General features: G+C 44.4%; 1 protein-coding gene across 1 annotated transcript; it reads left to right on the top strand.

Moving 5' to 3' along the window:
• Nucleotides 1-129,994: 129,994 nt before the first annotated feature.
• On the top strand, nucleotides 129,995-268,033 carry NEURL1 (neuralized E3 ubiquitin protein ligase 1). The gene is made up of 6 exons (XM_088448683.1): nucleotides 129,995-130,107; nucleotides 187,634-187,875; nucleotides 194,932-195,253; nucleotides 257,122-257,802; nucleotides 265,399-265,545; nucleotides 266,917-268,033. Exons 1-6 carry the CDS (start codon nucleotides 130,074-130,076, stop codon nucleotides 267,156-267,158), a joined length of 1,668 nt encoding a protein of 555 aa, XP_088304809.1. The 5' UTR covers nucleotides 129,995-130,073; the 3' UTR covers nucleotides 267,159-268,033.
• The last annotated feature ends 20,325 nt before the right edge of the window (nucleotides 268,034-288,358 follow it).

Here is a 288,358-nt window from a genome sequence, read left to right as displayed (position 1 = left end):
TTTCCTGCATAAAAGTTTGCAACTTTATTCAATTTAAACTTTGTAAAATATACCCCAAAGATATCTTCTGTTTTCATCCGTTTTCCTGTGAGACTAATGTGGTTAATTAAAAAATATTTCACAGTACAACCTTGGAGGGTAATTCTTTAAAATGCAATTAATGTTATCAGGGGGCCGGTGATCACCTAAGTGACATCAGCTACTAAGAGGTTTGGATTATCTGCAGCATTATTCAGCGAACTTTCAACAAAAAATAATTAGTCTGGAATGTGTTCAGGTTTATCTTATCTGTGTATTATTTCCGTTACTTTGTATGTCAGCAACAATTTATTTCAAGTTGTCCTTCAACTTGGCAAAAGGAGAGTATTTTAGAAAAATGATGTACAGTACAGTACAGTGACTCACCTGGGTTTTTTGGTGACCATTTTGCCATTGGCGTGACACTAATCTAGTAGAATTTTTCATCATATTTTAGGATAACTTTTTGTATGTATAGTTTCCCCTTGAAGCTGTTCTATTGTTCTTATCGGCTGCACTGAGTTTAATGTAACGTCTGGCACGTCTACCTAGAGGACTGTATCAGTTTGCCTTCTTGCAATACTGCAGCTTGTATATGACTCTAGGTCATGATTATACATAATCGATGTTGTTTATGAAAACTGGAGCACAGGAAAAAGATAGTGTTGCCGATAGAAGCCAATCAGACACATGCTTGCCTACACTTCCAGAAGGTCTTGAATTTTGGTGAGCTCTCCTGGGTTCCCAAGAGAGTAGAACATTCTCTTGAATTCACCCGATTCCCCATTGAAGTGGATTCTCTGAATGTTCAACGATGGGATTCACGAATTGCAACATAGTACAATGAGGGGTGGGGCCGTGGTGATGTTGGTAATAGTGCCACGCGTTCCCACACCCCCAACCTGGGCCTCCCACTCAAGGTTATCTTACAGGGCCAATATGCCCAATGGGCCCTTATTTGGCCATGCCCATTTACAGTATCGGGGATCAGAACCTCTCAAGGCAATCCTGTGTACAGTATGAAGGTTACTGTAACTGAGCTTGGAAATGAGGTTGGGCAATTGAAACTAGGGGTGAGCGGGTTCGGATTTCTGAAATCCGAACCCCCCCGAACCCACCCGATCCGAGGCAGATCCGAGTCAGGCTCGACTTTTCCCGCCTGACTCGGATCTGAAATCGAGGCAAAACGTCATCATCCCGCCTTCCGAGTCTCGCGGGTTTTGGATCCTATATAAGGTACCTGCGTCGGCGCCATTTTCTCACTCGGCTGTGGACAGTGAAGAGGGAGGGTGGGAGTTAGGGCTGGCTGGGCTGTGTAGTGTAGTGTAGTGTAGTACAGAGTAGTGTTGTGCTGTGCTGTGCTGCGCTGTGCTGCTGTTGTCCACTACTTCAAAGTCCATAGGGGCTGGCTGTGTTGTGCTGTGCTGCTGTTGTTAATAGGGGCTGTGTCCACTACTTCAAAGTCCATAGGGGCTGGCTGGACTGTGTTGTGCAGTCAGTTCTCCATAGGGGCTGTGTCCACTCCAAAGTCCTGTGCAGTGTCCCAGTCCTAAAGGGGTGCTGTAGTGTTGTCCAGGGGGTGCTCTGTCCATCAGGGGTGCTCCCCCCAAGTGCTAAAAAAATAATATTTTTTGTGTGTTTGTGAATTGTGTGCGCAGTAGCCGCACGTGCATCAACAAAGTAGTGCCAAGCGTGCGCCTGTGTCATAAGTAAAGGGCCGGCTGGCTTGACTGTTAAAGGGTGCTGTAACCCCCAAAGTACACTCCAGTCCAAACCAAAAAAAAAATAATTTTCTGTGTTTGTGAATTGTGTGCGCAGTAGCCGCACGTGCATCAACAAAGTAGTGCCAAGCGTGCGCCTGTGTCATAAGTAAAGGGCCGGCTGGCTTGACCGTTAAAGGGTGCTGTAACCCCCAAAGTACACTCCAGTCCAAACCAAAAAAAAAATTATTTTCTGTGTTTGTGAATTGTGTGCGCAGTAGCCGCACGTGCATCAACAAAGTAGTGCCAAGCGTGCGCCTGTGTCATAAGTAAAGGGCCGGCTGGCTTGACCGTTAAAGGGTGCTGTAACCCCCAAAGTACACTCCAAACCAAAAAAATATATATTTTCTGTGTTTGTGACTTGTGTGCACTGTGGCTGCACGTGCATCAACAAAGGAGCAGCGCCAAGCGTGCGCCTGTGTCCCATAAGTAAAGAGCCGGCTGGCTCATTTCTTAAAGGGTGGTGTAACCCACAAAGTGCACTACTCTCCAGCAAAAATAAAAAAATATTTTCTGTGTTTGTGTGTGCTTTAGCCACCCGTATATATCAATATAACATAAATGGAGGACCAAACTTTCTCCGATAAAAATAAAATAGGGAAAGATCAAGAACCACTTCCTCCTAGTGCTATTGCTGCTGCTGGGAGTTGTTCATCATCCCAGAGAGGAAGTAGGAACATCACTACTTTTACTAAACAATTGACCCTCCAACAGTCCCTAGCGATGAGGATGAAGTACGACAGCAGTCATCCTGAAGCAAAACGTATAACTGAGGCCTTGACTGCTATGTTGGTGTTAGACGTGCGTCCGGTATCCGCCATTAGTGCAGTGGGATTTAGACAATTGATGGAGGTAGTGTGTCCCCAGTTCCAAATCCCGTCTAGATTCCACCTGCATCCTCAAAGCAGCAGCGACAGGCGTGCGTCTGTCTGTTAAAGGGTGGTGACACCCTCAAAGTGTGCTACACAAACAATAAAAATATTGTTCTTTTTTTTTCGGTCTTTGTGAAATGTGTGGGCTGTAGCCGCACCTGCATCCTTAAAGCAGCAGCGACAAGCGTGCGTCTGTCTGTTAAAGGGTGGTGACACCCTCAAAGTGTGCTACACAAACAATAAAAATTATCTTTTTTTGTTTTTCTGTCTTTGTGAATTGTGTGGGCTGTAGCCGCACTTGCATCCTCAAAGCAGCAGCGACAAGCGTGCGTCTGTCTGTTAAAGGATTACATCGGTGACAGCATCCAAGTAGGCATGTCAGACAGTCCGTACCTGTACTGGCAGGAAAAAGAAGCAATTTGGAGGTCCCTGTACAAACTGGCTCTATTTTACCTGAGTTGCCCCCCCTCCAGTGTGTACTCCGAAAGAGTGTTTAGTGCAGCCGGGAACCTTGTCAGCGAAAGGCGTAGGAGGTTGCTTCCACAAAATGTGGAGAAGATGATGTTCATAAAATGAATTATCAACTCTTCCAGGGAGACCAGCCTCCAAAACGTACAGAGGGACCTGTGGTTGTGGATTCCAGCGGGGACGAATTAATACTCTGTGAGGATGAGGATGTACACACTGAAGAGGGTGAGGAATCGGTGGATGAGGAGGATGAGGATGACATCTTGCCTCCGTAGAGCCAGTTTGTGCAGGGACAGATTAATTGCCAGCTTGTTTTGTGGGGGCCCAAACGAACCAATCATTTCAGCCACAGTTGTGTGGCAGACCCTGGCGCTGAAATGATTGGTTTGTTAAAGTGTGCATGTCCTGTTTATACAACATAAGGGTGGGTGGGAGGGCCCAAGGACAATTCCATCTTGCACCTCTTTTTTTTCTTTGCATTATGTACAGTTTGGGGCCTAGTTTTTCAAACTGCCATCCTGTCTGCCACTGCAGTTTCACGCCTAGATGGGTCACGTGTTTGTGCCGCCCACTCGTGTCGCTTAGCATAGTCATCCAGCTACCTCGGTGCAACCTTTTGGACATAAAAACACTATTGTGAGGTGTGAGGTGTTCAGAATAGACTGGAAATGAGTGGAAATTAAGGTTATTGAGGTTAATAATAGCATAGGAGCAGAAAAACCTACAAATTCTGTGATTGTAGCTGTTTTTATGCTTTTTTTCAAAAAAATACAGATCCAAAACACAAAACCCAGAACCAAAACATGGAAGGGTGGTTTTGGCAAAACCAATCCAGATCCAAAACACGAAGAAAGATCCAGATCCAAAACCAAAACACAAAACACGAAAAGTGGCCGGTGCACACCCCTAATTGAAACCCATATGGCTGTTTAACACTCAGGTAGAGAACCTGGATCACTTCAAACATTACTGGGGCCTGGTAGGACTGTAGGATGATTTCCCTAGTATTGGCTTCCGACCATATTTACCAGCAACATATGTGCTAATGTTCCTATTTATTTTGATTATATGAACACTTTAGGGCTGTACATGGCAACACCGTGTCTATGTGCTGATATTACCCAATTTTGTATATTTTAGAAACAGAAATTGTATTGATGTACCAAAAGAACAGGACAATAAAATCAAGCAAACCAAGTACGAAATCAGCAGTGTATAAACCCATCAGTGCAGGCCACATCAGTTGTGTCATTGCACCAGTAGAGACATTGCATTGTTCAGTTTCTCATTTGACCTTTTATCAAAAAGAATGGCGGGGGAAGTAGGGGTTGGTGGAGAGGACAGGATACAGGCACATAGGAGTAGGGGATGGAGGGCTAATGTCCAGGCTAGTAATTCTTTTTTTCAGAGCGAAGGTTCTGGGCCACGAGTGGTGGCTTTCCAGTGCTAGAAAAGAAAAAAGTATTTTGCGGGTGCAAGCCACATGGCTCAAGGGTTTAACTTGTATGTATTTAAAGGGGCAGTCTCAGATTATAGTAAGCAGCCCAGAGCTCACGTCTTGCAGACTGTCTATACCGGGTTTTTAATGGTGCATGTCATGATGAATTCCATTTCGTATAAATTCCAAAGTCTACCAAGACTGCCTGAAAGAAAAGGTCGCCGGGAGAAATGGCGTCTGAGTGAATGTGTCTTATTACTTTGCTTTAATAGCGGTAAGCCGATAGCTAAAGCACTGACCGGGGGAAGTGCTGCAGTGAGAAGGGGGTTCTTGCTAATCCTGGCACATGTACCCCGATACCCCGACGCTGCTACCTTTACTGAACAGCACAACACTGAGATTTCATTTTACATTGATATTAGTGAAGTGAAACTAAAGGGGTCAGAGGATGCATTTTTTAGGAGAGCTCCTTGCTGTGCAGAGGTACATACGGCCATTTCCATTCCACAAAGGCCAGCGGAGATCTAGCATCATCCTTTACTTTTAATGGGAGGCATGCTGCACCGTCTAGTTGATATAGGAGAAAAAAACAAGCAGCCTTTAAAGACATAATTGTTTGGTTCAAAATGACAAGAGGTTGAACTATACACTTTGGACAATGTATTTGCGATGTCTCCACCTCCTTGCCAACCATGGCTTACTACTAGTTTGCAGAACCAATCGCTATGTAAGTGTGCAGCTTCATACACTCTGAATGCATGGGTGGTGCACATGGGCCCCTGGGTTGAGGTGGTCCGCACCGCACACCCTGCCCCTATTCACGATACTTACCTCAGTCGAAGGCGCAGATATCATTGGAGATCTGCAAATGCAGAATACTAAAATCCACTGGGAAATTGAGCCTGCGCCATTTTCACGGAGATCGGCGCCTGTATAGTAGACTCTGGCACAGTGGCATGTGCTGATGAGAGGGGCCTACCCTCTCTCTTGAATGGCTGGATGGGCCATATAAGTGCACCAAGGTGTTTTGTGTGACCCACTGTGTTTAGAAGAAGTCACTGACTAGCAAGAAATCATTACGCCACATTCCCATGAATACTGGTCCAGCCCACAGACAGCTGCTTCTGTTATATAGGGTACATGTCCACTGTTAATGGACTAGCTCTGCCTAAAGACTTTTATTCTGTATATTCACTGACCTGTTTTTTTTACCCCCTACTACCAGCAAGTAACAGCCGATATAACCGTTCATGTTTTCCAGCTTTAATCATTTATCCATCATCATTTGGAAATAATAAACTGCATGTGTTTATATTGGCACAACGGTGTAACTGCTCCCTAGGCACTTATCTGCAGAGTGATAAAGGAATTCCAGAAAGTGATACACAGGGAGCAGAACAATAAATAATTAATATCCTCATCTGTCCCTTTCGCGATTAGTTACAGACCCTGTTGGATAAACTATAGAACTATCAGTCGTCTGCATGTCATGGAATGAGACGTCTCTCCAGCAGGAAAAAATAAACAGTAATATTATTACATGTATGTATGGAGCCGGGCTGATGATGCTCCATTCACAGCTTACTAGTCAGACACAGGCTGTCACTTCTCGCTCGTTTATCGCCCACAGTGATGTCATGGCTCATCCAGCTGTACAGTGTGACATTTGTAAAAGTATATAAACAAACATTAAACATTAAAACATATTTGGGATTTTTGCATTTTGCATCTGTTTGCGATAGTATTGGGGCTGTCTACATCCAGATTGCTGTGTATTTAGCATTTAGAACCATACTCTACCAGCTGGAATATCCATCACTAAGCAGGCAGCAAATATTCCTTAACTGACACTTACCAATAGCAAATCTGTCAGTCACTGTATTGGATGTCGACCTCTGCCAGAACTCCCACCTCTAAGCAATCCACAATGCCACACCTGCCTAGCTTTCATCTTCATATCTATCCTAACCAGTTCATTCTGTCAAAGTCATTGCTTTCAACATTCCCTATCGCCACCTCCCATTCCCAAGTGCAAGACTCCTGTGCTGCACCTATTCTACGGAATGTTCTCTCACATGCTAGACGTATAAAGTTGCAAAATCCATGGTCACATGAGGCCTGCACTGCCATATTTTGCAGGCTGGGGAAGCAGGAATTCCATTGTATATGCAGCGTGTGTGTGTGTGTGTAGATAGATAGATATCGAAAAGCCTATGCGCTAAAAAAAGATCTGAAACAGTACTGAGTCCAGCGTAATATGCATAACTCACACAAAACCACTGCTCCTCTCTTGTGCTCTTCCCCAAGGCCATTTTCTGAATATAAAAGAGAAAACAGGGGGCGCACAATAGTGAAGTATGTATGACAAAATCTTTACTCAGTTCCGCATATATAATGTATATAAAAGTAATACAAAAGCTGGCATATCTGATTCGCAAGCCTGGTTACCACGCACCATGGTCCTGACTGTGGTATCTCCACAAGACCGCTAGAAGTGATAGCGATCCAAGTCTCATTTTCAGGTATGTGACATCGCTGTGTCAAATGCGCTTCATCTTAGGAAGACTTTGTCAGTGGGTGTGTCCTACACAGACACCAGCGATGTTTATATCGCCTCATCAGTTATCATCTCCTTTATGTTTTATTCTGGAAACATTGCAGATGTTTTTACTAGGATTTGTAAGGAAGGAAGTTGAGGTGTTACAGGCACACAGAAGATGCATATCTGTCAATGATTTAAATGTACTTCTCTAACAGCAGCCTCATGGAGCAAACAGGAATTTGCTGCCTTATATATAAGGGATGCAGTCATAATACCGGCCACGGGGATTTCGGCGCTCAGACTGCCGGCGCCGGAATCCCGACACCTGTCAGAATTCCGGCGCTGGCATCCCGACCACTGGCATCCCAAAAGTAAGTAATGGGGTTAGGATTAGCCACTAGGGGGAGGGTTAGGGTTAGGCACTAGAGGGAGGGTTAGGGCTAGGCACTAGGGGGAGGGTTAGGGCTAGGCACTAGGGGGAGGGTTAGGGTTGGGCACTAGGGGGAGTGTTAGGCACTAAGGGGAGAGGGTTAGGCACTAGGGGGAGGGTTAGGCACTTAGGGGAAGGGTTATGCACTAGGGGGAGGGTTAGGGTTGGGCACTAGGGGGAGGGTTAGGCACTAAGGGGAGAGGGTTAGGGTTGGGCACTAGGGGGAGGGTTAGGCACTTAGGGGAAGGGTTAGGGTTGGGCACTAGGGGGAGGGTTAGGGTTGGGCACTAGGGGGAGGGTTAGGAACTAGAGGGAGGGTTAGGCACTAAGGGGAGAGGGTTAGGGTTAGGCACTAGGGGGAGGGTTAGGCACTTAGGGGAAGGGTTAGGCACTAGGGGGAGGGTTATGGTTGGGCATTAGGGGGAGGGTTAGGGTTGGGCACTAGGGGGAGTGTTAGGCACTAAGGGGAGAGGGTTAGGGTTGGGCACTAGGGGGAGGGTTAGGCACTTAGGGGAAGGGTTAGGGTTGGGCACTAGGGGGAGTGTTAGGGTTGGGCACTAGGGGGAGGGTTAGGCACTAGAAGGAGGGTTAGGCACTAAAGGGAGAGGGTTAGGTTTAGGGTGCAGGGAGGGAGAAGTTAGTTATAGGCACTAGGGGGGGATGTTAGGTTTAGGCATCGGGAAGTTTGTGGGTTCACCCTGTTTGTAAATATGCAGTTACCCTGTGGTGGAAAGCAAAACTGTAGAAACGGGTTCATTACTGCTTCATAATAAATAGACGCCCAAGTCTGGGGAATATATATAATTGGTGCAGGGTATGCGATGCACAAGGGCCCCTGGGTCCAAGGGGGGCCCACACCGCACACCCTGCACCCATATATTTTATACTTCCCTATCTGAAGTACCGCATCGGCTGTAGCAGCACTACTCAAAACCCCTGGATAATGGCCGTGGCGGCCATTTTCCTGGCCTTCTGCCCATGCGCAGAAGGAAAATCGCCGGGAAAATGGCACGGTAGCCATTTTCCCGGCGATTTTCCTTCTGCGCATGGGCAGAAGGCCAGGAAAATGGTGACCTGCGCATGTGCAGTAGACTCTGGGCTGCTAGCTGCTGGGGAGAGAGGAAGGGGCCCCGGAGGGGGAATGAACACCGGCCCCCTCCTCTCTTAATACGCCTCTGCCCCAAATATGTGAAACTCAAGTCCCAAAGAGCAGCTACGCTCTAATGAAGATTTTTTAGTGCACCACGACAACCTATAATATCACTGGAGATGCCTATGTGCCTATGGGGCCTATTCATCATCACTTATTTTTCACAAAAGCAAATTAAAATTTTCACATACTTTTGTGAAAAGTAAGTGTCGGGGCCATTCATCAAGTTCCGAAAAAGCATTTTTTTCTGGAACTTGATGGTGTTACTGAACGCTTGAAGACAGGCAGCGAAAACTTTCACACTTATGAAAAACTGCTTCGTGGAAACATCAGTTTTTCGGAGGTGATAGTTTAGAACAGGAGGCATGATGAATGAGGCATGATGGATGAGGCATGATGGATGAGGCATGATGAATGAGGCATGATGAATGAGGCATGATGGGTGAGGCATGATGAATGAGGCATGATGGATGAGGCATGATGAATGCCTCCTAAACTGTGTTTGAACTCGCAGTGAGTTCAAACCATAATTATCACGTGATAATTATGTTTTGATGAATAGGCGCCTATATGTACAGACAAAGGCAATTATCTCTTTGAAGGGGAGATTGATCAAACCTATTAAAGAGGACAAGTGGAGGTGTTGCCCATAGGTAGCAACCAATGAGATTCTTACCAGATAAATGATAGGTAAAATCATACTTCTAAAGCTGGCCATACACGCTACAATTATCGGGGCGATCCGCCCAATATCCATGGATCGTCCCGATAATTGTAGCGTTTGTGTGGACGACCGAGGGTTAAATATTGCTCGGTCGGGCATACCGGATTGTCCAGCATGCCCGTTCGATGTGATATTTAGGTGGTAAACTGTCGGCCACATCGGGCAGTGTATGCCCAGCCGCGGCCAACAGACAAGACATTTCCTGCGTTGCTTCCCATGGAAGGAACAGGGAAATGTCTCCTCCCTCGGGAGTGGAGCGCAGATGTCGGGCTAATACACTGTGAGAAATCTCAGTGTATGCAGCAGACATCTGCGGCTGGCAGGCTGCCAGATAAAATGTCTGTCGGTCTGACAGGCATTTTATCTGCACGTGTATGCCCAGCTTAAGGCTGGGTACACACCTAAAGATTTTCTGTCCAACCATCCAACTAGTTGATTGGTTGGAATGAAAATCTGGTAACGTTTGGGAGTAAATGAAGATCAGCAATTTACCCCTCAATACGAGAAAACAGATGAAAATGGTCGGTCAGACAAGTTTGTTAAATGTTTGATCTGAATAATTTGTTCAAACAACAATTTTTGTCCATTTTCTGGCGTTTGGGAGCAAATTGCTGATTGTCATTTGCTTTCATACCTTACCGGATTTTCATTCCAACCAATCAACTAGTTGGATGGTTGCAGGGCCGTAACTAGGGTGGTGCGACCAGTGCCATGGCACAGGGCACCGCAGGGCAGGGGGCGCTGTTTGGGTCTGTCACTTTTCCTTTTTATTATCATTCTCACTTGTAGCTTCCTCTTCTCTCATCCCCAGCATCTCCTGGCTGCCCTAGGAGTACCCCTATCTCTTCCCTGGCCCTTCCCCATGAGGTCATGGTCATATTTCAGGGGCACTATCTTATGTCCCTATTTAAAAAATGGGGGGGGGGCAATGCTCTCTCTGGCACAGGGTAACAAAAAGTCTAGTTACGGCTCTGGATGGTTGGACAGAAAGTCTTCACGTGTGTACCCAGCTTAACTCTCCCAGATTGTCAGGGAGACTCCCTGAAATAGCAATCTCGCTGACTCCCTGAAGAGTCTATCAATCTCCCTGATTGCATCTTACCCCCATTATAAAGCTGTTATATATAAAAAAAAAACAGAGAAACATACATTCAAATCGGATCATTAGTATAATTTCCCTGCATTGGTTATAAAGCACAATGATCCCTATGGCTACATGTTTTTTCTGAAGAGTATCAGTGTGTTTTCATCAACAAGTAGATCTTACTAACTGCTTTGGGGCTTATTTACATTTGGATGTAAGTCAGTGTTATGACACGCCTCTCAGATGTAGCAGGACACGCCCACTTTACTGCCGCGCTCATAGGTGCTGCTTTCACAGTGTCCCTGAAATGCTTTTTCAAAAGTAGGCAAGTATGGGTAAAATCGGATTGTTTGCTAAAGCAACACCTCCACTTGGCCTCCCAATAGCTGTATAACAAACCTATATCACTTTACATGGTATAAATATCAACAGTACCTGAATAGCAGAGATGGTTTTATTCTGAGGTGTTCTTGGAAGTTTATCCCCATAAATAACTGATAGCTAATACTTACAAACTGTGTATGAGCACGCTTAGGGGTCTATTTATCAGGCAGTGAAAAGTGTGGAGAAGTGAACCAGTGTAGGTAGGTAGGTAGTTGCTATGGGCAACTTTCCCACTGGTCCGATTCTGAACGCTTTTCACTGCTTGATAAATAGTCCTATTACTCAGTTGTGTTTGTAATACTCAGTATTGTTTTTATACTATTTGTACTTTTTCTTTCTTTTGTTATTTTATTTTATACAGTGCCAACATTATTTTAGAGTGCTAAGCATTCCGATGATTTTTCTTTATAGACATCAGTCTCTTTCGTAGTGGAGTTTACAATGTCCACTACTAGTTGGTGTCCACTAGGTGGCATCACCCACATACACACCAATTTAGCCAGAGTCCATTTAATTACCAATATGTCTTTGGACTGTAGAAAGTAACTAGTGAGACACAATGGAGTCTCTGTACTAAACCATGGAAAGAGATAAAGTGGATGGAGCTAAAGTACCAACCAATCAGTTCCTGTCATTTTTCAAATGCAGCCTGCAACGTAACAGGAGCTGATTGGTTGGTACTTTATCTCCGTCCCCTTTATCTCTCTCCAAGGATTAGTACATAGACCCCTAAGCCTTGGAGAGAAATAAAACCTTGCTGACCATACGTCCAATTTTGGATTACTGCGGGTATGCGCGCTCCTGGTACGCAATGAAAAACAAATGCACGTAGGGTTTTCTGCTTAGAAAACCCCGTGTTACCGGTCCAGTGGTCTCCGGTGGTCTCTGCAGCTCCATCACATCATCTCCCCTCTATCTTTACACTGAGGAGGGGAGGGGCTTCTGGGAGGACAGGGGGCTGCTGGGAGGAGTGGTGGCTGCTCGGAGATGTAGTTCTCCCTGCTTTTGCCTCTGGCGGGGGGCTCACACACATGGGGGGGTCACACAGACACTCACTCATACTTACACACACTCACTCCTACTTACACACACTCACACCTACTTACCACATACGCTGCTGCAGAAAACCGGGCCCCGACAGTGTGGATGAAAAAAACAGCGCTTCGGAAGGTGAGTAATTACTGACTAATTAAGCTAAATGGTAGCTTCCAATTGTTTAATTAGTTATTAGGGGGGGGTGCCGCCGGGTTCCCAGGGCAATTCTTGACCATTTATCCATAGTATGGATTTTAGGAAAAATTGTTCGTGCTCAGGGGCTGCGAGGGGCTGGGTGGGGTCACAATGACAACGCGATTGCGGTGTTACGCTCTATGCCCCGCCCCCAATGATGCGGTATGTTCCAGGACACACTCCCTTTTGCTGCGACACGCCCCCGTGTGGTTGCCCGACAGCTCCCTCCCTGAAGGAGGGAGCCAAATGTCGGTAACCCTGATTTACATATACAGACGGGCCCAGCTAGTTTGCTGCTCATAGTGCGACATTCAGGATTCTGAGTCGCACCTTGGAACGTTGCGTGATGGCTGTACTGTGGCGCATCATGTCGTTTTACAACATAAGAGAATCCACGGCATGTAATACACCGCTTAACCGCTGGGTGGCGAGTGCTCCACTGATGAAATCTGCAACTACTGAATACCATGCTGTAGAAGTGGATGGATATCACTGACTAGCGGGCCAATCACGTTCACGCAGTGTATTTGCATGTTGTAAGTTCGCACAACCAATCTTTTTAATAATATTGGAAAAGCTCGTACACATACAGTACTGTATGGTAGTGTTATTATTATCATTATTATGCTTCCCTCACTGCGCCCTCTCAAATGGTAGCGGGTGGGTGGAGCGCACAAGGATTCAATAGATGGATGTGAAATCCTTCTTGGCCTAGTGGTAGAGCGGTGGTTTTACATAGTCATGGTCCATAAGGTCCGGCCGCCTAGCAATTAGCCGGGAGCAGGGCATAAAACGTGATGGTGCTGCTTATGGGAATAGATACACAAATATGCGTCATGGGGCATGGACGTTGTAGCAGCACGTAAAACCGAGATACTGGCCTAGCATGGCACATACTGTAGCAGTATAGGCCGAAGCACGAGACAACCTCCATGCCCCTAGACACATATTTGTGTATCTATTCTCATAAAGCAATACCTTCACATTTTATGCCCTTCGCTCCATAAGGTCCGGCCGCCTAGCTGCCTGATTCAATGGTCGGTGGCCGTCTTGTCCCTCTCGAGATTGTGTAAAATGTGGTCTAAATGAAAGAAGTAAAAATATTGGCCCTCATTCAGAGCCGCTCGTTAGCGGCAGTACGCTCGTTCCGAGCGATGTTTGCACATCAGCGCATGCGTACGGTTTTTAGTACGCATGCGCGAACCAGTCAGTGCGGCCAAAAATCGTTTGTACGCTATATAGCGAGTGCCTGCTATTTTGAGTGACAGAATGAGGCGTATGTGGGTGGTAACAGGGGAAGGTGCTTGAAAATGGGGAGTGGAGATCCGAACGCAGGCGTGCTTAAAGGTCAAAACGGGCGTATTATGGGTGTGCATAATTAATACAGCAGCGTCATTGACCACGTCACTGGGTTATTTTATAGCCAGAACTGCTCGCAAATTTGTGGTAGCAAACACCAACCACAAGAATAGCGAGCAGTTCATACGCTGGTCGATGTACTCGATTAATCTAATAAATAGCGGACATGACGTATGGTGCGAGCGGCCAGGGGGCGTTTTTAACAAATAAACGAGCGTATGTTTTGCTCGCTCGTTCAGACTTAGAGGTGTGAACAGACTGCAATTTGCGAACGGATCATTTGAATAGCCACCCCTTGTTTTTGAACGAACGACCGCAAATAGCGAACGGCTCTGAATGAGGGCCATTGTCGTTTGCAGTACAACTACGGGTACCAGCAAGCCTCCCCCGCATGCTAGTAATTTTAGAACCAAAAGTACCAGCATGCGGGGCATTAAGGGCCCGGTGGTACGTACCTGTACATGTAGTTCACCTGCAAAGGAAATGTTACAATAAACACAGGACACACACACACCATGATAGTAAAATTTGATTAAAGCATACATGCACACTCACGTTCACACTCACAATCGCTCATGAACAGGAAATCATGTGGTCTTCTTTAAAACTGAGGTTGCGTTTGAGTCCCTGAACCCCAACACATGTGGGTGCGTCTGACCAGTCTAAGCCCCTGACGTTGATTGTGTATCTTAAACCCGACACTCGAGCCCCCGCACCCCATAACTGTATGGGTGTGTCATTGCAGGGTGCGGGGGAGTTGTGGAGCAATGTAGTGCCTTCAGTACACCTTCACATCCATCTATTGAATCCTTGTGCACTCTACCCACCCGCTGCCGTTAGGGAGGGCGCAGTGAGGGAAGCATAATAATAATGATAATAATAATAATAATAATGATGATAATAATAATAAAAATGTGTCTTCCTTTCTAAATATTATACTAGTACATGTAAACACAGTACCCGAGCAGTTACCCGAATATTAATTCATCCCATCTCATTGAAAGCTGTGTGTGTGTGTGAGACCCATGTCTGAGCCCCTGAGACAAAAATATTAAAACATATATTTAAAAGTACAGGACACACACATACTGTACTGTAATGATTTTAAACTTTAATATAGATTCTTCTACAGCCCTGATATCCATGAGTAAAACGCTGTACTATAGTGTACCGAATCACAGCTTCTGTCAGCCAATCATCAGGCGGTGATACCGAAAATGCATTGGATATCGGACGCATGCGCAGGGTAGTTTAAGAGAAATGACCTGGTGGACAAAAAGTTGGATTACACGCTATGACTTATTCCAGCGCCACGGTACGTTCTGTTGCGATTAATACTGAAAGGCATGGCTCAAGGCGTACTGTGTGGCGCGAGATGCAGGGCTCGCTACATGGCATATGGAGCAACAAACTAGCTGGGCACATCTTGCCACTTGTATGGAACCCCTTGTAAAACACAATACATGAGCAACCCCTGAAATGTATCAGTGTGTTTTCATTAGGGGTGTGCACCGGCCACTTTTCGTGTTTTGTGTTTTGGTTTTGGATCTGGATCTTTCTTCGTGTTTTGGATCTGGATTGGTTTTGCCAAAACCACCCTTCCGTGTTTTGGGTTCTGGGTTTTGTGTTTTGGATCTGTATTTTTTTTTTAAAAAGCATAAAAACAGCTAAAATCACAGAATTTGTTGGTTTCTCTGCTCCTATGCTATTATTAACCTCAATAACCTTAATTTCCACTCATTTCCAGTCTATTCTGAACACCTCACACCTCACAATAGTGTTTTCATGTCCAAAAGGTTGCACCGAGGTAGCTGGATGACTATGCTAAGCGACACGAGTGGGCGGCACAAACACGTGACCCATCTAGGAGTGACACTGCAGTGGCAGACAGGATGGCAGTTAGAAAAACTAGGCCCCAAACTGTACATAATGCAAAGAAAAAAAAGAAGTGCAAGATGGAATTGTCCTTGGGCCCTCCCACCCACCCTTATGTTGTATAAACAGGACATGCACACTTTAACAAATCAATCATTTCAGCGCCAGGGTCTGCCACACAACTGTGGCTGAAATGATTGGTTCGTTTGGGCCCCCACAAAACAAGCTGGAAATTAATGTGTCCCTGCACAAACTGGCTCTACGGAGGCAAGATGTCATCCTCATCCTCCTCATCCACCGATTCCTCACCCTCTTCAGTGTGTACATCCTCATCCTCACAAAGTATTAACTCGTCCCCACTTGAATCCACCACCACAGGTCCCTCTGTACCTTCTGGAGGCTGGTCTCCCTGGAAGAGCTGATAATTCATTTTGATGAACATCATCTTCTCCACATTCTGTGGAAGCAACCTCCTACGCCTTTCGCTGACAAGGTTCCCGGCTGCACTAAACACTCTTTCGGAGTACACACTGGAGGGGGGGCAACTCAGGTAAAATAGAGCCAGCTTGTACAGGGGCCTCCAAATTGCCTCTTTTTCCTGCCAGTACAGGTATGGACTGTCTGACATGCCTACTTGGATGCTGTCACCGATGTAATCCTCCACCATTCTGTCAATGGTGACAGTATCATATGCAGTGACAGTAGACATGTCAGAAATTGTTGCCAGGTCCTTCAGTCCAGACCAGATGTCCAAACTTGGTCCTGCCTGCCCTGCATCACCGCCAGCGGGTTGCTTAGGATACCTAAGTTTTTTCCTGGCAGCCCCAGTTGCGGGAGAAAATGAAGAAGGAGCCGTTGACGTGTCACGTTCCGCTTCAGCTGACAGTGTGTTCACCAGCAGGTCTTTGCACCTCTGCAGGCTTGTGTCGGCCGGAAAGAGAGACACCACATAGGCTTTAAACCTAGGATCAAGCACGGTGGCCAAAATGTAGTGGTCTGATTTCAACAGATTGACCACCCTGGAATCCTGGCAAAGCGAATGAAGGGCTTCATCCACAAGTCCCACATGCCGAGCGGAATCGCTCCGTCTTAGCTCCTCCTTCACTTTCTCCAGCTGCTTCTGCAAAAGCCTGATGAGGGGAATGACCTGACTCAAGCTGGCTGTGTCTGAACTGACTTCACGTGTGGCAAGTTCGAAGGGCTGGAGAACCTTGCACAACACGGAAATCATTCTCCACTGCGCTTGAGTCAGGTGCATACCCCCTCCTTTGCCTATGTCATAGGTGGATGTATAGGCTTGTATGGCCTTTTGCTGCTCCTCCATCCTCTGAAGCATATAGAGGGTTGAGTTCCACCGCGTCACAACCTCTTGCTTCAGGTGATGGCGGGGCAGGTTCAAGAGTGTTTGCTGGCGCTCCAGTCTTCGGCACGCAGTCGCTGAATGGCGAAAGTGGCCAGAAATTTTTCGGGCCACCCAAAGCGTCTCCTGCACGCCCCTGTCGCTTTTCAGAAAATTCTGCACCACCAAGTTTATTGTGTGAGCAAAACATGGGACGTGCTGGAATTTGCCCAGATGTAATGCCCGCACAATATTGGTGGCGTTGTCAGATATCACAAATCCCCAGGAGAGTCTAAGTGGGGTAAGCCACTGGGCGATGATTTCCCTCAGTTTCTCTAAGAGGTTGTCGGCGGTGTGCCTCTTACTGAAACCGGTGATACACAGCGTAGCCTGCCTTGTAACGAGCTGGCGTTTCTGAGATGCTGCTACTGGTGACGCTGCTGCTGTTGCTGCGTAAGGTGATACATCTACCCAGTGGGCTGTCACAGTCATATAGTCCTTAGTCTGCCCTGTTCCACTTGTCCACATGTCCGTGGTTAAGTGGACATTGTGTACAACGGCATTTTTCAGGACACTGAGGACACTTTTTCTGACGTTTCTGTACAGTCTCGGTATCGCCTGCCTAGTGAAGTGGAATCTAGACGGGATTTGGAACCGGGGACACACTACCTCCATCAATTGTCTAAATCCCACTGCACTAATGGCGGATACCGGACGCACGTCTAACACCAACATAGCAGTCAAGGCCTCAGTTATACGTTTTGCTTCAGGATGACTGCTGTCGTACTTCATCCTCCTCGCTAAGGACTGTTGGAGGGTCAATTGTTTAGTAAAAGTAGTGGTGTTCCTACTTCCTCTCTGGGATGATGAACGACTCCCAGCAGCAGCAACAGCAGCAGCGGCAGCAGTAGGCGTAGCAATGCAGGATCCTCCAGAGGAATCCCGGATAGGAGAGTCAGTCATGCCAGTGACATGGCCTGCAGGACTACTTCCGATCCTGACTAAGGAGGAAATTGACGAGGAGGGAGTTGATGGTGTGGTTTGCAGGCGCTTGGATACAACAGGACAACGGGATTTAGGTGTCCCTGGACTGCTTACGGTCTTAGCCAAAGTTTCTGAACTTGACAGTAACTTTTTATGAACGCGCTGCAGGTGCCGTATAAGGGAGGATGTTCCTAGGTGGTTGACGTCCCTACCCCTACTTATTTCACCTTTACATATGGTACATATGGCAAGACAGTTGTTGTCCGGATTTGGATAGAAATATTGCCAGACCAAAGAGGTGGAATGTTTGGTCTTCTGCCCAGGCATGACCGTGATGGGCTTTTTCATCCCACGGACAACAACTGTCTCCCCCGGAGCCTGATTTAAACAAACCACATCACCATCAGAATCCTCCTCGCCAACTTCCTCCTCAGCGCCAGCTACACCAGTATCCTCATCCTGTTGTACTTCAACAGTGACATCTTCAATTTGCATATCAGCAAGTGGACTGTGGGTGCTCCTTTCAGCACTTGCAGGGGGCGTGCAAATGGTGGAAAGAGCCACCTCTTCCCGTCCAGTGCTGGGAAGGTCAGGCATCGCAACCACCACCACACTTGGACTCTCCTTGGGGATTTGTGATATCTTCTTAGAAAGCACAGTTCTTCGCTGTGCTTTTGCCAGCTTAACTCTTTTGATTTTTTTAGTGGGAGGAGGGCTTCCATCGTCATGTGAAGCTGAACCACTAGTCATGAACATACTAGGGATCGACCTTAGCCGTTCCTTGCCACTCCGTGTCGTAAATGGCATATTGGCAAGTTTACGTTTCTCTTCAGCTGATTTAAATGTCTTTTTCAAGGTCATTTTCCTGAACTTTGCCATTTGGGATTGTATGTGCCCTCTACTATGACATTGGGCATCGGCCTTGGCAGACGACGTTGATGGCATGTTATCGTCTATGTCATGACTAGTGGCAGCAGCTTCAGCACTAGGAGGAAGTGGTTCTTGATCTTTCTCTATTTTATTTTTATCGGAGAAAGTTTGGTCCTCCATTTATGTTATATCGATTTGATATATACGTGCGGCTAAACACAGAAAATAATTTTTTTTTTGGTTTGGACTGGAGTGTACTTTGTGGGTTACAGCACCCTTTAACGGTCAAGCCAGCCGGCCCTTTACTTATGACACAGGCGCACTCTTGGCACTACTTTGTTGATGCACGTGCGGCTACTGCGCACACAATTCACAAACACAGAAAATAATTTTTTTTTGGTTTGGACTGGAGTGTACTTTCGGGGGTTACAGCACCCTTAACGGTCAAGCCAGCCGGCCCTTTACTTATGACACAGGCGCACGCTTGGCACTACTTTGTTGATGCACGTGCGGCTACTGCGCACACAATTCACAAACACAGAAAATAATTTTTTTTTGGTTTGGACTGGAGTGTACTTTCGGGGGTTACAGCACCCTTAACGGTCAAGCCAGCCGGCCCTTTACTTATGACACAGGCGCACGCTTGGCACTACTTTGTTGATGCACGTGCGGCTACTGCGCACACAATTCACAAACACAGAAAATAATTTTTTTTTGGTTTGGACTGGAGTGTACTTTCGGGGGTTACAGCACCCTTTAACGGTCAAGCCAGCCGGCCCTTTACTTATGACACGGGCGCACGCTTGGCACTACTTTGTTGATGCACGTGCGGCTACTGCGCACACAATTCACAAACACAGAAAATAATTTTTTTTTGGTTTGGACTGGAGTGTACTTTCGGGGGTTACAGCACCCTTTAACGGTCAAGCCAGCCGGCCCTTTACTTATGACACAGGCGCACGCTTGGCACTACTTTGTTGATGCACGTGCGGCTACTGCGCACACAATTCACAAACACAGAAAATAAATTTTTTTTGGTTTGGACTGGAGTGTACTTTCGGGGGTTACAGCACCCTTTAACGGTCAAGCCAGCCGGCCCTTTACTTATGACACAGGCGCACGCTTGGCACTACTTTGTTGATGCACGTGCGGCTACTGCGCACACAATTCACAAACACAGAAAATAATTTTTTTTTTGGTTTGGACTGGAGTGTACTTAGGGGGTTACAGCACCCTTTAACGGTCAAGCCAGCCGGCCCTTTACTTATGACACAGGCGCACGCTTGGCACTACTTTGTTGATGCACGTGCGGCTACTGCGCACACAATTCACAAACACAGAAAATAATTTTTTTGGGGTTTGGACTGGAGTGTACTTTCGGGGGTTACAGCACCCTTTAACGGTCAAGCCAGCCGGCCCTTTACTTATGACACAGGCGCACGCTTGGCACTACTTTGTTGATGCACGTGCGGCTACTGCGCACACAATTCACAAACACAGAAAATAATTTTTTTTGGGTTTGGACTGGAGTGTACTTTCGGGGGTTACAGCACCCTTTAACGGTCAAGCCAGCCGGCCCTTTACTTATGACACAGGCGCACGCTTGGCACTACTTTGTTGATGCACGTGCGGCTACTGCGCACACAATTCACAAACACAGAAAATAATTTTTTTTTGGTTTGGACTGGAGTGTACTTTCGGGGGTTACAGCACCCTTTAACGGTCAAGCCAGCCGGCCCTTTACTTATGACACAGGCGCACGCTTGGCACTACTTTGTTGATGCACGTGCGGCTACTGCGCACACAATTCACAAACACAGAAAATAATTTTTTTTTTGGTTTGGACTGGAGTGTAGTTTGGGGGTTACAGCACCCTTTAATGGTCAAGCCAGCCGGCCCTTTACTTATGACACAGGCGCACGCTTGGCACTACTTTGTTGATGCACGTGCGGCTACTGCGCACACAATTCACAAACACAGAAAATAATTTTTTTTTTGGTTTGGACTGGAGTGTACTTTCGGGGGTTACAGCACCCTTAACGGTCAAGCCAGCCGGCCCTTTACTTATGACACAGGCGCACGCTTGGCACTACTTTGTTGATGCACGTGCGGCTACTGCGCACACAATTCACAAACACAGAAAATAATTTTTTTTTGGTTTGGACTGGAGTGTACTTTCGGGGGTTACAGCACCCTTTAACGGTCCAGCCAGCCGGCCCTTTATTTATGACACAGGCGCACGCTTGGCACTACTTTGTTGATGCACGTGCGGCTACTGCGCACACAATTCACAAACACAGAAAATAATTTTTTTTTTGGTTTGGACTGGAGTGTACTTTCGGGGGTTACAGCACCCTTAACGGTCAAGCCAGCCGGCCCTTTACTTATGACACAGGTGCACGCTTGGCACTACTTTGTTGATGCACGTGCGGCTACTGCGCACACAATTCACAAACACAGAAAATAATTTTTTTTTTGGTTTGGACTGGAGTGTACTTTCGGGGGTTACAGCACCCTTAACGGTCAAGCCAGCCGGCCCTTTACTTATGACACAGGCGCACGCTTGGCACTACTTTGTTGATGCACGTGCGGCTACTGCGCACACAATTCACAAACACAGAAAATAATTTTTTTTTTGGTTTGGACTGGAGTGTACTTTCGGGGGTTACAGCACCCTTAACAGTCAAGCCAGCCGGCCCTTTACTTATGACACAGGCGCACGCTTGGCACTACTTTGTTGATGCACGTGCGGCTACTGCGCACACAATTCACAAACACAGAAAATAATTTTTTTTTGGTTTGGACTGGAGTGTACTTTCGGGGGTTACAGCACCCTTTAACGGTCAAGCCAGCCGGCCCTTTACTTATGACACAGGCGCACGCTTGGCACTACTTTGTTGATGCACGTGCGGCTACTGCGCACACAATTCACAAACACAGAAAATATATTATTTTTTTAGCACTTGGGGGGAGCACCCCTGATGGACAGAGCACCCCCTGGACAACACTACAGCACTCCTTTAGGACTGGGACACTGCACAGGACTTTGGAGTGGACACAGCCCCTATGGAGAACTGACTGCACAACACAGTCCAGCCAGCCCCTATGGACTTTGAAGTAGTGGACACAGCCCCTATTAACAACAGCAGCACAACACAGCCAGCCCCTATGGACTTTGAAGTAGTGGACAACAGCAGCACTACACTACACTACACTACACAGCCCTAACTCCCACCCTCCCTCTTCACTGTCCACAGCCGAGTGAGAAAATGGCGCCGACGCGGGTACCTTATATAGGATCCAAAACCCGCGAGACTCGGAAGGCGGGATGATGACGTTTTGCCTCGATTTCAGATCCGAGTCAGGCGGGAAAAGTCGAGCCTGACTCGGATCGGACTCGGATCGGGGGGGCTCGGGGGGGTTCGGATTTCAGAAATCCGAACCCGCTCACCCCTAGTTTTCATCAACATGCAGATCTTACTAATGGGTCTATTTACTACAATCCGCATTAATATGCAGATGGTAGTGTGATATTACCGACTGAATTCACATTGCGAATTCAGCCAATAACATGGATATACTAAAAATCCCTTGCAGGGCCAGAGCTTGTGATAAAGCTGCGAATCCCCTTTTTGCGAACCGTAACAAGTGCCCGTGCAAGCGCCGACCGGCTTCCGCTAAGCCCACCCTCCACGGCCCCCTTTAATTACACTTACCTCCGGTGATTGGGCTCCGGTGATGTCCTCCGTGGCTCCGGTCAACTGGTCTCCCATCCTGCACTGTGACCCGGTCAGCTGATGACCGCATCCCAGTGCAGGATGGAAGACCAGCTGACCGGAGGGAGGACATCACCGGAGCCCCGATCTCCAGTCCCTGGAGATGGTGATAATAAATAGAGCCCAAAGGTCTCTATTTATTAATATAATTTTTACTAAAATAAAGTGAAAAAGGGTGTTTTCACACCCTTATCACATTATTTTTGTATCACCTAAATTTACTAAAGGGCAACTGGAATAGAATTCGTAAAATTCTACTCCAAGCCCTAAGTATCACATATTTTTAGTAAACAGATCACATTTCCCATAATTGTAATGGGAAATGCAATCTGCTTGAGATTTACTAAAAATAAAATGTGAAAAAAATAGCGGTGGAAGCCTTGTGATAATAACGCCACCTGGAGGTGGCGTTATCCAGGGTCTCCCCCGGTTACTGGACTCTTGCTCTGCTCTAACAGGCAGAGCAGAGCCTGGAGCCGGCCCAAGTGATCAGCTGTGTGATCTAAACATACCACAAGCTGATCACTGCTATTAAAAAAAAAAACTTACCTGAGTCCAGGGACCAGAGATCGGTGCTCCGGTGATGTCCTCCAGGGCTCCGGTCAGCTGGTCTCCCATCCTGCACTGTGACTCATTATTAAAAGGGGATGGTACAGTAGCTTGATGTACAGTACAATATAGAATCAGGATATTATATAGTGCGCATTATTACTTATTAACATGGATTCGGTTTCGTTTGAGCACCACCTAGAGGACGTCCCCTAAAATTGGTTTGGACTGTTTTTCTCCTCTTAAACCCTAATCTAGTTCATATTTTATAATCTACCGCTGGGTTTAATTTCAGGTAGATTAGTTTTCATTGAAAGCTCTAAATTTTCCCATGCAGCCATTGTATTTGGTGCTTGGTTCCTTTATTAAAGGATAATTCTCCCCAAAGATGAAAGTATAGCACTCCACGCGATCCAGCAAGTCCTTTAATGTCTGTAAGAATCCAGTAAAACGTCTTTTCTCAGTCCAACTGAAGCAAACGTTTTTTCAGACAAACAGTGCACCTGCTCCCCAAACTTCTCTTAGCTATTAGGAACAGAATGGAATTGTTCATGAAGGATATGCTATACGGGATGCAGACGGTCTAATTACCGCAGTCGAGATCCCGTTTCCGGTATACCGACCGCTGGCATCCCGAAGATAAGTAACAGGGATTAGGGGAGGGCTAGGTACTAGAGGGGAGGGTTAGGGTTATGCACTAATGGGGGAGGGTTAGGGTGTGGGGAGGGGGAGTTTAGGTTTAGGCACTTGGGGGGAGGTTAGGTTTAGGGAGGGTAAGGTTTAGGGTACGGGGAGAGGAAGGTTAGGGTTAGGCACTGGGGGGTGGTTATGGATTGGCACTGGGGATGGAGGGTTAGGGTTAAGGGTTAGTGGTAGGAGACTTACCTTTTTTTAGTGTCGTATTCTGACAGCCGGCAACTTGACAGCCGAGATCCCATACCCAACCCTTTGATGAGACTCTCTCCGAGTACTTTTCACCTCTGGCAGTTGGATTCTGTATACCTCTGCATGCTCTTTCTACACTCTCCTGTCATATAGAGGTTGGTCTTATTCTATGTGATTTAAATGGTAACTTTCAGTGAGAGAGCCTCGCTGATTAAGTGTTCCCATTCTCACCCTAGAAGAGCTGTATTGATGTTTGCAACTATAATATGGTCATTAACGGACATGTTTGCCTACTTAAAGGCTGTTATCCTTTAACATTGTCTTGTCTGGACAGTGCCACAATACCCAGTTTTTCTGGTGATGTTGTCACTTCCGGGTTTATGACCAGGGTAATGCGCACGTGTGGCCATCAGACGACACATGCACTAGTGTCCACTATCGGGGAGGGATCCTTCAAATTCCTCTCCGGGTCACTTTGCAATAAAAAGCCCATAGGCTAATATTATAGACAAAGCCATCAATAGAGGCTGCGAAGCACAAGCTCCAGAAAGTTACGCTTTCTGGAGCTTGATGCATACAGTCACATGGTAGCCCCATAGAACTCTGTGGGGCTTGCTGTTGCCGCAGGTCAGCTGCGGATATCCCCAATATCTACTGCGGACCTTTTTAATATAAATTCGGTTTGATTGTATCATTTACATTGATAAATCCCGCCACTGACTTTTGCAGTGCTTCTATATACGGGAGGGGGGGGGGGGGTGCTCAGAGAATCGCAGGCGTGTTCGTCCGCCGTTACACGGCCGTGCATAGGTCAGATCCTCTGCTTTCTGAACTCTGCCAGGACCGAGCTCTTCTTGTGACCTCAACTCTGCTTTTCTCTTTGCTTATATCAGCTATTCCAAATTATTGCTTGTTGTATTCAACACATCCTATTTGTATTGCTTCTCAGTTACAATGAGATACACGAATTAGAGTAGCTTCCAGGCTTTGTCTCTTGGCAGCGAGTATCGAGACGCACAAAGTGACTATTTGTGATGGGAGTGGTATGAGCGTGTATATAAAACTCTGGGCGCTTCTGAGTTGTGTGTACAGGTAAGGAACGCCTGTTCCTGACGGATCTCTTGCACCTAACATGGGGCTGGTGCAATTTTAATGATGATGATTGCATCTGCCGATGCTAGAACAGTGGGTGGGAAGGGCTTGCACAGATCTGTGACTAAGGGCCTGATTCAGACCCGCTCGCTGCTCGCAGATCTGATGGGCGTTTTTTTTATTATTTATTTTTTTCTTCAGGCCGCCCGCACAGATGTGGGTGACCACCCACAGCATGTGCGTCGGGCATGGCGATGGTCACGATTATCACGACCATTGGGCTTGCGAGGAGACCCTGTGGTAGGGTCTCATCTCTCACAAGCACGTGTGGACTCCTTGCTCTAATAGAGCAGGAAGTCCACTACTGACATCACTAGTGATGTCAGTAGGGCTGACCACAAACGCCAGGCATTCCTAAGGGAACACTTGCGTTTGTGCAGCCACCCCCCCTCCCCGCCTACAAAACGGGGCGAGCTGTCAATCAACATCGACAGCCGCCCCGTCTTGTAGCGAGACTCATAGCGACGAAGGTGCCATTGCTGGACGGGTCTCGCGCATGCGCACGCCGGAGGCGGCGCATGCGCAGTGGGGGACCCCGCAGTGGGGGACCATCGACCCGCTTGCGAGCGATGTGCGCTTGTGAGCGGGTCTGAATCAGGCCCTAAGTTTGGTCGATCGTTGCATTAGCACATGAATGTGAGTACAATGCCGCGGCCGTATGGAAAAGCACCTGCAGCAGAGTGCTACTCAGAATCAGGCCTATAGTATTCAATAACTAACTTTCTGTATTGGGTAGGGTTATCTCCTAACCCAGAGGTTCCCAAACTCCGCCATTACAGTCCAGGTTTTAAGGATATCCATGCTTGAGCCCAGATGGTTAAATCAAATTGAGGTACTAATTACGTCACCTGTCCCCAGGCATGGATATCCTTAAAAATTGTACTGTAATTGGTTTGGGAACCAATGCTATCACTATTCTTCTCACCATGTATCCTGACCGATCAGTGAACTCCAGACCACGCAAAACATAACATAAAAATAAATACATACACTGGAGGTTACTGATGAAAATAAATTTACTAAAGGACAATTGGAGTCGCATTCGTAAAATTCTACTCCAAACCCTAATTATCACATATTTTTAGTAAGCAGATCGCCTCTCCCATAATTGTAATGGGAAATGTGATCTGGCCACAGTTACTAAAAATAAAATGTGAAAATATACCGGGTAAAGTTCCCCCCCACCTCCGATTTTGCCGATCTGGTTGCCCCCCTCCCGGAAGGGGCAGCCAGAATGACGGCATCTCTGGGGTAACATTGTTAGGGACTGACATCTCCTTGAGTACAGTTATTTTAAGTTTTTGCTATACATAGGAGGAGGATCTGATGAATAAACCTGATGAATGTTGGATGTGAGTTGTCACTGTATTGTTAATACAGTTGATAGGGAGGATATAATTGAACCACAAAATTACCGCAGCTGTAGGCAGTGCTGCGCATGCGCTGGTTTTACAAATGTAACAGCGCATGTGCAGCACAGATTCCAGCTGCGGTAATTTAGTGTAGATAGAGATAACTATCTATATCCTGAAAAGCTGTCATCGCAAAAATGACAGCTTTTCGGAATAGATAGTTATGGGGAGGAGGAATGATGAAATCCTGTAGTAATTAGATAGAACTCCATGCGAGTTCTAAACCTAATTACCTCCAGAGAAAGTTTAGGTATGATGAATAGGCCCCCAGTCACCCAGCAATGTTGGCCTTGGGTCAGAAGGTTGTGAAAGTGAAGAAAGAGGTAATATGTAAAGTTATGTGTGGACTGTATAGAGGGGATGTAATTGTGTAGGATAGCTTAGGGAGGTTATATGGGTGGTTCTGGAATTTGATCAACTGCCTGAAGAGGAGAGTTTTCAGGGAATTTTTGATGGTTTGGAGACTAGAGGAAAGTCTTATTGTGCTTGGGAGGGCATTTTACAGATTGTGTGCAGCCCGAAAAAAGTCCTGCAGCCATGAATGGGAGCAGGTAATGCGTGTGAAACATTTACCATTATACCTCACAGCTTATTACACATGTACAGTATACATGTAAACTACCCAGGGCAGTTTACATATACATATACAAAGGATTGTTGTTCTATACCCGCATCACCCAATATCACCTAGTGTGAGACTGGGAGCCGTTAACAGTGATGTGCATTTGTTTAGCATCACCAGAGTAGGCATTTTGCATTTTTAGGACAATTATCGTAACATTCCCACTCAGATCTTGGCAGAGGGTCAGGCAAAATTGTCAGTTGCATTGGCGTAGCTAGGATTAATATATCAGCTTCTGAGCCTCATCAGAAGACCTGCGTCTTCAAAATAAAGTCTTCACATAACTATGATCATCATCAGAAAGGAAACTGCATGTATCCATGGCTTGTGAGATTACGTTAAAGAAATGCACTCAAACATTAAAAAATATATATTTTGGGTGGAGTTCAATGAGTTATAATAATATACAACATTATACTTACCTTATATGCCCCTCCTCTGTCAGCTTCCCATTCACCTGTGACTCTGTGTGGTAGGCATGAGCCATTCGCTCCAGTCACGTTTGATTATGACTCTGGTATGCAGTCGGGAAGCCGGCGGACCTAATCCCGACAGCTGGCTTCCCGACTGCTTAATCCCGGCGAGGGTTAAATGACAGGCGTCTAAATCTAGACGCCTGCCATTTTACCGACGCCGGGAGACTGGCGCACGGCATCCCAATCGAAATGATGCCGGGCGCTGAGCGTGGACAGCTGCGTGGGGGGGGGAGGTTTAGGTTTAGGGCTCCCGGGGGGATTTAGGGTTAGGCACCCCACGGGAGATTAGGGTTAGGATAGGGGGAGGGAGGGTTAGGGTTAGGCACTCCGGGGGGAATTTAGGGTTAGGCACCCCCCCGGGGGGACTTAGGTTTAGGCGGCGGGGGAGGGGGGATTAGGATTAGGCACTGGGGGGGAAGGTTAGCGTTAGGCACTGGGGGGGAAGGTTAGGGTTAGGCACCCCTAAGGGAGGGTTAGGGTTAGGGGGTAGAATTAGGTTAGTGAATATTTGCCTGGGGACGATCGGGATTTTCATCCTTGTCAGGCTGCCGCTTTCGGGATTTGAACCGCCGGCCAGGGGTCCGGCGGTAAATCATACCGATTCCATGACTCTCGTGTCCTGGTTTTCCCACTACAGTAGATATTTATGATACAAATGCCTACTGTAATACTATTCTGAGAAAAGTAGATGAGAAAGATGAAAAATGTCTATGCTGCCTTAGGGTCGGTGCACACTATACAATTTATCGTGCAACCATTGTATAGCATGTACACCCAATCCATCGTTACGCACGTCGTGTGTTCCTAGCTTGTCTGTGGTAAATAATATGGGAGTACACATAGAGTGCAGTGTTTCTATAGGCCGAATAGGCTTGCCCTGCATGGCAAAATAAGTTTTCAAGGTTATATTTACTAAAATGCGGGTTTTTAGAAGTAGAGATGTTGCCCATAGCAACCAATCAGATTCTACTTATTTATCTAGCACCTTCTAGAAGATAATAGCTAAAATCTGATTGGTTGCTATGGGCAACAACTCCACTTCTAAAAACCTGCACTTTAGTAAATTTACCTCTCAGAGTGAACAGAAATAATAATGCCAGTATTTGCTTCCAGAGAAGGTGACAACCCTATTGCTACGCGGAACCTATAGAACACAGAGGCAAACTGTCATATTTTCCATACGTATAGCTCCAGCAATGGGCCCTCCTTCCCTAAAGCTCACATTTACATTGCAGTTGTGTATTTGAATCCGAGTCCTTTCTCTCGCTGATGACCATTTATCGACCCTGACATGATGATGAGGATTTTGTACTTGGCATATGTTCTGAATTTGATATTACTTGCATTGGGAATTGGCTGCAAAAAAACCTTGTATATACTTTCTCCGTATGTGGACATGTTATGTAATTTATTTATTTTCTCCATGAAGCCTGATACATTTCTTCTGCATTCTTCATCACCTCACGTTCGGCTCCGTCAGTAATGTTGACTTGATTTGTCTGATCGGGAGCCCAAGAAAGTGATTTGCTACATACAGTTGTTTTTTTTTTTTCTACAATTTTGAGAATGATACATTCCCTTATTTACTGTGAAAGGGGTGGGGGAAGGGGTTAAAGGACCATTAAACCTAAAATACTAGGGGGTATCTTTCCTAAAGTGAGAGTTTTTAGAAGTGGAGATGTTGCCCATAGCGACCAATCAGATTCTACTTATTTGTCTAGCACCTTCTAGAATATAATAGCTAGAATCTCATTGGTTGCTATAGGCAACATCTCCACTTCTAAAAACTCTCACTTTAGTAAATATATCCCTAGCTGTTTAAACTACATAACAACTGCTAGTAGCTGTCACACTCATGCATGGTACAATGTTTTACTCATATAACAACTTGTTACCGTGGCCCCCGGAAGATGGCGTAGGGCAGTGATGGGGAACCTCAGGCCTGGGGCCATATAAGGCCCCCGGAATCATTTGGTCTGGCCCTTGGAGCCTTTTTCTGATAGCCTCACCTGGCTAGCAGGGTGGCTAGAATGGCACCTTGCAGCCAGATTCTATGCAGCAGTGCCACCTGGAGCATCCTGAGGACACTTCAGACGGTCACACAGCTGCCTTATAGCTCCCTGGAGCATCCTCAGGATGCTCCAAGCATTGCTGTAATCACTGGCAATTTTGAACCCGCCCCGTGTGACTTCACACGGAGGGGGCGTGGCCTGCACCGGCCCGCGAATAATGTTATATATATCAAAATGGTCCTTGGCAGAGAAAAGGTTCCCCACCCCTGGCGTACGAGAAAGCCAGGATGGGAAGGGCAGCATTATGCAACATGGTAGCAGTGACAGAATTAACCGCAAAGTGCCTAATTGAGCACCCAGATCACCCACGTCTCTGGTAAAGTAGGTAGATCCGGGAAGCTGGTCTACTCTTGAGAGTGAGTTGCCTAGAGTATTCCGGGAGTGTAGGCATGTAGGATGTTACTATGAAATATAGTATATAAGAAATAAATGAAGAGTCACAAAACTCCATAAAAAGCATGTGACCACTGGACAGGTATTTTTATAATGGGCCTCAGAGGTACATTTCTTTGTAATTGCATATTATTAGTCTTGACAAAGAAATGGCATATTTTAGTATATTTTGTCACCATTTACGACTGGTACACTGACGTTTTTTGTTTTCTGTTTTGGTGTTAATGATAGCTGTATAGTGTGACAATTATTCATAGTGACAGGATCACGTTTTCCTGGGAGAACTGTTGATATGCGTAAATCCAGCGGCAGGTCTGGGATGATGATTGTACTTGTCAGGGTCACCTCTGGGTGCATTGTGGGTAATGTAGTATAGTTATAAAGCAGAGAAGTCAAGCCGTAGGTATTATTTAACCACAGTGTATGAATTGTTACTGGGAATATAATTTTAACATCTTGTATGGATAAGGTAATGCCTTAAAACAGCAGTAAAAGCTTTTGTTGAGTTGTCATTCTCTGACTCCACCAAACATAAAAACATAATTTGAAGAATATGGAAGTATACTGTATCCACAGCATTCATATATTATATTTGAGATTACCTTTTTGCTGAAGGGGAGGCTGACCATTTGTTCCTGTGCAAAGAAGTAGCCTGCACACTACAATAGGTAATGCCATCTGTTAGCTTATCTCTTCGGAGCTTGGTAAAATGGCCATTTTCGTAGTCCCTATAGAAAGCTCAGGGGACTGCTCAGAGGCCTGCTCAGGGGACTGCTCAGAGGACTGCTCAGAGGCCTGCTCAGTGGCCTAGTCAGAGGACTGACTGCTCAGGGGACTGCTCAGAGGACTGCTCAAGGGACTGCTCAGAGGACTGCTCAGAGAACTGTTTAGAGAACTGTTCAGAGGCCTGTTCAGGGGACTGCTCAGTGGTCTGGTCAGAGGACTGCTCAGGGGACTGCTCAGAGGACTGCTCAGAGGACTGCTCAGAGAATTGTTCAGAGGCCTGTTCAAGGGACTGCTCAGGGGACTGCTCAGAGGACTGCTCAGAGGCCTGCTCAGTGGCCTAGTCAGAGGACTGACTGCTCAGGGGACTGCTCAGAGGACTGCTCAGGGGACTGCTCAGAGGACTGCTCAGAGAACTGTTTAGAGAACTGTTCAGAGGCCTGTTCAGGGGACTGCTCAGTGGTCTGGTCAGAGGACTGCTCAGGGGACTGCTCAGGGGACTGCTCAGAGGACTGCTCAGAGGACTGCTCAGAGAATTGTTCAGAGGCCTGTTCAAGGGACTGCTCAGGGGACTGCTCAGAGGCCTGGTTAGAGGACTGCTCAGAAGACTGCTTTTTCGTGTGAAAAGAAAGGGAACAGAGACATTTCTGTTGGGGCCCTTATGTTAAAGGGCCCCAACACATAAGGCAGCAATCCATTTTTGGATGATTGATCGCACATAATGCATGAATCAATGAGTAGGCTCCAATAAATGAAAAGTAATTGCTCCCCAGGGTATGATTATTATTATTATTAATAATTACAACATTCAACAAATGGAAGCTTATACTATAAGTTCTGCCCTGGTAAGGGAAATGTACTTTAGTTTTTGGGAAAAGGTGCCAATATATGACATAGCCAGGGGCATAGCAAGCGTCTGCGCATGTACTAGAAGCCGTGACTTGGGCTTCCAATTCCATTTTTATAATGATAATAATAATGTAAAAATAGAAAACGATGTTTGCCTCTATTCTGAAAAGAAAAATTCCTTATTTGAATAAATGAATAGAGAAACTGGAGAAAAGGATTATCTCCCTTTGATAAATGTTGCCCCATATGAGACCCTAAAATTTGAATCCAAACTTAGGGCCTGATTCAGAGGTGTATGCAGCGAAGATGTTTACACAGTTGAGCGATTATTGGTGATCTGCGCATCCATCTGAGTCGCACTGCATATGCATCAAGTTTCATTACCGTTTCTGGGGCGTTTCTCAGACTGCGACTGCTATCCCGTATACAGTAAAAATGTCTACGCCATAATTCGTACAAATCTGAGGCATCAGTGGCATTAGCGCCCATCTATGAATCAGGTCCCTAGTTTTAGCCACCTGGCTGGCCCTCATCTTTCCCTGAATCCTCTCCCAGGAAGCACCGATAGTGGTGCTGGTGGGGGGTACGCCAGGAGTACACTGGGCCCTGGGTGTACAGGGTGCTAAGTGAGTTGCACACAGAGGTGCTGGTGGCAGTTACTCCACATGTGGTACAACTCAACTAGATTTCAGGTTTATTTAACCAGATAGACCAACAAGGTTAGGTGGCATAGAGACACAAAGATGAACAGGTACCATATATGCTGGTGCAGCCTGGAACGTAAGGGTATTTATGGGTGGCAGAATGGTGTACGTCCCAGTGGTTAGTGACGCTATACCAGCGGTGGTGGTATAGGGTGCTTGTGGTACTCTGTAAGGCTGTATGTGGTTTTTAAGGCTGGGAGTCTGAGGGCACGTCCAATCTCCTGGAACGCTGAGGAAGAAACCTCTCATCGCAATACAATACAGCATAGTTGCCCACCTTATTACTTTCCACTTCAGGAGAAGCTCGGCGAGGAGAAGCAGGTGGGCGGTGATGGAGACAGAGGAGGACTATTTGCGTCATTAGGCCCCATGTCGTAGCGGAAAAATGCTGTGAATCGCGCATATTTAAAAAGTGGCATTATGCTACACCTACTCCTCATGGATCTTCGGGTTGCCAAAATTATTCTCCCCATTCTCCTCACTAGGAAGTGGATGGGATGTGGGAGGAGTGCCTACTTTTCCGGGGGTGCAGGGGGCTATCTGAAAAATCATAAGCCTCCAGCAGTTTCCAGGAGAGTAGGCAAGTACAGGAAGCATCACATAACATTAGATGTCATACCTGTTTTGAGAGATAAAGGAAGGGTTAAGAAACATTAGATTAACAAAACATTAGGATTTCAAATATGTTCCAGTCCACATTCCTGCAACAAAAGACTTAGGACACGAGAGATCAAACTTTTTATCAATATTATGACAGTAACACTTTTTGCACTGGACATATACAACACACTCTTTACCAGCTCCATGATAAAGTAATGTTTGGTTGTAATGTTAACGGTTTTCTTAAAATTAGCAATGCAAGTCACACTACCCGATTAAACAGAGCAATTGAACGATAACTGCGTCGCTATCGTTCAATCGCTCATTAATCGGGCACAAATCGGGCGTTCAAATATCGGAAAGACCAGTGATGCTCGCTCATGCTGGTCGTTTACAACATCAATCATCGCCCGAACATGCTGGTCAATCTGCTGGTAACGACAGATTGACCATGTTCGGGGATGATGGAGGGTGCCTACACTGAACGACTGATCATTCAGTGTAGGCACTACAGGGGAATGGGGAACGACGGTACGATTACGATGTCATAATCGAACTGTCTTCCCTGGGTTGGGTAGTGGATGTGCGGCATGAGTCTCAACTGTAGTTAAGGCAACTGCAAGTGTTTTTCTTCTTCTGCTTCTCTAATTGTAGTTGGACACACAACTTTTGATGCTTTCATAGTGCTTGGACACTTGATGCTAACTTTAGGACTTATAGCAGATTTCCTCTCTTGCCAGTCATAACTTGGTTTTGGACCATGAAGTCTCTGAGGTACACAGCGAACAAGTCTAGCAAACTCCTCACAATACTTTCTTGTAGGTTTCCCCTTGTTGCTCCTCATTGAACTCCTGTTACTTGATTGGTTAGCTGTACTTAATATCTCAATCTCTGTCACACTCTCAGCTGCAGGCATGCTAGCAACACAAGTCTCTGAGGCTGTACAATACTCTGGTTGTCTTTAGCTGAAGTAGTCTCATGAAACTCAACGTCCCTTGCTAGTTTAAGAATTTTTTGTCACTGATGTGTCACAACCATCAGCCTCTGCTTTGTTTACAGTATCCTAGCATGATGGATTTAGGATCAAGTTTGTGTCTTTTCTCTTTGGGTATATGAGCGTAAGCTCTACTTCCAAAAACACATAAATTACTTATGTTTGTCTTTTACCAGTCCATGCCTCCAATGGTGTCTTGTCTTTGTAGGTGATCAATTTTTGAGGTAAACAGCTGTTTGTACCGATTCAGCCAAAAATCTTTTGTCAAGATTTAAATCATTCAGCATATCTCAAATTCTTTCAGCTAATGTCCTATCTGTTTTTTCACTCATGCCATGTTGCTGTGGTGTATAGGCTATAGTTAGCTGATGCTGTAAACCATTAAGATAGTGGATTAGATCTTTGTTCTTGTATTCTCCACCATTATCAGATCTTAGTATCTTTAGTTTCAGACCCGTTGGTTTTTCTACTGTTTCAACTTATCTGTTATTTCACTTTTGTTCCCTAGAAAATAAATATGTGTCATCCTTGTAGCATCATCAGTGAGTCATGAAATAACATTTCCCACTTATGGATTCTACCTCCATTGGTCCACACACATCAGTATGCAGTAATTCCAAGGGAACACAATGCACTGACCCTTTGTAAATTGGACTCTATCCTCTCCTCTCAAGTACACTAATAGATATTAGATTAGTTCCTAAATCTGGCACAAATTGTACATTGAAGTCTGTTACAATTGCTTTGCCTTTAACTTTAAAGCATATAGTAATTGTCCAAACTTTTATGTGATTTAGGACTTTGTCTCCTACTCTTCTGACATTCACAGACTCACACAACTTTAATGACTTGAACCAACTTTTATAATAGCTAAAATGCATTGTGGCTCCTTAGTCCATGTACCAGCAGTCCTTATCTGCTGCATTTAAGGCTGACTCATTCCTGCTGTCATGTTTAGGTATTGAGATGGCACTTAATAAACTTAATCTGCAATTAAACATCTATACGTACTAAGGCTTTCTGTGCTATTAGACAGTAGGGACAAATTTTCAACCTTTGTTTCTATAGGTATGCACTCTTGAAACTACAATAATTTAGCACATACAGTTCAGTCTCTGTGATTAGCTTAATAATAGACTCTAATGCTACTATAAGGAAGTCATACTCTTGCGTATGGGTTTTACAGCATCACCATTGCAATCTCCTCGTCATCTACCATGACATCCACTGAAGTCAAATGCTGAGAGGGATAACATTATGTCTATATTTTCATTCTTGCATGTACTAAGCTTAGTTGCACATAATATGCACCTCAGGTTAATTCTTCTTATTAGCACTTTATCTTCATAAGCTATCTGCAGAGTCACCTACATATAATGTGCGGCCTCTTTACAGTGGATAATGAAATATCCATGTGATCTCATAGCTCTATCTACTTCTTCGGAGCTAGAATTATCACTGGATTTGCTAGTAACTATCACCTGTCAGCTTCTCAAAACTCATGCAGATCCCTGCACTGTACATTCTTTATACAGACCACCCATACACTTGCAACAGAGGCCATGGGAAGGGTGGTAGGACACGCCCCCGGCCAGCAGGACCCACGGCCAGAGAAAGACGATGGTAGTTCAGTGTGCAGTAGCACATGCAGGGGGGTTTCTGAGTACCCAGAAACCCCCCCTGACAGACTGGAGTACAGGCACTATGTTCTGAAGCCCCATCCCTTGCGGAAAATTACAGCAATTTGTGATTCAATATGGAGGAGGCTGTGCCAAAATGATGTGATTCCATTAGAATCTAGTCATTTGGCCCCACCCCCTACCGATTGACCCACAAATCATGGCATTCTGCAGTGAGGGGGCCTAATTACATGGTGCCAGCCTGCTGGTCCTGTACTGATCAGATCTGCTGCAAGGTAAGTTTGTTCGTAATGTATATGTGACGTGTGTGTATATATGTGTGCGCATGTAAGGTATGTGTGACATATGTGTGTGTATGTCTATATGTGTGTATATCTATATGCGTGTGTATGTATATATATATATATATATATATATATATACAGTATGTGTATACACACATACATATTGTGACAAGAATCACATAGACTGCGTAAAATCCAACAGAAGCTTTATTTCCTTACCAGGCAGGTATACAGGACAGTGCAGTGTTCACAGGCAAGATGTTACAGGCTGGTACACAGAATCTTCCAAACAGCAAAACAGTTCTTTTAGTGGACTCACAAGTCCAGGATCCCTAACACTAGTCACCACCGGGCCTAAAACCTGGGCGACTATTTCACTGTCAGGATCAGTTTCCCAGTGTCTCTGCAGCTCTTTTAGCAGCCTCACACAGGTGTCTGTAATCAGCTGCCTTTCCAGACTCAAACTTACACACACAAATCCTGGCCTGGATCTGACAACCTGCAGTTTTACCACTATGTCAGATCTATCCTGTCCTTCCCACACTCCTTCCCACTTAGCTTCAACCACCCTGGTGAAGCTAACACTTTTTCAGGCGAGCTCTCTGCCTCGCCCACCTCTATTTGTATCATCCAACCGTGAACACAATCCTATAACAGTTTCCAGAGCTCGCCTTGCACCCCCTCTTCCTCCCATAGCTTCATCATACGTTTGCTCCGAGGTTCGGGCCACGCAAACTTTCTGGAAAGGACATCAGCATTGAGGTGCTGTTTCCCTGGTCGATGCTGCACCTCAAATTTGAATGGCTGTAAAGACAAAAACCAGCAGGTCACCCGGGCATTCACCTCTTTGTTTGTGTGCATCCACTGTAAGGGAGCATGATCTGTAACTATCCGGAATTTTGCCCCAATAGAAAATATTTTAGCGATTCTACCGCCAATTTAATCGCCAAGCACTCCTGTTCCACAGTTGATTTGCAAATTGCATTTGCGATCCTTGCTGAATCAGGCCTACACTCTCTTCTTTACTAAAAGCTCAGCAGCTAGACAGAGGCCTCAGGAGTCATGGAAAAGTATGAAAGAAAGAGAATTGCTGTTTCCTGCAGAAGCTGCTGAATTCCAGTTGCCTGTCCCTCTACAAGAGCAAACAATCAATTCTTCATTTTTAGTAGTTAATACTGAAAATATGAAGGTCTGTTTAGTCTTTGCCTTACTAACATAAAACAGTCCAAACAAGGCAGCTCAAGAAACTCTGCAATAAACTTCCTTATTTGGAATAACGTTCATTGTTTTCAATTCATCTGAGTGTCAATTTAGTTCTTCTGTGCAACTTGTTACAGCTGCATTGATAAATGTATACATATATATATAGATATATATACATATCTATATATATCATTGCCGAGTGATTATTAATTTTATTCAATGATGACGAGTGATTATTTTATTCAATGATACTGAATTGACGATTAAAGTATTATGTGGATGGGTACACTCTCGCCTGGTTGTCAGTGAGATCAGTCAGTCTGCCTGCTTAGAGCCTTGCAGGCAATGTGGTGGCCATCCCTTCTCTCTTCAGTCCTTTCCTGCACTGGGGTCCTCCAGAGCCTATCAGTCACAAGCTCCACACCCCCAGATTACACGTAGGGATGGCCATTGGAGGCGTGTCCATCGATGGTTGCCAATGATGGGTCCATCGGTGGTTACCATTGATGGCACACAAACCATCTATGGTGAACCATCGATGGTTTTCACCGTTCGATGGCCACCACCGTGGTGGGAAACGATGGGTCACGGGCCAATCAAAAACAGGGACAGGGCTTAGCAGGTGCTGGGGGCGAGCTAAGCTCTGTCCCATCCCAAAAAAAATATCGGTTCCCACTCGTTCATGAATGGTAAAAGTATTCTACATCGGCCATAAACCATCGATGATTTAAAATCATCAATGTTTGATGGCCATCCCTAATTACACGAGGAGCTGCTGCTGGGGGAACCCCAGTAAGTTATCTCTGTAATGGCTTCCTGATGAGGAGAAATGGTGTGTGTCCGTCCGTGTCCCCTATGTACTCGGAGGATGTCAAGGAACATTTCTGTGAAAACCTTATCAAAATCGGTTCATTAATTCTCAAGTGCATTGCAAACATACATACAAATGAACGATTTTATATATATATTAACATTTATATATATACATTTTCTTTAATGAGCATCATGTACTGCATGTTATTAAGTAAGCACACCCCATATATATCAAAGTATTCCTACTTTATGAGATGAATAGGGCTGTATTGCTTTAGACATTGTGAATGAATGCTCTCTTAATTACTACACTCACATGCTAATTACCTCTCTCCAACAAACCCTGATCCCTTCATTTTACTGTAAACAATAAGAGGGTAGCGGGGGAGGCTCTAGAGGTGGGGCTGCAGCGCAGTCCAAAATTCAAATAGGGGAGCCACACCAACTGCGCTCCCACCTCTGGAGCCGCCACTGGAGGGTAGTATAGACCAAGCAGAAAAGATCAATATACAATTATTGTTTGCTGCCCCATAAACATTGCTGCCTTATGCAGGTGCCTAGATAGTGTCAGATCAGCACTGTTCTAGCCAAAGTTCTTCAGTGCAGAATTTTTTTTTTTTTAAGTAAAACACAATTGAGAAATTAGAGATCCTGCCACAGACGGGAGAGAGGTTGGTAGCAGTTTGATTATTGCTTCATTCAGGAAAGCATTAATATATAGAGGAAGTGCAGAGAGCAGAACAGATTTTAAACTTGACTTGTTGAGCAATGAGCTAAATTTCATACTTTCTCTCATGCAAATGGGACAAGATTGAAAAATAAAAAGAAGTCTATAGTCCACATAGCACTACATAATACAAATATAATAAAATCACTTGGTGGCATGTCAGGGTTCATTTTGCCTCTTTTTAGCTATTTCTGTACATCAATAATTATTTTACATCCATATTCATGCCGACTGAGACACATTTTGGCTTTAAAACACCTTGCGCTAAGTTGAAGGGGCATGTAAGCAGAGGCGTAACTGGGGTCTTCGGCGCCCAGGGCAAGATGAAGAATGGCGCCCTCACATGCACACACACACACATAATTATGATCAAAGGCTACTCTTGATTGGCTGATTTAATCTGAATGCCTCCCATTTATGCTAATACTATAGTAACGTTGATGCTGCAATCTGTTTGCATTATTACAATGGGATTAACAGGGGTGCCGAGAGGTGGGGGGAGTGGGTACTAATTGCCCGGGCTTGCTCGAGGGGCCTGACTTAGACCCGGGTCTGACAATGTCCCCCCTCCCTCTTACCTGTTAGCAGCCCAGCACATGCTGCTGTGTGCTGGGCTGCAGTCCCCTCTGCCTGTGCAGGGGAGCAATCACACTGATCACTCTCCCCTCCCTGCAGACTGAGGGGCTCTCACCACCCCCCTCCCCAGCGCTCTGCAAAATGTTTTCCTTAAGGGGACGTGGCCATGTCTTCCACAATTAGGACACACACCCCTGCCCCTGGGCCTGGGCCAGGTCTCTACGTCCCTGGGGATTGGCAACCACGCCTCAGAAATAAATTATATTTCCAAATTAAAGAGGAAGGCAATGGATGCGTGCATTGATTTGAATGTTATAAAAAAAAATTTAAATATTGAATTTTGCTTTTACATAGTGAATGCGGCTTTAGTCGTTTATATAACACTGTCCAATACATTTAAATATTTACTCAGTTTACTGTAATCACTATGCAGCCATATCTCTTGGCATAAATACAACACATTTGCTACTGTTCCCTCCAGCAGTAGACCAGGTGCATATGCTACTCATGCATTGCTGAATGCATCATGGGCCTGATTCAGTCAGAGTAAAGCAAAACAGAGCAAGTAACTGTGCACATGGACAAAACATTGTGCAATGCAAGGCGAGCAAATACAGTACATGACTTTTACATGCAGGGTAAATACTGGCTGCTGTTGCATGCAGCCCACCAATGCTGGACCAGGTTTATTGTTACACTGCAATTTAGATGTCAGTTTGGACAAATTCCTCCCAAATCTAAATCTCTGCACATTTTACCTCTGCCCCACCTGCAGTGCAGCCTGGTATTAGCAAGATGCACAGTTACTTGCTCTTTTCTAGCTTTTCTCCCACCTCAGAGCCAGGCCCTTTGCGTATAGGGGCCCTCTGCATCCTAAGCACTGATTCACTACCGATTGCAATAGTGATTATGCACGCAGTTCAACTGCGATAGTATGCTAATCTATTGCAGTCACTGTGCCGTCGCAGCATAACATAAGGACGCCCACTTTGCCTTACGCACATCTGTAATGTTTAGCATATACTTGCCTACTCTCCAGGGAGTCGCGGGAGGTTCACGATTTTTAGGGTAACCCCCTGCAGCCTTGAAAGAGTAGGCAAATCTCCCGCATCCAGCCCACTTCCTAATGAAGTGGGCAGGATGGGGAGATTTTCCAAGACGTATGCGGGTCCGTATGGAGGGGGTGTGACTAAATGGTGTGAATGCATAATTTAGCCATGCTCCTCCTCGCGGACCCGCGAATTGCGGGGTTTCCTGTAAAGGGAATGTCGGCTATTGTCTGGCCCCGCCCTCCCAAAGATGAAAGAAGCAGGTCCTCTCCGGCTGCTCCCGGAATACTGCCCTGGAAAGTCGTTAAGTATGGTTTAGCAAGACTGCAAAACCATCAGTACAATAGAGTACCATCACAGCCTCACACACACTTTCACAAGTGACCTTACTCAGAAATTGCTAACTGCAGCGCACGCTATGAGTCCTCAAGCTGCGTACAGCATCGCAGTGGATAATTTATGCACCCACGCCCAGGACCGGTTCTCCCATTACGCATGGTACGCAGCTGAGTAGGGCGCCACATAGTGGAGAGCGCCTCAGCTGCGTACCATGCAGGCCGCGGGCAGACTGTGTCTCTGTGACACAGCTGCACCGCGTGTGTAGTGCTGACCGGATGGAGTTTGGTCAGCGCTACACAGCACAAACACACAGCCGCCGGTGCCGGCAGCTGTGTATTTGCTTTAGCAGCTGCTGAGAGTCAGACAGACTCTCATCGGCTGCTGCTCCCACTGCGGGAACTGAGCATCTTCCGGCTCCCACAGTGGGTAATGGGAGAGATGTCATGACGTCTCTCCCATTATGCAAAGCGGCCTGGCCAGGGAGGATGGATGGAGGAGCTGATAGCGGCGGTGGGACCAGGAGCAGGAGCGGGTTTTCAGGTAAGTGTTTTTATTTATTTTTATTACGTGTATCTCCACTGCGGGGGGGGGGGGAGGCTACTACTGGTAACACTACAAGGGGGGAGTACTACTCGGGGCACTACAAGGGGGGATTACTACTGGGGGCACTACAAGGGGGGCTACTACTGGGGGCACTACAAGGGGGATTACTACTGGGGGCACTACAAGGGGGGGCTACTACTGGGGGCACTGCATAGGGGGGGAACCTCCACTGGGGGGACTACTACAAGGGGGGACTACTACTAGGGGCACTACAAGAGGGGGGACTACTACTGGGGGCACTACATAATGGGCAATACAGGGGGTACTGCATAGGGGGGAACTACAACTGGGGCCACTGTTTAAAGGGCACTGCATAAAGGGTACCACTATTGGGGGGCACTGCATGGGGGGACTACTACTGGGGGCACTATATAAGGGGCTTACTACTAGGGACACAAGGGGCACTGCACAGGGGGCACCACTACTGGGGGCACTATATATGGGGTACCACTACTGGGGGCACTGCATAGGGGGACTACTACTGGGGGCACTATATAAGGGGCTTACTACTGGGGCAAAAGGGGCACTGCACAGTGGGGACCACTACCGGGGGCACTGTAAAAGGGGCACTGCATAGGGGGGCACCAAAAAATATACTCGCTTACCAAAAAATTTGGGCTAGGGCCGGCCCTGTGCACGCCCCTGCAACAGCGTTCAAATGCACTGGCATGCCTGCTTTTCGCCTACCACCCCCCACCCCTGTCATACGGGACTGTGTTGCAGTCCCGATCGCAGTGGCCTGTTCGCGCATGTGCACTGTGCTGCATACGTATGCGCAGTACGCAACAATCGGCCGATTGTGTGCGTTTTAGCAGTTACGATCCAAGCTGGATGTGCTTATAAAGGCGGGTACACACTAAACGATATCCTGAGCGATTTGGCAGATTCCGACGCATCAGAGCGACAAATCGTGTAGTGTGTACCCGCTAACATGATGCGCGCTCCTGTGGGTCGTCCGACACATCCTCAGATCTTTTGTACATGCAGAAAGATCTGAGGTTGTAGCTAGTGATGCCATACTGCCAAATGCAGCATGGGCTCCGCTCCCCCCCCCCTGCCGGCGCTCCATCGCTGCCGGCATCGGCAAGTGTGTATGCAATTGTGTCCATCTCGAACGATGTTGTGCTGGGTACACATCTTCTAATGTGTACCAAGCTTGATGCATTTACACTTGTGATTCCCGATGCAGCCAAATCGTCACAATCTGCTAAATGAAATCTACATATTGTATACACACAAACGCCATAATGACATTTTACCATCCCTGATTTTCACTGTTTTACTTGGATGACATTTCTCTTGCAAGGGACAGAAAGGGCTCAACTTTCCGCATATGATCTCTTTCTTTGAGGTTTACCCTTTAGCTACATAAAATACAAACCTGATGGCCAACAGCTGGCAAATGCATAAAAGATGAGGCTAGACGGAAATGTGCTAATTTAAGGTACAGTGTGGGCTGAAGAGAATGTTTTATTGTTCACCTATAACAAGGTAATGCAAGTGCTTGTTGATCGTCTACAGCTCATATGGATGGTGTGCTTAAGACAACACTTCCTCCTTGCAATCTACTTACACAGGGGCTGATGTAGGAGTTGGAGGTTCTCATATAATAATAAGCAAGAAAGTGTGTGTGTCTGCCTGTTTGTCCTTTATGCACGGCCAGAGTTTTGTACAGAACTCCACCAAATTTCGCTTGGTGGTACTTAGCCTCCAACATGACCCGTTCCACCAGGTACAAAATTCTCTGCTCCTGGACCTCCTTCTTAATTTATTACTGCAGTCACCTGTGTTGACCTAGCTAATTGATGAGAAGGGTGCTTCAACACAGGTGACTGCAATCATTAATTAAGAAGGAAGTCCAGGAGCAGAGCATTTTGTACCTGGTGGAACAGGTCATGTTGGAGGGTTTGGTGGTATCGTTTGACCAGGATTAGGTTTTTGCCTAGGTTTGAACTTCGTCAGGGCCATGCACTGTCACACAATCCCATAAAACCAGCACACTCTTAAATTACACAGGTTTTGAGGCTGAGGGACTGGCTTCATACACACAGTCACTCGATACATTCCACTCGACACATTCAGACAGCATAATCAATCCACAATCTTTGATCCTGACAAATCTTAGCATATGGAGATTACAAACAGCAGGGGCGATTGATCGCAGGTACACAGTGTCATTGCCGGCAGGCGGGCCCTTTTCTGTCTGGGAATGGGACTCCAGTCCCGGCATTCCCCCTCTGATGGCAGATCAAAATATATAGGAAAAAAGGAATGTCTGTTACAGGCGCACAAAAAATTGTTAAAACGTAACTTTTAATTCATCTTACAATAGACATATATTACGAAAAAATCAACAGCGAAATATTTAAAAGGAAACAGAATGTTTCAAGACTATGGACAAACATGTATAGTGTAGACTGGACAATAGAAAAGGTGTCAGTACAAAACTTTGGTGTCCCGCTGTGTGATGAATATGAAATAAACAAATAATTCGTATTGAATAGTGAGAGAGTCTACACATTAAATTCTATGTAATGCTCAATAGTAGCAACAATGTTATCATGTGTCCAACTCTCAATTAATGTAACCAAGTGAAAGCCTAAATGTAGCTATCTATATAGGCTATAGCCACAATACAGAGCAAAATAAGTTATTGCTGTATTTAGGGTATGATCCTGTCTAAACCCAAACTACTGGATAATATGGACAGTAATGACATAGAAATAGATATATCTATGGAAGTATCCCTGTTTGTATCGTACAACACTGTCTATCTATGGAACCGCTGAAAATCCTGAGTGTCTGATGTACACTTCTATGTTGTTACATCAATGTTCATCAGCATGTATAATAAAGGTTGACAATAATCATACTAGATAAGATATGATCTAACTGTATAGGTCAGGGGTGTAAAGATATTATTCAGTGTAAGTACATTGCTGATCTAATATTCATCATTCATTCTCGTGGAGACACCCCGTTGTTACATATAAAGTATTCCAAATAAATCACCATCACACACTGGACCTATCATGTGGATCAATGGCTATTGCGATGTTTAGCAGCTCCATGTATGGAATATAGAGTAATACCACTCTGATCAATCCTAATTGCACACTATCTCGATCGTATAGATCAGTGCAATAGGGATATTCAGCGGCTACATGTATTAGATCCTTAACAACACTGTACTCAATCCCAGTCCCGTGCTGTCCTTGTTATACAGGACAGTGCTGTTAGGATATTGGACGGCTGCGTATATTAGGTACTCAATGGTATGCCATTTTCATATCTTTAATGTTCTCAACATTTATTCAGCAAACAGCAAGCCGTGTACTAGATGTACACCATGAGGTAAATGGCGTCCATATACTAGTCAGTACAGATATGCTGCTAGCGTTATATCATAGAAACACTCCTTTATGTATATCCTAATACTGTGCATCCATTACATAGGGTATATAATTGTGAGATTCATATAATGATTGAATACTGCAGTAAATATACTTAGGATTATTCACATGGAGGTAAACCTTAACAGGATGCTATCCCTAGCTACATATTCAGCATCGTGTGTACGCTACACGGCTATACATATCAGCTGTTTATAACACTTTGCCGTGTTCATACATGGCTTTACACAGTGGTTTAACAAATAGGCATCACATATAAGGTTATTCTTTCTTAATATTAATAAACATTAGGTCACACAGCGGGACCTGCCGCCAACGCGCATTTCGCTGAAAAGAGCTTTATCAAGGCTAACCAGATTGCCCTGTCTGATGTTCTGATATATGTTAGCATATCCAATCCAATTTCATCCTTTCAGTCACATGTCAATCTCCATCAAGTTCATTACACTCCTGTTTGTTAGTTCAAATTACCATTCATAAGAATACTATAGGTGCAAAAGATTTTAAATGCACCAATCAAAAATATTCTTCGCAAGGAATATAATGTATGAATGCTATCTGATGACTGAATTATTAATTAAAATAATAGATAATGGTTGATAAATAATAATCTTAAATAATCATACTCCCCTATGTACATGTGCCAAATAAGAATTTATATACTCTTGGATCATATATCAAGAAATAGATTTTATTTATCATATTGCTTATATAGAGTACATAACTAAATGAACAAATCCAATAAATAAATATGTGCTAAATAAACATAACTAAATCCATAATAAAAAAATTTAAATAATACTGTTCTTATTATATGCCTAAAATATGTATAAAAACAAAAAAAAATATATTAAATGAAACCAATATTACAAAATAAAATATAATGTGATTCTATACTTAAAAAATAAAAATAAAAAATATAAAATAAAAAGTAAAAATAATGTATGTATAAAGTGCCACCCCAATATACAGGGGTATTCAATATGGGAGCGAAAACATCGTTTTTGCGTTAATATCGGAGGCATGACATCATTATCGCAGGTTTTAATTTTTCACCGTATTCAATTTCAAAGACTTATCGCAGTTTTGAAAATCTTTGATAAAAAACGGGGATAACTTTTCACCATTGAATAGGTGTCGAAAAAAAGTGCAGAATTGGGGTTTAGGGGTGCAGGCTTAAAAAAATAACCTGCACCCCTGGGAATGACATTTAAACAAGAACTGTGTAAAAAAAAGTTTAAAAAAAAAATAGGGACACCCCAAAAAATTATTTAAAAAATTGGGGTGAAAAAAAAAATGGGAAAAAATTGTATAACAATAGGGAAATAGGTTCAGGGCTATTCTGCAAGTATGCGGCAGGTGTTTTGAAGAATAGAATAATAGCGGCAGGTGCACAAATGCAGAATTTAAAAAAAATTACTTTAGGGACTTAAAAATATGCTACTACCCAGTTTCATGTACCCCAAATTTGATGGGACCACTTAAAAAAACAAAAAAAATAACCTAAGTGCTCTTCTGCAACACTTCTTCAATGTCGGGGAAAAAACACCTGCTGCGGCTATTTAAATCCCCATCTTTCAATTAAAGGCTAAAACGGGGGTACCCATAGTGATCTCCCATGTTTTTACAACTTTAGGGGGGTCTTACAATTTTTTTAAGGAAAAATTCGTAACTTTACGCAAATCCAACTTCGGAGTTTCCCGTTTTCGTTAATTTCATATTGAATACGGGGATAAGTGGGAGCGCGCCCGATACTTTAACGCAGGTAAAAACTCTGATATGAAACGTTAACTTAGACAATGAAGTTAACGTTTCATATTGAATACCCCTCATAGTGTACTACAAGCAACATATATTAATAAATATGTGCCTAAAAAAACTAAAAATACAAAAATAACGTGTTTTTGTCCTATAATCAAATATGACTCTAAAATATACAAATCATAAATGTGCTACCTAAAATATGTGCATAAGATACAGATAATTATAATCTGTAAAGACACCCAATAGTGTACATAATGATTCATATCATATATCAAACATATTTTATATGTGTGTCTCCAATCTGTTTTGCTATCTCCAACATTAACATAAATAAAGAGATGAAAAAGGTAATAATATATATAAAAGTGCTCATATAAATAACACACATCTAAAATAAATAATATTAATCTATAAGTTATGAAAATAAGTTCATGTTATGACTAATATCTGTTAGCTATATATAATCAATCTGTTCTACCATCTCCAACATTAGTATCACTATTGTGAAGTGAAGAAGAATTATGGTATGTATATTAAAGAAATATACATGATGTCGTTCATACGACATCATTGTATCATACATGTATTCATGGAGGCATCCTAGTCATTATTCTGACCTCTAATGAAGATCAAATATGACATCTCTTAATGAAACTAGAATTTACAAGTTCTTTACAAAAAAGCTAAATAACTGTTCCCCTCATTCATTCCTCTTGGGGAAATGGAATCCATGCTAAAAATCATTTTGGCCTCCCATTTGAGGAGCTCACGATCAATATCTCCTCCTCTGATCCCTAAATTAATTTGCTTCATGCCATATATGGTCATTCCTTTCGGATTGCCTCCATGGTATATAAGGAAATGTTTGGCTACTGGAGAAAGAGTTTTAAACTTATCTCCTAATGGTTCCTACGTGTTCTAATAACCGAACTTTAAGTGGTCTCGTAGTTTTCCCTACATAGCCATTGCCACAGAGACATTCTAGATGCCTGTGGCATGTGCAATCTATATATTCTGCTATGGTCCACTCTTTATTGTATCTATCAAGAAAAAACTCCCTCATTATCATGTATTGGCATGCCTTGCAGTGCTTATATTGATATGATCCTTTTTTCTTATACATAGATTTTTTCATTTTGTTTGAAAAATGGCTATGAACCAAACGATCTCTTATATTTCACAATCTTCTCCAGCTAGATTGTATCCTCTTTGGTAAGCATTTGGTTAGATACTTATCTGTAAATAGAATCTGCCAATGTGTCTGAAGAATTGTATTCATTTCCCTCCATTGGTTGTTGTATGTGCCAACATATCTAATAGGTTCATCCATCTGATGTTTGACCTTGGGTATAAGGAGGGATTCTCAAGGGTAATCTTTAATTTCTTTACTGGCTCTTTTTATCATCCTACCACTGTAACCTCGTTGTTTCAGTCTATCGCTTATTTGTTTGTTCCTGTATTCATAGGTGATTTCTTCAGAACAATTACGTTTAGCACGTAATAATTCACCTTTGGGGATTGCTCTGATGGTTGCTGGTAAATGAGCACTATGACTATGCAATAAACTGTTTGTAGCTGTGGTTTTGCGATAGATGCCAGTGGAAATTGCAGTGTCTTCTCCTACACTGATAGTAAGATCAAAGAAGTTGATTTTAACGTGATTCATGTCCATAGTAAGCCTGAGATTTAAATAATTAGTATTCAAGATTTGTATAAATTCCTGACACAAATCTTGCTCTCCATCCCAGAGTATGAATACATTATCTATGTATCATATATACAATAGAATGTGTCTAGTATAATGATCATGGGACTCTTTGAACACAATTTCCTTCTCCCACCACCCCAGGTAGAGGTTGGCATACGTCGGAGCACATGCTGTGCCCATGGCCATCCCTCTAACCTGGAGGTAGAACTGCTCGTTACAAATAAAATATTTCTTTTTTAATACAAAATCCAGTAGTGTTATTAAAAGTCATTGAACTCACTGTGAATTCCCATATCTAGGAAATACTTGGCTGCTTTTATGCCCTTATCATATCCAATGCTCATATACATGCTCTCAATGTCACAGCATATCTGTACTGACTAGTATATGGATGCCAATTTACCTCGCGGTGTACATCTAGTAAACGGCTTGCTGTTTGCTGAATAAATGTTGAGAACATTAAAGATTTGAAATCGGCATACCATTGAGTACCTAATATATGCAGCCGTCCAATATCCTAACAGCACTGTCCTGTATAACAAGGACAGCACGGAACTGGGATTGAATACAGTGTTGTTAAGGATCTAATACATGTAGCCGCTGAATATCCCTATTGCACTGATCTATATGATCGAGACAGTGTGCAATTAGGATTGATCAGAGTGGTATTACCCTATATTCCATACATGGAGCTGCTAAACATCGCAATAGCCATTGATCCACATGATAGGAACAGTGGATCTCATTCAGAGTCGGTCGCAAGCACCAATGCGCTCGTAACCGACTCGATAGTTAGTCCTGCTCATGCACAGCGGCCGCACTGTGCGTGCGCAAGCCCCGGAGCGACAGAGAAACTCTGTCATTCCGGAGCTCGTTACCAAAGGGGTGGCTGTCGATGTTGATCGACAGATGCCCCCATTTGGTAGGTGGGCCGGGGGGGTGATTTCCAAAACGTAGGCATTCCTTTACGAACGCCTACCATTTTGTGGGAGGCCGCAATGACATCATCAGTAATGTCAGTGGGGAGCTTCCTGCTCCATCAGAGCAGAAAGCTCCCTGGGGCTTACGAGTGCCCAGACCCAACTTTAGGGTCTGGTCGTAAGCCCCAATGGTCGCGATGGTGATCACCATTGCGACCATCAACCTGGTCGGTCGTTAAGCTGTGGGTGGTAACCCACAGCTTAACTAACGATCAGGAGGCCGCACTTCAAAAATGAAGCGGCCGCCCTCATTCAGAGAGAGCGATCGCTTCTTACGACTGCCTCTGAATGAGGTCCAGTGCGTGATGGTGATTTGTTTGGAATACTTTATATATAACAACGGGGTGTCTCCACGAGAATGAATGATGAATATTAGATCAGCGGTGTATTTACACTGAATAATATCTTTACACCCCTGACCTATACAGTTAGATCATATCTTATCTAGTATGATTATTGTCAACCTTTATTACACTTGCTGATGAACATAGGTGTAACAACATAGAAGTGTACATCAGACACTCAGGATTTTCAGCGGTTCCGTAGATAGACAGTGTTGTACGATACAAACAGGGATACTTCCATAGATATATCTATTTCTATGTCATTACTGTCCATATTATCCAGTGGTTTGGGTTTAGACAGCATCATACCCTAAATACAGCAATAAATTATTTTGCTCTATATTGTGGCTATAGCCTATATAGATAGCTACATTTAGGCTTTCACTTGGTTGCATTTATTGAGAGTTGGACACATGATAACATTGTTGCTACTATTGAGCATTACATAGAATTTAATGTGTAGTCTCTCTCACTATTCAATATGAATTATTCGTTTATTTCATATTCATCACACAGCGGGACACCAAAGTTTTGTACTGACACCTTTTCTATTGTCCAGTCTACACTACACATGTCCATAATTTTGAAACATTCTGTTTCCTTTTAAATATTTTGCTTATGATTTTTTCGTAATATATATTTATTGTAAGATGAATTAAAAATTACGTTTTAACTATTTTTTGTGCGCCTCTAACAGACATTCCTTTTTTCCTATATAGGTTTTGATGTGCTTTCCATTGTCATCAGGCTGCACCCCCTACAATAATAAAATATTATCATTTATACTTATTGATCATTTGAAGTATATGGGGTTTCTCAAATATTTATACATCACCAATATAAACTAGTGCAGTAATCTTCTCTTTGCTCCCTCTAGTGGCAGCCCTGCTAGACATGGTCTTCAATGTTGGTCTGCAGAGTGATTTCAGGGGGTGATTCAGCTGTGAGCACAGAGACAAGGATCACAGGGATAATCGAGAATCTGCACATGCGTCTGACCTGTACTGCGCATGTGTAGTACGGTTCTGCGATCCCGCACGCAGTTCAACAGCAGACTGTCATCTGATCCCCCTTGTAAGTGGGCAGTCTGGGGAGCCGACAACGTGATTCGTACTGGATTGCATCATGGCGGCCACAATGACACAATTCAGAGCGAATCACGTAATCGGCTCCCTAGGACCGCCCTCTTACAAGGGGGAGCAGACGCCGGCATGGGGTGATTTTCGAGAGTAGGCAAGTACTCATTTGTCTGTTCGGAATTTTAAGGTGATCTCACTGGACTCCCTAGAGAGTAGACCAATCTCACTGACCACAGTGTATCCTATCATTATGGCCCCATCCCAGATGCCCAAACTTAGTAAATGACCATAAAGAGTGTCAGGGTGTGGGGCCATGATTATGTGATTTACCGCACCATGCTCCACACACCTCCCACTTGCACATGCCCTCTGACATCTCCCGGAGGGCATTAGTAAACTATTGGTATACATGCATTAAAAGCTAGGTGCATATCAAAATTGCAAAGTATCTGCTTACCTGCTGTAGTTCAACTCTCAGCTGTCTGAGAGATTAAAAGAGATAACAGAGGGCTGAATAAGCCTGAGGGCACATAAGCGCCCAGGTATGGGGATAAGACATTTCAATACACAGGTATTTTTGGTGCGCCCGGGTTTGTGGGTAAGACATGTCAATGTACTGGGTATTTTTGGTTCAGATTATGGAGTTCCTGTTTCGGTGGACAATTTGGCCTATTAGTAGTGAGTGGGTGAGTTTACGGTTAGTCTCGCTGTTGGTGGTCTCTTCCTCATTGCATTTTGGTGGTTTCACCCACATTCTATTACTTGATCTCCCTGGTCAGAGTTGTCCTTTTTTGTGTATTGATTGTCACAGCTTGTTGGTTAATCACTGCTCTTCAGCAGTCACAGGTGGCACAAGATGTGATTGTGGAGTATTTCTCCTTTAGATAAGTGAATTATTTCTGCCCAAGAGGGGCAACCTGGGCACCTTCCTTGTGTTAGGGCCCAGTAACTTTATGCCAGTTAAGGGGAGGTGGGTTCTCCACATTCAGGTTGCATTGGAGATGTACGGGTGCCCCCACTTGGTAATGTAATGCGTATGGACGGAGCTGACCATCTGCAATGTGCAATGCTTTCTTAACCACCCACTTTATTATTAATTTAGTTTATACAGCTGTTATCTTTTACAACCAATGATGTGTCCATGTTCTTTTATTTGGACTAAGTAGGTTGGGGGGGCGTTATATGCTTGTGTTCAGGGCCATAACTAGGGTAGTGCGACCTGTGCCACAGGGCACCACAGGGCAGGGGGCGCTGTTTGGGCCTGTCAATTTTCCTTATCATTCTCACTTGTAGCTTCCTCTTCTTTTATCCCCAGCATCTCCTGGCCTCCCCTATCTTTTCCCTGACCCTTCCCCATGAGGTCATGGCCCTTTTTCAGGTGCACCATCTTATGTCCCTATTTAAAATATGGAGGGGGGTGTCAATGCTCTCTAGCCTAGTTACGGCTCTGCTTGTGTTATTATGCTTAGTTAAAGCTATCAACCGCTAGGCAACTAACTATAAAACGTGGCTACTAGCATTACATTTAAGTAAAAAATGTGCACTAAACCATACCAAATAATTAAACACTTGTTTCATTATCTATCTTGCAGTATTTTTCAGCACCCACCACTTGAGTTACATGAATGTTGAGATACGTTGGCTATGAGTAAACTTTGTGGGTCTTTTATTTTTCTGAGATATGACATCTTTATAATTATGGGGTCTATTTACTAAGCAGTGTTAGGAGACAGAGTGAAAAGTGGTAAGAAAGTGATAAGGTGCCAGCCAATCAGCTCCCAACTGTAATTTTTCAAACACAGCCTGTGAGATGACAGTTGGGAGCTGATTGGCCCCTTCCGTCTCCGTGATGATATAATGATTCCGTTGGGTGAAATCTCCTTAAAACACCTGTTTTGAGGAACCCCTGCAAAATCTAAGTAAATATCTGTTGCAGTTTCTATAGGGGTCTATGGGCTGCTGTACCACAGATTCTTTAAAAGAGGGATCCTCCAGATTCCACTCCATCTAGCCCTGATGGCACATGCACAGGCCGTTGGCCAGGTCTGCGCAGTACCCGTGGTGGACCCGAACCAGAAAGCAAGAGCATATTGCTAAAGTTGCATGAAAATATTCATGACGTTGCGAATTTAGGCGAAATTAATTTATCGTTAATTTATTTTAAAGTGGTTTGTGATAAATAGGGTCCTCAGCCTGCAAGAGATTAGTTTGAGACATGATTTTATTGATAATTTATAGGTTTCAGCAATAAATGATGCAATCCATTATACAGTATCTTCCAAATGACATTACATCAGGCTCTAAAGAGTTAATCTCCCATACAGAACTGTAACCCTGTGCAGAAGAGGATTAGGCATTTGTGTTCTGTATTTTCTATTTAAGCCACACATGTTAGGGCCAGCGAGACCATCTGTCACACATAGGACGTGGTTGTGGACATGGGATTTCAATTGAGACTCTGTATGTGTACGGTATCCATGTTTACATAAGCCACACAAACCTGAGATACATGGGCCAGGCATGAGACAACCTGCACCGGTTGTTGGGGAGAAACGATCACAATCAACTTAAATGAAATGTCAACAGGAGCTTTACTGCTCCACAACAGGCACGTGAAATATTGCAATGTGATGTGTATTAGCGGGATTGTTAATTGATTTGGCTTTAGATACACATTGCTTGCTGGAGAACAATTTAATGAATCCTTTATTTACATCCCCCATAAGTTACAAGTGAGATCTGTTACATAGCTTTTTCTACTTCAATCCGTACCATGCAGTGGCAAAGTACTGTACTGTAATGTAACTTGGCATTGTTAGACTTACGATTTACCGCCGGCCACATGGCTGGCGGTTCAAATCCCTACATCGGCAGCCCGACAAGGATGAAAATCCCGATCGTCGTTGGTAAGTATTCACTAACCTAATTCCCCCCCCCTAACCCTCCCTTAGGGGTGCCTAGCCCTAAACTCCCCCCCCCCAAGTGCCTAACCCTAATACCCCCTCTTATTGGCTAAACTTAACCCCCCCTGCCGCCCGGGAACCCTAAAACTAACCCTCTCCCCCCCTGTCCGCGCCCGGCTTACCTTCGATCGGTAAGCCAGGTGTCGGGCTCCTGGCGTAGGGAAAATGACAGGCGTCGGGATTTCGGCGCCTGTCATTTAACCCTTGCCGGGATTAGACAGTCGGGAAGCCGATGCTCGGGATTCTGTCCATCGCCTTCCCGACTGCTTCCCCTGGAGACTACAATTTAATGCCTAGTGTCAGTTCTTGGTGACCTTGGATGTCTGTTGCTGTTGCTGAGTATGGCACAATTGTGCCCCAAATAGCATATGTAAAATGCATTTACTAAACTATAGTAGCAGCAATTGTATGCAAAGGTATGTAGAGGTTGCCACCAGTAGCATACCCGCTTGTTTTATGTCCAACATACAGTACACCCATGTTTTGAACATTTCTTTTTAATCTTGGAAAATGTGGAACCACTAAGAGGGTTCAGATACAGCTCTCCATCTTGTGTATGAATTTAAAAAAAATTGCTGAAACACTCACACAAAAACATAATATATGCAGAAGCACCTGTCCACGTCAATGGTGCTTTTTCAATCAGCCAACAGTTCATTAGTGGTGGTGACCAATCTCATCATCATCATCATCAGCATGTATTTGCAAATACCCTTTAGCACCCACAAATGATACAGCTTGGTACAGCTTGGATAGGCTTATATGCATCTCTGTGCCAGTCTGCATCTGTCATTATGTGAATACTGTACTCTCCCTTTGTTACACTGTCACATTATTACAGTACGAGCACCTCCCAATAAACATCTCATGTCCCGTCTCTACAGGCGCAAGCAGGCACTGCAATCAGATTTATGTAGGTGTGCGTGGGATTTTACCTTGGATAATTTATTTTACATAATTTATGATGTATGTGTATGAATTCAGTCCATGGAAAATTATCCACCCATTCTTCCTGATTGGCTGAGGTGTATATTCTTCAGAAAGGTTTCAAAGCTTTGTTTAATGCTTTCCCTCAGACCATTGGACGAAAGGAAGTTGGCAGAAGAGAAATTGATCTGGATGTTCAACTGCTTACATAAGGACCTCCAAATGTAGAAACAAACTGAACTCATCAGTCAGAAACAATCTCTGGGACACACATGAGTATGGAATTTTTTTTTTAAGTTTGCAGCAAGCAGAGGAGTAGATGGTAAGCCTGAAAGAGGAATTAAATGTGCTGCTCTAGGAAAGCGATTCACCAACACCAAGATGGTATTACATCCTATACTTTCCTGAAGCTCAGTCATGAAATCCATCACTATGTAAGACCAAAGCCTTACAGAACTGGGCAAATGGAGTAGGGGATCGCAGAGATATTTGATGTGGTCCCTTGTACTGTGCATTAATAGAGCATGCTGCCACATAGTCTTCAACATCCAGACTGAGAGATGTCCACCAGAAATAAGTTTTGAGAGTCTTCTTGATGCCAGCATGTCCAGAGAATCGGGAAGCATGCGCCCATTGAAGAAGCTTCTTATTCCTGAAGCAATCTATGAAAGAAGCAGTAGAGGATGCCAGGAAACATTTAGGATCTAATTTAGGGTGACTTCTGAGAGTCCTCAAAATCATCTGATTCAAAAGAGCAAAATGAACTATTTTCCCATTTTGTGCTGATGTTGAAAAGTAATCTGCAGGTCAAGCTGCAAGGAGAATAAGGAATACCTGGCTTGGCGAGGGCTGAGGCATTGAGCAAAATAGAGGTATAATAGATTTTTATGATCAGTGTTGACCATGACTGCAAAGTGAGAACCCTCGAGGAGATGCCACAACTCTTCTATAGCAAGTTTCATAGAAAGAAATTCTTTATCTCCGATAGTGGAGGTCCTCTCAGCTGCAAGATACATGGAAGATTAGAAACTAAAGGGAAGCACCTGATGAGAAACAATGGGATTGAAAGGAGAAGGCATCAGCTTCAAGAAAGAAGGACCTAGCAGCGTCAGGTAGACTGAGAAAAGGGTTGTGATAAAAGCATGTTTCAGAATAGAACCCTTCAGAATCGTCAGTGGACGAGTCCTTAGTGTTAACATTCTTCCGTGTGAAGGCAGTAATACAGTAGGAGCTAGAATAGTTTAAAGCCCCTTGAAACTATTTTGCAAGTCCAGGGAACCATTGAATAGCTGTAAGAACTTAGGTATGAGGCCATTAAATCAATTTATATTTAATGCGGTCTGAGAGACCTTGCCAGAAGGCAGCAACCAAGGCTGGGGAACACTGCACATGAGCTCCCCAGGCATTGCTATGCCTCTGACTATCATTCTGTCCCCTGCTGGTTACTGGAATCTCTTCATGCTGTAGGGCTCACAGGCTGGATTTTCTATGTAAAAACCTGCAGATGGAGGTTGTCAATGCAGCAGAGTGGACCAGCCTTAATAACTACTTCCATCTGCTCCAGTACATCATCAGACTCCAGGCTCTGAGCCCTAAAGCATCATGGGACATTAAGCAGCGTCAGGGTCCAGCAGTGTCTCCCAAACCGCAGGAGTCCCAGACATGGAACCCCCGTGGCTCTGCTTCATGAAAGCAGGGGGGGATAATTTATACAGAAATGCATTTTACTGTAGATGGAGTTATCCATTATTGTCCAACATTTGTTCTACATTTTCAGAACATGTTCATCTAAGAACTGCGGGATATTGTGCATGGAGGGGGAGGAAATACTTCAGGATACTTTATATTTTAACAAAGTTGCAAAGTCAGAGTGAGAGTGGAAAGTGCGTATTTATCTTCATATATTTGAAGTTTAGTTGTTTAGATCAGCGTATGAGAAAAAATATAGATGTTGAACATTTAGAGCAGAACAATACAAGCCGTTAGCCCTAAGCCTAATTCTGACAACTACAATATCTTAACTGGATTGCTTGAGGAAAATTTCTGAAAAATTACTGTTTAATATTAATAAACCCCATCTTCCCATTTACTTTTACTAGTTAAGCCAGTGCCAGCTGGTGGCGTAGAAGTTAGCATAGCTGCCTCACAGCACTGAGGTCATGAGTTCAATTCCTGACCACAACTCTATTTGAATGGGGTTAGTATGTTCTCCCTGTGTTCGCGTGGGTATCCTCCCACACTGCAAAGGCATACTGGTAATTGGCATGGGGGGTAGGTTGGGTGGCCCCCTCTCACTAACTGCTCTGTTCAGAGCAAGTGGTTAAAAGATGCCACACGCATGCATGTGACGTTTAGTCACGAGAGAAATATACTGGTGGCATGCCCAAAAGCTTCTGGAGCACGGGGCAAGCCCCCTGCATGATGAAAACGGGAGAGACATGACTCGTGGCCATGTCCCTTTTTCCCCGGACCATGGCCACACTCACATTGTCTCTGCTCTGCAGGTACTGCATCTGGTGGGGGTGACGTGCTGAGAGTACAGCTATGCATCCCGGCCAGCAGGGGCGCTATGGCTCAACAAAGTGTGGACACAGGGCCTGATTCATCACGGATCGCAATTGCAACCGAGAACGCAGATCGGTCGATGGTGCATACTGATCGGTGGATGGCACGTGCATGAGCATTGCGATAGCTCTGTGATCACATACGCAGATACAAAGCCATCGCAGAGTTACATCAGGTCACGTTTGGGGGTGGTGACAGGGGAATGGTCGTAGAAACACAGGCGTGTCTGTCAATTTGAACGCCGCTACTTGGGCGTGCATCAATTACCCACTGCGACGGCATACGCAGCTTGAGTACTCACTGCGTGTGACGAGGTTAGCAATTTCTGAGTGAGGTCAGACCTGCTGTAATTGTGCGTGAAGGGCCGATGTTATTCGACCTTCCCGATGTATACGCAGGATTGCAAGGTATTACTGATCTGCGAAAGCGGCAGTTAGCCTCTCTATACTAGCTTTGCCATTGCAGTCATTAGCATATTATCGCAGCAGACCTGAGTGCATAATCGCAGCTGCGATCGCAATAGCGTACCGTAATGAATCAGGCCCACAGTCAGCACCACGGCAGGTGAATGACATTATCTTACATGTCCTGTTCCGATCAATCGGAACTAGTGTGAGCCATCTGATACCCTCAACCAGGTTCCAATAAGTGTGAGAAAGATACGGAGCGAGCCTGCCAGGCACTTCTGTGTGGATTTATTTCCCTGGGTGGAGTTGTTGCTGTTGGTGGCATAAGTGCATTTAGTGAATAGGCCTGGCAGTGTTCTTTTCCAAGACTGATGTTTGTTTTGAGCTATTTTGCCATTCACTGCTGCTAGCCCTTGCTGTATTTTAAAAACACAGTTTATCAAGGGGCTTTAAAATATACTAGCTCCCACTGTATTACTGCTTTCACAAGGAAGAATGCTAACACTCAGTAAAGACTCTTGTGCACCTCTCTCTCTCTCTCTCTCTATCTCATGCTCTATATAGTTCATGATTTGACCCACTATAAGCATGTTTTAGATACTTGAGTGATAACAGGCTTGTGTGTTGAAATGTTGCAACAGACTGAGGGCCTGATTCAGCAAGGCTCGCAATTGCAAAGCTGCACGCAGGCATATACTGTAGTGTGTAGTGCACGCAGGGAGCTTTGCAATGCGATCCTTGCAATCATGCAAATGCAGTAGGAGGTGTATGACACCCCCTGTTGCATTTGCGATCCCAGCGTCGTACTGCTGAGATCTCCATCGTGACATTTGCGACCATCAGTGGTCAATGGTCGCGACGGTGGATGGCACCGGCAATCCGCCAGCTCAGTAAGCCTTATGGAAAATGGGGAAAGCCAGCCGACCCCGCACCACCCCTTAAATGCCACTGCCTGTCAATCAGGTAGAGGCATTCAAGGGCTAGCGTGCATGTTAGCAGAACCCATTCTGCACACTCCTAGAATGGGTCCTGCGCATGCGCAGATTCCCAATAATCGTGAACTTGCGTTCACTGTTGAATTAGCCCCTGAGACTTAGGGGTATATTTACTAAAGTTTGATTTTAATTGATTTTGATCAATTTAAAATTGATCAACATCGATGTGTTTCTGGGGCTAAATCACTTATTTACTAAAACAAAAAATAAATTATTATAAATTGTCTGTTATTATTAGGGACGTGCAGTCAGGGAAGACAGAGGGGGGCAGAGCCTCTTCTGTCATACACCTGAGAATTGATATAAAAATGATTAAGATAATACAAAAAAGATATTTATAACTTATACATATCTTCTTTGATTATTGTAATAATTATTATAGTGTACACTCACCAGCTTTGTGGAGCTCCGTGGGACTGCAGGGAGACGAGAGATGAGGCAGCAATGGCTCAGCCTCGCTTCTGTATAGTCAGACACTGCTTGCAGAGCTGTGGGGGGCCACACCACGGGCAGTAAGCTGAACAGAAAGGAGAGCTTCTAGAGGCATGCCTCTGAGTATGGTGGGGCATGCCTTGAGCAGTGATGGACATCTTGGATGTGTCATGTGACCAGGAAGTGCACTGCAATGTTTAGAGATTGGTGCTTAGCAGCAAGAGAAGACACAGTGATGAAGGTGGGAGAATCAATGGACACTGAAGTTTAGTGTAGTGAGGGGAGAGGTACAGTGAGTAGGGAACAGGTTCCCAGCACTCAGACCCATCTCCATTTGTGCCTCCCCAGCCATTGTCCTCACCGCATGTCATTCGTTATTATAAGTGTGATTAAGCCCAAGAAACATAACATCAATGTTGATCGATTTTTATCGATTGTAAATCAATCAAAATCAATTAAAATCGACTTTTACTATATATACTCCCTAATGTGCTTGAGTGATTACACTGGAGGGACAGCTGGTGGCGCTGTTGCGAACTGTTGGTGCGTTATCACTCTGCATACAGGGCTCTGACCAGAGTGCTCGCTCTGAATCAGGGCCCTCCTACCTAAAAATGGAGCGGCCTCCTGGCCGCTCGCATAGCTGTGGGTAAACACCCACAGCTATAGTGAGCAGCCAAAAAGATGGTCGCGATGGTCAAGACCATCGTGACCATCGGGCTTGCGACGAGACCCTGCGGTAGGGTCTCGCTGTCGCAAGCCCAGGAGTGCTTTTGGCTCTATCAGAGCCAAAAGCACTCCCACTGACATCACTAGGGATGTCAGTGGGACCGGACCCAGACGGTAGGCGTTCCCATGGGAACGCCTCCGTCTGGGCAGCAACGCCCCCGACACGCCCACCAAAGGGGGCGTGCTGTTAGTCACCATCGACAGCACGCCCCCTTTGGTGCGAGACCCATAGCGACAGCTTGGCTGTCGCTATGTGGGTCTCGCGCATGCACACGACGGAGCTCCCTCCGTCGTGCGCATGCGCATTAGGGCACCATCGACCCGCTTGCGAGCGCTCAGCGCTCGCGAGCGGGTCTGAATTAGGCCCACAGTCCGCAGCATGAAATAAAAAGGTGGTAGTCTTATTGCAGTCTAAGCTTTGTTACCTGAATCAGATGCAGCCAGGACAGCTTTCCTACAGATGTGAGCGGAGCTTCAGCTAGTCATTGATTTATTAACAGATGTGCAATGGAAGGTGAAGGTAACACTAAATGTACATTTTTAAGTTCAGTGGTTATTATGGGCGCCTGGTTTCATGAAGAGTATGGAAACCATAGCAGCATGCAGGACACATTAGTTATGTACAGTATAAACATATAGGAATATTATTTTGTTCCGGGGATATATTAATGCCCACACTTAGGGTTACTTGCCCTTTAAATATCTGTGACCTTGCTGCACATTGCCGGTTTAAGTGCATTGCTCACATTGTTCAAAATAATTTAGATCAAGAACCCATAATGGACACATAGCTAAAAGAAGGCATAGGAGCACCTGTAATTAATGTGGTGATATTGGACTTTAGGCTGTGACTGAAGTATATTGTGAGCCCAGACATCTTGCAGGTGGGCCTTGCTGACCCCACGCCTTTGGGACTTTACATTCCTTTAGACATCTGGTAGGACTTCACCAAACAACAGGTGTAGTGGAAAACCACAGGAAATCTGAGGAGTTTAAAAGATTTAGCATTTCAGAAGATGATCGGACATTCCTTAGTAGGGGATAGAGGCATTCTGGGTGTAAGCATTACCTGTGCTGCTACAACTTTTTAGAAATATAGTAAAAATTGGTTTATATAGCGCTCACCTTTTTATGTATAATGTAGTGGGTTTAGAACTAAATATTGATTTACTAAATAGAATAATGTAACCAGTTCACTATCACCTAGTGAGGTTTGTGTGTTTATTTGTTAATAGTAGGTTTCATAAAATGTTGACAATGATATTCCAGTATAATGTATATGGTTTTTATTTTAGCTCATATAAATATGTTAAAAAAATAACCAGACATGGATAATGTGAGGACAGGTATTGATGGGATAAAGGAGGGGGGGAGGGAATGTGGGAACACACAAAAATAGGGGGGGGGGAGTAAAAAAAATATAAAATAAATGGATAAAAATAAAATATGAATAACAGTCCAATACTGAAGAAAAGATGATAAAGGATATTAAAAAAAATCCTAGAGATCCACTTGTTATACAGTTGCCTAATTGGTAAACAGACAATGTATGAATTGGAATGGGTTTGTTACAATGTTTCAAAGATGTCAGCCAGGAAAATTCCTATCCAGATAGGCACCATCGATAATGAGGGTGGTCTATGGTAACAGAAGCGATGTCTGTAAATATTAAAGTCCTTATGAGAACGGGACCCACCCGCTGCTCTTACAACTAGGCTGTCAGCCCTGCAGTGGCTGTTGATCATCCTTTATGGTCATATCAATATAAAATCTTAATATAAAATGCTAAGGAAAATACAGTATTTATCACAATCCACATCTCGGATGCGGATTACATGTGATAAATTCACCGAAAATCGTATAGCAATTTTTTAATACATTGCAAGGATGTATCAAATTTTGTATACAGGGACAGAATTTGCAAGAAAACGATGTCCCTGCAAATCTCTCTGCCGCGCTTCTTGGTATTGTTTGCAAAAAATACCCTAAGTGTGTAAACGCGCATGTGCCACTTGCCGTCCCCCCCCCTCCACCATGTGTTCTCCTCACCCTCTCCTAAACTAGCACTTACCTGCACTGTGATCCGATCCGGTCCGTTCCCCTGTAACTCCAGTCAGCTAAACTTCAGGCTCCTGCTCTGTAACCCTGGTCAGCTGACTGAGATGCCGTTTTACAGCATACATCAGATGCCGGAGCCATGGAGGAGGTCACCGATCACCAGTCCCCTGGGTGCAGGTAAATGGGGTTTTTTCCTTACATTTTTTTTGTACTGTAATCAGCTTGTGGTCTCTTTTAGACAAATAAGGCTGATCACAGGCTCCTGACAGACAGACAGACAGACAGACAGACAGAGCAGAATGAAAGTTGGTGAAACGGGGGAAAGTGCTGTTATATATTATTATGGCGTTATTATCACAAGGCTTCCCCCGTTATTTTTTTACATTCGCAGTCATGTTCCTTGCTGAATCAGGCCCTGCATACCATTTGTCCTCAGGCAAATATATGACCAAGGGCCTAGAGCAGGGGTGGCCAAACTCGGTCCTAGAGATCTACCAACAATTCACGTTTTACAGGTCACCCAGCAAGTGCACAGGTGTAGTCATTACTCACTGACACATTTTGAAAGATCCACAGGTGGAGCTAATTATTTAACTTGTGATTCTGTGAGGAGACCTGGAAAATGTGAACTGTTGGTAGATCTCCAGGACCGAGTTTGGCCACCCCTGTCCTAGAGCAAAGGTTCCCAAACGCCGCCATTACTGTCCAGATTTTAAGGATATCCATGCTTGAGTCCAGATAGTTAAATCAAATTGCCTACTCTCCCGGCAGTCACGGGAGGCTCCCGATTTTTTAGGTAACATCCCACACCCCGAAAGAATATGAAAATCTCCAGCATCATGCCCACTTCCTAGTGAAGTGGGCAGGATGGGGAGATTTTCAGAGAAATTTGCGGGTCCGTAGGGAGGGGGGAGGGGCTAAATTACATGCTTTGAGTTATTTAGCCCCGCCCCTCTGTGTTGTTTCATTGTAAATAGGCGTGGCCTAATGCCGCATACCCGCCTCCTGAAGATGAGAGCAGCAAGTCCTCTCCAGCTGCTCCCGGAAAGGTGTCCTGCAAAGTAAGTCATTATGCCTAAAACATGTACTGTAATGGCGGCGTTTGGGAACCTCTGGCCTAGAGAAAGAAGAAACAAGTGCTCTATATCCACAGCTGGACACCCAGGGCTCTTCAGCCCTGTAGCTGTTACTACTGCTGTTACCCCAGGGGCTTTTTAAAGCTGGATGGGCCTGTGTGCAGATACCCATATTCCCCCTCCTCCCTGAAAAATAAACTGGCCCCTGCACATGCGCTGTATGTCAAAATACTCTGGCACTAGGTCAGTCATCTGCGCTCACACACTATAGTCAGACACAGTATTGTCTGAGATTTAAACAGAATAACGCCATGGGATAGGCTGGTGGTGAGTAACTGAAATAGGTGCGCTCCTACTATCTCCCACTATCCATTATAGCTATGCCACTGATTGTCCCTATTGCTAAGCTGCTGGTGGGGCACAAATTGTCTAAAATTCAACAGTTAACCGGTATGAAAAACTAGTCTACGATAAAAATCATTCCACATTACATACCGGTCATATTATTAATTTCATATTAATGTGTCCAAAATTTCCCAAGAGCTATTTAACGAAGGACTTTAGCCTGAAACACACTCCAAATCTCTGTCATTAGCAGACTGAAATTGGCTTGTAGACCCTAAACCAGTGCCAGATTAAGGTCCACAAGGGCCTGGAGCTGAAATTTATGAAGGGCCTATTGTGTGCCGCCGAAAGAGGTGTGTTCAGCACTGCTGTTGGGGGATGTAGTCAAAATACAGATGGCCAGAATTCCGTCTGCTGAAATCCCGGCACTAAGGGGGGATGGTTAGGTTTAGGCACCAAGGGGGGAAGGTTAAGGTTAGGCACTAACTGTTAGGGTGCAAGAAGGGAGGGTTAGGAACAGAAGGGGGGGGGGTTTGTATACTTACCTGACCCCCGTCGGAATTCTGAGCATCGGGATACCGCTGTCGGCATTTTGACAGCAGGTATCCCGAACTGCTGGGTAATCATACCCAACCCCTGCGGGTGTGACTAGTGATGTGGGGGTGTAACCAGTATTGTGGGGTGTGTGGTGTGACTAGCCCCTACCTTTAAAAACCTCAATCTCTCTTCCCTTTTCACTTATATCAATAGTGTAATGCGAGAGTCTGCACAAGAAAAACTTCTTGTTAATATGGCACATGGTGATGACGTAAATCTGAAAATATCTCTATTAAAGAGCACATGGGTCACTTAGTGATGTCATGAATGTGACATCTCTATCTCTCTCTATATATATAAATTTACCTTATCTTATTAATAGTTATAGGGGGGAATTCAGGGCCTGATTCAGAGACGCTCGTAAGCGGCCGTTCGTTCGCTCCGAGCGATGTTCGCACAACTGCGCATGCGTATGGGTTGTAATACGCATGCACGAACCAGTCATTGCGGTCGGAAATTGTGTGCTCGCAAAATAGCGAATGCCTGCTAATTTGAGAGACAGGATGAGGCGTTTGTGGGTGGTAACAGGGGAAGGTGCTTGAAAACGGGGAGTGGAGATCCGAACGCAGGCGTGCCAAACGGTCAAAACGGGCGTTTTAAGGGTGTGCATAATTAACAAAGCAGCGTCATCGACCACGTCACTTGGTTGTTTCTTAGCCTGAACTGTTCGCATGATTGCGGTAGGAAAATCCAACCACAAGCACTGCGAGCAGTTCAGACGCCTTTCGGTGTACTCAATTAATCAAATAAATAGCGGAGATGACGTAGGATGCGAGCGGCCAGGGGGCGTCTTTACAAAATAGGGAGCGCATATTTCGTTCACTCGCTCAGACATAGAGGCGTCAACAGACCGCAAAGAGCGAGCGCTCAATTTAAATAGCCGGCCCCTTTTTCTGAACGACCGTTCGCAAATAGCGTCCGGCTCTGAATCAGGCCCTCAGTTCAGTGCAATGTAGAATAGTAGCAGGAGGGAGCTCCCGCAGCTATTCAATACACTGCCCTGTTTGGGTGGCCAGAGGTCGCGGGTCGCGCCAAAAGTGACGTCACCCGGCTCACCTCCGGTGGTTGCTATGCAAACCTAAGACGCTTCTAAGAAGCGTCTTAGGTTTTGCATAGCAACCACCGGAGGTGAGCCGGATGACGTCACTTTTGGCGCAACCCGCGCCCTCCTGTCACGTGAACGCAGCTGAGATGCGACTGCACACGATCACACAGCGGGTGGGGTATATAGGTAAGTGCTTTTAATGTTATGTGTTTGTTATGTATTCCTGATGACAGGGCTGTAATAGCCTCGAAACGTTGAATTAAACTACTTTCTCTGCTATTCCTGGAGTGACGCTCTGTGCATTGCCACTACAGTGGCCTTTCACCTTGGACATATATATATATATATACACACACATACACACAGGGGTGCCAAGAGGGGGGGAGCAGGTACAGATTACCCGGGCCCAGGCTTCCTGAGGGGCCCGGCGGGGGCCCGGGTCCGGCGCCGCTCCCCCCCTCACAGCAGCCCAGCACACAGCGTGTGCTGAGCTGCAGTTGGAGACTGCTAGTGGCTGCTGAGCAGCAGCCACAGCAGTCTCCTACACTGGTCGCGCCCCCCCTGGCTTTGCGCTGGGCTGAGGGGGCGCTGCAAAACTTTTATTTTTCTCGGCAAGGGGGCGTGGCCATGCCTCCCGCGTTTAGGCCATGCCCCCTATTACCGGGGCCCGCCACGGCTCTTGGCGGGCCTGCACACACAGTATATATTTATTGGTAGTCAAACCTGGAATCACACACATTTTTATATATATATATATATATTTATAAATGGATATGTGTATAATTTTAGATAATGTAGACATAGACAGTTAGATGCTATAGATAGATTGATACAATAGATAGATAGATAGATAGATAGATAGATAGTGTAACTCATGTTATTTTTTTACTATTCAACTATACAGTATAATAAAATCAAAATAATATTCAATATATAAAAAACAAAAAAACATAAAATAGATATCCTAAAACTGTATTTTATTGTGATGTTAAACAGACCCCCATCCCCCTCCCCAGTACCTGCATTCATCCTTATTTCCATTCTTGCCTACTAGTTCCTCTCTCCTAGCATGTTCATCTGCGGGGTGTGCGCTGGCAGTGCAGTGCTGCGACGTCAGTCTGGCATTGGAGCTCCATGGAGTAATCTGTGATGAGCAGGCAGACTGTGGACACTGCCCGCCAAGCCATGCTCCAGCCCTGATTCCCCCCTTCCTGGTGTGATCCGCAAAAGGGGGAGGGGCGGAGCATCGGACAGCCACTGAAGACTGCCACTCGCAGCCTGCTGGGGGAGATGGTGGGAGTGGCCTGACGCCCTCTTCCTGGTGTGATCTGCCGCGGGGGGAGGGGTGGGGCTTTGGACATCCACTTGAGACTGCCACTAGCAGCCTGTTGGGGGGGATGGTGGGAGTGGCCTGACGCCTGGTGTGATCTGCTGCGGGGGGGTTGGGAGGGACATCGGGAAACCACTCGCAGACTGCTGTAGCACTAGCAGGAAAAAAAAAATTCTGGCTACAACAGTCACCAGCACAAGATGCTATTGGCCTATTTTGACAGGGGGCCTGGAGCTGTAGCTCCATCCGCCCCATTGCTAATCCGGCCCTGCCCTAAACCATATGCAAAATATTATAAGAGCTGTAAAGCAGTCATACAAACACAAAGCACAGATTGTAGAAAAATATATAGGATTACAATGAAGCAAACCAATGCCAAAATAGACCATTTGTGTCATTTATAGTAAATAACGTAGAAAGATTCCTTAATTTCCATGGCTGTCAAATTAAGATTGGATTTTTTTTTTCTGCAAGGATTTCAAACTATTCATTAAATGTTTATATATTAGCATACTGACCTTTCACTGAACCTCTGTGCACAATGCTGTAGATTGGGACATGCACTAAGTGCCTCGCCAGCTGTTGTCAAGATACAACTCCCAGCGTGCTCTCCCAGTGACTTACATTGTGTACTGGGAACAGCTCTAGAGACGCAACTTATAAAATTATGTCCTATTCATAAGTTATACCATGTTGCTTTACAAAAGTTATTACTTGCTTGAACAAGACACTTAGTAACACTAGGATTGTGCATGGAACTAAATTAAAATATTTACCCATTTACTCAAGTGTATTTATGCGACTACCGGGGATGCAGAGAGGGGAGGGAGAGCGGGTACTAAATACCCAGGCCTGGAATTTTCTAAGGGACCCAGGCCTGTTGTGCAGGGAAAAGGATGCCCCCTCCTCTGCACACATAATAATTTTAATTTATATAGCTTATGGGGGGATTGCGCAGCCGCACCCCTATAATTTGTCCATGCCTCCCCATCAAGTGGGCACAGAGGAGCCAAAAGGGGGGCTGGAGCGTGTACTAAGCCCTGGCTTGTTGGAGGGGCCCACCATCCCACCCAACCCCCTCTCACTTGTCAACAGCAGCAGCCTCTTCTCTTCCCAGCACAGGACAAGCTGCTGTGTGCTGGGCTGTGGTAGGTACAGTGAGGCTGCTGCCACTGGGCTCCACAGCAGTCTCCTCTGCCTGCACCTGACATGCGGGAGAAGGGGGCAAAGTAAACGCAGGGGGCAAAGTGATCGCGCTTCCCTGGATCTGTCCCTGACTGAACCTGTCATTGCTCCCTACGGCCCCAGTGACCACACTGCACCTTATTTGTAAGCTTGGCTTTATGTCCATCAAAAAGTGGTTTGGCTGTTTAACACTACAGGTCACAACAACCCATGACCACTTCAAGTATCAGAAGCCATATATTACATTTTCTAATGAACAGTACCCAATGTTTATAGAAATATAAATGTATAGGCATTTACATATACATTAGGGATCAAATTACAATATACAATTGATTTTAATCAACTGTGTATTGTAAACTGATCACTAATGTTTAGAAATTGAAAAACCCTCATTGTAACAGGTATTCTTTCAGGCGACCCCCAAAGCATCTGAGTAGCACATTGCAGAGTATTTGGGGGGTCTATCTATTGTAGCGATAGAAAATATATTTCAGGGCTGTTTTTAAAAAAATGAGATAAATCCCCAGCGATACTGGCAGGCAGCAGTATGGATTTTTGCATTTGTCCACTTACACCCACTCAGATATACTTAGTTAGGGGCTATCTTTTGTAGTGTCATCAAAGCTTCTAGTCTGTGGTTGGAGGTGGGAGGGGTCTAGAGAACATGTTAATTTTTATTATATGTTCATCTATTGTTATTTTGTAACACACATTTTAATTATTATTTAGTGCCGTACATTTAATACCATACAATTTTTTTTTAATACGATACATTGGCTCAACTGCAGATCATACCTTATACACGCTACTAGGAAATGATTGTGGTGTCCTAATTAGCCTCACATATAATTTAGAGTTATTTTATAAAGATATGGGCCCCCATTTACTAACGAGTTTTATCACCAAAACGAGTGATAAATTTCACTGTGTATGATAAATGATGCTTCAGCCAATCAGCTCCCAACTGTCATTTTTCTAACAGTTGACAGTTGGGAGCTGATTGGCTGGAGCACCATTTATCATACACAGTGAAATGTATCACCCATTTTGATGATAAAACTCATTAGTAAATGAGGCCCCATTATGATATGAATCAATAATGGAGATTGTTGATTAAACTAACAGCCACCCTGAGTGCGCTCATTCTTTTTGTTACCTATAAACAAGTTTGATGAATCTCAGAGAGCTATTAACAAGACTGAGGGGCCTATTCATCATCGAAAGCCGTATGGCCTCTGATGATGAAGTATTGAACATGCTGTGAGGGATACTTAAGTATTTAACTCGTGGCGGGGGATAGATTACACAGTAGCAATTTATCATTGCTCTGGTGCGGGGACAACTGCTCTGAAAAGCAGCTGTCCCCTCGGTTAGTATCTCAGCTACAGTAGTAGGTGGGTTGCTTACCTCCTCCCCGTTGTCCCGGCTATGCACCCGAGGTCACTCATGCGCACAGCCGCCAGGGAGGTAGCGAGGAGGCGGCGGTGGAGAGATCCGCTCGGATCCCTCTTCACATTCCCGGAACTCCTTCCCATAGGAAGGAGCGGGGATCCGAGAGCAAGCACCGTCTGAAGAAGGCGCTTGTTCATGGAAGCAAACTCCGAAAACTTTCAGTTTTCTGAGTTTGTTGAAATTTAGGGGTCCTTTTCGGGCCCATGATAATGAATGGCCCGATAACTAAAATATGCGGAAACTAGCATTTCTGCATGGTTACCAGGCCATTTATCGGTTGATGATTTTAGAAGTGAAGATATTGCCAATAGCAACCAATCAGATTCTAGCTATTATCTTCTAGAAGGTGCTAGATAAATGTTAAGGAGAATCTGATTGGGTGCTATGGTCAACATCTTCACTTAGAAAAACCAGCACTTTATTAAATATACCCCTTTGAGACATTTTTACTAACCACCTAACTGACAATTTTGTTTTGTCAAACCGCACAGAAATTCACGTTTCAAAAAAAAATTAATTACGTTTAAAAAGGGCTTTCAAAAATGAAATTTCACTTCCCACCCCCATCCAAAAAATCCCCAGCAATTTCAACCAGCACCCCCTTAGCGGTAATAGGTCCCTGTGGAAGAGCCCCCGACCCTCACCCCCAGGGACAATGGGTCCCCAGTTTAGCCCCCTCTTACCCATATTTTACTGTATATGTAATTGTGTATAATATATATATATATATATATATCCCTTAGACAAAAAAAATGTAATGGTTATCATAATCCCACCTCCTCCCCTGTGCCAAAAGATGCCCCCCTCCCGTTACCCCCTCCCCCGTGGTCTAGCACCGCACCCTCATCTCCATGTTGCATAGTGCAGTGGAATGTGGTGCACGGGAGACCGCAGCTGATCTCTGCACACGCAGAGATTAGAATACTGGTGGTCGGAGAGGAACTATGTGCCCCTCCTTGCACTTTTACTTTAGGTGCATGTGCCCCAGAATGCCGTCACATGGCATTTTGGGGCATGATTCCGGCAGTGATGTCGGCGATCACAGACCTGCGAGATGAAGCACATCTGGCTCCGGTTGCATCACATGTGACTACGCCAGTTAAGTGATTAAAGAATAATTGTGGAATTACCCCTGAACACACACAATCTTTACGGGTACCCATAAATATTGAGGATCTCCTGAATGTAACAAGGAGAGAACGCAGCAGATACAGTAGCTCCGTTATCTGCCTTGGTCCCTCCATTTCCAGCTGCAAAAGCAGACCCTATTTGTTTCTATGGGGGCTGCTAAACTGTCAGCTTTACCAAGCTTCGCTTTCAGAGCCTGATTCAGAGCCGGACGCTCGCTCTGAATCAGAGCCGTCCTTCTTGATTTTTAGAGCGGCCTCCTGGCCGCTCGTATAGCTGTGGGTGACCACCCTCAGCTATAGCAAGCGGCCAGGAAGATGGTCGCGATGGTCAAGACCATCGCGACCATCGGGCTTGCGACGAGACCCTTGTGGTAGGGTTCTTGTTGCCGCAAGCCCTGGAGTGCTTTTGGCTCAAACAGAGCCGAAAGCACTCCCACTGACATCACTTATGATGTCAGTGGGGCCGGCCCCAGACGGTAGGCGTTCCCATGGGAACGCCTCCATCTGGGCAGCCACGCCCCCGGCACGCCCACCAAAGGGGGCGTGCTGTCACTCAACATCGACAGCACGCCCCCTTTGGTATGAGACCCGGAGCGACGGTTTGCCCTTCGCTATCCGGGTCTCGCGCATGCGCACGACGGAGCCGGCTCCGTTGTGCGAATATGTACTGGGCCAATATTTACCCGCTTGCGATTGCTCAGCGCTCGCGAGCGGGTCTGAATCAGGCCCTCAGTCCTTAGGCCCCAACTGACGCATCAGCTGGTGCCCAAATGTAATATGTGCGCCATGGCTGAACCAAAAGCAGAGTCAGTAGCGCACATGGGGAGGGGGTTCTTGGGTACTCAGAAACCTCCCCGGACAGAGGGCAGAGCAAGCACCACCAAGTTATTAAGCCCTGCCCCCTCACAGCAAAATGCCGCAATTCGCGGGTCAATGGGGAGGAGGCAGAGCCAATATGATGCAATATAATTATAATTGCATAATTTGGCCCCACCCCCTCCCAATTGACCCAGTGGCAATAGAGGCATTTTGCAGCAAGGGGGGTGGGGCTTATTGACATAGTGCCAGGTCCCGTCTCCATCTCCAACCTGCAGCTGCTGCATGGTAAGTGTTCGTGTGTGTGTATGTGTGTAATGTATGAAATATATGTGTACGTGTATACAGAGCCGTAACTAGACTTTTTGGTGCCCTGTGCCAGAAAGAGCATTAGCGCCCCCCTCATTTTTCAAAGGGACATAATGCACCCAAAAAAGGGGAATGTACTCATGGGGAAGGGCCAGGGAAGAGATAGGAGAGGCCAGAAGATGCTGGGGATGAAATAAGAGGAAGCTACAAGTGAGAATGATAATAAACAGACATTTGACAGGTCCAAACAGCGCCCCCTGACCTGTGGTGCCCTGTGCGATGGCTCCGGCCGCACTACCCTAGCTACGGCCCTGCGTGTATATATATATATGCAAGTGTCTGTACTGCACATATATACTGTACATATATGTATATATATATATACTTATATGTCAGTGTATATATATATATATATATATACTAGAAACTCCCCCTTAAAAATCCTGTGTTTGCCGGTGAGAGTGATAGCTCTTCGCTGCGACAGGCTCTTAATAATACTAAATTTGCATGAAAGTTTTAATTTTCAGTTTGCAAATGTAGGACCTGATTCAGAGATGTACATAACCCGATGGTTTGCGTAGATCAGGTCAATATATCGACAGTCTGGTTGCCGCCACCAGAATCCTCGACACTTGTCATAATCTCGGCGCTGGCATCCCGACGGTTAGGGGTAGGCACTAAAGGGAGGGTTAGGATTATGCACTAAGGGGGGAGGGTCAGGTTTAGGGTGCGGGGAGGGGGGGAAGGGGATTGTTAGTTTAGGCTCTAGAGAGGGAGAGTTAGGGTAGGGAGTGGGGGAGGGTTAGGATACTGACCAACAAGTGTCGGTATCCTAGCCCTGTCAGGATGCTGGAGTCGGGATCCTAAGCGCTAACGTCTCGTACTCAACCCAATTAGCGTACATCTCCGATGATTTAGGGTCTGCACATGCGCAGGACCCATTGTGTTGTCAGTCTAACACTTCATTTATGCCATAAATAGGGCTAACGCTTTATTTATTGGAAGGGGTACAAGGTTTGAGTTTGGAGTCAGACACTATTGTGTAAAACCAGTGAGTTTTGTGCCGGGTACCCTATTCAAAAGGACCCAAATTCAAAGTTTACAGCTCTACTGGTAATTCAAAAGAGTGGGCAAAATGCGTAAGTACAGTATCTCATATGCTGAATATCTGTATACGGTAATAGAATTATTTGCTTTCATTCATAGGGCTCTTTTTACTACAATCCGCATTTGTAATGCAGATTGTAGTGTGATATTACCGACTGAGGGCCTGATTCAGAGCCGGACGCTCTGACCAGAGCGCTCACTTTGAATCAGGGCCCTCCTCCCTCAACTTGGAGCGGCCTCATGGACGCTCGCATAGCTGTGGGTTACCACCCACAGCTATAGCGAGCGTCCATGATGATGGTCGCGATGGTCTTGACCATCGCGACCATCGGACTTGCGACGGAGACCCTGCGGAAGGGTCTCCCTGCCACAAGCCCTGGAGTGATTTTGGCTTGCGACGAGACCCTGCGGTAGGATCTCGGTGACCGCAAGCCCTGGAGTGAATTTTGGCTCTATCAGAGCCAAAATCACTCCCACTGACATCACTAGTGATGTCAGTGGGCCCGGACTCAGACGGTAGCCACGCCCCCGGCACGCCCACCAAAGGGGGCGTGCTGTCACTCACCATCGACAGCATGCTCCCTTCGGTGCGAGACCCATAACGACGGCTTGGCCATCGTTATTCAGGTCTGGCGCATGCGCACGACGGAGCTCCCTCCATCGTGCGCATGCGCAATTCGGCACCATCGACCCGCTTGCGAGCGTCCTGCGCTCGCGAGCGGGTCTGAATCAGCCCCTGAATCCGCATTACGAATTCAGGCAATATCACAGGGATTTACTACAAATCCCTTGCAGGGACAGAGCTTGCCCTTAGGGCTCTATTTATTAACATTATTTTTACTAAAATAAAGTTAAAAAGGGTGTTTTCACACCCTTTTCACAGTATTTTAGTTTCACCTACAGTTACTATAGGGCAATTGGAGTAGAATTCGTAAAATTCTACTCCAACCCCTAAGTATCACTTATTTTTAGTAAAGCAGATCGCATTTCCCATAAATGTAATGTGAAATGTGATCCGACCAGAGTTAATAAAAATAAATTGTAAAAAAATACCGGGGAAAGCCCTGTGATAATAACGGCACCTGGAGGTGGCATTATCCAGGGTCTCCCCCAGTTACCGGACTCCTGCCCTGCTCTAACGGGGAGAGCAGAGCCGGGAGCTAGCCCCAGTGATGAGCTGTGTGGTCTAAACAGACCACATGGTGATACAGTGTAAAAAAAAGAAAATAAAAATGTACTTACCTGACTCCAGGGACCGGTGGTCAGGGCTCTGGGTGATGTCCTCCCTTCGGTCAGCTGGTCTCCCATGCTGCGCTGTGGCTCGGTCATCAGGTGATCGGGTCCCAGTGCAGTATGGATATCACCTGACCGGAGGATATGGAAGACATCACCGGAGCCCGGATCATGCAGGTAAGTGTAATTAAGGGAGAGGGGGGGTAGCAGGGGGGAGGGGGAGAGGCTTAATGACAGGGGTGGGGCTTAGCGCCGGGGGGGGCGGTAGCAGCGACGGTCGGTCTGCAAATGCGCGGGGCACTGGTCACTGTATTTTTTTAAAAAAATACCGTGACTAGTGTGCGGAGGGGGTTCGCAGGGACAGAGCTTTCTCGCAAGCTCTGCCCCTGCAATGATTTGTAGTAAATCCCTGTGATATTGCCTGAATTCGCAATGCGAATTCAGTCGGTAATATCACACTACAATCTGCATTACTAAAGCGGATTGTAGTAAATAGAGCCCTTAGGGGCCTATTCATCATCACTTAATTGTCACAAAAGCAGGTGAAAAAGCACATTTTCACCTGCAATTGTGACAATTAAGTATTTGGGCCATCCATTAAGAAGGTGAAGCAGGAGATATCACAGATATCTCCTACTTACCTTCTGTTTGCGGAATGGCCCGCTGTCCCCATACACTAGTATGGGGACAGAATTCATCAAGCTCAGAAAATATTATATTTTCGGAGCTTGACTGCGGGGGCATTCACCATCTTCAGATGGTAAATACCCCCGCTTGAAGTTCGCAACCTGTTCTTCCCTATGGGAAGAAGGGCCAGGCTGCGAGAAGGGATCCTTTCAGATCCCTCCGCCCCTGTCCGGCTCCTTCCGCCGGACGTCGGGGCTCTTGCACGCATGCGTGACCTGTAGGTCGCGCATGTGCACCACCGTCACTGCTCCGACAGGAGCAGTGAAAAGATTTACTGCTCCGAAAAGGAGCAGTGAAGCCGCTCGCAGGGGCAGCTGATGTGAAATCAGCTGCCCCTGCGAGCGGCTTCACTGCTCCTTTTCGGAGCAGTAAATCTTGAAATCAGCTGCCCCTGCGAGCGGCTTCACTGCTCCTTTTCGGAGCAGTAAATCTTTTCACTGCTCCTGTCGGAGCAGTGACGGTGGTGCGCATGCGCGACCTACAGGTCACGCATGCGTGCAAGAGCCCCGACGTCCGGCGGAAGGAGCCAGACAGGGGCGGAGGGATCTGAAAGGATTTCACATCAGCTGCCACCGCGCCTGAGCAATGCTGAATTGCTCCGGTGGCCGCTGCGAGTTGGAATGTTAATTATCGGGGTCCGTTCGGACATTGATAATTAACATCATGAATAGGCCCCTTAGTCTCATATGTATCTCACTTTTTTTTTCACACTCCTCTAAATGTAAATAATAATGGCCCCATTTACGTAGAATTAAATCATTTGTGGTATTTTTTTTCCATGTGACCTGCTGCTATGACTATATTACAATCAATCAAAAGACGTATATGTACATGATTACACAACAAAGCCTCCAAGCCATAGAGGGCCCTATGTGGTGGTCTTTATTCTTTTGCATGAATGAGTTTGCTAATGGTTTTATTCACTGTTAAAATTGAATAGTTGGAGATTACATGTCTCCAGAGAATTCTTTCCTTGGAGATAATCTCTACAGGAAATCAGCCGTCACTAACACAAAGGAACTCTATATGCTGTAGCTATAAACTATACTCTGATAGAAATAATTCCTTTAGTGCCGGAGGAGCAAAACAAAATTAATAGGCCCATTCTACAGTTGGTCAGGTCTTACTCAACCCTTCTGTATTGTTAATGTCAAAAACTCTATTACGTCATTTCTACATCTCCAATATGTGCTGGATGCCTCAATGATGCCACCGATTTCATTAGCTGTAAATCGCTTTAGACCAGAAAATCAAAACTTATAGTGCTATTAGAGATGTATTAGACCATGGGTTCTTAACCAGCGATACCTGTAACCCCTGTTGGTAGGTAACATTCAAGTTGGGGATTCTAGGGACATCATTTGTACTTGAACTGTATAGTGCGTGTTCAATACGTGTTCCGTTCCAGCACTAGCACCAGTGTAGCGTCTTAAGAATTTTTACATTTTGGATGCTGGTGAAATAGGATTGTGTTGTTGTATTGTGGTGTTAGTGTGGTCATACTGATGTTGTTACGGAATGGGTATGTAATGCCAGCTGTCGGGATACCGCGCACCCTAACCCTTACCCTCCACGTTAGTAACTAAACCTAAGTCTCCCCCCTTAGAGCCTAAGCCTACCCCCCCCCCCAGAGTGCTGCCTAACCCTAAACCCCCCCAGGGGTGCCTAACCTTAGCTTCCCCCCCAAAACCTAACCCCACTACGCTGCCTCAACCTAACACTCCCCCACCCCACCCCCACCCCTGAGGCTAACAACTGAGGGTGCCCCGGACTTACCTCGTTCGGGCTGGCGTCCTCCTGGATTCCAGTGTCGGGATTAAGATAGGCATCGGTAGTTAAACGCCTATCTTAAGTCCTGTGTCGGACTTTCAGCATCGGGATTCATAGCGGCGGCATGTCGTCCCCCGGTCTGATAACTATATCTCTTTGTCACGGGTTCCTTTTTTACTTTGGTGTTGCATTGTGATAAATATATTGAATTGATGTAAAGGAGGTTGTGTGAATGGAGGAATTGCAGTATGAAGATGGGGTTGTTAGTAAAAAGATCCTCATTACAGTTTCATTATTGATGATAAACAACAGCATAAGAGCCACTAGCAATGTGTCTGTGTGTACTGCTTATTATGGTTCAAGTATATCTTTCTAAGTTTTTTACATGAGAACAAAATTATGAAGTTATTATTGTAATTTTAATATTCTCAGCAAGGGGAACGGGTTACATGGATGTTTTTACTTTTTTATATACGGGGATTAATTTAAGATATTTTTTGTTAAATTGGTCACTGAGGTTAGGTTAGATACTTTTTTATTTTTCAAATGTCGGATTTTAGGATGGTAGGTGTAACCTCACATGTGACTTGTGTCCTTTGAACTTAATTTTCTGCTACAAAATTAACACACATAATAATACTAATTGACCAGGGATATGAGAAACAAATATGAAAACTGAAGCAGATAAAAAGGTAAAGAACCACGGCTGTAGACCGAGGAAAAGACTACCCTGGTATTACTGGTAATGGAGAGTCTTATACAGAGGTGAAATGTAGTCACTAAAAAAATAGTCACTAAATCTAAAATTGAAAAGATGAGTGCAGATCTGTAGCAGTATTATTGAAGTCAGGTTTTTGTCATGCATGTTTTGAAACATTTGTTTTGGTTGTTGAATATTCATTTAAATAACATTTAAAAAAAACTCTCAGTACACAAATGGTAAAAAATTTTAAAAAAAAATCTTGCCAGAGCACACTTACAAAATTACATGATGTAAGTACGTATCTGATTCACACACCCCCTTTTCCGAAGGCCAGAGTACACTTTCTCTAGATGCGGTGCCCTGCCTGGCACAGGACCTGGGGTGAACACGAGGGAAAGGAATGAGGTCACAATGATGAGTTTCATCACATCAAGCCCCTAGACGGACCCTTCACTGTGGAAGGAGGTGGATCCAACAGACTGGGCTACTCTTACAGAGGTCTGAGAGAACTTCCTGGAAATTGGGAGTCTCCCAGTCACTCCGTTAGAGTAGGCTTAAGTCCAATTTATCATCAGCCACTATATTTTTTAAATCAAGGTTTGAAAATTCCTCATTATGTGCTGGGAAATTTCCATATTGCAGAGATGTCTCTTCTCTTCAGTTGACTTTCTGGGACAGAATCAGACTAAGCAAATTGAGCGCCGTATAAAGCACAAGGGCATTCATTGTGTGCACAATGGGTTGCCTCTGTTCCACAATCCATGAGAATATTAATTTTTATTGTATCCTCATCAGTTTGTTTTGAATTACAAGTCCCCCATTTCCCAGGGTTATGCATGGTCATACAAACACGGCAGCTGAAAGCAGAAGATACATACTGTTACTTTTTTTAGCTTTGTAAACAAACATATGTATTAGTATCTCTTTCATCTGCCATTCACTACCCATGGCACACAGCGGAAGTGAACACACATTGAGCCTGATTCTACGGTGTCAGTCCTATTAAGTGCGAATTGCCTCCAGCTGCTGTTGAATGACACATTCTAGCATAACCTTCAACAGTTTTAGCATGGCCATATAGCAAAACTGTGGCAGGACATGCTGGGTGTAGTTCTCCAACATCTGAGGGGGTCTGTGTCGGCGAGGGGACCTGGAGTAGTCTCTCTGGGAGGTGGCCGTAGACTCGTGTAACCCCCCTCCTTTCATCACTCTAGGAGGTGCTGGCCTACCACCACCAAGCTCTCCCTGCACAGTGTACAGGTGCCGTCTACATGCACACGGCATCTATTCACCCGGCAGTGAGTGTTCATGCACAAGTCCTGTGGGACAGGAGGAGGCACAGCAGGAGGCAGATCAGGGTGCCTCCAAAATGGCAGGGATCATTTTGGTATTTTAAAATTGGGCAGGGCACAGCCCCCTGCTGGTATGGCCTAGAGGGAATCATGAAGTATTTATATAGTTTTTCTTACCCTACATAGCTTTTTCTAGACTTAGATAATAGTAAAAGCTAAGTAGCAAAACTATTTTTCTGACAAGAGTGCCCTGTATGACAGAGTTTCCATTCTTCCTATCTGCATGTCTCATCTCCAGCTCAATTTGTACTTACGCAATCACTGCTTGCATCAATCGGCAATCACAAAGGAATCTCTGCTATTAAACTAAGGAGTACGCATTGTATCTTACACCTACACTTCTTCTACCCACAAAGTATATGATTGCACAGAAACACAATATGAGACTGTACGTCTGTTTTTCTATAGAACTTAAATAATAGTAGTGGCTTATAAACAAATGAGTGGAGCCCTGGACCCTCAAAATATATTATTTGTTCCGTGTTGGGTTCTGCTACGGATATAAGGCCTGATTCAGAGATGCACGCGATGTCGATGTCGGACGCACTGGGGCAATTTTTTCACACTGCGCATGCGCCAAAGCTAGACTGAGCACACTCGGCGATGGACAGCGGTAGCAGAGAGGATTTTATCAGCAAAGTGAGAAGGCTTTTGGGTGGAGGTAATGAAGATGGGCAGAAAGACACAGGTGTGTCGGGACCGTTTTCTGGGCATACTCTAGTGAGCCTCTGCGAATTCGTTCGCAGCTGCAGAGGCTCCTGCGTCATAGGAGAGACGCTATGTCTGAGACAGCATAGGCTAGCTCAGAAGTGCGACCAATGTTTTTTCCAATGTTCCCACTATTTGTACGTGAGCGGGAGAAGTCAGACACCGGAGGTGGGCATCTCTGTGCACGAGGCCCCAGTTGAGACATTAGCATATTTTCGCAAGTCCACTCAGTACAGAATCACAGTCGCGGCTGGATTTGCATACATCGTTGAATCAGGCCCATAAACATTAGGAATTCTAATACAATCCAGATATATACACGGAATGCACTTGGCAAAAATGACATGCATTGTTCGCGGAATTAGATTCAAAAAGAACACATGCACGTTTCACAGAGAATATATCTGCATTTTAAAATGATTACCAACATTACTCAAATGTCATTCGTTCAACTTTGCAAGCAAAGAGCGCACAGAAATTTACACAACAGAGAGAATAGAGCTGTATAAAACGTATAAACATCAGTCTAACGTCATTGCTCGGTTTAGTTGATTTGGACTTCCTGTGTGCACGAGTCCACTGAGCCGCTCCCAAAGCCTCACACAGCAGTCAGGGCTCACTGGACAGTATATGTTGCCTTTTTCACTGAATTATTGGATAAGGCTACTCAGGATATACTGTATAGAGGTAAAAAGTGATAAATCAGTTACCTATTGTTTTACAGCCCACTATAAAGTGACAAGCCCTCAAGACAGAGGTTGAAAAGCAGAAATGATAACAAGACTGCGTGACTGCACAGCAGCGTCTTAACAAGTTGAGGGGGGAAAAGTGCAAGTTTTTGTGTGCCCCCCGAATATTTTACATCTGTGCAATGCAAGAGTAGAGTGCTTGTGCATGCTCCATATTTCTGGTAATTACTTATAATATAAATATGCTGCTGAGGCCATATCTTTTCTTAAAGAGAGCCTGATCGGTCCAAGTTGTGGGGTACAGGGTGTGTAGCGTGTGCCCCTCTTGTCCCCAGGGCAGTGCACACTCTGCACCTATTATTGTGTCTCTCCTGTACCTGCCAGTATGGTTCAGTTCCCCTAGTGCCTTAGGGGCCCATTTATTAAGGATCGCATTTTGCAATGCGATCAGGGCATGCAGTACCGCCCATGATCGCATTACAAAATGCGATCATACCGGCTGAATGTATGACCCTGCACATGCAGGGAGACGGGCTCCGAAAAGAGCCCGTCCCTGCGATGTGGCCAGAGTGCATTCCGGGCTGCTGCGCATGCGCAGTCCCGCAGACTGCACATGAGCAGCTCCCATTGCCGGCGGAGGGATCTGGGAGATCCCTCCGCCGGCTGAAATGCGGGTAAGTGCCCATAGGACACAGCGGCTAACGCTATCTTCAGATGGCATTAGCTGCCGGGGCCAATATCGGGAATGCATTCCCGATATTGATACATTTGACAGCATCGCATCCCCCATAAAACCTATGGGGGAGTCGGCTTCCGGCGGCAATGGAGGGATCGCAGCAGGTATCAGAGATCGGAGATACTTGCTGTGGTCCCTCCTTCATACATCCGGGGGATACTAAGTATTTGAGGTAAACCCTTGAAAACAGGTGTTTTCGGGGAATTTACCTCAAATGCACTTTGATAAATGGGCCTATTACTCCAGTCGTCCTGCTGTCTGGCTTCTTGGATGTTGTCTCTCTCTTCATTTTTATAGAAATGTTAAAAAAAATTAAAAAATTCCCCAATATTGACATTGGTCATCAGAGCCAGAATATGCCCCTATGGAGACCTGGGTAAAGCACTGGTTTTGCTCCCCTTCTCTGACCCGTCCATACTGCTTCGTTTCCTTACCCTATACACCATAATCACTATACACACATCATAGTGACATGATACTCCTGATACACACTGATCACTATACTCAGGTCGCCCCTTTATCACCAACCTAATGCATATTGGCAGAACCTATGGTGTTGATAGGTGTCAGCTGTGTGTGATGGAGGTCAGTACATACCATGAATAGCTTAACCACGGATTGGTTCATTAACACTGGATGCGAGTCAACACAGGGTTAATGCAGCTGGTATACAATGCAGGAAAATACAGTATAACAAATCCAGCCAGGAGTGGGTTAATGCAGGTGGTGCGTGGTATCTGAAGCACTCACCTGCACATATACTCAGCGGTGGCAGTGGAGTGTATATAGGGGCTTATTCAACAGTGGACGGAATTGCCGCATACAAGCAGCTTTGCAATTCCGTCCTGCTAAAATTCAAATACTGCAGGAGATATCTGAAGTGAAAAGATGCCTCCTGCCAGCATCTGTGACCCGGAGCCGTGACCAAGTTCGCCGCCTGGGATCACTATCGTTGTGTGGCACTGGCTGGTTGAGTAAGTCTCAGCTCACGTAGGCTGGCCGGCTTGCAAGGCCAAGAAGTCTGTGTCTATGAATCCAGAACCTGGCCTCTTCCCTCCAAGAAACAGGGCAGCAGATGCGCAGATTCCAGATAATCAGGAATCTGCATAAATATATTTAAGACTGTGTCCTCTGCTGAATCAGGCCCATCTATAGTACTCAGCGGTGGTGAGGTTGGCATACATATAAATGGCAGTGTGTCTATGGCACAGTCTTCCTCATGAGACTTTCAGGGGCACATTCTAATCCTATGGAGGACAGGGAGCAAGAAGTGCAGTAAAGCCGCGCATGTGCAGTAGCACATTAGGTCGGAGGTCATGCGTGACTTCAGCGCACCACCGTTGCTATGGGGACACTGCTGATCTCTATTGCCATGTCACACTGACATTACACACACCCTGGTACACACTGATCTCTATGCACAGATCACACTGATATCACACACCTGATCCCTATACACAGGTTACACCGATCTCACACGTACTGTATATAATCTACACTCCAGCCACACAGATTTGGGTTAAGACAAGGAGGCCTTCTTTCACCTAATTTAAGAGCATTATGTCCTCATCAGGGGTGGCTTAAGAGAGGAGAGGTCCCATGCGCAGTCTCTGTGCGGACCCGTCCCTCTCACTGGTGCAATTGCAGAGTAGATTTTGGCGCATGTGCAGATATTCAGAAAGATGGCGGCGGCACCATTTTCCTGGTGCAGATGCCGGAGAGGTAAGTATGATGTGTGGGTGTAGGGTCTGCAGTGTGGGCCCCCCTGGACCCGTGAGCTTTCATATTAGGTGATAAATATTCAATATGCTGTCAAGTGAATTCCATCATATAAGGAATATATATTTAGATTCAGTGTGTTTTCTGACTGTACTCAGTGGTACAGAGTACTGGCACCTTTATTGGTGTCATTTTTAATTCTTAATACTAGTGTCAGAAACCGGAGAATATCCATAAGATAATTTCATAAATTAATAAAGTAAGCATGTGAAGATTGTTTTAGAGTATGGAAGCTACTATAAACCTTGCAAACTTTAGCTGAGTACAGGTACTTTTTTTTTTAGCACCATTAGCTTTATTCTTCTGAATTTTTTTTTTTTAAATGTACTCAAAACAGTGAGCATCCTAGTGACTGTCATACAATACAGAGAGCATCCCATTGGTAGCCATATAGTTCAGAGAGCATCCTATTGACAATACAGTGAATATCTTAGTGTCTGCCATGCAATACACAGTGCATTCTGGTACTAAGATAACCAAGGTTTGCACGGAACAGGGGCATATAAACCTCTAGACAGGGATGGATGGGATTAATAAAGTGAAAGGAGTGGTAATTTAGGATTGGCAGTTGTTAAAGTCACAGGGATAGGTTGTTTGTTGTTAAGGGGGAGTGGTTACTGGGCTTATGGGTAATGTCTGAAGAATATTCTGCCTCTTTGATTCTGATCTCCTACCCTCCCTTCCCTATTGTGTCTTGTGTCGGCTTTATTTCATGGCGGGAAAGACCGGCAGTCTGTAAAGCGTCCATATTGCGGCAGTATGAGTGGTGCACAGCCCTTCATGCACGGGTTAGGTTGATTTCACCCTACTGGGGTCAACGGCACCTCTCATCCAGGTGGGCCAAAATGGTGCATCAGTATGGGTCAGTGCATCAGTATGGGTGTTGGATACGCGCATCAGCACAGGCCTGATCAGCTGACCGGAGTCACGTGACTGCCACTGTGCAACACGCCTCAGACGCTGCACAGTATACACTAGCTTGTTGCAGCCTGGAACAAGGCAGTTGATCAGACGGCTGAAGGCGGGGCAGCGCTCACTATTTTTGCTGATGCAGACTACATTATACTGTACAGGTACCTTTCTATCCCCTCTGGTGGCAGTGTGACTGATCTGGGGCGCATTTGAGGTTCTGCAATGCTTATGTAACAGAGCCCACCTAACACCCTACAGGTCCTTAACACACACCACTACCCTGTTGTTTCCATGGACACTAAACTCTCCACTCTCTCATCACTCGGCCTGCACTTATTCTGAGTGAAAGCAGAAGTGGGAAGTTATTCTATGTGCCTACTTTCCTTCTTTCAGCTACTTATATATATATATATATTTTTTTTTTTTTTTTTTTTTTTATGTTATACACAGATGTGATTTCAATATAAAAGGTTGAGACTTGTGTATTATATGTGTCTCACAGAACAAGCAATTGATGATTTTCAACACTGTTGTCTATTTGTGTCAAGCCCTGCACCATTCTTACACTGACTGTAGATTGCATGGTAGGCTTTAACAGGGAGCCTGTCTAACACCTAAACTGTGTTTTGTGACAATTAGACACAGAGGGGTAAGAGATACCTGCTTTTTGTTTATTATTTACACTGATGACATGCATAAATGTGATCTCAATGTTAATGGTTGAGACTTGTATAATATGTGTACTTTACAAACCTAGCAAATGATGATCTTTAAAGCTGTTATCCATTTGTGCCAAGCCTAGAATCATTTTACACTGATTGTAGACTGCATGCTAGGCCTCAATTAGTAGCTTGATAAATATCTGACTGTGGTTTATGATATTTAGACACAGAGGCACTATTATCCATCATTTAGAAATAAGTGGATTTATTATGTGATTACATTTCTACCTAAGCTTATTGTTAAACAACAGGGATATGTATGGTCACCATTGGTAAGGGATACCTGCTTTGTGTTTATTGTTTTTCCACACTTACCTTGTCTGCGGCTGCCAGCCTTCACCATCTCTTCAAAGAGATAGGCTATATTTTCGCCCTAATCTTTTTTCCCTGCGATAAGAATATTGATTGGATACTTCAGGCAGGATTTATTATATTATATGTTATATGTTTATGTTCGTCTTTTTGTCTTGTCTTGGTATTCAGTATTTCCAGTGCTGTTAGCACCAATATTTTAACGAGTGAATTAAAATTGTTATTTTATCAATTATTCATCATATCATTTCAAACTACTATTCAAGAGTGCCCCAGTAAAAGAGTCCACTTAACCTGCCTGTGTAGGGACATTTTTTCCACCCAGAAAGGTGGACAAGCTTCCCAGGGGCTGGGGCCACGGCCGCCCACTTCATCAGTGAAGTGGGTGGCGCAGGCGACCAATGATTCAACACTATTCTCGCTGAATCGCATCATCGTGTCCCCCCCCAGCTCCACAATGCCGGTAATCTCTGCATTGTATAGCGGGGCTACGATGATGCAATTGCGTTGTCACGCCTCCAGACCCGCCCTCCTCAGCCGAGCACCGCCTCCCTCCGCCCGCAGACCTGTACACATCCACCAGCCAACATTCCCCACAGTGCACACCTGGCTGCCTCCTCTTGGAGGAAGCAGCCAAAAGGTTGGTGAGTATAAAAGAACCCCATGTGTTACAACTTACAATACTGTATTTCTGTAACATAAAACATTGCCAATTCCTTCTCTGCATTAGGATTTGTCTCAGCTATAATTTTTAGATTACAATAACTTTTTGTGATTCATTTATTCACAAATATTTCAATATTTTGCATTTCTAACCTTTGCTCAAATTATAGGTATCTACTCGAAAAGAGCAATGAATCATGTGCGACTAGTAATGTCTTGCTACTTGTAAAACACTGACGTTATGCAGTACACATGTGCCACTTGCTCGGTCTGCATAGACATTTGTGGGATAAAATCCATATTGTTCCAATCTCCACTGTATATCCAGCATGTTTACACTTACATTATAGTATTACTCTGTAATTTTTCACACATGGCTAGGAGGAAAGCAGTCCAATTACTTCATGAATAGGTGTTTGTCTTCTTTATAGCAGCATAGTTTGCAAAGAGCACTCAGATAACGCAGCACATTAACATAAATTATAAGGAGATGGATGAGATAATGATCTGCCAGAGGGACAGCGTAACCTGAAAATACTGTATAAAAACCACATTAAATTGTCTCACAGTCCGCAAGCCTCTGTAACCTTATCCTGTTTTTCATTAGGAATGGACTCTTTTTTTTTTTTTAACTCACATTTTATAAAGTACTGTATTGGAGATTTCAGCTGAATGTTTTTATTCCTTGTATTACAGAACACCGGTATTTTTGATCTTGTACTTTGAGGTGATGCTTTTACAATTGCCGATAAGCACATTGGTAAGACAGGTCTCATACGTTGTCCTTGTGCATAGCTGCACTTCTCAGACTGGAATGGTAGTGTGCAATTGTTTGCGAGGGACACCTTGGCGCGCTTGATTAAAAAATGTGCACAATGCAGCCGCATCTTTACAGGCTCATGCGCAACATTTTCTATGGAACATGCTTGGAACCGTGTCTAGGACATGTGAATGGATCATATTAGAAAGTCATATTAAAATAATATTAAATCTTATCTTAATGCAGTAAAGATGTGCCAGTTGGCATTATCTTCTTGATGATGATGATGACTGGCACTAACTGTTAAAAAAAAAATACAGTGATGAAACATAAAGCTACAATCGCACCAGCCTACCATGCCATACTGTGCAGAGTACGTTATTACAGGGAGACCTGCAGTGTGGGGTTCTCCTGTCATAGTGGGGACTCGTCCCAGTCTGCCCAGCGTGGGACTGAATACCCTCATAAAATGGGCTCTCCTGAGAAATCAGCCCCATACTGCATAGCTCAGGGGCACAGTGCAATCTATAGTTCCAGTCCCCAATGTCCTCATTGCTCTCTTTATTGCATTCCTACCTCCTCTATCCCTACGGATCTTCTTGTCTTCCATCCTGAAGTACTCCAAGGGTTACAAAGAAAAGAAATGGAGCTTACTGTTGAGGAATAGGTACCTCCCTTCTGATCCTTAAATCACAGCTCAGAGATCCCTGTGCAGGGCCTCCCCTATTCCGCTATCTTATCCTTAGATTGGGTATAAAAAACCTAATTCAGGGAAGACCATAATAAGGGACATATGTATCAAAGCTTGATGTGAGATAAAATTGTGAAATATATATCACCAACCAATGGGCATCCTGTGTGTGCGATCCTGTATACAAGAAAAATGTCTCTGTTGTTTCCGTGGCCATTCTGCGCGGCCACTCAGGAGACCGATAACCAAAGGATCTGCGACTGAAGCTGCATCTTGGTACGCAGATGCTTGGATTTGCAGAGCCACAGCTAGACATCTCACTATATTGCTCGGCGTCTGCGACATATGCATATTTTCACACATCCATTGCATACACGGAGGCAGCGGTGGCATTAGCATACAACTCTGCATCAGGTCTATAGTGGGGCACAATCGCCGGTGATCCTGAGGATGCTCCAGGGAGCTGTAAGGGCAGCGGTGTGACCATCTGAAGCGTCCTAAGGATGCTCCAGGCGGCACTGCTGCTTAGAATCTGGCTGCAAGGTGCCATTCTAGGCCCCTTGCTAGCCAGATGAGGCTAGCAGAAAAAAGCTCAGAGGGACAGACCAAATGATTCCGGGAGCCTTATACGGTATATGTAAGTTCTCTCAGACTAGGCCCTCATTCATTATGATCTTGTTCCTAGCACTATCCTTGCTTCCAGGGCTCCTTGGATCTTGTCTCCGTGCCCCGTTCAGCAACTCTAACTCTGCGTGTTCACCCTTCAATGGGTAACCTCTCATTGCTTCTCCTCCCAGTAAATATCGCCATTACAGCCCACTAGTGGAGCCAAGCAGGATCATGTTACCACCATGCACATTAAATTGGAACTTCTGAAGAATGTAATTAAGGCTATGGATCAAGGATACATTTCCTAGACTTATTGTGGCCAAACCAGATGTAAGAGCTTCTAAACACTTTGACCAGATCATCCTGGGTGATGATAAAACCATTTGGGATGCATTCTGACCTTTAACAACCAACTTTTTGCAGGGTGGTGTGGTGGTTGGCAGGCAGAGCTGCATGAAGGCTTTGGGGGGCATTTAGGACAGGGGGCCCCTAAAGACCAACATTTGGGACATGGGAATCGGGTCATAGTGTGTAAGCTTTTGGCGTCCACATAAATAGGTAGTGTGGCTACATGTCATGCCCCCATTTCACTTCAGAATGGAGGCATGCACATCGCTTCCCCAGCTGCTGAACTGCCCACAGCCTCGACCGCACAGCCCCTACCTTTCATCAAGCCCACAGGTGAGACAGTACCCAAAAAACAGAACGGTCATACCAAAATCGTGATGGTTGGGGTTATAAGCATACATATTTAGTCATACACATATACTCATACTTACAGTCACACACACATACACATACATGTATACAGTCACACACTTATACACATAGATACTGTTACATACATATGTACAGTCACACACATACATACAGCCACACATATAGTCACACCCTAATACACATGTATACATACTGTTACACATATAGACATATACACATACATACATATACATACATACTTACAGTCACACATACATAGTCACACTTATACACATATTCATATAGATAGTGTCCCCCCTCTCTTTTACCTTACATCATCACTTGGCACACAGCTGCTCCTGCCTCCTCCCTTCCTCTCTCCCATGCTGCTGCTGGCACTAGGGATGGCCATCGAAGATTAGATACTGTCAGCATAATACACATAGGGCCAGTGCTCAAAGTGGTAATTTTGAAGTGGGGGTATGGAAATTTTAGTTGAAGCCCCCCAAAAGCTTTAGGGGCTTTGACAATGACATTCAGCCTCTGCTTCCATCACAACCCCTGCACCTCACACTACCTGCTTCCCTCTCCCACCCCCTGCACCTCACAATTCCTGCTTCCCTCTCCCACCCCCTGCACCTCACAATACCTGCTACTCTCTACTTCTCTCACCCACTCCCTGTACCTCACACTACCTACTTCCCTCTCCCACCCCCTGCACCTCACACTACCTACTTCCCTCTCCCACCCTCTGTACCTCACACTACCTACTTCCCTCTTCCACCCCCTGCACCTCACACTACCTGCTTCCCTCTCCCACCTCCTGTACCTCACACTACTGTACCTGGAGGCTGCTTCCCTTTCCCACCCCTTTCACCTCACACTACCTGCTTCCCTCTCCCACCCTCTGTACCTCACACTACCTGCTTCCCTCTCCCACCCCCTGCACCTCACACTACCTGCTTCCCTCTCCCACCCCCTGTACCTCACACTACCTACTTCCCTCTCCCACCCCCTGTATGTACCTCACACTACCTACTTCCCTCTTCCACCCCCTGCACCTCACACTACCTGCTTCCCTCTCCCATCCCCTGCACCTTACATTACCTGCTTCTCTCACCCACCCCCTGTACCTCACACTACCTGCTTCCCCCCCACCCCCTGTACCTCACACTACCTACTTCCCTCTCCCATCCCCTGCACCTTACATTACCTGCTTCTCTCACCCACCCCCTGTACCTCACACTACCTGCTTCCCCCCCACCCCCTGTACCTCACACTACCTGCTTCCCTCTCCCACCCCCTGCACCTCACACTACCTGCTTCTATCACCCACCCCCTGCACCTCACAATACCTGCTTCTCTCTACTGCTCTCACCCACCCCCTGCACCTCACACTACCTACTTCCCTCTCCCACCCCCTGCACCTTACACTACCTGCTTCCCTCTCCCACCCCCTGCACCTCACACTACCTGCTTCTATCACCCACCCCCTGTACCTCACAATACCTGCTTCTCTCTACTTCTCTCACCCACCCCCTGCACCTCACACTACCTACTTCTCTCACCCACTCCCTGCACCTCACACTACCTGCTTCCCTCTCCCACCCTCTGTACCTCACACTACCTACTTCTCTCTCCCACCCCCTGTACCTCACACTACTTACTTCCTTCTCCCACCCCCTGTACCTCACACTACCTGCTTCCCTCTCCCACCCCCTGCACCTCACACTACCTGCTTCCCTCTCCCACCCCCTGCACCTTACACTACCTGCTTCCCTCTCCCACACCCTGTACCTTACATTACCTGCTTCTCTCACCCACCCCCTGTACCTCACACTACCTGCTTCCCCCCCCACCCCCTGTACCTCACACTACCTGCTTCCCTCTCCCATCCCCTGCACCTTACATTACCTGCTACTCTCACCCACCCCCTGCACCTCACACTACCTGCTTCCTTCTCCCACTCCCTGCACCTCACACTACCTACAGGCTGCTTCCCTCTCCCACCCCCTGCACCTCACACTCCCTGCACCTCACACTACCTGCTTCCCTCTCCCACTCCCTGCTTCCCTCTCCCACCCCCTGCACCTCACACTACCTGCAGGCTGCTTCCCTCTCCCACCCCCTGCACCTTACATTACCTGCTACTCTCACCCACCCCCTGCACCTCACACTACCTGCAGGCTGCTTCCCTCTCCCACCCACTGCACCTCACACTCCCTGCACCTCACACTACCTGCTTCCCTCTCCCACTCCCTGCACCTCACACTACCTGCTTCTCTCTCCCACCTCCTGCACCTTACACTACCTGCTTCTCTCTCCCACCCCCTGCACCTCACACTACCTGCAGGCTGCTTCCCTCTCCCACTCCCTGCACCTCACACTATCTGCAGGCTGCTTCCCTCTCCCACTCCCTGCACCTCACACTACCTGCAGGATGCTTCCCTCTCCCACTCCCTGCACCTCGCACTACCTACAGGCTGCTTCCCTCTCCCACTCCCTGCACCTCACACTACCTGCAGGCTGCTTCCCTCTCCCACTCCCTGCACCTCACACTACCTGCAGGATGCTTCCCTCTCCCACTCCCTGCACCTCGCACTACCTACAGGCTGCTTCCCTCTCCCACTCCCTGCACCTCACACTACCTACAGGCTGCTTCCCTCTCCCACTCCCTGCACCTCACACTACCTACAGGCTGCTTCCCTCTCCCACTCCCTGCACCTCACACTACCTGCAGGATGCTTCCCTCTCCCACTCCCTGCACCTCGCACTACCTACAGGCTGCTTCCCTCTCCCACTCCCTGCACCTCACACTACCTGCAGGATGCTTCCCTCTCCCACTCCCTGCACCTCACACTACCTACAGGCTGCTTCCCTCTCCCACTCCCTGCACCTCACACTACCTGCAGGCTGCTTCCCTCTCCCACTCCCTGCACCTCACACTACATGCAGGCTGATTCCCTCTCCCACTCCCTGCACCTCACACTACCTGCACCTCACACTGGGGGAGATGTATGAAGGGTCAAAGCGGTATCAGCACACGTTATGCGCGCTGATACCGCTTCTCCCCAATGTATGATCGGGGGGTTTGGTGGTAAAGGAGCGCCCCTGTCATTATCGGCGCTGCAGATTGCAGTGCCGATAGCCTGGGCAAAGTATGAACGGTCAGTTCGCCTGACCGCTCCGCCCGCTGCAGCTGTCGTTATTGACAGCTACAGCCTGGTGGTGCCCTATCCCCACAGCAGCGACAGCGCTGTCCCTGCTGCGCTGTCCCTGCTGCGGTAGCTGCCGGCTCCGAGGATGCACGCGGGATCTTGCGATACTTGCGAGATCACGCGCATGCTCAGTGGAGCCGGCCGGGACTGAGACACAGCGCATCATACAAAGAATAACAGCACTATCTCTTGATAAGCACTATAAAAAGATGGAATGGATTATGGATCATAATATTTAATATTCCATATAAAATAAGAACACATAAAATCAATATATAATAATATCATGAATACACCAATATGTAGCCAAAATTCTCAATAAATAAACATCAATAGGTGTAACATAAAAATTCTTTGTATACAGGTGACACCGTAAATCGAACAATGTTGAATGTCTGCAGAACTTCGGAAATGCAATGTCCCATATGTCGGGCACCTACCATCATGTCCCGTTCTAACTCCGATAATTCACGTCACCTTGCCATGAGCAGCCTAGCCGGTATTCAAACTGAGTCACAAGATGCCAGATTACAACTAATGCAGGTCTGGGCATTTCCAAGACATCACAGCACCTACCATTACCTTTGCATACTGCTATCCCATGACCTTTGGCACTTCAGTATATGTTTGTTACTCTGTATGGGAAGAGGAAAGATGTCCAAATGTTTAATAGTGCTGAATTACCAAACAATAAAATGTTATATTTGCGTCTTATTCGATTAGTATTTCACATGGTCCAAGCAAATTGGGTATTATATTCTCTAAATGGCCATTTACTGTAATGTGTATGCATTGTGTGCTTAGTTTTTTTTTTTTTAGTTTTTTTGAAGTGGCTCTAAAATACAGGTGGCACTGAATAAGGGGCACTACTGGGGGCACTGCATATTGAACACTACTGGGGGCACTGCGTAAAGGGCTTTAATACAGGGGGCATTGCATAAGGTGCTCTTAAAAAGGATGCATTGCATAAGGGGCTCTTATACAGGGGGCATTGCATAATGGGCACAACTACAGTGGCATTGCATAAGTGGCTCTTAAACAGGGGGCATTGCATAATGGGCACTACTACAGGGGGCTCTGCATTGCATTGGTTTTTATTAATAATAACCCTTTCAAAATTGCATATAAGACTTTTTTTTTTCTTGCGGCCCACACACTCTTAGTGCTTGAATATTCGGCCCGGGTGGTATTTTGAGTTTGACGTGCCTGTTCTAGATGCTACTGCAATCACTTTTTTATACATTTTTTTTATAATTCTTTCTTTTGAATGGTCAGTCAAAACAGAAATAAAGACAGAAAAAAAGGCAACAAGAGCCCAATACAGACCAAATAACAATAATAAGAAAAATAAAAACAGCAAAAGTCAGGTGACTAATGGAAGGGAGAGGGGAGTACACGGGGAATGGGCCAAGAAGAGGAGAAGAGGGTGGGGCCCGAAACCATATCATAAGGGGAAATACACAAGAAAACATCACAACAGCATATGGAAAACAAGAGGTGAAGAGAATACTTTTTACAGAATGTTCTTAAAAGAAGGGAGGATATCATCACCTCCATTGTCATCTAACTTAAAAAATCTATGGAATATAGTATTGCATTTTTAGTTATGCCCTCGTTTATTAGTGGTCCTATCATCCAGTCTCACCTATGTGTCCAATGGGATGTATGTCACTTGAACAACAGATTTTTGACTGTGGTTCTACTGTTCCAGCATATTGTGTATGACCCTCAAAGAGTTTTCATGTACATTGTTATAGTTTAGCTCTCGGTAAATCCTTTGACATTTTACTGTCCTGCAAGTCTTCTCTTGTATCATTTGTTTGAGATCTGCCCTTTGCCCAGAATGTCCCCACTCCTATCTGATCTGGCAGCTGGGAAATACCAGGAGCTTCTGACACATTCCAATCTGCATTAACAATTACCTCACCTCTCATTGTCATCCCAGGGATTTCCAGAACTGATACCCTATCCTATTGCTCAGCTGGCGCTGGTGGTTTCAGGAATTCGTTCTACTGTAGAGTAGAAACAAAACTGACCAGGGCCACATAGAGATCTCTATAGAGTTTTACGGTGCCCATCCAAAAATGTCTAAAACGACCAGCGATGCGCGCTCCCGCTGCCCGTTTAGATATCTATCATCAGGCAAACATGCTGGACAACCTGAAGATAACGTCAGGTTCAGCATGTTTGCAGATGATTGATTGTGTCTACACTGACCGACTGCTCGTTCAGTGTAGGCACATCACAGACTGACAAACCACTGCACGATTACAATGTCATAATCGTGCAGTCGTTTTCATGTCTGCTAGTGGATGGGCACCTAAGTTTGCTATAACCTGCACACTCCATTGCCTTTATGTTACCTGTTTAACTACCTATTGCATACATTATGCACAACTGCTGCAGCTGCACATACAGTAAGTATCAATATTTGACACTTACCTGGGAGACAGCCCAGAGAGCAGTGTACACAGGAGCTAGTACTATGAGGGCATTTCAGTGCCTCCTACTAGCTGACCTATATACGCTTTTTAGATGGCACCAGTTTCATGTTTTAAGTTGCTAGGTACTGTGATTAATGCACCCTACACCAATAATTGTGCAGCCAAATGCTTATGTTGTTTCACACAAGATCCTAGTTGGTAATGGTGAGATTACAATAAAGGGTTAACTGGAGAAAATAATAAAATTAACATCAAACAGAATATTGAATCTTTAAAATTATTCTACTTCGTCTTTCTATATTCCCATGATCTTTGTGCAGAGCGACATTTTTTTTGTAAAATGGATGTAATCGGGGACATCGTATGCCAGCCTTGTTACGGTGCCAACAAGGCTGGCATCAAGGATTGCTCTAAATTATAGATGATACTTCAGGTAGTTCCTGAGCTACTGTACAAAACTTGTGGGTCTGTCCACATTTTTGCCACCCACATTATTTAACATCTGCCCTTGCAACTATTTGAAGTCATGCCTTTTCTCCATTAAGAGCTTATTGCAGTGTGAAGGAGAGGTTTGTCCTGGGCATGCATACTACACAGTACAGCTGCCGGGGCTCCATAGGCTACAGTGGCTAACATCATCTGAAGATGGCTTTAGCTGTCAGGGCAAAGCCGTTAAATGCTCTGCTTGTTGGAGCTTATGGCCTGATTCAGAGATGTACTCTAATCCCGGGGTGACTGTGCCTTTGTATGCAGCGTCTGAGCAAAAATATGCAAATGTCACAGCCGCTGGGATTTGTACTGAGTCGCCCACAGGAGCAGCATTGGTTGCAATCTAATTTGTCACACAGAATGGCCGCGTGTACTAAGGCACCAGTGCCATTTTTATTGTATACGGGATTGCAGACGCAGGCAGTAACACCCCGTCCCAAAAACGGTCGCGATACGTCTGCATTTTTTACGCCACTCTCCCATTACCCCTTACAAACGGCCCCTGGCTGTCAATCACACTGCAGGTAAAAGATGCTGTGAGCGACTATAGTAAACCACCTTGACACACGCGCCATGTAACTTAGGCTACGGAAATGTACCTTATCACATGCACAGTGCAACCTAGATGCAGTCCCCATTGTACAGAAAAAATGTGGTATCATGCATTACTTGGCTGTCTGTAAATGGCAGGGATACTTAAATCGTGCAGAAACTACTTTTCACTTATTTGTTTTTTGGTAAAGGCATTAGTAAAGAGTAGTGGTGTCACTAGGGGGCGAGGGCCGCACCGGGTGACACCATCTGAGGGGTCACACCAAAATAGTCGAGCAGTTCTGCTATTTTGGTATCACCCCCTCAGATGGTGTCACAAAGCAGCGCTGCAGCAGCTGTGATAAATGAGGCGCGGATGCGCGCATTATCTATCACCCCCCTACTGTGTCCCGAGAGACTGGGGTCTGCCGAGCAGCTCCCGGAGCACTGGCCAAGCCCCCAGCATGACGAGAATAGGGTGGGACACATGGTCACGCCACCAAACGACACACGCCAGGGTGGTGGCCTTTTGCACAGCACCGGGTGTCACCAGTCTTAGTGACGCCACTGGTAAGAGGCTCATTTGTGCACTAGCACAGCTCAGTGTGCTCCTACATTTAAATTTTGATAGGCAGTTTAAGTAAATATTTAAGATTTCTGCTTTACAGAACCCCGCCAATCACACATGCTAGTGCTGCAAAAGACTGCTGCGAGGTCACAACTTAATGCAGCTGTCATCTAGAATGACCGGAGAGCATGTTATGTAAATCCCGACATTGCTAAGAACAGCTATTGTAGCAATAGATTTATAAATAAATTGAACAGCAACCAATTTGCCATGTTAAGTGATCCTGGCCCATTATGCATTCACAAAGGGAGAGCACGCCAGCGTTTTCAGGGCTTAAGTTGCGCAACTTTTATGTTGTTTTCATTTTAATAATCGGAACCACTTGACCTGGGAAGACTGTTTTATAGATTGCTGTTTGGAACAATTAGCACGCTTCTGCTTTCCAGCCATCCACAATGACATTTTAATAATTGGTAATGCTTTCAGTTTAATATCCTTTATTGTAGCTGAGGGATAATGTCATTCCCATGGAAAATAAAGTGTCTAGCTGCCCTCATTACTGTTTGATGACACTGTTTCATTGCACAGGGAATGGGTCTTCATAGAAAAGAATATTTCCAATGTTATGTGTAATTTATCTTTTCTTTAATTCTGCACCGTAAAGGTTTCTCCACACAATTAATAACAAACATTAGCTATTTCCTTACACTATATGTAGATATTAGTTGTCTGAATATCATATTGATTCTTATAACCGTGGGTGTGCGTGTATACAGTATATATACAGTATATATACAGTATATATATGTGTGTATGTATATACAGTATATATAATATATGTGTATATAATATATATGCATATACATTTACGTGTTTATATGTGTGTTTAACTGAATGCCGTCCACTTACATACATACTCCATCTGGCGGCACTCGTTACTTGTACAAGTAATCAATATGCTTCTGTATAACCAACGTTTCAATGTTGCATTTCAACATTTGCACCCTGAGGAAAATGTTGGAATAAAACATTGAAACACTGGCTATACGTACGCGCATATTATTGTTATCCTTTATTTATATGGCGCCACAAGGGTTCCGCAGCGCCTTACAATGTACATAAACAAATGAGCACACAAGAAACCGTTATTAACAGTACAAACAATGCAGGACAGATACATGATTAATACATTGCTGCATAACAATTAAATAAGCAGCATGGTGTCAGCAACCAAGGGTTGGGTGCTGTTGTAAATTAAAGTATGATTAAGTGAAGGAGAAGCACATGAGGGAAGAGGACCCTGCTCGTGAGAGCTTACATTCTAAAGCATATATATTTATTTTTATATATATATAATATCTATTCAAAGAAATTATGTAGATTTGGCGCCAGTAAATACACAATAAATAATAAGTGGTCTCAAAATAAGTAAATAAATTAGTTAAATGCGGATAAGCCCAAAACTAGTGTTTTTAATAGGCGTCAGCTCCGTGTCAATGGTATGTAGTATTGGTGATATACTACCTCACGACAAGGAAAAAGGGGGGATTGACTCTGGGTGACAATTCCGCTTAATGTATATAAAGTGCTATTGTGTAAGGTGCATATATTGAAAATAAAAACTTAATGGATTAATATCAAAGTGATAAGTGCAAAAAATTTGCTATATAAAGTGCAATTGTGTAAGGTGCATACCATACAGTAAATAATTTATTTAGTAAGAACTCTGTTAAAATATTACTAACAAAGGCAGTGCTAATTGTAATAAATAATTTAAAAGTGTACAGTTTATTACAAGGATAAAAAGCATTAGACAAATAATATAAGGATTATAAAAAATTTTTAGAGGAGAGTAAATAGTAGCTTATATGAGTCAAGGTGTAAGGGAATAAGCATTTCCCAGCACAAGAGGTAATATTTTCCAACGCGTTTCATCTGCTGACTTCTTCTTATATATAGGAACTGTGAGTGTAAGAGAGCACTCACCAGTCTTCTTGATAATATGCAGAATAATTTATTTATATCATAGCAGCATGATAAATAAAGTGCCTAGTGCCAACATTTCAGTCCCCAGCGAGACCCCAGTGAGAATCCTTTAAAGAAAGTGCAAACCATCTATCTCACCTACCTGGGATATAAATACCAGCCTGCAACCAGAGACATCGGCCACGTGGGACGCCACCGGAAGTAACGGCACCGCCCATACTAGTGCTGCAAAAGATAGCTGTTGTATACAAACATTTTAGAGAGTTTAGGTCAAATTGCCCACACTTATTGTATATCATTATCAGTATCCCCGGGACTTGCAGGCAAATCCACTGCCACTGGGTGTATACTTAGTAGTTATTCTATTTAGCTCAAATTCTTTCTTATATTTTAAAAAAGATTTTAAGTATAAACAAAGTGTCATTTACAAGAGTTATCCCGTCCCAGATATAAGGGTCTTATGAGGCCAACCAGACCATAGACATTTATCACTCTACTGTAGCTAAGAACAGCACAGCAGAAACATAACTTTGTATCTGTATTGGTCATGTCTGTTGGAAAGATCCCAAATAGACATGTAGCATATCCTGATTTTTATCCAAAAAATACATAACCGGGGAAACTCCCATGTAAGGTGCCAAAATGTTCAAGGCTCCAGAGCCGGCCCTGATCAATTTGATGCCCTAGGCAAGATTCTGGCTGGTGGACCCCTCTCGCAAATGTGGGACTCGAATGGGCAAGGCCTCATGACAGTGGATGACTGGGGAGGCAGAGGGTGTCAGTGTCTCCAGCCTTCAAATGTTTCCACCTTGTGTCTCCAGCCATCAAATCTCTCCCCCTTGTGTGTCTTCAGCCGTCAAATCTCTTTCACTTGTGCGTCTCCAGAATTCAAATCTCATTCCCTTGTGTCTCCAGCAATCAGATCCCCCTCCTTGTGTCTCCAACCATCAAATCTCTCCCCCGTGTGTCTCCAGCCATCAAATCTTTCCTCTTGTGTGTCTCCAGCCATCAAATCTCTCCTCTTGTGTGTCTCCAGCCATTAAATCTCTTCCCTTTGTGTCTCCAACCATCAACTCTCTCTTGTGTGTCTCCAGCCATCAAATCTCTCCCCCTTGTGTCTCCAGCCATCAAATCTCTCCCTCTTGTGTCTCCAACCATCAAATCTCTCCCCCTTGTGTCTCCAGCCATCAAATCTCTCCTCTTGTGTGTCTCCAGCCATCAACTCTTCCCCCTTGTGTCTCCAACCAGCAAATCTCCTTGTGTCTCCAACCATCAAATCTTTCCTCTTGTGTGTCTCCAGCCATCAAATATCTCCCCCTTGTGTCTCCAGCCATCAAATATCTCCCCCTTGTGTCTCCAGCCATCAAATCTCTCCCCCTTGTGTCTTCAGCCATCAAATCTCTCCCCCTTGTGTCTCCAGCCATCAAATCTCTCCCCTTTGTGTCTCCAGCCATCAAATCTATCCTCTCGTGTGTCTCCAGCCATCAACTCTCTCCCCCTTGTGTCTCCAACCATCAAATCTCTCCCCCTTGTGTCTCCAGCCATCAAATCTTTCCTCTTGTGTGTCTCCAGCCATAAAATATCTCCCCTTTGTGTCTCCAGCCATCAAGTCTCTCCCCCTTGTGTCTCCAGCCACCAAATCTCTCCCCATTGTGTCTCCAACCATCATATCTCTCCCCCTTGTCTCCAGCCATCAAATATCTCCCCCTTGTGTGTCTTCAGCCGTCAAATCTCTTTCCCTTGTGCGTCTCCAAAATTCAAATCTCATTCCCTTGTGTCTCCAGCAATCAGATCCCCCTCCTTGTGTCTCCAACCATCAAATCTCTCCCCCTTGTGTCTCCAGCCATCAATTCTCTCCCCCTTGTGTCTCCAGTCATCAAATCTCTCCCCCTTGTGTATCTAACCATCAAATCCCCCCCTTGTGTCTCCAGCCATCAAATCTCTCCCCTTGTGTCTAGAGCCTTCAAATCTCTCCTCCATGTGTCTCCAACCATCCAATCTCTCCCCCCTGTGTCTCCAGCCATCAAATCTCTCCCCCTTGTGTCTCCAGCCATCAAATCTTTCCACCTTGTGTGTCTTCAGCCGTCAAATCTCTTCCTCTTGTGCGTCTCCAGCATTCAAATCTCATTCCCTTGTGTCTCCAGCAATCAGATCCCCCTCCTTGTGTCTCCAGCCATCAAATCTCTCCTTTTATGTCTCCAGCCATCAAATCTCTCCCCCTTGTGTCTCCAGCCATCAAATCTCTCCCCCTTGTGTCTCCAGCCATCAAATTTCTCCCCCTTGTGTCTCCAGTCATCAAATCTCTCCCCCTTGTGTATCTAACCATCAAATCCCCCCTTGTGTATCTAACCATCAAATCCCCCCCTTGTGTCTCTAGCCATCAAATCTCTCCTCTTGTGTGTCTCCAGCCATCAAACCTCTCCCCCTTGTGTCTCCAGCCATCAAATCTCTCCCCCATGTGTCTCCAACCATCAAATCTCTCCCTCTTGTGTCTCCAGCCATCAAATCTCTCCTCTTGTGTGTCCAGCCATCAACTCTCCCCCCTTGTGTCTCCAACCAGCAAATCTCTCCCCCTCTGTGTTTCCAGCCATCAAATCTTTCCTCTTGTGTGTCTCCAGCCATCAAATATCTCCCCCTTGTGTCTCCACCCATCAAATATCTCCCCCTTGTGTCTCCAGCCATCAAATCTTTCCTCTTGTGTGTCTCCAGCCATAAAATTTCTCCCCTTTGTGTCTCCAGCCATCAAATCTCTCCCCCTTGTGTCTCCAGCCACCAAATCTCTCCCCCTTGTGTCTCCAACCATCAAATCTCTCCCCCTTGTCTCCAGCCATCAAATATCTCCCTCTTGTGTCTCCAGCCATCCAATCTCTCCCCCTTGTGTATCTAACCATCAAATCCCCCCTTGTGTTTCCACCCATCAAATCTTTCCTCTTGTGTGTCTCCAGCCATCAAAACTCTCCCCTTTGTGTCTCCAGCCATCAAATCTTTCCTCTTGTGTGTCTCCATCCATCAAATCTCTCCCCCTTGTGTCTCCAGCCATCAAATCTCTCCCCCTTGTGTCTCCAGCCATCAAATCTATCCTCTTGTGTGTCTCCAGCCATCAACTCTCTCCCCCTTGTGTCTCCAACCATCAAATCTCTCCCCCATGTGTCTCCTGCCATCAAATCTTTCCTCTTGTGTGTCTCCAGCCATCAAATCTCTCCTCTTGTGTGTCTCCAGCCATTAAATCTCTCCCCTTTGTGTCTCCAACCATCAACTCTCTCTTGTGTGTCTCCAGCCATCAAATCTCTCACCTTTGTGTCTCCAGCCATCAATTCTCTCCCCCTTGTGTCTCCAACCATCAAGTCTCTCCCCCTTGTGTCTCCAGCCATCAAATCTCTCCTCTTGTGTGTCTCCAGCCATCAACTCTCCCCCTTGTGTCTCCAACCAGCAAATCTCTCCTCCTTGTGTCTCCAGCCATCAAATCTTTCCTCTTGTGTGTCTCCAGCCATCAAATATCTTCCCCTTGTGTCTCCAACCATCAAATATCTCCCCCTTGTCTCTCCAGCCATCAAATCTCTCCCCCTTGTGTCTCCAGCCATCAAATCTCTCCCCCATGTGTCTCCAGCCATCAAATCTCTCCCCTTTGTGTCTCCAGCCATCAAATCTATCCTCTCGTGTGTCTCCAGCCATCAACTCTCTCCCCCTTGTGTCTCCAACCATCAAATATCTCCCCCTTGTGTCTCCAGCCATCAAATCTTTCCTCTTGTGTGTCTCCAGCCATAAAATATCTCTCCTTTGTGTCTCCAGTCATCAAATATCTCCCCCTTGTGTCTCCAGCCATCAAATCTCTCCCCCGTGTGTCTCCAAGCATCCAATCTCTCCCCCGTGTGTCTCCAGCCATCAAATCTCTCCCCCTTGTGTATCTAACCATCAAATCCCCCCTTGTGTTTCCACCCATCAAATCTTTCCTCTTGTGTGTCTCCAGCCATCAAAACTCTCCCCTTTGTGTCTCCAACCATCAAATCTCTCTTGTGTGTCTCCAGCCATCAAATCTCTCCCCCTTGTGTCTCCAACCATCAAATATCTCCCCCTTGTGTCTCCAGCCATCAAATCTCTCCTCTTGTGTGTCTCCAGCCATTAAATCTCTCCCCTTTGTGTCTCCAACCATCAAATCTCTCTTGTGTGTCTCCAGCCATCAAATCTCTCCCCCTTGTGTCTTCAACCATCAAATATCTCCCCCTTGTGTCTCCAGCCATCAAATCTCTCCTCTTGTGTGTCTCCAGCCATCAACTCTCCCCTCCTTGTGTCTCCAACCATCAAATCTCTCCCCCTTGTGTCTCCAGCCATCAAATCTTTCCTGTTGTGTGTCTCCAGCCATCAAATATCTCCCCCTTATGTTTCTAACCATCAAATATCTCCCCCTTGTGTCTCCAGACATCAAATCTCTCCCCCTTGTGTCTCCAGCCATCAAATCTCGCCCCCTTGTGTCTCCAGCCATCAAATCTATCCTCTTGTGTTTCTCCAGCCATCAACTCTCTCCCCCTTGTGTCTCCAACCATCAAATTTCTCCCCCTTGTGTCTCCAGCCATCAAATTTTTCTCCCCCTTGTGTCTCCAGCCATCAAATATCTCCCCTTTGTGTCTCCAACCATCAAATATCTCCCCCTTGTGTCTCCAGCCATCAAATCTTTCCTGTTGTGTGTCTCCAGCCATCAAATATCTCCCCCTTATGTCTCTAACCATCAAATATCTCCCCCTTGTGTCTCCAGACATCAAATCTCGCCCCCTTGTGTCTCCAGCCATCAAATCTATCCTCTTGTGTTTCTCCAGCCATCAACTCTCTCCCCCTTGTGTCTCCAACCAGCAAATCTCTCCTCCTTGTGTCTCCAGCCATCAAATCTTTCCTCTTGTGTGTCTCCAGCCATCAAATATCTTCCCCTTGTGTCTCCAACCATCAAATATCTCCCCCTTGTCTCTCCAGCCATCAAATCTCTCCCCCTTGTGTCTCCAGCCATCAAATCTCTCCCCCTTGTGTCTCCAGCCATCAAATCTCTCCCCTTTGTGTCTCCAGCCATCAAATCTATCCTCTCGTGTGTCTCCAGCCATCAACTCTCTCCCCCTTGTGTCTCCAACCATCAAATATCTCCCCCTTGTGTCTCCAGCCATCAAATCTTTCCTCTTGTGTGTCTCCAGCCATAAAATATCTCTCCTTTGTGTCTCCAGTCATCAAATCTCTCCCCCTTGTGTCTCCAGCCACCAAATCTCTCCCCCTTGTGTCTCCAACCATCAAATCTCTCCCCCTTGTCTCCAGCCATCAAATATCTCCCTCTTGTGTCTCCAGCCATCCAATCTCTCCCCCTTGTGTATCTAACCATCAAATCCCCCCTTGTGTTTCCACCCATCAAATCTTTCCTCTTGTGTGTCTCCAGCCATCAAAACTCTCCCCTTTGTGTCTCCAACCATCAAATCTCTCTTGTGTGTCTCCAGCCATCAAATCTCTCCCCCTTGTGTCTCCAACCATCAAATATCTCCCCCTTGTGTCTCCAGCCATCAAATCTCTCCTCTTGTGTGTCTCCAGCCATTAAATCTCTCCCCTTTGTGTCTCCAACCATCAAATCTCTCTTGTGTGTCTCCAGCCATCAAATCTCTCCCCCTTGTGTCTCCAACCATCAAATATCTCCCCCTTGTGTCTCCAGCCATCAAATCTATCCTCTTGTGTTTCTCCAGCCATCAACTCTCTCCCCCTTGTGTCTCCAACCATCAAATTTCTCCCCCTTGTGTCTCCAGCCATCAAATATCTCCCCTTTGTGTCTCCAACCATCAAATATCTCCCACTTGTGGCTCCAGCCATCAAATCTCTCCCCCGTGTGTCTCCAAGCATCCAATCTCTCCCCCGTGTGTCTCCAGCCATCAAATCTCTCCCCCTTGTGTATCTAACCATCAAATCCCCCCTTGTGTTTCCACCCATCAAATCTTTCCTCTTGTGTGTCTCCAGCCATCAAAACTCTCCCCTTTGTGTCTCCAACCATCAAATCTCTCTTGTGTGTCTCCAGCCATCAAATCTCTCCCCCTTGTGTCTCCAACCATCAAATATCTCCCCCTTGTGTCTCCAGCCATCAAATCTCTCCTCTTGTGTGTCTCCAGCCATTAAATCTCTCCCCTTTGTGTCTCCAACCATCAAATCTCTCTTGTGTGTCTCCAGCCATCAAATCTCTCCCCCTTGTGTCTTCAACCATCAAATATCTCCCCCTTGTGTCTCCAGCCATCAAATCTCTCCTCTTGTGTGTCTCCAGCCATCAACTCTCCCCTCCTTGTGTCTCCAACCATCAAATCTCTCCCCCTTGTGTCTCCAGCCATCAATTCTTTCCTGTTGTGTGTCTCCAGCCATCAAATATCTCCCCCTTATGTCTCTAACCATCAAATATCTCCCCCTTGTGTCTCCAGACATCAAATCTCTCCCCCTTGTGTCTCCAGCCATCAAATCTCGCCCCCTTGTGTCTCCAGCCATCAAATCTATCCTCTTGTGTTTCTCCAGCCATCAACTCTCTCCCCCTTGTGTCTCCAACCATCAAATTTCTCCCCCTTGTGTCTCCAGCCATCAAATTTTTCTCCCCCTTGTGTCTCCAGCCATCAAATATCTCCCCTTTGTGTCTCCAACCATCAAATATCTCCCCCTTGTGTCTCCAGCCATCAAATCTTTCCTGTTGTGTGTCTCCAGCCATCAAATATCTCCCCCTTATGTCTCTAACCATCAAATATCTCCCCCTTGTGTCTCCAGACATCAAATCTCTCCCCCTTGTGTCTCCAGCCATCAAATCTCGCCCCCTTGTGTCTCCAGCCATCAAATCTATCCTCTTGTGTTTCTCCAGCCATCAACTCTCTCCCCCTTGTGTCTCCAACCATCAAATTTCTCCCCCTTGTGTCTCCAGCCATCAAATTTTTCTCCCCCTTGTGTCTCCAGCCATCAAATATCTCCCCTTTGTGTCTCCAACCATCAAATATCTCCCCCTTGTGTCTCCAGCCATCAAATCTCTCCCCCGTGTGTCTCCAAGCATCCAATCTCTCCCCCGTGTGTCTCCAGCCATCAAATCTCTCCCCCTTGTGTCTCCAGCCATCAAATCTCTTCCCCTTGTGTCTTCAGCCATCAAATCTCCCTCCCTTGTGTCTCCAACCATCACATATCTTCCCCTTATGTGTCTCTAACCATCCAGTCTGCAGCCTATCTCTGTAACAAGCACTCATAATTTACTTACCTTTTCTGTCTTTTCTCTGCCTCTCTCCATTGTGAAGTGTTCTCTGCTGTACATGATGCCGTCGTGGCCTTAGGTCATGCCAGCGTCACACTGATGGAAGCTGCAGGAGCTGTATGACTGGCGCTGGGCTAAACCGGCTTTCTGCTGCTGCTCTGCTGCTTGTCATATAATTTGACAGGCAACAATGCAGCAGTGCCAGAATGTCTGTACATCAGAGTATAGGCACTGTCAGCCGGGATTTCTGAAATCTGCAGCTGGTGCAGCACAGCTTAAATGTCCATTCCTGCCCAGTTTCTCCTAGGATTTTACAGATGCACCTAGGCACATTTGCCTATACTGCCTATGCCTAGGACCAGCTCTGCAAGGAACCATCACATCTTTAGGACATTGAGGGTGGTAACTGTCTGGGAAGAGAGGAGGGAACTGCGCATGGGGAGTGCACACGGGCCCCCTCCTCTCTTAAGACGCCTCTGAATCTCCCTCTGTGCCAACTCCCACTGAAAGTCATGACATGTCAGTATACAGAGGCATCTTTAGAGGAGGAGGCCCGTGTGTATCCCCTGTCACAGGCCCCTCCTCTCACTCCGGTGTCCGGCAGCCAACTGGCGCGGCTGGGCGGACACCGCAGAATCAATAGACTCTGGGCACTAGAGTGTGCCCAGGGTCTATTGCTCATGTGCAAATCGCGGAGGAAATGGCGAGGCCGCCATTTTCCCGGCAGTCTTCTCACAGCGCATGCACAAAATACTGGAAAAATGGCAGCGGCGGCCATTTTCCAGTGTTTGAACAGCGCTGGGAGACCTGACGCGGGACTTCGGAGAGGTAAGTATGACAAAGTATGAGTGTAGGGTGTGCGGTGCGGGCCCCCCTGGATCCGGCCGACCGTGTGCACCACACACCCTGCACCCATTATAGATACACCCCTGCCAGTATTTTAAGCTTGTCAGCTGTGAGCCATAATAAAGGTACTTCATGTTAGGCAAGGCCAGGTCTCTCAACTAATGACAGATAGTGCTCAGTTTTAATTTAATCCCCCCCCCTCCCAATCCCATATCAGCAAGGAAATATATTGATTAACTATCTTAAATAGCTACTGCCCTCTTACATGAAGGGGGCTGCTGCTGCTGCTGGCCTGGGTCCCGGTGCCTGCACAAAGAATCTGGCAGGCGTCGGGACATGTGCATGAGCGGTGGTGGCGCAGCACATGCGCACACCTTACACCAGCTTCTTGGGGCTGCGTTGTTTGCAGCCCCGAGAAGTCTTGTAAGGCTGCCCGAAAGGCAGAGCAGCGATTCCACTGGAAGCCGCTCTCTGCTGATCGCAGCCTGGACTGCCAGTCCCAGGGGGAGGAGACATTTCCCCCTGGCTGCCTGTCTTCACCGTGACTGACAGGTGGCACTTCCAATAGGAAGCCACCTCCAGTCACAGTGAAGCCAGTGTGGATGATTATCTGGGGGGGCTACAGCCTCGTAGCCCCTAGGTAAGATCCGCCACTGGGCCAGGGTGAACAACAGATTCAGTTGAAATATACAGAGAATCTTGTACTGAATAGCCATTATCATTAGATCTTTAATCTTTTAGATTTTTTTTCCATGTGTGGATCCTACTGTAGTTTTCAGGAGATCAATTTGAGGTTGGAAGTTCAGGGCTACATAAAAGTCTTACTTGAGATCCAAATGCTTTTCTGAAGTAGGGGCAAGATTTGGATAACCATGTTAAATCGAAAAAATATTTGGTTTGTCCCAGTCAGGGGTGTAATAATAACGCCCAAGGCGGCCCATGTGCAGGGGTCCCCTCCTTTAAACAGCACCCGCCTGACGCGCATTTTACCTTGTGCAAGCAATAGGGTCCTTGTACCACACACCCTGCACACATTATAAATATGCATAATATGGTCCCAGTTAATAGACAAGAGTACCTGCCAAGCCTGTTCAAAATGGAAGTCCCTGGCGGCAGAGAGCACAAAGTCTGCCTATAGAGCAATTTTGTCTTCCCAATGTGATATGCAAATATATATGCAAACAGTCTCTCATAGCACAAACCAGGGGCTTGATAGTGATGCAGACTAGGCCTTCCAACTGAATAGAATCCATAATATACCCAGTGACACAACCTCTAGCTTTTGGATTGGAATATAGGAATTTGACACATCTACTGTATGAAATACAAGACCCAGTCTAAACCTCTCCATTACCTCCCTTATGTGAGGACAATCAAATGCTCTAGTGGCATCCAAAGACATGACAACTGGAGCAAGGGCTGCCCCCAGACAGAAGCTGTAATAGGGGAATAAGGACCTCATTCAGAGCCGGACGCTATTTGCGCTCGCTCGTTCAGAAAAAAGGGGTGGCTATTCAAATGAACCGTTCGCTCTTTGCGGTCTGTTCACGCCTCTAGGTCTGAACGAGCGAACAAAACATGTGTTCGTTTTTTGGAAAACTACGCCCCCTGGCCGCTCGCATCCTACGTCATGTCCGCTATTTATTAGATTAATCGAGTACATCGACCAGCGTATGAACTGCTCGCTATTCTTGTGGTTGGTTTTTCCTACCGCAATCTTGCGAGCAGTTCTGACTATAAAATAACCCAGTGACGTGGTCAATGACGCTCCTGTATTAATTATGCACACCCTTCAAACGCCCGTTTTGACCTTTAAGCACGCCTGCGTTCGGATCTCCACTCCCCGTTTTCAAGCACCTTCCCCTGTTACCACCTACATACGCCTCCTCCTGTCACTCAAAATAGCAGGCATTCGCTATTTAGCGAACAAACGATTTTCGGCCGCACTGACTGGTTCGCGCATGCGTATTACGATCCGTACGCATGCGCAGTTGTGCAAACATCGCTCGGAACGAACGAGCGCCCGCTTACGAGCGGCTCTGAATCAGGCCCAAAGCACCTAAGATTTGGACTGGTAACAAACAAGGTATAAAACCTGTTTGGTCAGGATGTACAATATCTACAGCTGGTTACCTATGATTAAAATTGAAAGTGGAATCAGATGAATTTTAAATAAGTTATAGCACTGAATGACGCCATATTTCCTGGGAATGCCCACTCCATGTTAAATATATAAATTGCCCTACTGCAGTGATCTTATAGAAGACCTTTTCCATTATTTTATTCTGGATTATGTCACCACAGCAAACATTCCAAGTAGTTTGGAATTGTCCCTCGGTATTTACAACATAATACTGCCAGTATGCAGGCGGGAAGCCGATGAACCTAATCCCGACAGCCGGCTTCCCGACTGTCATATCCCGGCAAGGGTCTAAAGACAGGCGTCGATATGTCGACGCCTGTCATTAGACATACTGAAGGGACGATCGAAGGGACGCCGGGCGCCGAGCGCAGATAGTCGTGGGGGGGAGGGTTAGGTTTAGGGTTCCCGGGGGGGGGGCATAGGGTCAGGCACCCCCCCCGGGAGGTTAGGTTTAGACTAGGGGAAGGGGTGGTTAGCATTAGGCACCCCTCAGGGGGAACTTAGGGTTGGACACCCCTAAGGGAGGGTTAGGGTTAGGGGGTAGAATTATGTTAGAGAATACTTACCTTGGACGATCAGGATTTCCTGCTCTGCCGGGATGCCGCTGTCGGGATTCCAACCACCGGGCATGGGTCCAGCGGTAAATCATACCGATTCTATACCACCAACTTTGTCCTCCATAATCAAGGATAAAGCCCAGGATTTCTGAGGGGATCATGGAGTAAAATGGCGAAGTAGAATGTATCATGACATCTTCCCTATATACAAAGCATACATATACACTGCAAAAGTACAGAAATATCACACATCATTGTATATAGTCAGCGTGGAACCATGGCGCCCGGAGACATTGCATGTCATAGCGCCCCCCCGCCCCTCCCTGTACTGAACTGAGCTAGTGGGGTATGGCCAGCCTGCGGGGGAATACTGAAGTAAAGAGAAAAACAGCAAACAGTGACAGTATCACGCTGGGCGTTGAGGTCCCATTGGGGGAATAGAGGACCTCATTCAGAGGCAGTCGCACAGAGCGATTGGACGTAGCGAGCGATGTTTTTTTCAACTGCGCATGCGCACACATGGCAGTGCACGTGCGCAAGCCTGTCTTTCCGACCGCAATCCTCTTGCTCGCTAGTCACTACGAGGTCGTAGCTGTTATTGACATTTCGTGCCGTTTGTGGGTGGTTACAGGGGAAGGTGCTTGTGAACAGGGGTGTGGTGGCGCGAACACAGGCGTGGGTGACCTTAAAAAGGGCATTTTAAGGGCGTGCATATATTACTGAGCGAGTCATCACACACGTCATCTCGTTGCAATAACGATGCTTACGATGTGCGTTGCGATTTAGCACTCGCTTTGCATATTCTCGATCACTTTGGGTGCGACCGATCGCTCCCGAGCGACCGCCTCTGAATGAGGTCCAGAATGCTTTGGTGATGCAATTAAGGGGTAGCTCCTTTGACACTGCTTTATTTATGTATAGCACCTAGGATCTGACTTTATCTCCTTTGTTTGAACCATTATCAGTCAATAGAGGAGATTGTATTATATATTCTGATCATTTAACTTAAATTGACAGAATACATGTGCTAGAGCGAGATTACACAGGGTGCACAGCTTATTACTGCAATTACTGCCACAAGCAGCTATCACTGGAGTGGGGACACCTATGGGAAACTCCCTTCTCAGCTATGCTCCTACTTCGCAAATATACATTACACCTATATTGTGAGTACTACTAACCATGTCATGTTCTGTCTACCACCATTATTATAATTTCAGGTCCCCTAATAATATTTTTTTTAAATCCATAACTTATTTATTTATTATTTATTTTATTACCAGTTATTTATATAGCGCACACATATTCTGCAGCGCTTTACAGAGAGAATATTTGGCTATTCACATCAGTCCCTGCCCCAGTGGAGCTTACAATCTATGTTCCCTATCACATGCGCACACACATACACACTAGGGTTAATTTGTGTTGGGAGCCAATTAACCTACCAGTGTATTTAGGATATAGAGCAAACTAACCGAGATAAAACTAACAGGCGGGCGTCAAATTATGTAGCGCCCCATGAATTTCCAGAACTCTGCATGGCGCCCTCTGTCCATTTTGGTACCCGGAGCTCATGCTCCACTGGAACCACCCTCGCTACTCCCCTGTATACAGTAGTAGACTGTACAAGGATAGTCTGCAGGCTACATTGGACGATAATAATAGCATGTCTCTTTGAGGATCTAGGCATGACAAATCACAAAGCTTATAATCAGTATTTCTTCTATCAGATACTTTCCTTGAACTGTTCAGTGGCGTAACTAAGGGGGGTCGAGCAGAGCATGTGCCCTGGGCGCCGTATGACCGGCGGCACCCCCTCGTGCCATGGTACCGGCCCGCCCTAGTTAGGCAGTGTAGTGCCGACCGCAGTGTGTGCGGTCAGCGCTACACATTTACACAGGACCGGCACTAGACTTCCCTGCGCCCAGCGCCGGTCCTGTGCTTAGCAGCCGAGCCCCTTCCCTCCCCCTGAGCGCTTACCCAACAGCGGAGGAGGGTGGGAGGCGGGCTCAGGCTGTGCAGTTTAACACACACATCGCTGCCGGCGCGGCGGCAATGTGTGTGTTAACCAGCAGCCAATGAGAGTCAGACATACTCTCATTGACTGCTGCAGCGCCCACTGCAAGAGCCGGGCTGGAGCTCACTCATGAGCTCCACCTTGCGGCTCTTGCAGTGGGTAATGGGAGAGACGTCATGATGTCTCTCCCATAATGCAGAGCGCGCCAGCCCGGGAGGACTGACGTGCAGAGGCGGGAGCAGTGGCCGGAGCCAGAGCATGGATTAAGGTAAGTGTATTTTTTTTACTTGTGTGTCTGCACTACAGGGGGGGAGGGGCACCATTACTGGGGGGGGGGACCTCTATTGGCTGTGGGGCACTACTGGGGACTGCAATTTGGAGGGCCACTACTGGGGGCACTGCATCGAGGGGGAACCTCTACTGGGGACTACTACTGGGGGCACTATATAAGGGGCTTACTACTAGGGGCACAAGGGAGACTATTACTGGGGACACAATATATGGGGCTTACTACTAGGGGACCACTACTGGGGGCACTAAATAGGGAGGACCACTACAGGGGGCACTGTATAAGGACACTGGATAGGGGGGACCACAACTGGGGGCCTGCATAAGGGGGACCGCTATTGGGGGCACTGCATGGGGGGACTACTGCTTCGGGCTCTATATAAGGGGCACTGCATAGGGGGTACCACTACTGGGGGCACTGCATAGGGGGGACTACTACTGGGGGCACTGCATAGGGGGTACCACTACTGGGGGCACTGCATAGGGGGGACTACTACTGGGGGCAATATATAAAGGGCACTGCATAAGGGGGTACCACTACTGGGAGCACTGCATTGGGGGGACTGCTACTGGGGGCACTATATAAGGGGGACCACTACTGGGGGCACTTTATAGGGGGGACCACCACATGGGGCACTGCATAAGGGAGACCACTACTGGGGGCACTGAATAAGGTGAACAAATGAGGGGCTACATAAGGGGGACCACTACTGGGGGTACTGTATAAGGAGCACTACTGGGGTTAAGGTGCATATGGAAAGGAATGTTTAGAGTGACGGTAAAGGGGTATGTGTCATGCTGACACGCCCCATTTTTAAGTGACCATGCCCATTTTTCGAAGGTGCGTGCACATAGGGGGCGTGGGGGGCTCCATTTTTACATTTGCCCTGGGCTCCAAATACCCTAGTTACACCTCTGGTTCTCCTGGATGTTGATAATAAACTTTAAAGCTGGCACCACGTGGTGGTTTTGTGAACCAGTTTAGCAATACATAAGACAGCTGGGCTAGAACTATCAAGTGAATGTGTTCCCAATGATAACCAATCTGTTGGTGATAAAAAAAAATCTGACTGAATTGTTATACATCAGACTTTAGAACATGACTGGCTCTGTGCAATCTGTATTTGTGTTCGGCCAAGCTGATTGGGCCCCATGTGATCCAGTCACTCAGCCTGGCCACCAAAGATCAGTTCCGACAATCCATCCATGTAAATGGTCGACTAGGACTGAGGGGGTGATTCAGAAGTGGACGGAATTGCAAAGCTACACGCAGGCAGCTCTGCAATTCCATTCTTGCATACAGTATATACAAATGCAGCAGGAGGTGTATGATATCCCCTGCTGCATTTGCGATCCCAGCACTGCGACTGAGGTCGCAGGTTGGGATCACCATTGCGACCGATGGTCACGATGGTGGATGGCGCTTGGTCACCAGACAGCTGAGTAAGCCCCAGTTTACTCAGGCTTTCCAGCTTGCGAGACCAGGAAACCTCGTCCGTCAACGCAGTCCCTGGCCTTGCCACTTCCAGGAAATGGGGCGCACCCCCCGTTCCCGGGAATGCCGCCCCCGCACCACCCCTTAAATGCCTCTGCCTGTCAATAAGGCAGAGGCATCTAAGGGGCTGCATGCAATTACACAGGATCCATTCTGCACACTTGCAGAATGGATCCTGCGCACGCGCAGTTTCCCGTTAATCGTGAATCTGCGTTTAGCATTGCACGCAAAATCAGCCCCTAAGATCCTGTTGTCTAGCTATCAGGCTAAGTAACCAGTGGTAACCTCTACCCTTGTAACTTCTGGTTTCCAAACTTTCCATGTTCTCTTTTTACATAACTATAACATTTTATTTGCTTTGTGTCATATACTATCTCTATCAACATGCGTATATATACCGTAGGTGGCAAATGCTTACATGTATACATGAATGATTCAGATTACAGTGTTTACCTTCATAAACTTTAATTTGTATTGAAATGAAAGTATAGTAAATAGGCTTCACTTGGGTTCGGAAATAAATGTGGTTTCCGCCAGTATCCAGAGGCGACGTCACTTCCCCATCTAGGGAAAGTAGCTGTTCCCATCATCATCTCACATTGCTGCCAGCCCTATTTTTAGTGCAAATGACCAAAGAGAGGTGAGAAGGATCTCTACGTACGCTCACCTCATAGCCCACAATTCCAGTTTGGTAACCACGGCACGCCCAGTTAAACACACTCAGTCGCAAGTGGAGATATGTCTAAGAACTGTATGACTCGTACGAGTAATTGCTATAAAGTGAACACCGTATGCAGGTTCTGAAGCAAGCGCGGTTTGTTAAAAATCACATCCTTCCAGTACATATGCTTCAATACACAAAGGGCCTGATTCAGACCCACTCATGAGCGGCTGTCCGCTCGCAAGTGGGTCGATGGTCTGCACTGCGCATGCGCACAACGGAGGGAGCTCCGTCGTGCGCATGCGCGACGAGCGAAGGACTTTCCTTCGCTCGTAGTGTCTGATCAAAGGGGGCGTGCTGTCGATGTTGATTGACAGCACGCCCCCTTTGGTGGGCGTGCCGGGGGCGTGCCTCCCTGACGGAGGTGTTCCCAAGGGAACGCCTACCGTCAGAAGCCGGCCCCACTGACATCACAGGCTTCTGCTCGCAGTGGCGATGGTCGCGATGGTCAAGACCATCGCGACCATCATCCTGCACGCTCGTATATGCTGTGGGTGGTGACCCACAGCTATACGAGCGTCCAGGAGGACGCTCCATATTTATGGAGGTGGGCCCTGATTCAGAGCGAGCGCTCTGGTCAGAGCGTCCGGCTCTGAATCAGGCCCAAAGGCCCATTCACAAAATTATTATTAACCTTTATCTACTTCATAACCTATACGTTTGGATCAACAATTCTCCCAATTAAATGGTCATTTGACATAACATTTCAGGAGCTGTACCTACAATACAGAAGGGTTCTTGTGCTGTACATTGGGTTTCAGATCACATTTAAATTAATGTTGTATAATGCCTGATATTTATTGAAATGTGTTATTTGTCTCTGGATGAGTCACCAGCTTCTACAGGGCTTTAATTTTCCCACAGGTAGTGTTAACATTGGGGGCCTATTTCAGAGGTGTACACTAACTGCAGGTAATGGCGATATGTACCAAGACGGTTAAGCATTGCTAATTCAGAATTGACGATGCTTTCAATCTGCACATGTTGCACTGACACAGACAGCCATGTTCAGACAGAGATTCTTTGCCTCCATAGGGCTTGTGTAATCTCCAATGGTACGACCAATATGTTGAGCAATGGTGCATCTTAATATGCACAGCGATGGATTAGCACCACAGCCGGGGGGCGTCTCTATATGGAAGACAATCCACCACGGCATTAGAATAAAGACGCAGGCCTACAGTGTCTTGAATGACAGACTATGAAATGCAATTTGCAAGAAATCAGACCGTAATACAATCTATTTGCAGAAGATTAGCGTAACAGCAACACAAATTGTTTGTCACTATGTAACCGCACCCAACAATGACAAGATGGTAGCTGTTCAATTTTATTGGAGGAACACCTTGCAAAAGCTCCCTAGCTAGGTACCTGGATAGCCTTATCATGTGTGGTTCCGAAGCTACCTGGTGGCTAATTGAATCTTCTTATAATAAAATATTAAGAAATAGCAGTGATATCAAAGCAGCAATGGCAATGTGAACCGGGCTGGCTGTGTGACTGTGTGCAGTACCATTTTTATTGATTCATTCTTAGCCAGGGCCACCAACAGCTCTGATGGGCCCCAATACTGGGATGGGGCATGACCAACTCTGGGAGGAGTGGCCAGACCCCTCCATACAAAAAAGAAAAAATACAATATATTCACAGCCGCTTCGGAGCACCTGTGTTTGGTGGGGAGGGGAGACGGTGTCCAGGGGGAGGGGAGACGAGTGTGACCGATGTAGCCTCTCTCCATAGCCCAGCTCAGAGCATGAGAGCAGCGTGGGTGCAAGGCTGGGGAGAGAGGCTGTTACAGCAGCAGTCAGTCCTCTCTCTCCCTGCCCGAAGTACCGCATTGGGGGTGGGAGTTTGCAGGATGCGGGCTCCTCTAACAGTGGGTAAAGCGTACCTGCTACCCCCTCTTTTGGTGCTCCTACTCTTAGCATATAGCCGCTCTCACGTGGGGCATTTACTTAATGTGAACAGTAGTCACAATTATACCTACAGGTACACACCCTAAACTGGCCAACGTCCTGAAAGGACATGACATGGAAAAGCACAGATTCAGAGGGATTACACTCTTGGTATGAACCCATGTGCTGAGTCAGTAAAGGGTGAGGGAGCAGCCAGGGGCGTTTTAAGAGTGGAAGGGGCCTATGTACAGCATCCATGCGGACCCTCTACAGTGCAGTAGACCCTCTAGTGCGCATGCGCAAATCATAGTGGTAAATGGCAAACACAAGAAGAAGAGTTACAGGTGCACAACTCCAACATTACTAATATATAATACAATATTTTGCAATAAATAGATAGAGGTTTTGGCATAATCATGGCCATGGTTATTGGCCTACCCACCACGCCCATGTATTGTATTGTGTGTGCAGTCTAGGGCCCCTTTCTACATAGTCTACTTACTGTGCTCCTATGCACACCTGAAGGTATGAGACACCTTCAATCTAGGTTAGCACCCCTTCCCAGCTGTTCCCTGTTGGTTTTAAGCAGGGATCTGGCATTTTGACTGCACTTTAGTAAGAGGCACAATCTAGGTGAGTCCTAAACATTTTTATATTGTAGTGCAGCTATGGGTTGATTTTTGGGGCATGGGTCCCCTGGATTGCTTTGGTTGGGCTACTTCAGGGCATCGCATTATAAACACATTTTCCTTTCTAGCACCTCTATTGTTTGTTTAATATATATTATTTTTTTACATCTCTATTTTTCACCTCACTACATGCAGCAGTAGCTGCTCTTATCTATCTATCTATCTATCTATCTATCTATCTATCAATCACCTTTTTACACTTTACCTTTCCTCATTGGAGTGATGCTCTGGGGTGGCTTAGCTGGGCTTGTTTGGGGGTGTCCTGCACTCTGGATTTCAACCCCAGTATGTTAGGGACCTACCCTCAGAGGTTACCTGTGCGCGGTGGGTAGGCCCATAACCATGGCCATGATTATGCCCAAACCCCTATCTATTTATTGCAAAACTCTATTGCAAAATGTATTGTATTTTATATAATTAGTAATGTTGGAGTTGTGCACCTGTAACTCTTCTTCTTGTGTTTGCAACATTGGCCTCCACAGGTAGCACCTCCCATATATATATATATTCTGGGTGTGCAGTCTAGGGCCCCTTTCTACATAGTGGAAAATGGCGGCTGCTCTGCATGATTTCAGTCTGCAGAACTAGAAGACACGGGACTCCGGAGAGGTAAGTATAATAATTTTCTGGGTGCAGGGTGTGTGGTGTGGGCCTCCTGGACCCAGCATCTCAAGGTACACTGCACACCTTGAATCCATTATAGATAAGCTAATGGTAGTAGTAGCATATTATGCTGAATATCACAATAATAAGTCTAACATGAAAACAGTGTTAATGAGTTGCACCCTCTCACTTGGGAAAAAAACAATGATAATAGAAGTACAGTACTAGTCCCAACAAGGATACTAGACACCAATATGAGCAAACGTAGGTAGGACTAGCCTTGGCAGTGTTCATCAGTTCACAGCCAGACTGGTAGCTCAGGGCAGCCTCTGTACCAATGCTCAGTTCCATGTATGGTGTGGTGCAGTATGTAGCAGATTACCAACAGTTTTTGTGGACACTGATCAGTTCTGGAGACCTGGGGAGCAGTTAAAACACAGATCAAATGCTGTAATGCGTCCCCAATGGCTTTTTTCACTAGGCCACAAGGTGGATGTGGTAACAAATCCAGGCCCTCTGGATTGAACCCGGATTTCCTCTGCACTGGACCTGGACTCTGGCAACTGGCTCTACATATCTGGCAGATTACTCTCTCTCACACTTGCAGACAATTCTCTGGAAATGGCAGATGTCACTCTGAGTTACATCTGTGATTCTTTCTTCTAGTAACCTAATAGATTTCTGCCAACCGAGCAGCTTTCTCTGATAGACTGGGAGCTGTTCTAAGTTCCTGGAAGCCCTCCCTATATCACATTCAGTTTCTCTGTAATGGTGTTGCCTGCTTTGACTGCACCTCTATCTGCAGCTCCCTCCTCCACAGTACACTCTCCTCCTCCACAGTACACTCTTCCAACAGCTGTAGAAGTCTCCCTGGAAGTCTCATTGGACTGAGCTCCAGTCTTTAAGGCTGCATTCAGGGTAATGGCTGCGCCGCTTTCTCTTCTCTTGCACTTCTCCCTCTCTGGTTCGGTGGCACAAACATCTGTGCAAATGGTAGACTCTGATGTCACTTCTGGTCTCTCAGTTACTCATGTATGCTGGCATGTTGAAGTATGGGACTGCTCAGAGTCAGCGATTCCTCCACCCCTACTGTACCTCTACATTCTCATCCACCAAGAACGGGCGAGTTATGGGTCCAGGCCAGGGCACAAGCCTGCATAGCTAATAAACTACACTTCTGTGTTCCTTTTTGTTTGCTGTAACCTTTGCTGCTTAGTTTAAAGCTGCTCCCAAATGCACCAATATTTTCTTTATTTATAAATGAATATCTGCAGCATCTCTGTACAGCCATATAAATAATGCAACTGAGCCACACAGGTTACAAACATTTTTTTTTTTTAACAGATCAGTAGTCAAAAAATTAGTGGTGGTTTCAAATGTATTAAATTTTTGCTCTGACAGATCAGAAACACATATTCAGAGCATTTGCCATGTACGACACACACTAGTAGGATTATTCGATTTTTAATCACATGATTGCAATACAGATCTGCAATCAGCTTCAGTCCAATCCATTTGATTGAAAACATTCCACCAAACCTAATCCTCCTTTTCTGATTCTGCCATCCATATTACATTGTGTTGTCAATTACACTTTAGATTCTTTACTTGAAAGGAGTTTCTAATGTACAGTACTCGTAAGTTAAGCTCATGTAAATGGGAGTGAAAATCAAATCATTTGACCCAGTGAGACTGTATGTATTTGCATTTTCATTTGTGTTTCCTTGTCTTGCACTGAAATGCATTTTGACAACACTTGTTCCCTTTCAGCGCATCAACACAGTTAAAAGTGTACATATATCTTATACATACTGTAGGAGCATAATGAGACGCAGTTAAGAAACTAATTACATTTAGAGTTTTTTGCCCACAGATGCATGTTTAAACATTAAGTGGTCTATGCAGGGACGGTTTAAAAAGAGGAGGGGGCCCGTGTGCAGCCTCCGTGCTGGCCTCTTTCTCTCTGGCGGCACAGTAGACTCTGTGTCTTTGGGCCGTATCCCACTGTGTATATAAGCACCATGACTCCTTGGGCCGTAGCCCTCTGTGTATACAAGCACTGTAACTCTTTGGGCCTTAGCCCTCTGTGTATACAAGCACCATGACTCCTTGGGCCTTAACCCTCTGTGTATACAAGCACTGTGACTCCTTGGGCCTTAGCCCTCAATGTATACAAGCACCGTAACTCCTTGGGCCTTAGCCCTCTGTGTATATAAGCACCCTAACTCATTAGGCCTTAGCCCGACAGGGTTAACATACCGACACCTGTTGGTCGGTATGCTAACCCCCCTATTTGGTGTCTAACCCTAACCTCCCCCTCTAGTGCCTGAACCTAACCTGCCCCTCCCCGTGTCCTAAACCTAACCCTCCCCCCATAGTACCAAACCCCAACTCTCCCGTTAGTGCCTAACCCTGCACCCTAAACCTAGCCCTTCCCTAACCTCCGTTACTTACCTTAGGGATGCTGGCGGCCAGAATCTCAATGCCGGGATCCCGATAGGATTAACATACCTACACTTGTTGGTCGGTATGCTAACCCCCCCCCCCCCCTCTTTCTACCCTAACTCTCCATTTTTGGTGCCTAACCCTAACCTCCCCCCAGTGCCTAACCCTAACCTCCCCCTCCCCGCACACCCTAAACTTAACCCTCCCCCCATAGTACCTGACCCTTCTGCTAGTGCCTAACTCTAACCCCGCACCCTGAACCTAACCCTCCCCAAACACCCAATACTTACCTTCGGGATGCCAGCGGTCGGGATTCTGAAGCCGGGATCCCAATGCTGTTCGGATTCCGGCGCTGGTATTTCGACCATCGGCATCTCTGTGCAAATCCCATCGGCTGCGGCATTACCATAAAGACACAGTCGCACTGCACAAAGGTGTCCACTTCTGGATCAGGCCCAAAGCCTTTTATCCTCTGCTGTCACCACAATGATATTTTGTTATTCAATATCTATCTCCTGCTCCTCAATTATGTATTAACTTTATTAGACAATCAGATCATCAGACCACTCACAGCAGGAGACGCTGGCCTTAACAGACGCAGTGACCAAAGTTAGTGATTACACCACATAGGCTGTGTCATGTTATAGGGCAATGGAGGCAAGCCGGGAGAGCCACAGACTGATGGTCAGATTTGTTTTTTTGCCAGCAATAGGGATCACTTGGGCGAGGCTCCTGTCACACTGTTGCAGGAAGAGCTTGGTGTGAAAGTCACCTCTGTGACAAACAAAATGAATTCATGCAAAATGTTAAACAACAAAGGTCAAACATATCACTTATACTGATGTGAATGCAGTGGCCCCAGAGCCTTGAAGCAAGGTCCTGGCAGAGAGTGCAGGCACCGTGGGTTTAGCAGCTACTGGAAACATTCTGCTTCTGTAATCAAGGCCCAGATTTATCAACGAGTGATATTCTTGTTGTCACTTGTTGCTAATCTTATATGGTGCTTCTAACGGTCATGTGTTTGGTTTAAGCGCCATTTAAGATTAGTAATGAGTGATAACAAGAATATCTCACTCGTTGCTAAAGCTGGGTACTAACTGGGCGATAGATTGTCCATTAAATCAAACGGGCGATATATCACAAGCGCGTCAGCGGGTGTGTACCCCTCTGCAGCACAGCAGTTGGCCAATACATCTGCAGATATGTATATATTGGTGCATCTGCACGTGTGTACGGACAGTCACCCAACCGCCCGTACACTTACTGCAGGGACTGCCAGTGACTGACAGCTCAATTGTGCGGGGCAAATTCAAATGTTCGCCCACTTGTGATATCAGGGAGCACACATAGAGCGGCCGATCAGTAAGTCTGTATAGCTTACCTGATCGGTTGCTGTATCGGCGGATTCACCCGCCACCGGATCCGTCAGCACAGTGTGTACCCAGCTTAAGTGTGTGCTGTGCGGTGATGTCATTGCCCAGTGCTTCCAACTAAAGCTGGCCATACACTGTGACTAAACAATAATCGTTGAGATGAGCATATGAAATTATTGTTCTGAACGATTGTAGTTCAGTGTATGGACTCGACCGGTTATCGTTTATAGCCTGAGAAGGGCTGGAAAATGGCCAGGATCGCTTGATTTGGTTATCAAACCTGTCCAATCCTCCTGACTATAGGCAGCAAATGGAGATCACCTCCATACACCTTGCAGTGTATAAAGGTGCTCCGATTATTGCAACATTGCTACTTCCATGTTGGCTACACTACTGTGCAGTCTAATGACAACATTGTAAAGCCCCTTGCTGAGCTGGCCATGCGACCTACTGCTCCCCTCATTTCTACGCCACCGCAAGGAAGTCTTATCAGACGTGCTTCCATCATACTACTCGCTGCGTTTAGATTAACGTTGAAAATTATTCCTGCAACTGGTGTTGTCATGGCAGCTAACTCAAACTCCACAGTCATAGCATGATCAAAATTGGAATGAGTGGGAGATATTTATAAGTGGCTATAAAAATTCCTAAGTCGTGAAAACAAAATTTTAAAGGAAACACAGAAAAATTCTGGTCTTTGAAAATTGAGCTTTGACAACATTATCAGCAATATGCTTTCCATCTGCAAAATATTTCTTAGTATAAATTTAGGGCCAACAGAAATTTAATTTAATTGAAAGATTCTGCAATTCCGACGATTTTTTAAGCATTTACACAAATTTTTTAAACAAAATATTTGTTTACTGTAGAGGCCATTTTTTTTGGTGGGGGGGGTTATTCTAGAATAATTTAAAAATGCCCTGCATTAGAACTATGTAATCATTATTTCATTATTTTGTGATCGGCAGTATGTTCTGGATGATGGGCATAGGCTAACGCAGGGGGGGTTTCCGTCTGCCTGGAAACCCCCCTCCCCAGCACACACCATGACCACAGTAGAAATAGTAATATAATAGAAGGTTACTGGTGCTGCATGTTCTTCTCAGTATCACAAATGAAATGATTAGCACCACCTGTGGATCTTTTAAAATGTGTCAGCCAGTGACAAATACACCTCTGTACCAACTAGGAGATGAGGAAAACATGCACTGTTAGGGGTGCACTGCTATAGAACATCAATAGGGTTAATTATTAATACTGTATAATAATACACTATCCAGTACATAAGGAGACCAATATGTACATATATGTCCAGGGCAGTGCTAGGTTTTTCTGCTGCGCCCTCAGACTCCCGGACTTGCTCCAATGCTCAGGAATGGTGCCCACATCTGAAAAAAAAACATTTTTCTTAGACAGGATGGCCCTACTGCTGCATCTAATGGCTTACTGTGATTGCTGGTCCTGTATATGCTGGAATTATGCAACACAATATATTAAAGCTGGATAAGTGCTAATTATGCCCTCTTCATGGACTGACCACACTCGCTCTAAAATCAAGCATTTGGAAACCCCCCTCTAGATATCCTGCATTTGCCACTGATGGACTATGCATGGCAGGACAAAAAATCTTGGTTTTAACACCAACCAGAGAGTAGCATTAACCACCACTTGCGTATCATGGGCGGACAAGATAAACCAGGAATGCCGTTTGGTGAAACTAAATACTCAGGAATGTAGTGGGTCATTCAAAATACAGAGCTGGGACATTTGAGATTTTTTAAGTGGTGTGGCCCTGGGCTAACCTTGTAGCTTATCCCTTGGAACCGTGCAGGTGGCTGAAGAGAGGTAAAGGTACACTCGAAGGAAAAATAGGACTTAAGCAAAACTGGTGATTTCAGGGTTTTTTTTTTAGATTTTTACTTGTAATCTTTGTAAATAATTTAATAAATAACATCACAGATCATAAATTGGTTCCGACAATATTTGCAATGTCTACATATTAGAAGTAATGCAAGATAGTGGAATTAGTACATTAAATTAAATGGGCAATGCTAATTATTATACTGACTGCAATCAGGGATCTTTGTATAGCCAGACCAGTGGTTACCAAACTGTTCACCGTGGCACCCTAGGGGTGCCTCGGGACACTTTCAGGGGTGCCTCATGTTGATGGTCCAGCACCAAATCAAGTTATTTATGGTCAATGTAATGTAAATATGTGGACAAATAGCAGCGCAAACCTGTCCACCTAAGGATGGCAGGTCAGCACAATTTACTTCACTTTACTACTTTACTACATTTCTTTCTGAATTTCTGAATAACAAGTTTTTGGCTTAGGGGTGCCGTGAAAACAATGCTGGTACTCTAGGGCGCCGTGATTCAAAAAAGTTTGGGAAGCACTGAGCCAGACAATATCTGTACACTTGTACCTCTGCAATTCTAATAAACTCTGTGAATGATAATAAAATGTCTTTGTAAGTCACCGAATATAAATAAAAAATTTAGAGAATATAAATAAAAGAATTAAAAAAAAAGATCATGGGGTCCCCCAAACTTTTCCATTACCATCACTGGTGACACTAGACTGACCACAGGGCTGTTATCCCTAGGGAAGTAAGGCCAGGATAGAGAAAACAAAATGCGGACTCCTGTCAGGTGGAACAGTCTTTCAAAGTGGACTATTTATCATGAAATATTTGTGGCATATTCCCCCAAAACACCAGTTTTCGTGGGATATCCACAAATATTATGTATCCCCCAGATGTACTATGGAGGTCCCTGTATTTTCATCAGCAGCCTCAACCCCAGTAGGTTCCTATGGGGGTTGTAAAGCTGTCAGATTTGAGTTTGGTCCCCGCAGACAAGATTTTGTTGTGCTGCTGTAGCCTATGGGCTACACTTTGCAAAATTTACAGGAAGAGTCCCTGTCCCTGCGTGTGCTATTTAATACATTCAGCCTGTGTTATTGCATACTGCAATATGATCATCATCGGTGCTAATATCGCGCCCAGATCGCATTGAAATATGCAGTTATTGATTAATTGGCCCCAAAATCATGACTGTCCAACCAGAATCAGACAGTTGACTGCTCTCTTCTACCTGTTCTTGCAGCTTTGGATACCAGCTGCTGCTGCTGGTGGTGTTTTCAGCGTAGGTGCTGCTGAGCCGGATGCTGGATTATTGGGGTACTATGTAAAAAAGACAAAGGTACTATTTACCCCCAGACCCAACTTTAGATCAGTAGCATCCAAATATAAAATATATATCTCGTTCCCCCAATGAGCCTCAACATTAATTTAAAAGTATTTGTTCTGGTTACTATCTCTGACCCGTTATTATTACTTCGAACATAGTTGTCATTGCTCTCTTTTTTGAGTCTATATTTTTCAATTGTTGTATGTGCTTTTTTCTCTGTTGGAATGTATTTTCATGTTTTTCCAGATTTTTTTTTGTATACTAACATTTAACTATGTATTTTATTTCTACTTTGTTGTATTCTCAAATATGCTCAATAAATGAGTATAAAAAAATTTAAAGTATTTGTGTGCAATAAAACTAACAGAAACCACATTTAATAAATAACCCCTACCCCCCCCTGAGCTCAACATAATTAGCACCATTCACAACATAATAACAATTCCTCATTTCTTCCAAGAAGCCCGTAAATTAAATAATAGTACACATATTCAATAAAAAGTTGTATTTACCCATAATTATCCCCAATATAAAACTAATAGCACTCTAAGTCAATAAATATGTTTATTTACCTCCAAAGGGCTCAACATTAATGTAATAGCCCTCAGATTTAATAAAGAACTACGCCATAATACTAATAACCCCACCAGTTCACACATAACATATATAATTCACCATAGTATAGTATAAATTACTATCCCCTCACTCACACCCACCCACACACCCACAATGATAATCCCCACACAAGCCCTCCCTCCCTCCTACATATCTGAATCCTGGCTCACTCAGAGCCAGTCTCGGCCTTGGACATTCCCCCCAGGACTCTCTGTTCCTAGGATAACACAAACATATATTGGAAGAAATCAGGAAAAGCTTAAAGCGTCAGAAATTTAAATAGGAAGTATTGTGTGATTTCATCTGAGTTTTAAATATGAAACCCATGCATAGGTTACAGAGTACAGACTATTTTATTACTTTGAGAAGATTAAGTCATGCCAGCCCCCCCGCACTGCCCAACTGGACCTAGATCCAGAGGGGTAAAGTGAAATACAGGTAAGTGTGATTTTAATTGCAAATTGTATGAATTATGCTGCTTATTTTTGTTGCTACTGACACCCACCATTCTGCATTCCCCAGGCTTCCATACTGACAATGGATGCAACAATGAGGGTTTATTTTTGGCAAATTTGGAAGCGGGATTCCATACTTCTTATAATTGAGTGGGAATTAAATTAGTACTGGACTTTTTCTTTTGTACCATGCCCATCACAAATAATAGATTGGTGGGTAAACTGGCATTTGTAAACAAAACATATAGGTGAAAAACTGTAATGTGTGGAAAGTTCATACTTTCACGTTGTGTTTTCGGTATTACCTCATTATGTTGACCATTGTCCTCTCTCGTTTTGCACAATGTTATTACAACATTGTAAAAAGCTTACAATAAACACATAACATCTGTCAGGGAGTGTGAGGAATAGCAGCAGTTACCTCATACACATGCGTGATTATACAGGCTCTTCCAATGAACTTCCTCTTTTATTAACAGATAAAAAGTACCAGTTACCGAGAGTTCCCTTTTTAAGTCTTTACAACATGAGATAAGCAAAGGGACAATATATATTTATATATATATACAAATATATATATATATATACACATGTAAACATATATATATGTGTGTGTGTGTGTGTGTGTGTGTGTGTATATGATCCTGTATTTTTCACCAAGGACGACACTACACCAGGACTCCAGTTGTCTGTCGGACAATCCCGATAAGGACCTGGGTGAACCACTCTATCTTTCTTATTTATATGCTTTGTGGCAATTTTTTTTTATTGTACGTGTTTATAATCCATTTATTTCCAATATAAAATGATTTTAATACTACACTATGAGTCTTTTTGGTGTGTCTGGTGTCGGGCTATCGTCCTGTGGTGTATTGGAATCCTGAGCGAGGACTACATCATAAGCTTCATTGGTTCAGATAAGCTTCGCATAATTACATAATTATGTGTGTGTGTGTGTATATATATATATATATATATATATATATATATATATATATATATACAGGTTGAGTCTCCCATATCCAAATATTCCGAAATACGGAATATTCCGAAATACGGAAAATTTTTAGCATGACTGAGATAGTGAAATATTTGATTTTTGATGGTTCAATGTACACAAACTTTGTTTAAGGCACAAATTATTAAAAATAAAGTATAAAATTACATATAGGCTGTGTGTATAATGTGTATATGAAACATAAATTAATTTCATGTATGTACACAAACTTTGTTTGATGCACAAAATTATTGAAAATATTGTATAAAATTCCCTTCAGGCTGTGTGTATAAGGTATATATGAATCATAAATGCATTATGTGTTTAGATTTGGGCCCTATTCCTAAGACATTTTAATATGGTATGCAATTATTCCAAAATACGGAATATTCTGATATCCAAAATACCCTTGGTCCCAAGCATTTTGGATATGGGAGACTCAACCTGTGTATATATATATATATATATATATATATAAACATTTATGTATACAGTTAAGCTCAGTTCACACTATACGATATGTTGATCGTACAGCAGGCGAACTACATATCGCATAGTGCATCTGCAGGCGAATACAAATGATATGTCTATGAACTACGTTGTTCACAGACATCAGGTCGTCCCAGCAGCATGGCCAATGCAAATATATCGGTACATCTGCCTGTATATACAGGCGACCTGCTGACCACCTGTACACTGACTGCAGGAACCGGTGACATTGACATCACTTCCAGAAAAAGAGAAAGAAAAAGTAGAGCTATTATTGCAGTGCACTATATTGTCAGTACATACTAATCTATCTTTTATTAAAACATATTAATCTTTATTCAATCAATTAAAATGTTACCATATAGGGGTTATTACCACTGGCGAAATATACTAAAATGAACTTATCGTTCAACAGAATAGAAAATGTGCATGAAAGATTGAAATTAAGTGTATTTTAAAAGAAATTCATATATGTCGCTGGCTGTGTATAATCAAATTTTATATTAGAATTGATGCTGTTTTCCCAATATCACTGTAAGGATGTAGTTATATATGGATTAGTATAGATTTACACAGTCTATGTCCTTTATTTTTCAGTCAGTGATATAATCGTGGACAAATAAATGTCGGCAGCAGCTATATTGTATCAAATTTTGTGCAAGTAAATGACAGGTGCAACTGTTGAGAAGTAGCAATCTCAATTAGCTACTAAAGTAACATTTCACATGAATGCTGGCAGTAGTCTTATTCACACAACAGTGTTGCTCTTGTGTCTGGGTTAACTGACTTATATCACAGTAATCTGCTCCGTTCTATTAATCACACAGTCACCTATCTATATAGGAGTATTGCGTGCAGAATACTCCTTAGTGCTGCTGCAGGTATAAACATCAAAACATCAACATATAACAGTAAAGTACAGCCAGACGGTATATGAAAAGAAACGCCAACGCGCGTTTCGCCTGGCTGCTTTTTCAAGGCGATTATATCACTGACTGAAAAATAAAGGACATAGACTGTGTAAATCTATACTAATCCATATATAACTACATCCTTACAGTGATATTGGGAAAACAGCATCAATTCTAATATAAAATTTGATTATACACAGCCAGCGACATATATGAATTTCTTTTAAAATACACTTAATTTCAATCTTTCATGCACATTTTCTATTCTGTTGAACGATAAGTTCATTTTAGTATATTTCGCCAGTGGTAATAACCCCTATATGGTAACATTTTAATTGATTGAATAAAGATTAATATGTTTTAATAAAAGATAGATTAGTATGTACTGACAATATAGTGCACTGCAATAATAGCTCTACTTTTTCTTTCTCTTTTTCTGGAACTAATGCATATAGAGCTTGCGGTAGCACATCAATAATAAGGATTAACAATTACTAAATTGTTTTAGTTGATTATTACGTCTTCCTATTATTGTGTCAGCGGCATATTGCAATCATAAACACTACATAACTAGTGCAGGATCAGAAACCCTTTTTTGTGTGACATTGACATCACAACTGGGTGAATTTAAATGCCCGCTGTTGTGATGTCTGTCCAGATTTATCGAGCAAGCAATTGGTAAGTGTGTATAGCTTACCAAAACAGCCGCTCGCTTGGCAGCATGGCCGGTCAGCCATTGGGTCAGCCTAGTGTGTACCCAGCATTACTGTCTATAGAAAACATTTGGCCGATAACTCGATCTTGCCCCCTATACAGCAATGGATACAGCAACATCTGCAATCTGTTATGTGAAAGTAATTTAGAAGAATAACATTTATCTTGCAGCCATTAATTTTATAATGAAATAAATGCTGGTTGGTGAAGAACAAGTAGTTAAACAATAATAATTAAAAGGAAATTAAATGAACATAAAGTAACTGTATACTTCCCAAAGAACAGGGCTTTCCTATGCATGTGTCTATTTAGCCTATGTGGTAAATACTGAAAAAAACTATTTAAGATGTTTAACTGGGCGGTAGAAACTTATTTATTACCATTAATTGTAGAGAGTGCAGGTGACATCTGCTGGGTTTATATACACTACAGCGAATTACCAAGTGCTATCACTGTTGTACTGAGGAAACCTTATCACCTGTGAGATGGACAGAACAGGATCTCAGGTGAATATCCTGTTATGTTCTAGTTATATGAATGGTGGGAAAAACTAACACAGAACAAATAAACGAGCTGAGCTTAGGTCATTCTTTCTCCACCTGTCTGTAAAGTAGGATCCTTGTGTTCTATTACAGTTACTTTAAGCACAAGAGATCAGTCCAGAGTCCCAAATGTGTAAGGTATAGCGGAATACCTCATAGATTGCCTGGATTTACATTATGATGTCCAGCTTCCATTCCTTCCTCTCTAGGTGATAGCTCCATTAAATCAACCTGGGGTGGGCTGTCATAACACCGTGCCTACCACATTGCATCAGCACGCCACAGAAGGTGGAGAGATGTTATGCAGTGAGCAGCACAGATGGTGTAATGGTCAGTTGGTATTACTGCCTCATAGCACTGAGGCTATGGGGCATATTCAGATGGGGGCGAGGTTTAGCGAGGTAAAAAACCTCGTGCCCCTCGAGCTCAATTTTGGATCAGCGCGGGTATGCGTGCTCCCGATACCTGCGGTGTCTAATGAAAAAAGTGGTCGCCAGGTTTTTAGAGCTGAAAACCCTACGGTGCGTAAAAAAAAAATAGAATGAAAAGAAAAAATACTCACCAGTCTGGGGGTCTCCGCGGCTCCCGGTGGCCTCCCCTTCATTTTGTCACTGGGGAGGAGGCTGCTGGGAGGCTTCGGTCTACTGGGAGGCACAAGGGCTGCTTGGAGATGTAGTTCTTCCAGCGCCGGCTACGGGAGGAGGTACAAACACACGGGGGGGGGGGTCACTCACTCACAGAGACACACACTCACTCATACACACTTACAAAATACTCGTAGACACTCACATACTCACCATGCTGCTGAAGAACCGGCTCCGGCGCTGGATGCAGAAGACGTCACTTCGGAAGCCGAGTAATTAAGGACTAATTAAGCTAATTGGAAACTTCCAATTGTTTAATTAGTCCTTTGGTGGAGGGGATTGGGGTCCCAGAGCAAGTCCCGCTGATTTTTCCTAAAATTTGTGATTTTAGGAAAAATCAGACTTGCTCTGGAGGTGCGAGAAAAAGAACATGGTGATTTCTATTGAAATCACAGCGTCCCATTTTCAGTCACCTAATTGAATAGCAAAACCCTGGGTGGTGGGAAAAACCCAGCGCCACATTTTTTTTAAAAAAAGCCTGCCTGCAATTTGATTCCCTCCTATGGGTTCATTTCCCACCACGGCCCCAACTGTGTGGAGTTTGTATATTCTCCCCGTGCTTGTGTGAGCATCCCGATTGTGATAATTAGTCTGTCTTGATTGACTATATATGTATATATCTTTAGAAGCAAGGGCGTTTTTATCAAAGGAGGGGGCCTGTTTGCAGTCTCCGTGCAGAGCTCCCCCTAGTGCCTGCGCTTAGAAGACTGGCACTGTGCCAGAGTCGACTGCATATGTCTGCTTACCTCCCAACTTTGTGAATTATGAGGTCGGGACCCCTGTGCGTAGTAGGCAAAAGGGGTGTGGCCTCACTGTGAAGGGGCAAGGCCTCATGGCACCTCCCCCTTATCATCACTCCGGGGGGAGAGCCCAGGCACCTCGGAGATGCTGGGCTGCCCCCGGCTCTCCCAGCACGGTGAAGAGAAGCCGCGCGCATCGCATCTATTGATTTCTCCCACCGCGGGATACTGAGGCCCATGAGTGGGACAGCGGGACAGTGCCTGAATAGCGGGACTGTCTCTGCAGAAGCGGGACCAGTTGGTGTCAGGACCGGCACATGCGCATGATCGGCGGTGGTGCCGCGCATAACACTGGCTTCTGGGGACTGCATTGACTACAGCCCAGAGAAGCCATGTAGGGCTGCCCGAAAGGCAAAGCAGCGGCTTCCACTACCTCCAAGCACAGTGTAGCCAGTACAGTCACGGACTATACTGGCTCACTGAAGTGGCTGATTTTACTGTGGGGGGGCTGCAGCTCCACAGCCCCTAGGTAAAATCCGCCACTGGTTGGGAGGTATTTGTCTGGGAAAATAGCACTGGCATTTTCCTGGTGGTTTCAAGAGTGCTGACTGGAAGGTAAGTATGATCAATGCAGGGTGAGTGGTGTGGCCCCTTTTACCTCAGTATCCCATTACACACCCTGCATCCATTAAACATATGCCAGTGCTTACATGTTATCGCTGCATATCCTTGTTGTATGACAAAAGGTAACAGTACTTACCTATAGTTAAGACAATAGGCCTGATTTAATAAGGATCACTATAGCGATCGCAACAGCGATTACGCACGCAGGAGTTCATTCAGACCCGCTCGCTAGATGCTTTTGCTCGCTCCCAGCGTATGCAAATCTAACGCACGGCCAGCAAGGCAGGCGATCGCACGGCAAGGCATTAGCATGCCCACTATGTCTTGGCGAGCGATCACTTTGTGTATGAAGATGCCCACCAGCCATTCATAAGACGTCCACTTGCGCACATCCTCTCCTGGAAGTGCATGAAAACATTGGTACATCGAGCACCATCGGATGTGCTCGCAGCGCTTGAGGTTGACTATACCCTGCCGCAAGCACTGCGATCACTTCAGTGTGAAATACAACCATGTGATGTGTACTATGATGCTGCCTGTTAATTAAGCATGCCTCTGAAACGGCGTTGAAATGCTCAGGCACGCCTGTGTTCGTACCTCCACTCCCCCGTTTCCCTACTCTCCAACATGACCCGTTCCATTAGGTACAAAATGCTCTGCTCCTGGACTTCCCACCTAATTAATGATTGCAGACAACTGTGTTAAGCTACTTATTTCATGAGAATGGTGTTTCAGCACAGGTGGCTTCAATCATAAATTAAGAAGGCAGTCCTGAAGCAGAGCATTTTGTACCTAATGGAATGGGTCATGTTGGAGGGTCTGCCTAGTGGCCTGCCCCTGTTACCACCCATAAACGGCCTCTCCTGTCACTAATTCAACTGGGCTGTGTATACTGGGCAAGCAAAAGCTTCCCGATCTTTCGCAGTGGTTCGCACACGTGCATTGCGATACATACGCATGTGCAGATTGCAAATATCGGCCAGCTACGAGCGATCGCTTCCTAACGAGCGGGTCTGAATCAGCTCCGCAGTCTCACTGTAAAGATATGCTAATGATTGAAATCGTAATGCTGTCGCAGCCTAACATAAGGACGCCCCCTTTACCTTACACACATCCGTAATACTTAGCAAGACTGCAAAACCATCGGTAACATCGAGTACAAATGTTCTGGCACGTCTGTGTTTCGCCGACCACCCCCACGTCACCACCCCCAAACGGTAACTTCCTGTCAATCACTCTGCGATGGGTCTGCGTAGTCACAGCGGTCGCAGTCCCGATTGCAGTGAAGTCTTCGTGCACTGCGACACATACGCATGTGCAGAATGCATCAATCAGCCGATTGCGTGTGTAATCGCAGTTGCGATCAGTAGTGAATCAGGCCCAATATTTATATGTAATACAAGTCTTTAAGTATTATTCTTAATTATCCTTATTTCATTACTAGTTATAAGAAAAAAAATCTAAATATAATAAATATAATGTATCTATCTATCTATCTATCTATCTATCTATCTATCTATCTATCTATCTATCTATCTATCTATCTATCTGCATAGACAATACATCATGGAAGCAGCACTGGTTGGAGTGTGCACTGGTAGATGCCTGGCTGGCAATGCATTAGCTGTAATAAGCTTGTGCTATCTGCTATTTCAGGACGGCCACAGAGCCCTCCCCTTTATGTAGCTACACATGACATTGCTGCTTTGTGAGGGAGGGTCTGGCAGTGGGTGTTAGTAGTGAAGCCGTCCATCCTTCTGCTGCATGAGTATTATTAGTGTGTACTGTATGTAGCTGCAACATGAGCCTGGCTGCCGGGAGTGTGCACGGTGCGGGGAGCCAGTGACGGCTGATCTACTATGGGAGGACAGGTCACCAGGAACACGCTCTATGGTAAGGACCACCGGCAGCTGCATTTGGCTATGGAGCACTCATGTCATTATTATTGCTGGGAATGCTGGATGCCTGGCAGAGGTGAGGCAGAATGGGCATTGCTGCACCTGGATGCCACCTTTACTGCTCATTGATATGAATGAAATGCATGATGCATGTGTTGTCCTTTGTGACTAGGAATCAGTACAGAATAGGCACTGTAGGCAGGCATTGCATTGGACTGACATGTGCTGAAGAAAGTGTTTCTGTGTGGTGTTTAGTAGTAAGTGGGTAATGGAATATACCTCTCTTGCTTTAGTTTCTTGATTGATGCCTTTTAAATAATTGATCGCTTCCAGATGTCATTACAGCTAAACGTGTCCGCGGATATTGGTGCGTTATTCACCCCCACTGCTGTGTCCTATAATATTAGATTTCCATTCTAGACTATTGCTTCAGGTCGCATGTACTCTTTTCTATAGTTACCTGTAGCCATGAGGATAATATAATAGGTTCAATGTACATAAAGGCAGGGGTTTGTGACATGTCACTTTCCTCTTGTGTATTTAGCAGGTGCTTTGTCCGAGAATAATACATAGGTGACATTACAAAAGCCTGTGAATGATATCTGCACAGCGAGTTCTGATATCATCAGGGCTTAGTATGATAATGTGTTACTAGATATAGCCCACCCCTTGCTGTATATTGTTACAGATATTAGGACGCACAACGGAGGTCCTCGACAGGAAATCCCCATTTATAATGTGTTTTACAGGTTACAGCAGGACGTATATCATATATATATATCTATATATCTATACAGTGTGTGTGTATATATATATATATATATATATATATATATAGGGTAATATGTTACATATTCTGCAGCCATTGACTTAAATGGGATATTTTTTATCAAGCTCGGTCGTTATAAGATAAAGTTAAATATGAATCATTTTTGGCACTTGCTGTACGAAATCCCGTTCCCCATGGCTGTATGATTAGTGTTGCAATGGGTTACGTACATGGATGGAGTTCTGAGGACCCCGTCGCATGACGCGCCAGATGACCGCATTGCCATGCTTCTCTTTATTGCTCCCAGCTATAGCACACAGATTTATGGGAAATATAGCCCAGCATTACTAGCCTCCATATTTGAATAATAAAAGAAGCTTATGGATGCGAGCAATGAAAAACCTAGCATACTATAGGTAGGTGCACATTTGAAGAATTAAAAAAAAAGAAGTGTGTCGGGAATCATCAGTGGAAGCAATTATAGTTTGTTTGTTTTTCATAACTGGACAACAGCACCTGTAATTAATGTAATTTAATCTTTTTCACAGTTAATTGGTGAAAATAATGACAGTAATTGAAAAACATAACAAAGCAAAAAACAAAACAAAACACTTAATGCAGTGTATGGCAGGTAAGGGTTTCTTTCCCCGGTGTCTGAATTAGTAACTTGGGCAATTCAAGGTGGTCTCGCCAAGGGGCATATTTATCATAATTTGCTGTCTGCCTCCGATAATAAGGATTCCTTATCGCTTGCACTTATTCGCCAGGATGTATTATTTCTGAGTCGCCAGGATAGGGGCCTCTGGTAAACCTGGCAGCACAGCAGCCCTTGTAGAAACCTATGGCGCTGCGGCTTCTGCCGGAAATGAAGATACCGCGGCAGATATTGGATATATCTGCTGAAGTCCCTTCTTGTTACATCTTGGGGATACTAAATATTAGTGGGTATCCCCTGAAAACATAAATAGGCCATCAAGTATGGCTAGTGAATTTATACTTAGTCCATTGTTGAGTGTAGCTGCATTTGTCTGTATGTACTTACTGTTATCAGGGGTGTGCCTAACCATTCTGTTGCCTAAGGCCGCAACCTAAGTGGTGCTTTCACATTCCTTATGCAGACTAACACAAACATTTGTATCCGTGTACTGTAAACTCTGGAAGGTTGATATGGTCACTAATATAATCGTTATGAGATCTCCCATGGTGCAGAATACAATCATTTAAACATTTAGAGGGAGAAAAAAAAGTGAGTTTGTTTAAAGTTAGGTTCATCCCCAAAGCCTGGTGCCTGAGCCAGCTGCCTACGTCTACACAGATACTATAAAATATATGACATTTCTTATATAATGTCTCCAGGCACATGAAGAGTTAACACTGAATATGCAGGATGTGATACTTCCTCATTGTAAATTAGAGCCATGTTCCTCTTTTTGCCTCTTGTTGCCCCCTGACTGCTTTCGAGGATAAACCCGTATGAGTGCCACTCTCTGGAACACCTGGCTCCGCCAAAGGGTTAAAGCTACACACTCACAGTACTGGGGTTTCCAAGAAGTAATGGGTACAATTAGACTTGCTTTTTGTGTATCCTAAGCAATCCAAGGTAACCAAAGTCACTCTGTTTTCAATACACTCTCCTAATTCTTACTGATGGGTATTCAGCAATCAGATCCGAGAGAGGTTTCCTTAGGCCGAGCCATAACATGTGCTTCTCATGTGGGAAGAAGAGAGGGAGACAGGACCCTGTGTACGTGCAGAGATTAATGATTAAAATGTGCAAATCTCCTCAGGGGGCTTTGTGCTAGCTGGAATATAGAGACAGTATTAATTTGGATTGGTAGCAGGACAGCAACCCGATGCTTAATTTCCGCAGATTGCTTTAACTCTGTCACTGATGCTTAATATCTGCATTGTAAGGGTTAATCGGCATACTAGGAAGCATCATTCGTAGTACATTATGTACTGTTATATAATTGTGTTGGCATTCGTAATAAAACAGCATCCAATATTGCATTGCATATATCCATAAAGAGTCTTTTGTATAATAGATTACATCTCCTAGCTACCAGAAACTGTATTGAAATTGTCCAGATATTCAGATAGATGTCTGTTTCATTGAATACATTACCTCTATAGAATTATATTTGTTTATTTACTGCTATTTGGCAAACTGTAATTCTGTTTATACTGACTTTACAAGGTTGTCTTGACAACACAGGAGGGAACAAAATGAGGAACAGTTAAGATGAAGCCTGCCCTTGCGGAATGTTACGGGAGATCTCCTGGACTCCTGAGAGACATGACCAGCCTCCCGCATCCACCCACTTCCCTACAGAAGTAGGCTGTTCTAGGGCTTAATTAACTGATTTGTGGTGAAAGACGTCATTGTGACCCCACTGCATGATGCTATGAGTCGCGGCATTGTACAGTAGGAGGTCAGGGGGCAATGACACAGCTCATGACATCACATCCCCCTCTAGCATCTGTGGCTGTGATGGACGTTTATGGGCCGAATCGGAGCAGGTCCGGCAGGGCATTTTATATTCTTCATCCGAGTGAAGGATAATGCACCAACAACTGAGCTGTGAGATACATCTCATTTTGAACCAGATAACAGTTTAGAGAAATGGGACTAGAGATGGAGTGATTTGGACAAGGCAGCAAGATCCACTGCTTGTCACATGATAGCTTGCGTTAGGTGATATCACTGGTCTGACTAAACTCTAAGGGGCATATTCAATTGGGGAGAGAATAGCAAAAATCCCACACCCAAGGGGTTTTCCTGTAGGTGCAGGATTTTTGCTATTCAATTAGGAGCGGGGTTTTTGTTTTTTTGAGCGCCGGGAGGTTTTTTATTGCGCACCTCCAGAGCACGACCAATTTTTCCTAAAATCTACAATTTAAGGAAAAATGGTCGGTGGCACCCCTCCTAATGACTAATTAAGCTATTGGAAGCTTCCAATTAGCTTAGTCAGTAATACCTTCCAAAGTGCTGTCTTGTGCATCCAGCGTCGCGACCCGGTCTCCTGCAGCAGCGGTGAGTATGTCAGTGTGAGTGAGTGTTTATGAGTGAGTGTATGATTGTGTGTGTGTGACCCCCGGTGTATGTGTGTGTCCAGTGTAAGTATGCCCCCCGTAATGGGTGCTGGGAGAACTACATCTCCCAGCAAGCCTTCTGCCTCCCTGGAGCCTCTCAGCAGCCCGCTGGGACTCCCAGCATTTTTTTTTTTATGTGGCGCGGGTTTTTTCAGGTCTGCAACCCAGCGACCTCTTTTTTAAAACTGGATGCCACAGGTCTCGGGAGCATGCATACCCAAGGTAATCCAAAACTGGGCGCGAGGGGCACAAGGTTTTTTCCTTGCTAAATCTCGCGCCCAATTTAATATGGCTCTAAATGAGGATGTAAGTAGGAGGAACTCACTTTACACAGTCCATCACATGCCTGCCGTTGGGACTTGTCGGATTGTGTTGTTTAAATAAAGTTGCTTGTTTTGCCACAGTTGCATCTGCGACTTCTGCAAATCACTATACAAAGCCATTCCCTGGTGTACAATCATGGGTCTGAATGAGAAAGGCCTGAGATGCTCACTTTGCGCATCTGTAGACGCTGAAATACCTCTAACTTGCACCAGCCCTATGGCAGGTGCAGATTATCCCCCTGAATATGGTCTCCTATGTTTATGATTCTGCAGCCACTCTCAGTGACATTTCCGCCACTCTCCCATAGGGTGCAACAACTGTGTGTGTCTGTTTAGCCCCTGTTACTTACCAGCCACCAGCCAGGAATGCCCTGTACCCTTCTGCTTCCATGTGTCTAACTTTGTACTGCGACTCTGTAAGAATAAATTCAGATACAGTGCGACTCAGATGCCTGCGCAAGTGAAAAACACTGCTCCGTCATCGTTGCTGCATCCGAATCAGAATTGGGGCCTATGTATTTACATACACTATGCACCATGTGCCGTTTCCAAACATTGTCTTCAGGTCTCCCAATATTGATCGAAGTCTCTTGTGATTGGGCACAGCCAACATTTCTTAAAATACCCATGTGCATGACCATTACCAAAGCTGTTCTCACAACTTAACCTGGCAACACACACTGAGTGATATTCGTTCATATCGGCTGATCAAACGACTTATGGACATGAACGATAATAGTTCACAGTCTGAAAATGGCTGATGAACATTCTGGATTGATTGTTTGATTTGGTTATCAAAGCTGCCCGAACTTCCTGACCGTCGTTCAGCTGAGTCCATGCTTTGAAAGGAGATCACCTACTGTACATACATCTTATACTGTATGGAGGTACTCCTATTATCAGGCCATTGTTCCTTCCCACCTATGTCCGCTGGGTTGTCTGCACTAATCATGCAGTGTATGGCCAGCTTTGGGCATTGTAATGTAATGGTTCATGCTGTACCATAGCTGTGCTGATATGTAGTTTCTCTTATTCATGGAGTACTGAGACAGGTGTTGAAGGAGAATTGTTTGCGGTACTGTAGTATAGAGTGTTGTATTGCTGAGGCCTGAAGGAATACAACAAGGGCTTATGCCGTACGTCACTCAGTGAAGTTATCACAGTTCTAATGAAGTAATAAGATCTACTGACAGCAAAGGCACCAATTTGGCACCGACATGCGGTTGAGGATCATCTCCTCACAAGCTGCATTTAATCTCATTCGCTGACAGTTTTTATTTAGCAAAATGTAAACTTCTCATGCATTGCACTAATTGTCTTATTACAATAACGACATCTTATTCATTATGTGTACTTATGGGAGAGCAACGAAGAGAATGTTAAATTGACAGGTTTCACTGTGCTGGTAGGAGGTGTTGTACTATTTATTATGCACTTAGAACCCACAATAGAAGAACATAAGACAGTGCTCTCTGTAACCTGTGTGGTACCACATCACATCAATTAACAGAAGTTACCGTAATTACTACAGGTTGAGTCTCCCATATCGAAAATGCTTGGGACCAGGGGCATTTTGGATAACGGAATATTCCGTATTTTGGAATATTTGCATATCATAATGAAATACCTTGGAATGGGGCCCCAATATACACAAAGAATGTATTTATGTGTTGTATACACCTTATACACACAGTCTGCAGGTAATTTTTTACAATATTTTCAATAATTTTGTGGCTCAAACAAAGTTTGTGTACAGAAATGAAATTCATTTATGTTTCATATACACCTTATACACACAGCCTGAAGGTAACTTTATACAATATGTTTAATAATTTGTGCCTTAGACAAAGTTTGTGTACTTTGAACCATTAAAAATCAAAGGTTTCATTATCTCAGTCATGCCAAAATTATTCCGTATTTCGGAATATTCCGTATTTCGGAATATTTGGATATGGGAGACTCAACCTGTATTATTTTTTTGGACAACATTATGTAAGTTCAGTGGAAATAAATATTAATATTCTGATGGTGGCCTAACCCTGAATGGCACAGGATCACTCTCCACTTTCACCACAATCCTGGGTGGGCGACTTATGCTGGGTACACACTGACAGATATATTGGCTGATCAATTGATCGTCTAATATATCTGCTGCACGGCGGCCAGTGTGTACCAGCGATATGTCTGTTAACTGCGTTCTTCACAGACATATCACATTGGCTGCGCTGCACAGCCGATGGACAGATATGTCTGCAGACCGCCCCTGCACACACACACACACACACACAGTGGCAGTCACGGGGAGGGGGGCGGGACACGCCGGGTTCCCGCTGCCGGGACCCGTTGCAGCATGCAGATGATGGTTGTTCAGTGTGTATGAATAACCATCATCTGCAGATATATCGCTTATGCTGGCCATACACGCTACAATTATCGGGGCGATCCGCCTGATATCGGCGGATCGGCCCGATAATTGTAGCGTGTGTGCGGGCGACCGAGGGTTAAATATTGCTCGGTCGGGCATGCAGGATTGTCCAGCATGCCCGTCCGATGCGATATTTACCCGGTAACTGTCGGCCGCATCGGGCAGTGTATGCCCAGCGCGGCCGACAGACAGACATTTCCTGTGTTCCTTCCTACGGAAGGAACAGGGAAATGTCTCCTCCCCCGGGGGCGGAGCGCGGATGTCGAAAAAAGCATTTCAGGGACACTGTGAAAGCAGCACCTATGAGCTCAGCGTTAAAGTGGACGTGTACTGCTACACCTGAGTGGTGTGTCATATATAATTGACTTACATCCAAATGTAAACAAGCCCAAAAGCAGTTAGTAAGATCTATTGGTTGATGAAAACACACATAGGCCGGGATGTACTAACGGCGAAAATGCGGTAAAACCCCGAAAATGCAGTTTTCAGGAGTTTTACTGCATTCCGCAAATGTACTAAGCACTGGAATACATCTTCTCGAAGGTGGCATTACCCAGTAGAAGCCTATGGGCTTCTTATCGGGACGCTCCAGGCTGGGAGGGTAATGGGGGTAAGGTGCAATCAGGGAGATTGCCAGACTCTTCAGGGAGACATGGAGATTGCTACTATTTCAGAGAGTCTCCTAGACAGTGAGGGAGAGTTGGCAAGTATGGGTTACTTTATGCGTCACTGTGAGCTGTTTAGTGTCATTAAGAGATGATCGCGTACACAAACAGATAGCAACCATTCCTCCTTCAATCTCAATACATCAGTTTTGTCGACAGTAATGTTGTCGGCAGTCACCATACTGATACGGTTGTAATTTTATGTAATAGCATTATAACTTTAAACATGATCGGAAAGCATATTTACAGTTTTGACTGTTGACCAAATGGTAACTTCCAATCCAATCACATTTTACAACATTCCCTATAATTTCTGTCCATTGTGGTAGTATCACAGTAGTTTAGGAGCCGCATACGCTGCCATCCCCTGGGACACTATAACGTTTCTGGCCTATTTGTGAATTTCCGCAGTCTCTTCCCATTCACAGCGATAACTGATGCATTGCCAGAGCAAATGACCATAGATGACGGGACAGAGCATGTGATGATAGGATGTCTCAGCAATGACTCTGTCCTATTGTCACTACTGTTGCAGCTTGCGTATCGCAGCAGTAAATGGATGAACTGACAGGTTCTAACCCGGTGTCTTTATTGTACATATGTGGCCATAAGGCCATGAATGCACTCAGGGCCTGATTCAGACCCACTCGTGAGCGCACAGCGCTCGCAAGCGGGTCGATGGTCCCCCGCTGTGCATGCGCACGCTGGCTCCGGCATGCGCATACGCAAGACCCGGCCAGTGACGGGCGCTCCATCGCGGGTCTCGCACCAAAGCGGGGCAGCTGTCGATGGTGATTGACAGCTTGCCCCGTTTTGGAGGCGGGCAGGGGGGGTGGCCTGGGCAAACTGAGGAGTTCCTGCAGGAACACCTGCCGTTTGTGGGCGGCCCTACTGACATCACTTGTGATGTCAGTAGGTGGACTTCCTGCTCTATTAGAGCAGGAAGTCCACTGGGGCTTGCGGCCTCGAGACCCTACCACAAGGGTCTCGTCGCAAGCCTGATGGTCACGATGGTCTTGACCATCACCTGGCCGCTTGCATAATCTGTGGGTGGTCACCCACAGCTATGCGAGCGGCCAGGAGGCCGCCTTTAAAAAAAAAAGGGACGCCCTGATTCAGAGCAAGCGCTGTCAAAGAGCGTCCAGCTCTGAATCAGGCCCTCAGTCCAGTCTGACGGGGAAGGGATCTGAAGTTCCCTCTGTAGCTTATAGGTTAGAGCTGCTAATGCTACACTCAAACATTACCTATTCAGAGCTATTTTTTTCAGAGCTTGATAAATTGATCCAGACCCCAATCCCCATTGAGAATTCCCCAGTACAGGCGATATCAGTATTGGGTTTATGTTAAATAGCCCTTATTCATAAACCATGCACAAAAAATGCCATTCTCTGATGCTTTAAGGCTTGATAAATAGGCCCCTGAATCGAATGGAACTTCTGTATGAAGTGCTGTAGAGAGCTACCAATGCACCCTGTGCCGGACCCCCCCCCCCCCCAACACGCACATGGGAGCATGTGAGGTCATGACTTAATTGGAGTGGGGCTGGCACCTGGAAGCTGAAAACCGTGCAGCTCTCCCGACTGTATGGTGCCCTTCCAGGCAACGTCCAAGTCAAATGCAGATGCCAATGTGGTGAAAACAGTGCCCCCCCTCATCCGTGCGCCCTGGTCCTTGTCACCGCTCTCAGACACCCCTAGTTACTCCCTCCAGTTTGATCCAAGGGACTGTACTGTGAATACATGACAGGTAGTCCTCTATGGGTTGGAGATAATGCATCTAAAGTGCTGTTTAATATTTCAGCGGGCGCGTGATAGTCAGAGGTTTTAACTCCTTGGCTGTCATCTCTGATATCATTACAGTACAACACATCAAGCACGTAATAAATTAATGTTAAGTGGACATGTCAGAGACAAAGGAAGGCAGATGATAATCTAGACCATACAAGCTGGATCAGTACAGGGCGGGTGCTGTAGATTTTGTTGGTTACTGTCAGCAGCTGTGCTGCTGAATGATGGTCATCTTAAGCAACTATCTGCGGTTGGTAGCATTGCCTCATAATTGGCCCATGGTACCCCAAGCCCTTTTTGGCTCCTGTTGTCCACAGGTGGCTTAGATTGTTTTCCAGTGAAACATTAGGGGTTAACCACAGTTGTGATAATACTTGTGCCTTTTCCTGCATGCAGCTGGTTTCTATGCTCTGTTTTCAGCTCTTGGTAGGTCTCCAGCAGGCAAATGAAAGCAGACTATGTATTGGCTGCCACTAACTATGAGTGACCACAAAGGCATATCTATTAATCATACAGATTACATGTGATCACTGTCCACATATAAACCACTCCCAGACAGTTTAATATCTGCCTGTGGCATGTTAGTCTTGTATCATGTCACTGAACGCTCTTGGAAAATAGAAATCATTTGATCAATATGCCAGATAGACCCCGGATATGGCTTGTGGCTTTTTGGTCAGCATGGTTGGTGTAATGGTTAGCATTACTGTCTCTCAGGACTGAGGTCTTGGGTTCAGTTCCCACCACAGCCCTAACTGTGCAGAGTTTGTATATTCTCCCCGTGTCTGTGTGGGTTATCTTTAAGAATTCCAGTTTTTTCCCACAATCCAAAAATATACTGGTATAACTAGTTGGCTCCTGACAAAAAAAAGACCATAGTGTGTGTAATATTTTCTGGAAGGTACTGTGGAATATATGTGTTTTCCCACTGGGTTTCTCCTGTATGCTTCAGTTTCAGGATATATTGATTAGATAATTGGCTTCTGAATAAATTGGCCCTGTGTTTTTCTACTTGTGATGATAGTAAACTCCAATGAGTCAGTGTCTAATGTGCCTGAATTTCCCCAGTTATACAATGTCCCAGTAAATGTTGTCACTATATTAGTGATATAGCTGTTGCCTGTGGCTTCACCCACGATGAAATAGCTTCTGCCAACATTTTTTTTATTTGAGGTGTAATAGATGTGTTGCTTTGCATAGGGGTCCTGTTGCAGGAGTGGCCCACGTGACCAGCAGCGCTATACAGACTGGTGGCAGCAGCACCTTCACCCACCACTCACACCAATGTCACTGTGTGCCCTGTGCCCAGACTGCTATGTAGCCTATCCTATTCATCCACCTCTCACACCAATGTCACTGTGTGCCCTGTGCACAGACTGCTATGTAGCCTATCCTATTCATCCACCTCTCACACCAATGTCACTGTGTGCCCTGTGCCCAGACTGCTATGTAGCCTATCCTATTCATCCACCACTCACACCAATGTCACTGTGTGCCCTGTGCACAGACTGCTATGTAGCCTATCCTATTCACCCACCACCCCACACCAATGTCACTGTGTGCCCTGTGCACAGACTGCTATGTAGCCTATCCTATTCACCCACCACTCACACCAATGTCACTGTGTGCTCTGTGCACAGACTGCTATGTAGCCTATCCTATTCACCCACCACTAACACCAATGTCACTGTGTGCCCTGTGCATATACTGCTATGTAGCCTTATCCTATTCACCCATCACTCACACCAATGTCACTGTGTGCCCTGTGCACAGACTGCTATGTAGCCTATCCTATTCACCCACCACCCCACACCAATGTCACTGTGTGCCCTGTGCACAGACTGCTATGTAGCCTATCCTATTCACCCACCACTCACACCAATGTCACTGCGTGCTCTGTGCACAGACTGCTATGTAGCCTATCCTATTCACCCACCACTCACACCAATGTCACTGTGTGCCCTGTGCATATACTGCTATGTAGCCTTATCCTATTCACCCATCACTCACACCAATGTCACTGTGTGCCCTGTGCACAGACTGCTATGTAGCCTATCCTATTCACCCACCACTCACACCAATGTCACTGTGCGCTCTGTGCACAGACTGCTATGTAGCCTATCCTATTCATCCACCACTCACACCAATGTCACTGTGTGCCCTGTGCACAGACTGCTATGTAGCCTATCCTATTCACCCACCACTCACACCAATGTCACTGTGTGCCCTGTGAACAGACTGCTATGTAGCCTATCCTATTCACCCACCACTCACACCAATGTCACTGTGTGCCCTGTGCACAGACTGCTATGTAGCCTATCCTATACAAGTGACCGCGGGCCCAAAGCACCTCTCCCCCCTCCCCCTACCGGCTGCATGCATGGTGCCACACCTATCTCTTACATTGATGATGTCAGTACAATTTGTTTTTGTTATTGCTCAGCTTTAACTTGACAGATCAAGATGAAACAAAGTGCAGGTTATTTCGAGGAGTTTCCACTACAAAACGATGAAGTTTTAATGAAAATCGGTTCAGTCGTTTTTGCGACAACTTGGAGCAAACAGACAGACACAACGTTCTTATTATATTAGTACAGAATATAAGCAGTGATGTGCGGGCAGGTGAGGCGGAGCCTTTCCTGTCATACTTAGGTATACTCCAGAGTTTTCACTATAATAATTATAAGAGAAATGTAAAGAAAATAGTATATCTTCTTTGTATTATTCTAATCATTTTTATAGTCAAAACTGAAGTAGAAAGTGTATAAGAGGTGAGGCACTGCCTCCCCTGTCTACATTTTCTGCACATCCCTGATCAAAACTCACAAAATTTCTAGCACTACTATATATACTGCTGCACCTTTGTATAATGCCCACATGAACCCTCGGGTTCATATATGTATCCGTAAATCTGGCTCCCCAGCCATTTACCTCACCGCACGTCACTGACTATAAGCGACTTACTATACCATCTGTACCGCAGTGTGAACATAAATAAGCAGCATTGGAACTACAGATGGACACACTCATCACTGTCCACTGACCGATACGGCAACTGCATCCTCTTATTTTCACATAAACCATTAAAGAACATACCATAGACAAGGCAGCACTATATACCAGAGGAGATCAATAGATCAGTTGCTCGCCGCTCACTGGTACTAATGGGGGGATGGTAATGCTGCAGATCCCGATAATTAGATTCCCCAGATTCTAACTTAAATAGTATATAAGTCAAGGTTAGCATATAAGTGTGGGTCCACAAATATGCCAAAAATGGGCGCTCTATTGGTGGTGAAGAAATGGTATATATAATGATATACTGTACCTAATCCCATACGTAGAGTAATGTATTAATTAAACCATTAATGTAATATGGACATGACAAACTGAGTCTGATTGGCTGTAAGGGTGCTACCTCTTGGTTTATTTATTAAGATCAAGTACTGAAACTTCTCTCTACTAACAGTGAAGGCTGTATACATAAGGATGGTTGGGGAGGGGGAGAGGAAACTGAGGATCTGGTGAATGGAGGATATTGTTGAAGATGATCCAGTGGGGGAATGTGGGGTATATGGGATGAGGCGTTCAGTAACTGATGGCTAGTAGATGCGGGGGGAGGGCATCCCACACCCCATTGCAACTTGGAGTCGAAAAGTCCAAAATGTGAACACCTGGTGAGTAGTATCCAAAGTTAGTGGACAGATAAATGAACGTTTGTCAGACTATAAGCGACTTACTGCACCATCTGTCTACTCATCACTGTCCACTGACCGAGACGGCAACTGCATCCTCTTATTTTCACATAAACCATTAAAGAACACACAACATACCATAGACAAGGCAGCACTAAACTACACTCATAGACACATACAGTATGACAGGATCTTCTTCAGGAGTGACGTAACTTTAGCTAGAATTAAATTTGGTTTGACAGTGTAGATCTCACTTAACAAAGGGAAGATTATTTCATCCTGCATTATCTCTCCCACCATAGTGATGCTGGCATTTTGCAATGTACAGGAGTTGAGTCCGCTGAAGCCTCTGCATTGCAGGCGGCTACACTCCGGCCCAGCTTTACCTCCAAGCTCAGGAGAATATAAATACATTGCTAAGCAGGAGCTCCGCTCTAAAGGTACTGCCACATGACAAGACACTCCACATCATAAGGACGGGATCTGTTAGGAGAGAGTCTGTGTGCTGTTTCCTAGAGGACACGACTCCTCAGCATGAATGAGAACATGCAGTGACGATAAAAGGAGCCGGGATATTACAGGGCTGGATGATCCATCAATGCAAGTTAAAGATATAGAGGTGAAAGAATAGTCGTCTTCAGTGTATGATATAACAGAAATGTATCTAGGAAGTTGGAATTCTATGTTTTATTGCTGCGTTAGAATAAGAGACAGTTAATACACTACTCCTCATCGACATCAAACCCGCTGATTCAGTGGTTACATTGGTCAGACTACTGGTCCACAAGACCCAAGCCATGAGATTTGAACTTTGAATTGATGACAAATAACCGGATATCATTAGACCAATGGTTAATTTAGGAAGAGTTGATTTACCTAGTCCTATATAACATTTCGACTATTCGGACGGTTTAAGTCGGTAGCTCATATTTTTTTTTTCAAACGAACCGTATGTTATTAATGATAGCTAGATCTTATTATCATTGCTATATATTGGATGACAAACGCAGTTGTAATTTCTGGACTGTACGTATGTTTCTATGTTATACTGTATATGTCCTATACAAATAATGTACCTATTATTTTCTATCCCCTTTATTTTCTATTTCCCTTTTTTATTTCTGTACCCCAGGTTTTCCCATATAATTTTGAAACAATAAAAATCTAATGTTTAAAAAAAAGATTAACAGACTGTTAGTGATAATAACTATTTTGTCACAATGTACAAGCACCATTCATTGGCAATTATTATGGAGATTGTTAGTGTACTGATATTCCGAATAAAGATCAATATCGCGTGCATAGAATAAGCTGCTGTGAGTATGTACTCAGTAATTAGAAAGCTATATGTTAAGGTTCTTCATAAGGGATGATGCGATCTATGGGTCTGATTCAGAGCCGCTCGTAAACGGCCGCTCGCTCACTCCGAGCGATGTTTGCACATCTGCGCATGCATATGGGTCGTAATGCGCATGCGCCAACCAGTTATTGCGGTCGGAAATCATGCGCTCGCAAAACAGCGAGGGCCTGCTAATTTGAGTGACAGAATGAGGCGTTTGAGGGTGGTAACAGGGGAAGGTGCTTGAAAACGGGGAGTGGAAATCCGAACGCAGGCGTGCCAAACGGTCAAAACGGGCGTTTAATGGGTGTGCATAATTAACAAAGCAGCGTCATCGACCATGTCACTTGGTTGTCTTTTAGCCTGAACTGCTCGCAGTGATTGCGGGAAGTAAAACCTACCACAAGCACTGCGAGCAGTTCAGACGCCTTTCGATGTACTCAATGAATCTAATAAATAGCGAGATGACGTATGATGCGAACGGCCAGGGGGCGTCTTTACAAAATAGCGAGCGCATGTTTCGTTCACTCGCTCAGACATAGAGGCGTCAACAGACCGCAAAGAGCGAGTGCTCAATTTAAATAGCCGGCCCCTTTCTCTGTACGACCGTTCGCAAATAGCGTCCGGCTCTGAACCAGGCCCTATGTTTGTTGGAAAAAGAAGCATACCACAACAGAAAAAATCATGTTTACTTCCCTTTTATAAAAGTTATTCTAAGGGGGGAACTGTAAGCGATGTGGGGATGACCATCGCTGCGAGGCGAGACTGCACACATAGCAATACACAGTACTGCTGCCGACATCACTAGTTCACATGGTCACCTCTAGGGGGTGCAAGCGAAAACTTGCAATGTGGATGGGCGCGATGTGCCATTCTGGAATGACATGTTGCGTTCATTGCTTTGAATGTATTCCCCCATACCCCCCCCCCCCCCTTCTTCAAAGATTTGGGTTAGAAAAAGTCATACATGGCAGCAAGATTTTGGGGTATATTTACTAAAGTGCGGGTTTTTAGAAGTGGAGATGTTGCCCATAGCAACCAATCAGATTCTACTTCACATTTATCTAGCACCTTCTAGAAGATAACAGCTAGAATCTGATCGGTTGCTATGGGCAACATCTCCACTTCTAAAAACCCGCACTTTAGTAAATATATCCCTTCATCTCATTACACAATGTGAAAGGGTCACTTTTTTTTTTTTCTAAATTATTTGTTTATTCTTTATTAATACCTGCCACTGCCAGTTTGAACAAACATTGTTTGCTCAAAACTTTACACTGGGTACACTGTAAACATGACATTCACTTTCTTCTCTCAGTGAAGTATAGATAAAGTCATTATTTTGTGTTCATTTCTTGCTCTATTCTGTAAACGAAATCCCCAAAACAACAATTCAGTATTGGGCAAAATAAATAATTATCTTTAAACTCTCACTACCAGCGGCGGCTCCAGGGGCGGGGCTGCAGCACAGTCCAAATTTCAAATAGGGGAACCACACCAACTGATATTTCAAATGCAGCCAAGCACAGATGGCTGAGACTCACTGGCAGTTGGTGTGGTTCCCCTGTTTGAATTTTGGACTGCGCTGCAGCCACACCCCTGGAGCCGCCACTGCTCACTACACTTTGCCACACCTCCCAACTGTCCCACATTCAGTGGGACAGTCCGGTTTTCCTGGGACTGTCCCGCTGTCCCACCTGCGGGCCGCAGTGTCCTGCGGTGGGGGGGAAGTTGAGGAGAGCACATACCGCTGCTCTGCTACCGCTGCTCTGCTTAGCAGAGCAGCGGGTGTGCAGAAGGTGAACAGATGTCATGCGCATTCGCAGGGCATCTATTCACCAGTGTAGGGAGAGCCTGGGGGCTGCCCAGCATCTCAGAGAGTGCTGGGCACGCCCCTATAGTGACGTAAACGGGGGTTGTCGCGTGGCTCCGACCCGTTTTCATTAGGCCCCACCCCTTCCAACGAATCCACACCCACTTTTTGGATGTCACTATTCTTGGTGCACAAAAGTTGGGAGGTATGCATTGCGGTAGTCTGACTCTTGCCAGCTTTTCCATAAATAAATGTTTTTGAATGGAGCTTTTCAGTTGGGACACTAACCTCAAATGTTTGGTGCTAAATTGTGCCTACAGAGGTGACTGCAGGGGAGATGTAACACGCCTTGGAGAGAGATAAAATGGAGAAGTTGTCCAAAGCAACCAATAAGTTTCTAACTGTAATTTTTTCTAGCACAGTCTATGAATTGACAGAAGCTGATTGGATGCTATGGGCAGCGTCTCCATTTTATTCCTCTCCAAGGTTTGATACATCTCCCCCTGAGGGGTGTATTTACTAAAGTACAGGCTTTTAGAAATGGAGGTGTTGCCCATAGCAACCAATCAGATTCTACTTATCATTTATCTAGCACCTTCTAGAAGATAATAGCTAGAGTCTGATTGGTTGCTATAGGCAACATCTCCAGATCTAAAAACCGTCACTTTGGTAAATATAAGAATCTAAGCTGTGCAGAGCTTAGTAAATTAGCCAGGATCACAGTCCCTATTGCAAACAATAGGGACTGAAGTAACCTGCGTTCGTTTGCCTAACCCAAAACTTTTTGTGTTAGCTGCTGTTTCTGCATGATTTTAGAGAGGAAATCCCTTAACTCAGTGGTTCCCAAACTTTCTTGAATCACGACACCCTAGTAGTGTATCAGACTTTTTTCATGTCACCCCTAGGCCAAAAACTTCTTATTGAGAAATTTTGCAATCACTATTAAATGAAGTAAATTGTGCTTGTCAGTCATCCTTAAGGGGCCTATCCATTAGCAGATCTTTTTCAAAAGATGAAAGACAAAAGATTATCCCTTGAAAATTCCTGGGGCTGCTGTGACAGATATCTGTCATGTACATGACCGATTTTTGCAAACGACGAACGATATTGCATGACATCATTCAGGGAGTGGATTTTTTTAATGTTTCTATTAATTTTCATTAAAAATATCGTTCGTCGTTCATTGTTTACCGTGACAGATATTTCTAATATCTGTCAATGATAAGCGATAATTGACCAACATGTTGGAGAGATAACAGACAAAATTTGTCGGCTGCGGGAGTGCGCATTTTCATCGTTCAGAGCCTATCCATTAGCAGATAAATTGATCGACTCAACGATAAATCGTTCATCGTTCAAATTTATCTGCTAATGGATAGGCCCCTTCAGGGTCAGTTATGTGGTGCTGGACAGGGTTGTGCTTTTGTTTGTCCACATATTCTATGATTGTCAGCCACCAGCTCTGGTTTTGCCTGTCACAAGGACCATATAAAATGTGATTTGGTCCTGGACCCACCAACCCATTGCTCCCTTGCAAGTGCCCACGGCACCCAATATGGGAACCACTGCCTTAACCGTAGGTCCTTATGTCAGTACACACTCATACTCTACCAGTATTTCAACTATAGAAACCTAGGTGGTTGGTAAACACCACAAATAAAAAAATTAAAATGAGAAAAAAGTAAATAAGACTTTACTTTACTTTACATTATTGTCATTAACAGCATAAATGATGTAAACAAAAAAAAAAGCAGCACTATACTGCATAATAAGATAGGCAGCAATTACACTACTGTTAAAGTAATAAGGAAAAAAACATCATTATAACAACAATCAATCATGATTATTACAGTCATTTAACATATGCACTGCAGTAGGAAAAAAACTGTTGTGCAACAGTTTTGTACGAGAACGCATAGCTCTAAAACGCCTATTTGATGGCAATTTTTCAAAGAGTGCATGGCTAGGATGGCTGGGATCTGCTAAAATGGATCTAGATTTCTTCAGGAGCCTCTTTGCATAGATCTCCGGGGTGCATGGTAGCACAACTCCAATAATTCTACTAGCCGTCCCAACCACCCAAACCAGCGCCCTATGTTCAGCCGCAGTACAGTTCCCGTACCAAACGACAATCCTGTAGGTCAGGATACTTTCCACAATACTACGATAACAATTGAAAAGGGTTCCCCCACACACACATGCTGATCTTAAACGGCGCAGGAAAAAAAGCCGTTGATGTGCCTCCTTAGCCAAAAAAGGCTGAGTTCAAGGACCATGTCAGAGTATCTGAAATAAAAAAAAACAGTAATTTAAAAGATGGCACTATCTCAATAGTCAGGCCACCCAAACAAACAGGGGCCTTTATGGGAACACTGCACTTCCTGAAATCAAAAATAATTTCCGTTGTTTTTATCGTGTTTGAGTAGGCAGTTTTCATCGCTCCACTCAAACATTCTAGCGACCTCAGCTCTATAAGCTCATCCCCGTTAGTTATCAGTCCAACGATGGTGATATAATCTGAAAAACTTAACGATCTTAACAGACCGAGATTTAGACTCGCAATCATGGGTGAACAATGAATACAGAGCTGGGCTCGGGACACCCCTGTGGAAATCCAACATTAAGCACCATCTGCTTGGAACTAAGGGCCTGATTCAGAGCCGCTCGCAATTAGCGCTCGCTCGTTCAGAAAAAGGGGGCGGCTATTCAAATGAACCGTACGCTCTTTGCGGTCTGTTGCCGCCTCCATGTCTGAACGAGCGAGCAAAACATACGCTCGTTTATTTGATAAAAACGCCCCCTGGCCGCTCGCACCAAACGTCATGTCCGCTATTTAATAGATTAATCGAGTACATCGAACAGCGTATGAACTGCTCACTATTCTTGTGGTTGGTTTTTTCAACCGCTATTTTGCGAGCAGTTCTGAGTGAAAAAAAACCAAGTGACGTGGTCAATGACGCTGCTGGATTAATTATGCACTCCCTTAAAACGCCCGTTTTGACCTTTAAGCACGCCTGCGTTCTGACCTCCACTCCCCGTTTTCAAGCACCTTCCCCTGTTACCACCCACATACGCCTCATTCTGTCACTCAAAATAGCAGGCACTCGCTATATAGCGTACAAACAATTTTCCGCCGCACAGACTTGTTCGCGCATGCGTATTACAGTCCGTACGCATGCGCAGTTGTGCAAACATCGCTCGGAGCGAACGAGCAGCCGCTAACGAGCGGCTCTGAATGAGGGCCTAAATTTCCCCAGCTTGACCAGCTGAGGTCAATCAAATAAAAAGTTTAACAGCCATCTGCAAGTAAAACCATTTAAACCCAACCCAAAGAGTTTAGCAATCAATAGTGTTAAATGCTGAGCTAAAATCTACAAATAAAATCCTTGCGTTGGTATTCCTAACTACTAAATGAGACTGCACCTGGTGCAAAACAGTTAAGACAGCATCCTACGTCGAGCGGTTAGCACTAAAGGCAAACTGCCAGCGATCAAAGCCCACTACAAAGTGTGACTTTACATGGTTCAATACTAATCTCTCGAAACATTTCATCACAAGTGATGTCAAAGCTATAGGGCAATAATCATTTAGGCATTTCGGGGGTCCATTTTTGGGAATAGGTACTATAGCAGTTAGCTTAAAGCACATAGGCACCATGCAGGAGGCCAGGGATAAGTTAAAAATTAACGTGACAACCCCAGCTAACTGATCACTGCACTCCCTCAAATCTTTACCCTTGATACCATCCAGACCCACAGCCTTCCTATGGTCTACAGAATGCAGACACTGATGGACAGCTGATTCTTGCAGCACCAAGGGAACCTCCCCTACTCTCTGGTCCAATATAGGAACAGATGGCTTATTTGTGCAATTCAATCTGGAGTAGAACTCATTTAGGTCCTCTGCAAGGGAATTATCTACACTCCCAACATCAACTGATTTAGCTTTATAGTCAGTGAGCCTCTGCAAGCATTGCCACATGCTCCTTAGGTCACTATTCAGGTTAAAGTTCTTCTCCATTTTCGCTGCGTAGGCTACTTTGGCCCACCTAATTCCCCTACAAAGATCTTCCCTAGCAACTCGATACCCATCCTGGTCGCCAGACCTAAAGGTCCTATCTTGTGCCCTGAGTAAAGAATGGACTTCCCCATGCAGCCAAGGTTTCTCATTTGAAACCACCTTAAACCTTCTCCTAGTCGTTACACTCTTCACACAGCAGTTTATATATCCTATAATAACCATACAAGTTAAAAGATCCACATCTACCGAGCCATTTACCACAGCTTCTTTTACAAAAAGATCCCAATTAGTAAATTCCAAGCTGTTTTGCAAACGTTCAACAGCAATATCAGGTTAAACCTGAACACATTTCCTAGTTGGTTTATTATGCCTGACAGTAGGTACATACGTAGGAACCATAAAAAGGGAGACATGATCAGATTTCCCTATATAGGCGCATACAACAGTCTCATATCCAAGCTTAAAGTTTGTATAAACTTGAACCAGAACATTCCTCCACAAGTCGGCACCACAATATTCTTATACAGATTTTAAGTCCACTCCATTAAAGTCTCCGGCCACAACCAACACCCCATCTACATACGCAGATAGCAGTCTGGCCACAGCATTATATAATATGTTCAAAGCACAGCCCCCATTTACCTGTGCGGGGATATAAACCCCATTTACCTGTGGGGGGGATATAAACGACCATTATTATTACATTTATCAAGTTCCCCCCTTAGGTAAATGGGGTTTATATCCTCTCACATTTACCTGTGGGGGGATATAAACGGCCATTATATTATGTTTTGCAGTGTTGAAAAGATCATGTCCCCTTTAAGTAATTAGGTTTTATTGCTCCTCTAAGCCCAAATGAGAATTTCCTGTACAGTGCAGTCAGTTGTACCATAATTTATTTATTTATTTATTTATTAACAGTTTCTTATATAGCGCAGCATATTCCGTTGCGCTTTACAATTGGAAACATTGATAGAACAAAACAGGGTAATAACAGACAGACATAGAGGTAAGAGGGCCCTGCTTGCAAGCTTACAATCTATAGGGAAACAGGCATTGATACACAAGGATAGGTGCTATATATATTGCAATTTGGTCTGGCCAGAATGCAGAGTTTCTTGGTGGGCTGCATGATCCAGTCACATAGGAATGTCGGCAAAATGTCAGGAGTATGTGAAAGAAAGACAATATGTGAGGTTATGTGTGGACTGTGAGAGGGGATGTGATAAGACATGGAAGCTATGAAGGTTATGTGGTCGGTTCTGGAATCTGATAAGCTTGTCTGAAGAGGTGAGTTTTCAGGGAACGCTTGAAGGATTGAAGAGTAGAGGTAAGTCTTATTGTGTGTGGTAAGGCATTCCATAGAGTGGGTGCAGCCCGAAGAAAGTCCTGTAACCGTAAATGGGAGCAAGTAATGCGTGGGGATGAGAGACGCAGTTCTTGTGCTGAGCGGAGAGGTCGGGTTGGGAGATATTTTGAGATGAGTGAAGAGATGTATGTTGGTGTACTTCGGTTAATGGCCTTATGTGTAAGTAACAGTATTTTGTATTGAATACGGTAGAAAACTGGCAACCAATGGAGGGACTGACAGAGCGGGGCAGCAGACGATGAACGTTTGGCAAGGAAGATAAGCCTCGCAGCTGCATTCATAATGGATTGTAATGGCGATAGCCTGTTTTTGGGAAGACCAGTAAGGAGACTATTGCAATAGTCAATGCGGGAAATAATGAGTGCATGGATTAGAGTTTTTGCAGTGTCTTGTGTGAGATATGGTCGAATTTTGTATATGTTTTTTAGATGTATGTAACATGATTTTGAGACAGATTGAATGTGGGGAACAAAGGACAATTCAGAATCAAGGATGACACCAAGGCAGCGAGCTTGTGGGGTGGGGTGGATTGTTGAGTTATCAACAGTGATAAAGAGATCAGATTGGTAACTGTTATTGGCCGGTGGAAATATAATTAATTCTGTTTTAGAAATATTAAGTTTCAGGTAGCGAGATGACATCCAAGATGAAATGGCAGAAATACATTCAGTGACACGGACCAATACAGATGGTGATAAATCTGGAGAGGATAGGTAGATTTGAGTATCATCCGCATACAGATGGTACTGAAATCCATAATCATTGATAAAGAGACAGCTGTTGTGGTGTGTTGTGATAATCGCAGAGAGCCTGCAGTAGACGTCAGCGCACATTCCCCTAGGCCATGTCCACAAAAAGGTACGCAATATGCTGGCAGCAATATGACGGCTTATCTGCTGGGAGTCTGGAATGTGATACAATGTGTGTTAGAAATTTGCCTCAATATGCAGATTACAAGAATAAATGTTATTTATTTATATGCAAACTTTATTCATTTATTAACAGTTTCTTATATATCGCAGCAAATTCCGTTGCGCTTTATGTACAACTTTATGTATTCCTCAAAATAAAACAAATTTCTTTAAAAAATGTTATATGATAACACAGATCATCATTTGCGCAGAAGGCATGCAATTTACCGCTTTCAAAATGATCTTTACTACTGTTAGTAATAAACCGCCTGGGAGCCTGGCCAACTTTTACTATGGGGCCAGGCGATGTTTTGTTCCGCCACTGTTGTCATATCTGCGTCCAGTTTGAAAGGAGTGTGGCCAGCTCTTAATTTAGAAATTTTGGTGGTATGGGTAATACTGTGATACAGCCCTAGGTATGTCTGACCTGCGGTCCACATGACAAGCTATAGTACATTTTGTGTTACCTTATCTGCAGATGTTAGCTCTGAGAAAAAGATTCCCACCGACAATGTTTAGTATTGCTGGAAAAAATTTTGCACAAAATTTTCATAAGCTACAAAGCCAGGAAACATCTGGGATTCACAGAAGCTCATATTAAATTGTATCTCTCTGGTTACAATAATAAAATAAAATGCATTACATTGGCAATTAGCATTTTTTGTTAAATATATTTAAATATGGAATTATCCTGTAAATGTAGTAAAATTAGCTTGCAATCAATGCAGTAATGCAGAAGTCAGATGTGCATTATTACACAGTCGGTCCTTACTTCATGTTCATGTAGTGCCGCAAATGATGCCAACATATGGCAGGTTCTGTTTCATGATAACAAATGACAGTGAATCATGACATAAAGCCCCGTCCACTTCCCTAGATCGGGGAGAGTGCCCTTCTCTACCAGGAGTCAGTGAAAACTCCTCATAACTGGTGAGTCTCCCGGACATTCCAGGGAGTAGGTAATGAGGCAAGGTGACCTCTTCCACCCCATCCAGAATGCTCTGCTCCAGAATTCCTCACTAAACTTACTACTGAGGTAATTATAACAAAATCATTAATTAATTATTTTCAAAGCACCCCTTCTAATCAATTACTTAGTTCAGCACAGATAACTGCAATAGTAAATTAGATGGAGAGCATCGGAGCAAAACATTTTGTACTAGATGGAAGCGGGGTAGGGCGGTCATGCAAGGGTGTATCTACCCATTGGCCAGGATGGCACTCGCCAGGGGCGCCGGCCAAAGGGGGGGCGCCGTCCTGCAGTGCCACCAGAAGCCAAAGGGTGGACTACCCCAGGGGCTTGAACTAGCCCCGCTAGTCCCCCAAGTGTAAGGCAGACCTCAGTGAGAGCGGTCTGTGCTACACAGTAGCAAACACACTGCGGCCAACGGCGGCTGTGTTTGTTATAGCAGCCAGCCAATGAGAGTCAGATAGACTCTCATTGCCTCCTGCATCATCCACGGAGGGAGCCGGCTGGAGCTCATTCATGAGCTCCGCCTTCCGGCTCCCCCAGCAGCGGATGATGGGCGAGACGTTATGACGTATCTCCCATCCCATAGTGCAGAGCGAGAGCGGGCCCGGAGGAGCGGACAGTGGCGGTCGTCGGCAGGAGCGGGGAGCAGGTAAGTTGCGTTTCTTTTTTTCTGTGTTTTTTTTTCTGGCACAGCACAGGGGGCTACTAGGGGGCACTGTATAGGGGCTGTACACTACTGGGGGCACTTTGGGGGGGTGGCTGCTAGTGGGGGCACTGTATAGGGGGGGCCGCTGCTGGAGGCACGTTATGGGGGGGTCGCTACTGGGGGCACTGTATAGGAGGGACTACTACTGGGGGCTCTGCATAAGGGGGATTACTACTGGGGCACTGCATAGGGTGGACCACTACTGGGTGCACTGCATAGATGGGTAGGCGGGAGAGACAAGTGGGGGATGTCATTTCTCTGTTGATTGGTGATCCCTATAAAAAAAAATTCTCTGCTGCACACAGGGGGCACATAACACAGGACTAATATGGACATGATGGAAAATGACTCTCTTTTCTCACCTGTGTCTCTCCTTCAATTAAGAGATTCTCTTGTGGGCATTGCATTTTTTTTCACAGGGATCAATATTCTCCAGAGCACTATCTTCTGTCTTCCGTCCATTGGAAAAAGATGTGACACAGCATGAGCACATTATAATCGCCTATGTGCACTTAACCTTAAGAATTATGTTGGCATTGCATCTCTTTTCCACCCATTACCGGGCAGCACAGTTGACAGAGTGGTTAGCACAGACCTGAGGTAATGAGTTAAATTCCTGACCCAGGCAGTACCTGTGCAGGGTTATATGTTATCCGAGTTGAAGTGTAGTATGTACAGATAATTATGCACAGTGGGTGCGCGTAACAGTTAGACCAGAGAACACAAAATCAATAAACATACTGTATTTTAAAAACATAATTTATTGCACATAAACTGAGAGACTATGTGCCTCTCCAAATGGAGTAATATTATATACCAAATTAATTAATAATCCACAGAACTGGAACACAATAAGACATATATAAAATATAATAAAGTTAATAAAAAGTCTCGATCTTATGGACCTATATTGTGTTAGTCTCCTTATAATTTAACTGCACAGGAGTTAGACAATGACTGTCAAAAAACTTATAGTATTATTTTACCGCATGTAGGCAGAACGGGAGCCAGCAGCCGGGAGAATACCTCAGTATCTGAAGGTGAATATGAAAGACCAATTTGCAAGCCTCAATACACCTTGGTCCTCATTCGTAGGAACTTTTGCATTACCGTGGTTACGTGATCTCGATAGGTATTGTCACCACTGTTCCTCTGTGTGCAATCACCGCCTCTAGCCTCAATGGCTAAATACTGCCTGTGATCTCCCAATGATAATGAGGCTACGTGCAGCAAGATACTATGGGCGGCAGGACTTAGTACAAAGGCAGCCTGCTCCCGATATTGCTTAGCCGCACTCCGCTGTACAGCAGATAATAGTAGGAAATGATCACCTCCAAATAGGTGCACTGGATGTGGTGTCCATAAATCAGCGATAGTCCCTTTGGTAGCACCCTGACGCGTTTGTCCGTCTGGTTAGAACTGACGCTTTCCTCAGAGGGTAACCCATTACTTTGCTTGTTGGTATATATGTTATTTATAAATATAAGCATTTTATACATAATAATAATAATAATGTTGGGCCACATTCTTATGTGAATGAGTCTTCTGTATTTCTGTATTGACTCCTCAAAGTATCGTTCAGCTATGGCGCGATATGGGTCCTCTACACTCACGGATATGTAAACTGATTCCAGTGCATGTAAATAACATGGTGGAGTTGGTGTATCTTTTCTTAAGAGTGTTTCATAAGGTAAGTGCCCCCAGTAGTAGTCCCCCTTCTAGTGCCCCCAGTAGTAATCCTCCCTTCTAGTGCCACCAGTAGTAATCCCCCCTTCAAGTGCCCCCAGTAGTAGTCCACCCTCCTAGTGCCCCCAGTAGTAGTCCCCCCTTCTAGTGCTCCCAGTAGTAGTCCCCCCTTCTAGTGCCCCCAGTAGTAATCCTCCCTTCTAGTACCCCCAGTAGTAGTCCCCCCTTCAAGTGCCACCAGTAGTAGTCCCCCCTTCTAGTGCCCCCAGTAGTAATCCTCCCTTCTAGTACCCCCAGTAGTAATCCCCCCTTCAAGTCCCACCAGTAGTAATCCCCCCTTCAAGTGCCCCCAGTAGTAATCCCCCCTTCAACTGCCCCCAGTAGTAATCCCCCCTTCTAGTGCCCCCAGTAGTAATCCCCCTTCAAGTGCCGCGTTAATTCTGCATGGTCGCGGCCGCGGCGCCCTTCACCATGTGGCGCCTTACGCGGCCGCGTACCATGCGTAACCATAGAACCGGCCCTGTGTATGCTTGCTCTACTGGAAGGTAAGGGAGAATTCCAAAGAGTGGGTGGATCTCCTGCATCCCGCCTACTTTCTAGTGATGTGAGCAGGATGTGGAGATAATACTGGGAATTGCAGGTCCATATTGAAAGGGCAGGGCTAAAATTATGCAAATTGCGTCTCTTTAGCCCCACCCCCTAACACGCGGACCCGCGATTCTTAATAATGTGAAGAGCCCAGCCCCAACTAGGGATGGGCAGATCGATTCACTGCACTGAGTTGAGCCTCATGGCTCAACTCAGTGAAGTGTCTCAAGTCAGTGTCTCGAGACACGACTCTTTAGATAGAGCAGTGCTGGAGCCAGCAGGGGAGCCAGCTACTCAGAGTGAGTCGCTGACAGCTCCTCCCCCCACAGCCCAGCACTACAGCTCAGGGTCCTCACTGACTCTGCTGAGTCAGTGCACTCCCCGAGTCCTGGCTGTAGCTGTGCGACTCAGTGAGTTGCTGACAGCTCCGCCCCCCGCAGCCCAGCTCAAGCCTCTGCATTGACTCAGGTGAGTTAGTGCACTGCCCTGAGCCCTGGCAGTAGCTGCACGACTCACAGTGAGTCCCTGACAGCTCCGCCCCCTACACTGCTGATCTGACACAGTGGAGAAGTATTATCTGGTCGGATCAGCAGTGTAGGGGGCGGAGCTGCCATTCACGAGCTACCACTGACAGAGAGGCTAGGGGAGGTGACAGAGAGGCTAGGGGAGGTGACAGAGAGGCTAGGGGAGGTGAGTGTCTCGTCACACCAAACACTGAGTGACTCGAATCATTCACTCATCTGAATGATTCGAGTCAGTGTATTGAGACACTCACTCACTAGCCATCTCTAGCCCCAACCTGACCCGACGTGGTCAGCTGCTTCTCCTCTCTGGAACGTACAGTCGGCAAATAACCTACCATCACAGCTGTACCCCGCTTCAAAATGCTGCGATTTGCGGCATCTTGCTGCAAGAGGCAGGGCCGCGGTGATGTGATTGATGGGAAATTAAGACCCGTCCACTTCACTGCAGAAGAAGATAGGATGCGAGAGGGTTGTTTGCATTCTCTCGTGAGTAGAGAGCATGCATGTATGTTTCAGGTGTTAGCGGTTGAAGAGCGCATCAGCAGCCTATAGTCTTTATAAATATGGATTTCCTGTGTTTGCAGGCCTGTTTTGAATTTAAAAAAATGCATCAATAAATATATGCATTGTGAAAATCTTTATACATAACTATAAGCAGCCATAACAAAGTTTGTCAATTCCTGTGTTCCTGCAGCAAGTTGCTCTCACTTCATGGCGGCTGTAAAACAATAAGAATAAGAGCACCCTGATGTTGACTTTATATTATAGCAGTGCAGGAGCTGTCAGCCGGAACAATGGGTGGCTGAAAGAGGATGATGAAAAAACGTGCCCTGGTTACAAAGGGACACAGAGCACTATGTGACACTGATGGAACATTATTACAGCACGTTGGGGTGAGTATCTCTACGCATAGAAAATAGAAATGCATCTTGTGAATTACATCCAACGTGCAGAGGCCAAAATCAACAGGGTAATTGAATATACAGTTGTACCAGCACTAGATGAATGAAACTGAGAGCCTCCTATGCTGACCATAGCTGGCTGACTAATAGGATGTATGGAAAAGAGTTTGGAGCATTGATTTCATGGTCCAGCTATAATAATATATATTCGCGCTTGGGTGGGGGGTGCTCCCTGCTCCAGACTCACCCCGCACTGGCAGAGGAGAGGAGACTGCTGCGTTGGAACCGGGCTCCCACCGGGCCCAGGTAATTAGTGGCGCCCCCCCCCCCCCCCTCTCTCATCGCCCCTGTCCGACACTAAGGGGTCTATTTACTAAGCAGTGTTAGGAGACAGAGTGAAAAGTGATAAGGTGCCAGCCAATCAGCTCCTAACAGCCTGTGAGATGGCAGTTGTGAGCTGATTGGCTGGCACCTTATCACTTTTCACTCTGTCTCCTAACACTCCTTAGTAAATAGACCCCTAAAGTGTGTGCAAGAACGGGTAATGGAGAGTCGTGCGTATTTCATTCACATCTTCACTTGTGACTGATTGGGCATAGCTGGGCCGGGTTGTTCTCACATAGACAAAGTTTAGAGAGGGTGTGTGGAATGTATTGCAGGCTTTGCATAGAAGTGTAAATACCCCTGTTGTCATTTGGGTTCTACTCTCCTGGAATATCCAAGAGATTCCCGAATTTTAAAGAGATTACCTGGACGCCCAAAACAACACTTCAAGGAGACGGTCTATGGCTCCATGATTCAACTCGCGGTCAATCGCATAAGGGTCCCCGCTACCCACTGAACAATGCTGTGGCGATGCCATAAACAGTACTACACCCCCCCACCCCCTTACTCCCTAACTGCACCTAACCCTCCAGCATTTCCCTGATGGCCTGGATAAAATGTTTGCAAGTTAGGGAGGGGGGCACAAGCACAAAAGATGACACGTTTCCTCCTCCTACTCCACCGTCTCCTGTAATTACAAACACTGGGCTGTGAGGGCTGAGGAAAGTAACCACCCATGTAGTCTGTGCATACCATTCAAACATTACAAATAATCACACCCGCATAACCTTCATATAGCGTTACTGCACACTGCACTCCCATAACACCTGCACTAGACGCATTGTCTCCACCCAGTTACTGCTCATTTCACAGAAAGATTGGTCCGATTAATCTGTTTGTGTGCATATTCCTGATTTCACAATCTCTGTCCGTGTGCGTATGCTGGATTTTTGCGCAGTCGCAGTTTTTTTTCCTGGGGTGCATGCACCTTACGCTGAAATCTGCGAGCTGTATCCGCAAACCCACTTGTATCCGACTAATTAAACACAATGGACCTGATTCAGCAGTGGAAGGAATTGCAAAGCTGCACGCAAGCAGCAATGCAATTCCGTCCACGCTATATTATGTTATTGCAGCAGGAGGCGTCATGCTTCCTTTATGCATTAATGATTCGTGCTGCGTCCATGGACGCAGCATCGGATCTTCTGCATGATCCTTGGCTGGCTGAGTGACCATGGGGTCAGGCAGGTCGGCCATCACAGAGGGAGTAAAGAGGCCAGGAAATCTCCGCCCCCAAACAGCGTCAGAGTGTCAGTCACTGACAGTCTGCTGCCGCTCTGTACGGAATCACGCAGGACCCATTCTGCACATACGCATAACAGATTCTGCGCACATGCAGATTCACTGCTGAATGAGGCCCAATTTCTTTTTCTCCTGGCCTCTAGCCAGGCAGCACCATGTATTACAGTTATGACGCTTCCGCTGTTCAAGGTGCTGGGTAGTCACAGGGAATGCGGTGAGGATCCCGACAAGCGGGATGCCGCCTGCAAGAACCTCGGCATCGGAATCGCCGAAATCTCGACATGACTCAAGATGCCGACATCGGGATTCCGACAGACGGCATCCCGCTCGTAAGGACACCCCGGAAAGGTGAGTATCAGCCACGCGGGGGAGACACTTAGGTTTAGGTACACCGGGGGGGGAGTTAGCATTAGGCTTCGGGCAGGTGGTAGGTTAGGATTAGGCTCCCGACAGGGGGGGTTGTGTTCAGAAACCACCAGGGGTGGTGGTTAGGGTTAGGCACTAACGGGGGAGGGTTAGGTTTAGGCACTTACCTTGAGGGTTAGGGTGCGGGATAGGGAGGGTTAGTATTAAGGTACAGGAAAGGAGGGTTAGGGGGATAATAGGACAGGGGAACATTACTTACCGTTCCCCTGTTGGGATTTGAACCATCGGGATGTCGCTGTCAGTGTACTGACAGCCGGCATCCTGTCCATGGGTATTTCATACCGATTCCAGTCACAGTACTACCCTTTATATACTACATGAGCTATGAACGTGCGGGTCAGCAGTTCTGTTAGATATAATTTTTTCAATTTAAATAATAAAATACAATTTTGCACTATAAACGCAATGCAATCAGACAGACGCAGTGGCCAGGACAGCCCATGTAATGCAGTTTGTTGATGAAATACTTTTTTAAAGATAACATTGGAATAGCCATATTCTATATCATAAATCGAATATTTACACTTGAGGCACTCAGAAATCAACTATGTCATGGAATACTACGTTCCTTTTGGGGTCTAAGGCTCAAATAATAACTAGAATACAATGATGTGATACAGTTGCACATTTTGCTTACATGCTAGGCAACAAACCAACGGTAACTGTCGCATCATTGCACTACTGCAAAGTGTGTGATCTAATATCTTGCATAAAAACAAATGTTCCAGAGTATGTAGTGTATGAGGATCTGGACTGGGTGACACCAGTTAATGCTGTAGCTTGAGTGATTCTAATTGGTTACTGGTTGAGACACTTAAGTATATGATGGTGGAATAGGTAATGGTATATGGCCCACTCAGTCTTGTACCGCTTTCAGCCCCTACCATGACTGTGGCCTGTATTCAATTAGAGGCGAAAAGTCGGACAAGTTTCGCATGTCCGACTTTCCGCCTCCTTCGTCTGTTTCAGAGGCGATAACTTTTCGCACGTGTCCCCGCTTTGCGCCGTATTCAATTCCTAAACAGGTTAAAACGGAAAGCGGCGAATGCGGAACATGCGGAAAGTACCGTACTGTCAGAATTGGGGAAATCAGTCTGTACCCCAAAAAAGATGCACTAACATAGGAAATCAATTTTGATGTGTACTAATAGCCCTAATAAAAGTGTTTGATGTACTAAGTTTTTTAAACTGCTTCTTATTAGCGTCTTTGCATAAGTGGTTCCCAACAGGCGAAAAGCGACAATAGGCAAAACTTTTTCGACGATTACGGCTTTTTGCCTCTAATTGAATACGGCCCCATGTCTGTTAGTGCCACTTACAAACACCATTTCTCTTCTTTTTGGAGAAATTACTTCCTAATTCAGCATTTCAACAAGGTATATGTCAGACCCTATGACATCCTAGCATGGATTCCTCATAAAACAATGTTACCAGGCCTGTGTGAGGGCACCCTGCAAGCCAAATACAAGTGTCACTGGGGGCTTTGCGCTCTGGTCAGCAGCAGCACTGGTTACCCTAGTTACCACTGGGTTTTCTACAGTTTGTTATGAGTCAAAAAGCAGCTTATCTTTTTCACTCTAACGGCCAGAACTATGTCCTGCTGTGCAGGGACTTTTATATTCTGTTGTATTTTGGGCAGTACCCTGCGCGTACCCAAGTACATTTAATAATAAGAATATTTGTCCAGAAAAAAAAATGATTAGAGCATAAGGGTTATGGCGCTGATCCAGAGCCGCTCGCTAGATGCGATCGCTCGCACAATGTGTATGCAAATTGCGTAGGCAGTACAATCACACAGAAACATCAGCACGCCCAGTATTTCTTTGAGAGCGATCACATAGTGTATGCAGACACCCACCAGCCTGTATTAAGACACCCACTTGTGCACGTCATGTCCAGGACATGTATGCAACCATCGGTACATCAGGTAACATTGGATGCGATCGCTGCACTTGAGATTGACCATACCCTGCCGCAAGCACTGCGAGCACTTCAGTGTAATAACAAGCCAGGTGACGTGTACTATGATTCTGTCTTATAATTACACCTCTAAAATGCCGTTGAGATGCTCAGGCACGCCTGCATTTGCACCTCCACTCCCCCGTTTTTAATGGCTAGCCCCTGTTACCACCTACAAACGGCTTCTCCTGTCACTCACTCTGCTGGGCTGTCTATGTGCAGCGAGCGAATGCATTGTGAACTTTCACTAAGGTATGCGCACGTGCACTGCGATGCATACACACTGCATACAATCGGCAGCAGCGAGTCGTTGCATCTTACCGAGCGGGTCTGAATGAGCTTCTATGTACTAAGCCTTGGAGAGAAAGTGAAGTGAGATAAAGTACCAACCAATCAGCTCCTAACGGTAATTTTTCACCTGGCGTCACCGAGATGAGTCACGTACCGTAGTTCTCTTAAAATATTGCATTTTATTTGCATCGTAGCCGCAACAGTACACCATTCAAAGTATACTAGAGACGCTGGGCTGCAATTTTGATTAACACATGAACAAAGTCGCAAATGAAGCACAGCAAAACTTGGCATGAGAACAAGCCGCGACCACGTCCGTCGGAGCACTGCTTGCACAGATTCAGGCTCAGTCGCACACAGATGTACAAATGTCGCACATGAAATTGATTGTTTTTATTTATGTGAATAAGACGCACATTTTGAGTGAGCAAGACGCTCTGCATGGCCAAGTTGTCCAGGACTTGGGGGTGCCGAGAGAGGCTATTTGCAGCAACTTCAGCAACCGAGTATAAGGACACATCTGTCCTCATGGGTTAAAACATTTTGCTGAAGGTGATTAAAAAGCTGAGCTAGATGCCAAGCCAGCAGCCGCACTTTGTGCCCCCATTTCACCCCATCAATTTGCATGAACGGTGCAGGCATGTTAAACATCTGTTCATTGTCTATTGGGTCCATCTCATTGGCTGTAGGAAAATTGCATAAATGAGCACCATGTGGTGAGTGTTTTGGGATCATACCCAATACGCTGAGACGGGTGTAAAACTGACATTACTGTAAACTCTGTAAGTGTTAGGGACAAGTGGTGCCAAAGGGGCTACAGTAAGTATTTTGCATAATCCACCTTAGTATAATCAGTCCTCCTTCTAACTATCAAATAGGAGAACCAAGAGCAGCCTATTACTATACATTCTTTAGTAGAGTCTGGGTACCTCTGGTGACGAGGTCTGGATGGATGGCGCTCTCCAGCATTACAAGCCATGGCACGATTGGGCAAGAGAGTGGTCTAGGACAGGCTACATAAATGCTAGTATGAAAGTGGACATCTTCTTAATGAGATGGTTATTAAAAACCCTGGCCAGCCAGAAAATATTAGGGTGTAAATGATAATAAGGCAAGTTTATTTTACCACATGGTGCCAATGATTGTTCACACATAAGGAAGACATATTTTATCCTCATGCACAGTGAAAGGTGTAGTGATTCTAGCACTGATGGTAAAATAATTCCAGTAGAATTATCTAGGCTAAGTGGCAAACTGAATTTATTAATGACACAATGAAAATAACGAACTTAGGGCCTGATTCAGAGCCGCTCGTAAGCGACCGCTCGTTCGTTCCGAGCGATGTTAGCCCAACTGCGCATGCGTACGGATCGTTATATGCATGCGCTAACCAGTCAGTGCGGCCGAAATTCATGTGCTCGCAAAATAGCGAATGCCTGCTATTTTGAGTGACAGAAAGAGGCGTATGTGGGTGGTAACAGGGGAAGGTGCTTGAAAATGGGGAGTGGAAATCAGAACGCAGGCGTGCTTAAAGGTCAAAATGGGCGTTTTATGGGTGTGCATATTTAAAACAGCAGCGTCATTGACCACGTCACTGGGTTATTTTATAGTCAGAACTGCTCGCAAAATTGTGGTAGCAAACACCAACCCCAAGAATAGCGAGCAGTTCATACCCTTGTCGATGTACTCGATTAATCTAATAAATAGCGGACATGACGTAGGATGCGAGCGGCCAGGGGGCGTATCTTTCCAAAAAACGAACGCAAGTTTTGTTCGCTCGTTCAGACATAGAGGCGTGAACAGACCGCAAACAGCGAACGGTTCATTTGAATAGCAACGCCTTGTTTTAGAACTAACAACCGCAAATAGCGAGTGGCTCTGAATGAGGGCCTTAGTTACCAAATTATATAAATTCATACAAATTAGCAAGAATCAAAAACACAGTTTCTTATCCAAAGTGCATATGATAAGTGTAGCAGCAGAATATGATTTACCATGAACCTCCAGGGTGTCATGGACATAAAAGCATAAAATGCAAAATACCACCATTGTTTACTTTACTATATTTTATCATCAGTCTCAGTGAGCATATACTGGCTGAATATAACGTAAAAATAATGCAATATTTTATCCTATCATATAGTTTCATCCATACATATAGTTTACTCAACTGTTTGCCAATGATATTTAATTTAATAATATAACTCTACTAGTGCTACATCATCTCTTGCTATTTATCATTCCCATATTGCTACTAAAATCTGTTCCAGATATTTCTCCCTTCCTCCAATTATTGTGGAGGTCTGGGGCATTGGGGGTAAGTTCTGAGCAACAGTGACATGCGGTGAGGTCACATGGAGATGGGTCTGAGTGCTGGGAGCCTGTCTCACCCCCTACTCACTGTAACTCTCCCCTCACTACACTAAGCTTCAGTGTCCATTGATTCTCCTACCTGCCTCACTGTGTCTTCTCTTGCTATTGCTGACTGAGCTCGATCTCTAAACACTGCAGTGAACTTCCTGGTCACATGACACATCCAAGGTGTTCATCAGTGCTCTAGGCACGTCCCCCATACTCAGAGGCATGCCTCTATTATCTCTCTTTCTGTGCAGCTTACTGCGCGTGGTGTGGCCCCGCCCCAGCTCTGCAAGCAGTGTCTGACTATACAGAAGTGAGAGTGAGCTGTTCCTGCATCATCTCTTGTCTCCCTGCAGTCCCCTTGGAGCTGCATAAAGCTAGTGAGTGTTAACTATAAAAATTATTACAATAAACAAATAAGATGTTTATAAGTTATAAATATCTTCTTTGTATTATTCTAATAGTTTTTATATCAAATCTCAGGAGTATGACAGGGGAGACTCTGCCTACCCTGACTGCACGTCCCTGCTGAGCAACAACAAAAAGTGTTTAAGTAATGAAGAATTTCACAGCCACAGAGAAAGCATTTAATATAAGCCTTCATTAAATGTGTTCATCATTACTTCAAAGGCTGTTTACATTTCAAGTGATACATATGTACTTGATATTTAAGATGCAGAACATTACATTTCTATCCATTTAACTACTCATGTTAAATATATCTATATTAATGAATTAGAGCTCTGTTCTCTAGAGCACAAGGGATGGTAACAGCTTTAAATCTAGAGGAACATTAAGTACACATGAATCCACAAAACCAAGCCTCAATGCATTACATTGATATCCATGTGTACTTAGCTAAATAACTGCATTAATATATGTGGGAATTTGCCATTTCATTTCATAGTTCTTAACCTAGTCGGTGTGATGACCATAACTGACATACTGTGGGAGACTGTAGTGTAATGTATTTCAATCGTAAACGTGTGCCATGTCATATGAGAACGCACATTAACAAGGAGATGTTATGCTCTTGTATATTAAAGTGGTTCAGTCATCTCCACTTACAGTTACACAAAATGAATGAATGCAGAAGTCTCACTTCACTCGGCCTCTTCCTGAGAATGAGTTAGGGGGAGATTTATCAAAGCTTGGAGAGATAAAGTACCAACTGTTTACAGGCTGTGTTTGAAAAATGACAGCAGCTGATTGGTTGGTACATTATCTCTCTTTACGTTTTGATAAATCTCCCCTTATGTCATATACACCCTGATCAGATATACAGGACTGCTGTGGTAGGCTGACTGTGTATTGCTTTTATCTCATTATTATTTTTTTATTAACTGTTATTTATTTGGCACCACCAAAGAGGAGATGTATCAAACCTTATGGTGGGTACACACTACACGATATGCTCCCTGAGCGATATCGTGTAGTGTTGTCCCCGGCAGGCTGTGCTCAATGTCGTTCATGACATTGAGCACAGCCGCTGAACGATATCATTAACGATATCGTTCAGCGCCGGGCTCTCTCCCCCATTCCCTGACATGCAGCAACCTGACGAGATCGTCAGGTTGGCCTGCATGTCAGCCCGATGAACGATGATGACGAACGACCCGCGGGAACGCGCGTCGTCGTCATCGTTCATCTATTTGGGGTTAAAAATGGACGATAAAGTGGACGACTGAACGATAACGATATCGTTATCGTTCAGTCGTCCACTTTATCGCCCAGTGTGTACGCACCATTAGAGAGAACTATAGTGGAGAAGTTGTCCACAGCAACCAGTGAATCACCCCATCAGATAAGAGTCCTGATAAGCACAGGGTGGAAGGAGGCGGGTCTGTTCAGGGAAGAGGGAGGCGTGGCTAAGGAGGGAGGCAGGGCAGTGTCATGCAGCAGGGGAGTCTGACCGGAGTGCAGCTACAGTACTTCGGGGTCTAGTTACTAAGCAGTGTTATGAGACAGAGTGAAAAGTGATAAGTGATAAGGTGCCAGCCAATCAGCTCCCAACTGTCATCTCACAGGCTGTGTTTGAAAAATGACAGTTGGGAGTTGATTGGCTGGCACCTTATCACTTTCTTATCACTTTTCACTCTGTCTCCTAACACTGCTTAGTAAATAGACCTCTTTGTCTCAGAGACTGACTGCTGGCCCTGGGCTGTGAAATTCTGCCTAAAGACAGGCATGCACATACGTCAACCCACCCAAACTCCCATGGTTAGTGACTTCTCCACTTGTAAACATTCAATTCAATTTCTTATTTTAGGCTGGTGGATAGACTCTGACCCTAAAGGGGAAGTGGGTCATAATAGTGTTGAATAATATTGGACCTACAGTCTACAACGAAACATGTCCTGTTATTATAACAATAATTTAGTAGCTTTGTTTCCCCTGCACATGTGTCATTGTTTGAACAGCACGGATGTATTTTGTTATGTACATCCAATCTATCTATATTTCAGGTTGTGCTACACTAATGGGGGCAATATAGGAATGGACATTGAATGATGCACCATCAGCGAACATTTCTGCTAAGATGCGGCAGCGGGCCAACCAGGGAAGAGGGGGCGATAGCCAAGTGATGCATTGAACGGCGAAGCTAAGCTTCATTGCTACATTGTGCAAAAAAGACATTGCCGCACTCTCTGCCCTTGATGGTGAAGAACCATTGACCATCGGTTGCTAACCAACAATTGTTGATGGCTTAGGGCAGTGGTTCTCAAACTCTGTCCTCAGGACCCCACACAGTTCCCGTTTTCCAGGTCACCCAGGAGGTGCACAGGTGTATTCATTACTTACTGACACATTTTAAAAGATCCACAGGTGGAGCTAATTATTTCACTTGCGATTCTGTGAGGAGACTTGGAAAACATGCAGTGTTTGGGGTCCTGAGGACCGAGTTTGAGAACCTGTGGCTTAGGGCCTAAAAGGCACGCGTTTCACCTGCTGAATCTGTCCTTAAGTCTCACCCTGCATCTGCGCCATAAACATGTTTAAATGTTTCTGGTCAGCCCTGGAAACTATTTAAAAAATTTACTTTACTAGTTTATTTCAAAGACATCATCCCAGTACTTCCAGGTAAAAAACATCAACCATTGTTGGTTAGCAACCAACAAGAACCCAGTTGGGGGCAGTAATTATGTCTTTCTTTAGTTGCAAGCTCTAGTAACTAGCATAAAACTTCTTTATTTGTTTCCATTACATTGTTGGAATATTTACCTTTTGCTTTATATAGCTCTTTGTTTCCCCTAAATAATGGTCTGACTGTTTATTTACACTTATCGCTCACCTGCGGATTATGTGTGCCACATGAGGGATGGTGTACATGGTTATGTCCGTTGTTCCCCACATTCAATCTGTCTCAAAACCATGTTACATACATCTAAAAAACATCCAAAATTCGACCATATCTCACACAAGACACTGCAAAAACTCTTAATACATGCACTCATTATTTCCCGCATTGACTATTGCAATAGTCTCCTTACTGGTCTTCCCAAAAACAGGCTATCGCCATTACAATCCATTATGAATGCAGCTGCGAGGCTGATCTTCCTTGCCAAACATTCATCGTCTGCTGCCCCGTCCTCTGTCAATCCCTCCATTGGTTGCCGGTTTTTACTTACACATAAGGCCATTAACCAAACCACACCAACATACATCTCTTCACTCATCTCAAAATATCTCCCAACCCAACCTCTCCGCTCAGCACAAGATCTGCCTCTCTCATCCCCACGCATTACTTGCTCCCATTCACGGTTACAGGACTTTCTTCGGGCTGCACCCACGCTATGGAATGTCTTACCACGCACAATAAGACTTTTCTCTAGTCTCCAATGCTTCAAGCGTTCCCTGAAAACTCACCTCTTCAGGCAAGCTTATCAGATTCCATAACCGACCACATAACCTTCATAGCTCCCATGTCTTATTACATACCCTCTCACAGTCCACACATAACCTCACACATTGTCTTTCTTTCACATACTCCTGACATTTGGCCGACATTCCTGTGTGACTGGATCAAGCAGCCCACCAAGAAACTCTGCATTCTGGCTGGACCAAATTGCAATATATAGCACCTATCCTTGTGTATCAATGCCTATTTCCCTATAGATTGTAAGCTTGCAAGCAGGGCCCTCTTACCTCTGTCTGTCTGTTATTACCCTGTTTTGTTCTATAAATGTTTCCAATTGTAAAGCGCAACGGAATATGCTGCGCTATATAAGAAACTGTTAATAAATATGGAAAGGGTAAGACACTAGTTACACGTGTTTAGTACATAAATTATATATCCTCTGTGTATGTGTTCCTCTTGGTGAAAATCATGGAGCCTGCTTCAAGGATGGACGTTAATGTCATAGCCGCAGCGATCCCGTACACAGCCGCTGTGCGATATATACAAATGTCGCAGACGCTGAGGACTTTATTAAGACGCCCACCTGCGGCTTTGCAAATCCAATCATATGTGTACAAAGACGCAGCAAAGGTCGCAGATCATTCAATTATCAGTCTTCTAAGTAAGCCTATGGTCATGCAGAATGGCCGCAGGAACTGAGACGCAGAAGTCGCTTTTATTGGGTACGGGACAGCAGATTCAGTCTGAAAGATGTCCGGAAACCGGTCGTGACATGCCGGCGTTTTTTACCTCCCCAAATGCTCCCTGACTGTGAATCACACTGCAAGTACAAAGTTGCCACGAGCAACTACGGTAATGTACCGTGACACATACGCAGTGTGACTTAGATGCATTCATAGTTTACCAATATTGGCTCAACTGCGTAAATATCGCCATTGCGTAAGTCTATGAATAAGACATCCATGGTTGTAAGTGCAAGTTTAAGTACAGATGTGAGCGACTACTTGGACTAGAAAACGTGTTGTGTTATTATGTATTACATTATATATGTAATGTTCCCTCTTACAGGAAAACAGATGAGCTTCCACAATATACATTTCATTAGAATGAAATGTTTCACTTAGAAAGTGATGTTTTCCATGTGTCTTTGTAAGGCAGCCTAGTGTGAGCTCAGAGCAGATTTGGCAACTTTTAACAGTCGCTCTTTGGGAGGGTCCTGGAGGGGACAACCATGTCCACGGTACTGGGGGGGTATCTTCATGGCTCCACCCCTTGCTGTTCAAAGTCGCTACGCTCCGCATTTTACAGAGGGGGTTGAAACAATGACGTGGGGCATTGTGAATAGCATCATGAAATTCCCAGTTCTCACTTTCTCCCTGACATTGTGGGACACTTATCAAGCATGACTCACATTTTATCAAACTAATGGGGTTTCTGTGAATCAAATATCGTAAATCACAAATGATGAAGGCAGGACAGTCCATGTTTGACGGACGGTCTCTCCAGCCTGTCACATGACCCATCAGTAATGCACATTTCATGTTTATTAGTGTAGTGATTCCGGAATGTGGTAAAAGTTGTTACTTAAATTATAGTATACATGAAAATCAGTATTTTTTATTTCTGATATTTAAAATACAACATAGGTATCAGATGATCTATGGCAGTGGTCTCCAACCTTCATTTGGGTGGGAGCTACTTGATAAAAATGAGACACATTTTTTCTAGAAAAACAACAATGCATTTATTAATACAGTGATAAATGTCACTGTATTAATAAATGCATTGTTGTATTTCTATGTATGGCTCCACCTCCACTTTGTATAGTCCTCCCTGGCCCGGGCAAGGGAAACATCAGTCATTGAATAAGGAGCCACAGGATGGGTCAGCGCTGCGCATCCCCAGGGACCCACCCATTGTCCAAAAGTGAGTCCCCGGTCCTCATATTCTTGCGATCACTGACGAGCTACCATGCCTGCGGCCGTGAGCTAGTGGTATGAGAAAGTTACAATACCAGCGCTCAGTACTATCAAATGCAAATATAATTATGTCAACAGACAGCTGCCTGCATAGATAAAAGGTATCCCAAAACCTTATGATTGATTCAAATTATTATATACACATGTGGCGCTTATCCGGACTTCGTATGTTTATCTACAATCAGATACTGGTAGCTCGCGAGCGACGGGTTGGAGACCGCTGATCTATGGGCACCACTATAGGTCTCCAGCACTGCATTACTTTTTCTTGACCTTGTTCCCGATACTGGTGCAAGTCAAGATGTGCTCTTGAGGAAGAACTGAGAGCAGCTGGCCAAGGTGGAGAAGTGGCTATAATGTGTTACACACTTGCGTCTTTAACCTAAACCTACTGACAGAGGCTCCCATCTTGGATGAGATTTGTGTATAATAACTAATATGAGAACCTAGTAAGACTATAGCCCAGTAAGACTAATAGCGCATTAACATACCACTACTCAATGTGACCACATCATTCAATGATACAATATTGGTCCTACAGGGGTCCCGTAACCATTGGATCCCTGTTACGCATTGGTGGTCCGCAAACGTTGCCAGCTGCACCGTTGGACCACCAAGGATGTTGGAGGCAATCAACAATGCCACAGTACAGTCCACCCCTGCATTAAGGTTTGTTTATAATTTGTGGCAACGAGGCCCTGAAAGAATCATTTCTTATAGCCACATATCGCAGCTGTAAGAAACTATTTTTCAGTACTGTTTATGAAAACCTCTTTCTGGGGCAATGTCTCCGATAAGAGCCCGTCCTGATGAAGAGTGTAAAGTTACAGCTATTGCTATCATTTTACTTCTGGGTTCAGTCACCACTCAACTGCTGTGCATTTGTGGCCATTGGGGAGGGATTTGTTATATTGCTTCATGCGTGGATTCAAGACATTTTCTGTAATGTAGGAGTTATTCCTTGGTGATCACCAGTCAATAACTTTTTTAGGACCCTTAGTTTGCAAGATGGGTCCTCCATCTGTCAGGCCAGGGTTTCTAGGTTTCGGGGGATCCTCCTCCCCGACTGCATTTCCCATCGGTGATCAGGACTGTTGGAAAGAAGGTGATTTTCAGCTTGAAGTCCTTTCAAGCTGCGATTTAGAAACGCATCTTCGACGCAGAACTTTAACGCCACTTTATCAAACGTTTATCATGCAATTAAGAATCAATTATATAATAATTAATAATAATAATAACATGAATTCGTTAATAGTTGCCTCAAAAATCCACAGCACTGTACAGTGAGGAAGTAAGGCATAGAACAACAGGCAAATAGACACACAGGAAATATACAGGTTGAGTCTCCCATATCCAAAATGCTTGGGACCAGGAGTATTTTGGATTTTGGATTTTTTCTGTATTTTGGAATATATATACATACCATAATGAGATATCTTGGTAATGGGACCCAAGTCTAAACACAGAATGCATTTATGTTTCATATACACCTTATAAAAAAGTTTGCATGCATACATGAAATTCATCGTTGTTTAATATGCAGCTTATACACACAGCCTAAAGATAATTTTATACAATATTTTAATAATTTTGTGCATTAAACAAAATGTGTGTACATTGAAACATCAGAAAGCAGCAATGTCACTATCTCAGTCACGCTAAAAATATTCCGTATTTTGGAATATTTGAATATGGAAGACTCAACCTGTACTATGCATGCAGTATGACGTAATAGGGAGGGTATATGACAGGCGTAACGTACAGAAGGCAAGAAATAATTTTATTAGTTTGCAGATGTCACAACATGACTACTTTATTTATTATCCAATGTGAACATCTCTGTGTTGCTTGTAGTTTGTTTTTTGTTTATTTGCCATTTCTTGAAAGTGCAAGTACATTTACATTTTCATCTAAGTGCATGGCTGGCGCCCCCCCTCATTTAGTATGTACCTATGGTGCACCCCGGGAGGTGTAGTCACAGTATAACAGGGTTCATGGTTACACCTCCTCTGCCTTTGGATAGACCCAAACTCGGTTAATATGTACTCTCTCCCCCTCATGGCGACAATGCTACCACCACTCCCTTCCCAACACTTCCCAGTCTCCCACACACTGCTGCTCAGTGCCAATACAGGATTCCTAGAGGTAAGTTTCCAAATGTTAGATTTCAGAACAAAACAATACCCGCCCTCAAGTCCTTACACATTACTCCAATACCACACACATATTAAAGCAATATCACCCCCCTCCCCAGAGCTCTCCCCACACATATTACACCAACACCCTCGTCTGCAGAGTAGTATTATTTATATATGCAATGCTACTAGTCTTCCAGTCTTATTGTACTATATTGTCCAGAGATTGCTATGAAAGATGAAAAGGTATCACATAAAACTTTACATTAGACCACCTTTACTAATATAGTTTACTAAACAGCAATAATTAAAAGATAAATGCAATTTGTGGTGAACTAATTCCTGCAATGCCACTTCCTAATACAGTACACTACAGTATGCTGTAGCAATAGCACAAAAAAAATCAAATGGAATAAAGCTGAATTAATTCCCTGGCCCCAGGCTTCAGTCTTGTGGAGTAGATGCCCAGACCCTGGAACGGGCAGCAATCCAGAATTTAGCACAGCCTTGTATTCATAGAAAGTGAAATAAAGAGGCAATATTGGCTGGATGTATGGCAACTTGCAGCTTTTGAGTCAGACCTGGCTCTGGGTGCTTGGTGGGCAACATGCTGCCACCTTGACTTTAGTACCCATAACCCTGTACCAATTATAGATACACCACGGCCCAGTCATCCTCCATTAGGAAACTGGTAAGCCGCTGTTGTAGATACAGTATCTTCTCACAACGCCAAACTATATTTCACGTTAATGAGTATTCCACTGTTTAACATGTTCTTGGCATACTCCTGTATAATATGATTTTAATTATATGATTATAATCAGCATTATAATTTAGTAATTAGCTTCATATGTGACAGTGATGGATCTATCTGTATCTGATATATACACATGGGTTTGGACTGATACATTTTTTTCTCTGCAGCCAAGAAAAGGAGGGTTAAGGAAATCTCCAGAGATATTTGATTGCTATCTGGTTTGGGCACTGTATACCAGTAACAATGAGGAATGAGGGACAGACCTATTAAGAGAACAGATGTTATATGTTAAAAGTGCATAGTGGAGAGTAACTGTCTCAAGCGATGGTAATATTATGTACACATTCCGTTCATGCCATAATAAAACCTACATAATACATGAAAGGTTAGACCTGGTGTTTAGGAACATATACCTTGTAACTTAGATACGTCTGTTGCAGCCACAGTTTGTGTCCCCAGCACACCGAGTGCTGTAACTAACCAGTCCATTCCACTTATACTGGCTCTAGGTTCTCAAATGCATTAATCCATCTCAGGTCTATATTATACAGTAAATGTATATTTAGTTTGCCTTATGCATTAGACAGATAAAAAGCATTTGCTGATTGGTTGGTTTGTGTTAGTGCACATTGGTTTGGTGTTAGTGCACATTTACACCTTTTTACCAATGTAGGTGTTAGTGCACATTTACACCTTTTTACCAATGTACATCATTAAACATCACTGCTATGTATCACCTATACTGAATCTATAATTAGGGATGTGATTCATGTGCTTAAGTTGTCAAGTGAACAAGGGCTCCCCAATTATGCCAGTCATACCCAGGTTTACGCTTCCTCACCAATAGTGCGTATATTCTACTATTTAGCCAGCAATACTAGACAAATAAATCCTACTTAATACTTTTCTTTAATGCCGGTCGCAACTATTTTAGAGCCGCAGAGAAACAATTCGGGGGTCTATGTGACATGTGATGTGAATGCCAGAAGTTGTGTAAAATTCAGGGGCGGCTGGAGAAGCGGGCTGGCAGGGCTATTTCCCAGGGCGCTGCATTTATTTGCTCTAATATCCATTATAGATATTAAAAATCCCCTATTGATGACCATAAAAAATCCACCATTCATTCCCCTTTCCTTTTTACACCATATAGCGCGAGACGCCTGGTGCAAATCTCGTACTTACATCATTTTTCCTGAATGTTGACACATATTTTAAGAAAAAGACACATCACGGCTAAGTCGCAAAGTCTGTGGCGCACCAAACGGGTCTATTTGGCGCAATATGAGGAAATATTAATGTGGACACGTCTGTACTTTTTAATCAGATGACATCATTGGCACAATGATAATAAATAGTTATGTGCTAAGTGAACGAGTGCAGTTCTGGCACTAATGATGCTGGATGCACCTGGTGCTGAGAACACGTGGCTGCCTGGCATTTATCACGCTGCCCTTTCTTATTATATTATGCTTCTTGCCTGTGGCAGTTTCCCCCTCCAAAATACACCAGTAAGTGTGTTATCCTTTGTGACAGAGCACAGTATCCAGCAGATTGATTTTACGCTCATAAACTTAGGGCTCAGTCATGAGATACTGTAGATACAGTACACGGGGTGTGATGTTTACAGAGACTTTAGTCTTAATAAGCAAACAAGTAAAGGATGTCAGCAGAGTCCTTAGTGAAATATAGAAATGTTGGAGTTTTGTTGTAGACAGAATACACAAATATGTCTTTTGATGGCTGGTAATTTGCTTATGAAACAAATAGACTAATTTACATTGCAAAATAGGTAATAAGTTGGTTACTATGTAACTTAATGGTCTATGTACGGGATGTAGTTAATAGACCGGCGGACGCAATGCCGCCGTTCTAAATCCAAAAGCGACCTGCCCGACAAGGGACTTAAGATAGGCATCGAAATGCAGATGTCTTGTCTTAAGCCCGACGTCGGAAGACGGGAGGTTAGGGTTAAGCACCCCTATGGGAGAGTTAGGGGGGGGAGAGGGGAGGGTTAAGGTACTTACCAATGCCCGCCTGCAGCACTGTGACTGTTAGGATTCTAACCGCCGGTATTTCAATCCCATTCCCTATGTACTAAGCCTTGGAAGGAGATAAAGTGGATGGAGGCAAAGTATCAACCAATCAGCTTCTAACCAGAGCCGTAACTAGACTTTTTGGTGCCCTATGCCAGAATGAGCATTGATACCCCCCCTATTTTTTAAATAGATAACACACCTGAAAAAGGGCCATTGCCTCATGGGGAAGGGCCAGGGAAGAGATGAGGGAGGCCAGGAGATGTTGGGGATAAAATAAGAGGAAGCTACAAGTGAGAATGATAATAAACAGAAAATTGACAGACCCGAACAGCGCCCCCTGCCCTGCTGTGCCCTGTGCCATGGCACTGGTCGCACTACACTAGTTACGGCCCTGCTTCTATAATTTTTCAAACACAGGGGTCTATTTACTAAGCAGTGTTAGGAGACAGAGTGAAAAGTGATAAGAAAGTGATAAGGTGCAAGCCAATCAGCTCCCAACTGTCATTTTTCAAACACAGCCTGTGAGATCCTCCAAGGCTTAGCACATAGACCCCTAAGTTACTTATTAGACCCCTTACCACCAGGCCTCACAATACATTACTTTTTATAGCCTTGTTTAGCACTGCTAAAAACATGTAAATAGGTACAAAGATTGAACCCATTAGTTTGTTACCCCATTACCACCAGTGCCTGCGGCCTGTAGTGTGTGCGTTGGCGTATCTTTTTTGGGGCGACTCTGCTCCGTTCACTGTTGGGACCCCCCATGTGCAAGAGCAAGCTCCTTGGCCATGAAAAAGCCATACAAAGTCACTGACATTTACCACAAAGCCAATGGGTAACCAGCCTGATATATTTAAGTAACCACCGTTGTTATTGTCAGGGCCGCAACTAGGGGGGGGGCTGGAGGTGCACGTGCACCGGGTGAGCCGCTGTACCTGGTGCCAGTGACCTCCAGCCCGGCGCTGCAGAGAGGCTCCAAGCCGGACGTCCGCTGGTAATATTTATTACCAGCGGGCGCCCGGCTCCTTCTCTGCAGCGACGCGGTGTAGCTGGAGCCGGAGGCTGGAGTTCTCTCCCGAACTACAGCTTCCGGCTCTCCCCACGGGCACTATGGGGGAGACGTCATGACATCTCCCCCATAGTTCCAAGGAGCAGCCGGCGGACCGGACGCGACGCTGGATGCAGGAGCGGGGTTCAAGGTAAGTTTTTTTTTTTTTTAATAAGCTGCACTACACGGGCATTATTATGGGGGCAGGGGCATTACTATGGGGGCATAGGCAATAAGGGGCATTACTAATGGGGCATGAGCACTACAGGGGCATTACTATTGGGGCATGGGCACTACAGGGGCATTACTGTGGGGGCATGAGCACTACAGGGGCATTACTGTAAGGGCACTACAGGGATATTACTATGGGGCATGGGCAATACAGGGGCATTACTATGAGAGCATGGGCACTACAGGGGCATTACTATGAAAGCATGGGCACTACAGGGGCATTAATATGGGAGCATGGGCACTACAGGGGCATTACTGTATGGTGGGCACTACAGGGGCATTACTATGGGGGTATTAACATATGGGCATTACTATGGGGGCATTACAATATGGGCACTACTGCAGGGGGAATTACATGGGGGGCGCCAAATTACTGTCTTGCCCCTGGTGACAAAAATCCTAGTTTCGGCCCTGTTTTTGTCAAAACATTATCCTGTTGTGACTCCCACAATACAGTTTTGATACATTTTCCATTATTTATGTTGCTGTATATACTGAGCACAACTTACATTGTACATAATGCAAATCTCTTGCTCTTACAGAGACCGATACAGAGTTGAACACAAACCGTCCGTAATTGCTCCCACATGGTACTGAATGTATATATACGCCCATATGCAGATTTGTATGCGTCTCAGTGGCCGCACTGCCCTAACACTTGGTTTCATAGCTGTCACCTGTATCAGTGCACAGCTGCTCCAGCTCTATCCTTGGTGCAAAGGAAACATCTGAAAACAGGCAAATTATGCTTCTGGTCAGCTCTGCACAGCCCGCAGTGCCGTCGTTACACCATCCCAGAACTCAGCCTAAGTGAACACAGCCTCACAGCTCTGTTAGGCCTCTTCAGTCACAAGTGGCTATGGTGCTGCGTTCATCTATGCATCAGCCCAAATTTTCTATATTTTAATTATTTATGAATTTGCATAAAGCAGCTATCCTCTATATTCATTTGTTCTCAGGAGCTCTGATGGGGAGTTGAAGTACAATAGTGCTATCTAGAGCGCAGGTTCTCAAACTCTGTCCTCAGGACCCCAAACAGTGCATGTTTTCCAGGTCTCCTCACAGAATCACAAGTTAAATAATATTCTCCACCTGTGGATCTTTTAAAATGTGTTAATGAGTAATGAATACACCTGTGCACCTGCTAGGTGACCTAGAAAACGTAACCTATGTGGGGTCCTAAGGACAGAGTTTGAGAACCACTGATCTAGAGCTTATGTTGTAACCAGCATAAGGAAAATGTTTGGAGGACAACTGTGTTAGAGAGAGTCAAAGCAGTTGCAAAACCGCCACCAAATCTCACGGGGTTTAGAACAGAATAGAACCTGCCGTCAAACCGCCAGGGTTTAGAACCCGTCGCTTAGTAAATATTGCCCTCAGACTGTGCTTGTAATTGATTTCTACATTCTAAAATGGAACACTATGAGATTGCATGACTCAGCCAAGGTGCACTGAGCACCTAAATCAGCTCCGGGTCTTTACAGAAGCGTTGGGGGTCTCGCTTCCTAGTCTGTACTGCTGTCTAGGGAAGACATATCTCTTCTCATCAGCTTCCGTTAGTAATGACTTGTTTAACAGAAAACCTGCTTTAATATACACCACACTGCTGCTAATGATTCCATATATTTTTCACCTTCCATTTTGCTGCTATGATGTCACATGGTTTCATGATTAGAACATTATAAGAATATTAGTATAGCAATCATTAAACAACTCTAGGTATTGTTTAATAGACGCTGAACTGAAAGGACATGCTGAGTTATATCGTTTTCATTATTAACTTGTTTTTATATTTCGCCACAAGGTGTCTGTAGCACAGTACAGAGATTAAACAACACAATGATACATCAGTATATAGGATTACACAATACATACAATAACAACACAATGATACATCAGTATATAGGATTACACAATACATACAATAACAACACAATGATACATCAGTATATAGGATTACACAATACATACAATAACAACACAATGATACATCAGTATATAGGATTACACAATACATACAATAACAACACAATGATACATCAGTATATAGGATTACACAATACATACAATAACAACACAATGATACATCAGTATATAGGATTACACAATACATACAATAACAACAGTTATACAACCCAGGGATGGGTGGATTATGGAGTGAAAGTGAATGGTAGGGTTGAGCGGCACATTATGGCTAGTAGTATAATAAAATATTATCACCTTAACCTTTCCTTATGGCTGATCATGTTTGTAAGAACTACTTGCTGATCAGCTGCCATATACTTAGGGCAGTGGGGGCAAGTGGTTCCCAAACTTTTTTGAATCACGGCGCCCTAGAGTATCAGCATTGTTTTCATGGCGCCCCTAAGCCAAACGTTTGTTATTGAGAAATTCAGAAAAAATGTAGTAAAGTAGTAAAGTGAAGTACATTGGGCTGACCTGTCATCCTCAGGTTCATTTATGTAGTGGTGGACAGGTTTGTGCTTCTGTTTGTCCACATAATTACATTACATTGACCAGAAATAATTTGATTTGGTGCTGGACCACCATCCTGAGGCACCCCTGCAAGTGTCCCAAGGCACCCCAGGGTGCGCACAGTTTTGGGGACCACTGATTTAGGGTGTATAACGGTGACGTACTTACAGCGTTTGCCCCGATCATTGGAGGTGGACTGTAATGCAGTGTGCCCAATGTAAAAATATGCATACTGATTAGATATGGGTTAGCATAGGCTTCAGTCCTTTCCATTATAAAGGAACATCCACTCAGATTAAGTACTTGGAGCAATTTTGTGTTTAAATATACCCTAGAGATGTAATTATTATATGTGTCCTCATTCACTGTCATAGAACAATAGTAATCAGGTGGTAAAATAAGACCAGGTCTGGCCATTTAGCTCCCGAGCCCGGGCTCACTTGGGATATGTTAGTAAGGCTGGAAAGCGACCTTGTTTACCAAAATGCCATATAATGATCCAGTCAAATTCATGGATCTATATAAGACATAGCAATCATTTGGGGAACATTGATATCAGTGTCAGTAATAAACAAATACATAACAATCCCAGGATTTGCAGGCTATCTAGGATTGAGTTGATCAATGAAAATATTATTCATGGCCATAAATTCATGGGCTTTGAATGTTATTTTATTACTGTGGTATAGGGGGCCATGAAAGTTTTATTGTTTTCATCCTGTGGGCCTATGCTTCTAGCTCAGAAGTACAGACCCACAGGAAGAAAAAGAAACCTTTCATGGCCCCCAGCCCCCTACAGGAATAAAATAACCTTCATGGTCCCCCCCCAGCCAGCCCAGCCCCATACAAAGTGAAAAAACATAAATTGACTCACCCCACTCCAAAGTCCCTGTGGAAGAACAGTATCTGTAGCAGCACACACAGCCTTCTCAGCTTCAGCCCACTCCATACTTGCCTACTCTCCCGATTCGGCTGAGAGCCTCCAGAAAGTCAGGTGGCACTACAGATCCCCCGGAAAAGGAGGTAACTCCTGGCCAGCCCCCCCCCCCCGCCCCTCGCCACTCCAACACAAACCCCCACAGTAACCTCTGCATTGTGTAGTGGGGACGGGGCCAAAATGACACAATTGCGTGGCCATGCTCCAAGCTCCAACCCTACTGCCAGGTAATATCCCCATTTGTCAGTCCAAGCTACAGTAATATCACTTTAGATCCTCCTTTATTTTCATCCTGCCTTGTACATTAATTTGCAGTGGTAAGTAGCTCCATCTGAGTCATATCTCGAGTGGACGTAGCCTTTCATGAAATGGGTGTTTCTAGGCAGCAACTATATGGTGACTATTCAGGTTCATGGAACAGGTGTCTCTCGTGGCAGTGTCATAGGTGTATAGTGGGCGTGTAGCTTAGACTTCCAAGCTTGTTCAGCGGACCAGGGGCGTATCTATAATGGGTGTAAGGTGTGCGGTGCACACGGGCCCCTGAGTCCAGGGAGGCCCACTCCCTGCACCCATATAAATATACTTACCCCCCACTCCGTCGGCCCGGCCCTGTCTGCTGAGCTGCAGAAATCACCGGGAAAATGGTCACCAAGGCCATTTTCTGGTGATTCGCGCATGCGCAGTAGATTTGTCCTGGGAACATGGCGGGGGCGCCATGTTCCTGGAGAGCTGCTCATGCACAGTAGACTCACAATGCCAGAGTCTACAGCACCGCCAGAGAGGCCCCCCTCAACTCTTAAACCGCCTCTGGAGCGGACTCAGATGGGACGCTTTGTTCAGACAGATCTTTTGCGCCCATGACGGTCGGAAAGACAATGGGCTTAATAATTTGGAAGCATGTAGATGCAGGATACACCTGTGTCCGACCCAGAATCAGGCCCCCTAATCCTCAAATAAAATGTCCTCACTCTTCCCTGCTCGATTCATCAGCTGGTGGATGATTCTGTGCTCCAACAAACACTGTTGTCTTGGCCAACAGACCAGTGCTCATACCTGCAAATCTACAATCGTAGGTGCGTGACCTTAGCAAAGAGCATTTGTACTCCCGTATACCACTGTTGAGGTCTGCAAGTTACCGTTGTTGACTAAATTCCATGAAGGCAAGCAGTGACCACATTGTGATGAATTGCAATCTTAAATAAATATTCCATTACATTGTCAATCGTAATTAATTGTACAGGTAATTAAAGGCACAGCAGGCAGGGAGATGAAAAGTGTGTGTAGGAAATATTTCCTTAGCAAGGAGTGTGCAGATGGGGTAACCAGAGAAGAATGCATTAATAGGAAGAGAAGACACCTTCCTGTTTCCCTTTCACAAAGGGCAACACTACTAAACAGGAGATTGATTATCCATTTCTTTCTATATAGTGTGAAGGTATATGAGACGTGTGTAGGAACTGTGTGGAATGTCAATTTACTTAGCGAAGAAGCTCATACGGTCGGAGGCGGTGGACTTCCCCTGTCTCCTGGCATATATAACGGTAAACAAAGAAATTCCACTTCTCTAAATACGATAGGTCTCATTCCAGTAAGTTTCTGTCTTGTATCAATTTTCATCTCATGTACACTAATGCATCCCGACTTCTGGCTGACGTTCCGTGGCTCCATAACCATGCCAGGCCGCAGATGAGGAAACAGTGGCTAGCCTAAAACTTTTGCCCTCCTCTCTGTGATGTGTTCCCATGCAGCCTGTGTTGACTACCTGTGCCAACTTAATTTTGCCAGGACATTGAAAGAAAAAAAGGGACAGCTGTACATGTACTTTTAGATTATTTGCATGAGAAACTGCGCTAAAAAAATAATAGTTTTCGGGTAGATGCAGAACAAGTGGATGCATTTTCCTGATCAAGATTCATCTTGTGAAAAAAGATAGATCCATTCCAGGGCCCTAGCCGGTCAATAGATCTCCCTGTGACGGCATTAAACTTGTGATGTCATGATGTCACAAAGAGGGGATGGGGCTGCCGGCACCAGGGGGAGTAGCTGAGCTCTCGGATCATCCTTAGTATACTCCAGCCGGCTCTGCGGATACTTGTCTCCAGGGCTTGGGGGGAAGCCGAGCACATGAACTATCCATGTAGCGCTTTTCTAAGCTGCAGATTCCAGGCACCCTGCACACCAAATGCAGGTGCCACGGGGCAGGGATGGTGCTGCCCCCTAGGCTGCAGCACCACTCATCCATCCCTTGTTACGGCCCTGATACATTTAGGGGTCTATTTACTAAGCAGCAGGGTTGGACTGGTCCACAGGGTTACAGGGGAAATCCCTGGTGGGCCCCCTGCCTGTGGGCCCATCCCCTTTCTTTAGGTGTCAGGTTCCAGACCTCAAATTATAGATTGCTACTCTAATAGACAGCCAATTACCTAGAGGAGCAGAACCACTGATCAACATGGGGGTTTGGCTCCCTTCTGTAGAAACTACTGTACACCAAGATTTGCCTAATGGTTTGCCAAGTGTCTGTGGTGGCTGGCATGGGCCCCTACCAATGCATTTTCCCAGTGGGCCCTTCATGCCCCAGTCCGACACTGCTAAGCAGTGTTAGGAGACAGAGGGGTCTATGTACTAAGCAGTGATAAGAGACAGAGTGAAAAGTGATAAGTCTGTGATAAGGTGCCAGCCAATCAGCTCCCAACTGTCATTTTTCAAACACAGCCTGTGAGATGGCAGTTGGGAGCTGATTGGCTGGCACCTTATCACTGACTTATCACTTTTCACTCTGTCTCTTATCACTGCTTAGTACATAGACCCCATAGTGATAAGGTGCCAACCAATTAGCTCCCAACTGTCTTCTCACAGGCTGTGTTTAAAAAATGACAGTTGGGAGCTGATTGGTTGGCACCTTATTACTTTTCCCTCTGTCTCCTAACACTGCTTAGTAAATAGACCCCTAAATGTATCAGGGCCGTAACATGAACGGATGAGTCGCAAGCCCGATGGTCGCAATAATCGCGACCATCGCCAAGCCGCCCGCTAAAGCTGTGGATGGTCACCCACAGCTTAGCAAGCGGCCTGGAGGCCGGTGAAAAAAAAAATCCGTCCCGCCCTGATTCAGAGCGAGTGCTCGCAAATAGCGAGCGTCTCTGAATCAGGGCCAGAATCCGTAAGTGTAAACTATCACCACTGCGATTAGCAGCAAATTACAGGGTTTTGCATTCACCAGGACATCTGCTATTGGAGTAGCTGCCTTGATATGACCTCATTGTTGATAAACAGCCCTGACAAAATGTTCCTAATCACAGCGGTTGTCACTTTCTCTAATGATAAATAGGCCCATACAAGGGCAGAGCTCATGCTCCAGGCCAGGGCTATATAGGTACCATTTTATTATTCTAAGTCACTGGCCACCAGCCTCCTCTGCTTCATGCCTCCTGCTTTCTGCTCTGTCTCGTGAGGGCAGAGGGGTGAGTTGCAGACAGCTGGCACATACAGTTAGCTAAACTAAATGAATGACTGCAAGCTTACCCATTCACCCATGTCTCCACAAGTGGCATACTACTAGACTGATTTATTAGTGAAACATAGCCTTCTTAAATACCAGGGTAAATCATGCACAATTGGGATTAGGGAGACTGTATATATATTTTTTTTTTAAGATGTATTTTTTAGTTTATGATACTTACTATATTCTAATCACCACTCGTTTAATCCTGTATGCCAACTAAGCAGGCAGATAGTGCAAACATTAGTTCATTTTCAATCATAATGGATAACCGGAAAAATAATTAGCATATATAAGTGTGTGTAGAGGTGGGGTGCCATAGAATGCACGTGCTCCTGGAGCTGTGGCTACACGCTACACATATGGGCCCATAGTATTTTCTGCATGGTGAGCGACTATACATTATTTTAAATTACTGAGTACCAGCCCCTTTTTCAATTGATATCAATCTGACCTATATTTGTGAAGAGTTTATAAGAATTAACAGTATAGGATGATGTTCTGTTAGCTTGTGTTCCTTTCGGTGCATCCATGTCTAAATACAATAAGATCCTCTTTGCAATGTCGTGCATAGTGTGTTGATCTATACTTGGAATGCAACTTGTGTCATTGTGCCATGAGGGTTAAAATGCAGAGAAGGTTAAGTAGCTAATTACGCTGCAGCTATGGATGTAACTTTGGCTGCCACTTATGTGTGACGTTTCAGTCTCTAATCCATACTTGCCAACTCTCCCTCATTGTCAGGGAGACTCCCTGAAATAGTAGCAATCTCCCTGTCTCCCTGAAGAGTCTAGCAATCTCCCTGATTGTACCTTACCCCAATCATGAAGCTTTTATATGTAAATAAAAACAGATTATATATGTGTATATATATATATATATATATGTGTGTGTATGTATATATATATATATATATATATATATATATGTATTCAAATGGGATCATTACTATAATTTCCCTGCATTGGTTATAAGGCACAATGATCCCTATGGCTACATGTATTTTCTAAAAAGTATCAGTGTGTTTTCATCAACAAGTAGATCTTACTGACTGCTTTGGGGCTCATTTACATTTGGATGTAAGTCAGTATTATGACACGCCTCTCAGATGTAGCAGGACACGCCCACTTTACCGCCGTGCTCATAGGTGCTGCTTTCACAGTCTCCCTGAAATGCTTTTTAAAAGGTGGGCATGTATGCTCTAATCCTTGGATACTTTTGTTTTTGGCAAAAGCCCTCTGCTAGTTAGTTACACGATCAGTTGACTCTGGTCATTAGGTCTATATGGATAAACTGTGCCAAGTGTATTCTCCATGATACATTAGGAATTGAGGAGACAACTGTAGCAATTATTTATTTCACTTTACAAACCTCTCCTGAAGAAGCTACGTGTAGCTGTATTCTGTATATACTGTATATTGTATAGTGATAACTTACTATGCTGCCGCTTTACAAAGTTCCTGCGACTGGCAAAAGGTTCTATTTCGTACTACAGGACACATGTGGCTCAATAGCCCATCCATCTGGAGGAAAGATGTGAACACAATATGCTGCCTGACAACTTGTTCTACTCACAGTGGGACGTTATTGCTGGGTGCAGTGTCAATTTCCAGTGATTTACAGCTTTCACGTTATGCCCAGTAAATCATTGTCTGATGATGCCGTTGCAGTATAAGGCTTTTCCTACCTTGTATCTGATTCTGTATATACACACAAATCAGCTTCCTGTGGAGCAGAGATATTGCAGCCTCTTGTGGTTGCCCTCTGTTGGTAATATAAACCACAAAAGATTATTTAGTAATCAGTGGACAGCATAATATAGAATTCAGCAGCCAATGAAGTTAAACATAGGTGAGGCAACCGCGAGATTTGAGACTCTAGGGGCTTATCCCTTGGCATATTTTCAGGCACAACATTATATAGCCTCGGTAATACGGCCACTTTCGAGTGATGACTGGCGGAATCCATTAGATCAACGGCTTCAGGACCAATACCATCACGCAAAGCTATTTCTATATACTATAGAGTGAGAATCTAAATCATGGTTTGGTCAGCCAGGGGATGCGCCAGTGGTTGACGCAATTTCCAACATTGACTACTGAGGATTTGGTAAAAGGACTACTGAAGTCACGCACATTATTAACCGCTAGTTCATATAATGAACTCTTTTTAAATGTATATCATAGGACTTATTTGTCCCCTTACAGATTATACAGAATGGGCCTTTCCAACTCTCTTGCCCTAGATGTGCTGGGGAAGAGGCCGATCTTTATCATTGTTTATGGGAATGTTCTGTAGTCCAAGGTTTCTGGAGACAAGTACGACGAGAGGCGGAAAACCACCTAGTCAATTTTGTACCATTTACTCCACAATGGGCCATCCTGGGTATCTTTCCAAGGGGACAAAAGCTCACCACGGGAAGTAGAAAATTATTACTTGCAATAAGTGCCGCAGCAAAAAAGACCATCTTGCAGGATTGGATACACCCAACTCCCATCAATTTTCAATTATATAAAGAAAAATTACATTTTATTTTCCGTATGGATTGGATTGAGTCGGTGTTTGAAAAGGAGAGAAGGGTCGCTTTTTTTTCCGATACCTGGGAAAGTTTTATTACGACTCTGCCAACTTTAACACAAACCCAAATTTTTCATAGTATGTGTCTGACCCAATGGTATGAAACTAGAGTCCTCTTTTTGTGATCCTCCTATTGTGTTGCCTTGTGGGTGAGTGCCAGACACTCTTTTTCTTTTTATTTAGTCAGTTATTATCTGTTTATTGTCTATTATTGGTGTCTCAGATGTAATATCTATTAGTTTAAATACTGGACAAAATGGACACAGTTATGTATGCAAACATATAAAAATGTCCTGGAATAATTGTAGCTGTTAAAACGCCATGTATACTATTTCTTGAACTTGATCTGGAAAATTGTATTTATTACTTTTTATTATTTTGATGTTCGGTGTTAATTGCTTCAATAAAAACCTTTTAAAAAAAAACATAGGAACCAGCAGGACATTTTAAGGAGCCAGGGAAGATGTCTATCTATTAACTCTGAAAGCAAAAACTCCCAAAATCTAGGCTATGCTTTGTTACTCCCCCGAAATGTACAGGAGACTCACCCATTTGGGGCAGTAGACCACCCCCCCATATCCCAGCCACTTATCCAGTGAAGTGGGAGGGGTGTTGGGTGATTATGTGATTTGTTGGGAATCACATCATCATGGCCCCTCCCACCACAGCATGATGTAATGACTCACGGCATTACATCACAGGGGCAGTTCCACCGTTGACGCAATTCGCGGCGCCACACCCTATGCACCAGACCTGGGCCTCCCTCCCTCGGATCTCTCGGAGAGCACCATTAAAAAGTAGGTAATCATAAGTGAGATGCCAGCAGTAATTTTAGGTCGATTGGCTCCTGTGAGTTGTATGTCCCTGCTGTAACCTATCAGGAAACAAGATTTAATCTTCAGTTATTATTAGGATTATAACCTTTTGTTACCTTATACAGTGGGGTATCATCATTTATTGGTCAAGTAGAGAGGAAATATCTTGTGGCACAGCAAACGGTTGTTTTATCATACTGTAGTTGCCAACTGACCCTAATATTCAGGGACAGTCATTTTGAAGGTTCGTACCTGGAACTATCCAAATGTTAAAAAATAACATCTATCTTTTCTGCATACTAGATGCAATAGTGAGCGCAACTTGTTGTAATGTATTTCTTGCCGTCGATTCTTATTGTCTGAAACTTATGAATTAGTATTTATTGAAGATCATTTCAATTTAAAAAATAATACATTCATTAAACTTGACATAATTGGGACTGTAGTGCCCCAAAGTCTGTGTGCCTAACATTGCTTAGATCCGCCGGCTCGTCAGCAAAGTGTCTCTGGAAACGATCTTAGAGTATTGCCAACTATGGTTCTAGATCCAAAGCTTTTAGCTTTTCTACAGTGTTCTTTTTGGTTAAATAATTTGTTTAAATCGTTCGCAAACCGTAAATTCTGCCAAGTAAGGGAATAGAAATAACATAGAGCTTAGTAAATGACGCTACATGTTGATATCTTCTACTTATCTTTTAACTGCCCCCCACCCCCGTTCTTTTCCTGTGCCCGTGTTCCACATAGGGGCCACAGCATGGTCCCAGGGCACTACTTGGCCGCAGTAGCGGTTATTTACACCTTGGCCCTTATTGCTATGTCACGGGCAACATTCCAGTTCTTGTACTAAATGTATGAAGTGTAAATTTTTTCTTTGAGGCTTCTTTGATTTGTTTTTGTTTCATCTCACAATGTCTTCTCTTCTCAGATTCTATAGGTGGGACAATCACAGCGTCCTCTCATCGATGTCATCACAAACAGAAGCACTGCATGCCTATGCCACAATGTGGGGGATTAGTAATCAGTCCTCTCCTGTTCCATCCCCACGCCAAGGGATCACAGATCATGATGGACGCCACACAGAAAGCAGTAAAGAGGCAGGCTAGTTTCTGCAATGCAATCACCTTCAGCAACAGACCAGTCGCTATTCACGAGCAAATCCGGCTTAAGGTAAGCGCTCGTTCACTTCGCTCTGTGGCCTTATTGTGGATAGCGGGTCTTCTTATCTCACAGATGTAATGCTTTAGAGTGCCATGTTCACATAACTTACCAAGCTCCTTAGGATTAGTACACACATACAAATTGACTCATTTTGCTACATTGCATTTATGTACAGATGTGTCCATATTCACCTATCGTCGCACAAAATAGCCTCATTTGGCGCGCTTTGAGGGCGATTTAATTCAGCGCGATGTGATTAGCGCCATTGAGGCGTTCCCGGTGCTATGCAGTTGTCCCCATTGTGGCCTGCACTTAGTCGGGGGAGATGCCAGTTACCGCGTCTATTTAGTCCCTCTAACCGGCATTCTCTGACTAAAGTGATGGCCGCGATGCTGTTAGCGCCAGGCGAAGCTGGAAAACAGCATTGCGGCCGGCACTTAAGTCGGGTTTCTGCTCGCATCTCAGGAGGGTGCGAGAAGAAATCCTGTAGTCAGATTTAACAGCGCAAATCATTTGAATAGCTTCGGGAATTCATTCCCGGCGCTATTCACACCGCATTGAATTGAATCACTTCCTTCGCGAATTAACCGCACCATAAGACTTTTTCTTAAAAAATATGCATTTCAGTCTGTGACTTTATACCACTTCTGCTGCGAAAAAAAAACTAATCCTGAGTACTTAGGGCCTGATTCAGAGACGGACGCAATGGTGATTTTTACACAGGTCGTGCTATTGTTTGCCATTGCGCATGTGTGTATAAGCCGCCCTGTGCACGTGCTGCGATCGCATTGCGATAACGGACACACAGAGGAATCCTTCGCAAAGTGAGTGACAGGTAGTCAGCGTTTGGGGGTGGTGACGGGGGGTGGTCAGATGATCGCAGGCGTGTCTGTCTGTTTGAACGCCGTTTCATAGGCGTGCACAAATTAGCCAATGCGATTGTATACGCAGCATGAGAGCCCTCTGCGTGTCAGGAGAAGCTGCAGTATTTGCGGCTGGTCAGACTTTCCGCAAGGGCAAGATGGCTGGTCGATATCCTTTCATATTGCCGATATTGACGCAAGTAAGCGACGTTGTACGCAGATGTGAAGGTACTGTAGCAGTGGGCATCCCTAAGCTCAGGTGATCTTTGGAACCATTAGCATATTTTCGCAGCTGCAGTCCGTATGAATTTGCAGCTGCGATCACATAAGCGTCCATCTCTGATCAGGCCCTTATTACACTATGGGCCTGCTTCAGAGGGGCAACTGCGTCTTTTTGCGGAGCCACAGCGGCGATAACACGGTGCACTTGGATCGCAACTGCAGCAAGGAGGTGTCTATTTCTTACAGACGCCTCCTGCTGCATATACTTTTTGTTGCATGGTATGCGACACTTCTGTGCGGCTGTGCAATACCGTCCTTCTCTACATCAGGCCCTGTGATGGGATGATGGCTCACTGCAGCATACCACATTTCTGCAAGTAGACGGCACCTGTCCTTGGTTTCATTCTCGTCATCATCAGGGCTCACCTGCACCAGCCTATTCTTGGTGTAACAGATGAGTAACATGCAGTAACTGGCTCATGACAGCACAGATGCAGGTTGAGATGCAAATGAAACACGTACGAATCTGCATTGCTCATACTCGTGTACTATTGGTTTGCGGAGCATGCGCAACGCGAAAAAAATGCTAAATATGCTCCGCAAACAGAAGTACATTCATCTGTGCATCAGGGCCACGTAGCGCAAATGTTGTTTCTACTCCTTTTGCAGCAAAATGTCCTTACATACAGTACAGCATAAATGTAATTTAGATTGCTCATGAAGTTTAATCATTTCTTCTCCCTCCATCAAAACACCTATACAATATAGGCACTTATTTATATGTTTTCCATTTAAAACTGTGCAGTCACTATACAGTCATTTCTAATTTAGCCTTTATTAATCAGATTTAAAGGCAAAAGATGGCGTCACATACGTTACAATCCTAATTGAGCATGGGGGAAAGCCATTTGCATTAAATTGCGTATTGTTGGACAGTTGTAACATAGCAAAAAAATAAATCTGAGTGATCTTAAAAGCTGAGTGATCTGCGTCCAAGGCCCGTATTCAATTAGAAGCTAAAAGTCAGTTTCCAGACTTTTCGCCATCATCACTGGTTTCAGGTGCGAAAAAGTATCGCGCACGTGGCCGCGTGTCCCCGTATTCAATTGCAAATGTGCGAAACTGAATAAGTTCTGTCAGTTTTGGTTAAATCAAGCTGGCACCCCCCTAAAGATGCTCTGACAAGGGGGTTCACTATGGGTACCCCCGAATAGGTCTACTAAAGGTATTTGGGGTTTTTAAATGGTCTCAATAGATGCTATTTAGCGTCTTTCAGCAAGTTGTGAAGAATAGTATTTTGCAAATTTTTTGGGGGAAAATAAGTATTCCCATCAAATTTGGGGTACATGAAAATGGGTGCATGCATATTTTAAAATCTCTAAAGTCAAAAACGCACCTTCAGCAATCACCTGTAATCAAAAATACACCTCCCCCATACCTGCAGACCCCCCAAAGGCTATTTCGCTAGTTTTTTATTTTGTACCCCCACTTTGATTTTTTTCGCCCATTTTTTCAAAGTGCTTTCTTGGGGTGTCCTTTGTGGTTTTTTTGCATTTTTTGACGCAGTTAGCGTCATGTGGGGTGTCCAAAGGGTGCAGGATGGTTGCCGCAAATTTTCACCCCAAAACCCCAATTCTGCACTTTTTTCCGCCAGGTATTCATAGGCGAAACTTTTCCACTGGTTACAAGGCGCAAACTTTTAGCACCGGCGAAAAGTCAGACAAATTGAATACGGGGGTCAGTTGAAACCGGCGACAATGACGTCATTGGCGAAAAAGTATCGCCAAAACTGACTTTTCACTTCTAATTGAATACGGCCCCAACTCTGAATCAGGGACTCTGCTGTACAGGTTTTCTTCTTCTACTTACTGTATTAGGGGTCTATGTACTAAGCCTCGGAGAGAGATAAAGCAGATGGAGATAAAGTACCAACCAATCAGCTCCTAACTGTCATTTTTCAAACACAGCCTGTGACAGTTAGGAGCTGATTGGTTGGTACTTTATCTCCATCCACTTTATCTCTCTCCAAGGCTTAACACTCCCTTCAGCTCTGACCATCTTGCGTCTTTCCATCTAATCTAGCAATGACACGGGGTCATGCCATTACCGAGTCTCCAGGTCCATTACCTTTAGCGCCAAAAGCAGCTTTCTCTTGTCAGTCTGGATTGGTGGGATATGTTAATTTTCTTTTCTCAATTGGCACGAGGAGAGAAAATAACATCTGGCCATTACTGTTTTTAAAACTGCAAGTAAGGGAAAGAAATTGTGTACGCAATTAATTTTGTGAGAGAAACCGCACTTTAGACAGCTCACAGTTCTGAAGCTTCACGCCTGACTTCATTCAATTCAATGGAAAGAAAGGTTACGTGTAGAACAAGCATATCTGGATCAGCCAGGATGATTGCGGCTATAGTCTGTCAAGTCCAATTATATGCAAAATCTTTGTCTTGGCTGCTTATCCTGCACAAATAAACTACATTTCAGAAGTAGATATTGTCACTAGATTGCTGTACATAATATTGTAGAATAGTTGACATAGGGCCTGATTCAGCAAGGATCGCAGTTGCTAATACGCACGCAATCGGCCGATTGTTGCGTTCTGCGCATGCGTATGCATCGCAGTGCCGGTGCGCAAACCGGCTAATGTGATCGGGACTGCAGTCGAAGTGATTACTCAGACCCATCGCAGAGCGTTTGACAGGAAGTGCCGTTGTGGGTGGTGACGGTGGGGTGGTCGGGGAAACGCAGGCGTGCCAGTGCATTTGAACAGCGTTGCATGGGCGTGCATAACTTATCCACTGCGATGCCATACACAGCTTGAGGACGCATAGCGTGCGATAAAGTTAGCAATTCCTGAGTAAGGTCAGACCTTGTGCAAGTGTGTGTGAGGCTGCGATGGTACTATATTGTACCCATGGTTTTGCAGTCTTTTACGGATGTGTGTAAGGTGAGCGTCCCTGTGTAGTGCTGCAGCGGCATAGCGATCGCAATGGATTAGCATACTATCTGTACTGAATCAGGCCCATTATTAATATTCAGCAAATAGACTTAAAAGCTACATTTTCCCTTATGATATATATATATATATATATATATATATATCCTCACTTACATTTTTTTTTTAATTATCTGAGTTTAATTCAGATTTGTTGTATCTAGACCAGGGGTGGAACTATATGGGGTAAAGAGGGTGTAGCCAGCTCTGCACTGAGGACCTGATTCAGACCCGTTCGTGAGCGCTCGCAAGCGGGTCGATGGTGCCCAAGTGCGCATGCGCACGACGGAGGCGGCTCCGTCGTGCGCATGCGCGAGACCTGAATAACGACGGCCGTCTTTAAGGGTCTCGCACCAAAGGGGGCGTATTGTCGATGGAGATTGACAGCCTACCATCTGGGTCCCCACTGACATCACTAGTGATCACTAGTGATGTCAGTGGGAGTGCTTTTGGCTCTGATAGAGCCAAAAGCACTCCTGGGCTTTGCTGCAGCGAGACCCTACCGCAGGGTCTCGTCGCAAACCCGATGGTCGCAATGGTCTTGACCATCGCGACCATCATTTTGGCCGCTCCAAAAAGGAGCAGGGACGGCCCTGATTCAGAGCGAGCGCTCTGTCAGAGCGTCCGGCTCTGAATCATGGCCTGAGTTCCCTACTTTGCACCCAAAATGGCAGAGAGGCCCTTCTAAGATGTCCCTGCTTTGCTTGGGGGGCCATGAGGTGAGTACATATCAAAATTTGGCTACGGGGATACAATAACTAGCAATATTTTGGTATCCTTGAAAGACAGACAAAGCGGAGTGAGTGAGTGATTTGGGGATTACTTAAAGTGTATCTGGAAAGTATTCACAACGCTTCACTTTTTCCACATTTTGTTATGTTACAGCCTTATTCCAAAATGGAATAAATTCATTTTTGTCCTCAAAATTCTATACACAATACCCCATAATGACAATGTGTAAAAAGTTTTTTTTTAATTTTTGCAAATGTAATAATAATAAAAAAAACACTAAGAAATCACAAGTACATGAGCTCAGGTGCATCCTGTTTCCACTGATCATCCTTGAGATGCTCCTACAGCTTAATTGGAGTCCTCCTGAAGATCTACAGTATGAGCCTTCCTCTCTGCTGCTGGTTTGAATTTAAACTAACAAAATAGGGCAGGATGTAGCATTGCATGTACGTGTATTGGGACAGAGTGCAGATGGAGCAGAATCGGTGCAATGTTAATGCACACAGCTTCTATCCCTATTTAGAGTTGCTTGTGTCTTGCACTTGCCATCCTTGCACTAGGACATGCAGATCAGGAGCATTCAAGGTAGAGTACTGTGCATCTTATTAAGAGACACGGATCTTGAGATACAATAGCTACAACATGTCAGTTTTGTACCTACATACATTGGATACAGCCATAAAGCTGGTGCAAGTTTTGATGGTGCAAATGATTGTGTGTCTTAAGGTGCGTACACACTGGGCGATTAAAGTGGACGACTGAACAATATTGTTCAGTCATCCACTTTATCGTCCATTTTTAACACCACAACGATGAACGATAACGACGATGCGTGTTCCCGCGGGTCGTTCGTCATTATCGTTCATCGGGTAAACATGCAGGCCAACCTGACGATATTGTCAGGTTGCTGCATGTTGGGGAATGGGGGAGAGAGCCAGGCGCTGAAAGATATCGTTAATGATATCGTTCAGCGGGTGTGCTCAATGTCATGAACGACATCGAGCACACCCTGCCGGGGACACACTAGACGATATCACTCAGGGAGCATATCGTCTAGTGTGTACGCTCCTTAAAGATCGGTATTTCAGCGTCTATGGGCACTGACAGTGGCTGTCTCAGTCCTTGCACATTCAGAGGCATGCGGGAGGCTTCGGAAATAAAGGCCTACATATCTGAGCCAATGATCTATTAAACACTATTTAAGGCTTGGCTGATGACACATTCTGCAATACACCTATTCATTTCCAATGAGAATTAATTTGTTCACATTTTTATTAAATCGGATGATGCCACTCAAAGCACAGTGGTTGGAATTTATTGTCGAAGTTTAGAAATTCATGAAAAACAATTACTGTATGTGGGTAGCTTTAGAGCAAAGGATGTAGAGAATAAATTGTTTAGAGTATCCCAAATAATTAGGCAGCTCCAGGAAGACTAATAAAGAGATGTACCAAACCTTATAAAGAGAAAAAGTGAATTAGTTGCCCATAGCAACCAATCATCAACTAGGAATCTGATTCCTAGTTTGATGAATGACATTTTATTGACATATTCTGCAATTTCTGCAATTTTCTATTTAATCACCAACAGAGCGTGTCAGTATAGTGACTATGTTATACCTTTCTAATGCTGCAGTGATCGCACAGGACGTTCTGGTCTGATAGGCATTTATTATACATTACAGCTTTAGAGCTACCTGTACATTATAACACAAGGTATAGTCAGTAATTACTTACAGCGACTAGTTACGCTAAACAATTCACCTTGCCAATTTGGCACTGCTTACTGGGATATTTACCCACATAAGCACATATCTAATATTTTTAGTTTTTCCTATTTTTTTTGCGTTGTTTCTTGTTTTATTTATTAGATTATATAACAAATCCTTCTCACCTATTTTAATATGGCTTATTTAAAGTTATGTTTTAACCATTATCATTTTCACATAAGAGTGCCCCCAACCAAGAGACTTCCTTCCCTTTTCCTTATAATGTTGAATTGTTCGAGTTGGCATTAGAACATTCGGGTTCCTGATCTTTGCTGACAATTTAGGGTTCAAATATATTGTTTCCCCTCGCCGGCTTATACAGACTGTTTTTGTGTTAGTGCGGACTCCACACTTATTTGTTTTTCATGTATATTCAAGTTTCTCTAAATATCTGTAAAAGTAACATAACCAATAACAGGTTATTTATGAGATTCTATTTGCATTATCTTATTGCACCCTACTTCATGTCACGGTATCTTTTGCAGATCACTAAAAAGCAGTGCTGTTGGAGTGGAGCTCTCCGACTTGGGTTCACTTCCAAAGATCCTTCAAGGATTAACCCCGACACGTTACCGAAGTATGCTTGTCCTGACCTCGTTTCTCAGAGTGGATTCTGGGCCAAAGCTTTGCCGGAAGAGTTTGCAAATGAAGGAAACATCATAGCATTTTGGGTGGATAAAAAGGGTCGAGTGTTTTATCGAGTCAATGACTCTGGTGCAATGTTGTTCTTCAGTGGAGTACGGACCACGGAACCACTTTGGGCATTGATCGATGTCTACGGGCTGACCCGAGGTGTAGAATTACTAGGTAAGCACAGTTTATATTGTTATATAATTCAGATTTGACATTAAATATTGTTCTATATTTAATCATGCATTGTTATAATTAAGCTTCTACAGTTTTGTAGTTCATCAATAATATGGTCATATAACTCCTCAGTGACAGTGCCACAATAAGTCATTAGTGAACCCAGAACATAAACGACACTAGTGGACTCCTATATCCCTTGCAAAACATGAGTTGTAACTTACAACTGTATCGTGAAACTAGATTGTATCAAGCACACAGTGACATAAATATAAATGTTGGGTGAGCGTCTTACATTGTATAATTATCCAGGCAATATCAGAGTTCTGTTAAAGGACCATGATTTAACATAGTGTAAAATTAAATCTAAAATTCATAATTCAACTTGGATTGAACTCTGGGGAAAGCAGGGCTGATATAATTTGCCATTTCCTCCAAAAATCCTGTTTGCCTAAAATGCTAGGTGAGGTCAGCCAGATTGGTGATAACAGCTCATGGGCACCACTTTATAACAAGGGTCGTAAATCTATGGAGCCCCTTTTGTAATATTCTAATGCTTGTATTAATATCCATGGATAAAAAATCAGATCCAGAGTTGCACTAGTGACAAGAGAGCTACCCCCCCCCCCCCCCCCCCCCGATAGTTATTAAGTAAAAAGTAAAAACAGGAGGATATTGCAGTGTTTTTAAGTCTGTATTCATACAAGCTAGTACAGTTTTTAAAAAATATATATTTAATAGTCCTGTTAGGTTAATAAAGAATAAAATAAAATGTATGTCATGTTGCATGGATGTAAAATCCTCTCCGTATGAGATTCTGGGGGGATGTAGTTAACGGCCAGGGCGTCGAAAGCCTGACGGCCGGCATCCCGAACGAAGGTAAGCGCGGACAGGTTAGTGTTAGCCACACGGGGATGGGGAGGGTTAGGTTAAGGCACCCTCAGGGGAAATTAGGGTTAGGCACCCCCGGTAGGGTTAGGCTCTGGGGAAGGGGGGGTTAGGCACCACCTAGGGGGTTTTAGGGTTAGGCACCACCGGGGGGAGGTTAGGGTTAGGCACCACAGGGGGGAGGTTAGGGGTAGGCTCCACCAGGGGGAGGTTGGGGTTAGGCACTACGAAGGGAGGGTTAGGGGAGGGAGAGAGGAGGGTTAATATACTTAAGAGCTCCTGTCAGGATGTCGAACCTTTGGGATGCCGCTGTCGGGATATGATCCGGCAGTTACTCAGCCGCCGATATTTCATACCCATTCCGATTCTGGTATTTTTTTATTACAAGCAAAGTGGTATGAAAGGATGGCATAAAAGCTCATTTGCATTCACGCAGGCCTGTTTCTTGTAACATCAGACTGGAAAGGGGGTCTTGGGCACCTGAAGCATGCTTATAATGTGATATAAAGCTAATAGGCTGTGTTCGTTTTACCTGGAGACCAATCTGATTGGGGTTATGATACATATTTCTGGGTTCATCTTCCACAGACATAAGCAATTGTAGAAGTTGTTCTGTTTTATTTTTCTTTATTTTATTTGAATTTAACTAATTTTGCTTGTTTTTAGTGTATGCCTTACTGTTAGTGTGAATCATTTCTCATACTAAACCTAATTTAATAAGTCTCTGTCACAGTGTTCTTAACAAATTGATGTGTCAGACACTTTCACTTGATATAAGTGCTATATAACTGTAATACAGGTTATTGTTTGGCTACAGGTAACTTTGAGTGACTTGGAGTTTGATGGTAGTGAGGTAACGCAGGTAGTAATCAAGGCTTCCTGTAAGAGTTTGACTCTTGAAAAAACAAAACAAACAGAAATTAATAGCAAACGTGACATAAACTAGGAATTCTAAAATCCTTGCTGGGCAGACCAGGTGGGTTTGCTGTGATTAACCCTTTGTCACACGTGTCACGCAGGCTCTGGTGAGTGCTGTTGTGACAGGTTTATGTTCAAAGCTTAGAGCAGATTTTGATTTAGAACATAGCGCAAAGTTAAAGCTGAAATTGTTGAGTTTATTATTTTTACTTAATTTTGTTTATTTGATACAGAAAAAATGTAGATAACATAAAACAGGGTCGTAATTAGTGGTGTACAAGCAGTTTCGCTGCACAACGCAGGGCTCTGTGGGTGGCTTTGTCGCTCCTCCGAGGTCCTTGCTTCAGGCTAGCATGGTGTTTGGAATGCTCAAGGCCAGTTGCATCCTGCAGTTTGTGCAGCCATTCGGCGCATCATGACATCATGTGCTTAGGGGGCGGGGCCTGCACAGGGCACTCCAGAGCCCTGCTACGCCGCTGCAATTAAATGAGGACTTTTATACAAGAGGTCTCTCGGTTTCTTAGGACTTAAATAGGATCTCTCTTTTGGTTGTGTCACACATGCACTTTATATACTAGCACTGTTCAGATTAGGAAAGACAGGGTTGCACTGGCCCACAGGAAATCCCTTTGGGCCCTTCTGCCTGAGGCCCCACTCCCCTGTCTAAGGCTGGAGCAAGATAAGGATACATTTAAGTGCTTGAATTGTTTCTATGGAAATAACACCCAGATTAACCCTCCTGCCAATCAATGTGGGTTGTCCTGACACCCCTGTCCCCTTTTTTGGAAAGAGGCCCTGTTCTTTGCATGTCTCACCTAATGGCTTAATGGCTGGCCAAGTCCCTCTATGGTGGCTGGCCACACCCGCTCTGGTGGGTGACCACACCTCTTAAGCTTGGGCCCCTACCACTGCATTCTCTGGTGGGCTACAATGCCCAAGTCCGACACTGAGGAAAGCACCAGTTTCATAAACCTCATTCACTCACCTTTTTGACAGGTTAAAGGTGGAACCCTCTTCCTTGTAGAGGTTAGGATCCGAAAATGTTGCATGCAGCCTCTTCCAAGTTTAAATGCTCCCATATGTCAAGGGCATATTAGCCCCCACTTCAACCTGTCACCATAGGTGCGATTTAGTACTTTGAATGCTACTGGTTTTCTAGATGCAAAATGCCAGCATTCAAAGCACCCATGTGATAACATCCTTTGAACGTTTCCTACACAAGGTTTATTATTTGGAAGTCTAATGATGGGCCCTCTGTCCTTTTGGACAAAGGTCTCTTTATGAAGATGGATCAGTTTATTTATTATAGAAATGTCCCCTAGAGGATCACAGAAATCTATTTTGTTGCGAAATCTTTAGTTTATTACAGTACTTTAATAAAATAACAAAGATATACAGGCTCTTTGAAAGGAACATTATTTAGTCTCGCTTATTACTTACACAGGCTAAATTGCACAACTGCCTGTCCAAATATGATGCAAGAACCACTCTTATAACTTCTCAAAAAAAATAGCAAGCACAGCAAGATCTGGAAACTATCATTTAAAATATGTTGTACAATTATTTCTGCTGTTTATAAAAACTCAATCGGGCATTAACACGTCACATAATGTGCATCGGCAAGCTAAATAATATGCCTAAATTATTAAGTAACTGAAGATATAATATTTTTATAAGTCTGTAACATTCCTCTTGTTACAGTTGTCATTGTAAAAAAAAAAAAAAAAAAAAGACTATATATGAGAGAGAAGGTGGGATAGAGTTTTGGGGGGATGGGTACGGGATGTCGACCCTCTGGATCCCGTGGGGTCAAAATCCCGACACCGGCATCCCAACAGGGTTAGGATGCTGACACCTGTTTGTAGGTATCCTAACCCTCCCCCTCTCCCTATACCTAACGTTTCCTCCCTGCCTAAACCTAACCTCCGCTTGTGCTTAACCCTGACCTCCCTGCACCTTAAACCTAATCCTCCTCCCCTAGTGCATAACCCTCCCCCTGGGCTCGGGGTGGGCAATAAGCAGCCACCCAGCTCTTGTAGAACTACACATCCCAGCATTCCCTGCCACAGTTTACTAATTGACCAAACTGTTGCCAGGGCCGAAACTAGGATTTTTGTCACCAGGGGCAAGACAGTAATTTGGCGCCCCCCATGTAATTCCCCCTGCAGTAGTGCCCATATTGTAATGCCCCCATAGTAATGCCCATATGTTAATACCCCCATAGTAATGTAGTAATGCCCCTGTAGTGCCCACCATACAGTAATGCCCCTGTAGTGCCCATGCTCCCATATTAATGCCCCTGTAGTGCCCATGCTTTCATAGTAATGCCCCTGTAGTGCCCATGCTCTCATAGTAATGCCCCTGTATTGCCCATGCCCCCATAGTAATATCCCTGTAGTGCCCTTACAGTAATGCCCCTGTAGTGCTCATGCCCCCACAGTAATGCCTCTGTGGTAATGCCCCTGTAGTGCCCATGCCCCAATAGTAATGCCCCTGTAGTGCTCATGCCCCATTATTAATGCCCCTTATTGCCTATGCCCCCATAGTAATGCCCCTGTGGTAATGCCCCTGCCCCCATAATAATGCCCCTGTAGTGCAGCTTATTAAAAAAAAAAAATACTTACCTTGAACCCCGCTCCTGCATCCAGCGTCGCGTCCGGTCCGCCGGCTGCTCCTTGGAACTATGGGGGAGATGTCATGACGTCTCCCCCATAGTGCCCGTGGGGAGAGCCGGAAGCTGGAGTTCGGGAGAGAACTCCAGCCTCCGGCTCCGGCTACACCGCGTCGCTGCAGAGAAGGAGCCGGGCGCCCGCTGGTAATAAATATTACCAGCGGACGTCCGGCTTGGAGCCTCTCTGCAGCGCCGGGCTGGAGGTCACTGGCACCAGGTACAGCGGCTCACCCGGTGCACGTGCACCTCCAGCCCCCCCCTAGTTGCGGCCCTGCTGTTGCAAGGCATGCTGGGATGTGTAGTTCAACAACAGCTTGAGGGCCACTTATTGCCTACCCCCTGCCCTAAGGCCTAACCATAACCCCTAACCCACCCCCCAACCCCACTGCTTATCTTGGATTCCGGCGCCGGTAGTCTCAGCGCCAGCATCCTCAAACGTGTATCACATTATGGGGCTATACAGTAGCAAGAGCATGTACACGTATATATTTGCCTGTCTTTTTTTGGGGTGTGAAATAGAATTGCAAACAATTTTTTCATTATGTAATTAGTATGCTAATGGGAGTAATGTTTAATGACTGCCAATCTGTTCTCCAATAAGCCATTACCCATAGAGGATGCCTAAACCGCAAACATAGCAATCAGCTTCTAGCTATCATTTAACTGACATCAAATATCAGGTAGAGAGATAAAGTAGAGAAGTTGCCCAAAGCAACCAATCAACTTTTAACTGACATATCAAAAAATGCACTAGATAAATGACAGTTATACTCCTTTTTCACCTAAATTCCGGGTCTGACCCGGAGTTGGAACAAAGGGCCTGATTCAGACCCGCTCGCGAGTGCTGAGCGCTCGCAAGCGGGTCGATGGTGCCCTAGTGCACTTGCGCACAACGGAGGGAGCTCCGTCGTGCGCATGCGTGAGACCCGAATAATGACGGGGTAGCCGTCGTTATGGGTCTCGCACCAAAGGGGGCGTGCTGTCGATGGTGATTGACAAGACGCCCCCGTTGGTAGGCGTGCCGGGGGCGTGGCTGCCAGACGGAGGCGTTCCCATATAGAGCCAAAATCACTCCAGGGCTTGCGGTCACCAAGACCCTACCGCAGGGTCTCGTCGCAAGCCCGATGGTCGCGATGGCCTTGACCATCGCGACCATCATCATGGACGCTCGCATAAGCTGTGGGTGGTAACCCACAGCTATGCGAGCATCCAAAAGGCCGGACGGAAAAAAAAAAATACGCCCTGATTCAGAGCGGGCGCTCGTTCAGAGCGTCCAGCTCTGAATCAGGCCCAAAGTTCCTATCCGGATCAGACCCGGAATTTTGCCGGCGCCGACTCGGGATATTCCCGAGTCAGCGCTGCTCACACCGCAGTCTGGTCTGCATAGACCCAGCTTCTGTGGAGTGAAAGTGGTCGCTTGGAGATGACGTCATCTCCATGCGCCACTGAAGCCGGACCAATCGGCCGGCTAGCGGTGCACTCCAGGTCATCATGACCCGGAGTGCGCTGTTCTCACAGCAAGGTTTCACGGGCTAAGCCCGTGTTAAACCCTGCTAGTTACCTGGGTTGGATTGCCGGGTCACTCGACCCTGCGATCCAACCCTCTCCCCTTTTACACCAGGGAGCTGCCCGGGTTAACCCTTCAATAACCTGGGTTTTAGCTCCGCTGTAAAAGGGGTATTAGAATCTGATTGGCTTATTTGGGCAATTTCTCCAATTTATCTCTCTCCAAGCTTGATATATTTGCCACTGGGTGTCTTGATGAAATCTTATAGGGGTCAAAAGTCTCATTCTCCACTTTGGAATCACTGGCCACCCCCCTGTGTTTGAATCAATCCATTAATCAATTAATCAATCAATCGTTAATCAATCCATATAGTGCAATTCTGCACAGCAAGTCTCCAAAACTGTCAATCAAAACCTTCTTGCTTACTGAAGCATCTCCCTTCTAATATGGCGCCCTGCTGCATAGAGGGCAACCTAGAGTCTGGTGGGAAGTATCTACTTAAATATAAACTCTCAATTTATTTAATATATTCTTGGATCTGTAATACACAGACGTGGCTGTATTGTAATGACAAAAAGTACTGTATCTTAGTCTTTAAAGAGACTTTCATACTGTACATCACTTTTTATAAACCATTGGGACATGTGACTTGGGGTTGTCATTCATATGTTAGTATTAATCTCTTTATTTATTTTATAAAACTTGATTACAATGACATATACCAAGCACTTTGCTTGTGCCTTACAGCGCACATGACTGTTGAAAATGGAAGGTTAGACATGCTGAAAGCATTAGTCAAAATCCAGTTTGTTTGCAGGCACAACCCACACGCTGATTCCACGCTAATAAAGGGCACCTCCAGCTTTGATAAGTCAATACTCAATTTGCCAATTTAAATATTAGGCTTGTAAAGTCACCATTTTGTGTTGTTTAGTTTAGCACTATGCTAAGTGCCAAAATATGTCTACCTAGTTCATAGTTACGGCTTTCCTACCCCCCGGCCAAATTTTGAGTACATCTCAAAGCACCGCTGAAAATGTAACCATACGATCACATTTCTCTCTCCACCATTACTTATTGTTATTTATTTTCTCTATCAATATACTGCGTGCTTCATGCTCACTCATGTTAATATATCGCAGCTGGCACTAGAGGAATTTAGGGGCTGCCTTAATTCAAGGGACAACCATGGTAACTTCCTTATCTTCCTTATAGTAAATGCACTGGATTATTAAACCTCTCCATGAGTAGCGTTATTTGCTGGCTGAGCATACTGTACTTACCGACAGTTTAATAAAGTGATAGCAGAGGGCAGGTGTAAATTGAATATTGGGAGGGGCGCAGGACGAAGAATAATCGTGGCCCCTTCTACTGCTCAGTGCCACTAATTGCGATTACAGGTGGTGGGGCCCTGGACCGTCCACATCACCGGGAAAGTGGGTGGATCTGGGAAGCAGGTTTGTTCTGTATCGGTTTTAGTCTTGTTTTTAGGGAACTTGAGCATCAATGCACCAATCACTCAGTAGTGCAAAAGGCCTGTGTTCAACCCATCACCACGTTAAATTGGAGCTGTGCAGAACCAATGACAGTTCTGTAGAAATATCAGCATGCTCCAAATATGGTGATCTCACAATGGTGGCTGTTTGTGAACGCTGGCCAATCCAGTGTCAAGAACCATGTTCTTTCAGTGCTGTCCGCTCTTGCTAGGCAGATCTGTGATTTGCATGGTATAGCGGTATCAACGACATAGAATTACTTATGGCATATGCCATAACTTTCAAGATTTCCAAGAGATAATTCTGATTTTCAGAGGTAAAAAGAGGATCACTCGTTCCGTCCTTCATTAACCTGCCCTGCATGGCGCCGCACGCAATATCATCAGGTTTGATGTGCAGCTCATCAAACCTGACGGCGTCGCATGTGACATAGCGCATGTCATGCATACACACTGCACGATATGCACGATTTGTCGTTCCGACTTGGCCAAATCGGAACGACATCACTCCAGCGTGTACCCGGCATTAGGGGTCTTGAGGACTGGAGCTGTGAAACAAATATCCAAAGGTAACTGCAATTAGTTACTCTTAAAGGTATCTCCTTATTAAAATTAAATAATAATAATAATAATAATAAAAAAATAAGTAAAATTGCCATTATACAAATACATTTCAGGGTCATTTTCTGGGATTGCTGTAAATATGTTAAAGCATTATGGAAACATTGCTTTCATTATTTTTTTGTTTTTAATTTGCTAACGGTTGTAAAGTATAAAGTTCTCTAGTTTAATGTTATAAAAAAAACTGTACGAGTCATGAGAAAAATATACATAACATTTGTTTGTGGATATTAAGACAAGTAGGTTTAATTCTCTGTAAAAAAATAAAGTAAAACTATGACAGTGGAAATGGTTCTGATGGAACAGGTGTAATTCAGTGCCACCTCCAAGGGGTTAATATTGCAAATAACACTGAAGAATTATTTTGATGATACTTCCTATTCAGTCTGTCTCTCACATCTTGAACTAATTACACTCTTTGTCATTGATAGATATGATCCTCTTGTTAATTGTGTCCCATCGGCGAGACGGCTATTCAGTCAGTGCACCTGCTCTAACCAGAGAGCAGCCATTGCCGGATAGGCAAGGCACAGCCAGTAATTCCTCACAAAAGGCAAATTGAACTTCAATCTGAGTTGATTGTGCCGAGTTTGCGTGATGATGCTCCTTGCCGGCCATAAACCCTACACAATAGCAGCTTTCCCTCAAATGCTTTGAAAGTGACACTAGGAAAACATTCAATCGCTCATAGAAAATGTCTCACATCACCTCCGAAAGGAGCAGATTGCTCGCGGACAAGCTTATGGATTTCAGTAGGGAAACGTGCAGTGAAGCACAAACAAAGCTGCAAATCTGTTGATACAAAAATAATATATTCCAACTACTCATAAATATAAGTAGCTGGACAGGAATGTTTGCAGTAATAATATGACACATTGCACAAGACTTCCTTTGCAAGAAACGTTTTTTTCATTCCCACTCAGCTGTTTCGATGAGGTTATCTTTTTTTAATAGCCCAGACCATAACTATATTACCTATTGAGTCGCCTTGTCTTCTATTTTATGGAGCGTACACACGGTCAGATGTGTCAGACTTGTCAGATTTGTCAGATGAACGATTGAACGATTTGAACGATTTTACCAAAGTTTTGAACGATTTTACCAAAGTTTTGAACGATTTGAACGATTGAGCGATTTTTGACTGCATTAAAATGAATGGAATCGTCCAAGTCTGACTGCAAACACATCAGATGTCAGAAATCGTTATCTGACCATCGGGAACGCGCATCGTTCATCGTCCATCATTGAGGCATGTCAGATATGAACGATTTTCCTTCAGATATGAACAACTGAACGATTTTTAAATCGTTATCGTTCATATCTGAAGGAAAAATCTGACCGTGTGTATGCACCATATGTTGTCTTTTATATGAATATGAAACTTTATTGACATTCACACCCAGGGACATATAGACATAGCAGCCTAGGTAGCAGCATAGGGAGCTCAGGTCAGACACCTTTTGAATGCCTACCCCTCCCTTGTGGAAACAACAGGGTTTTTTTTAAGTTTGTGTTTTATTGTTTCTTTGTCGGAGACTTTATTATTGGATGGGCATTTATCAGCCCTTCGAGGATTGCGGATGACTTTGTGATTGGTTGTGCACATTATACATCATCAGCAAAGAGGCTCATCCATGAGACGGGCATACAGGATGTCACATAACACTGCTGCAGCTCCTATCAGAATGATTGGACTGTCCCCATAGTGATCTTTTGCTTAAATGTACTAATAATAAGCACAATTTCTGAATATGGTTTTTGCAAAAACTGTAAAACTTACCTAGTATTGTATTGTTGAAAAGATAATATGCAATAAAATTAGGTTTAAAAGTAGCCAGCTGCACAGAGAATATGTAATCAGATGCATCAGTCTAAACGCACGCACGCAGTTTTTACATTTTCATACAGGATAATAAAAGGGGGGATACAGAAAAAGACAACAGGGGCATGCATATACTGTACAGGGAAAAGGACATGTCATATCAGTGATAAACCTTACAAAATAGACGATAGTAGTAGATAATAGATTGCATAATATAATACAATGAGGACAAAAAAAAACGATAAAAAAAAAAATAACATACACAGCATAAAGGCAGCCCGCTCTTAATAACCAGAAACAGAAGAGTCGTTAAGATTATAATGAGCTTGAGTAGCGTCAGTATTAGGGTCAGAGATGACACCTCTCAGTTTTGATAGTGTATTCATATCAGGAAAACCATTTGAAGAGAAGAGAGGAGGCAGAGGTGTAATATGGCACTCCTGCAGTCTCCATCTCAAAATTAAACTGGACTTTATTAACGACTGGAAGTAGGGAGGGTCATTACAGTGCTGCACAATCGTGGCACGGAAAACAATTAAGATATGACCTAAAACATAACTATCATACTTTGGGACTGGGGATGGGTGCATATGGGAGGGGTAATGCTACTTCTGGGCCAGAGGATACTTCAGGGTTGTGATTTGTAGATATAAGCTGGAAAACCTCTGTGCAAAAGGGATATATCAGTGGTTCTCAAACGTGGCCCTTAGGACCCCATCCAGTTCACGTTTTCCAGGTCACCTGGCAGGTGCACAGGTGTATACCATTACTCACTGACACATTTTTAAAGATCCACAGGTGGAGCTAATTGTTCCACCTGTGATTTTGTGAGGAGGTCCTGAAGAGCAAGTTTAAGAGCCTATGGTTATATCATTGGACATTCCCAGAAGACATTATTTATGTCTCTCTATGAAATCATTTGCACCAGCAAAATGTAGAACATGAGGGCCACATGTTACGTATCTTAACTGGGATAATATACAGTCTATTAAGCAATATAACCTGCATTTCGGAGTGGTTAAGACACTTGGACATGTGATAGGTGTGAGATAAATTGTATCCCATTGTTGGTTGGTGTAGGTTCCATGTAGATCCGACTCTCGCTGAAGTTGAGCAGCTGTTTTACTTGGGGACCCTGGGGATGTCAAACATTGGTACCAGAATGATATGGTACCACGGGAATTGCTTTTCATAAGTTGGTGTCACAAATTAGATGGTGGTGGGAGAAGAGCATGATGACCCTTAAACATTTCAGACGTTCAATGCCTAGTTTGTAAAAGTTTAAAGACATTCAAGGACCCCAAGTCGCACTGCTCCTACTGACAGGGAAAAGAGAATGCTGAGTAGGGATTGAGGGTGGAAATCCCATAAGAGCACTAACAAGACATATTAAGGTTAGGAATTAGACTAGAAAGAGCTCTAAGGGAGAGATTCCTTGTTGGCAGGGTTATCTCAACATCATTGAGAATAGCCTCATCCCAGGTGGCTGGAGTGGTAGAGATTGCTAGGAGATTATATTTCATAAAAGGCCTAAGAGCCCTTGGGTGTACCAGCAAAGACAGCAAAGAGTGTACCAGCAATAGAATCTTTCTCTAATTCAGGGCTTAGAGGAAGAGGACAATGACAAATCTCGTAATTGAGACAGAAAACAGGCACCCTGGTATTTACAAAGGTCTGGAGGTTTGGGTTATACAAGTATAGGTTCATCTCTTAGGTTTGTTTTCCAAATATAATCAACCATTATCTTCAAATGACACATCATTTTAGACAAGACAATATAAGGGATAATATGAAAGATATAAATATTTCAGGAGCAACATCATTTTGAAGGCTGACAAATGTCCCATCCAGGAGACCTCATGGTTAATCAATGAAGTAGTTAAGGTCAAAAGATGGGAAGGGAGGAAAGAGGACTTTGAATGTTGGGGAATAGTAGTGTCATTTTTCAAATGATACATTGGGGCGTAGTAATCAGAAAAATATATCAAGAGGGGATTATGGCAAAAGTTGTAATGTCAACAGGGTGATGAATTTGGGACGTAATTATGCATTTTATTCTATTATTGGCCAATAACCTGCCAGCTTTATTGCATGGCAAATAAAACTTTTGCCGAAACTCGTTGAGCGAAGATTTTATAGGGATCATAAATAGTTTCTGCAAGCTCTTTCTTAAGAGACTTAGAAGGGCGGTGCTGGTTTTGAAATTCTAACCGGGCAAGTTCAGCCTCCAAGCCTACCTTACATTTAGTATAGGCCCATTGCAAACTAGCCCCCTTCTGAATGCTCCCCCCCTTCCTCTCCCCCCCCCTCACCCCCTCGTTTACAGTCTTCACAGAAAACCAATGTGGTGTAAATAAGGTGGTGTCATCAGGGGAGTTAGTCTGCATAACAGCGTTATCGCATCCAATATGGCCTGATGGGCCTCCACCGAAGTGAGAAGGTAATTAGGTAATTTCCTCGGGCAGAGTCTGACCATGTGATTGGAACAATCTTATATCAGTATGTTGAAGAGTCCACTTGTCAGAAAGGACTAAATCAATGCTAGAATAAGAGTTATGGACATGGGAGGAAAAAGTATTATTATCCCCACCATCTGGTAAATATGTTCGGCAGATGTCCTACAAACCATACTCAGCAAGGAGTATTTTAAAAGCTACGAAGGATGCCACAGTACGTCTCTGGGAAGAACTGAGGGCTTGGACGGGTGAGTCTTAACAATTGTAGGGTCTGAATAAACCAAATTATATTTACCAAGGACAACGAGGTGACCCGATTTATCCTTTTGAATTTCTTATATTACACTTTTAATGAAAGGAACTTGCCTTGAGCTCAGGGTATAAAGAGAAACAACTGTAATATACCTATAGTCTGATGTAGCAGTTAGAATAAGAAACCTTCCATTCCTATCTTACACTTTCGACTTAAGGACAAAAGTAGTATTGGCACTAAGTAAATTGGCAACACCGTTATTTTTAGGGGAAATCGATGATTCTTAAAAGACGGGTGAGCATGGCAAGAGAATGCGTCTCTTGTACAGCTACTATATCAGGCTTATAGGTATGAAAAGTGGTTTGGACTTTCGTTTATGAGGGGAATTAAGCCTTTTGACATTTAATAACAAAACTGTAACCATGTGTGGTAAGGGAGTGAAAAGGGAGTAAAAAGCAATAAGACAATTATAGTCAAAGTAGTAAACCCAGTCTGGAACCTAATTTGGGAAGTAACATTTGTTCTATTGTATGTTACAAGGGAGATAAAGTGGAAGGAAATTACAAAAAAAGGGAGGGATAATTGAATTAGCCCAGGGTATCAGGATACTGCATTTACTGCTAAGGAAAAACAGTGGCAAAAATGTTAACATGGAAGAGTGAGGATGTCCACTATCTCTACCCACCCAAGCAACAAAAAGCAAACAAAACAGCATAAACATCACAAACACAACACAATGTTAAGACATATAAAAGAAATACAAACATAACCTATTAATAAAACAAAAACGGTTATGTCTTTCAAAATATTCACAAAAATAAAACCCATAGAATCCTAGGATAGTCATAGTACTAGTATAGTAACAGTACCCTGTGTTCTGACACGTCACAAAGTTTATTGTGAGTCACAATTGCGCTCAGTGTACAGTCAGCCACATCATCAGTATCCCAGGCGCTGACGCTGTGCATACATTGCATAGTTCACTAAATCACGTTTCACTAAATGCACAATGTCAAAATCATAATTCAACACAAGATCTTAACTTGGTTTATAGTTTGCACACCATACTTCACTTATTCCATTGTCTAAACCAGTTCATATAGTAACAACTTAGATTTAATTTGTACACAGATCTGTCTGCATCATCTTTTAACCATTGACTCACCACAATGTGCATTTTTTTATTTAAACACATAGCTAAATCTAAGCCACATTTTGTCAGGGTGCCTGACTTGCATTTTTGTCTATGCGACTTCCTTATGGGTAACAAATAGCAAATAGCCAAGTTAACTGCACTGATGTTTATTGTTTACAATTTCACTATATATCTCCAGGTGTTGACAGTGGTCTATTGAAACACACAAGGAAGGTTTAGGTGTCTACCCACCCAGGATACTGCTGTTAGGCCTTCACATGTTTTAACCAGTGGAACTGTCTTGATCAATTCGTTAGCTACACCAGATGTGATCCAAATTGGATCCAGGTCCCAGTTTTGAGGATGAAGTCGCTGTCCTTTATTAAGGCACGACTTTTGAGTAAATGTCGACTTAGGAGTGTACTAATTTGGTAAAATAGAAAGTTCTGCCCAATGGCAAGGCTAGTAGAAAACCCAGTTAATCTGGAAGCATGGCCCTGTCACCCATTGGTGGGAAAGTCTCTGGGTGGGTATGGAGTCACCTTGTTGACATTCAAAATGTCGACAATCATAATGTTGACAGAATCTCAGCATTGTTGACATGTCGACTTGGACCATGGCGTCATCTGCAGAGTTTCAAAATGTTCACAATGTCGACATTTGAGGAGGGGGAGAGAAAGAATGCGGGAGTTTGGGATAGGATTAGGGATGACCACTGGACCCATTAGGCACAGATGCATTGCAGGAGCCCCTACCAGGTGAGTGAAGCCGCTGCACCACCGGGACAGAGTTTTGTTGACGTTATAATTATGTCGACATTCCGACCATGTCGTCAAAATGAATGTTGATTAAACAAACGCAACCCCTCTGAGTGGTACACATACCTATAGACTAAGAAGGCCATAAAATTAAATTCAATTTAGGGTTTTAGCATAACTATGCTTGTAATAAATGAAATTAACTTCCGTCATAGGGAGATCGGGCCAGGGTGTGTGCTCTGGAATCACCAGGATTCCATTGCAGTACAATACAGCTAGTGGGTATATTTCAGCAGAGTGGAGACAAATTGAGTCATTATTCTTATCCAAGAAGGCTTATATCGGTCTCGGCAGGCAGATAAGTGAGACGTTACTGACACTGACATAGCAATATAAGGGACCTGCATTAGCTGTGTAGGAGGCTTTGTGATGGCGTACAATTACTGCTCTACATCCCTCCTCCCAGTCCTAATGGATATTATATTTGGGAACCCAGGCATACTACCCCCACAGCATGCATAACAAGACTGATTTATCTCATGGGACTTCAAACACATCCCCAAAGTTGGAAACCAGTTCAAAACTGCAATTGCACATTTTACCATGCAGCAACATACAGTAGCTTCAATAATAATCAATATGTAAAGTTCAGCAATATTTAAAGGCATTAGCAGCATTATACCTGACAGAAACTGTCTCAGTTAGCATCACTATGTATTGATACCTACTTAGGTGTAATAGAAGCTCTACACGTGCAGAATCTCAGAGTGGGACGCAGTCACCATGTCAACAATAATAATGTCGACAACATAATGTTGACAGTTATGATGTCAGCATGGAACATATCGACATCTGCAGAATGTTGACTTGTTCACCATACAAATTGCCAGCATAGGGGTTAGGATTAGCTGCGGGAGGGCATGATTGGAGTTACACTGTGGAAGGGGAGGTTAGGGTTTGGCAGCGGGAGGGCAGGGTTATGGTTAGGCTGTGGGAGCAGAGGGTTAGGATTAGCTGTGGGAGGTCAGTGTTAGGGTTAGGCTGCGGAAAGGAGGGTTAGGGTCAGCTGCGGGAGGACAGCACTAGGGTTAGGCTGTGGGAAGGATAGTTAGGATTAGCTGTGGGAGGTCAGTGTTAGGGTTAGGCTGATAGAGGGAGGGTTAGGATTAGCTGCTTGAGGGCATGGTTAGGGTTAGGTTGCTGGAAGGAGGGTTAGGATTATCTGTGGGAGGGCAGGATTAGGGTTAGGCTGCCGGAAGAAAGGTTAGGATTAGCTGCGGGAGGACAGGGTTAGGGTTTGGCTGCGCGAAGGAGGGTTAGGATTAGCTGTGGGAAGGCAGGGTTAGAGTTAGGCTGTGGGAAGGATGGTTAGGATTAGCTGTGGGAAGGCAGGGTTAGGGTTAGGCTGCGGAAAGGATGGTTAGGATTAGCTGTGGGAAGGCAGAGTTAGGGTTAGGCTGGTGGAGGGAGAGTTAGGATTAGCTGCGGGAGGCCAGTGTTAGGGTTAGGCTGTGGGAAGGATGGTTAGGATTATCTATGGGAGGACATGGTTAGGGTTAGGCTGCGGGAAGGAGGGTTAGGATTAGCTGTGGGAGGACCGGGTTAGGGTTAGGCTGGTGGAGGGAGGGTTAGGATTAGCTGTGGGAAGGCAGGGTTAGAGTTAGGCTGTGGGAAGGATGGTTAGGATTAGCTGTGGGAAGGCAGGGTTAGGGTTAGGCTGCGGAAAGGATGGTTAAGGTTAGGTGTGGGAAGGCAGGGTTAGAGTTAGGCTGCGGAAGGGAAGGTTAGGAATAGTTGCGGGAGGCCAGTGTTAGGGTTAGGCTGTGGGAAAAATGGTTAGGATTAGCTGTGGGAGGACAGGGTTAGGGTTAGGCTGCCGGAAGGAAGGTTAGGATTAGCTGTGGAAGGGCAGGGTTAGGGTTAGCCTGCGGGAAGGAGGGTTAGGATTAGCTGTGGAAGGGCAGGGTTAGGGTTAGGCTGCGGTAAGGAAGGTTAGGATTATCTATGGGAGGACAGGGTTAGGGTTAGGCTGCGGGATGGAGGGTTAGGATTAGCTGCGAGAGGTCAGTGTTAGGGTTAGGCTGCCGGAAGGAAGGTTAGGATTATCTATGGGAGGACATGGTTAGGGTTAGGCTGTGGGAAGGAGGGTTAGGATTAGCTGTGGGAGGTCAGGGTTAGGGTTAGGCTGTGGGAAGGAGGGTAAGGATTAGCTGTGGGAGGTCAGGGTTAGAGTTAGGCTGTGGGAAGGATGGTTAGGATTAGCTGTGGGAAGGCAGAGTTAGGGTTAGGCTGGTGGAGGGAGGGTTAGGATTAGCTGCGGGAGGCCAGTGTTAGGGTTAGGCTGTGGGAAGGATGGTTAGGATTAGCTGTGGGAGGACAGGGTTAGGATGCGGAAAGGAGGGTTAGGATTAGCTGCGGGAGGTCAGTGTTAGGGTTAGGCTGCTGGAAGGAAGGTTAGGATTATCTATGGGAGGACATGGTTAGGGTTAGGCTGCAGGAAGGAGGGTTAGGATTAGCTGTGGGAGGACCGGGTTAGGGTTAGGCTGGTGGAGGGAGGGTTAGGATTAGCTGTGGGAAGGTAGGGTTAGAGTTAAGATGTGGGAAGGATGGTTAGGATTAGCTGTGGGAAGACAGGGTTAGGGTTAGGCTGGTGGAGGCAGGGTTAGGATTAGCTGCGGGAGGGCAGAGTTAGGGTTAGGTTGCGGAAAGGATGGTTAGGATTAGGTGTGGGAAGGCAGGGTTAGGATTAGCTGCGGAAGGCCAGTGTTAGGGTTAGGCTGTGGGAAGGATGGTTAGGATTAGCTGTGGGAGGACCGGGTTAGGGTTAGGCTGGTGGAGGGAGGGTTAGGATTAGCTGCGGGAGGGCAGTGTTAGGGTTAGGCTGTGGGAAGGATGGTTAGGATTAGCTGCGGGAGGCCAGTGTTAGGGTTAGGCTGTGGGAAGTTAGGGTTAGCTGCGGGAGGTCATTGGTAGGGTTAGGCTGTGGGAGGGAAGGTTAGGATTATCTGTGGGAGGGCAGGATTAGGGTTAATAAACAATACTGGAATAAATAATTGACAATCAAAGAAAAATCAACAACAGGAATTTTCAAATATAGCTCAGCAAGTTAACAGTAAAGTGGCACTTATTAATGCATGCATGCTTTTTTCTGCCCAAACTCTCCCTAAATACCATCTGTGCATACCTCCAGGTTGCTTGATTCATAACTTTCAGTCTGCTTAATACAGCTTGCTTCACTGTGCATACAGCTTCCTTGCTATTATATTACAAAAATAACTATTGGAAGAGACTGCCCACTAATACCCCTTTTACACCAGAGCAAAAACCAGGGTTTTTGTTGGGTCTACCCGGGTCGTAGCTCAGTGTAAAAGGGTCCCCGAAAAATAACCCGGGTCAAGTGACCTGGCAATCCAATCTAGGTAGCTACCAGTGTTGGACCCAGGATGGACCTGGGTAATGGTGTAGCCTAATACCTCTTTTCCACCAAAAGCCCGGGTCCGACCTGGGTTTTCAGACATGGTTCCAACCCAGGTCAGACACCGTTTACACAGCACCATCGATCTGGGTTATTCTCAGGTCAGCCCTGTTCACACTGAACCTGGGTCTGCCCTGCTACACTTGTGAGGTCATAAAAAATGGGAGGTGACTGTTCCACAACCACCAATCAGCTCATTTTAGGCATGACCCAGGTCGGATAACCCGGGTTGCACCGTTTACACTGCACCATTACCCAGGTCCATTCTGGGTCCGACCCTGGTAGCTACCTGGATTGGATTGCCAGGTCACTTGACCCAGGATATTTTTCAGGGACCCTTTTACACTGAGTTGCGACCTGGGTAAACTCAGCAAAAACCCAGGTATTTGCTCTGGTGTAAAAGGGGTATAAAAGGCGAAACCTGGGTTATTCCTAAAATGAGCTGATTGGTGGTTTTTGAGCAGTCACTTCCCACTTTTTATGACCTCGCAAGTTTAGCAGGGCAGACCCAAGTTCAGTGTGAACGGGGCTGACCTGAGAATAACCCAAAACGATGGTGCTGTGTAAACCGTGTCTGACCTGGGTTGGAACCTTGGGGTCAATCCTATTAGGTGCGAATTGCGAGGTGCGAGTTGCGATTTTCACTTTGAATTTGCATAGCGAATCCATTTTGCAATTAAATTAGCAACTCGCACTGATCAGTCAGACTGAATTCGCAACTTTCCACTCGCACCTCCCTGAGGGTTAGAGATGTAAAGGAAAATCTTTATTTTAAGGTTAAAATGTGGGGACACTGTGCTGAACCCCTTGGACAACCCCCCTAATGACCAATTAGGCAATTGGAAGTTTCTAGTTAGCTTATTTAGTCCAATAATTATATGTCATTTTTTGAGGTAAAAAAAAGTCCTCAAATTACCCCAAGATAAACGTTTTCATTAGTTTAGGCACCCCCAATTTAATTACAATAATTTTTTATGTGAAAATATCATTTTTTTTCCACTTTTCAAGGTGCCCTCAAAGTACCCCAAAAACCACCCTTTTTCCTAGTTTTTTTTTGCATTTTTCGTTTAATTCGTTTGAGATCAAATGAAAAAAGTTATTTTTTTATCATTTTCTTGCATTTCAAAAAAAAGCACAAATCAGCCATTTGACACCATTTCAAAACCTACAGTAAAGGCGGGTATCCACTACTAGATATACAAACGAGAGCACAATTACGACATTGCAATCGTGCTCTCGTTTGTATATCTAGTGATGTGCCTAGACTGAACGTTCACCCATTCAGTCCAGGCATATCCATCATCCCCGCACATGCTGAACCTGATGGGATTGTCAGGTTGACCAGCATGTACGGGCGATGATAGATGTCGGAAGCGACCAGCGTGCACGCGCATCGCTGGTTGCTTCTGACCAAAACATGCCCGATGCATGCGCGATTCGCAAGCAATTGCACTATAGCTACGTCATTATCGTGCAATCGCTTGCTAAAATCGCCTAATGGATACCCCCCTTAACTTCCTAATGGCCACAAACAGCTGTCTATACAGTCCTGCTAACGAAATTATCCATTTTTGGGGGTCCAGGATGGTCTCCCCACATTTTCATACATTTCCCGCAAATCTCATTTGACAATCAATTCGCACCCCTCCGCTGCGAGTAGTGCGAATAGGTATTTTTAATTGGATTGGAGAATTCTCAGGAATGCGCTTCGCGGCGAAGTGTGCGAGTTTAAAGAAACAAACTCGCTACTTGCAATTTTATCTAATTGGATTGAGCCCCATATCTGAAAACCCAGGTCGGATCTGGGTTTTTGGTGGAAAAGAGGTATTACAAACGAACTGTAATATTACTAATGCTTCAATTAATGGGTGATTAGTATCTGGAGTGATTTGGATGATGAATACTTAAATTGGATGCCTGAATGTAGCTGTTACTAATTAGACAACCTCTGATAAGTGCATATATTAACAATATTATATATATATATATATATATATATGTAGATATATATATAATTACATATCTTGTTTTCTTGCTTTGCACGTGATGCTACCAGCGATATTAACTTGCTGAGCTATATTTGAAAATTCCTGTTGTTGATTTCTCTTTGATTGTCAATTATCTATTCCAGTGCTGCTTATTAAGGCCCCCATACACGGTGCAATATTCCCCTTGTGATGCGATGGCCGATCTGATGGCCGAAATATCGGGCAGTCCCCACACACAGAGCGATCGGGTGGCCGACCGCCCAGTATGCTGGCAACCCCCTCACCCACTCACATCGCGCTGCATGGGATTGTACATCGCTCCCCCAGATCAACTGAACATGCAGAAAGATCTGAAGGAGCAATGTACATTCCCACAGGAACGCGCACTGGCCGATATCCTACCCACACACGGAACGATATAGCAGCGATATCGTTCCAATCTGTCGGGGGCCTTTAAACAAGAAGGTATATTTAAGTGCGATTTTAATGCACATTGCTATATTATTTGTTAGGGAACTTTTTGTAAGTGTCCTATTTTATATGATATGTATGTTTTTGTTTTAAATAAATAAGATAATTGAATAGCGCCTCATCCTTTTAGATTGTCTCTATATATATTTATTCTGTTGGGGTTTCCAGTTTTCCCCAGCTTGTATGGTGGCAGCTGTTAGTTATCTAATTATACTGATTGCCCAATAGGTTGAGTCAGTGGTTCCCAAACTTCTTTGAACCGTGGTGCCCTAGAGTATCAGAATTGTTTTCTTGGCACCCCTACGCCATGTAAAGTAGTAATATGAAGTGAATTGTGCTTTTACCTGTCATCCTTAAGTCAGGGTTGCCTACCCTCCCGATTCGGGCGGGAGCCTCCCGATAAACGGGTGCAGCTCCCGCCCCCCCGGAAAGGCAGGCAAGCCTCCCGCATGCTACCGATCCTCCGTCTCCCCCCCGCCAGTACCTGATTAACCCCCGCAGGGCCAAAATGACGTGATCGCGTGGCCCCGCCCCCTGTCACACCTGCAAACTGCCTTCAGCCCGCCCAGCCACGCCCCCTTTTGCCGGCCACGCCCCCTGTTCTGCCGATCTGGCTGCTCCCTCCCGGAAGGAGCAGCCAGATAGTCGTCAAGTATGCCTTAAGTTCAGTTATGTGGTGGTGGACAGTATTGTGTTTCTGTTTGTCCACATATTTACATTACATTGACCAAAAATAATTTGATCTAGTGTTTCACCACCAACCTGAGGCACCCCTGCAAGTGTCCCAAGGCACCCCGGGGTGCCACGGCGCACAGTTTGGGAACCACTGGGTTAAGCGCCTGAGATTTTGGTTTTGTGAAGATTAGTGTTAGGCTTCGGGAGGGAGGGAGCGTTAGGGATAGTAGGTTAGTAAAGTCACTGCACCATTGGGACTGTTTTGTCAGCATTCGAATAATTTCAACATTTCATCAGTGTCGACATGCAGGGCCGCCGACAGCTCCGCCGGGCTACTGGAAGGGTAGGTGTGGCCAGACCCCCAACTGACCAAAAAGAAAAAATATCATTCCTCCCAGCACATCATGCAGGCAGCAACCTCTCTCCCTAGCCTAGCACATAGCATGACAGCAGCAGTCAGTCCTCTCTCTCCCTGCCCGAAGTACCGAATCAGGGGTGGGCTGCAGTATGCGCACAGCCGCCGAGCCCCTCCAACAGGCCAGGGTCCGTGTAAAGAGTACGTGCTCTTCCCCTCTCAGCGCAATGAATGTTTACAAGGTCAATGGCGACATGATGAATGTCGACAAAACAAACCGAACCCCTGAGAGTGGCACTTACTACTTCCCAATCTGACGTCCCCATATTATTGGCCCATCTGATTTTCCCAATCCACTCAATCAAATCCAGTCCCATTTCAATCCAGGATCTGTTTTGATAATTGCTTTGGAATTCATAGCACTTGTGCTTATATTTTGGAGGCGAATTTCCATTAGCATACCTCCCAACATGACCCTCTCCAGGAGGGACACAATACTCTGGTCCTGGACTTCCCTGGTAAGAGGCGGGGCTACAGCGCTGTTCAAAATTCAAATAGGGGAGTCACCCCAACTGTCATTTCACACCCTGCCAAACATCACTGGCTGGGACTCACTGGCAGTTGGTATGACTCCCCTATTTGAATTTTGGACTGTACTGCAGCCCCACCCCTGGAGCCTCCACCAATCATAAATTACCAGGGAAGTCCAGGACCAGAGCATTGTGTCCCTCCTGGAGAGGGTCATGTTGGGAGGTATGCATTAGTATGCAGTGACTGTAAGGTAAGCATAGTCAGTATGTGACTGTTATTTGAATAATTTATCAGTAATGAGTTTTTCAAATAAAGAATATGTTTAATGAATGATTACAGTAATAAATTCCCTGGGAAAATTAAAATAGAGGGGTCTATTTATCAAGCAGTGAAAAGTGTGGAGATGAGGACCAGTGGAGAAGTTGCCCATAGCAACCAATCAGCTTTCAAGTAGCATTTATCAAGTACAGTCTATAAAATAATAGGTGGGAGCAGATTAGTTGCTATGGGCAACTTTTCCACTGGTCCGATTCTCCACGCTTTTCACTGTTTGATAAATAGACTCTAGAGTATTGTAAGCCATAAGTGTACTTCTGCTGTATTGAACTAAAATAACATTCCATGTATGTACAGAGGTCACCTTTTAAACAAAGAGGTAAAACTGCCAGAATTTGTCTCTGTCTATTGGTTTACTTTAGATTATACCTCTGAAAAATGGTCATACTAAATTCATAAAGAAAAAAAAAAGAAAAAAGCCTTGCTTCCATGGCATGGTCCAGCTCCAGCAGCTTTTCCCCCATATCCAGGGGCGGTAAATGTCACAGTCAGATTATGTTACCGAGTGGTGATATACATCCTAGTGTCAGTGAATTGGTTCCTTTCTATAACTCATCCTCTTAGCTGCCCGACTGTCAGTGGAAATGAGTAGTGTTTTTCAGGGCCCGTGACTTCATCTATAAGCAAACAGCGCATGAAAATACAGGCTCTCACTTGATTGAACTGCTGTTTTACTGCCAAGCCAGACGTGAGCTGGCTTCTTAACCCCAGTACTGTGAGGAGAGATGGCAGAGAGTCACAGTTTGGAGTCATATTGCCAAATTAGACATGAATTGGCTTTTAAGTAACAGTCTGCAGCTGACAGAGAAGCTTTTCACATTATAGGCCAAAATGCATATTGTTTGTGCTGGAACCAGGGCCTTTTTTTTGAACAATAGACATTTGCAAGCACATATGTCAAAATGGAACAATTGCACTGATATACAGTATTTGATGACTGTAGACTGTAGACCAATTATGTGGATGTTATTCTATAATAAGTTAATGTAACTGGGTCTTCTAAAGTAGAGTTGTCATCACAAACTTATATTATTTTCTTACAGTGTAATGATTTCAATAGAATGTAAAAACTTCCTAACCTTGAATGTTTTTAAAAAAGGGAAGCATTCATAACGAATTCTAATGGTGTAAAAGGAACATTGACCCGGGAGTCTGCACGGTCCAGTTACTTCCCAGAAACGCCCATTTAGTGGAAAGAGTACTCCATGGACGTACGGATAAATCCGCCTACAATTGCAATCTCTGTCTGAATACACCTTGTCCAGTGTATGCACATGCACAGTAGGCAGATCCGTCTGCAATTCCACTTGGGTCAATTCAGATTGAGGCCTCCAGTGCAGGGGCAGCTTAAGACATAAGTTGGCCCATGTGCATTCCCTGTGTGGGTCCCCTCTCTCCCCAGCACAGTGCGCATACACCAGTCTCCGGGAACATTGTGACCCTTGCCATGTTCCCAGTGACTTCTCTCCTGAACACGTACAGATCTTCAATAAAATGGCACCCACGCCATTTTCCCAGTGATTTCTACAGCTCAGAGACCGGAGAGGTAAGTATGATGTATGGGTGCAGTGGCCTATGTGCACCTCACACCCTGCAGACATTGTAGAAATGCCCCACCCTAGTGCTTCTAAGGAAATCCTGCAGTGCAAACTTGGAGTACCACAACACCCATCGCTATATCTCTGTGAATTTTGAGCATAATGTAATTATTACTTTTTCTTTTCAATCAATATTTTCTGTCAAAGTAATAAATAACTTCTAATGCTATTAGAAACAGAGTGATAGTAGCTAGAGACAATGACATATAATACACAGAACCAAAAGCAAAGTAAAAATAGTGGCATGGGATCTGGAACCTATCCTGGCAATTAGGGACAAGCAGCTATGCAACATATTCCACTGTGCTGTCAAAGCAAGTAATGCTGTTATAGGTATTGCACAAATATAACTCATTGATGCATTAGGATACCGGGGCCCTGCTGACAACAGCTCACAGACTAGGAATGGAAAGCAGTAAGTGAATGTGGGTGTATGTGAGCGCTGTAAGGCAGTGCAGCGAGGAGCATTAATGGCACTGGGGTGTGGATTAAAAGATCTACACTATTTAGAAAGACAGTCAAAAGAACGACAACAACTGGTAGACAGGCAATAGGTCGACATGTTCAAAAGGTTGACACACAAAAGGTCACCATGGATGAAGATCAAGAGGTACAAAAGGACATGGATAAAAGGTCGTCATGGTCAACACAGAAAAAAAATGGTCGACACGCGCCTTTTATTTTTGTTTTCTAACCCTAATCTTCACCCTACCCCTCCCCTTGGTGCCTAACCCTAACCGTCCTTCCTAAAGCTTAACCCTAACCATTGGGGTAAGTGCCTAACCCTAACCGTCTCTCCTAGTGCCTAACCATAACCCTCCGGTAAGTGCCTACAGAAAAAAAAAAGAACAAAACATGTACCATTCCATGTCGACCTTTTGTGTGTTGGCATTTTGATCATATCGACCTATTGCCTGTCTACCAGTTGGTGTCTACCTAGACACATTGTCTATCTATTGGCTGCCATCCAGGAGACTGTGCGAGGATAGGCAATAAATGAAATGTGCACATTGGGATAAAATCCTGCCAATGTAAATATCAGGATGCAATAAAGATGATAACAGATGGAGCTAAATTACTCTGAGCAGAGGTCGCGTTTGGGGAAGTATTTTAAAATTAGGGAACTGATATATTTTGCTGTATTGTTAGGAGCCATCATTTTAAACTAAAAACCAGGACACACATGTGGCGTGAAGTTTGCTCAGGCCATAAAATGTACCTATTCTTCCCCTTCAGGCTGCAAACAGGATAAAAGTTATAAGAACTTACTGTATGTTCAGAGCCACCAAAAGTAGTCTTGGGACCCTGCTGCTTCTAGTGGTGCGCCCTCTTAGGCAAATGAGGATTCAGCACATCCACCTAAATAACGTTGTTACCACCTGAAAAAATCCAGCCTTGAAAGTGGTTTGGATGGGCCTTCAAATATGATCTGCCATGTCAGACCCCAAGGGAGGTCCAGTCCGGCGGGTACGCTACACCTGCTTTACTCCTCTCGGTAGGCCCCTGTCTATATTTGCTTATACTTCATTCGGGATGTAGTTATGAGCGGCCGCCGGTCTCAATCCCGACACTGTAATCCCAGCAAGAGATTTAACATAGACGTCGAAATACCGACGCCTATGTTAATCCCAACGCTGGAACACCGAGAGAACGCCGGACCGATCGTCCTCTGCCGGAGGTGAATATACACTTAGCCGGGGATGGGGGGTTAGGTTTAGGGACCCCCGGGGAAGATTAGGGTTAGGCTAGGGGAAGGGGGGTTTAGGCACTAGGGGGGGGAGTTTAGGGTTAGGCATCACCCTGGGAGGGTTAGGTTTAGGGTGCGGAGAGGGGGGTTAGGTTTAGGCACTAACGGGGGGAGGTTAGGGTTAGGCACTAGGGGGGGGGTTAGGGTTAGGCACCACCCTGGGAGGGTTAGGTTTAGGGTGCGGAGAGGGGGGGAGGTTAGGGTTAGGCACCCCTAAGGGAGGTTTAGGGGGATGCGCTGTCTGGATTTTCACCCATCGGGCTGCCGGCGTCGGGATTTGAACCGCCGGGCTGACGTCCGGCAGTCATTCATACTGATTCCCTTCATTCAACTAAGAAAAAAGTGTATTATTAAATCTGATCAGGAAATCGGCTTCCCATATTACCCCACTGTTAACTTTTAAAATCCACAGGAGCTACTTTCAGAAATCTTGTATGTCCCTTCAGAGCCCCACTTACCTACCCTTCAATGCAGAGAGCACATCCTGGTTTCATCTATGACAGCCTGCGCTAAATCTGTTATAATCCATGCTTGTGAATGTCATACAAAGCAGAGTTTATTCTAGTATCAGTTGCACAGTAGTGGCTCTTTCTAGTGTGCAAAACAAACCCCAAATGATTGCCTAGTATTTGAGACCTCCAATTTGGTGCCTAGTGTATAAAACAATAGTTAGTATATAAAGCAGATATCCATGTTGTGGTTAGTGTTTAGTAGACCTAAATTCTCTGGTTAATTTTGTATAGCGGACGGCCAATCTTGTAGAGATGAGAGACCACTCTTGATTGGCTGTCCATCTATGAAAAAGGCGGGGTTACTGCATTAACTTATTTTGAAATGGGTGCAATCCTTTTTATTTCTATTTAATACATTGGATTATCGCAGGGCAGTCACCCAGGGGCACCCACGTATTGGTGGGCTCCCACACATAACTACATCACCAACGTGGGTGGCATTTGTGAACAGGAGTTTCTGTGTGACAATTATGTGAATGGGGGCACTACTGTGTTTAACCCATTTGTTTTGCTTGGGAGTATTTACACATTATACTTTAGTAGCCTCCACAAGATAGTTGCCGTTGGGCCCCCACAAATATCCGGCCCTGTTAAAGAGACAGCACCAATGCCCAGTAGCACAGCCCATTCTTGTAATAGAGAGAGGTTTTTTCATTTTAGCTATTTTTTTTTGTTTTGTGCTGCTGGCAGGCAAGAGATCTCACCAGTAACGCCACCTCTTTCTTCCAGCGACAGGGCCGGATTAAGGGAGGGGGGAGGGATGACATACAGTGCAGAGTGGCTCCCGAGTCCTCTCATCGGCGCCACGTGACACATTATATCCGCGATGCCGATGAGAGGACCAGGGAGGGTAATGTCTAAATCCCTTTCACGGAGAGGACCCTGACGCCATCAGCCAGTGTCCAGCGTCATTCCCAGTGTCCAGCTTTATTCCCTACCATCCAAGTGTGCATAGAGGAGGAATATAACCTTGTGGCGAGCGCAGCGAGCCCGCGAGGGGAAAACTTTCTTCTTTAGGTGGCCTTAATGGGCATGGAACTGCACTTCCGCCCTCAGTCACGTCACTTCCAGGTCCCTAGCATGAAAGGGAAATAAGCTCTACCAACCAGAGAGCAGCTCTGCCGTGAGGACACGCCCGCACGCCGTCACTCAGGTGAGTGACCTATAGCGGAGTAATAGGCTCTGTGTGGTTTGGGGGTAGGAGGGCGGTAGGCTCAGGGTGGCTATGGGGAATGGGGATAGGCTCCTCCGTGTGATTAAGGGGTGTGTGTGCCTATGTAGGCTTTGTGTGCCTAGGGGGTAGGGTGGGGGTGGCTTTGTAGGCTCCATGTGGTTTGAAGGGGGCCCCCACAATTTTGTTGCCCTGGGCCCCCACAAGCCTTAATCCGGCCCTGTCCAGCGGGATTTTCGGCAGGTTTCCTAGACTTTCACAATACCACCGCTGGATAAATTTGACAGTTTTTGTTCTTTAAGGTGAAAAAAAAATCCAGATTGCAGCCTTTAGTAAATCTAGCACTTTGTTTCATGTGAATAAGCAGCAATAGTTTATGCTGTACGTTTACTTATTATGGAACCTGATGACTGGCAAACGCAGGATTTCTAGAGGGGGGTTTCCAAATGCTTGATTGCAGAGTGAGTATGGCCAGTCCATGAAGAGGGTATAATTAGCACTTATCAAGCTTCAATATGCATCATACAAAAAGTGTATTGTGTGTCATAATTCCAGCATATACAGGACCAGAGATCACAGTAAGCCATTAAATGCGGCAGTAGGTCCATCCTGCCTGATCTGAATGTTTTTATTTTAGATGTGGGAACCATTCCCGAGTATTAGAGCAAGTCCGGGAGTCTGGGGGAGCAGCAGAATAACCTAGCACTGCCTTGGACATATATATATGCATGTTTTCCAGATCTTCTAGTTGGTGCACAGGTTATTTATTACTGGCTGATACATGTTAAAAGATCCACAGGTGGTGCTAATTATTTAATTTATGATACTGAGAAGAACATGCAGTGCTAGTAAAATGTCATTATATTACTATTTCTATTGTGGTTATGGTGTGGGCTGGGGAGGGGGGTTTTCCAGGCATTTGCATGTCAGACTATGGATGATCTGTGCTGTACAGAGCACCTGCCCAACAAATATTCCTCATTTTAATTTACCATGTTGGGATTTGTAGTACTGGTGTGTCTTCCCTACCAGTCTTAGATTAGACTTTGTAAATAATCCAATGTCCTTGGTATAATTATCCTAAAGAAAAAACAAACCACATGATAAAACCACGTAAACTTATAAGTATTGATGGGTTCTACTGAAAGCCCTGTATGTATGTAGAGTGTTGAACAATAGGCACGCTGAAGCCTAGAGTAAATATATACTGATGGCCAGACCTCCCAGTGTTATTTTCCCTGTCACGTAATTTTCATAGAGACCTTGTTTAGTGTACACAAATTTAGTGCTTTCAGCCCCTGGCAGGTGCAGCTTTGCTCCAAACCAGTCTGAAGGGATATTTCTAAGGTAGACATATAGAAGATGTCCACAGAATTAGCAAAACATCTGCTGTGTTGACAAAACATGACAATTTACTGTGTTTATTAGTGCTACAACGAAGGAACTGTTGCACAAACAAGAGGATTATATGGTATAGTGTACAGTGTAACAGGGCAAACAGCATTTGTAAAGGTTGTTGAATACCTACTTTATAAATTATTTTTTTTTATTATTATTGTTATCTATTATTTATATAGGTTGACCACAAACCCAGTTTATCATGTAGTTCATATTTAGGACCTTTGGAGTATGGAAGAAGGATCCAGCCTCTTTCGATCCCAGCCTAAAATCTCCCATAGGTTAATCTTAATCTTAAAATTTTATTTGTCAATGAAATCATAAAATGGAACTTTCTAAATTCTTTCATTTAATACAATTAACGGGACACTGTTATTAATACACATTGTTTTATAAAACAATGGTACTCATATGACTGAGAATCATGATTGCTATATAATTTATTGCAGTCTATGGTTAACATTAATTTACAGTGAATACAATGAACTGAGGGAATATATATATATATATATATATATATATATACATATATATATATATATATATATATATATATATATATATATATATATATATATGGTTTACCAGGTTTGAGGGGGACGCTATTTTCTTAAAATCTTCGGTTATATATTAAACTGAAAGGTGGTAATAGATTTTAACCAATTACTTGGTCTACTTGTTTATTTGTCTGTATCAAAAGCACATACTATTAATAAAAATATATTGTTATAGACACCCTTAAATAATTAAAAATCTTTTTATGACCACAATTTATTAAAATGGTAATGAAATCATATACCGTTTGGCAAGGTGGCAAAATAAAACTCAGGCAAAGTAAAATACAGGTGAATTCGCCTGAATTTTACATTGTCTGAGTTTTATTTTTCCACCCTAAGCCTCTATTATAACACATCCGTGTATACAATAATGCCTATAAAAGTTGTACTTTATGCATAAAAAGACCATTGTGATCCTGATCTTATTGAGGGAATTACTGATCCATTCCTTGCTAATGTTTACTGAATTTTAGAAGATTTATGCATGTTGTATAACCTTCAAAGTAAAGGATAACCCCTGAAGTAGTCTTATCAGATGAAACGCGTAGGGTTACGTATTTTTAAGATTCATTTTGGAGCAAACAACTGGAAAAAAATCATGTCCCTAAAAGGATGAATTTTAGTAATGCAGAAGTGAAAAATTGTATGACAAATTGACAAGCGGCAAATGATTGTATACTATGTAAAAGTACGGGTGTCTATAATAATATATTTGTATTAATTGTATTGGCTTTTGATACAGACAATGAGCAAATAGACTAAATAATTGTTTAAGATCTATTACCATCTCTCAGTTTAATATATAACCTAAGATTTTAAGAAAATGGCACCCCCTTCAAACCTTGTAAACCATATTACTATCAGCCTCACTAACAGGAGACCTTTTTAGGGGTGATGCTTAGTTTACTACTAATTTTGGCGCAGGAGAAAGGCATTTTTACTCTCGCTCTCTTTCTCTCTCTCTCTCTATATGTGTGTGTGTGTGTATATAATGCAAAGTATGCCGGCACTCAATGGATTCACAATTTCACAATAAACAATCTAGCTCCCACTGAGCTTGCCCAATGTTTCTGGCATATAATTTCTCTTTCATCAAGGATACATACAAAATACATGTTCTGATCTTATAAAGCTTCTGACACCACATGCAGATCCACCGGTGGTCCCCTCCTGACTTCTGGGTACCTGCATGATGACGAACGTCTGAGATCAGAGAGTCAGCGCGGTTATTATAGAAACAAATGACACCATCACCAATAAAACAGCAGCAGGTACATAGTAGCACAGTGCACTGAAATATTATACAGCTCATTCTCATAATAAACTTTCTGTATCTATATTTAGTGTCTTCATCTATATACAGTATCCACCTCAAGAAGTATACACCACCCCCAAACCTAAGTATACCGCATTGATCTATACAGTCCTGGACTCTCCACTACAACATGGCTATGTCATGTAACCAGTCTAACTGCCCCTCTATGTACAACCACCGTATATATTATTAAAATAACATCCCACCTAGTTTTAATGTTATCCGAGAATATCTCATATATATTCCAGTCCCAGTTCTTTTTTAATTGACAAATAAGCACGGTCTAAACAAAATGATTATTTAGGCCTTTCTCTTCTAGAACCTATTTGCATGAAAGCGTCCGTCGGGTTGCCAAACGTATCCCTTTTGCTATAAGCAATATTTGTTATGTTATACACAAGTACAGTCATACTACAGGGTACATGTGTCCAATCTTTGATAAGTTTTGATAACTAGGTGGTGAATACTATGCCCCAACAGACAATCATATTCCTTATATACAGAATTTTTAAAAACAGTTGTTATCTGTTTGGAAATTTGTCCTAAAAAAAAAGTGTGAAATAATGTTATTATTTGGGGACTGTTAAAATAAAAGGTAGGCAAGGGTCAGACTATAGATAATAAATGGGGTATAGAGAGAATCTCACTTAAAGGTTACATATGCAGATCAATTTGTTTTGAATACATTTATCAATAATTAATAATAGTTATGTGTCACTGGCACAGGACTAAGTGAAGTACTTATTGAATAATGGAAGGGTCCTATATAGCGTTAGCTTCTCAAAGACGGGAGATGGCTGAAAATGCTGGGAATTGTTATTAGAATCTATATAATACTAGATGTGGTCAGTCCTGTCTCTTTTAAACACAGTGGGAGCAGGAGGGCACCCCAAAAGCTCCCACTGAAGCAGGGGAGATGGGACAGACCAGGAGAAGGGAAAGTAAAGGTAGTAAAGAGCGCCCAGCACAGGGTAAGTGAAGCAAGGCGGTGGTAGACTTTGTGACCCGGCATATGCCAGGTCTATATCACTAGTGTATTTGTGTTCATATTTACAGTAATGCATATTATACTTAAAACTGCTTTAATATTATACTTGCCATTTTTCTTTAGCCCCCCCCCCTCCCCCTCCTGAGTTGAGGTGGGAGATTAGAGGGCTTTGTGGCATCTTCAGTCATCGCAGCAATGCTCCCTCCTGTGGATTCTGCCGCAGGGGGGCAGGGTCACAGTGACGCGTTTCATCGCAAATGACTCATAAAGTCTCCCAGATGGTATCTGGGAGACTGGTCTACTCTCCCAAAACTCTGGAGAGCACCTGGAAATTCAGAATTTTGGCAGAGTAGGGAGGTATGCTTTAGAACAGTGGTTCCCAAACTGTGCGGCGTCGCTCCCTGGGGTGCCTCGGAGCACTTGCAGAGGTGCCTCAGATTGGTGGTTCAGCGCCAAATAAAATTAATTATTGTAATGTAAATATGTGGACAAACAGAAGCGCAAACCTGTCCACCACCACATAACTGAGCCTAAGGATGACAGGTCAGCACAATTTACTTCACTTTACTAAATTTTTTTCTGAATTTCTCAAAAACAAACTTTTGGCTTAGGGGTGCCGTGGAAAAAATGCTGATACTCTAGGGCGCCGTGATTCAAAAAAGTTTGTGAACCTATGCTTTAGAATGCTCGATGGGATTTGTATCCAAAACATAGCTGTAATTAACTAAAGCATGACACACATGGTGCCTGATAAACATCACTAGAGTACTCTGTGTATGCCTAACAATGGCTTCTGTAATTTCATTCTGACCTATTGCCAGTTGAATATAACACAACATACCATTATGTAACATAGAGCAATATAACAAACAATATGACTGTATGCTGTATTTTCACATGACAGTTTAATGTTTAGGTGACAGGTACACTTCACGGGTCAGCAGAAGAATTTTTGAAGTAAAACATTGGACGTAGGTGCCGTATAAATAATTGTTTGGGCTGCCAGCAATCCAGTTGCACCTCTCTTAAAGGTTAAAGTTAACCACAGCAAGATGTATTGATCTCAACAAAGCATTTTTTCTTTATGTGTTTATAGAATGTTCCAGCAGAGCTCTTTAAATATTCAGTGTTTGTGTCTCTCAGTCTGCTGTTATTTGCCTGGGACTCCTATCTAGCACTCATACTAGGCTTCAGTCTTCTCCTCTTGACATTCTAAAGGGGATAGGAAGATTCTGAAATATTCATTTGCGATGGTGAAAAATTTGATAACAGCTCCATCGTGTTCTGAAAGCTATTTAGTTTAACTAACACAGCTGTCTCCATGGTAACTCATTAACAAGTATCCAAGGGCAGCATCGGGTCTGTACGAGGTGCTTACAATTAAACATTCTGTAGCAATGATTTCTATTATTTTAATTTGGGATCAAAAAGGATCAAACAGTGTTCATCTAATAATGAAGACAACTATGGGATGTAGCCAGTAACAGCAACTAAAGGGAAAATATGCTTTATTCTTATTAAAATACCTCATAGATGTAAGTCTCTTGTGACAGAAATTAGGGGTGTTCTGTGTACTGTATAAAAGAGACTCAAAATATGGTCATTGCTTGTCAAATGGTTAATATGTCTAAGACTGAGCTGATCATCTTCTCACCCTCCGACATAACCTCACTTCCCACTATTTCATTATCTATTGATGGCACAACTATCTCCTCTAGCCCCAAAGTGCGCTGTCTTGGAGTTATCCTAGGTTCCTCCCTCTCCTTTAAAGCACACATTCAGGACCTCTCACAGTCCAGCCGCTTCCATCTCAAAAATATTTCAGGGATCAGGCCCTTTCTCACCCTGGAGGCAACTAAGACTATCATCCACTGACTGGTCATCTCCAGACTTGACTATTGTAACCTCTTATCTGGCCTCTCTGACTCCCACCTCTCTCCACTCCAATCAGTCTGCAATGCTGCTACTTGGCTCATCTTCTTCTCCAAACGTTCTACATCTGCCTCCCCTACAAGCCCAACACTGGCTCCTCTTCCCATTTAGAACCCAATTCAAGGTTCTTACACTCACTTACAAAGCCCTCACCCAATCCTCTCCCATTTACATCTCTGATCTCATCTGACTCCTGCCTGCCCACTTCGCTCAACTAATGCATGTCGCCTCTCTTGCCAACTGATTACTTCTTCCCACTCCCGCCTCCAGGAATTTGCCCGTGCTGCAGCCTGCTGTACCTCTGGAACTTTCCCCCTCTCCCTTTCAGACTCTCCACCTCTTTACATCTCCATCTGACTAGTATACAGTGAAGCTCCATCTAACAGTATACAGTACAGCCCTATCTGGCCAGTATACAGTGCGCAGCTCCATCTGAACAGTATACAGTGCAGGCCTATCTGACCAGTATACAGTGCAGCTTCATCTGACCAGCATACAGTGCAGCCCCAATATGGAGACCATGTCAAACAAAACTAGTAATTTGTATACATTATCCACCAATAATAAATTCAGAGCTTGAAAATACTTAGAATTGACTGAAATATGATGGAACTGATATTATTTTATTAATGAAGTTAATTGATATAACAAAATGAATAGCCCATGTGGGAGCTAAGTGAAAACAGCAAATCAGACCAATGCCCTCATGCTCCATCCAGTGAGTGGCAAGCTGCTCTAATTGTCTATTCGTGGACAAGCCCCTTCTCATTCATTTGCGTCAGGGGGATGCAGTCAGGATACCGGCAGGCGCTATCCCGCCCAACGATATCCAGACATTGATATCCCGACATGGGACTAAAGATAGGGAGTCAAAATCCCACTGCCTATCATTAGCCCCACTACAGAATCTCGACACCCGACATACAGAACGAAGGTAAGCCGGGTGTCTAAGCGTTTAGCCGCTGGGGGAAGGGTTAGGCTTAGGGACCCCCGGAGAGACTTAGGGTTAGGCACCCCCCTGGGAGGGTTAGGGTAGGGAAAGGGTGGGTTAGGGTTAGGCACCACTAGGGGGGGTTAGGGTTAGGCAGCCCCCTGGAGGTTTATGTTTAGGATGCAGGGTGGCGGGGTTAGGTTTAGTTACTAACGGGGGAGGTTAGGCACAGGGGGGGGTTAGAGTTAGGCACCGCTAAGGGAGGGTTAGTGTAGGGAGAGGAGAGGGTTGGGATACTTACTTGCTGTAGTCGGGATTTTGATCCGTCGGGCTGCCGCTGTCAGTATTTGGTCCAGCATTACATACCGATTCCGCATCAGAGCTCCTTTAGAATTAAAGTTTGTTGCCTATCAGGATTTTTTTGTTTTGTTTTTAACCATTTGATTAATTTTGATCCCAAATGAGTATGGAATACAGCAAAGATAGTAGAGATACCTGTAGTACATTAAGGTGTCCATTGATTTATTGCAATTAAAACTTCGATACAAACCATTAAGCTAACTTAACACTAAAAATAATGACAATGACACCGCTGCATTGGATTAAAGATCACTTTTTTATTAATTGTAATGACCAAATTTAATTCAAGAAGGGTGGCAAAGAAGGACGCTACCAAGAACCAGCACTAGCCAATTGATTCTCTTAAAATATTGGGGAACAACTAAAATCTCCCCCCCTCTATAAAGGCATAACCCGTGCTGCGAAGGACTCACCACCCTTTACTATAGCACAGAATAGACGCTCCACAAGGAAACGCCTTCTGTCCTCCCGCAGGGGTAGGACACGCCCGTCGTCCTTCTAAAGGTCAAGTGCCCCACAGCGACCACTTATTCCATATGTGGCTGCTGGCTAGTAGCGCCTTCCTGCTCTGATTAATGTTACTAAAAGGTTAGCAAGACAAACAAGCAGATAATAGCAAAAGCTATGGGTGGGTGGGTGCATACACATGTAAAGATTTTCTGTCCAATCATTCAACTCATCCAAGTAGTTGATTGGTTGGAATGAAAACCTGGTAAGGTATGAAAGCAAATGACAATCAGCAATTTGCTCCCAAACGCCAGAAAATGGACAAAAACTGTTGTTTGAAGAAATTGTTTAGATCAAACATTTAACAAACTTGTCTGAACGACCATTTTCATCTGTTTTCTGGCATTTAGGAGCAAATTGCTGATCATCAGTTACTCCCATACATTACCAGATTTTCATTCCAACCAATCAACTAGTTGGATGGTTCGACAGAAAATCTTTACGTGTGTATGCAGCTTTACTCTTTTAAACCAATCAAGTTAAATCAACAGAAGAATCTACCTAGCAACAGGTTCCTAACCCCTAACCCATTACAAATAATTAGGCACTTCGTGCTTATACAGCCCTCAGCTCATTATGTTTACAGTTAATTTACAATGTGGAACCACTGGTCACAGTAGGCCCTGGTTGTTTTGTCATGCTCAAAATGCGAGGCTGGTCTGGCAGCCTAAGGTCTGCTTGCACTTGTAGTTCATCTTTGCAATGAGTTAATGGCTGCCAAGACTTCGGGGACTTGTAGTCCCACACGTTAAACTAATATTTTTTTCACTATCACTTTTTTCCTCAACCCTCACTAGCTAGGAAAGTTAGGGGAGAGTACCAGGGCAAGACTGATTTCCCTTATGGGGGGTGCTTTTTTTCCTTGGGGCGTGTGGCGATTTGTTGGGGGTATTTTGAAGCTGGACATATGTTAAGATGTGTGCAACTTAGAATGCACACATTAAGCTGCAAATGTGCTGCCTAGTCTTGTATGAGGACCTCTGCATATACTTTAAGACTGCGGAGAACGAGTCCCACTCGTTCTCCACATCACCACCTGTCCAGAGGACTGGTGGGGATCTCTGGAAGCAGCCGTAGGTCGTCGGGAAGGTTAATTAAAAGGGTCCCGTTAATGTGGTATGTTTTCTAGCTTATAAAGTGGTAGGCCTTGTTAGGTTGCAGGAGAATCCTGCTTTTTAGAAAAGTGGATTAATACCGAAGCAAGAACCACTCACTGTATTTAAATTTCAATGTCTAAAAAAAAATCCATTTATTTGGCCATTTTGGTAGCATTTTATTTTATGTGTTAGATAGAACAGAACAGGAGTGAGAAAACCACCAGCAGCAAAGGGGTTAATGTGTTCATTGGTGATGTTACTTGTGGAATACAGGGGAAGGTATGACTCTTCACAGAGGATACCAGGTTGTGTAACACAGTGTACTGTATATCCCAGAAATAATAGAATACATAGGGACATATTCATATGGGTGCAAGGTTTAACGAGCTAAAAACCTTGCGCCCAATTTTGGATTACCACGGGATTGCACACTCCTGATACCCGCGTTAAAAAGAGGAATCGCAGGATTTTCAGCTCTGAAAACCCTGCGCCGCGTAAAAAAACAATTACACTTAACTGCCTGGGGTCTCTGTGGCTCCCGGTGGCCTCCCCTTCATATTGTCACTAGGGAGGTGGCTGCTGGGAGCCCGGGGGCTGCAGGGAGGCACAAGGGCTGCTGGGAGATGTAGTTCTCCCAGCGACCGTTACATGGGGGGTGCACACTCACTCATAGACACTTACAAGCATTCACAAACACTCACACACACTGACATACTCACCTCTGCTGCAGGAGACCGGGTCCCGAAGCTTCAGAAGGTGCGTAATTGAGGACTAATTAAGAAAATTGGAAACTTCCAATGGCTTAATTAGTCCTGTGGGGGGGGGGGCGCCGGGGTCCCAGAGCAAGTCCCGCTGATTTTTCCTAAATTAATGATATTAGGAAAAATCAGACGTGCCCTGGAGGTGCTCAAAAAAAAACCTCCCGGCGCTCAAAATCTGAAAAACTCTGAAAAACCCTGCACCTAATTGAATAACAAACATCCCGCACTAGCAGGAAAAACCTTGCAGGTATGTGATTTTTGCTGTTCTCGCCCGAAATTGAATATGCCCCAAGGTTGCCAAGAGAATATAGAGCAGTCTTTTTCAACCACTGTGCCGCAGGTGGTTAAGTGTGCCACGGTGCGGTCACAGGCGGCGGTCAGAATACAGTACCGCGGACCAGGCAGCGCTGCCGCTGAGCTCTTCTGGGAAGCTGTTTCAAGTTGCAATTAGTGGGAAAACAATGATGATGCCAATTAAAGGGGCTAAATGAGCTGCATTGATTTGTGTGAAGCAAAATGGCAATATATACTGTATATATACTACCATTGGTATTCATTGCATGTGGCTGGGATTTCAGAGGCTCTACCACCAGGCTGGAAGGACTCAGGACCAAGAAACTGAGCAGAAATGGAGGTAATACAGGTATCACAAAGGCTGCGCAGGCCACATTTTTTGGGATGTGTTTGAACCTGAATTCATTGGCCGATGGTGAAGTCATACAGATGTTTCAGATGAACTGTAACAACATATTCCATTTATATGACCAAGTCAAACTGGCCCTAGACCCTTACACAGCACGTTCCCACTCTGTCTATGGCTACTGCTCATTATCAGTCTGTGACCAGTCGAGTTCTCGGGATATCCCAGTCAACATTCTCACGGTACATACAGTAACTCTGGTAACGGCAGCATTTCAGCCATTAATTGATACCTGCATCTGCTTCCCTAGCCAGGAATCAGAGTGGCATGCAGTAAGGGTAGATTTTTTTTAGCATTGCGGGCATCCCTAATGTCCCGGGTGATATAGCATTCTTGCGGTGGGTCAATCTGCTGGCAGCCTTTCGTCCAAACAGCACGTGGTGGGATTTCATGACCTCCTGCACAAGGACCATGTTCTACTCCACAGAAAAATTCACATTGCGCCCCATCTTGGTCTTGCCCCTCTGCCTGGGCACCTCATAACTGCTGCCTGTACTGCTCAATAGGGCCGCTTGAGATGCAACCTCCTCTACCTCACTCTCTCCCTGCCCTGCACATATTCCTTTCCCCCTCCCTATACAATCGCAAAACACACAGAAAAAAAGACAAACTAACACAAACCTCCTCTCCTACTACCCACACACACACACACACACACACACAAACACACTGGCAGGACAAAAGAAAAAAACACAATCAAGAAAGACAGAAAAATGTGACAAACAGATATATGACAAGACAATAAATAAGCACAAAACAATTTCCACATACCAAGCAGCAATCTATTCCAATAGCCAAAAACTCTCCTACACCACTAAACACACTCCTCACTGTCCCTCTGCAACCTCCAACCAACAAAACTCTCAAATGTTGTGCTGTTTGTGGTGTTTTTATATGCTTAGACAGTGTGTACATGATGTGACTGTTTCAATCAGAACATGTTTCTAGGATGATGCATTCTCCTGTGTGTTTTCTAAACACAACCATTCTCACACGTGTTTTATAAACACATCTATTCTCACATGTGTTTTATAAACACATCTATTCTCACATGTGTTTTATAAACACATCTATTCTCACACAACAAAACACGTTTGCATTCACCATTGGAAAACACAATTTTGCAAAACTCACTCTTGGTAAATTTGCGAGTTTGGTCTGGGAAAACTCACGTGTGTTTGTGGGAACCTGTTCGAGTTTAATGTCACCCAAACACGTTTCTTAGTAAATTTACCCCAAAGACTCTGAAAGCAGAATTATTGGTCACGTAACATAGGTGCCAGAGGAAAGTGTTCTTGTTGTTATAATGGTAAGAAGCAATGTAGAGTTTACCATGACATTTGTACCTGTGACTACAGTGTGGCTTCTACGAGACATTGATTCCTTTGAAATGTCTTCACTACAGTAGGTTGCAAAGACGGAGAGCGATGAAGAGACTCGTCCAGAGTCACAGAACACAGACCAGAGATTCTAATCACAGTCTTTGGAACATGTTAATGATAATAGTAGTTAAACATTGGGGCACAAATATGCTGAACTACTGTCACCTCTTCTCCAGCTCTGAACCTTTCCGATATCCATCTTTCGTTATTCTACGTGACAGGAAAAACTCTGCCCTTATACTGGGAGACAAGTTTAGTCAGCAGCTACAGCCGGCAGCTTAATGTCTATGACTATTAAATACAGAGACCCTGATTTGAATGCCACTGTCAGAGCCTTGTAACTCTAATTGAGTTGCCTAGTCTCCGTCTGGTCCGGCTATGACAAATGATGTGATTACTGCCTTAATGTTCAGTATGCCATAAGCAGCATACTAAGAATCTTTTTGGAGTGTAGCTTAAGACAAGGAAGAAGAGAGGAATTACATCTAAATGGTGCGCTAACTGTTATTTTTCTTAATTCAAATGTATTGTTTATATTGATATACTTTAGCAATTATTATGAGCATAAGAAAACAAAATATTGAAAAAAAAACTGGGGAAAGTTTCACTGGAAGGTGGAAAAAGTAGGTGAATTGAAGGGGGACCTTGTGATAAAAGTAGTATCTAATATGTGGGATTCCAATAGGATTTGGGTTGAGGGATCCTGCATAAAATTAAATACGTGTTTGTCAGTCTTGGCTATCCACATAAATATGTATTGAGTACCCCTGCATTAATAAATATAATGGATAGGTCTTTACCAGTGGTGGATTTTACCTAGGAGCTGGCCCCCTCCCCAGTAAAATCTGCCGCCTCAGTGAGCCAGTTGCTGTCCGTGACTGCACTGTCTACACACTGGGCCTGATTTAGAGTCGGGGGTAATGCAACCGCAGCTGCATTCTCTCACGCTAATGCCTCCTAAAGCACAGCCAGGCATAGCGACGCCCACTGCTGCCTCCTCATATCTGTACGACGACGTGCAACAACGTAACCATGGCTGCCCGACACACATCGGGCAGCCATGCAGCATATGCGGCAAGTCTGACCAGCCGCAAACACTGCAGCTCTCCTGACACGCAGAGAGCTGTCATGCTGCATAGGATATAGCAACAGCTAATTTATGCACAAATCGTCCGATTGTTGCGTTCTGCGAATGCGTATCCATCGGTGTACGCGAACCAGCCACTGCGATTGGGCATGCAGTGACCACGCAGACCCATCACAGAGTGATTGACAGAAAGTGTCATTTGTGGGAGGTGACGGGAGGCTTGATAGTGTGTTTGAACACCATTGCATGGGTGTGCATGAATTATCCACGCGATGCTTTACGCAGCTTGAGTACTCATGCAACGAGGTTAGCAATTCCTGAGTAAGGTCAGAGTTTGTGCAAGTGTGCGTGAGGCTGCGATGGTACTCAATGTTACCGATGGTTTCGCAGTCTTGCTAAACATTACGGATGTGTGTAAGGTAAGGTGGGCGTCCTCATGTAGTGCTGCGATGGCATAGCGATCGCAATGGATTAGCATACTATCGCAGTGAGACTGCGTGTGTAATCGCTATTGCAATCGCAGCTGCGATCCGTAAGGAATCCATCTCTGTCCACTAGAGGAATAGTTACAAGGGGTGTATATATTTTCAAGGTGAGGTTTCTGTTAAATCTATAACTTCTTCATTGCTACGACGGTGGTTCAATACACTCCAGCAGCGAGTCCATCTCCAGCCCACTGTATCTTTGCTTTAGGAGACCACATAACCTCCAGGAAAATCATAGAGCCCTGCTGCATACTCCGGCCACAGCACACCATCTACCCGCAGCAGGGAACTCAATTAGCAGGTGAGACTGTACATGGCGCGGGCTCCTGAGTTTATACAGCATCACTGCTACTCTGGCTGCAGCATGCCAGCTACCCGCAGATCTTGTTTACTGCAAACAGGCGTTGTATTGCTACATGATAATGCCAGGTCTCACTCACACAATCACACACGTGAGTTGTTACGGCATTACCATTGGGAGGTACTGGACGATCCTCCATACAGCCCTGACCTGGCACAGAGTGATTTCCATTTCTTTGGACCATTGAAGAATCACCTGGCTGGAAGGCGATTTGCAACCAACGGTGAAGTTCAGCAGCCGTCATGTCCTGGCTTCAGGCGCTTGACACTGATTTATTCTATGCCGGGATAGATGCCTTGGTGTGGAAAAATAGTCTGTACCAAGGCCATACTATTAATTATATGTATAAGTACAAGTTGAATAAATTAACGCAATGAGAGGTTTTGGTATTATTGAACCACTCTTGTATAATATGAGACACAGGGGTAAATTTACTAAAGTGAGAGTTTTTAGAAGTACCGTATATACTCGAGTATAAGGCGACCCGAATATAAGCCGAGGTACCTAATTTTACCCCAAAAAACTGGGAAAACTGATTGACTCGAGTATAAGCCTAGGGTGGGAAATGCAGCAGCTGGTAGTGCCCCCAGTAGTAATCCCCCCTGGTAGTGCCCCCAGAATTAATTCCCCCTGGTAGTGCCCCCAGTAGTAATCCCCCCTGGTAGTGCCCCCAGTAGTAATCCCCCCCTGGTAGTGCCCCCAGAATTAATTCCCCCCTGGTAGTGCCCCCAGTAGTAATCCCCCCCCCTGGTAGTGCATCCAGTAGTAATCACCCCCTGGTAGTGCCCCCAGAAGTAATCCCCCCCTGGTAGTGCCCCCAGAATTATTTCCCACTGGTAGTGCCCCCAGCAGTAATCCCCCCTTGGTAGTGCCCCCAGAAGTAATTCCCCCTGGTAGTGCCCCCAGTAGTAATCCCCCCCCTGGTAGTGCCCCCAGAAGTAATCCCCCCTGGTAGTGCCCCCAGTAGTCCTAATAAAACTAAATAAAGCACTTACCTGAAACCCCGCTCCTGGTCCCGCCGCTGCTATCAGTTCCTCCGGCCGCTTTGCATTATGGGAGAGACGTCGTCATGACCCACTGCGGGAGCCAGAAGATGGCTCCCGCAGTGGGAGCAGCAGCAGCCGATGAGAGTCTGACAGACTCTCATCGGCTGCTGAATACAACAAACACACAGCTCCCGGCTCCGGCAGTTTTGAACAGTGTGTAGTGCTGACCGAACTCTGTCCAGTCAGCGCTACACACACGGTGCAGCTGTGTCACAAAGACACAGTCTGCACCGCGGCCCGCATGGTACGCTACTCAGCTGCGTACCATGCGGGAGAACCGGCATCACTCGAGTATAAGCCGAGGGGGTGCTTTTTCAACACAAAAAATGTGCTGAAGAACTCGGCTTATACTCGAGTATATACGATAAGTTTTAGAAGAGATGTTGCCCATAGCAACCAATCAGATTCTAGCTATTATCGTCTGGAAGGTGCTAGTTAAATGCTAAGTAGAATCTGATTGGTTGCTTTGGGCAACATCTCTTCTAAACTAATTTCTAAACACTCTCACTTTAGTAAATTTACCCCTTATAATAAAATAAATAAATACAGTTAATGAGTTCTGGTAGTAACAATAATTTTAAAAGTACATATTTATCTCCTCCTTATATTCCGGGATTCAACTGCAGATGCCACAATATTAGCATTGTTCTATATCCACTGGGACAAACCAGCTCTTAATGTTGATTGAGAAATAGAGGAATATGGGTAACAGTACACTCTCTGTTACTTACTTTTTTTGTTTCAATTTACTAACTATATTAAAGCGTACATTATATTAATAAATAACAAAATAAGTGTACCTATCTGAAGATGACTTAAAATTAATTTTAAGAGGTGTTTTAATTAATCAATCAATTTTCCACTTACGAGAAAGTTTTTCTTTTATTAGAACCATATTTTGTGATGTGAATTATACCATAATGGGAACACAAATATGCGCTCCTATACGTACATAGGGCCTGATTCAGAGATGGACAGGATTGCAGAGCCACACACAAGCAGCTGTGCAATACTGCATCTGCGATCCCAGTGTCGCAGCCTGATATCACCATCGCAACCGGTGGTCGCGATGGTTGCTCCTTTGGAGCTGAAGCTTCCCGCAGCCTGGCCTGATCCTGGGGACTTGAGAGGCAGACCCTGGCCTCCTCCCTCCCTTTTCAGGAATGGGGACCAGCCACGCACCCGCTCCGCCCCACGAAACGCCGCACCATCCTGCAACTGTGCAGACCCGGAAACTTTGGAGATGTACTCTAACCATCGGGTTAGCATACATCTCTGAATCAGGCCCATAAAACACAGGCAAAATAGTATCACTAGTTCAAATCCTTCAGAAGCCCATCTTGATGGATTCATTCAAACTCTCTGGGCCAAATGTAACAGGATGTCAGTTTTGGTAAATTGCGAGTTTTGTGCTAAACTCGCAATTTTTCACAACTCTCCAATGTAATACGGTGTCAGTTCACTAATACTCGCATTTTTCAGAGTTACTAAAAATCCCTTCTCAAACTCGCATCCAGATGTTTTCACATTGAAAGCAATCAACTTGCCCAATGTAATAGAGTGTCAGTTTTAGACTCGCAAAAAAAAGATAACCAAAAGTCCCCAAATAATAGACCTGCTTCAGGCTAGCGAGTACATCCTGAGCAGGTCAGATTAACACAGAAACATGCACCTATCCATGAGATGTATGTGTGTACTTATGTAAAAGGTTTTAAATGATAAAAAAAAATTATGTGCACCCCCTCCCCAAAAGCTTAACCAGCACCGGGCTTTATAAAGCCTGACCTTGTTCTAAAAATACAGGGGCCAAAATGCGTAGGTGGCCCCTGTATATTAAGAACCAGGGTTTTGTTGAGCTGGTCCTGGTTCTGGAAAATCAGGGAACAAAACGAGTAGGGGTCCCCTGAAAATTCCAAAACCAGCAACGAACTTTTTCTAGCGGGGGGATAATGCCACAGCCAGGGAAAACCTTTCACCGGTTTCCCGGGCCAAAGCATTACCCCTGACCGCTAGTCAGGCCGGGGATCCCTGGGGAGTTGGGGACCCCCCATTAAAGGGGTCCCCCTCTCCAGGGCTCCCCAGGCCTAGACTGATTGCCCGGGGCTATCCCCGGCACCCTATGGCGGTGGGTGCCAGGTTGATATTGTTAGTGTTTGGTATAAATTAAAGGGTTAAATATTTAACTATTTAACATCTTTAGTTGTAGAACCACATGTACCAGCAAGCCTCCCCTGCATGCTTGTATTTGGAGAACCACAAATACCAGCATGCGGGGCATTACGGGCCCGCTGGCACTTGTAGTTCCACAAATAAAGAAATACGTAAAAAAACAAACACACACCGTGAATGTAAAGTCTTAATAAAACATACATGCACACTCACACTCACACATACTCACCTAGTATCCAAAGTAATCCATAGGGGTACCTGAAATAAAAAACCTATACTCACCTCTCCTATGCGGAGATCACGTCCTCTTGTCCAAGTAGGCACCCAAAGGGTTAAAATAACAACCCGGAAAAAGCCGTACCATGCTGTACTGAGCAAAGGTATGTGTGTGTACACATACCTTTGGTGTGTGTACACTTACCTTTGCTCCGCGTAAATGACGGAGGCACACGTGTGCCCCGTCATTGAAAGAGCCTCCAGCCAATCAGTGGGCAATTCCATCGGAGCAGCTCGCTGATTGGCTGAATGCGGTCAGCCTGTGTTCCCCATAGACATCAATGGTGACAATTCACCATTGAAGTCTATGCTGGGTCCCGCTACTTCGTAGCCACAAGGTTAATTGAGTTTAATCTTGTGGTTACATCATTGATACAATGTGGCATTATCCCCCCGCTAGAAAGAGTTCGGTACTGGTTTTGGAAGTTTCAGGGGACCCCTACTCGTTTTATCCCCTGATTTTCCAGAACCAGGACCAGCTTAACAAAGCCCTGTGATGGTTTTTAATATACAGGGGCCCCCTACGCATTTTGGCCCCTGTAGTTTTAGAACCAGGACAGGCTTTATAATGCCCGGGGGTGGTTATGCTATTGGGGAGGAGGTGCACATACATTTTTATTTAATAACACACACAGAAGCCATCACGGATCTCACTTATCTGTGATGGCTTCTCTAAAACTCGCACCTTTTAATGCTACTCGCATTAAAAGGTGTCAGTTTACATTGTCCTAAACTCGCCTGCACTCGCAAATGCAGTAGCCTCGAGCTGAAAAGTTTGCAGGCTATTGAATGTGCAAGTTTGTACCGTTACTAAAACTGACTACCTATTACATTTGGCCCTCTGTGTTCAATATATACAGAGTCGCTATCCAAAAGGATTCTCTCATACACAGCGTTGTAAATCTGTCACCATGACTGGTCGTGAAGTACAGTAGAATAAGGATGGATATACCATCCAGATATTCTGTAATATATTAATAACAGTGTGATGGCAGTGATAGGCAGGGACAACCCCCTAAGTTGTGTTGCTTACAAAGTAAATACTTATTAATGACGTTCAGGTAAACCAGTGCGTCTCCAACATATGTAACGGATGATGGACTCCAAACAAGTAAAGCAGAGAAAGAATTGCACAATAGTGTGAGAAATGGTGATCAATGGTTACTGGAAATGTATTTTTAAATCCAATGGTTGAGAACAGAATAATGGATGCAAACAATAAAAACATAGGGCCTGATTCATTATGGATCGCAATAGATGGGCCGATGGTGCGTACCAAGTCTGCGTATACACCACAGTGTGCGTGCGTGAGTTAGCATTTCGATCATACTGCGGTTACCTACGCAGATAGGATGAGCGTTTGGGGGTGGTGACAGGGGAGTGGTGACAGAGAAACGCAGGCGTCTGTCTGTTTGAACACCATTGCATGGGCGTGCATAAATTAGCCACTGCGACGGCATACGCAGCTTGAGTACTGCGTGCGTCTGACCTGTTGTAATTGTGCATGAGGCTCCGATGGTACTCGATGTTGCCAATGTATGCGCAGGACTGCAAGGTATTACGGATGTGAGATAGCGGTAGTGGGTGTGTCTATACTGGCTGCGCAACGGCATTGCGAAAGCAGTTATTAGCATATATTCGCAGCAGGTCTGCGTGCACAACCGCAGCTGCGATCGCAATAGCGATCCGAAGTGAATCAGGCCCATAATCCAAATATCCCAGACAACGAGGAATAGAACCATTACCAGATAAATATGGTCAGTGAGCAGAATCTATTGGAGGCTACAGAACCTCCCCTCTCCCCGTGTCACTAGAAACCAATCCGCAACCAACTGGTAAATGTTCCACCACAAGGTCTAGGTGTTCAGCTGAAGTCACAGGTGGCCAACGCGTTTCATGCTCAGAGAGCTCTTCCTCAAGGCTACTTTACATGTTTGGAGTCCATCATTATTTACATTCGCTTGGAGACGCACTGATTTTTTGCATTTCACTTTCTTGAGGATACATCTGCGAACTTTCTAATATTCCAGGGAAGTTACTTTTCCATGTTAATATTTTTCACTGTATTAGCGCCATTCACGGCACCATCTTTGCTTTACTATGTTGTCTCAGTCCGGGAGTAGGACCAGGTACGGCACAGCTGCCTTTGTCAGAAGCGCCCCGAGGTGTATTCTTTCCTGTTTGCTAAGTACTGTACATACACAGCCTGATAGCCGCACATGAACAGTCAGTAAGTCTTGGAAGTATAGTGGTAATTATCACTATAGCTATTAGAAAAAACACTTTGCTTGGACAACATTTTATTGGATTCTTGATAAATTACCCTTAATTAACATCTTTGATCGCTGCGAATAGTAGCAATGTGAGATGTTACTTAGCCAAAACCTCCCAAAAATTATAAATATGCCTTTTAAATTCATTATGTAGCACTTCTCTATCAGACATATGGACAGCATTCACATTGATGGTCCCAGTGATAGAATCTTCTGTAAGGTATGGTTCCTGGGAACGCATAGTTAATAAATGACTATAGTTCAATATTTGCGTGAAAGCAATAAGCCTGCAGGCAGGAAGCAGTATATGGGAGAGAGATACACTGAACATCTGCTGAGCAGATTGTGATATTTCCTTCCTGTTTATACATCATTACCCAGTTATGCCATGTTACAGTTGTGATTAGCAAAGTCATGATTTATAATAGGTTGTATTTTAAAGGGTTGTTGCACCCTATGCTGTGTGAGGGGGTTTATACTAGGTGCAAAAGATCTGTCTGAAAACAGGCTTAATTACATGTGCGCATAACGCTGCGGTTCTATTGACACACCTTCTCTGATCCTACTCAGTTATGACCATTTCCTCTGGAAGAGGAGATAGGACTGAGTTGCGAACAGATTTTACCTAGGGGCTGTAGCCCCCCCAGTAAACTCCGTTATTTCAGTGAAGTCCGTGACTGAACTGGCTACACTGTGACTGGAGGTGGCTTCCCATAGGAAGCACCACTTGCCAGTCACGCAATTGCAGTCCGTGCTGTGATTAGCACAACCAATGCAGTCCCTAAAAGCCGGTGTTATGCGCATGCGCGGCGCCACCACTGCGCATGCACCGGTCTCGGCGCCTGTCAGATTCATTGCACAGGTGCCGGGACCCAGCCATCCACGGCCAGACCAACAGCAGCGGCAGCCCCCCTCAGACAAGAGGGTAGGAGCCGCTGCTGGTTGCGAATGACTCAGCATCACCCATAGTTGTGTACGCTCAGCTCCATAGCAAGCGCAGTGCGAAAACACACTATATACATCCTCATAACTTACTTGCACAGAGCATCAGCCTCACAGTCTGTCCCTATTCACTTGAAACTTTGTAGCATATTCCATTCTGATATAAAATTGAACACAATACGACCACATCTGCTCATAAATAAGTTGGAATATTCTCCTGTGCTCAGAGTTGGCCAAACCTACGTGACCACACCGCCCCCACCCATACATCACTATCTGTTCAGACTTGCACCAGCTCTGTCCGCAGTGGTATATCTAGTGGAGGTGTGTATCAGTGGGTGCAAGTCTGAAAAGGGTATCTGGGGACAGGGCCGCCCTCATGGGGTAGAGGAGATACATATTTAAGGGGCTCGGCTGACAATGGGGCCCAGTCTACTTCTGATTCAAAGTCTGTCTGTGTATCAGCAGCAGTTTGTGGCCAGAATCATCTGTCTATGTCTACAGTTTGTTATGTGTACACAACTCTGAATCGCTCGTAGCTGGTCAGAGTTGCGTATTTTGCATCAACGCATACACAGTTGGTAAGACTCATGACATCCGTCTGCAGAATGGTCTTGCAGGCGACTCTGCATCAGGCCCTATCTTGTAGCCACCAGTCTATTGAATCAAAATGTATTACCTATATAAGCCATTAGCATTGTACGTAAGTTTCCTTAAGTAGCGTTAAGTCCCAACTAAGCTGTGTGACAGAGCACTAACTTTAGAAAGTCTTGATGACTCTTTCCAGTCTGGCCAAACAACCGTCAGCAGAATATTTGCAGCTAACTGCACCATGGCTACCTATCAGGTGAAAAGTTAGTCCTACAACTACGCTAAATAGGCAGACGGGCAGTGGTTCTAGCTTGCTTGTACTCTCCAAAATTAAAGTGGAGGTGATAAAAAAAACAAGATGGCAACATGGCGGTTTGTAGCAGTTTATGACCAAGTTCCATGAAATGGTTGGTGATGCGGGAAGTAGTCAGTAATGTTAGTTACAGCATTTTAACCTCCTCGCCATTATAACTTAAAATATAGGCCCTGATTCAGAGCCGCTCGTAAGCGGCCGCTCGTTCGTTCTGACCGATGTTCGCACATCTGCGCATGCATTCGGATTTTAATACGCATGCGCGAACCAGTCAGTGCGGCCGAAAATCGTTTGTTCGCTATATAGCGAATGCCTGCTATTTTGAGTGACAGAAGGAGGCGTATGTGGGTGGTAACAGGGGAAGGTGCTTTAAAACGGGGGTGTGGAATTCGAACGCAGGCGTGCTTAAAGGTCAAAACGGGCATTTTAAGGGAGTGCATAATTAATACAGCAGCGTCATTGACCACGTCACTTGGTTTTTTTTTACTCAGAACTGCTCGCAAAATAGCGGTTGAAAAAACCAGCCACAAGAATAGCGAGCAGTTCATACGCTGTTCGATGTACTCGATTAATCTAATAAATAGCGGACATGACGTATGGTGCGAGCAGCAAGGGGGCGTATTTTTCAAAATTACAACCGCAAGTTTTGCTCGCTCGTTCAGACTTAGAGGCGTGAACAGACCGGAATTAGTGAACGGTTCATTTGAATAGCCACCCCTTGTTTTAGAACGAACGAACGACCGCAAATAGCGAGCGGCTCTGAATGAGGGCCATAGTCTTAAAGCATCATGTTTAAGGTTATACATTACAACCGTGTTGGCACAATGCCATCTGCATTCCGCCTTTTACATATAGATTGTCACAAAACTGTAGGTATCCCGTGTGATGCTTATAATGCACTCACAAAATCATGTGTATCTGTCTCTAATATAGATTGTACACAGGCCTATTACTTACTCCTTATTATAACTGGCAAGCAATGTTAGAGATCTGTGCTGTAATAAAAAACCAATTTGCTATTTAAACAGTAATGGCAGGGAGAGAGGTATTATTAGAGAATACTGAGATACTTTATGAATGACGGGATAAAACTGCTAAACAATTGATTGCAGTCATTTTAAGGAGCTACTTTGCCATAATAAATCTAATAGAAGGTATAATGGAATATTGGATGATGAGTAGTAGCTTCAGAAGTGGTTTTAATGTATGTTTAATTACGATAAATACATTTATTAGAATTCAATAAAGTATAAGCTGAAAATGTTTCATGCAATAAATCACCATTGTTGGGAAGGGACGCCCATGATATTTAATCACTTTTAATGCATCTCGTATTTTTTTTGTCTGCATTTTAAAAAGGATTTTAAATGTGTAATAATAAAAATTTTGGGCTGATGCTCCCGCATTGTATGCATGGAAACAAACGCGTATATATTTGCCCATATGTAACAGTGTAAATATCTTTTGATGAATATGCCCTATGCAAACACTTGGATTGATGCTCATAATCATCATTTATATGGACTTGCGCCTCCTTATAATTGAGGCAAATAGCCAGGTGTATTTACGCTTCTCTGCATAGCGTCGCAGTTTCATCGGCACGCCCTTACTGAGCTTTGGCCACGTGACTGCACCCCATTACAGCCCAGTTACCCCTCAATAGAGAAGATGTGACTGAAATCATAGTGAATCACAGTATTGCTGCCTGATGCTGCAAATCCACAACAAGGGGAGGGTGGGGAGTTAGTCACGATTACATGATTCACAGAGCCACGTGCCTCACACCTCTGTCTCCCTCCGGGATCTCCGGATTTTCAAAGTAGGGGCTTGGTGCAAGTAGACAATATGTTGATTTAATTAATGTGGTGCCATGTGCAAAAACAAAATAAAGTGATCTTCTCTGTAAGCACCATAATCAGAGCCCAATTGGCACATGTGCGCCCAGGACCGCCGGGAAGGCTGATGCCGCAGGTGTGGATATTAAATCTCCCTTTTCACTCAGACGATGCACAAGGCAGCTCTGCTGAACAACAGCTGAAAATGTAGAGAAGTGGATGGAAATGAAAGGCTCATGATGTACGTGCATAGCCATGGAAACAGTGACAAAGGGTGGGAGCCTGTCTCTTAGAAACCACTTAAATGCCAACAAGAGGTAGTTTTTTATGTCCGTGGTCTAGCCCTCAGCCGCCTCTGTCTTCTCATTTCATTGATTTGTGCTGTGTGTGTTTGAGAGCCTTGTTGAGGAGAACAGATGTCCCCAATGAACAGAGATTAATTTATATTGCGGTGATTATCTACAAAGACACGCACGCACATGTACACACGCACACACACTCTTTGCGTTACCACTGGGCTTATCAGCTGTAAGATAAATTAAATGACTGTTTGCTAATTGTGGCTATGTACCCACATGACTGATGACTCCATATTGATGTCACTGCTGCCGTAACACAACACTCACTAACGGCTAAGCAGAATCTGTACATTCTAGTCTTCTGTTGGGTTTGTAATAAATAAAAAAAATGCCAGTATTCCGAAGATCCAGGCTTGTCTGTCTCGTCTCCACATATACTATGGGCATCTATTACTTTATTGCAGATGTTAATGAAGGTTTGAAAGTCAATCAGAGGGATCTCTCCGCACCCCTACCATGTGGCAGTTGCCTGAATTGTTTCTTGTTGTTGTTTATGTACTTTTATTTGTTTTTTTTAATTATTAAAGGAAAGTCACATGATGTGATGGCGTTCCTCTCAAAGTAATAAATATGCACCATATCACTAGTGTATAGATGAAGAAGCACGGTGTAGGGTTTGGAAAGTGTTTTTAATAAACAGAGAAAAACAACCTGTTGAATGATGAAAACATAATAGTTCAGGTAACAAGTCTTTCATTCCTTACAGGAGAATTCCACGGACTGTCCAATCTGCTAGATCAGGCCACGGTCTAACACCACTCTCTTCCAACATTCTTAAGGCAAATAAAGCAGGAACTTCCTCTTCATCAGCCTAATTGAGCCTGACAAAGAGGATGTTTCATCTACAAAGCCTGGGGAGGCCTATTTAATAAGACTCACGCCGGATCAAGTACCACCGCAATCCTTGTTCTGTCATTTCCATCTCGGGGTGTGATTACAGGAAAACAATACCTATGAAAACAAAAATGCTTCATTGTTTGAATAAAGCATTTTTTATTGTTAAAAGTCTGTATATATATTTTTTAATATATTTTTGAAAACTATTTATTTTATCACTTTATTATTTTATTAGTGGAGCTGTCCCTTTAATATTTCGTTTGATAAATGGCGACAGATTTATCACAGTGATAGAAAATCATTGTTATCATTACTTAATTCCTTTTAGTCTTTCCAGCACTATTTTTATAACAAGTACAGTATTTAGTTAATGAGAGTAACATGTATGGCAAAGTATGGAGCCTATACAGTAGTTGAGAAGAGCATGGCGTGTGATGAATAATACAGCAAGGTGTCTTAGATATGGCAGAAGAGAAACCTTTGTCTCATTGTCTGACAATATATTTCTTCTCCTGGAAGAATAAGAGCTGGGATACTGTACTTATTCCTGGCACAGGTCTTTCTGTAGCGGGATGTCTGACATTTCACGGGTAAGAATAGAAGCCGGTCTGGGTAGTTGGGCACTGCGAAGTTGCTCCATGCAATAAATAGACTCTTTATTCAGCTCTGAAGACATTAAATGACCCCTGACTGAGATCTATTTATAAATCTCATTACTATAGTTTGCTAGTAAACAAACAATGACTGTTAAAATGATTGCTGGGGCCTTTGTTGATTTCTGCTAATATATAGGACAGGCTGTATAGATGACCTACAGTATACAGTAAACTCTTAACTGGCTGCATTTTACTGTGGGAAAAGCAACACTCTCATTATACAGTATATAGCCACAGTTTTACGTTTTCTTCTCTTTATCAGCCAGAGCGGCAGTATAGCACGGTGGCTGGGCCGGGGGCTGAATTCTGCGCAGAGCATAAGGCAATGGTGACATTATAGAGCTATATGGTAGCATGATGGGGTTGTGAAGTGTCGTAAGTACCAGGCAGTGGCATCTGTCGAAGGGGAGTACCACCTGGTTTAGACAGCCACAATTTTAGCCCCTTTTGGTCTGAGCTTCTGGTACTGGGGTCCATCAAGGAGCATTCATGATGTCCCACCAGTGCAGCATTCGGAAGTCATGACGTCTTGATGCAGTTTTTTACTTTGCCAGCTGTATGCAGACCCCTAGATACTAGAGATGTGGCTGTATGACGTGGGCTGCGGGCTTATATACAGACAGCTGCCATTGCATGGCTTGGACATTGAGCTGTATATAATGGATCTGATGTGAACAGTATTTACTCTTTTGCCCCACCGTACATCATAACTCGCATATATACAGAAATGCATCGGTGTACTCCTGTTTCTGCAGCTGCATTTTGAGTTGCAAGTATATTAAGATACAAGCAGCTTTGAATTATTCATGTTGATACCTTAAACTTACACCAGCCCTGTGACACATACAAGATACGCCTCCTAAAAGGCGTATCTTATAGGTAAGGGGTGTGATTGACTGGTTGGATATGGTATGTCAACAGTCATTGTGTTGACATTAGAATGTCGACATGGTCATACTGTCGACATTGATCATGTCAACATCCATAAGATAAACAGTGATGCAATGTCGACATGTTAGAGTTTTCGACATATAGCCCCTGGCGGTCCAGCTGTGACTTACCCGCTACTGACAGTGGCTGCGGGACCAGCAGCGTCTTCAGGGTCCTGGTGGTCATGTGACTGTGACTTCCGGGTCAGATCTCCAATCCTCTGGTGTTCGGGTGACTCTTTCTCCCCTATCCTTAACCCTAATCCCTATCCCTAACTCTCCCCCTAGTGCCTAACCCTAACTCCCTTCCCCTCCGCAGCCTAACCCTAACCTCCCATTGTAGCCTAACCCTCCCATCCGCAGCCTAACCCTAATGTTGACGTTCCGACAGTGTCAACCATTTTTCATGTCGACATACTGAGAATATCGACATTGCATGTCGACATTTCAACATTGCTCACAACTGACGACACAGTTTTATCAACATTCTCATTGTCCACCTTTTGACTTCATCCCGTAATTGAGGTGTGCCCACAGCCCTTATTATAAGGACACACGAATGCTACTGATCCTCTCCAACACTTGCTGTCCCCAGCGCCCGGAGACTAGGTACATAAGTGCTGCACGGCTATTGGAGATGCAGCCTCTACAGTAATTAGATTAGGTGTATCATTTGTGGCTCCTGAAGCCCAGGTGTAGGAAGCATGTCGATGATGATCTTTATTAGCACATATCATTACTTTAAAGATAAGAAAACAATTATAGACACATTTAAGCGATGCACAAACATACACACAATATGCCAGGCTGGACTGGTCATAATATAACAGGTCTATAGGAGTGTGACCCCCATCGTAATGTGATACCAGCCTCATCCTGGCTGCCAGTACCTCAGAGTAAACCCAGATGGGTTGAAAAACACTGGGTTCCTCATTATTTGTACAAGGGTAGTGGTTTAAGATAGAAAATTATTAAGCACTGTTGTGTAACGGCAATTCCTGATGGACCTAGACTGCTTGGCCATGTTGGAGTAGGTTACAGGTAGCAGTGCAGCCCCAGGCATTTTTTAAAAATGAGGTTGCTTATGTGCAAGTTTATAGCGTGGTTCCCCTCTCTCCAGCAATATGGCGGCAGTGGCTGCGCAGAAGATAACAAACACTTTGGCACTGCGACATATTTCCTAAGAGAGCATCGGAAATATGTCGCCTGCAACCATTGGGTTAGAGCCAGCTCTGGTAGTAGGGTGGGCGAAGCGCGGCCCCCTTGGCTTAAGGGCACGGTGAATCATACACCCTCCACCCATAGATATATTTGTTGCAAAAGGATCAGTGCTTCCAGCGGGCCGTCTATTATAATCCCCTTTAATGCAAATACTCATGAATGAAGCATCACTAACTCCTAAAACTGTCATTTATTTAACAAAAATCGCATATATTGTTTAAGGAAACGTCTAAGCATAAAGTCTACAGAAACAACAGATATGGGAATGAAATGGAATGTATTGTAAAAGAAATGTGGTTGACTAGAAATCCTAAAGTGGCCTCAAATAGGTTCCTGTAATTACCATTTTGTAGTACAGGTTGAGTCTCCCATATCCAAAATGCTTGGGACCAGGGGTATTTTGTATATCGGAATATTCCGTAATTTGGAATATTTGCATTTAATAATGAAATGTCTTAGGAATAGGGCCCAAATCTAAACACAGAATGCATTTATGTATCATATACAGCTTATACACACAGCCTGCAGGTAATTTTATACAATATTTTCAATAATTTTGTGGCTCAAACAAAGTTTGTGTACATACATGAAATTAATTTATGTGTCATATACACCTTATACACACAGCCTATAGGTCATTTTATACTTTATTTTTAATAATTGTGTGCTTTAAACAAAGTTTGTGTACATTGGACCATCAAAAATCAAAGGTTTCACTATCTCAGTCATGCTAAAGATATTCCGTATTTCGGAATATTCCGTGTTTCGGAATATTTGGATATCGGAGACTCAACCTGTACTTGTATTCGCTGCCTGCAGGGGGCGCAGTGGGAACCACTTTTTATTTCAGCGACTTTATTTTTAGGTGTTGCAGCTGTTATATGTAGGAAGTAACATTTTAGAACTGCAAATATTCTTGCGGTAAGGCATCTATAATTTATATCCCCCCATATATATATTACATTCCTAACTTAACACCAACATTAGGCCAAAACAACATACATTTTACAGCTACACTGAACGGATATTATAACCAAATTCCCTAAACAGAAGTGAGGTTTAGTAAAGTTTCCTGAGTGTTTTACGGCTTAATTAGACAAACGGAGTTGTTGATTGGGCAGTAATCTGGGACTGCACAATATGTCAGCGTTCATGTGTTTCTCCCTTGCTCAAGCACCCAGTTACACAGAGGCTCCCAGATGCCTGAGGACGATGAGTGTTGTAGTTCATCGTCTGTCTACTCATACTGCTTTCACTTGTATTGATCTTACAATAACTTTACTGCTTAGTCATCAGTAAAAAAGGAAGGTCCAGAGGTTGGAAGCAAGGGGATCCCAGGCGCAGTGTGAGAAGCCTGCCAGGCAGTAATAAAACACAACGCTGTGAGATGTAAGATTACAGTCTAGAAACATTCTTGTATCTCAGCCGAAGGGCTCATGTTCAGTTCCACATTAAACAGACTGTATTTAATTGATCATGTAACATACCTGGCTCTTATCTGGTAACTGTCTAGTTATAGAGAGCACTTTTAGTTTCTATACTCTAAGGACAGGTATTTACGGTTCTTCATATTTACTAAGCAGATCCCTCCTGAAAATAATGCAGAAACTCATTTTTGCCCATTTTATGTATCATTGATACATATGTGTTCTACAAACTGACAAGACCACAGTCCCATTATTCTCAATGAGTCAATTTGCCAATCTCCGAAAAAGCTTAGCCATCTACAGATGGTGCCGGCTGCTGTAACCATAGGCTATAGTTTTGCTGGAGAGGTGTTTTGGTTTTTTTTCTTCGGATCAAAGCGCCATGTGAAGATGGGGCAAAGTCCTCATCAGAACAGACTGGTTTTTGGATGCACTATCACAGCATGACTTTATTTGTGATTGCAACAATATCAGATATTAATGAATAGGGCAAAATTGAGGCCATCAATGAGTAGGCCCCTCTGTATTATAAAGCCATAACAATTGTTTTATTTTTTTTTTAATTCTCTTTATTTATAATAGTAGAATACAGACAAGAAGCATTAGTAAGTGGAGACCACATAACACATGCAAGCATCGCTCATGACAACATTTATTTTAGAAAGAGAGGATCTATTTTAGTTATTTAGCAATAACACTGTACAACAAATTAATACTTTTAATTTGTTTCCTTTCTAAAAATAGTCATACATTACTAATTTGAAGTCAAGAAAAACTAAAATGAATTCAGAATGTTTTTACTAGCTCTATTTTTTGAGCTACACTACTTGCACTATACTGTATGTACATTAGTAATATAGTCATAGTGAAAAGCTATTTTAAAATAATCTGATATTTTCTTGATAGAAAATAAATAACAGTTGTTTTAATTCAATCAATCTCAAATAAGAACACAAAACGAAACAAACATACAGCATACGAAACAAACATACAGCATAGGAAAGTACTATGTAATATAGTGGCCTATTCATGGGGGTGCTTTCTCTTTGCTTGTTGCTTGTACTCCTCTTCTGGGGCATCTCTTGTCACTGTCCAACAGTAGTGATCACCTACCCTGATATCTTTGTTCCATTGCTGAAATGTCTTGGTGGAATCGCTCACTATGCTTGTCACTCAGTGCACCACAGTTATCTTGTGTGAGTAATCCCGTGAATCGCATATATTTGAATAGGGGAGGGGACAAATAACTGATTCATTTAATTGGGTCATTAGGCCCCTCCCCCTCTGCGCGGAACGCAGATTGCTGGTAAGATTCTCTCCATTCTGCCCACTTCACTAGGAATACCCCTACATCGTCATAAATGGGCTATATCTCAGAACTCAGAGCTAACTGAGAGTTTTCAATGTCATATTCATTCTCTGCATGCTGAAATCAATTAGAAGTAGGGATGTGCAGGCTCGGTTCTACTTGGTTCCGTTCGGGTTTTTTTCCCGAATCTTATTGGGTTTCAGCTGTCACGAGTTTTGGATAGCCAATAAGATTCGGTAAAAAAAAACGAACGGAACCGAGTAGAACCGAGCCTGCACATCCCTAATTAGAAGTAACTATTTTCACATCGGAAACATTTTCATTGTTGTGCAGTGCAATTGATCTAGTGTCACCATATTATGTTGACACTAGATGTACGAGGACACATTATTATTATTTATCCTTTATTTATATGGCACCACAAAGGGTCCACAGCACCTTACAAAGTACATGAACAGAAACACTTACAGTATAGAACACTGCAAGACATGGACATAGTTTATAACCATTACTGCATCATCTGTCATAATACCCAAATAAGCAGAAGGTCAGCAGAACCCAAGGGATAGGTGCCGCTGTAAGCAGTATGGAGTGAGGGAAGGAAAAGCAAATTAGGGAAAAGGGCCCTGCTCCTGAGAGCTTACGATCTAAAGGGGAGGGGCAGACAGACAGGGGTGACACAGATGGGGGAGACAGTGATCATGGGGCAGTGGGTTAGTATGAGACCTGGGAGGCTTTGATAAAGAAGTGGGTCTTGAGAGCCCTTTGAAAGTTTATGAGAGAGGTGGAGAGAGTTCCAGAGGTAGGGAGCTGCCTCTTGAATGCGGGAGTGGGAGGAAGTAATCGGTTAGGAGGTGAGGCAGTGCATTTGTGTAGCAAAGTGGGCGGGCGGGAGTGTGAAGGGAGATCAGGTCAGAGATGTAAATAGGAGAGGATTGGATGAGGGCTTTGTAAGTGAGTGTGAAAAGTTTGAATTCAATTCTGAAGGGGAAGGGGAGCCAGTTTAGAGCTTGTTGGAGAGGGAAGACAAATGTAGAATGTTTAGACGGAAAGATGGGCAGCACAGACAGTGTAATGGTTAGCATTAATGCCTCACAGCACTGAGGTTGTGGGTTCGATACCCACTATGGCCCTACCTGTGTGGAATTTGTATATTCTCCCTGTGCTTGTGTGGGTTTCCTCAGGGTGCTCCGGTTTCCTCCCACACTCCAAAAATATACTGGTAGGTTAATTGTGGCTCCCAATACAAATTACCTCTAGTATGTATGTGTGTGTGTACATGTGGTAGGGAATATAGATTGTAAGCTCCACTGGGGCAGGGACTGATGTGAATGGTAAGATATTCTCTGTAAAGCGCTGCGGAATATGTGTGCGCTATATAAATAACTGAACATATTGAACAAACATGGAGAGGACATACAAACCCCACACAGATGGTGCCCTGGACAGACTTGCCTACTCCCTCTTGAATTGCCTGGGAGACTCACAAATATTCTGCCGGACTACTGCGTTTTCTTGCAAATGGCACCATTATGGCCCTATCCCCTATGGTGCGATTTGCTTCTTAATAGGCAGTAATAGACATTCCATCACCATGACCACTGCACTTTCCCCACAGGCTTCCCCTCCATTATCTCCCAAAGGGGCGAGGTAAAAAATATCTCCAATTATGACTATTAGATGGCAGTGACATGCGAGACCAACGCAGGATTTCTACATGGAGGTTTCTAAATGCTGATTTAGGAACAAAATGCAAGAAAATACCACAATAATCCTAAAACAGACTTTTTAAAAAAAATGGAATTGTGTGACATAAATACAGCAAGCATGATTGAGTCCCAAAGTAGTGCATACATATTCACATCGTCTATAGACGGTATGTAGACGTTAGGTCGACAGTGAAAATTTTACCATTCACAATGTCGACACTGAATGTTGACAGTCACAATATCGACAGTACATGTTACTGCAGGGTTAGGTTTAGGATTAGGCTGCGGTAAGGGCTCTTACATTGTAAAAGCTCTATGCTAATATGCCAGCTGTCAACATTATGTACATTATATACCACACCACTATAGACTGTAAACTCATTTGAGCAGGGCACTCTGGACCTCATTCAGAGGCGGTCGCAAGAAGCGATCGCTCTCTCTGAATGAGGGCGGGCGCTTCTTTTTTTTTTTTTTGGTGCGGCCTCCTGGTCGCTAGCTAAGCTGTGGGTCACCATCGCGACCATCGGGGCTTGCGACCAGACCCTAAGGATGGGTCTGGACACTTGCAAGCCACAGGGAGCTTTCTGCTTGATCAGAGGTTCCGGGGCTTGCGCACACGCAGTGCGGCCGTTGCGTGTGCGCAGGGCTACCCATCGACCCGGTTGAGAGCACATCGGTGCTTGCGACCGGGTCTGAATGTCCCCCTCTGTCCTTTTTTTTTTTCTCTATATAATTATGCTATATGCCCACTGGTTGATGCCATTCACTGGACTGCAAGTAAAATGCTATTATTTTATGGGGGGTTTATGATTACCTAGTGTGTTTCAGCCCTTAGAACAAATACTGTAAACTTGCAAATTTACTATCACAGTCAATATTAGTTACTATATGCAACTTATACATACTTTGTGGTGTACTGCCATTCTGCATCATAAAAGCCCCCTAACTTGTACAGGGAATACACGCAGGACTAGGACACTGACAGGACAGACACAAACTTAAACAGGAGTGTCGACCAGACACACTGGCAGTGTTGGGAGATCACAGGTCAGACAGACACACTGACAGGACAGACACACGCTGACTACACTCACCACCTTCCCATGCTGGTTATGCATCTACACATTCCCCTCCTCATAAACCATGCACTGGGCACCTCCTGAATATAGGGAAGAGATTCAGGTTACAGTTGTTCTGCTGTTGCCTTAATATTCCACCCTCCCTCTTGCTTGTGGTACAGTGCAGAGCAGGGACTGCGAGGAGAAGGACTCCCGGGTCATAAACCCAGAAGTCTCCACGCTGTAAAGGACTGCTCTTGTCGGGAGAGCTGTCCTTTGCCTAAATCTTCATGCATACAATACATGCATAAATGCCGGTAAGCATGCAATCAGTGGCGAGATGCACCGCATCCAAAATGCAGTACTTGGTGCATCCCGCACAAAGGGCCTCATTTACTAACGAGTTTTATCACTAAAACGAGTGATACATTTCACTGTGTATGATAAATGGTGCTCCAGCCAATCAGCTCCCAACTGTCAACTGTTAGAAACATGACAGTTGGGAGCTGATTGGCTGGAGCACCATTTATCATACACAGTGACATTTATCACTCATTTTGGTGATAAAACTCGTTAGTAAATGAGGCCCTATATAACATACTGCTTCTGCACATTGATGTCCATATTCACTACAGAATACCAGATATGAATTTGGCTTGACAAAAAAAACTGCCCTGTCCTGTTTAACTGAACAACAGGGATGGATTCAATGGAAAGCGCTGAAATTTGTATCAACTATAACACATGCAGAGTTTTAATCTGTTTCTCCCCTAATTAGAAAGTGAAGGTGGAAAGTGATCAATTTGAAAGTGATAAACTACCAGCCACTCAGCTCCTAACTGTTATCATACAGGCTGTGTTTGAAAAATGACAGGGGCTGATTGGTTGGTAGTTTATCACTCTCCAATTTATCACTTTCCAGGGCTTAGTACATCTGCCTCACAAAGAGCCTGTCCTGGCTTCTTTTCCTTAACACCTCCGTTCTTTAGGACAGTGTACCTGTCCCGTAGATACAGGGAGGCAGCCATTTTGTGAGCTAAACCAAACCATAGAGACAGAACATTATTTAAATTTTGTGTGCCTGAAAAATTCAACACAGGAAGTGGGGGCGGCTGATATTCCGGCAGTTAGAGATAAATATTACATGCTTGTGTGATGTCATTGGTTCCGAGGGAATTGACAGGCAGCATGCACAAAATGAACACCACCGCCGCTACACATGAATTGGGCATTTTTTTCTAATACGTTTTAGTTTACAGACAATTTAGATTTTGGATGTTTGATAATTTTGCAGCCAAACTATACAAAACAGTTTCTCTTTCTTGCACTTATCGCATGTTTAGCGAAACAGTTACAACAGGTTGGCCAGACAATAATTCACAGAGCCACTTAATAGTATTATTTATAAGAATAAACTGAAGAACAAAAGGTCGTTCAGGTTCATGTTGCATTTTTTTCTATATAAAGCCAAGTTTACAAGGAAGTTCAACAAACCGATGCATCGGCTGCACTTGTTTTTGGTTAACATTAGCAGACTTATACACTCAACAAGTTATATATGTATATTATATATATATATATATATATATATATATATATTATAGTTTGGCCTCTATATGATTGCACAGTAAAGTACTTGCTTATTTTGATCCCTAATTCGGTTTGTATTTACAGATAGCGAGATTATCCCTCCTGACTGCGTACGGCCGAGGTCTTTCACGGCTATCCCTCGTCCATCCCTACGAAGAGAGACTGAAGACACTCGCCTGTCTGTCAGCTTGTGTGACCTGAACTTGCAAGAAGAAAACTTTCAATCTATGACCACAATGTGTCCTATTCCACAGAACTCTATCAACTCCCAGCATTCCCACTTACTCCCGTCACAGCTGGAGAGCGATCTCCGGTTCCATCAGCTGCGAGGAGCCCATATCAAGACTTTAGATGACCAAACCGTGGCCAGACTGGAGCATGCCCGAGAAGAGCGGACTTTAGTGTTCACCAACAGGTCACTTAGAATTAATGAAACCATCTTTGTCAAGATAAACAAGTCAAACTCTTTGCGCTCTGGGACTTTATCGTATGGTGTGACGTCTTGCGATCCCAGCACGCTGAGACCCAGTGACCTTCCCTATAATCCAGAATCATTGGTGGATAGAAAGGAGTTCTGGGCTGTTTGTAGGGTGCTGGTTCCTCTTCAGAGTGGGGACATCTTGGGGTTTGTGATTAACGCAGAAGGTGAATTACATTTGAGTCATAATGGTGCCAGTACTGGAATGCAAGTCTGTGTGGACTGCTCCCAACCTCTCTGGATGTTCTTCGGTCTACATGGGGCCATCATGCAAATACGCATATTGGGTAAGGCCTTCTCTTTGAATCTTGAATCTTTAAAATATAAAGTGTCTATGCTAGGACATCACATGCTTTGACCAGTTGCGTTCTACTATGCCCACCACACGTGTACAGTATATAGTGGTTCTGCTTAATGTCTCAGGGCCTGACTCACTACGGATCGCTATTCTACTTATATGCACGCAACGTAGTTGCTAATATCAGCAGTGATATGTAAATGTTTGCATTCGCATTTTGATTGCAGCCTAACATAAGGACGCCCACTTCCCCTTACTCACATCCGCATACTGGGGCAACATAGCGAAACAATCGGTAACATCGAGTAACATCGGACTCAGGGGGTCATTCAGACCCGCTCGCGAGCGCAGGACGCTCGCAAGCGGGTCGATGTTACCCCAATGCGCATGTGCACAACGGAGGGAGCTCCGTCGTGGGCATGCGCGAGACCCGGACAGCGACAGCCAAGCTGTCGCTCCGGGTCTCGCACCAAAGGGGGCGTGCTGCCGATGGTGACTGACAGCACGCCCCCTTTGGTGGGCGTGGCTACCAGACGGAGGCGTTCCCATGGGAACGCCTACCGTCTGGGTCCGGCCCCACTGACATCACTAGTGATGTCAGTGGGAGTGATTTTGGCTCTGATAGAGCCAAAATCACTCCAGGGCTTGCGGTCACCGAGACCCTACCGCAGGGTCTCGTTGCAAGCCCGATGGTCGCGATGGTCTTGACCATCGCGACCATCTTTTTGGCCGCTCGCATATGCTGTGGGTGGTCACCCACAGCTATGCGAGCGGCCAGGAGGCCGCTCCATTTGTAGGTAGGAGGGCATTGATTCAGAGCGAGCACTCTGGTCAGAGCGTCCGGCTCTGAATCAGGCCCTCAGAACCACAGTTAAGGCAGGTCAGACCTCACTCAGGAATTGCTTACTTTCGCGCACGCTATGAGTCTTCAGGCGCCGTCTGGTATCGCAGTGGCTAATTTATGCACACCCATGCTACATCATTCAAACGCACTGGCACGCCTGCGTTAGCCTGACCACCCCGCCCCTGTCACCACCCACAAACGCCACTTCCTGTCAATCACTTTGCCATAGCTCTGCGTAGTCCCGATAGCAGTCTGGTTCACGCACTGCGATGCATGCGCAGTGCAAATTAATTGCGTGCGTATAAGCAACAGCGTTCCTTGCTGAATCAGGCCCTCTATCACCAGGCCCAACTCTATTTGTTTTAGTGCTAATTCGGTCAAGTGCTGGTTCAGGTTTAAAATCCAAATTACAGTTTATGTTTCATTGTAGAAAACATTTGCACCTCATGTTGCTGACTAGCACAACCTGCCCCGTACCTGTATGTAAGCAATGGATTGCCAGATGTCACCCGTATAGGGTCAAGCATACTGCAGCGTCACCATTTCTGGGAAGTGTATCAGGTTGTGGGATAAATAATAACTTGATACTTTCCCTATAACAGCACACTTTCTGCTCTCTAGTAGCATGCGGGATCCTCGTCGTATCACATTAATATTGCAAGTAGCACCATATGTATTATTCATCTTGTCTATGAAAAGGAGCAGTGTACATTATTTATCCACAAAGACAGAAAACGTTACACTGGGCAAAAGTACAATAAGAATAAAAGAGAGAGTGTTGCATTAAATGAACACTGGGCCTGATTCAGAGATTTTCTCAAAGCCGATATTTACGCAGATCAAGAAATTGTTTGCAATTGTGCATAAACCGCACTACACACATAACAGGGGGGTGGTTAGAAAAGTGCAGGAGTGTTGGGACCGTTTAAACGCCGTCTCATGGGCGTGCATAACTTAGCCATTGCGATCTCCTGCGCAGCATGAGAGCCCTCTGCGTGTCAGGAGAGCTCCTGTGTTTGCGGCTGGTCAGACTTGACTTACATGCCGCGTGACTGCCCGATGTGCATCGATGTTACCTATGTTTACGCTGTTGCACATCGTCGGACGCATATGAGAAGGCAGCAGTGGGCATCGCTATGCTCGGCTGTGCTTTGGGAGGCATTAGCATATTTTAGCAACTGCGATCTGTGAGAGGATGCAGCTGCGATTGCATTAGCATAAATCTCGTAATCAGGCCCATTGTCCACTGTGAAGTATAGGTCTGGGCAAGGATGAGACGACAGACATAAAACAGATTGTGACAGCGCTCACCTGGTCAGCAACACAGCTACTGTGCCATAGGGTCCTGGGATGTGGGCTTTGTATAGGACAGGAATGGCAGCAGGAGACTTAGGGACCTATTTATCAATTAACATTTGTTGGATATTGCACCTGTTATCGGGGGGGGGGGCGGCGGTACCCTCAAATATTACGTTTCCCCTGAATATCGCAGATAGCTGCTGTCCCACATTTTCCCTTGCGCAAAAGTAGCCTCCGTAGCCTTCTATGGCGGCTGCCTTATTGCAGATTTTGCCCAAGTATTTACTGCCATCTTTAGATGACAGTAGCCTTAGGCCTATGGGCTACTCTCCACAGAAATTACAGACAGAGGGATCCGTAGGATCCCTAACCGGCAATGAGTGCCCGCGCATGTGTGGTCAGCAGACCGTGCAGTCGCGGTGCGGGGTCCCTAAGAAGAAGGCACATCCCTTCTTACACACCGCAGGGTCATGCTCCTTCATAGCCCGTCCCAGCAGGTGACTTTTAATACATTTCCGCAAACTTTAATTTCATATCACCGTGCAAGGAATACATGCGGGGGGTGATGGTGTGCAGTAGATGGACTGGGCGACACCAAACCCAGTGACGCCACTGAGTCCTATCAGAGCCGCTGTCCTCACAAGTGTTTTCTTTTGTTAAACACCTCTGAAAACTAATTTGTTATTGCGGCAATATGTGGAGATATGAAATTGACGTTTTCGGGGCCCAACTGCCGCTAATAATAAATACACTCCTAATATTGTTATAAAAATAACAACAAAAAAAAACATTTTTTTTTTTAATGAATGACGGGTTTGCAATATTTTGTTTTCTGTTTCCTTAACATTTTTTCCCCCATTAGTGGAGAAAAAGCCAAATGCAGCATACATCCCTAATACCCTGGAATGTCCAGGAGACGCCTGGATTTTGGGGATCTCTCCCAAACGCCCAAGAAATTAGGAGCTAATTCAGACCCGCTCGCACTGACCGATATTCGCCCGTCTGCGCATGAGTATAATTCGCAATGCACGTTCACAAGCCAGTCTCTGCGATCTGGAATCGTGCGCTCGTAGTACACAGCCTGGATGCTACTTTGAGTGACATATAGCGCCGTTTGTGGGTGGTAACAGGGGAAGGTGCTTGTGAACGGGGGAGTGGTGCTACGAACGCAGGAGTGTCTGACCGTCAAAACGGCATTTAATTGGCGTCCATAATTAGCAAAGGTGCGTCATGGGTGTGTATTTGACGCGGCAGCAAGTTCATTTTACTTGAAGTACTCGCAGTGCTTGCGCTAGGGTAGAGCTCCCATAAGCACTGTGAGTGCTTCCATTGGCTCTTGATGTTCCCGATGGTTTTAAACACTTCCTGGAGATTACGTTAGCTGCGGGCGGGAAGGGGGCGGCATTACACTATTTTGCAATCGCACAGCCACCGCTCGCTAAGACATAGAGGGCGTCCTTATGCCGCACGATTGTGCTATTAGAATACCCGGCCCTTTTTTGATGCAAGCGCAGCTTAGCGTCCTTAGGCCAGCCTCCCGGATCACGCCAACTTCCCCAGCAAAGGGGCGGTCTGGAGACTTGATGACGCAGAGCTGGAGCAGGACGCAACTGCACCTTGCCTGAACACGTGACAACATGAAGTCACGCCAAGTGGGCAGGTTTGCAAGAATCGGAAAGTACGGCTCTGCTTGGAGCATCCTTAGGACAATCTGTAGGGCTGTACAGGCTGCAAGGTGTGTGCATTGAGCAGGGGGGAGAGGGGGCAGCAGTGACATGATTAACGCCACCATACCTGGAACTATGCTCTGCAGAGTGCAACTGGATGTAATGGTATGTTCTGCTGTGCAATGCATTTGAGCACCAAACTTTACAGTTACATCGCTGACAGCTGCTGGTTGTACTGGCCTGGAATCATAACACCTGGTTCCCCACCATTGGATCGAACTTGCCTACTCTCCAGGAATGAAAGTAGAACCACTTTGATCACTGTGTTTGTCACATAAACACAGTGAAGGCAGCCATTTTGTTGCCTGAACAACTCTGAACTATTGAGAACATTAACACTTTGATGTTTCAAATAAACTGATAGTCAGCTTCCAACCATAAAATGGCTGCTTATACTGTGTGCAAACAGGGGACCTTTATCAATTGGTAGAAAAGATATTATGGAGTATAATTGTCATATTTCGCTCTCAGAAATTAAAAAGGAGGACAGCTAAAATGTTGTGCAACATGATTGTCTCAGTTTCCGGTTACATAAAATGGAAACCTTATGCAGCATGCTGAGGCAGCTGGCTTGTATCACTGCAATATTTATACTGCATGTTCAGTAAGAAACATGGCTATTTGCACCAGCAATGACAAACCTGACCCGTCACCCTCGGATATATATTCAGCCATGAAATCACCTCAAATGTGCTTGTCATGCCCCATTAGAGAGTAATAGCAGTAACTTTCATTCCCCAACCTCTTCAGTAATTGATTTAGCTGACATTGTCTATGTAGTCAGGGTCTAATATAATCTGTCTGTCCTGCTGTTTATATATTATGGGGCTAAACTAGAATAGGGAGAGAGGCCCATTTTTAAGCAGAAAATACTATTATTTTTTATTAATTGCACATGAAAATGCGCACCCTAAGTCCAAATGACTTATTGTTTGCTGATCTTTATCCTATGGTGAGGCGGAACAGGGACTGGAAGGGGCATGTTGATATATTCGACAAGTACTTGCACTCTAATTACAGGTAGAGACAACCGCAGATAGATCTATCAGGAGCCATATCTGTTCTGGGTGCTGTACCCCAGACTCAAAGCTCTGTGCTAATGATGATGGTGAACAGCACAGACCTATTCCTTAAAAAAAAATGGTTGAAACACTTCCATCCCTCCAAAGTGCTTTTGGCTCCACTACTCATAGCCTGTGCTGCTATTGCACTTTTACATATCTTTATAGTAGTGGCGTAACTAGGGTATTTGGAGCCCAGGGCAAATTGAGAAACGGACCCCCACCCAAGTAGGTGTGCGTGCCGAAGGAACGTGTCCAAAAAGTGTCCGTGGTCGCTGAAAAATAGGGGCGTGGCAACATCACACCACTGTTTCTCGTCACTCTGGGAACATTCCTTTCCATTCCATATGCATCTAAATGCCCCAAATAATAGTGCCCCTCTTGCAATGCCCACTGTAGTGCCCCTTATGCAATGTCCCCAGTAGCAGTGCCCCCTGTAGTAGTGCCCCTTATACAGTGCCCCCAGTAGTGTACCCTTATATAGTGCTCCCAGTAGTAGTCCCCCCCCCTATGCAGTGTCCCTTATACAGTGCCCCTGGTAGTGGTCCCCCGTATGCAGTGCCCCCAGTAGTGGTCCTTATATAGTGCCTATGCATTAGCCCCCCCTATGCAGTGCCCCTTATATAATGCCCCCAGTAGTAGTCCCCCTATGCAGTGCCCCCAGTCCCCCCCTATGCAGTGCCCCTTATATAATGCTCCTTGTAGTCACCCCTAGGCAGTGCCTCCACTATTAGTCCCCCGATGCAGTGCCCCCTGTAGTAATGCCCCTATACAGTGCCCCCAGTATTGCCCCTTATACAGTGCCCCCAGTAGTGCACCCTTATACAGTGCCCTCTTATAGTGCCCCCAGTAGTAGCCCTCCCTATGCAGTGCCCCCAGTAGTGGTCCCCTGTATTCAATGCCCCCCCTATGCAGTGCCCCTTATATAATGCCCAGGTAGTAGCCCCTCTATGCAGTGCCCCCAGTAGTGGTCTCCCCTATGCAGTGCCTCTTATATGATGCCCCCAAGAGTAGTCCCCCCTATGCAGGGCCCCTTATATAATGCCCCCAGTAGTAGTCCCCCCTATGCAGTGCACCCCAGTAGTAGTCCCCCTATGCAGTGTTCCCCCCATGCAGTGCCCCTTATATAATGTCCCCAGTAGTACTCACCCCTATGCAGTGCCCCCAGTAGTAGTCCCCCCTATGCAGTGCCCCTGATATAATGCCCCCAGTAGTAGTCCCTCCTATGCAGTGCTCCCAGTAGTGGTCCCCCCTATGCAGTGCCCCTAGTCCCCCCTATGCAGTGCCCCCTCCCCCAGCAGTGCCAGATAGAGCTACACACAAAAAAAAAAAAAACACTTACCTAAATCCCCGCTCCTGCATCCTCCCGGGCCGGCCCGCTCTGCACTAAGGGAGAGACATCATGATGTCTCTCCCATCACCCACTGCGGGAGCCAGAAGATGATGCTCATGAGTGAGCTCCAGTCTGGCTCCGGCAGTGGGCGCAGTAGTCAATGAGAGTCTGTCTGACTCTCATTGGCTGCCAAAACAAACACACTGCCGCAGGGTAGTTACGAGTATAGTAGCGGTCCGCACTACACTGACCAGTGTCCTGGACCACGGCTGGCTGCGTATCCACCCCCCCCCCCAGCACTCCACAGGTCCGATGGGCCGGCTGCGTCCTCGTTGGGGGGGCAACCCTCCCCCCACAGTCCACAAGTCCGATGGCGCCGAGGGCACGAGCCCTGCTTGACACCCCCCCCCCTAGATACGCCACTGCTTTATAAGACTACTATTTTTTAAACTGCTAGGATGGAGTTTTGTAATTTATAAATGATAAAATTGTACGACCGCTAGGTAAGTACTTTGCTCAGATGAAGCTGATTTCCCCGTCTAGTATCAAAATCAATGCATGTAACTGCTGGAGGGAAAAGAAAACAACTCAGATGTGAAAAAAAATCTCTATATATTTATTGGAAAATTGGTAGTGCCAAAAGCTCAGAGCAAGTGTAACAATAAGGGGTAAATTACGCAAAGACGACAAAAATAAATAATCCCCAAAAAGCAATTATAACAAAAAATAAATATCCATTTAGGGAAAATATATGTTACAACTTCAAACAGTACAGTGTATCATAAAACAGAAAAGTAAAAAATTATAAAAGGCAGTCTTCTACATTAATAAATATAGGCAACTGACAGGTTTCCTTTGGAGGTGATACTGCGAGTGTTGCAGATATACAGTAGGTAAATTGTTACTCTAATGAGCTTGTATCAGAAACTCCAAATGAGTTAGAATAGCACAATGTTGGTTCAAATAAGTTGCCACAAAATTGTCCCTCTATAAAGGGGAGCAATGCAATCCCGATGGGCACACCATCAGGGAGAGGCTCCAGTATGTGTTCTGTACTTCAAACAAAGTAGTAATCGTCTGTGGCAAACAGCGTAGCAGGAGGTGATGGCCATCTGTATAAAGTGGGGCTAGATGATAAGCTCAACACTGATATTTTGGAAAGGTTCCAACCATGTTTTTGGCGCTACCAGTTTTCTCTGGTTTACCTGAGCCTTGTTGCTTTCTAGGGTGTTGGTCATCAGCCGCTCCCTTGTTGGGTATTGTTGCAGAGTGGGCTCCCTTTTTTTGCTCCAATATTCATTGACCAGACTTTCTTCTCCAGGCTCAACAGTATCATCTGACCTCCGAGAGCCGTCTACACCAAGTTCTCCCACATCAGTTCCGAACAGTCCTACAGCCTTGTGCAGCGGCAGCTCCGATCCCGTACTGAACACGTGTGTGTCGGGACCCCTGTGTAATTCTATAAGTGGTGAGTGTTGCACTCGCCTCTGGTGAGACATTATGATGTAGACATGGCTATATGTATAATGTAGGCATGCCAGCCATACACCTAGAACAGCAAAGACATTGTTACATTAGAAATATTGATTTTCATTTTTAATGCAGTGTATTTATTTTGCTGCTTTGCCTTTACCACCCAACTGTTTTCCCAGTAAAATGTATGAATATAAGGCCAGATAAAAGTCCAGAGGTTCCCAAACTCCGTCCTCAAGGCACCCTAACGGTACAAGTTTTAAGGCTATCCATGGTTGGGCACAGATGGGTAAATCAAAAGACTGAGGTACTAATTAAGTCACCTGTGTTCAAGATTGGTTATCCTTAAAACCTGGACCGTTAGTCACTTGCAGCTCCCAGTTTGGTTGCCGCTTCCATCCGTTCCAATGCCAGTGTTCTTCCTGCATGTCATTGCGATGACACAAGGGTACTTTGAATATCAGCCCAAATTATTCTCCAGACTGTGTATATCCCCGATCTCCAGGGTGAGCGAAGAAGGTAAGTGCAGGGCTCCCTGTGTCTGCGTCTATCGGCTGAGAGTGTCCCATCCTGCTGTGCCAGCTTTTTATGGGTGAGGTAATGCAATACTGTTTTTATTTTGGCATTGCAGATATACAGTACAGTGCCATGTGATAAAAGTAAATGTTTAAAAAATAGCAGCATGCACCCTTTCTGTATCCTTAACCAGCCAGCACACAAGACTGGGGGGGGGGGGGGGGTACTAAGCATCGCATGCGCAATGCCGTACATTTCGCCCATTATCAGGTAAATACCGGGGATAATATCGCCAGTATGTACCTAGAAAGTTGCAAAGGACAGCTTCTCCCGGTAAGAGCTGTCCTTTGCAATAAAGGGACTTCCGAGTGTATGACCCAGAAGTCCCTCTGGCGTCCTTCTGTGCATGTGCAGAAGGAAAGCACACTCCGCGAGTGCAGCTGGGAGAGATCCGATTGGATGCGACATGCTACGTTAGTGTCACAGCTGCTGACTCTGTAACGTAGCATGCTGCATGCAGATACAGCCGCAGTCGCACACAAAATATAGGCACGCCGCATATCATTTTAATCAGCGTCCTATTCACATCGCTATGTGAATAAGACACATTTGAAAGTAAAAAATTGCACCAAAAGACGCTCGGTGCTACCGAATCACAAAGCGCTCACTCCTTATGTGTGTAACACGACTTGTAGTGCATAGAGGATAGATATACTCATCTATATGAAATTATAACACAGAAAATCCCAAAATGTTTTCTGCTATACAGATAACTTCCACCACAGTGTCTGTACATTTACCAACATTTAACCCCCTCCCCAAAATGATTATTTTTATGATTTTCACACAGGCACCGCTCCAAACTCCCCAGTGAGTATGCCCGAGTCACCCATCTCACCGTCCGTCTCAGGATCCTGGATCGACGAGTGCACCATCTGCTACGAGAACCTGGTGGACACAGTCATCTACTCCTGTGGACATATGTGTTTGTGCTACACATGCGGCCTGAAGCTCAAGAAGATGAACAATGCCTGCTGCCCTATCTGCAGACGCCTCATCAAAGACATCATTAAGACATATCGCAGCAGTTAGGGTCCAGGCAATTATTTCATCTGCAACAACCTTCTCTCTCAACTGGTTCTTAATGGTTTTTATAATATGCTCTTGGAGAAGCCTGAAGCACTTAAACTCGCCAGTTAGTGTCTGTAATGTTTGAACTCTAATGTCAACGATTCTGGATAACAAGATATCAGGGAAGCATAGTCTTGTGGTCATCGATCATTCTTTTCAAATTAATGTATGGAAGTCTGATATGGATCACAAACGCTTGTGGTTTTTATTACGTCCTAAATTGAGATCTGGGAATATTGTTTTGGAGAAATTGCCATTCCGGCTCCGGGCCAAACAAAATAATTGAGCAAGGATATCTAGCAATAGCTGCTAAGGGGAAAAAAAAACAGATTATGATGAAAATGAGTAAAACATGAGACTATCGGGGAGTTTGTCGGAAGAGACGTTGACCTTTGCATATCGTGTAGGTATAGATATTGGAGAATATTTGTGTTGCAAATCATCACCTAGAATCTATCGAGCCATAGTGGGTTTACCAGAGTTTTCATACCTGTGAAGAATAGGAACAGGTGCAGACTTTGTAGTAGCTTACAATTATCATTGTACTCCTCTTGTAAATGGCAATAACCACTTTCATAAACAGCGAAGAGTAGGCCAGCATTCGGGATAAGTGTATTTCATGGCTATTGTTAAACCAATTCTGCTCCTTATTGCATCCTTTGATGTCGCTCATCTCTACCCCAAGTGCCGACGGAGATTGGCTTATGCAGGAAGCTGCTAAACTTGTGGATTTGGTAACATATGAAAAATATGTTGAGATAAAATGAATCTAGATCAAGGTGCTTTTCCAAAAATTATTGTATTAATGTGTTTTGTATTTTTTATTTTATTTTCTAAGAAAGTTACAGTACATGGAATATTTAACCAATATTTCCTTTTAATTTACATCTTTAATTTTCTGATCAGTCTGAATGCAGATTTATCTTATTTTGCCCTTTCAGTAACCGCGTACGCTTGTTGATGTGGCAAGGAGCAGTGTTTAGTATGTTTGGGGCATGATAGATAAGCTGAGCTGTTTGAATCAGCAGTAATAAGAGCACCTGTGAAATATGGGACAATGACCCAGTGCAGGTTCCGTAGCTGTGAAGCTTCAACCATTTTGGACATGAATTTGTCGAACACAGTTCTGCTGACAAGATCTAAAGAAGATAATAGCTTTAAAGGCAAAATAGAAAATTATTTCCAGAATATTTCAGGTATTTTCAGCAGAGCCAGTGGTTTTGTCATGGCCAAATTAATGGTAGAAGTTAGACGTTTTATCAGATTGCTCACCCCACAAAATGTGACATGAGCAATCAGCAAGTCAAATTGCGGTTTTCAGAGCAATTTACTTGCAACCATTAGGAACGTGGCGGGAGCTAATTCAGCAACAATGTTCATTTGGATAGACCCACAAGTGCATCCATCACCTACACACTGTGAAGGCAGCCATTTTGTGGGCTGAATCTACATTCATGAAAATGCAGCTAGAAATTCACTAGTGACATCACTTCATGCCTCAGTAATGTGACTAGATTAATAGGTCATATACTGGTCCATCCCACAAAATGGCTGCTGTTACTGTGTTAGGTGATGGATGGACTTTAGTGGCCACCGACCAGCATTAAAGTTCACCCATCACCTAAACACATGAAATTTTGTCAGTGTGAATCTTTGCTTATTTCCTAGGAATACTGACACCTGTTAAATGGAGAATAAGGTTTTCCTGGAATGTATACATATAAGCTAATGTTTTGCAGAATACAAAAGGTAACATAGATTGTTTTTTAGGGCTTAGAGGGAGGATATGTCACACAATAGTTCACATTCAATAGTATTGCATTTAGGGGCACAATTTACGGTAAACCCTGGACACCAATCAGACACTTCCTTTCATTATCTACCTTGCATGTGGTAGAAAATAGCTGATTGGTTGCATTTGCTCAATGCAGATTTTGCACCTAAATACAATGTTAGAAAATAATTCCTTCTGTCACAATTTTATATTACATAGTTACTTGACTAGATACACGTGTTAGAGTCTTTCAATTTGGTACAAATGAAAAGACCCATGTCTAGGCTAATTTTAAAGACCCAGTTTTGTATGAAAATATCGGTGCACATTGCTTGAAGTGCAAAATCAAATTGGTGTTAACTGTACGCAAAAATATATATATATTAGGCCTCAAGCATAATCCCGGAAAGCCGTGAGTCAGGTATGACTATCGCTAGCGCATTCAACAAATTGTTTATTTGAAATGTCTTTTCATAAAGACTTTTATTTAAAAGTGGGGGTTTGTTTCTTCTGTAAAAAAAGATATTCTGCCAATAGCCTTAAGCAAAGTAATGACTGTAATCTATTGTGTGCTGTGTTCCATCACAGAATGCTTTTAAACTAAGGTTTTATGTAACACAAAACATCACAACCTATTACGCTCAGAAATGCATTTAGGAAGCACAATATGAATTCAGTACACAGCCATCCGAATATTTACACCAAACACAGGCTAAACTATCTTCTCTCCAACCACATATATCCCTAATGCTTCTTATCAAACTGAGATAACCAAGTTCTGGGAGTCTTTGGATTGAACAGACAATCATGTCCTTTATTTTAATCCTTATAATCTATGCTACTCAATATGACGAATGTGTTTTAGAAAAGCAGCTGGTCTAGTGCAGTTTCAGTAATGTTGGCAATTGGCGCCTGTAACAAGATGTCCTTGGGAATAATCCAGAATATGAGGACACCTCAGCCCAGGTTCACCTCAAACTGAACACAATTCAATTGACCAACAATAAAGATGTCTGTTAGAACCAAACTAAAGGAGAGTTTTCCAGCCTTGTCTACTCAATTATAACAGCTAACAGGACCTATTTTGTTTGTGTGTAGGCTAAGGCCATAGGCAGAGATGAACTCAGCTCTTTGCCTCTAAGCTGCATATCACAGGTCACAATGCACTTCACACATACTTGCCAGTTTGTTACCCAGGCGGCCTGGGGCATGCCGGAGGAGGAGGCTCGGGTGGGAGTTGGAAGGGGTGGGGGGCGTGCAAGGTGCAGTATGGGGCGAACACAATGATGTACTCACTTCATTGAGTCCCTAGACTTAACACAAAATAGGAAGTTTGCTGAGCAAGGGGGGTTGTCTACTTTCTTGGGAGTCTGGTAGAGTACTCCGAAACTCTGGAAGCTGCTGGATATTCTGGGAGTGTGGCCAAGTATGATTCTGTACCCACCACCTAGACAATAAATAAAGTAACAAATTTTCATGAAAACACAGACAATCCATTTATTATAACCAGTATAAGTGAAGCATGGATGCTTTGTTTGTCATGCCTCAGCGATATCACTATTTCCTAATGAATTGTCTAGCTATTGAGAATAATGGGGACTGTGGTCTGCAGCACTAATTACTTTTTTTGCCGAGGACATGTGATATCTCCTGAATTAGTAGGATACCCCCATTTTATTTCCATATACCCAGGAAGGGGGTATGGCCAGGGAATGTGGCCAAAACAGCAGTGGGCTTACAACCATTTTATTTGTCAAAGTTCCCTCATGCACCTTATATGCCATCAGAGCCCCCACAAGCCCATTTATATGTTATTAGAGCTCCCTCATGCACCTTATATGCCATCAGACCTCCCTTATGCACCTTACATGCCATCACTCCCCTACATGTTCTTTTATATGCCATCTGCACCCCTTCATGCACCTTATATGCCTTCAGAGCCTCCACATGCACCTTATATGCCACCTGAGCCATTGCATGCACCTTATATGTCATCAGAGCCCCCACATGCCTCTTCATATGCCATCAGACCCCACCTCCACATTCCCCTTTATATGCATGCCATCTGCTCCACATATCCCTTTATATGCCTTCAGACTCCTCTTTCACATTCCCCTTTATATACCATCAGGGAACCACTTTTGCTATCAGACTCTTAGTAACATTACACATATTGGCTAGTTGACTTGCCTCATGATTATCAAAGTGCATGGTCAGTAGCCAGACCCAAGGAATTGAAGAGGCTGAGTATGACTGAGCACCGTAGCAACGACTTACTATAGCAGACTGCAGTGCTTGAGAGAGGGCCGGCCGATTGGTAACAAGGTGATTTCTGGACAATGTCCCTCTGGGATTAAGACTCTGCACTCAGTAAATGAGTAGAGAGGTCTGGCTAATCTGTGACGTTGTGATTTCAGGACACTGCCAGATCGATCCTGGGTGTGTGACAATCCTATGCATTAAAAAATAGTGTCACACTATTATCCCGCACCAATCTTGTCTGTCAAAATAATCAATACCGATTGAGCATTCATCCCTTAATTGATTGTGCATTGATAGTGAGTGTGTGTTACATTTTTTTTTTTGCTTCAATAGTTCTCTGCCATATACTCTGTAAATTGCTTTGGTGGTTTTGGGTAGTCTCAATAATCACATACTTGCATACACTCCCGAAATATCCTGGACATTACCGGATATTGCGGCGTTCTCCTGCACTCCCAGGAATGTAGATCAACCTCCTGGATCCTGCCCACTTCCCCAAAGTGGGACGTTGTACAGTGGGGTGATATAATGCAATTCACCCCAGAGGGGACCAATAACAATTTGGCAAGTATGCTCACAATTTGTACTGGCCATAAAGCTGTTATTAATGGTCCTCTCATCCTGCTATCCAAATGGTGCGTGTGCAAATTTACACAAACCACAAATAGATTACAGGGATCAGTTTGGTCATTTTATGTTAATAGGTGCAATACCAATTTGTGTCTTTGTAATAGTGGCCGTTAGTAGCCAAATTAATCCTATCCCGTCTAAGATTCTCCTACTGGTGTACTTCTACATGTAAAACTGTGTCAGCAGATATAGACATTTACAACAGATATGTGTAAGGAGGCTAGGTGATAATGTGGTGGTTGGTGTTCTGGTATTAGTGGTATAGTAGAATGAACAGCGATGTGAAATGCAATCAGTGTGCTTTGTACACTTGGTGACGTGTCTGTAGACTAATGGTGTGTATCTGTCTGTTTTATTGAACTGTTAATACGTTTTTTGAAATAAAGTCATCTCATGTTAGACAAAAGCCAATTGGATACTGTCTCTTACAGAAAAGCTGTCACTTGTATACAATGGCAGTAGCTTATGAAGTCACTGACAACTATTGGCATCACAGAGGCAGGAGGTACTTGTGCCTCAGGCATCCGAGCTTAATTGGTAGGCATACTTGCAAACATTTTAATAATGTTCCAAAAACACTCACTTGCTGGTCCAATACGTGAAGAGACCTGTCACCCGCCGCGCAATTCCGTCTCAGCGGGCGCTCCATCCCCATCATGTCAGATCTCCTGAATTTTTACAAATATTTGCATTTTAAATGACCTTACTCAATAAATATTAACATATGCAGCCAAGAGAAGAATTGAGAATTGCTCCTAACCTGCAGAATAAAAGCAATTGTATTGTAGAGTATGTAAATGTGGAAAAATAGGGACAGAATTTCAAGGACAAATCTGTAACTGTCTTGGAACGTTGGGGATAGTTGGCAGGGGTGCTAGCTGAACACTGGCTCTTTCAATGCCGTTGCCACTACCCTATGTACAGCAGGGCCAGATTAATAATGGGGCGGATGGAGCTATAGCTCCAGGCCTCCATATAAAAAATAGGCCCATAGTTATGACAGCATGTTGACTGGCCATCTGCCATAAATCATAAGTAGTAAAATTGTATTTCTATTTACACACAAAATGAAGCTTTTTTTTATTTTACATATTTAGGGAGACATTGGGGCTGAGAGAATAGGGGTGTATATGCCCACATGGCATTGGCCACACCCACACAGCAATGGTCACACCTTTCTGCTTTTCATAATAGGCCCTTGATAATTTTCAGCTCCAGGCCCATGTAGCCCTCAATCCGGCCCTGATGTACAGAAAATGACAAGCACATGTCAATACAAAAGTGATAGAATGCCTGATAAAGAGCAGTTTAGACAGGATCTCAGCTAGATTGTGTTGTTTTAGTCGATTATAGTGACTAAATTCTATTTATGAATTATTATTTGTGGGATATCCCCTGAAGGTATGCAGTCAGGAAGCCGGCGGACCTAATCCCGACAGCCGGCTTCCCGACTGCTTAATCCTGGCGAGGGTTAAATGACAGGTGTCTAAATCTAGACGCCTGTCATTTTACCGACACTGGGAGACCGGCGTCCGGCATCCCGATCGAAGGGACGCCAGGCGCGGATAGCCGCGGGGGGGGAGGGTTATTTTTAGGGTTCTTAGGGTTAGGCTAGGGAGAGGGAGGGTTAGCGTTAGGCACCCCCCGGAGGACTTAGGTTTAGGCGGCAGGGAAGGGGGGGGTTAGGTTTATGCACTTAGAGGGGGGATTAGGGTTAGAGACTGGGGGGAAGGTTAGGGTTAGGCACCCCTAAGGGAGGGTTAGGGGATAGAATTAGGTTAGAGAATACTTACCTTGGACGATCGGGATTTCCTCCTCTGCCGCGATGCCGCTGTCAGGCTTCCAACTGCCGGGCATGGGTCTGGCGGTAAATCATACCGATTCCCCCCTGAATAACACCCGCAAATAATAAGTTTCCCCAAAATTAATCTATAGGGGGCCCAGGTTTTATCAAACCAGGTTAAGTGGACCCCTTAGATAGCTATGGGGCTGCTTTCCTGCCAAATTTACCAAGCTGCAAAGCATTCTGGAACTTGGCCCCAGTAGCTAACACCTTCTGGAGATGACAATAGCCATTATACTGTAGCCTACAGGTAGCCGGGAAGTGAAAGTAATGTGATCGCTGATGCGATCAACATCAAAGGAACGGGCTCCTCCTGTCCCTTCACGTGTATAATAGTACATCCCGGTGAAACTTAATTTCCACAGATAGTGACGATAAGAAAATATAGTTATCGGATCTAGGACCTGATCATTTATATATATACAATCTCAGATGTGCTGGCACTCCCAATCTCAATGATGGTAACTGCACCGGTGCCCTCCAAGTAACTGCTGGATGCAGAAACAAATGTAACAACGTGACTGGCGGCACTCGCGGCGACTCCTTAATAATGTGCAACAACTCTCCAACTGAGAGTTGTTGCACATAATTAAGGAGTCGCCGTGAGTGCCGCCAGTCACGTTTTTATATATATATTTTCCCCTTAAATTTGTAAGTGAATTATAAATTTGTATACTCAATTATTCTGGGTAACTGACTGCTCACATACCATATCTGACCAATTTAGTAATACAATTTATAATCCAAAGCAACTAATAAGCATGATAATTCTGGCATTTATAAAAGACATGAAACAACTGCAGATTATAATGTTATTATAGTAATAATCAGGTAGAAGTGTGTGCTTTTATATAAATGACACTTATTTTGTACTAATGCTACTATTTGGCTATAATAATAATAAGGAACTATCCAGTATTTCAGTCATTACTGGCAGATCTTCATAATCAAGAAATGAGATTTTTCTGGGTTAAGAAATATCAGTTGTGCAGAAGGTCTGTTGGTAACCAAGAAAAACAACATGATATAAACCTGCAAAACTGTATAAGGCTAAATCAGGGGCTTATTAAGAAATGCTGCACTCAGTGCGCTGCTGCTGGATGCATCAAGGGGCATGGGACTACCGGCTGATGGGAAATGCGGTCAGCCATTTCTTTATGAATTATTAAAACTAACGAGTTTTATCATATGCAACGAGTTTTAAAACTTGTGTATGATAAATAATGTTCCAGCCAATCAGCTCCTAACTGTCATCTGTTTTGAAAAACGACAGTTGGGAGCTGATTGGCTGAAGCACCATTTATCATATGCAACAATTTTTAAAACTTGTTGCGTATGATAAAACTCGTTCATAAATGAGCCTCTTAGGGGGAAATGTATCAAAGCTTGGAGAGAGAGAAAGTGCCAACCAATCAGCTCCTGTCACTTTACAGACAGGGTTTGAAAAATGACAGGAGCTGACTGGCTAGTACTTTACCTCTCTCCACTTTATTTCCAATCTTTGATACATCTTCCCCATAAAAAATATTACAGATTTCAATGGTTTCTTCACTGAGGGTTCATCTAATTCATTAGGGGAATTTAAAGAAAAATTAAGTGTGATTGGCCCTGTTGGTATTAACATTCAGTAAATGAATGAAGGACAAGCGTAAGCCTTGGACTTCTAAGACCTTTGAGCCTTGTGACCCTCTCATCCACAAGTAACTGGGTCCCTCATTTTTACAATTCAAATGTTATAGCACAAGCCGGTCCATGTGCAGAGTGGTATCCCATGCTTGGCGATATCTTGTGACCATCATGACCAGCGAGTCAGGGGTTAACCTTTTGCTAGCACGGTCTGAGTTCTGCTTACACAAAGCCATTGCGGTTCATGTTAGAGGTGTTGCCTAAAGCAACCAATCAGTGTATAGTTATCATATATCTAGTAAATGAACTAATAGCTAGTCTCTGATTGGTTGCATCCCTCTACTTGTATTCTGCATTGTTCAAGGACCATGAGGGACTGGAGTCTCTTCTCCATGTTTGCTCTGTTGTGAGCACTAATGTTTAAAAATTGCACAGAAGACTCTCTTACTTCCAATGACTACAGTGCAAGGACTTACATTCTCCTGCTGCATCTCACATCCAACATGTTACTCATCAGTTCTGGAGTTGACTCGGGGTAGTTATTAGCCTTGCTGTACGGTCACATCTGGATCTAGTTGTATTCAAGCATTTCATTAATACAGAGCCAAGGAAGCAATCATATACAAGGGGGGAATTCTGAATAAAAATCACTGCACAATGAAATCAAGGAATGTACATCTCCTGCCAACTGCAGAGTTTATTTGTACAGGGTGATGTATTGAAGTGTACATTAAACTAATGGAACGGATTCATGGAACTGTAATTAGGACAAGCTAACGGAGCTGTGCTTATTGTAGCACCAAATCCTAATTTGCTGGGGAGTTCCATCTAGGATAGGTCATGTTCCTCATTCCTGAAGGTAGCAGATCTTGTATAAGGGGTGGTAACGTATGACATAAACCAATCTGCAATGTGTTGCTGTAAGGGACAAGTCGGTAAAGTCGGTGATTGTTTTGTTTTGATGATAATAGATTTGATCATGTCATGTAAATATGTGGCAATCTTGTTTTTAGCCGTGGACCAATCTGTAGTCAATATCCAGTGTTCAGACGTCTCTTTCCGTGTGGACTGGACATTCTCTTTCCTGTGATGTAACTGAGAAGTGCAAATTATAGCCATAAACCCAGATTCCCACCTCCTCTTTCTGTTACTGTCGGATAAATGTATATGAATGTCTTTTTCACTTTGTTCCATCTATTTATTACAATTTTGTGGTTTTGTTTTAAAATTATTATTCATCGTAAGGTTTTAGATGAAAATGTGATTGTGAATAAAAATGATTTCAATAATTTAAGTTTCCGCATGTATTTATATTTTTGGACCTACGTGTTGCTCCAGTGCTTTATTTGGGTTCGGTATGTTAGGTCAACATTCATAATGCCAACATGGTCAACGTCGACATGATTACTGCCATGATGAAATGTCAAAATGGTGTGGATCTCGACAATGTGGTTTTATGGTAAGTCTATCCACAACACTAATCCTAGTGTCAACATTTTGACAATGTCGACATTCAACTAATGTCAACATTTTCCAGGTGTCGACATTTTAACCATGTCAGTATCATAATGGTTGACATTCTGGTGTCGACATTGGGCCTGACTCAGAGGCGGACGCAGTTGCAGCTGCGACCGCTTCTTTTTTTAGGCAAGTGTCCGCATTTTTATCCAAATGCCACAACCAATTCTCAGCCTACTAAGACGGCAACTGGCAGCAGCAGTATTCCGCCACCGCACGTACTAAGACGCACCATCATTGCACCATCAGTTGCAACATCGAAGATTGCACCTACCCTATGGAAGGTGCAATTTCACCATCTGACATGGCGGCCGGTGTCAGTACAATTACATCTTTGGACCCAGTCGCTGGCTGGCCTCCTTCCAATTACTCCCACTGAAATTGCATCTCTCTGCGTGCTATTTCAATCTGCGTCCTAAGGGCCTGATTCAGAGATTGACGCTAACGCAGCTGCTCTCTCAATAGCGGTTGCAGAAATATGCAAATGATGGCCCATTATATCAACATTGACAACGTAACTACATAGCTCAGGCCACATAACAATGTATGTGTGTGTGACACTGGCCATATTCCAACGTTTTAGAATTTGGGAAATTCTGTATTTGTTCAGTCCTCCACTCTTTTCACTGCTTGATACATCTCCCCCATACTTTCATATACACGGTGTGCAGAGTCCTATATTAGCATTATGATGTGCAGGTCAGCTACTGCAGTTTGTGGAAAGGAGCCATCTGAGACACTAAGGGGTATATTTACTAAATTGAGAGTTTTAGAAGTGGAGATGTCGCCCATAGCAACTAATTAGATTCTAGCTATTATCTTCTAGAAGGTGCTAGTTAAATGTTATATAGACTATGATTGGTTGCTATGGGCAACATCTCCCCTTCTAAAAACTCTCACTTTAGTAAATATACCCCTTAGAATGTTGAACAATCAAAGATTCTTTATTAAAAGCAAAGTACAATTTAATTTATCAGACAACCATCTGTCATTGGGATCCTATTCTGTTTAAGATGGCTTCCCCAAAGCAATAGAGGCTTATATACCTTTCCTAGAGAAATTTGATGTATACAATTAATATTTATCTAATCACTTTCACAGATAAAACAAACAAAATTTCCTGAAGGTGGTTAACCAAAACATTTATCATATTATTAGAAGCCCATACTAGCTGCAGAGCCATAACTAGAATTTTTGGTGCCCTGTGCCAGAGACAGCATTGGCGCCCCTTCCCCCCAATTTTTTTAATAGCGACATAAGAGCACCTGAAAAAGGGCCATAGCTTCATGGGGAAGGGCCGGGGAAGAGATAGGGGAACTCCTGGGGCAGCCAGGAGATGCTGGGGATAAAAGAAGAGGAAGCTACAAGTGATAATGATAATAAACAGGAAAATTGACAGGCCTGAACAGCGCCCCCTGCCCTGCGGTGCCCTGTGCCATGGCACAGGGCGCACTACCCTAGTTACGGCCCTGACTAGCGGCACTTGGTAGAAAATGTACATAACACAGGGAGAGGGGTCTTCTTAAATGTTCGTTGAATATTGTTACACCAACAAGACATGGGGAACAACCAGTGACTACTGTACATGATGCAGGTGGAAGCGAGAAAATTGGGGACAGGAAAAGGCGTCTGGGAGAGATCTACATAGTCATGGCAGCTATATAGGCCATTAGGTAGAGCGCAAAACAGGACTTCAGTAACAATAGGGGAAAGGGAGGGGGGTGGGAGATATATGTAACCAGAAGCAGCAGGCTGGAAGGTGAAAAGGGACAAGACACAGCACTGCGCCTACAGACCATGGGAGTCAGAACAGATACAGAACAGCAATCTCAACTCCAAATAAGCAACTCACATCTACAATGTATCACTTCTGTTATCCATAGAGGACAGAGCTGATGCAGAGTGAGACATACGTCCGCTTGTTTAGTGTAACAGACATCTCTGCACTGAGCATGTGCACACACAAATGTCTATGCCCACGTGTATATGCAGATGTTCCTAACGTGTGAATCCTTCTGTTTATGGGGCAGACAAGCGTAGATAGTATACAGTAAACACAGTCAGACCTGCGCATGGTCATATCTAAGGCCTGTATTCAATTAGAGGCGAAAAGTAGGACTAGTTTCGCCTGTCCGACTTTTCGCTTCCTACACCTGTTTCAGAGGCGAAAACCTTTCGCACGTGTCCCCGCTTTTCGCCCTATTCAATTCCAAAACACGCGAAAACGGAAAGCAGCGAATGCGAAACCGGCGGAAAGTACTGTCAGAATTGGGGAAATCAGTCTGTACCCCAAAAAATGATGCACATAGGGAATCAATGTAGATGTGTACTAATAGCCCTAATAAAAGTGTTTGGGGTACTTAAGTTTTTAAAATTGCTTCTTATTGGCATCTTTGCGTAAGTGGTGAAGAATGGCATAAAGCAGTATTTTTGGTGGAAATAAGTAGTCCAGACAAATTTGGGGTACTGGTAAATTTTTCGCTTCTTTTTACCTGCTATTCTTAGGAGAAACTTTTTTGCCTATTACATTGCATTGAGTTTCCGCTTAAGTGAATTGCACCTGGTATTGAATTTGGAGATACATTCCGAACAGGCGAAAAGCGTCAATAGGCAAAACTTTTTCACCGATTATGGCTTTTCGCCACTAATTGAATACGACCCTAAGTCTTTCATGACCTGCGTCTTGCGGCTCCTGGAGGGCCACTGTATGCATCCATGCAAATGATTATAATGGATAAATTGTAATGAAATAAAAATATATATATTATTTTTTTTTTCTGTCAGCACTCATAATTCGCTGTATGCCATGTACGTGTTCAGGAAAGACTGGGCTCTATACAATTGTAAATTTTAACAATTAATATTTCCCCTTACCTTCCCTAGTTATTTTTTATAATGGACCCCAATCTATATATATATATATATATATATATATATGAACAGTTCATCTCTGCACTCACATCCTCATCAAGTGAAAATAGTATATGGGGGGGTGCTCCTCCTCAGGTCAAAAGGCCAGTTCAATAATATATACAAATACCACACACAAAAAAGAACGTGGAATGAGGGCACTCACCAAAAAATAGAAGATCAGCTTATTTTTAATCAGAGCATCAAATTAGTAGTTCATAGGTGCTACAAAATACCGACGTTTCGGTCCAGACAAGGGCCATTCTCAAGGTGCAGCAATCCAAAAATCACCAATACATCCTGGGTCTACTGAAGTCACAGACTAATACCCCTTTTACACCAGAGCAAAAACCTGGGTTTTTGCTGGGTCTACCCGGGTCGCAGCTCAGTGTAAAAGGGTCCCTGAAAAATAACCTGGGTCAAGTGACCCTGCAATCCAACCCAGGTAGTTACCAGGGTTGGACCCAGGATGGACCCAGGTAATGGTGCAGTGTAAACGGTGCAACCCGGGTTATCTGACCTGGATCATGCCTAAAATGAGCGGATTGGTGGTTGTGGAGCATTCACCTCCCACTTTTTATGACCTCACAGGTTTAGCAGGGCAGACCTGAGTTCAGTGTGAACAGGGGTGACCTGGGAGTAACCCAGATCAAAGGTGCAGTGTAAATGGGTCTGACCTGGGTCTGACCAGGGTTGGAACCATGTCCAAAAACCCAGGTCGGACCTGGGTTTTTGGTGGAAAAGAGGTATTACTAAGCACATCGGATAGTACATAGTGCAGTCTCCCAGGGCCCTGTTATATAGCCAACACACTCATACCTGGTAGGCAATCAGTAATCAAGCAAATAAGTAACCAGCCACTTACCAGCATGTTAATTATCAAAACAACAGCCAAGACCATGAAGTACGGAGGGCGTAAGGAACCAATCAGGTTATCCACCGTCCGTCCCGCACAGTGTCAACCCTCCGGCGCAACACACTGACGCACCATCGCTGGCGCGCTCAGCGTGACACGCTCCAAACGTCCAGCAGTGACGTGTGCTACACCATGTGGTTCGCACATGGCTGCGCGCACACGCTGGACGCATAACCAAGGCAACAGGGCTTCAAGGTGATAGGCTGGTAGGTGCTAGGGCTGATGAATCATAAATAAACACAAAATATAGCGCATATAAGGTGCGTGTTGTACAAACAGGGACCCTGAGATATACTGCATGGAAGAATAATGTACATTAGTGTATAAACAATATGTAGTGACCAAAGTCACTAGGCAGCCAATCAGAAAAATAACGCTACGCAAGAATAGCAGCAGAAATATAAACATATCACAATGGAAAATATAATAAAAAAAGAAGAAAGAGAAAACTAAACGATAAATGTGTACGATAATGCAGAATAAACAAACCAATATGCAGAATATGGGAAGCATAAGATGAAAACAATTTTAAGGTAAAAACACAGACAGATGGTTGATACCCAGAGGCTTCAGAATTCGGAATGTCCCCACCATCGGCCGCAGTAATCCTGTATTCTGTGGTCGATGGTGTGGCATTCTTAATAAATGCTCCCTGGATTTACTACTCCTAGTGGTAGAGGAAGTTGGAGCAGAATTGAAAAATATCGTGGGTGAAATAGAACAGTTTAACACCACTTGTCTCTCAACCCTTAGCCAAGATAAAACCACTAACTGGCTTGATAAACTCACTGATCAAGTTCAAAACTATCGACGTGATCTTGTTGCCTTTAAGAGGAAAAAACTCTCCACAGTTATGAACGACTATAAGACACATAACGTTTATCGCTGGCTAATGGGAGATAGCACTTCAGATGCTAAGGATTTTCCCAGACGTAGGCGACTGAGAGCTCAGATACCGCCAAAAAGGTTTGGGACTATCGACTCAAGCGCCTCACCCTCCTCCTCTGATAATGATTCCTTGGGCTCTGAACAAAATCTTTTTTTAGAGACAGGTCCTGCATTACAAGCAGGCGAACCCCCGCTGGCCCCAAGAAACATAGGACGCACACGAGGCGAGGGGGCGGTGGGAAGAAGAGCAAGGAGGCGCAAAATATAAATGCGGTGTTTAATTTATCTACTTATCAACTAGATCAAGCTGAGACTTCACTGTTGTCCAAGGGCTTGTCATTTGTTCCTTTTTCCAACTTTAATGCACAAGATTGGAATATTGATATGTATAAATTTGGACGAAAATTAAGATTGCGTGAACATTATCTCGATTCGTCCTCAACCGTTAGATCAGATGAGTTGAAGAAACCCTCTACATTTGATCCTATCTCCACGAATCCCAGTATAAAGACTTTCCTTAGAATGACCTCCTGTGATGTGTCCTCATGCTCCACTAGGAAGAAATTTGATAATTTGTCTAAACTAGAGAGGGCCGCACTCAAGAAATTACGTGATAACCAAGAGATTGTCATCCGTAATGCCGATAAGGGTGTGGCTGTGGTCGTCATGGACTGGATCGATTATAATAATGAGATGCTGAGGCAATTAAGTGACGTCACAACTTATGAAAAATTAATGTCTAATCCCACTCTTGAGTTTAAACGTATGATTGATCAAACGCTTAGATTGGGTCTCACTAACGGTTGGCTTAGTGATAAAACATTTCAGTACCTTACGGTGGACTTCCCCATTTGTCCAATTATATATCTTTTACCAAAGATTCATAAGACCCTAACTAGAACACCAGGGAGACCAATTATCTCCGCCAAAGGCTCATTACTACAGCCTATTGCGATCTTCATTGACAAAATTCTACAGCCATTAGTACTCCAGATTTCCAGCTTCATTAGAGATACACAGCATTTTTTGACCCTTTTACAACAACTGGATCCACTAAGTGAAGACACTCTGCTTGCTACCCTGGATGTAATGTCATTATATACCATTATACCGCACACTAGTGGTCTAGAAATATTACGTGAGGCACTCACCATAAACCCACACGCTACAATACCTACAGAATTTATTCTTCAACTAACCCAGTTTGTGTTGGAATATAATTTTTTTATGTACGATGGCGACTATTATCTTCAGCGATCAGGAACATCGATTGGGTCTAATTTGGCACCCGCGTACGCCAATTTGTTCATGGCTGCGTTTGAGACTGAATTTATTTTACCGAAATTTGGATCTAACATCATTTTTTTCAAACGTTTTATTGATGACATCTTTATTCTCTGGAAGGGGAGCATAGAATCCTTTAATGGGATGATACAATGGCTTAATGATCTACCACAACCAGTTAAATTCACCAGCACCATCGATACAGGAAGGATTAATTTTCTTGATGTCACAGTTATCAAGAAAGGAGAATCTCTTGAGTATATGCTATACAGAAAACCAACTGATCGCAATACCCTCTTGCATGCTCGCAGTTTTCACCCTCCCAGGGTTATTAATAGCCTACCTAGGGCTCAGTTTTTACGTGTACTACATAATACTATCGATGCTGACGTTCTCGATAGTCAGCTATCTGAAATGAGTTACCGGTTTCGTGCAAGGGGCTACGATGAACATCTCATTCAGCATAATCTTCTAAAAGCAAGAGAAATGCATTCATCCAGACAGTTAACTAACCCTGTTGATACTGGACATAATGAAAGAATGATTTTTTCTACCAAATTTAGTAGCAGATCACAAATCGTTCGTAAAGCATTACATCATCGATGGCCGTTATTAACATCAGATCCCGACCTTAAGATGAAGAATGTACCACCTCCGATGCTTGCCTATAGGAGGAATGCCAATTTGAACCAGTTACTTATGAGACCAACGCTATCCCCTATGAAATCTCGGGGGACGGATTGGCTGTTGAAACAAAAACCTGGGTGTGTGAGCTGTGGGAGTTGTATCACCTGCAGGAGTTTACTACTTTCCCACATCCGCACACCGGGAAACAACTTAGGATCAACTATAGGTTACATTGCCAAATGGAGTTTGTTATTTATGTTGTAACATGCCCCTGTAGTCTCTATTATGTAGGCCTGACCACTAGACCATTCAGGGAACGAATGGCCAATCATCGATCTTCTATCAGGGCTGCATTACAAACACGCAGCACTGATAAACCTGTAGCCCGACATTTTCTTCTTTTTGATCACCAGATATCGATGTTACGGTGTCGCCTCATTGATTGGGTTCCACCATTGGTTAGGGGTGGTGACCGTATTAAACGGCTCCACCAAAGGGAAAGTTTTTGGATTAGTAAGCTCGATACTGTGGCACCAAGGGGTTTAAATGAGATCAACCATCTGTCTGTGTTTTTACCTTAAAATTGTTTTCTCTGATGTTTCCCATATTCTGCATATTGGTTTGTTTATTCTGCATTATCGTACACATTTATCGTTTAGTTTTCTCTTTCGTCTTTTTTTATTATATTTTCCATTGTGATATGTTTAGATTTCTGCTGCTATTCTTGCGTAGCGTTATTTTTATGATTGGCTGCCTAGTGACTTTGGTCACTACATATTGTTTATACACTAATGTACATTATTCTTCCATGCAGTATATCTCAGGGTCCCTGTTTGTACAACACGCACCTTATATGCGCTATATTTTGTGTTTATTTATGATTCATCAGCCCTAGCACCTACCAGCCTATCACCTTGAAGCCCTGTTGCCTTGATTATGCGTCCAGCGTGTGCACGCAGCCGTGTGCGAACCACATGGTGTAGTGCGCGTCACTGCTGGACGTTTGGAGCGTGTCACGCTGAGCGCGCCAGCGATGGTGCGTCAGTGTGTTGCGCCGGAGGGTTGACACTGTGCGGGATGGACGGTGGATAACCTGATTGGTTCCTTACGCCCTCCGTACTTCATGGTCTTGGCTGTTGTTTTGATAATTAACATGCTGGTAAGTGGCTGGTTACTTATTTGCTTGATTACTGATTGCCTACCAGGTATGAGTGTGTTGGCTATATAACAGGGCCCTGGGAGACTGCACTATGTACTATCCGATGTGCTTAGTTAGTCTGTGACTTCAGTAGACCCAGGATGTATTGGTGATTTTTGGATTGCTGCACCTTGAGAATGGCCCTTGTCTGGACCGAAACGTCGGTATTTTGTAGCACCTATGAACTACTAATTTGATGTTCTGATTAAAAATAAGCTGATTTTGGTGAGTGCCCTCATTCCACGTTCTTTTTTGTGTGTGGTATATATATATATATATCTCAAATATTCTGACTCACTGACTCATCAACGCCCAGTCCAAACCCCTGGACCTAGAAACATGAAAATCGGGGAGCACGTGCCTTCCATGATGTAGGTAGGTACCCAGTAAGAAGAGATTTTTCAAAATTCTACTCCTAAGGGGGTGAAAAGAGCTAAAATGTTTCCTCCCCCTGTGCAATTTCCTGACTGACTGACTCATTGTGGCTGCAGCACAGTTCAATATTCCAACACCAACTGTAACCCCAAGTGATGTCAAACATCACTGGCAGTTGGTGTGGCTCCCCTATTTAAATCGTGAGGGAAAGGAATGTGTTACAACAGCAGTGAGAGGGGAATGTGTTATTATACATTTTTGGGAGGGTAATGTGTTAATACACAGATGAGGGCGGGGAATGTGTCACCATAGAGGTGAGGTAAGGGAATGTGTTACTACACAGGTTACTACACAGGTGAGGGAATGTGTTACTACACAGGTGAGGGAGGGGAATGTGTCACTACACAGGGGAGGGAGAGGAATGTGTTACTACACAGGTGAGGGAGGGGTATGTCAAATGTGTTACTAGGGGGCAAGGGAGGGGAATGTTTCACTACAGAGGTGAGGGAGTGGAACGTTTTATTACAGGGGTGAACGGGGGTAATATGTTTTGCCTGTGCATTTGAACGCCATCCCCTGTGATTGTATACGCTGGCAGAGGTCTAGATGGTGACAGGAAGTTTAGCAGTTTGTGAGGTAGGGTCAGGTAAACCACAAGCTGTGAAACTGCACGCAACGCAGCTGTGAATATGTGCTAATGCCTGCCATGGCTCAGCCAGCATAAAGATGCCCACTGCTGTTTTCTCACATCCGTCCAGCCTCGCACTCCTTTTGTAAACATCGGTACCATCGATGCACATCGGCCTGTCACACACATTTACAGCAGGTCCGACCAGCCGCAGAAACTGCAAGTCTCGTCGCACGCAGTGAGTACTCAAGCTGCATATGCAATCGCAGTGGCTAATTTATGCACGCCCATGCAACGGCGTTCAAATGGACAGGCACGCCTGCGTTTGTTCGACCAATCCCCCGTTACCACCCCTTCACTGTCACGATCTGTCACTCACTCTGTGATGGATTCCTCTGTGCGTGCGTGATTGCAGTGCGATTGCAGCGCACTCGCAGTGCGGCTTATACGCATGCGCAATGGATAACAATCATTCGATCTGCGTACGTAGTTGCATTTGCGATCGCTGCTGAATCAGGCTCTATGTTAGCACTGCCATGATGGCAGGGTAGTTTGCTTTTTACATTTCCCATTAGTTATAGCCATACAGTAAATATTTCTCATTAAGATTAAGGTGAAAAGTCTCTTATGGGTCTATAAAAACAGTTGTCGGGTATGAATATGTATAGTATATTCACAAATTGTAAACCGATGTTATGATTAGTTCTTATGTCAACTAATTAAAGACCATTAATCATAAGCTATACATTAGTGGAAATTGCCATGTTTACTGTGGTTTTCATGATATAACTGTCTTCATAAATTACTGTACTATTTATTTTAATTAAGGATGGAATTTTTTAAAGATTATTTAAGTTCCATATTTTCGTGAATCACACCAGTTACAGATCTTTTCTTAATTGAAGGTGTTAAGTTATATAGCCAGACCATTTGATTCCCTATGACATTTAGCTGACCTTTGGCTGTGATTGAACGGTGATGGCGGTTAAGCATAGCTGTAGCGGCGACGAAAAAACCATTGGGTTCTACTATGCCATCGATGGCAGAGAACCATTGGATCTCTGCCATCGATGGCAACCCATCGACCATCGTTAGGTTACCAAACATCGATGGTTAACTATTGATGGTCAATGGCAATCCCTACTCCTGGCAGACAGCAATTAGGCAGGTACTCTCAACCTCTCCCACACTTCCTGTACTCAAATTGCCGCCCGCTACGCCCACTCCCTTGCTGGTGCTACTTAAAAAAAGAATCAGTGTCTCTGTTGCAAGGGAAGGGGCAGCCTGCTGTGTCCCCCCACCTATAGTGCCGACTACAACTTCAGACTTCACCTAAATAGACATAGGGACTCCCAATCCCCCAATCTAGCAATTCATGCAACTACTAATAACGCATTAAGTTTAGCACAATAGGCGCAGTACACATTGCCTTCATGCCACACATAGGAATTATTATCAGGCACCTCTACACACACTATGCTGGGCTGGGTACATCCAGAAGAGGAAGACATGCTCAGACTGCACCTTATAAAGACCAAATTCCAACAACAAATTTTATTATGGAAAAAAAAAAAACAGCAAAAAACACAGATTTCCGTAGGATATAGACATGTTACATACAGGTATATATGTGCAGGGCCGTAGCTAGGGTGGTGCGGTCGGTGCCACCGTACAGAGCGCAACAGCGCTGAGGGCGGAACACTGGCCACCCACCTCCTCTTCTATCTGCTGGCGCTGGATGCCCGCTGCTGCGTGGCGCCCAGCACTGTTTAAAAGGGACTCGGAGTCGGACAGCCGCAGGCTCCCCCCTCCAAGTGACACAGCGACTCCCGAGTCCCGGCAACCTATTGGGACAAGAGAGACGTTGTTACGTCTCCCTGACCAAGGCTCCAACAGTTCACTGAGGAGCTGCTGCTGCTGTGCGGTCAGGTGGGTCAGGCTGGCAGGGAGCGTGCAGCGCTGTGTGTGGAGTTGGACACTGGATGACAGGACCTGCCAGGTAAGGTCCGGTCCAGTGTTCTAGAGACAGGGGCGGGCAGTATCCAAGAGCAGTGGCCAGCAGCCTTCCCCGGCCATTGCCACTCCTAGTGAGTGAGTCGCTGTCTGTGAGTGACAGTGAAGGCTGGGTTCTGCTGATTATGTATTCAGAAAAAAAAATAATATATATATATATATATATATATATATATATATATATACTGTATATAGTGTACATATGTATGTATATATATATATATATATATATATATATACACACAGTATATACGTGTGTGTGTATATAATATACTGGCTTTTTGTAAAATATATTTAATACGTATTTAATAAAAATTATATTCATAGATTAACAGGACAACAATAATAAATCTTGCATAATATGGAGCTGCAGCTCTCACAAATGTAATTACGCTCAAATACGGGCACTATAAAAATCATACCCAGTTCATCCATAATATCGCTATCGATATGATTTTTATAGTGCCCGTATTTGAGCATAATTAAATTGGTGAGAGCTGCAGCGCCATATTATGTGAGATTTATTTATTATTGTTCTGTTAATCTATGTATAGAATTCTTATTAAATATATTTTACAAAAAGCCAAGAGTCAGTGCCAACACACAGAGCTGCCTTTAAACTTGAAAACTCTGGCACTTGGGGGGAGGGGCACCAATCCTTTTTCTTGC

Source organism: Taudactylus pleione, unplaced genomic scaffold (genome assembly GCF_031769625.1).
Source record: "Taudactylus pleione unplaced genomic scaffold, aTauple2 ptg000464l, whole genome shotgun sequence".
Classification (NCBI taxonomy): domain Eukaryota; kingdom Metazoa; phylum Chordata; class Amphibia; order Anura; family Myobatrachidae; genus Taudactylus; species Taudactylus pleione.
The sequence above is the reverse complement of the archived record's forward strand: the minus strand, read 5'-3'. Positions and strand labels throughout refer to the sequence as shown.

Excerpts from the sequence above, each read along its gene's own strand:
- NEURL1 (XM_088448683.1), top strand. The coding sequence starts at position 130,074 with ATGGGAGGACAGGTCACCAGGAACACGCTCTATG. Across the intron at positions 195,254-257,121 it reads CCGAGGTGTAGAATTACTAG|ATAGCGAGATTATCCCTCCT; the intron begins GTAAGCACAGTT and ends TTGTATTTACAG. Across the intron at positions 257,803-265,398 it reads CATGCAAATACGCATATTGG|GCTCAACAGTATCATCTGAC; the intron begins GTAAGGCCTTCT and ends TTTCTTCTCCAG.